Here is a 224,248-nt window from a genome sequence, read left to right on the forward strand (position 1 = left end):
CAAAGGATTGAACATACTGACATATTAAATCTTTGAAAAGAAATTTAGAACTCATACCTAACAACCCCTCCCCTTGTATTTCCTTACAGCTTTCTTTTCAAACTTTTTTTTAACATGTCTTGGCTCAGTTGTTTTGCTTGATTTTCCAAAAGAAGAAGCTTCTCTGGGTAAGGTGGAGGATAGTTAAGGGAGGTTTTAGTAAGTGCTGTTTCTATGAACCTCTGCACCAACCCACGAATGCATGGTGTGACATAGCACCTGACAAGAATAAGTACACCCATTACAGCTGTGGGGGAAGTAAGAATTGAGGCTATTATTCTTTTGCATTTACCAAACCACTTTTCTAGCCATTCTGTAAAAGGGATCATTTACCCCTGAGTTGTTGGCTAACTCATTGGACAGAGCAGTTAGACCCTGCAATGCCTGTGTTATACTTCCATTAGGGGCGGTGTTGTTTGGGATGAAGATGCAACGTTGAGTTTTAATCATGATGCAAACTCCTCCACTTTCTGCTAATATCATGTTTAAGGGTATCCTATTTTCCCAAGCTATCTGGCTAGTAGCACCTAATTGTTCAGCTATTCCTTTAACAGCATCTCTAGTGTAGTTAATAAATCACTGTTGGTTGTAGTAGATGTAGTTTATCCAATCTACATTTTTATTAATTGTCGCCTACCAAAATATTGACTTAAATCCTGCAGCTATTTGATGTTTAGGCTTTAAATTGATCTGGTATTCCCCGTGGGACTTTAATTGTTTCTAAACAGACGTGAGAGTCGAAAGACCCATAAGAGGCTTCTCTTGCTTTGCGATGTTTTATTTTGCCTTCCTCTGGTTGATAAAATGCCAGAGTGAAAGGGATAGCCAATTGGACTAAAGCACAAGTGCCACTCCAGTTATTTGGGAGAGTGTCCAGTAAAGGTCCACCACAATACCACCACACATCCACTCAGGGATGAACAAGGGCTGACTGATAAGCTCTTGAAAATTCTTAAGCTCACTGCATCCCTTCAGGTCTCCAAGGAACACTAAGTTTCCTCCCTGTCATGAGAGACATGAAGTGAACTTAATGTTGGGAGACGGAAGCTGAATGGCTCTCAGGGGCTGACCTGCAGGGTGCCAGACTTCAGGATATAGCAGAGAGAGAGCTTGGCATGACTTATTACTCCAGGCTGTAGAAGTTTGGAAAAGAGCTACCATGCAGCCCACACCCAGTCGACTGAAGGACCACCTTAGTGGAAAGGGAACAATCTGGGCCTCTGGCCTGCTGTGTGTACAAGCGTAACAATTGCTTTTGTTTAACCTGTGGAGGGAATATTTGATCCATTCCAATGAGGCATTTGCATCTTGGTATCCTGTCTTAATTACCAAAGTTTGGTGTTTTTTTTTGTTTTTTGTTTTTTTTTTTTTTTCGTTTTTTTTGTTTGTTTGTTTTTTGAGACGGAGTCTTGCTCTGTGCCCCAGGCTGGAGTGCAGTGGTGCGATCTCGGCTCACTGCAAGTTCTGCCTCCCGGGTTCACGCCATTCTCCTGCCTCAGCCTCCTGAGTAGCTGGGACTACAGTTGCCCGCCACCACGCCCGGCTAGTTTTTTGTATCTTTTAGTAGAGACGGGGTTTCACGGTGTTAGCCAGGATGGTCCCCATCTCCTGACCTTGTGATCCACCCGCCTCGGCCTCCCAAAGTGCTGGGATTACAGGCTCGAGCCACCGCGCCTGGCCCCAAAGTTTGTTTTAAATCTCTAACTCCTGTGATAGCTATAGCTATCTTGGTCTTGCTGTTAGATGGAGGAAGAGCAATTGTTCCATTGTGAGAGGTTTTGGAAGAAGGCTTAGAGGAAGTTGCAGGGGGTGGGGGAACAAAGAAATGCATTTCAAAGAATCTAATCGGTTTGTCCCTGAAACCTCAGCCCCCATACCATAAAACCGGCTTAAAGAAGGGAACCGGCTTAGAAAAGGGAAAGAACTTTGAGGGTTTGAGATAATAACTTGTATAGAATTACACTGGTTTAGCTGACGGTTAGAGGGGAGGGCTGTCCCTTTAGTAAAATGAATGTATGGTTTTAGGAAATTACAAAAACCGGTTGGGGCAGTCCGATCTTGCTCTTTAGTGGTCCACAGAACATTGGACCAACTATGGCATAAAAGCTCTACATCAGGGAGCAAGACTCCTAATTGATACTGGGGTCTTTATTGAAATCTCCCTGGATTAAATGATCCCAACTCACTAATGCTCAGTCTGAGGAGAGTCAGGAGGGACAGAGGTACTTTTCTGAAGTAGAGAGCTGTCTTTGACTTGACAAGTCCCCACATGGTATAACAAGACAAGCATTAAATGCAATAGTTTGAGGCAAAATTGACTTGGTTATGTTAATAACTAGATGGTCAGCAAAAGAAAGAGAAAAGAAGGAAGAGTAATAGAATAGATGAAAGTGAGTTAAATTTTTCTTAGCTTTAGTTTGGTAGGGTTTTCCCCTGGGACTATGGCCCACGACTCCGGAGGGGATGGCACTTTCTTGACTCGGGTGTGATGAGTCCATCCCCTTTCCGCTGTAAGAACAGCAGTCTCAGTGGTTAGCAGCACAAGTTAGGGTCATTCCTAGGCTGGTTTGAGTTTTCCTTCTTTCCACCCTTTGATGAGAACATGATCCTCAGGTTGGTGTTGGTTTACTGAAAAATCTAGGGGTAGTATCTGTGCTAAAAGACTTAGTTTTGAGGGAAAGGAAAGTGGAGGATAAACCAAGCATATAATTTCTGAGAAATTGACCTTTTGTTTTACATGTGGGGACATCAGCAGTGGACTTTATAGTCCTTGGTGCCTTCTTACTGAGAAATTTCCTTTAGCATCTATTTTCATTAGTTTTTAGACCAAAGAAAGCCAAACACCATTTTATATTTGACAATGCTTCCTGTATGATTTTTATACCAGATAAGCTAAATTTCACCTCTATATTAGTGTGTTATCAATGTTAAATTTAATTTTAATAAAACCTTGTAGACATATTTATCCAATTTTTAATGTCTGACCATAAGGTAAGATTTTTATAGGCTTCTTTTAACCTTTTATAATTTTTGTTACAGAGCAGGTTAGTGCTTTAAGAAAAACCTGTTGTGCTTTTATTTTAATGTCCAGTTCACAGAAAAACTGGATGACACCCCCTTAACTTTAGCCAGTATGTTTACACACAGAATTTCCTTTACATTTAATGTTTTAAAACTTGCTTAAACCTTTAAAACAAAATATATATTTTTTAACCTTTTAATGTAGGTAAAAATCCACATTTCTTATGCCTCATTATAATTCTTTTACCAAAGTATATTTTACTTTCCTTATACACCTTGCATATAAACTGTTTCTTCAATAGTTTTACATTCAGGAGGCCTAATTACTTTTAAATTATATAACATTTCTTGCATAAATTCCCTTTTATAACTTTTTTTTTTTCATGACTTTCCCAGACAATTCTTCAACATGGCTCAACTTTCTGACTTGTCACAAACATCCCTTTTATTTAAACAACCAGTTAATTTATTTTAGGACAAGAATTTACCATATAACCGTCCTTTTTATATAAACTCTACACCCCCCCTTCTTTTTTTTTCTAAGATAACCACTCTTTTCCAAAGCGAACTTCCTTCATGTCTGTGGACTAGACTAAGGCCACAAGATTAGAAGTTAAGATAATACATGTTACACTGTTAACTTTTAGCAAACTTTACTTTTGTTGAAAACCTTGTAACTTTGGGATTTCAATTATTCTTTACTATTAATAGGACCTTGTTCAGTCCAAATTAGAATTTGTATAGATGGTTCCTTCCTGGATCTGTATTTTAAGGCTTGGCTGAGTGAAAACAGCTCGCACGTTTGAGCGGACCAATTATGAGGCAATTTTCCTAACTCTTCATCTACAAGAGTTTCCTTATCACTTACTGAATACCTGTTGTGTCTTTTTCCCTCAATCACCCAAGAGGAACCATCTATATATAGTCCTGTCCTGAAGGGAGTTCCTCCTAGGTCTGGTCGGACCTTTGTATAGTAATTAAGACTTAGATCACCTGTTAGGAAACCTGCTGGATTAAGGGAATTTTTAGTGGTTAATGTTGAATCATCTTTTTTTTTTTTTTTTTTTTTTTTTAACAGAATAGCCTCATACTTTCTTCTGTTAGCAAAGCAGTTGTCACTACAGATTGAATGTATTTGGGCCATCTGCAGGTTACTGGGTTAAGGATTTTTGATAGGAAGGGTATGGGTTGTCAGTGTTCTCAGTGCTTTCAGGCTATGCCCTTGTTTACACTGACAACAAGGTAGTATTGGAGTGTTATATGGTCACAGAGAAGATCTTCAATCACCAATTATGGGTTTTTAATTTACCCTGGCTTTTAAAGGAATAGGGTACACTGTTTTGTCTTTTCTACTTCTATCTCTCTCTCCCTCTTTGTCCCTCTTTGTCTCTCTGTCTCTTCCTCTCTCTCTGCCTCTTTCTCTCTCCCATCTCTTTCCTCTCTTTCTCTCTCCTTTCTGCTGGTCTTTCCTTGCCTCTGCCAGCCACTTATGCTGTTCTCCCCTCTCCTTCCCCTCTTACCCTGGAAACTAAAAGTTCCTCTGAGAAGGAGACAACATCAGATGAGGGGGAAACAAACAGAGGAGCAAGCAGCGCCTGAATCGACTAAAAAGGTGATAAACTCATATTTAGATCCCATCTCCAAATTTATCAAGGGCTCCTGGTGGGAATCAAGATAAAAGAGACAGAGCCCATGAGCCCCCTATTCTTCCTCAAAAGTCATGAGTGGAAGGGCTTCTTTCTCCTTTCTTAGTTCAGGATATCCTCTCTTGAAGTGGCCTATTTTTCCACATCTATAGCACCTATCTTGTCCTTCCTAAAGGACCCTCTTAGTTCTGGGATTCTTTAACCCTGCTCCCCCATACTCTTTAGGAGGCCTGGTAGATGAGGACCTTGGTCCTCCAGATGGAGTCTGGGGTCCTTTAAAAGAGGGTTCAGACCCTTTATAGTTTCTGGCTCCCTGGAAGCTCTGTCTAGAAGTACCTGGGTTTGGAGCCATCTGTTGGAAGGTGGAAAACATAAGTCTTGTCTTTTGTTTCTCTTTTTCTTCATCCCTTTTCAGGTATACTTTCTGAGTTTCCCTGAGAAGCTCACTTAGGGGAAGGTCTTCCCAATTGTCTATCTTTTGTAACCTTTTAAAAATGTCTGGCCAACTTTTAGTGACAAATCGGAGTTTTAACATTCCTTGCCCAAGGGGATCGTCCAAATTGAGGCCTGCATATTGCCTCATTTGCTCCCTCAGTCTAGGAATCTCATAGGCCCTTCATCCTTCTCCTGTTGTATAAAAATGCTTTAGAAAGATTTCGGGTTCAGGGTACTGATTCCCAAATTCCTTTTGTTATTATCTCCCTTAGGTTCTGCATATTTTCCTGGTGATCTACGTTGTTATTGTCCCACCAGGGGTCTCAGGTGGGGAATTTCTGGTCCGTGGTAGGAACGTTTTCACCAGGAGGGTGCTCATGTTCCCAAGCTACCATAGCAGCCCTACAAATCATACTCCTTTCTTCCCCTGAAAAGAGGATGTCCAAAGTGGACATTAACTTGACTCAAGTGTATAACTGAGGTCCTAAGAATTGGTCAATTTGGTCTGCCACTCCGTAAGCATCATCTAGTAGCAGTTTAAGCTCCTTTTTAAAATTTTGGACTTCTGAACTTGTTAAGGGAGCATTTACAAAGCCAATGCCCACCCCCACCCCCCACCCCTTGTGGTACCTCTTTCAAAGGGAAGATGTTTGGGCTGACCCCTTAGGTACGGAGGGAACTGGGAAATTCTGAAAATATTTTTTACATTGTTATACCTCACGCTGGAGTCCTTTTAGAGAGGGGTCTTTAGGTTGGGAGGCAACAGGCTGGTGGGGAGGTAATTCCCAAGAGTCAGGGTTATGAGGAGGAGGGATAACGTGACTAGAGGGGGAATTTGGAATGGGATCTGAGGCAGCAGTGGCTGTCTGAGGGGAAAGACTGGGGACACTGAGTTGGAGAAGATAGTCTAGGGGATCCCATGCACTGGAGTCTTTAGGCATGAGAGTTGGCTCTTCTGATTTTTCATTTTGAGGTGCCAGTTTGGGTTCTTCCCTATCTGTTTTTAAGGGGAAAAGGAGGGCAGGTCCTTGACTCCAACAAAGGGCATAGCCTAGTTCTTCTAGATACTGGACTTTTATCATTAACATATCAGATTAGAAACTGACACATTCCATCCTCATTCGACCCAAACTTTGGTCAGAAGATTGAGGGATTGAGGATGGGTCCCTGAGTCCAAATAAAACAGCAATATTTTATCATTTGTTTTTTCCTATGTTTAGTCCACTCATTATCCTTCCAGTGTTTTAGCATGAGACCCAGGAGGCTATGTGGAGGAATATCTTTGTTACCATCTTTATCCTTCTTACTCCCTGTCTTGCTTGGGATATTTCCCATCTTGATGGTTTTGGGGTAAGGTTCAAGGTTCAATTTCCCTTCCTGGAAATTTCTTACCTTTTGGGGTGAGGCTCAATTTCCCCACTGGAAATTTCTCACCTTTTGGGGTGAGGCTCAATTTCCCCACTGGAAATTTCTCACCTTTTGGGGGGAGGCTCAATTTCCCCACTGGAAATTTCTCACCTTTTGGGATGAGGCTCAATTTCCCCACTGGAAGCTTCTTGCCATTTGGGGTGAGGTTTAATTTCCTCACTGGAAATTTCTCACCTTTTGGGGTGAGGCTCCATTTCCCCACTGGAAATTTCTCGCCTTTTGGGGTGAGGCTCAATTTCCCCACTGGAAATTTCTCGCCTTTTGGGGTGAGGCTCAATTTCCCCACTAGAAATTTCTCAACTTTTAGGGTGAGGCTCAATTTCCCCACTGGAAGCTTCTTGCCATTTGGGGTGAGACTTAATTTCCCCACTGGCAATTTCTTGCCTTTTGGGGTGCAGCTCAATTTCCCCCATGGGAAATTTCTCGACTTTTCCACTACTTGAGGTTTGTATGAGGTTCAATCCCCCCCAGTGGGGATGTCTCACTTCTTTTTAACCTCTAAGCCACCCCTACCAAGGAGTACTTCACAGCCCCACCCCCCACAGCTTTCTTACCTTGGTCCTGACCACTAAGGAAATACTTTCCCACGGCTTCTCCTTCCTTGGTCTGTGCACAGAGTCGTTACTACAGTATGTAAGGATCCTTTAAGCTAGGTTGCTGGCTAGTTTTTGTTTTGTTTTGTTTTTTTCTGCATTGCTGAGAGTTCAGGTTATTCCTCGCACGGGGTGGGTCTGGATTTCTCACCCCTGAGGCTGCCACAAGGTGGCGGGGCACACCTCCTCACTAGAGAGAACCAGAGACTGCCCAGAGGGGAATGTAATCATGGGTGAGCCCCCAAATTATTATATATAAAGTTTTGGTGCCACAAAAGAAATAGCACTCAAATATAAAATTTTCTTTTTAATTTTCAGCAAGGCCAGTTACTTCTAGAGAAGGGTGTACCCTTACAGATGGAGCAATGGTGAGCACACATTCGGACAACAGAGGGGAAGGGGTTCTTATCCCTAACACACATGGCCCCTGCTGCTGTGTCATTCCCCTATTGGCTAGGGTTAGACTGCCTGGGCTAAACTAATTCTGATTGGCTAATTTAAAAAGAATGATGGGGTGAGTGCTTTGGTGGAAGTCAGGGCAGAGCAGGTGGCAGGTAATGAGAATGAGTTAGGGTGGAGCAGGTGATCAGAATGAGTTAGGGTGGAGCAGGTGATCAGAATGAGTTAGGGTGGAGCAGGTGATCAGAATGAGTTAGGGTGGAGCAGGTGATCAGAATGAGTTAGGGTGGAGCAGGTGATCAGAATGAGTTAGGGTGGAGCAGGTGATCAGAATGAGTTAGGGTGGAGCAGGTGATCAGAATGAGTTAGGGTGGAGCAGGTGATCAGAATGAGTTAGGGTGGAGCAGGTGATCAGAATGAGTTAGGGTGGAGCAGGTGATCAGAATGAGTTAGGGTGGAGCAGGTGATCAGAATGAGTTAGGGTGGAGTAGGTAATTGGAATGAGTCAGGGTGAAGTAGGTAATCAAAAAAGGTTGCTTTACAAGGAAGTTAAGCTTAAAAGTAGAAGGCAAAGGATTGAACATACTGACATATTAGTTCTTTGAAAAGAAATTTAGAATTCATATCTAACAGAGGTCAGAGCACAGTGTGGTTTCATACATTTTTAGGGAGACATGAGACATTAATCAACATATGTAAGATGAACATTGGTTCCGTCTGGAAAGGTTGGACAACTCAAAGTAGGGAGGGGGATTCCAGGTCATAGGTAGGTAAGAGACAAATTTTTGCATTCTTTTGAGTTTCTGATTAGTCTCTCCAAAGGAGGCAATTAGATATGCATTTATCTCAGTGGGCAGAGGGGTGACTTTGAATAGAATGGGAGGCAGATTTGCTCTAAGCAGTTCCCAGCTTGACTTTTCCCTTTAGCTTAGTGATATTGAGAGCCTAAAATATTTTCTTTTAACACTTTGATACAGGGAACATGATGGTGACGATCAGAAGGCTGTGTTTCTGAGAACTGATGCTGCTTCATTTCAAAAACGTAAACAGTCTCACAATAATAAGAGCTATTTATGACAAACCCACAGCCAATATCATACTGAATGAGCAAAAACTGGAAGCATTCCCTTTGAAAACTGGCACAAGACAAGGATGCCCTCTCTCACCACTCCAACATAGTGTTGGAAGATCTGGCCAGGGCAATCAGGCAGGAGAAAGAAATAAAGGGTATTCAATTAGGAAAAGGGGAAGTCAAATTATCCCTGTTTGCAGATGACATGATTGTATATTTAGAAAACCCCATCATCTCAACTCAAAATCTCCTTAAGCTGATAAGGAACTTCAGCAAAATCTCAGGATACAAAATCAATGTGCAAAAATCACAAGCATTCTTATACACCAATAACAGACAAACAGAGAGCCAAATAATGAGTGAACTCCCTTTCACAATTTCTACAAAGAGAATAAAATACCTGGGAATCCAACTTACAAGGGATGTGAAGGACCTCTTCAAGGAGAACTACAAACCACTGCTCAACGAAATAAAAGAGGACACAAAAAATGGAAGAACATTCCATGTTCATGGATAGGAAGAATCAATATTGTGAAAATGGCCATACTGCCCAAGGTACTTTGTAGATTCAATGCCATCCCCATCAAGTTACCAATGACTGTCTTCACAGAATTGGAAAAAAATTACTTTAAAGTTCATATGGAACCAAAAAAGAGCCCACATTGCCAAGACAATCCTAAGCAAAAAGAACAAAGCTGAAGGCATCATGCTACCTGACTTCAGACTATACTACAAGGATATAGTAACCAAACAGCATGGTACTGGCACCAAAACTGAGATATAGACCAATGGAACAGAGCAGAACCCTCAGAAATAATACCACACATTTACAACCATCTGATCGTTGACAAACCTGACAAAAACAAGCAATGGGGAAAGGATTCCCTATTTAATAAACAGTGCTGGGAAAACTGGCTAGCCATAAGTAGAAAGCTGAAACTGGATCCTTTCCTTACACCTTATACAAAAATTAATTCAAGATGGAGTAAAGACTTAAATGTTAGACCTAAAACCATAAAAACCCTAGAAGGAAACCTAGGCAATACCATTCAGGACATAGGCATGGTCAAGGACTTCATGTCTAAAACACCAAAAGCAAAGGCAACAAAAGCCAAAATTAACAAATGGGATCTAATTAAACTAAAGAGCTTCTGCACAGCAAAAGAAACTACCATCAGAGTGAACAGACAATCTACAGAATGGGAGAAAATTTTTGCAATCTACTCATCTGACAAAGGGCTAATATCCAGAACCTACAAAGAACTCAATCAAGGGCCGGGTGCGGTGGCTCAAGCCTGTAATCCCAGCACTTTGGGAGGCCGAGATGGGTGGATCACGAGGTCAGGAGATCGAGACCATCCTGGTGAACACGGTGAAACCCCATCTCTACTAAAAAAATACAAAAAACTAGCCGGGCGAGGTGGCAGGCGCCTGTAGTCCCAGCTATTTGGGAGGCTGAGGCAGGAGAATGGTATAAACCCGGGAGGCGGAGCTTGCCATGAGCTAAGATCTGGCCACTGCTCTCCAGCCTGGGCGACAGAGCGAGACTCCGTCTCAAAAAAAAAAAAAAAAAGAAACTCAATCAAATTTACAAGAAAAAAACAACCCCATCAAAAAAGTGGGGAAAGGATATGAACAGACACTTCTCAAAAGAAGACTTTTATGCAGCCAACAGACATTTAAAAAAATGCTCTTCACTGGCCATCAGAGAAATGCAAATCAAAACCACAATGAGATGCCATCTCACACCAGTTAGAATGGCGATCATTAAAAAGTCAGGAAACAACAGGTGCTGGAGAGGATGTGGAGAAATAGGAACACTTTCACACTGTTGGTGGGACAGGAAATGAGTTCAACCATTGTGGAAGACAGTGTGGCAGTTCCTCAAGGATCTAGAACTAGAAATATCATTTGACTCAGCCGTCCCATTACTTGGTATACGCCCAAAGAATTATAAATCATGCTGCTATAAAGACGCATGCACACATATGTTTATTGTGGCACTATTCACAATAGCAAAGACTTGGAACCAACCCAAATGCCATCTCTGATAGACTGGATTAAGAAAATGTGGCACATATACACCATGGAATACTATGCAGCCATAAAAAAGGATGAGTTCATGTCCTTTGTAGGGACATGGATGAAGCTGGAAACCATCATTCTTAGCAAACTATTGCAAGGACAAAAAACCAAACACCGTGTGTTCTCACTCATAGGTGGGAATTAAACAATGAGAACACTTGGACACAGGAAGGAGAATATCACACACCAGGGCCTGCCGTGGGGTGGGAAGAGGGGGGAGGGGGGAGGGATAGCATTAGGAGATATACCTAATAGAAATGCCGTTTTAATGGGTGCAGCACACCAACATGGCACATGTATACATATGTAACAAACCTGCACGTTGTGCACATGTACCCTAGAACTTAAAGTATAATAATAAAAAAAACATAAACAGTGAGAAGCAATGCTTTTAATAAAACATGAATAAAAAGTCATTACCACTACGTCTGAGTGTTTAACTTGTGCTTCTAGTGAAAGTTAAGAAGTGGCAAATGAGTCAGGGCCTGGAACATGAGGGTTAAACAGGGCACTACCCAGCTGAGCTCTTTCTCTCAGGTTTTCTGGGGAATCAGTGATTATTCCACCAGGCAGCATCACTCTTCTCCTTGTTCATCTGTGTGAAACCATGTTCACCCTAATCCAACCCAGGCAAGACAATACAACGTGATAGTGAGAGCCCTGGCTTTGTGGTTCTGTTGTTATATTTTAACATTAAAAATATGAATTTCTTGGCCGGGCATGGTGGCTGACACCTCTAATCCCAGTACTTTGGGAGGCCAAGGCAGGTGGATCAACTGAGGTCAGGAGTTCGAGACCAGCTGGCCAACATGGTTAAACCCCATCTCTACTAAAAATACAAAAATTAGCCGGGCATGGTGGCAAGCACCTGTAATCTCAGCTACTCGGGAGGCTGAGGCAGGAGAATACCTGGAACCTGAGAGGTTGCAGTGAGCCAAGATCATGCCATTGCACTTCAGTCTAGGCAACAACGCAAGACTCCATCTCAAAAAAAAAAGAGTTTCTTGTTAATTTCCCCATTTGTGCTTCCCTTACATGTGCAAGTTTACCTGTGCAAACTTACATGTGCAAGTTTGTTAGGTGGGTATATAGCATGATACTGAGGCTTGGTGTATGAGTGATCCTGTCACCCAGGTAGTGAACAGAGCAGCCAATAGGTAGTTTTTCAGCCCTTGCTCCCATCCCTCCTTCCCTCCTCTAGTATTCCCCAGTGTTTATTGTTGCCATCTTTATGTCCATGTGTATTCAATGTTCAGCTCCCCCTTATAAGTGAGAACTTGCAGTATTTGGTTTTCTGTTCCTGTGTTAATTCACTTAGGATATTGGCTTGGACTGCATCCATGTTGCTGCAAAGGACATGATATCACTCTTTTTTATGGTGCCATAGTATTCCATGGTGTATATATATTATATTTTCTTTATCCAGTTCATCAATGATGGGCACCTATGTTGATTCCATGTCTCTGCTATTGTGAGTAGTGCTGCAATGAGCATATGAGTGTGTGTGTCTTTTTGGTAGAATGTTTTATTGTCCTTTGGGTACGTACCCAGTAGTAGGATTGCTGGGTTGAATGGTAGTTCTGTTTTAGGTCCTTTGAGAAATCTCCAACTGCTTTCCACACTGGCTGAACTAGTTTACGTTCGCACCAACAGTGTATAAGCACTCCCTTTTCTCCCCAACATCTGTTATTGTTTGACTTTTTAATAACACCAACATCTGTTGTTTGACTTTTTAATAGTAGCCATTCTGACTGATGTGAGATGGTATCTCATTGCGATTTTGATTTGCATTTCTCTAATGATTAGTGATGTTGAGCATTTTTTCATGTTTTTTGGCCACTTTTATGTTCTTTTTTGAGAAGTGTTTGTTCATGTCCTTTGCTCAATTTTTAATGGGGTTGTTCTTGTTGGTTGAATTGTTTAACTTTCTTCTAGATTCTGGATATTAGGCCTTTGTCAGATGCATAGTTTGTGAATATTTTCTCCTCTTCTGTAGGTTTTCTGCTTACTCTGTTGAGAGCTTCTTTTGCTGTGCAGACACTCTGTATTTTAATCCAGTCCCACATGTCCATTTTTGTTCTTGTTACAATTGCTTTGAGGACTTAGTCATAAATTATTTGTCAAGGCCAATGTCCAGAATGGCATTTCCTAGGTTTTCTTCTAGGATTTTTATAGTTTTAGTTCTTACATTTAAGCCTTTAATCCATCTTGAGTAAATTTTTGTCTATAGTGAAACATGGGATTCCAGATCCAATCTTCCGCTTATGGCTAGCCAGTTATCCCAGTACCATTTACTGAATAGGGAGCCCTTTTCTCATTGTTTGTTTTTGCTGACTTTGTCAACAATCAGATGGTTGTAGGTGTGTGGCTTTATTTCTGGGTTCTCTATTCTGTTCCATTGGCCTATGGGTCTGTTTTTGACAATACCATGCTGTTTTGGTTACTGTAGCCTTGTAGTATAGTTTGAAGTTGGGTATTGTGATGCATCCAGCTTTGTTCTTTGTGCTGAGGATTGCTTTCACTGTTAGGGCTCTTTTTTGGTTTCATATGATTTTAAGAATAGTTTTTTCTGTTTCTGTGAAAAATGAGGCTGGTAGTTTGATAGGAACAGCATTGAATCTGTATATTGCTTTGGGCAGTATGACCATATTAACAATATTGATTTTTCCAATCCATGAGCATGGAATATTTTTCCATTTGTTTGTGTCATCTATTATTTCTTTCAGCAGTGTTTTGTAGTTCTCCCTGCAGGGGATTTTCACCTCCTTGGTTAAATGTACTCCTCAGTATTTGGGGTGTGTGTGTGTGTGTGTGTGTGTGTGTGTGTGTGGCTATGGTAAATGGAATTGAGTTCTTGATTTGACTCTCAGTTTGAATGTTATTGGTGTATAGAAATGCTACTGATTTTTATACATTGATCTTGCATCCTGAAATTTTAACAAAGTAGTTTATCAGTGCCAGAAGCCTGCTGGCAAAGTCTTTTAGGTTTTCCAGGTATCAAATCATGTCATCCAGAAGAAAGATCATTTGACTTCTTTTCTTATTTGGATGCCTTTTATTTCTCTCTTGCCTGATTGCCCTGGCTAGGACTTTCAGTACTATGTTGAATAGGAGTGGTGTGAGTGGCATCCTTGTCTTGTTCCTGTTGTTAAGGGGAATGCTTCCAGCTTTTGCCTCTTCTGTATAATGTTGGCTGTTGGTTTGTCATAAATGGTTCTTCTTATTTTGAAGTATGTTCCTTTAATGCCGAGTTTGTTGAAGGTTTTTATCATGAAGCGATATCAGATTTTATTGAAAGTTTTTTCTGCATCTATTGAGGTGATCATATGAAGGGAACCTCCTTGGTACACTCTCTGTCAGTGTGTATTGGGTACGGAGGATCCTACTCCAGATCAAATCCTAGCAAAGCAATGTTTTATATACCCCTGGCCACAGTGATTGAGTTGGGAAAAATCATGGGGCACAGATCAGTGTAATCAAAGCTAATCCTGAATATTTGCCAGAGCAGCAAGTAAAGAGGCATTCTGTTTTTCAGCAGGAGTTAATGAGAGGAGAAGGTCAGCCTGAGTTGCCAGTAGCCATCATGCTACCACATGGAGAGAGCTTGACAGAGGAATGAAAGGGCCAAGAGGTGAAAATGAGATCGAATCTTGATGCCATAACTTGAGTCCTGGATCTAGACATTTTTGAAGCCATTTTTTACCCCAAACTTCAATTAGGAGAATTAATAAATTGCTTTTTTCTATTTAATCTCAAAAGGCTGAATTTCTGTCACTTGTAACATTAGTTCTCCATAAAATAAAGGGAAAAACATATAGTATGCCTTTACTTTAGAAACCTACTATCTCTATAGGTAAATAGATGAAATTTAGAATGGCTAATATTGTAGTTATGGTCAGGCATGTGGCTCACCCCTGTAATCTTAGCACTGTGGTGAGCTGACGTTGAAGGATCGCTGGACCCAGTAATTTGAGACTAGCTTGGACAACATAGTGTGATGCTGTCTCTATTGTTTTTTTTTAAAAAAAGGATATTGCAGTTAAGGCATTTCATTTGTGGATGAACAACTGTGCTTGCATACTTTTGTTAGTAGGTTATTGTTATCCTGGAAGCAAGTTTCTAGGAGAATGCCTTGGTGCGCTATCACTCTCTACATTTCAACATCCCTGTATCACAACTCAAATATAATCTTATTTATGTTTAAAATTAAAATTTTGGCCAGATGCAGTGGCTTATGCCTGTAATCCCAGCACTTTGGGAGGCCGAGGCAGGCAGATCACTGAGGCCAGGAGTTCAAGACCAGCCTGACCAACATGGCGAAACCCCATCTCTACAAGAATACAAAAATTAGCCAGACATAGTGGCTCACACCTGTAGTCCCAACCACTTGAGAGGCTGACACGAGAATCGCTTGAACCCAGGAGGTGGGGGTTGCAGTGAGCCAAGACCACACCACAGCACTCCAGAATTTATTTTTATTTTAAATAAAAATATTTAAAATTTAAACATTTAAAATTTAAAATTGAATATTAAATTTAAATATTTAAATTTAAAATTAAATAAACTGCTCTGGTCTGCAGTTCCCAGCATGATCGACGCAGAAGATGGGTGATTTCTGCATTTCCAACTGAGGTACCTGGTTCATCTCATTGGGACTGGCTGGACAGTGGGTGCAGCCCACAGAAGGCAAGCCAAAGCAGGGCAGGGCATCACCTCACCCAGGAAGCGCAAGAGATCCGGGGATTTCCCTTTCCTAGCCAAGGGAAGCTGTTACAGACTGTACTGGGAAAATCAGGACATTGCCACTTAAGTACTGCGCTTTTCTAATAGTCTTAGCAATGGCACAGGAGATTATATCCTGCACCTGGCTCACTGGGTCCCACGCCCACGGAGCTTCGCTCACTGCTAACTCAGCAGTCCCAGATGGAACTGCTAGGCGGCAGCGTGGCTAGGGGAGGGGCATCTGCCATTGCTGAGGCTTGAGTAGGTAAACAAAGCAGCCAGGAAGCTCGAACTGGGTGGAGCCCACTGCAGCTCAATGAGGTCGGCCTGCCCCTGTAGACTCCATCTCTGGAGGCAGGGTATAGCTGAACTAAAGGCAGCACAAACTTCTGCAGCCTTAAACATCCCTGTCTGACAGCTCTGAAGATAGCAGTGGTTCTCCCGGCATGGTGTTTCAGATCTGAAAAAGGACAGACTGCCTCCTCAAGTGGGTCCCTGACTCCTATGCAGCCTAACTGAAAGACACCTCCCAGTAGGGGCCCACTGACACCTCATACAGCCCGGTGCCCTCTGAGACGAAGCTTCCAGAGAAAGGATCAGACAGCAATATTTGGTGCTCTGCAGCCTCCACTGGTGATATCCAGGCAAAAAAGGTCTGGAGTGGACCTCCAGCAAACTTCAACAAACCTGCAGCTGAGGGACCTGACTGTTAGAAGGAAAACTAACAAGCAGAAAGAAACAGCATCGACATCAACAAAAAGGACATCCACACCAAAACCTGATGTGTAGGTCACCATCATCAAAGACCAAAGGTAGATAAAACCACAAAGATGGGGAGAACGAGAGCAGAAAAGCTGAAAATTCTAAAAACCAGAGCACCTCTTCTCCTCCAAAGGATCGCAACTTCTCACCAGCAACAGAACAAAGCTGGACAGAGGATGACTTTGATGAGTTGACAGAAGTAGGCTTCAGAAGGTCGGTAATAACAAATTTCTCTGAGCTAAAGGAGCATGTTCAAACCCATCACAAGGAAGCTAAAAACCTTGAAAAAAGATTAGACGAATGGCTAACTAGAACAAACAGTGTAGAGAAGACCATAAATGACCTCATGGAGCTGAAAACCATGGCATGAGAACTATGTGATGCATGCACAAGATTCAGTAGCTGATTCAGTCAAGTGGAAGAAAGGGTATCAGCAATTGAAGATCAAATTAACGAAATGAAGCGAGAAGAGAGGTTTAGAGAAAAAAAAGTAAAAAGAAACGAACAAAGCCTCCGAGAAATATGGGACCATGTGAAAAGACCAAATCTACGTTTGATTGGTGTAGCAACAGGGAGAATGGAACCAAGTTAGAAAACACTGTTCAGGATATTATCCAGGAGAACTTCCCCAACCTAGCAAGGAAGGCCAACATTCAAATTCAGGAAATACACAACACACCACAAAGATACTCCTCGTGAAGAGCAACCCCAAGACACATAATTGTCAGATTCACAAGGTTGAAATGAAGGAAAAAATGTTAAACGCTGCCAGAGAGAAGGGTTGGGTTTCCCACAAAGGGAAGCCCATCAGACTAACAGTGGATCTCTCAGCAGAAACTCTACAAGCCAGAAGAGAGTGGGGGCCAATATTCAACATTCTTAGAATGTTCAACTCAGAATTTCTTTTATTTTTTTATTTTTTTTTTATTTTTTGAGACAGAGTCTCCCTCTGTTCCCCAGGCTGGCGTGCAGTGGTGCAATCTCGGCTCACTGCAAACTCTGCCTCCTGGGTTCATGCCACTCTACTGCCTCAGCCTCTAGAGTAGCTGAGACTACAGGCACCCGCCACCATGCCCAGCTAATTTTTGTATTTTTAGTAGAGACAGGGTTTCACCTTGTTAGCCAGGATGGTCTCTATCTCCTGACCTCATGATTGGCCCGCCTCAGCTGCCCAAAGTGCTGGGATTACAGGCAAGAGACCGCACCTGGCCGACAACCCAGAAATTCATATCCAGCCAAACTAAATTTCATAAGTGAAGGAGAAATAAAATCCTTTACAGACAAGAAAATGCTGAGAGATTTTTTCACCACAAGGCCTGCCTTACAAGAGTTCCTGAAGGAAGCACTAAACATGGAAAGGAACAACCGGTACCAACCACTGCAAAAACATGCCAAATTATAAAGATCATCTATGCTAGGAAGAAACTGTGTCAACTAACAGGCAAAATAACCGGCTAACATCATAATGTCATGATCAAATTCACATATAACAATATTAACCTTAAATGTAAATGGGTTAAATGCCCTCAATTAAAAGACACAGACTGGCAAATTGAATAAAGAGTCAAGACCTATCAGTGTGCTGTACTCAGAAGACCCATCTCATGTGCAGAGACACACATAGGCTCAAAATAAAGGGATGGAGGAAGATCTACCAAGCAAATGGAAAGAAAGAAAGAAAGAAAAAAAACAAAAAAACCAGAGGTTGCAATCCTAGTCTCTGACAAAACAGACTTAAAACCACAAAGATCAAAAGAGACAAAGAGAGGGGCGGAGCAAGATGGCCGAATAGGAACAGCTCCAGTCTCCAACTCCCAGTGCAAGCGACACAGAAGACCAGTGATTTCTGCATTTTCAACTGAGGTACTGGGGTCATCTCACTAGGGAGTGCCAGACAATCGGTGCTGGTCAGCTGCTGCAGCCTGACCAGCGAGAGCTGAAGCAGGGCGAGGCATCGCCTCACCTGGGAAGCGCAAGGGGAAAGGGAATCCCTTTTCCTAGCCAGGGGAACTGAGACACACAACACCTGGAAAATCGGGTAACTCCCACCCCAATACTGCACTTTAAGCAAACGGGCACACCAGGAGAATATATCCCACACCTGGCCGGGAGGGTCCCACGCCCACAGAGCCTCCCTCATTGCTAACACAGCAGTCTGCGGCAATCTAACCACAAGGCAGCAGCGAGGCTGGGGGAGGGGCGCCCACCATTGCTGAGGCTTAAGTAGGTAAACAAAGCCGCTGGGAAGCTCGAACTGGGTGGAGCTCACAGCAGCTCAAGGAAACCTGCCTGTCTCTATAGATTCCACCTCTGGGAACAGGGCACAGCTAAAAAACAACAGGGGAAGCAGCAGAGGCCTGTGCAGACGCAAACGACTCTGTCTGACAGCTTTGAAGAGAGCAGTGGATCTCCCAACACGGAGGTTGAGATCTGAGAACGGACAGACTGCCTGCTCAAGTGGGTCCCTGACCCCTGAGTAGCCTAACTGGGAGACATCCCCCACTGGGGCAGTCTGACACCCCACACCTCACAGGGTGGAGTACACCCCTGAGAGGAAGCTTCCAAAGTAAGAATCAGACAGGTACACTCGCTGTTCAGCAATGTTCTATCTTCTGCAACCTCTGCTGCTGATACTCAGGCAAACGGGGTCTGGAGTGGACCTCAAGCAATCTCCAACAGACCTATAGCTGAGGGTCCTGACTGTCAGAAGGAAAACTATCAAACAGGAAGGACACCTATACCAAAACCCCATCGGTATGTCACCATCATCAAAGACCAGAGACAGATAAAACCACAAAGATGGGGAAAAAGCAGGGCAGAAAAGCTGGAAATTCAAAAAATAAGAGCGCATCTCCCCCTGCAAAGGAGCGCAGCCCATCGCCAGCAATGGATCAAAGCTGGTCAGAGAGTGACTTTGACGAGATGAGAGAAGAAGGCTTCAGTCCATCAAACTTCTCAGAGCTAAAGGAGGAATTACGTACCCAGCACAAAGAAACTAAAAATCTTGAAAAAAGAGTGGAAGAATTGACAGCTAGACTAATTAATGCAGAGAAGGTCATAAACGAAATGACAGAGATGAAAACCATGGCACGAGAAATACGTGACAAATGCACAAGCTTCAGTAACCGACTCAATCAACTGGAAGAAAGAGTATCAGCGATTGAGGATCAAATGAATGAAATGAAGCGAGAAGAGAAACCAAAAGAAAAAAGAAGAAAAAGAAATGAACAAAGCCTGCAAGAAGTATGGGATTATGTAAAAAGACCAAATCTACGTCTGATTGGGGTGCCTGAAAGTGAGGGGGAAAATGGAACCAAGTTGGAAAACACTCTTCAGGATATCATCCAGGAGAACTTCCCCAACCTAGTAGGGCAGGCCAACATTCAAATTCAGGAAATACAGAGAACACCACAAAGATACTCCTCGAGAAGAGCAACTCCAAGACACATAATTGCCAGATTCACCAAAGTTGAAATGAAGGAAAAAATCTTAAGGGCAGCCAGAGAGAAAGGTCGGGTTACCCACAAAGGGAAGCCCATCAGACTAACAGCAGATCTCTCGGCAGAAACTCTACAAGCCAGAAGAGAGTGGGGGCCAATATTCAACGTTCTTAAAGGAAAGAATTTTAAACCCAGAATTTCATATCCAGCCAAACTAAGTTTCATAATTGAAGGAGAAATAAAATCCTTTACAGATAAGCAAATGCTTAGAGACTTTGTCACCACCAGGCCTGCCTTACAAGAGACCCTGAAGGAAGCCCTAAACATGGAAAGGAACAACCGGTACCAGCCATTGCAAAAACATGCCAAAATGTAAAGACCATCGAGGCTAGGAAGAAACTGCATCAACTAACGAGCAAAATAACCAGTTAATATCATAATGGCAGGATCAAGTTCACACATAACAATATTAACCTTAAATGTTAATGGACTAAATGCTCCAATTAAAAGACACAGACTGGCAAACTGGATAAAGAGTCAAGACCCATCAGTCTGCTGTATTCAGGAGACCCATCTCACATGCAGAGACATACATAGGCTCAAAATAAAGGGATGGAGGAAGATCTACCAAGCAAATGGAGAACAAAAAAAAAGCAGGGGTTGCAATCCTAGTCTCTGATAAAACAGACTTTAAACCATCAAAGATCAAAAGAGACAAAGAAGGGCATTACATAATGGTAAAGGGATCAATTCAACAGGAAGAGCTAACTATCCTAAATATATATGCACCCAATACAGGAGCGCCCAGATTCATAAAGCAAGTCCTTAGAGACTTACAAAGAGACTTAGACTCCCATACAATAATAATGGGAGACTTCAACACTCCACTGTCAACATTAGACAGATCAACGAGACAGAAAGTTAACAAGGATATCCAGGAATTGAACTCATCTCTGCACCAAGCGGACCTAATAGACATCTATAGAACTCTCCACCCCAAATCAACAGAATATACATTCTTCTCAGCACCACATCGCACTTATTCCAAAATTGACCACATAATTGGAAGTAAAGCAATCCTCAGCAAATGTAAAAGAACAGAAATTATAACAAACTGTCTCTCAGACCACAGTGCAATCAAACTAGAACTCAGAACTAAGAAACTCAATCAAAACCGCTCAACTACATGGAAACTGAACAACCTGCTCCTGAATGACTACTGGGTACATACCGAAATGAAAGCGGAAATAAAGATGTTCTTTGAAACCAGTGAGAACAAAGATACAACATACCAGAATCTCTGGGACACATTTAAAGCAGTGTGTAGAGGGAAATTTATAGCACTAAATGCCCACAAGAGAAAGCAGGAAAGATCTAAAATTGACACTCTAACATCACAATTAAAAGAACTAGAGAGGCAAGAGCAAACACATTCAAAAGCTAGCAGAAGGCAAGAAATAACTAAGATCAGAGCAGAACTGAAGGAGATAGAGACACAAAAAACCCTCCAAAAAATCAATGAATCCAGGAGTTGGTTTTTTGAAAAAATCAACAAAATTGACAGACTGCTAGCAACACTAATAAAGAAGAAAAGAGAGAAGAATCAAATACACGCAATAAAAAATGATAAAGGGGATATCACCACTGACCCCACAGAAATACAAACTACCATCAGAGAATACTATAAACGCCTCTACGCAAATCAACTAGAAAATCTAGAAGAAATGGATAATTTCCTGGACACTTACACTCTCCCAAGACTAAACCAGGAAGAAGTTGAATCCCTGAATAGACCAATAGCAGGCTCTGAAATTGAGGCAACAATTAATAGCCTGCCCACCAAAAAAAGTCCAGGACCAGATGGATTCACAGCCGAATTCCACCAGAGGTACAAAGAGGAACTTGTACCATTCCTTCTGAAACGATTCCAATCAAGAAGAAGAAGGAGAATCCTCCCTAACTCATTTTATGAGATCACCATCATCCTAATAGCAAAACCTGGCAGAGACACACACAAAAAAAGAGAATTTCAGACCAATATCCCTGGTGAACATCGATGTGAAAATCCTCGATAAAATACTGGTAAATTGAATCCAGCAGCACATCAAAAAGCTTATCCACCAAGATCAAGTTGGATTCATCCCTGGCATGCAAGGCTGGTTCTACATACACAAATCAATAAACGTAATCCATCATATAAACAGAACCAAAGACAAAAACCACATAATTATCTCAATACATGCAGTAAAGGCCTTCAGCAAAATTCAACAGCCCTTCATGCTAAAAACTCTCAATAAACTAAGTATTGATGGGAAGTACCTCAAAATAATAAGAGCTATTTATGTCAAACCCACAGCCAATATCATACTGAATGAGCAAAAACTAGAAGCATTCCCTTTGAAAACTGGCACAAGACAGGGATACCCTCTCTCACCACTCCTATTCAACATACTGTTGGAAGTTCTCGTCAGGGCAATCAGGCAAGAGAAAGAAATAAAGGGTATTCAATTAGGAAAAGATGAAGTCAAATTGTCCCTGTTTGCATGTGACATGATTTTATACTTAGAAAACCCCATCATCTCAACCCCAAATCTCCTAAGCTGATAAGCAGCTTCAGCAAAGTCTCAGGATACAAAATCAATGTGCAAAAATCACAAGCATTCCTATACACCAATAACAGAGAAACAGAGAGCCAAATCATGAGTGAATTCCCATTCACAATTGCTGCAAAGAGAATAAAATACCTAGGAATCCAACTTGCAAGGAATGTGAAGGACCTCTTCAAGGAGAACTACAAACCACTGCTCAACAAAATAAAAGAGAACACAAACAAATGGAAGAACATTCCATGCTCATGAATCAATATTGTGAAAATAATCATACTGCCCAAGGTAATTTATAGGTTCAATGCCATCCCCATCAAGTTACCAACGACTTTCTTCACAGAAGTGGAAAAAACTACTTTAAAGTTCATACAGAACCAAAAAAGAGCCCACATTGCCAAGACAATCCTAAGCAAAAAGAACAAAGTTGGAGGCATCATGCTACCTGACTTGAAACTATACTACAAGGCTACAGTAAGCAAAACAGCATGGTACTGGTACCAAAACTGAGATATAAACCAATGGAACAGAACAGAAACCTCGGAAATAACATCACATATCTACAACCATCTGACCTTTGACAAAAGTGACAAAAATGAGAAATGGGGAAAAGATTCCCTATTTAATAAATGGTGCTGGGAAAACTGGCTAGCCATATGCAGAAAGCTGAAACTGGATCCCTTCCTTACACCTTATGCAAAAATTAATTCAAGATGGAGTAAAGACTTAAATGTTAGACCTAAAACCATAAAAACCCTAGAAGAAAACCTAGACAATACCATTCAGGACATAGGCGTGGGCAAGGACTTCATGACTAAAACACCAAAAGCAATGGCAACAAAAGCCAAATAGGCAAATAGGATCTGATAAAACTAAAGAGCTTCTGCACAGCAAAAGAAACTACCATCAGAGTGAACAGGCAACCTACAGAATGGGAGAAAATTTTTCCAATCTACCCATCTGACAAAGGGCTAATATCCAGAATCTACAAAGAACTTAAACAAATTTACAAGAAAAAATCAACCCCATCAAAAAGTGGGCAAAGGATATGAACAGACATTTCTCAAAAGAAGACATTTATGCAGCCAACAGACATGTGAGAAAATGCTCATCATCACTGGTCATCAGAGAAATGCAAATCAAAACCACAATGAGATGCCATCTCACACCAGTTAGAATGGCGATCATTAAAAAGTCAGGAAACAACAGGTGCTGGAGAGGATGTGGAGAACTAGGAATGCTTTTACACTGTTGGTGGGAATGTAAAGTAGTTCAACCATTGTGGAAGACAGTGTGGCGATTCCTCAAGGATCTAGAACTAGAAATACCATTTGACCCAGCGATCCCATTACTGAGCATATACCCAAAGGATTATAAATCATGCCACTATAAAGACACATGCACACGTATGTTTATTGCAGCACTATTCACTTTAGCAAAGACTTGGAAACCCAAATGTCCATCAATGATAGACTAGATGAAGAAAATGTGGCACATATACACCATGGAATACTATGAAGCCATAAAAAAGGATGAGTTCATATCCTTTGTAGGGACATGGATGAAGCTGGAAACCATCATTCTCAGCAAACTAACGTAACGGTAGAAAACCAAACACCATATGTTCTCGCTCACAGGTGGGAATTGAACAATGAGAACACTTGGACAGAGGGTGGGGAACATCACACAGTGGGGCCTGTTGTGGGGTCGGGGGCTGGGGGAGGGATAGCATTAGGAGAAATACCTAATATAAATGACGAGTTAATGGGTGCAGCAAACCAACATGGCACATGTATACATATGTAACAAACCTGCATGTTGTGCACATGTACCCTAGAACTTAATGTATAATAAATAAATACATAAATATTTAAAAATTAGGATTAAATTAAAAATTTTAACTTTTGTGTTAGTGATGTAAAAATCATCATTTTATGATTCAAAGCTCACAATAATAAATAAGATAGAGTGAAAATTAAAAATCAAAAATAACTAGAAATTCAACAGGCAAAGGAGTGGTAATGACATTCAAAAGAAACATAAAAGGGCATGAAGGCACAAAATAAGTTACAAAGTACATTGGTGAACACCTAAGTGTTTGAAACAGCAGAAAAGTATATGGTTGGGGCAGAGGCAAGAGATGTGGTTACCGGGATTGGAAGAGGTCAAACAGCAACATGATTTGGAGGGGGATGAGACAGCAGGCACAGAGAGAAGCCAAGAGTGGTTCTCTGGCTTCTATCTTGGGTGACTAGGTAGCCTATGATTTTCTAATTAGAAGATTTTGAAGGTTAGTGTTAAAGTCAAGATGATGAGTGCAGGCTTAGACAACCAGAAGTAGAAGTATCAAGTACCTCCAGCCAACATATATTTGAATTCAAAGCTCAGCAGGTAAGACAGGGATATAAATATAGATTTCAGAGTCATCATCATATAGGGGGTAGTTAAAACCTTCAAAGAGGATGGGCTCCAAAGCCATCCAAGGTGAGTGTTTATAAGCAGAAGAAAAGAGGCTAAAGGCAGAGCCTTGGGGAACAACTACATTTAGAAAGAAGGCAAAAGAAGATAGGGAAAAAATCATTAGAGAATAAACAGTTTTAGGTGAATCTGGCAACACAGAAGCCAAGGAAGAAGGAGGAGGAATAAGAGGAGGAAGGTAGCGGGTAAGTGCCATAATGTCAGGGACTCTGCACTGATCTTTATTGCTGGCAGTCTGCTGGCTGTCATTCTGTGTTCTTTATGGCGGGGGGGATAGGGTCTCACTTTCTTGCCCAGGCTGAAATGAAGTAGTGCGATCACAGCTCACCATAACCTTGAACTTCTGGGCTCATGTGATCCTCCCACTTCAGCCTCCTGAAGCCGTTAGGATGATAGACACGCACCACCACCGTGCTTGACTAATTTATTTCTTTCTTTTAGAGACAGGATCTTGCTATGTTGCCCAGGCTGATCTGGAATTCCTGGCCTCAAGTGATCCTCCCAACTTGGCCTCCCAAAGCACTGGGATTACAAGCATGAAACACCACGCCCCTCTGTGTCCATTCTTTTTATTTTATTTTTATTTTTATTTTTTGAGATGAAGTCTCATTCTGTTGTCCAGGCTCGAGTACAGTAGCATGATCTCAGCTACCTGCAACCTCTGCCTCCTGGGTTCAAGCGATTCTCGTGCCTCAGGCTCCCAAGTAGCTGGAATTACAGGTGCATACCACCACACCCAGCTAATTTTTGTATTTTTAGTAGAGACGAGGTTTCACCGTGTTGGCCAGGCTGGTCTCGAACTCCTGAACTCAAGTGATCCACCCTCCTCAATCTCCCAAAATGCTGGGATTACAGGCGTGAACCACCGCTCCCGATCTCTGCGTCCATTCTTATACGTCCATTCACATGCCTCTACCTCAGGTCTCCTTTTCCCCTGTCCCTAAATATTTCACCTTCCAGCCAAGCCATTCATTGCAGTTTGTGTGTCTGTGTAAATTCTAACCCTGAACCACTTTTCTTTCCACACAGAGGTAGGTTTCCCAATGTTCTTGTCCATTTGGAGAATTTCCTCTCACCTCTGTAGTGCAGCCACTGTCCATTTTATGGCTTGCACCAGTGTCCTGATCCAACCCAGTCACGAACCAAGCTCAAGCTTTTTCCCACTCCTTCAGTTGGTCACAGGCAAGCCCATGCAACCACAGGTGTGAGAGAGGGAAAAGTATTTATGTAACAGTGATGGTCTGATGATGCTGACACTTTGATCTCAGACTTCTAGCCTCCAGAACTGCAAGAAAATAGATTTCAGTTGTTAAAGCCACTTAGCACAGCTGCCCTAAAAACTAATGCTATCCTTTTCCTCCATTGTGGGCCAAGCATGTCCCTAGCAGGGTTATGTTGTAACTTAATCTAGTTATTGGCTTAGTGGCAAGGCAGGAAAGTGGGGCTGATCTTGAAAGGGCTGATGTCCTGCAGTAGGGAGGCCTTTTCATCATCTTCAAGCAAGGAAGGAGCACTGGCCCTAGGGAGCAGAGGGCCACTTCTCTAGGCTTAGAGGGTTCAGGGAACTTTGGGAATTAAAGATTTGGGGGTGCATGAACACAGATGTCCCCATCCCATGTGTCAAGATCCCACTTTTTCCCAGCTAGCACCCTGTTCTAGGCAGAGCCAACCTGCCAGTAGTAAGAATTTAATCTTCCGTGAGGCCCTGCAACTCTTACAATTAAGTCCTGGACCTAGCCCTCAGCTTTTCCTGCTTTCCAGTTGCAGATGAGAGCCTCCTATTTCTTAATGAGGATGCCCTTTGGCTTTCATGCTTAGTTTTTAATTGTCAAATTAATCACTCTCAACCTTTCATTACATTTCTTCAAAATATCAAATAAGCTTAACATCAGCCCACTCATATTTCCCCCATATATCTCAAACATCTGATCCACTGAACCTACTAGAGTGTTTCCATTCACCAGAAGATACAGTTCAGCAGCAGTGAAGTTTTGAACAATTGCACTTCAATTGTGCCAAGGACTGTCTGTGCTTCTTTCTACCACAAGTGTTGATATTCTCATTGTTAGCCTGGAAGCAGGTGGTCCAACACCAAAATCCCATTATAGTGACTGCTTTCTTGAACCACTCCTGACGCTAACTGTTGCAGTTGGACTCCTCAAGAAGCACATTCTGAGATGGAGTTTAGTATGCAGGTAATTTATTAGAGAGTGCTTTTGGGATCAATACCTGTGAAAAGAAAGGACAGAAGCAGGGCAGAGGGGGGAGTTGGGCTGTACTGTAGTTTCAACAAAGGCCTCTGCAGCCCCTCTGGGAAGCTCTGACACTGGGATGATCCTTCAGAGTTATCCCAAGTAGGGGCAACAGAGCTGTGCCTTTATATCCCTGCATTGACCAGTGATTGAATGCAAGCTGTCCCAGAGAGGGAGTGAGATCTTGGTCAGGCCACTCTTTTTCAGTCAAGGTGTCTCCCAAAAAGAGCTGACAGCAGGGCTCTCTCTGTCAGCAGCACTTCTAGCATCTGGTGGATTATGTCCCTCATTCCTGAGGGATGTCTGGGTGATACATTACAGCATTAACTATATATGCTACCAACTTGACATAGTTAGAGCTGTTTATTCTTCAATATTTAAGGATGGTTTTTTTCTCTTTTGATTAAATTTTCTTTAAAAATTTTAAAGATATTAAAATAAATGCCTTTTATTAGAATAAAAATACATATTAAATAAATAATAAATTTTTATTTAAATAAAAATAGAGGGCTGGGCGTGGTGGCTCACACCTCTAATCCCAGCACTTTGGGAGCCTAGGCAGGTAGATCGCTTGAGCTCAGGAGTTCGGGACCAGCCGGGGCACCATGGTGAAACTCTGTCTCTACAGAAAAAAAAAAAATACGAAAATTAGCCAGGTATGGTGGCATGTGCCTATAGTCCCAGCTATTTGTGGGGCTGAGGCAGGAGAATTCCTTGAGCCCAGGAGGTTGAGGCTGCAGTGAGCCATGTTTGCACGACTGCTCTTTAGCCTGGGTGACAAAGAGAGACTCTGTATTAAAAAAATTAAATAAATAAAAATAGATTTTGCTCAAGTGAATTTTTAAATTAAGAACATTTAATAAATAAAAATATAAAGGCCAATACTTTCAAAATCTGGCTGCTATCCCTAACCTTTCTACCCTGGTCTCTCCTTTCCCCTGTAGGTAACCATTTTTATTAATTCTCCACTTATCTTTCAATTTATATACATATATAATATGTAAAATTTTAAACTATAAATAAATACATATACACTTTTATACACTCACACTATATTTCTGCCCATTTCTTAATCAAAGTTAGCATGCTATAAACACTGTTCACTTGGTTTTCATTACTTAACAATATGCTTGAAGAGCATGCCATTAAGAGATCTTCCGGCCAGGTGCAGTGGCTCACGCCTGTAATCCCAGCACTTTGGGAGGCTGAGGCGGGCAGATCAGTAGGTCAGGAGTTCAAGACCAGCCTGACCAATATGGTGAAACCCCGTCTCTACTGAAAATACAAAAATTAGCCTGCCTGGTGGCGTGCGCCTGCAAGCCCAGCTACTCGGGAGGCTGAGGCAAGAGAATTGCTTGAACCTGGGTGGTGGAGGTTGCCATGAGCTGAGATCATGCTACCGCACTCCAGCCTGGGCAACAGAGCGAGATTTTGTCTTTAAAAAAAAAAAAAAAAAAAAAAAAAATCCTTTTTTTTTTTTTATTTTTTTTTTTTGAGACCAAATCTCACTCTGTCACCCAGGCTGGAGAGCAGTGGCGTGATCTCAGCTCACTGCAACCTCTGCTTCCCAGGTTCAAGCAATTCTCCTGCCTCAGCCTCCCAAGTAGCTGGGATTACAGGCACCCACCACCATGCATGGCTAATTTTTGTATTTTTAGTAGAGATGAGGTTTCACCATGTTGGCCAGGCTGGTCTCGAACTCCTGACCTCAGGTGATCCACCCGCCTCAGCCTCCCAAAGTGCTGGGATTACAGGTGTGAGCCATCCCACCCAGCCCTTTGTCATTTTTTTGTTATAATTGCGTAGTCCTCATTATGTGGATACCCATAGTTTATGTAATCAGCCCCCTAATAAGAATCTTTTAGATTCCTTCTAATTTTTTTTATTACAAAGTATCCTGCAGCGAGTAACCTTGTGCATAACTTATTTTATTTTTGCAAGTGTTTCCTCAGGATAATGGAAAAAGGTCAATGCAAATGTAATTTTGCTAGATCTTGCCAAATCCCCCTCCATAGAAGTTTTATCATTTTGTACACACACTCGTCACAAATGAGTGCATTCTTCCCCACAGTTGTGTCAGAAAAAGAGGGTGTGCAATTTCAGATTTTCGCCTACTTTATACGTGGTAAATGGTCTCAATAGAAACAATTTGCATTTATCTTATTATGAGCAAGATTGCTCATTATATATTTAAATGATTGAGGACATTTTCTTTTTCTGTAAACTGGCTGTTCATATATTTTGCCCATTTATGTTATTTGCTTTTACTCTATTTTTAGGAGCCATTTATATATTACATTATGAACCCTTTATGATATATTAACATATTGCAAATATGTTTTTCCTAATTGTCATATTTTTTTTACTTTATTTATCTTTGTCCCATGGACATTTTTTAATGCGGTCAAATTGATCAATCTTTTTGCTTCTAGATTTTGAGTCATATTCAGGGAAGTGTTTCTCCTTTTTTTTTTTTTTTTCTTATTTGAGACAAAGACTTGCTCTGTCACCCAGGCTGAAGTGCAGTGGTGCAATCTCAGCTCACCACAACATCTGCCTCCCAGGTTCAAGTGATTCTCCTGCCTCAGCCTCCCAAGTACCTGGGATTATGGGTGCCTGCCACCACGTCCAGCTAATTTTTGCACTTTTAATAGAGACAGTGTTTCACCATGTTGGCCAGGCTGGTCTTGAACTGCTGACCTCAAGTGATCAGCCCACCTTGGCCTCCCAAAGTGCTGGGATTACAGGCATGAGCCACCATGCCCAGCCTCTCCACTCTTAATAAAGAAATTCACCCATATTTTCTCATATTATTTTTACACCTTCATTATTACCTTAAGATTTCAAATACATTTGATTGATGTGGGGTATAAAGAACTGGCCTTCTAACTCCAACTTTTGACAAATATAAAGGACCATCCCAGGCTCAGATCTTCCCATAGGGTCTTCAGAGGACTTTGTTAGACTGTAGTGAAGTCTCACTCATTGTATAAAGAAATAAATCAAATTTCATATGTTTCCATAGTTGTATCAGCATCTGTTGGGAGCAAGCTCCCCAAAATCTGGCCATAAACTGGCCCCAAAACTGGCCATAAACAAAACCTCTGTAGCACTGTAATATGTTCATAACGGCCTTAATGCCCATGTTGAAAGGTTGTGGGTTTACCATGTTGAAAGGTTGTGGGTTTACCAGAATGAGGGCAAGGAACACCTGGCCAGCCCAGGGTAGAAAACCACTTAAAGGCATTCTTAAGCCACAAACAATAGCATGAGTGATCTGTGCCTTAAGGACATGCTCCTGCTGCAGTTAACTAGCCCAACCTATTCCTTTAATTCAGCCCATCCCTTTGTTTCCCATAAGGGATACTTTTAGTTAATTTAATATCTATAGAAACAATGCTAATGACTGGTTTGCTGTTAATAAATACGTGGGTAAATCTCTGTTTGGAGCTCTCAGCTCTGAAGGCTGTGAGACCCCTGATTTCCCACTTCACACCTCTATATTTCTGTATGTGTGTCTTTAATTCCTCTAGCACCACTGGGTTAGGGTCTCCCCAATCAAGCTTGTCTTGGCAAGTGGCGTCCATTCGTGGGGGCTTGAATCCAGGTTGAAGGGTCGCCGGAGCAATGGTTGGAATGGAAAACTAGCTGGAGGACACCCAAATACTCTGAAAGCAATCCCTGTGGTGAGTAAGAAGGGGAGCTCAGAAGCTTCAGGATAACAATAGGACAAGTTTGGGGTCTGGTTTGTTTCACCTTGGAACTTTTTCACACCGATGAGGAGGAGGAATGAGAGTATAATGAAGTAACAGAAGAGGTTACAGACCAGGTTCATTTGCCAGCTATAGCTAAAGCAGCAAAAGAGGGAGAGGTTCATCCCTACCCTTCTGCACTCCCTCATTATTATTTTGAAGAAAAAGACCCTCCAGATATTTCTTTTCCGTAGGACACTGGGCTAAAACTAGTTGCCCCAGTGACTGTTCGAGCAGTGCCTTGAGTGACCACTCTTAGTTCTATTCAGGCAGGAATTCAGCAAGCTAGACGAGAGGGTGATTTACAGACTTGGCAGTTCCCTGTAAGAATACACCCCCCAGGGCCGGGCGCGGTGGCTCAAGCCTGTAATCCCAGCACTTTGGGAGGCCGAGACGGGTGGATCGCGAGGTCAGGAGATCGAGACCATCCTGGCTAACACGGCGAAACCCCGTCTCTACTAAAAAAATACAAAAAACTAGCCGGGCGAGTTGGCGGGTGCCTGTAGTCCCAGCTACTTGGGAGGCTGAGGCAGGAGAGTGGCGTAAACCCGGGAGGCGGAGCTTGCAGTGAGCTGAGATCCGGCCACTGCACTCCAGCCTGGGCGACAGAGCGAGACTCCGTCTCAAAAAAAAAAAAAAAGAATACACCCCCCAGATCAACAGGGAAATATTACAGCTACATTTGAGCCTTTTCCTTTTAAATTACTCAAATAATTTAAACAAGCTATAAATGAGTATGGACCAGGTACTCCTTTTGCAATGGGACTGTTAAAGAATGTTACTGTTTCCAGTCAGATGATACCTACTGACAGGGACACTCTTACTTAAGCTTGTCTAACTCCTTCTCAGTTCTTACAATTTAAAAACTTGGTGAGCAGATGAAACTTGCATTCAGGCTGCTCGCAATGCCTAGGCCCAACCTCAAATTAATATAACTGCAGACCAACTTTTGGGGGTTGGCGGCTGGGCTGGTTTAGATGCACAAGTGGTCATGCAGGATGATGCCACAGAACAGCTTAGCAGAGTGTGCATTAGGGCTTGGGAAAAAAATCACTTCAGGTGGAGAACAATACCCTTCCTTTAGTGCTATAAAACAGGGATGAAGAGAACCATACATTGATTTATAGCTAGGTTACAGGAGTCTCTTAAAAAGATGATTGCAGATTTGGCTGCTCAGGATATAGTGTTGCAGTTGTTAGCTTTGGACAATGCTAATCCCGATTGCAGGCTGCTCTGCAACCTATCAGCGGGAAAGCACATTTACTTGATTATATCAAGGCCTGTGATGGTATTGGAGGTAGTCTACATAAAGCCACTTTGTTGGCACAGGCAATGGCAGGACTGAGAGTGGATAAAGTAAATACCCCATTTCCTGGAGCTTGTTTTAACTGTGGGAAGCATGGTCATACTAAAAAAGAATGTACAAAAAAATCAGCGAGTCAGGCCGCCAGATAGGGAAAAAAAGAAAACTGTTGAACCTGAAATATGTCCAAAATGTAAAAAAGGAAAACATTGAGCTAATCAGTGTCATTCTAAGTTTGATAAAGATGGGAACCCGGTTTCGGGAAACACCATGAGGGGCCCATCCTGGGCCCCATTCTAAACCGGGGCATTTCCAGCTCAGGCCATTCCCTCACCCCTGTACAATGTCTGTCCCCCACCACAGCCGGTAGTGCTGCAGTAGATTTATGCTGCACAAAAGCTGTGAGCCTTCTGCCTGGGGAACTCCCGCAAAAGGTCCCAACTCCAGGAGTCTGTGGACCCTTGCCAGCGGGTACGATAGGATTACTTTTAGGAAGGTCTAGTTTAAGTTTAAAAGGGATACAAATATATACAGGAGTCATTGATTCAGATTGCAATGGGGAAATTCAAATTGTTATATCTACTTCTGTTCCCTGGAAAGCAGAGCCAGGAGAGCATATAGCACAGCTCCTGATTGTGCCATATGTGGGAATGGGAAAAAGTGAAATTAAATGAACAGGAGGATTTGGAAGCACAAATAAACAAGGAAAAGCAGCTTATTGGGTAAATCAAATTACTGATAAATGTCCTGCCTGTGGAATAACTATTCAGGGAAAGAAATTTAAAAGTTTGGTAGATACAGGAGTGGACATTTCAATCATTTCTCTACAGCACTGCCCATCCACGTGGCCAATTCAATCTGCTCAATTTAACATAGTTGGAGTTGGTAAAGCCCCTGAAGTATATCAAAGTAGTTACATTTTGCATTGTGAAGGGCAGGATGGGCAACCTGGCACTGTTCAACCAATAACTGTACCTATAAATTTATGGGAAAGAGATTTATTACAACAATAGGGAGCACAAGTTCTAATTCCAGAACAATTATATAGCGCTCGAAGTCAACATATGATGCATGAAATGGAGTATGTCCCTGGTACAGGACTAGAAGAAAATTTTGCAAGGTTTAAAAAGTTCCCACCAAAGATTAGGATATCACTTTTTATGGTGGCCATGGTTAAGCCTCCAGAACCTATACCTTTAAAATTGTTAACAGATAAGCCAATTTGGATAGAACAATGGCTGCTAAGTAAAGAGAAACTGGAGGCTTTAGAGAAATTAGTTACTGAACAATTAGAAAACGGGCACATAGCTCCAACATTTTCCCCTTGGAATTCTCCAGTTTTTGTAACTAAGAAAAAAATCAGGTAAATGGAGAATGTTAACTGACTTAAGAGCCATCAATTCAATTTTACAACCTATGGGAGCATTACAGCCAGGATTGCCTTCTCCTGCTATAATTCCAAAAATTGGCCTTTAATAGTCATAGATTTAAAAGATTGTTTCTTTACTATCCCTTCAGCTGCGCAAGACTGTGAACAGTTTGCATTTACAATTCCTGCAGTAAACAACCTGCAACCTGCTAAGTGTTATCACTGGAAATTGTTGCCATAAGGCATGTTAAACAGTCCAACAATTTGCCAGATGTATGTGAGGCAAGCAATTGAACCCACTCGCAAAAAATTTTCACAGTGTTACATTATTCACTATATAAATGATAAACTTTGTGCTGCCCCCACACGAGAAATATTACTCCAATGTTATGATCACTTGCAAAATTCAATTTCTCGTGCTGGTTTAATTATAGCTCCTGACTAAATTCAGACTACTATTCCTTACTCCTACTTGGGGACCTTAGTAAATGACACTACCATTGTGCCACAGAAAGTAACCATATGTAGGGATCAATTAAAAACATTAAATGACTTTCAAAAATTACTAGGGGACATTAATTGGATACGACCTGCTCTGGGCATTCCTACCTATGCCATGAGCAATCTGTTTTCTATCCTTAGAGGAAATCCTAGTCTCACTAGCCCTTGGCAATTAACAAAGGAGGCTGAGGCAGAGTTACAACTGATTGAGAAGCAAGTCCATAAAGCTCAAATAAATAGAATAGATCCAGAGAAGACTCTAGATTTGCTAATTTTTTCAACTCAGCATTCACTGGTGTTATTGTCCAAGAACGGGACTTAGTAGAGTGGCTTTTTCTTCCACATACTAATTCATGGACTCTAACTCCTTATTTGGATCAAATCGCTCCCACGATAGGGATTGGGAGAACTCAGATTGTTAAATTACATGGATATGATCCTGGAAAAATTATTGTCCCTCTCACGAAGGTACAAATACAGCAAGCTTCTATAAATAATCTTACTTGGCAAACCCATTTAGCTGACTTTGTGGGCATTCTTGATAATCATTTTTCTAAAACAAAGCTGTTTCAGTTTTTGAAATTAACTAATTGGATTCTCCCCAAAATAACTAAGTTTAAACCATTTGAAGGGGCTGAGAATGTTTTTACAGATGGATCTAGTAATGGTAAAGCTTCTTATTTTGGCTCAAAAAGTAAAGTTTTCCAGACGTCCTACACTTCAGCTCAAAAAGCAGAGCTTGTAGCAGTATTGACTGCTTTTGATATGCCTATTAATGTGATTTCCAATTCTTCATACATGGTTCATTCCCCACAGTTAATTGAAAATGCTCAGTTACAATTTCATACAGATGAACAACTGATGACTTTATTTACCCAATTGCAAACAGCAGTTAGGAGTAGAATGCACCCTTTTTACATCACTCACATTAGAGCTCATACACCTCTTCCAGGACCTTTGACTGAAGGGAATCAAATGGCTGATCACCTAGTTGCTAATGCAATATCTAATGCTAGACACTTTCACAATTTAACCCATGTTAATGCCTCTGGTCTCAAACACAGATACATTACCTGAAATAAGCTAAAAATATTATCCAATGATGCCCAACTTGCCAAATGGTAATTCCTCATCTTTTACAGGAGGCGTTAATTCTCAAGGATTGGAACCTAACTCTCTTTGGCAAATGGAAGTCACACATGTTCCCTTGTTTGGGAGACTAGCTTATGTACATGTATGTGTGGACACCTTTTCTCACTTTGTCTGGGCTACATGCCAAACAGGAGAGTCTTCTGCCTGTGTTAAACATCATCTTTTTGCAGTCTTTTGTGGTGATGGGCATTCCAGCTTCTATTAAGACAGATAATGCCCCAGGCTATACTAGCCAAGCTACATTTTTCTCTATGTGGACTATTAAACACATTACTGGTATCCCATGCAATTCTCAAGGACAAGCCATAGTGGAAAGAATGAATGTCTCCCTAAAACAGCAGTTGCAAAAGCAGAAAGGGGGAGACAGAGAATATGGAACTTCAGAGATGCAACTGAATCTAGCATTATTAACTTTAAATTTTTTGAGCCTGCCCAAAGGCCAGATGTTATCAGCAGCTGAACAGCATCTACAGAAACCAGCTGCAAAGACAGAAGCAGAACAATTGATTTGGTGGAGAGATCCAATAACAAAAAGTTAGGAAATAGGTAAAATAATAACTTGGGGTAGAGGTTATGCTTGTGTTTCTCCAGACCAAAATCAACAGCCAATTTGGATACCATCAAGACACCTGAAACCTTATTATGTGCCAGATGTCGAGGAAGAGATTCTGGGAGGATCCCGAGGACTCCCTGGTTGCAGCCATGTCAAGGCTGATGCTGAGGAGGACCCCAACTGTCACGAGCAACACCTGTTGAACACAGCCACCCACTTGGGGACAGATCAAGAAGCTGTCACAGATGGCAGAAGAAAACCTGAGGAAAGTGGGACAACCAGTCACAATGAGTAATTTGATATGATAGCGGTTATCACCACTGCCATGAGTATTTCCTTCAACAAGGGCTGACACAGAGAACAATTATACTTATTGGGCATATTTATCAATCTTGGCTGGTAATAATGCCTGGATTTAATCACTCTATGACACAGTTACACATGCTTTCTGATCTCAGTATTTACCATAATAAATCTGCTCCTATAATTGAGGCATACCACCCTCAAAAACCTATTTGTAAACAAAATAGAACCTGGCTAGAAATAATGAATGTACTTGTTTAGGAAGATCGCTTTGCAGAAGAGGCAGAGGTGCTGCACAATGATTCCTACGGAATCATTATTAATTGGTCCCCTAAGGGGATGTTTAGCTTAAATTGCACCTCTCAGTCTGTGTGCCATGGTCACACTATGTTCAGCTGATCTGAACAAAAAGGTCAGATGGTAGACATAATAAGAAGTACAGCAAGAGTTCCTATTATCTGGAACCATGGCAGTATAGTGGCACCTCAGCCTCATGACATGGCCCACTCTAGGAGCTAAACACAAAGATTTGTGGAAACTATTAAATGCTCTTAATAAGATCAAAACTTGGGAAAGAATAAAAAAGTATTTAGAAAGACACTCTACAAACTCGTTTTTGGATATAGCAAAATTAAAAGAACAAATATTTAAAGCATCCCAGGTACACCTGAACTTAATGCCAGGAACTGGAGTGCTTAAAGGAGCTGCAGACAAATTAGCAGCTAGTAACCCATTAAAATGGATACAAACACTTGGAAGCTCTGTGATTTCAATGATGATTGTGCTTTTAATCTATGTTGTTTGTCCTTGTATAGTCTGCAGATGCGGATCCTGACTCCTGCGAGAAGTAGCTCACTGTGACAAAGCTACCTTTGCTTTTATCGATTTGCAAATCAAAGAAGGGGGACATGTTGGGAGCAAGACCCCAAAATCTACCCATAAACTGGCCCCAAAACTGGCCATAAACAAAATCTCTGCAGCACTGTAATATATTCATAATGGCCCTAATGCCCACGCTGAAAAAGTTGTGGGTTTACCAGAATGAGTGCAAGGAACACCTGGCCAGCCCAGGGTAGAAAACCACTTAAAGGCATTCTTAAGCCACAAACAATACCATGAGTGATCTGTGCCTTAAGGACATGCTCCTGCTGCAGTTAACTAGCCCAACCTATTCCTTTAATTCGGCCCATCCCTTCATTTCCCATAAGGGATAGTTTTAGTTAATTTAATATCTATAGAAGCAATGCTAATGACTGGTTTGCTGTTAATAAATAATGTGGGTAAATCTCTGTTCGATGCTGTCAGCTTTGAAGGCTGTGAGACCCCTGATTTCCCACTTCACACCTCCATATTTCTTATGTGTGTCTTTAATTCCTCTAGCACCACTGGGTTAGAGTGTCCCCAACCAAGCTGGTCTCAGCAAGCATCATTTAATAAAGAAGCCCTATTGCCCCACTGATTTGAGATCGCATACTAAATTTCCATATGTTCTAAGGTCTATTTCTGGATTCCTTACCCTGTTGTATTTATCTGTTCATATGCCCAAACCACAGTTTTAATTATTGAGGTTTTAGAACATGTTTTAATAATATCTCTTAGGGTTAACCCTCCTCTCAGCTATTTCTATTTTTAGAGTAAGAGTATTTCTGGTTATTTTCATTTATCTTTTCTTCCATATTAACTTTATAATCAACTTATCTAGTTCTGTAAAAACTCTGAAGTTGATTTTATTTGGTGCTATGGTTTGACTAATGGATGGTGTCCTCTCCAAATTTCATGTTGAAACGTAATCCTAAATGTGACATTATTAAGACATATGGCTTTTGGAAGGTGATTAAGCCATGAGGGCTCTACAGTCATGAATGGGATTAGCTCCCTTATGGCTCAGGTTTGAAGGAACATTCTCTTGCCTTTCTGCCATGTGTGGAAACAGCATTCATCCCCTCCAGAGGAGGTAGCAGCAGGACAACATCTTGGAAGCAAACAGCAGCCCTTGTCAGACACTGACAATGCTGATGCCTTGATCTGGGGCCTCCCAGCCTCCAGAACTATGGGAAAATAAATTCTGTTCTTTGTAAATTACCCAGTCTAAGGTATTTTGCTATAGAAGCACAAACACATTGGATTGCATTAAATGTATAAATTACTTTATGGGGCACTGTTATCTTTATGAAATTGAGTCAACTTATCCAATAACATGGAATGACTTTCTATCTGCTCAAATCTACTTTTTTTTATTTCAGGAATGTTTTATAGTTTTCCCCATATATGTTTCATGTAACTAATAACTCTTGACTGAGAAATTATAAAGGATTTAGATTCCATCTTATAAATGAGAAAACTGAGAACAAGAACGACCAAGTGATGGCTTGAGATCACAGGATTAGCACTGGGACCCCGGTCTTCTAGCTCCCATCATAGTGCTCTCTGTTGTACCATCCTATAAGCACCCTAGAATTCTATAGCAGCATCAAGAAAACTAGGAAAATGCTTCATCATTGTCTTACTTGTGCACGTTCTTCCTGCTCTGTTCCTAAACTTTCCAAAATACTTTCTAATTTCACCAGCTTTGTGTCATGCTACTCTCCCCAGTCACCCTGGCCAACCTGTCCTTGCCTCTCTGGCTTTAGTGTCTTTCCCTATAACATTCCTCCTTCCCTTCCAACTCATGAGGTTTTAGTCAAGTTGTCAGCAAAGTCTGCAGTTTTATCTAGAGGCTCAACTGGGAAAAGATTCACTTCCAAGCTCACTCATGTTGCTAATGGCAGGATTCAGCTCTTCATGGGCTATTGGACTGAGACTTCAGTTCCTCTCTGATGGCCAGAAGTCTCTCTCAGTTTCTTGCCATACAAGGCTCCTCACAGGGCAGCTCACAACATGGTAGCTTATTTCCCTCAGAGAAAGCTAGAGAGAGATGACATCTGAGACAGAAGCCACAGTCCTTTTATAACCTAATCTTAGAAGTACCATTTCATGGTTTTCGCTATATTGCATTTGTTAGTCACTAGGTTCAGCCAACACACACCCAAAGGAGGGGATTACATGAGGGAATGAAAACCAAGAGGCAGAGAAGACTTAGAGCCATCTTAAAGGCTGCACACCATACTTTCTGTTACCCTCTAGACCATATCTGGGCACCCTACTAAATGTTTTTTTCTTTTAGACAGGGCCTTACTCTGTTGCCCAGAATAAAGCATAATGGCACAATCACAGCTCACTGCAGCTTCAACCTCCTGGGCTCAAGAGATCCTCCCACCTCAGCCTTCTGAGTAGCTGGGACTAGAGGTGTGTGACACCATGCTCAGCTAATTTTTAATTTTTTTGTAGAGACAAAGTCTCCCTATGTTGCCCCAGCTGGTTTCAAACTCCTGGGCTCAAGCAATACTTCTGCCTTAGTTTCCCAAAGAGCTGGGATACAGACATGAGCCACCCTACTAGATGTTTTCTTAGCACCCAGTAGATCACTTTCAATTACCTCAATCATAATTGAACAACTAATTGTGTAATTCATGGTTCAATTTTATACTGTCTGTCTCCTCAAGAATAAAAAGTCACTGGGTGCGGTGGTTAATGTCTCTAATCCTAGCACTTTGGGAGGCCAAGGTGGGAGGATCACTTGAGCCCAAGAGTCCAAGACCAGCCTGGGCTACATAGTGAGACCTCGTCTCTACAAAAAAAAAAAAAAAAAAAATTTAGCTGGGCATGGTGGAACATGCCTGTGGTCCCAGCTACTGAAGAGGCTGAAGTTGTTACCAGTGGTGAATCCATGTGGGTCTGCAGCAACCTCAATTCTTGCCTCCTCAGAAGAAAGAATTTGGCTGAGGGCCATGAGGCAAAAGAGATGGAGGCAAGTTTTAGAGCAGGAGTGAAAGGAAGGAAAGTACACCTGGAAGAGGTCCAAGCAGGCAACTTGAAAACAAGTGTGAAGTTTGACCTTTTGACTTAGGGTTTTATATGCTGGCATACATCTGGGGTCTTGCATCCCTTCTGCCCTGATTCTTCCCTTGGGGTGGGTTGTATGCATGTGCAATGGCCTGCTAGTGCCTGGGAGGGGAGCATGCAGAGTATGTTTACTTGAGCTGTACACATGCTCAATTGAGGCATTCTTCCCATTCTGGTGGAATGCCCCCAGAAGTTCATATACCAGCTAAACTCTGCCATTTTGCCCTGTAATGCACATGCTGGAGCCCACTCACCCAATACCTGAGATCTTATTGAGAAGCTGCCACCAGTTTCAGGTGTTTTTATCTATTGGGAAACTGCCTCTCCCTGGTGCTGTTTGCAACCAATTATTGTATTAGAGAGGCAGTGTGACAATTGCCTGGCCTGACATTCCTGGTGAGGTGTGGGGGAAGCCCTTTCCTGTCTCGCACATGCCTGGCTAGCCACCTACTGTAACAAGATGAGAGGATCACTTGAGCCCAGGAGGCGGAGGCAACAGTGAGCTGTGATTGCACTACTGTACTCCAGCCTGGGTAACAGATTGAGACCCAGCTTCAAAAAAAGAAGAAGAAGAAGAAGAAGAAGAAGAAGAAGAGGAAGAGGAAGAGGAAGAGGAAGAGGAAGAGGAGGAAGAGGAGGAAGAGGAAGAAGAAGAGGAAGAAGAAGAAGAAGAGGAGGAGGAGGAGGAGGAGGAGGGGAGGGGGAGGAGGAGGAGGAGGAGGAGGAAAGAAGAAAGAAGAAGGAAGAAAGAAGAAAGAAGAAAGAAGAAAGAAGAAGAAGAATGAAAATTCCACAAACAATGGGCCCTGTGGATCTCACCTACAACTAAACCTTAGGTTCAACCACTGTATTTTATACATTGGAAACAAGATATAATTTTTTATTGAAAAACTATAAGGTAAACTCGGCAACCCCTTAAAAGAATTATTTGGCTGTTGTCATTACCTCACACCCGTGAAACCCAAAAATCTGAAACAGGTCTGTTAATTTAGAAAGTTTATTTTGCCAAGGTTGAGGATGCACCTGTGACACAGCCTCAGGAGAGATCCTGATCACATGTGCCCAAGGTGATCAGACCACAGTTTGGTTTTACACATTTTAGGGAGACATGAAAGATCAAACAACATGTGTAAGACGAACATAGGTTCGGTCTGGAAAGGCAGGACAACTCAAAGCAGGGAGAGGGCTTCCAGGTCATAGGTAGATAAGAGACAAATTGTTGCATTCTTTTAAGTTTCTGATTAGTCTCTCCACAGGAGGCAATCAGATATGCATTTATCTCAGCAAGCAGAGGGGTGACTTTGAAAAGAATGGGAGGCAGGTTTGCCCTAAGCAGTTCCCAGCTTGACTTTTCCCTTTAGCTTAGTGATTTGGGGGGGCCCAAGATATTTTTCTTTCACACACCCAATCTAAGTAAAATCTATTTTATGTATATTTTCAAGTAGAAATTCAGGCTCCCGTAGGGCATAGTCTTACTCAGGTGGCAGAAAAACTGTAATTACTGCAAATACCAGGTTTACCATATACATATTTCTAAATGGAGTTCTCTAGGTCTTGACATAAATAAAAAGGGTTGACTCACACTGAACTTCTCCACTTTAAAAAGAAGCAGAGTAGCAGAAGCACAAACCAGATTGCAGTGGGTTGGGGAGTGAACCACAGATTTACAGAAATAGGAGGGACTGCTCTTATGCTGGACAGGAGTTTTAAAATCAGTCTTTGGTTAGCAGCATTTTTAGTAACATTTTTATATCATATATAGTAACATTTTCATACCTATACTATGAATTATAAATATAATTCATATTACAGAAAAAATAAAAGTCACTTTGAAGGTATCTTTTACAATAAGCAATTCATAGAAGGGAAATCTGAATACCATTTTCACATATGAAAAATGTTTGAACAGTAATGAGAGAAATAAACATCTAAACCACAGTGAATTACCATTTTACACCCATCCAATTGGCAAAAACAAATTTAAATTTGGAAAACACCAACTGTGATGATAATATAGACCAACAAAAACCCTCAAACACTTGTAATGGAGAGACAACACAGCACTGTAACTGAAAGCACAGACCCTAGAGCCATTGTGTATTGTTTTAAGTTCTTGCTCTACTTCATAACTAGCTGTGTGACTTTGGGCAACTTACATAACATCTTGGTGCCATCTGTGAAACAGGAATGATAATAGATCCTACCTCGAGAGGACTAGTGTGAGTAATGACGAGTTACTATAACATGCTACATAAGTATTTGCTAGTATTGTTATTCTTGAAATAGAATAATGACTTTAGAGAGCAATTTGACTAGTGCTAATACAGTTGAAACTGTGCATAGCAAACAACCCAGCAATTTTGCTTCTGTGTGCACACCCCAAAGAAACACTTACAGGTTTACACAAGGCGGTATATGCAAGAATTTACATTGTAGCACTGTTTGTAATAGAGAAAACTGGAAATAGTAAAAATCTGCAGAAAAAAAACATTTTTTTAAATCTATGGTATATTCATATAATACTATATAGCAGTGAAAATAAATAGTGCAGTAGTTCTCAAACTTTACTATGCACTATAATCACCTGGAGAACTTGTTACAACACAAATTACTGGGGCCCACCTTCAGTTTTTGATTCAATAGGTCTGTAATGGGACTCAAGGGTTGACATTTTCCAAACGACGTTGATACTGCTGGTCCAGGACTGTCCTTTGAGAATCACTGAATTGGACCTTCATTGATCAACATGGACAAAGCTTACAAACAGAATGTTGAGTGGAAAATGGAAGTTGCGAAAGAATACATATGCTTTGATACAATTTATTTAAAGTTTTAAAATGTGGAAAAGAAATTATTTTGCTGCATCTGTATATATATCACATATACACATGCAGTAAAAATTTCGAATAAGATCACAAAGCTAGTCAGTTACAGGTCTAGGATTTATACCTATGTGTATCGTGAAATCGCCTTTGCAAACTGAAACCCCCTTTGCAAAAATTCTATCAGTGAGAAAATTATAGCAGTGGAGGAGATCTGATCTAGCCAAACCCCATCTTGCCTTTAGCTTTCAGCCTGTCCTTAATTATTCCTGGGCTTAAGCCAAGATAACTTTGGGAGACATTTAGTTTAATAGTTTAAATAATTATAGTCCTTCCCCAAAACTCAACTGTCTTTGTAAAGCTAATGAGAAATCACCAGACTAGGGGGATAGATGAGCCTGAATTCTGTTAAGTGTAGACATAAGTGATTGCCAGGCATTATTCCAGAGGTCACAAGATATGCAACTTCCCCAATTACTCCTGCAGAAAACATCACTATTGTAGAATCTAGGATTGGCCTTTTGGGGTATATTTTTAAGTTTGACTACTGATGGCTCCACCTGGACCCACCAACTGTTCCTGTGGCTCCACCCAGCAACGACTCAGTAGGCAGAAGGACCATCTCCCATACCCCTATGACTGCACCCCCAACCAGTCAGCAGCAAGCACCCATTGCCTAGCCATCCCTACCCCGTTCCCCAAACCACCTTTGAAAAAAACCCTAGCCCCCAAATGTTCCAGGAGGCTGATTTGAGTAATAATATAACTGATTTGAGTAACAATAAAACTTCTTCAATTTTTCCACTCAACGTTGTGTAAAACTCTTTCTCTGTTGCAATCCCTATACCTTGATAAATCATCTGTATCCAGGCAGCAAGCAAGAAGAATCCACTAGGCCACTACATCTGGATCTAAAGGCCATGCATTTTCCACTACAAGCTAATTAACAAGAGGTATCCTTTCCCCTCAGAAACAACTAGACAAACCTGTGTAGGTTCTACATAAAGAACAGTTAAAGAAAATCTGGTTAATACTTAGCCGAGTATACTTATCAGGAAATCATCAACAGTCTTTCTCTGACATTCCTGAAATTGTAATCCCCACCTTACACTTGTATCACTTGTTTTCTAAATATTAATATACAGTAAAATTCAGGTGACTGTGTGCTATGGGAAAATCTGGAGGAAAAGATAACTTGAAAAATATACTTTTTTGGCTCTGCTTGCTACTGAAAAAAAATTTTTTTAAGAAAATATACTCTTCCTCCCTAACATTAAAGTGAATCCACAGAAAATGCGTTTGGTGAAGTGTCTGGTGGTGAATACTAAGTAAAAAGGGCAAACTAACACAGCCTTAGAGCCTGGATAAAATCCTGGTGTCTTGAAAGTTCGACTGTGGGAAATCTGGAGGGTAAGGGCTATCTCTGATCTATGTAACTTCTGCACCTTGCACATAGTAGAGGCCTGACAGATACACGCCAACCCATGTGTGCAGGCAATAATCCAATCCACAATTAGGAACATTGTGCCAAAAGGAGACCCACCAACTAAAAAGAAATAAAAATTCTTAGCTTTCTGTGACTACCCTTTGACTACTGCCTTTGCTGACAAAAACAAAGAAGAAAAGAGGAGGCTTCAGTATTCAAACACTGCCAGTTCCGTAGTGAACTCTAAAAATGGTTACTCTTGGGATACAAAGAACCCTCACGAAGATAAACAGCCTTCGAGGTTACCCGAATGCCCCAGCAAAGGGCACGACTACTTCCGGAGCCGCACCGGAACCCCTTGGCTGAGTATGTGGCTTCCTGCGGGAACGGTTTAAGAATAGGACTACTTCCTCCTTCTGGACATGGGCGGGTGAAGGGAAAGGAAATAGCTCTAAGAGCGGCATCCTGCCTGAGCTACCAGCGGTGGAGGAGGAGGCAGAGAGGAGTGGAGGGCGGAGTAGACGGAGGAGGCTGCGGCAGAGAAGAAAGTGTCAGAGCCGGTAAGTGAGCCAGCCGCCTTAGAGCAGGGGACAGCGGACAGCGCCCCAGGGCTCGCTTCGCAAATATGTGGTCCCAAGTTGCTGAGCTGCCCCATGGGGTCAGGGGTGTGCTTCGTCGGTCGCCTGTCGGCGCCGAGAAGAGACTGTTGGGGCGCTGGGGCCGGGCCTTGCGGAGCGCCAGAGTGCGCTCTTGCTGGCTGACAGCCTATCTCAGAAGCCAGAGGAGGCCCTGGGCTGTGTCCTGCTTGGTAGTGCTGGGGTTCCGCACCCTGGACAGCTTCCCCAGACAGTGTTCGGAATTCAGGGAAGAAAGAAAGTACTGTGCGCCCCCATTTAACCCTCGGGACCTGGAGAAATCCTGCTACGTGGGTAGTGAACATTGTTTCGGGAACTGAAGGAAATGCATGTAAAGAGTGTTAGTCTGGAGCCATACTTTCCCTGCCCTGTTCAAGCTCCCTGGGCTGTCGGAAGCGGAGTTGTTTGTAAAGGCAAATGCCGACGCCTCCTCCTCCTGTCACTTCGGGACAAGTTAACAACCTTCAGATTCGTTGTTAAAGCAGCGTGTTCCCTATGTGATCTATCAGGTTAGTACTGCTGTCGGTATCTGGTGATTGCTCTGTAAATATACTTGTTGGCGAGATCACTGTTAAATATCTCCAAGCACTTTTTGAAGAGGAACAAGACTGACCTAACAGTCAGGACTATTTAGCATACTTTACCTCCCCTTTACTTTAATCGTTTTAGCATGCAGAGTAAAGATAGTAATCTTAAATGTGCTAGATTAAGTTATTGTGCATCTGCAAAAGGCCTGTGATATAATAGGATATGAAACTCTTGATAACTGACGAAATGAGTGAAATGATTAGATAAATATTGTTAGTGTAAAGATCAGAAATAGCTTTTATTAAGTTCCTGCTTTTCTGTTGTCTTAGGTTCGGCTTTAGAGTGTGGTGAAGGGTACTTTTCATGGTGCATGGAAGGAAAGCCAATGCGCAGGTAGGCATTTAGGAAGAAAACCTTTGGTTTCACTGATTAAAATTCAGCATGTAATAATTTAAATTTTTAAAAAAGAGTTCCAATCTTACTAAATTCTGCTTGGAACTAACGAGTCTTGTTCTACAATAAATCAAAAGTAATATTAAGAATTAATCGCTTTTTAATAGAATAAAATACAGAAGTTAAATTTTTGAAAAGTGCCGTGGATTGTATGTAAACACTTAATTTTCCTTTTTTCATGTTTTTTTTTAAGGTAAATAAACATTAAGTTCATTATGATACTATATGGATTTATTATCTTCAATTCCCTATAAAATGTAGAGGATTCTGTTCCCATGTAAGAATCATAATTATTTATAATACACTGTACTGCATGCCTAATTATGGTTTTGGTTATTTCCTTTATGTTCAATAATACATTTGTTCTGTTAATTAAAATAGCTGCATTGCAGGGAAGATTGTATAAGGACTAAAATAGGTATTAGACATAATAACTTACTCCATAGAAAAATAGAACAATGTCTGGGAAAATATAGACAATTAAATAGGCCCTCCCAACCCTAGAATTTAATAATGCTTTTTCTCACTCTGTTCTAACAAATGAGACTAGAATCTTTATTGATACAAAATCAGCCCAGTTCTATTTCTTTGGTTTTTACATTTGTTTTCTATTTATTGAACTCTATTTAATCATTTGTTATTTAACATCAAAGGTAAACAACTTTTGCAGTTCTTTTAAGAGAAGAAACATTTTATAATGGGAATATGACTTATAACTCAGAACTTGGAGCAAGAACAAGAATGTATATCTTTTTCCAAATCTGTTATTGATTTATCAATTGACCTTGAGCTGTTCACCTTCTCTGTACCCCAGCTTACTTCTTTAATGTATCTAATCAGGATATTGGGGATTAATGGATATTTGCAAATGCTTTAAATGTGGGAATGTTTTTGGTTTATCAGTAGTCTATATAAAATACTTAATCACTCATGCCTACTCCTTTTTTTCCAGATGAAAAGATGTTATCAAGGTGAAAAATATCATTATCTTATTTATATTTTATTCTGTGGCAGGAATAATATTTTACCACAATGTACATGAAAAAATTAACAACATATATTAAATGCTTCATCACTTCATTCTAACTTTATTGCAAAACCCACTGATTGTGTCTCATCTCCAGCTACCATAAAATGTCATGTCTTATGTAATTGCTAAAATAAGAGCTTATTATTTTTTAAAAGAATAGCAGAGTGTGGGAATGTTTTTGGTTTATCAGTAGTCTATATAAAATATTTGCTTAATCACTCATACTTGCTCCTTTTTTCTTGCTTTATTACATAATACTGTCAGCTATTCAAAATCATGTTGGATAATTCTAGTGCCGTTAATTGTTAAGTTACAGCTCCTTCTTCATCACTGTCACTTGGCCAGAGCCTAGCCTACTCACATTGGTCTCTGGTCTTACTTCCACCTGCTTCCTACATTCAATCACGGTCACACTTCCCTATCCTTTTCTTGTTGGGCTGTCATTTTTGCTGATTTAACCCAGAAGGCAGTCTCTGTAATGCTGGGTTTATACTCAGCTGCTATTAAAGAAACTTTGAGAAGTAACTTTTTATATTGAGACTGTTTGAATACATGTTCATTCTGCCTACTAGATTGAGAGCTCTTTTAGTCTCATGTCTTCCTATATTTGCATCACTAGCACCTAATGATTACTGAATAATTGTTTAAATAGGACTGAACAGTTTCTGCAGACTTTGCCCCTCCAAAAAACAAAAAAACTCTATGAACAAGAAAAGACTGAAAATTATTGTTAAAGGTATTCTAATTTTTGATTATAAAGTTTTATGAAATCAATTGGCATTTTATTATTAAAGTTTCATTGCATCATTTATTTATGTACCATCATTTGCATACACAGTGCAAAATTTAAAAGATACAATAGGATATTCAGTGAAAAGTTAACTCTCCCATTGCTGACCCCAGTTCCCAGTTCTTCTCTCCAGAGGCAACCACTGTAAGCAGTTTCTTATGCATTCTTTTAGAGGCATTATAGTTCACACACAAATATATGTAAGATGTCTTATCTTTTCTTTTTTTTAATTTTTATTTTGTAGAGACAGGCTTTTGCCATGTTGCCCAGACTGGTCTCAACTTCCTGGGCTCAAGGAATCTGCCTGCCTACTCCTCCCAAAGTGTTGGGATTACAGGCGTGAGCCACCACACCTGCCCAACATTAGTAGCTTTTAAAAAGAGAAGATGGCTGGGCACAGTGGCTCACGCCTATAATCCCAGCACTTTGGGAGGCTGAGGCAGGCAGATCCCTTGAGCCCAAGAGTTCAAGACCAGCCTGGGCAACATGACAAAACCCCATCTCTACAAAAAGGAAACAAAAAAAATTTAGCCAAGTGTTGTGGCAGATGCCTGAAGTTCTAGCTACTCAGGAGGCTGAGAGGATCACTTGAGTCTGGGAGGCAGAGGCTGCAGTAAGCCGTGATCACACCATTGAACCCCAACCTGGGCAACAGAGCAAGACACTGTCTCAAAAAAAAAAAAAAAAAAAAAAAGACACAAATGTTGCAGGGCATAGTGGTTCATACTTGTAATCCCAGCTACATAGGAGGCTGAAGCAGGAGGATTACTTGAGCCCAGGACTTCGAGGCTGTGGTGATCACGCCACTGCACTCCTGCCCGGGTAACAGAGAGAGACCCCATCTCTTAAATAAATAAATAAATAAAAATAAGAAAATAAAATGCATTTGAAAAGACACTAATGTCAGCATATCATGCACGTTCTTCTGTATCTTTATTCACTTGAAAAATTGTTTTGTAAATTGTAACAAATGCATATAGACTTACCTTCTTCCTTTTAATAGTTATGTAGTATTCCGTTGTCTATAGGCACCTTTGTTAACCAGTCCCATTTGAGAGAGATTTATTTCAACTGTTTTGCTCTTACAGCCAGTTCTGTCTGCAATGAATATCCTTGTAGGTGGTTTCTGCCCAAATGTGTAAGTATAGAATAAGTTCTGGCTGGGCACGGTGGCTCATGCCTGTAATCGAAGCACTTTGGGAGGCCGAGGTGGGCGAATCACAAAGTCAAGAGATCAAGACCATCCTGGCCAACGTGGTGAAACCCCTTCTCTACTAAAAATACAAAAATTAGCTGGGTGTGGTGGCGTGTGCCTGTAGTCCCAGCTACAGTCCCAGTTGGGAGGCTGAGGCAGGAGAATCACTTGAACCCGGCAGGCGGAAGTTGCAGTGAGCCAAAATCACACCACTGCACTCCAGCCTGACGAAAGCATAAGACTCCGTCTCAAAAAAAAGAATAAGTTCTTAGGTTTAGAATTGTCTAAAGGGTATGTACATTTTTAAATTTTGGTGGACATTGACAAATTTTTGCCCTTAGAGTTACACCAATCCATAGTCTTTACCAACAATGTGTTTGTTTCCCAAGATATTATTTTTTAATCATTCATTTATTTAGAGATACCAAATATTTTGTAATGTAATTCTTCCAAGTTTCCTTGAATATATTAGTAGAAAACTGAGCCTGATTGTAGAAATTGGTTTATTCATATGTCAAACCTTTATATAATATCACTCTATTCCTGTATATTGTGTGATACAGATCAAGTGATGAAAACAGATATCATGATACAATATTGGCCTGGTGCAGTGACTCATACCTGTAATCCCAGCACTTTGGGAGATGGAGGAGGCAGGAAGATCACTTGAGCCTAGGTGTTCGAGGCTGCAGTGAGCTGTGATTGCACCACTGCACTCCAGCCCAGATGACAGGGTGAGACTTCATCTCTAAAATGTAATTAGTTAATTAACTAACAAACATTAACAGAATTTTAATAGAGATGTAAACTTAGAGGAGGGAACTGCTCTGTGGAGATGAGGAAGCGTCACAGAGATGGCAACATTTGAGCTGGATCTTCTAGGAAGAATAAGAATTTACTTCTAAAGAAGGGAGTTAATTAAGCACACCATAAAAGGAAGGAACAGCTTGTGCAAAAAAAAAAAAAAAAAGGAAAGAAAAGAGAGAGCACCAAGACCCAGAATTGTCTGACATGCATGGAACAGTGAGTATATGTGGAGTATAGGCTATTTTGGGGAAGAAGGGGAAGTAGAAAATATGGAAATTGAGGCTACAACCATGGGAAAGAATTCAAACTTTATCCTTTAGGTATTTAAGAGCCAATGGACATTATTATATAGATCATTTGTTCTTTGAGCTGATTTCTAGGCACATGGGGGATGGATTGGAAAGAGGGAAGAAATTATGGCAAGGTAATGAATTTAAAGTAGTTGTGGTAGTTTAGATAAAAGAAGATGAGAACCTGAAGTAGATCTATGGCAGTTAGGGTTGAGAGAAGAGGGTGGAATTGAGAGCTTGTATAATAGTAAGATCAAAAGGATTTGGTGAACATGGAGTGAGAAAAAGGTAGTGTTATAAATGACTCCAAACTTAGGAAACTAGGTGCTGCCATGATAAGATTAAAAAGAAAATACAGGAAGAGGAACAGGTTTCAGTAAGCCAAGAATAGATTCTGTTTCATATACGTTTAATATTATTGTGTTTGGGAAACAGCCAGGTGGAGATATCCAGCATTTGATTGGAATATGAGTCTGGGGCAGAAGAGAGATTTGGGCTAGAAATTTTTTTAAAATGTGAGTCATCAGTACTAAGAAGGTTCTTCAAGCTGTAGGCATAAGTGATGGTAGAACAGAAAAGGAGAATGCTGAGGACAGAACTGTAGTGAGTACCGGGATGTTTACGGTGGGGCCTAGCAGGAAGACCCCATAAAGTCTCTAAAATGAGTAAGAAGCTTTACATGCTTCGAGTCTTATTTTATTTAACAGTATCTAGAGTTTTTATTGATAGTTTTTTACTCACATTGAAGGATAGCTGAGCTACTCCTTGAGTTTAATTTCAGAAGACAAAATTTCCAATCTCATATCTTTGAAATTTTCAATTTGTTCTAGTCAGTCTAAAGTGTATGCTTAAAAATAGTGGTAAAACATATACTTGCTTGATTTGACTATTCCCGAGTGTGGCATGCACTGTAGGTTAGCTTGCGCATCTCTTCCTTTCTTCCACCTGCTATAGACACTAGAAAATTAAATACTCTCCTTGATTTCTTAGTTGTCTCTGCATATGGGAAGGGCTGTGTGACACCGTGCTACCAATGAGATGTCAGCAGTAGTTGTTGAGGGGTATTCTAGGAAGGCTTTTGCTATCCTGATATAAAGGGAAACTAGCATGCTTGCATGAGGATTTACCCTTCCTGCTCCATCTTGGTCTCGATCACTGGACCAAGGCACCCAAGGCTTATGCTCATTTTATCAAATAAGCAGTGCTGAGATGCCTTGGGACTAAAACATTCACAACCAATTTTCAAATAAAGAGGTTAATAGCTTGGCTTTCTGGTGTGGAATCAGGTATAGAATATAGTGCCTATTGGGACCCCTTCTAGTAAGCAGTACTGGCACTTTGAGATATTATTTCTGTTTTGAGGGTTTATATACCCAAATCTCTAGCTCTCTCTATTCAAGTTTATTTAGGACTATAAATGAGGGTCAGTGCAACTGAATCTTTTTTAAGGTTAAGTTGTTAATTTTCAAAGTAAAACAAAATTTTTGAAGTAGGAAAGGTGAAATGTTCATTTAGATAGTGTATTAGTCCATTTTGCATTGCAATAAAGAAGTACCTGAGACTGGGTAATTTATTTTAAAAAAAAAAAAGAGGTTTATCTTGGCTTATGGTTCTGCAAGCTATACAAGAAGCACCTGTCACACATGTCACCACACCTGGCTAATTTTTAAATTTTTTTGTAGAGCTGGAATCTCATTTTATTGCCCAGGCTGGTCTCAAATTCCTAAGCTCAAACGATCCTCCTGCCTCAACCTCCCAAAGTGCTTGGATTACAGCTGTGAGCCACCATGCCCAGCTAGTTTTTACATTGTTAAATGGTTGAGAAAAAAAGACAAAAGATGAATAATATTTCCTGAAGTGAAAATTATATGGATGGACACCAATGGCTGGGGGCATGGTGGCCTACACCTGTGATCCCAGCACTTTGGGAGGCTGAGGCAGGAGGATAACTTGAGGCCAGGAGTTCTAGACCAGCCTGGGAAACAGAGAGAGACACTTTGTCTCTACAAGAAAATTAAAATTTAGCCAGGCGTGGTATTATGCACCTGAGGGCCTAACTACTCAGGAGGCTGAGTTGAGAGGATCGCTTCAGCCAGGAGCTTGAGGCTGCAGTGAGCTATGATCACACCACTGCACTTCATCATCAGTGACAGAGCAACACCTTATTTCTAAAAAAACCGAAAAGAAAAAAAGATTCTACTATACTAATGCAGTAATAAGAGCTTTTTTTTCTTTTTTTTTTCTTTTTTTGACACGGAGTTTTGCTTTTGTTGCCCAGGCTGGAGTAGTGCAGTGGCGCAATCTGGGTTCACTGCAACCTCTGCCTCCAGGGTTCACACGATTCTCTTGCCTCAGCCTCCCAAGTAGCTGGGATTACAAGCATGCACCACCATGTCCAGCTAATTTTTGTATTTTTAGTAGAGATGGGGCCTCACCAGGTTGGCCAGGCTGGTCTTGAACTTCTGACCTCAGATGATCCAGACACCACTGCCTCCCAAAGTGCTGGGATTACAGGTGTGAGCCACCGCGCCTGGCACTATGGTATATTTAAAGGAAAAACGGAGACATTAGGTTAGTTTACCCACATTGTACTTAGGTGAAATAAAAAATTGTTCATATCTCAGTTCAACAGTAGCATCTTTATGTACATAACTAAGGTTGTGACAATAACACTTTACTTTCAGCATTCAGTGTCAGTATTCCAGGAATTTTTGAGTTGGTCTTTTGTCTTTGTTACTTTTTTAAAAAAGAAGCTTGATTTTACCACTGTTAATCATGTGATTTATTCTTTCAGCAGCTACTATGTACAAGGCACCATTTTAGCTTTGTGGTTAAAAGCATTCTTGATTGTTTATGTGGATGATAAAAATTATTCTTTAACGGTTCAGCTTTATGTTTTAGTCTTTAAAATTGCCAAGCACAAACAGTGATGTTTTTACCAGATGTATAAGTATTTTGGAAAAATTGGTTCTTGTTGGAGAAAAGAAGAACCATGTTTTTTGTTTTCATGTTACATCTTTGCAATGCACATACAATTTCTTCTTCCTAGAACGTCCTTATAGATTTTTCTGTCCTTCTCAGGAGACTCCTTTTATACCTTTGTGTTTTATTATACTGTAGTTCCTGTCAGTGCTACAGCTTTGGAAGTAGAAGACTGATAGGGATGCTGTCCTTTGCAGGCTAGATATTAGACTCTCTCAGTAGTGGTAGATGACTCGTATCTGAGAGAGACTCACATGAGGCTGACCTAGAACTCAGTGATCACAATGCTTGAGTCATCCCCCTTTTAAGTAGCATGGTACTTTTGGAAGAATTTTCCATCAGAGGACTGCTTAATAAGAATCAGAAACAGAAATGTACCGATCTGGAGCATGGATGTGAGACACTTCCCTTAAGCTCTGGGAAAACCCAGTGTAATATTCTATTTTACAACAAGACACACACCCTTGTGGTAACCTGATAGATGACACGTGTCAGATCCAGAATCTTTCTGAATGATGTTAAACAAATACTTCATAGATTTTGCCTTTCTGAATGACTTTTAAGCTTTATTTAGGTATAATTGATATACAAAAAATTGTACATATTTTATGTATGCATTTTGATGAGTTTGGACATACGTGTACACCCATGATATCACCACAATCGAGGTCCTAAACATATGTATCACCTCCAAAAATTCTTTTTTTATATGTATATAAACATACACATACATTATATATATGTTTTTGGGTATTTTTTTTTTTTTCTAGAGATGGGGCCTCACTATGTTGCCCAGGCATGTCTCAAACTCCTGGGTTTAAGGGATCCCCCCACCTCAACCTCCCAAAGTGCTGGGATTACAGGCATGAGCCACTAGGCTCAGCCTAGCTCCAAAAATTCTTACGTTTGAACCACATCTTTTGTCCTGGTTGCCCTCTTACTGGTTATTCATGTATCTCTTCCTCTAGAGATTGCTTCTTTATATTACTTTGAATTTCCCACAGTCTATAGCAAAATGCTTTGTACATTAAAAGCAATTAGTGAGTATTTGTTAAAAGAATAGTTATTTTAATTAAGAGTCACAGATTGTCTTTTCTCTGCATGTTTATATAATGTGATGATATAAAAATCCAAATATCTTATTTCTAATTATTTGTCAGTAATTTGTGACTTTTACCTAGTAATTTCGCACCTGAATTTCCGCATATGAAATATAAATAGAAGATACAAATTTTCAAGCCAGGCATGGTGGCTCACATCTGTAGTCCCAGCTACTTGGGGGCTGAGGTGGGAGGATCACTTGAGCCTGGGAGGTCGAGGTGGCAGTGAGCCATGATCAAACCACTGTATTCCAGCCTGGGTGATAAAGCAAGACCCTGTTGCAAAGAAAAGATACAAATTTGTATCTTATGTATTATCTGGAATGACTTTAAAGATAATAAAATTATTTTAAGTATTTTATCAATACTTAAAGGTAATTCTGAAAATTTCTTAGACCATCCAGTTAATTTTAGTTAGAAAAGGGATGACATAAGTTCACTTTGTTAGGCTTATTCTCTTAAATATGAAATGCATTTTATAGGCCTCTTTTACCAAATTATTTGACTCTTCTTGATATTTCACTGATGAAGTTTTTCGTGATGACCGAATCTTAAAAAAAAAAAAAATCTGTATTTGGTGTAGTTTCTTGGGCTTTTAAAAATAGTTGTACAGAAATTTGGATAATCCATAAGAAAAAAACAAAACAAAACCTTAATTTGAATTGCTAAATCATCCTAGAAACTCTTCCCTCTCCTCACCTCCCAGTACTCACATGAATTACAGTAATTAAATATTCACAGTACCTCAGGAGATGCGTGGTTTACCCTAAAGCATCCAGAGACTGAAAGCTTCATGATTTTGAGTAAGTCACGTAACCAAATTAGTTTCTTCATCTGTAAAAGGAGGGCATTATGCTAGATGATCCGATGATCCATTCCATTCCATATCTAGATCTCCACATAAGCAAGAAGGGGCAGTTTTCATATTTGAAGACTTGTGAAGAACACCAACTTGTAAGATTTATAGACACATACATATATACTCTGATCCTGTAAGGCAGTGTTCATCAAATTTGAGCAATTTACAGATACTCCACCACCTTTTTGTCCAGAACCCATTTTAAAGGAAAATAATTATTGCAGCTTCTAAAAAATATGTCCTTTAACACAAGTTTAGACAACATGTACCTAAATGTACAGGAAATGCCCAACTTATAGACTTCTACAGTTTATGTATACTAGCTCGAGCCCTCATGTTTCTCTAAAGCTTTTGTTTAAAAACCAAAAACGGCCAGGCGCAGTGGCTCATGCCTGTAATCCCAGCACTTTGGGAGGCTGAGGCAGGTGGATCACGAAGTCAGGAAATCAAGACCATCCTGGCTAACATGGTGAAACCCCGTATCTACCAAAAATACAAAAAATTAGCCAGGCATGGTGGCACGTACCTGTAGTTCCAGCTACTTGGGAGGCTGAGGCGGGAGAATGGCTTGAACCTGGGAGGCGGAAGTTGCAATGAGCCGAGATTTTGCCACTGCACTCCAGCCTTCGCGACAGAGCCAGACTCTGTCTCCAAAAAAAAAAAAAAAAAACCAACCCAGCATGGTGGCATGTGCCTTTAATCCCAGCTACTCAGGAGGATTGCTTGAGCCTGGGAATTCAAGACCAGCATGGGCAACATAGTGAGACCCTCATCTCAAAATTTAAAAAACAATTAATAAATATAAAAACCCAGCAACAATAAATTGTAGACTAATCTGAAAAAGAGAGAGATTCTTTTCCTTCTCCCTTCTTGTACCTATTGTTCCTTGCGTCTTGGGACTTCAAAACTCAGGGCAGTGGCATTTAAACTTTTTTGATACAAACTGCAGTTTACAAAGGGAACCAGTGATGCATATCTATATGAATTTGTGTGTGTACATACATGCAATTGAACATACTTAATGAAATGTATGCTGTTACTTTCTATTTCATTTTTTAATGCTTCTTATGATGCACTGAATTTTACAACTAAACCTAGTCCCCATTTACAGCACTCTTACCATAGAAAAATACAAACCTCCAAATAAATAAACTTTTAGAATCAACTTTTAAATACTACTTATTTATAAATTGAAGAATGTCTGTTTATGAACTTATTTATTTTATAATCATACCAAAACCTCAGTGATTCAGACCAATTTGACAGCAGTTTGACATATGTAGTACTTTTAATTGAGGCTTATCATATTTAATATCTCTAGATAGGAAATTAGACCCAAATTAGTCTAACAAAATCGACCTGGAGGCTCTTTGGAGTCCTGCTGAATCATCATTTAGCTTGCCATCTTCTTTACTATTTTAATCTCAGTAAACTTTGAGGAAAAGATTCTATGTAAAGATAAATTTCAATCCAGACTTTTTTTTCTTGAGACAGGGTCTCTCTCTGTCACCCAGACTGGAGTGCGGTGATGCAATCTCGGCTTACTGCACCCTCTGCCTCCAGGGTTCAAGTGATTCTTGTGCTTCAGCCACCCAGGCAGCTGGGATTACAGGCATGTGCCACCACACATGGCTAATTTTTCTGTAATTTTAGTAGAGACAGGGTTTTGCCACATTCACCAGGCTGGTTTCGAACTCCTGGCCTCGAGTGATCAGCTTACCTTGGTCTCCCAGGGATTACAGACATGAGCCACCACACCCGGCCGTCAATCCAAACTTTTTAGATTGTCTTTAATTCAAAATTTAACTATTAATTGAAGCATGTTAACTTGGGCTTAATTTTTTAAATGGATAAGCATAACCACCTTATCTAAAAGTTTTATTACCATAGTAGTTGGAATTTAAATGGTTTATGTAGACCAGGCATGTTGGCTTATGGGAGGTGGAGGCAACAGGATCACTTGAGCCCAGGAGTTTGAGACCAATCTGGGCAACACAGTGAGACATCATCTCTACAAAAAAAATTAAAAAAAAAAAATCACCAAGCTAATTACATTTTCTTATTGCTTGGATTACAGACATTTAAGGGGAGAAAAGAGTTTATAATAATACTGCCATCTTCTCTCTCTCCCCCATCATTCCTATAGGTGTACCAACATTCGACCAGGAGAGACTGGAATGGATGTAACAAGCCGCTGCACCCTTGGAGACCCCAACAAACTGCCAGAAGGGGTTCCCCAACCTGCCCGCATGCCCTATATCTCAGACAAGCACCCTCGACAAACCTTGGAAGTGATTAACCTTCTGAGAAAGCACCGGGAGCTATGTGATGTAGTGCTAGTTGTGGGCGCCAAGAAGATATATGCCCATCGAGTCATTTTGTCAGCCTGTAGTCCCTACTTCCGAGCTATGTTTACAGGAGAATTGGCAGAGAGCCGTCAGACAGAAGTAGTGATCCGGGACATCGACGAGAGGGCTATGGAATTACTGATTGACTTTGCATATACCTCCCAGATAACAGTAGAAGAGGGCAATGTTCAGACTCTTCTGCCAGCTGCTTGCCTCCTCCAGCTAGCAGAAATACAGGAAGCCTGCTGTGAATTCTTAAAGAGACAATTAGATCCTTCTAACTGCCTGGGCATTCGGGCTTTTGCTGACACACATTCATGTCGTGAGTTGCTAAGGATAGCAGACAAGTTCACCCAACATAACTTTCAAGAGGTGAGTTGCACTTGGTGTTCCAATGCACTTATGACCTATTTGTCAGAGAGCAATATAGGTTCACATTCTGTTAAATTGCCTGGGTATTTCCTGCTGATTCTAACTCATAATAGCAAAGAAATAAGTTATTATAAATCCTAAACCTGGCTTTTATTTTAGAGGCCAATTTTGTGTTCTGCCAGCAAAAGTTAAGATTTAGGGATTGATTCTCCATAACTGTATTCATAAAAGTATAAGGAAAAAAAAGAAAACTAAAAAAAAAAGGTTAATTTATAAGCCAAAATAGTTTAATTCCTATGCCTGATAGGATACCTGGTATCATCATTTATATAAGATATTTCCTTCCTGATTATGTGGATTATTCAGAATAAATTATAGATTATAGCTTATTTGGTAAACTAATAATCTGAAAAGATGAGTTTAGATGTCATCAAAAGACTTTTCATTAAACCTGCTATCTTTCCCTTATTTATTTAACAAATATTTGTAAGGCTACTATGTTTAAGCCACTGTGCTTGGGAACATAGGGTACAATAGTGAACTAGAAATCTAGAGTCTCTGTATTCGTGGAGTTTATAATCTAGCAGGGAAGATAATCATTAAACGCTTAATTATACAAATAATTAACTACAGTTAATGGGTGTTACAAAGCAGCAGTCCTGGATGATTTAAGAGTGTATTACAGAGAAATTTAACTTTGGTTCTGGAACAACTTGTGCAAAATCCTGAGACATTAAAAAGCATCACTAGTTTGAAGACCTAAAAAAAAAACCAGTGAGACCCAGAGACCAAGGTGGTTAGAGGATGTTACATAGTGATTACACAGAAAGAAGAGGGCTAAATAACACTGAGGTTGATAGACTACATTAAGAATTTGAGATTGGCCTGGCACAATAGCACATGCCTGTAATCCCAGCACTTTGGGAGGCTGAGGCGGGCAGATTGCATGAGCTCAGGAGTTCAAGACTAGCCTGGGCAACATGGCGAAACCCTATCTCTACAAAAAATACAAAAATTAGTCGGGCATGGTGGCGTGCGCCCCTAGTCCCAGCTACTTAGGAGGCTGGGGTGGGAGGATGGCTTAAGCCCAGGAGGTAGAGGTTGCAGTGAGCCAAGATCGTGCCACTGCACTCCAGCCTGGGTGAGAGAGCCAGACCCTATCTCAAAAAAAAAAAAAAAAAAAAGAATTTGAGATTGATCCTAAGAGTGCTAGAAAACCATTAAAGGGTTTTAAGCAAAGGAAAAACATTGTCTGTTTTATAACTTTTTTAAAAAATCATATTTTTATTTATTTTGCAGCTCAGGACCATACTTTTTTTTCCCCCAATCGTTTTTTGGAGAACAGGTGGTGTTTGATTATATGAATAAGTTCTTCATTAGTGATTTCTGAGATTTTGGTGCACCCCCCACCCGAGCAGTGTACACTGTACCCAGTGTGTAGTCTTTTATCCCTCACACACCTCCCACACTTCCTCCTGAATCCCCAAAGTCCATTGTGTCATTCTTATGACTTTGCATCCTCATAGCTTAGCTCCCACTTATAAGGGAGAACATAGGATTTTTAGTTTTCCATTCCTGAGTTTCATCACTTAGAATAATGGTCTCCAGCCAGCTCCATCCAGATTGCTGCAAATGCCATTATATCTTTGTTTTTTCTTTTTCTTTTTCTTTTTTTTTTTTTTGAGACAGAGTCTCACTGTTGCCCAGGATGGAGTGCAGCAGGGCTCAGTCTCAGCTCCCTGCAACTTCTGCTTCCTGGGTTCAAGTGATTCTCCTGCCTCAGCCTCCCAAGTAGCTGGGACTATACGTACACGCCACCATGTCCAGCTAATTTTTGTATTTTTATTAGAGATGGAGTTTCACCATGTTGGCCAAGCTGGTCTCAAATTCCTGGCCTCAAATGATCTGCTTGCCTCAGCTTCCCAAAGTACTGGGATTACAGGTGTGAGTCACTGTTCCTGACCAATATATCGTTCCTTTTTATGACTGAGTAGTATTCTGTGGTATATGTACATACCACATTTTCTTTATCTACTCATTGATTGATGGCCATTTGGGCTGGTTCCATATTTTTGCAGTTGCGAATTGTGCTGCTATAAACATGCGTATACAAGCGTCTTTTTCATATAATGACTTCTTTTCCTCTGGGCAGGTAACCAGTAGTGGGATTGCTGGATGAAATGGTAGATACACTTTTAGTTCTTTAAGGAATCTCCATACTGTTTTCCATAGTGGTTGTACTAGTTCACATTCCAACCAACAATGTAAAAGTGTTCCCTTTTCATCACATCCATGCCAACATCTTTTTTTTTTTTTTTTTTTTTTTTAATTTTGAGACAGAGTCTCACTGTGTTGCCCAGGCTGGAGTGCAGTGGCATGATCTCGGCTTACTGCAACCTCCGCCTCCCAGGTTCAAGCGATTCTCCCACTTCAGCCTCCTGAGTAGCTGGGATTACAGGCATTTGCCACCACACCAAGCTAATTTTCGTATTTTTAGTAGAGATGGGGTTTCAAAATGTTGGCCAGGCTGGTCTCAAACTCCTGACCTCAGGTGATCCGCCCACCTTGGCCTCCCAAAGTGCTGGGATTACAGGCGTGAGCCACCGCACCTGGCCTATTTTTTATTTTTTATTTTATTTTATTTTTTTTTTGAGATGGAGTCTTGCTCTGTCACCCAGGCTGGAGTGCAGTGGTGCGATCTCGGCTCACTGCAAGCTCCGCCTCCTGGGTTTACGCCATTCTCCTGTCTCAGCCTCCCAAGTAGCTGGGACTACAGGCGCCCGCCACCTCGCCCGGCTAATTTTTTGTATTTTTAGTAGAATTTTAGTAGAATTTTGTATTTTTGTATTTTTAGTAGAGACGAGGTTTCACCGTGTTAGCCAGGATGGTCTCGATCTCCTGACCTCGTGATCCACCCGCCTTGGCGTCCCAAAGTGCTGGGATTACAGGCTTGAGCCACCGCGCCCGGCCAATTTTTTATTTTTTTAAATTATGGCCATTCTTGCAGGAGTAAAGTGGTATCACATTGTGGCTTTGATTTGCTGATCATTAGTGATGTTGAGCAGTTTTTCATACATTTGTTGACCATTTGTATATCTTCTTTTGAGAATTGTCTATTGGTCTTTAGCCCACTTTTTGATGGAATTGTTTTTTTTTCTTGGTGATTTGTTTGAATTCCTTGTAGATTCTGTATATTAGTCTGTTGTTGGATCCGTAGTTTGCAAACATTCTCTCCCACTCCGTGGGTTATGTTTACTCTGCTGATTATTTCTTTTGCTGTGCAGAAGCTTTTTAGTTTAAGTTCCATCTATTTATCTTTGTTTTTGTCGCATTTGCTTTTGGTTCTTGATCATGAACTCATTGCCTACACCAATGTCTAGAAGGGTTTTTTCCAATGTTATCTTCTAGAATTTTTATGGTTTCATGTCTTAGATTTAAGTCTTTGATCCATCTTGAGTTGATTTATGTATAAGGTGAGAGATGAAGATTCAGTTTCATTCTTCTACACGTGGCTTGCCAATTATCCCAGCACCATTTGCTGAATAGGATGTCCTTTCCCCACATTATGTTTTTGTTTGCTTTGTCAAAGATCAGTTGGCTTTAACTATTTGGCTTTATTTCTGGGTCCTCTATTCTTTCCATTGGTCTGTGTACCTATTTTTATATGAGTACCATGCTGTTTTGGTGACTATAGCCTTGTGAAATAATTTGAAGTCAGGTAATGTGATACCTCCAGATTTGCTTAGCCTTCCTTTGGGTATGTGGGCTCATTTTTGGTTCCATATGAATTTTAGGATTGTTTTTTTCTATTTCTGTGAAGAATGATGGTGGTATTTTGATGGGAATTGCATTGAATTTATAGATTCTCTTGGCAGTATAGTCATTTTTACAATATTGATTCTACCCATTCGTGAGCATGCTATGTGTTTCCATTTGTTTGTGTCACCTATGATTTCTTTCAGCAGTGTTTTTGTAGAGACTTTCACTTCTGTAGTGAGATATATTCATAAGTATTTTATCTTTTTTTTTTTTTGCAGTTATTATAAAAGGGGTTGGGTTCTTGATTTGATTTTCAACTTGGTCGCTCTTCGTGTATAGCAGTGCTACTGGTTTGTGTACATTAATTTTGTACCCTGAAACTTTACTGAATTCATTTACCAGTTATAGGAGCTTTTTGGATGAGTCTTTAGGGTTTTCAATCTTATCGTCGGCAAACAGCGACAGTTTGACTTTCTCTTTAATGATCTGGATGCCCTTTATTTCATTTGTTTGTTTGTTCTAAGAGATGGGGTCTTGCTCTGTCCCCCAGGCTGGAGTGTTTTGGTGCAAACACAGCTCACTGCAGCCTTGACCTCCTAGGCACAAGTGATCCTCCTGCTTCACCTACATAGTTGGGACTACAGGTGAACACCATCATGCCCGGCTAATTTTTGTATTTTTTTGTAGAGACAGGGTTTTGCCATGTTGCCCAGGCTGGTCCCAAACTCCTGAGCTCAGGCAATCCACCTGCTTCGGCGTCCCAAAGTGTTGGGAGTACAGGCGTGAGCTGCTGCACCCAGTCCTGGATGCCCTTTATTTCTTTCTCTTGTGTGATCGCTTTGGCTAGGACTTAAAGTACTATGTTGAATAGAAGTGGTGAAAGTGTGCATCTTTGTTTTGTTCCAGTTCTCAGGGGGATGCTTTCAGCTTTTCCTGTTCAGTATAATATTGGCTGCAGGTTTGTCATAGATGGTTTTTATTACCTTAAGGTATGTCCCTTCTATGCCGATTTTCCTGAGGGTTTTAATCATAAATGGATGCTAGATTTTGTCAAATGCTTTTTCTGTATCTATTGAGATGATCATATGATTTTTGTTTTTAATTCTGTTTATGTGGTATATCACAGTTATTGACTTGCATATGTTAAACTATCCCTTCATCCCTGGTATGAAACCCACTTGATGATGGTGGATTATCTTTTTGATATGCTGTTGGATTCAGTTAGCTATTATTTTGTTGAGGATTTTTGCATCTATGTTCATCAGGGATATTGGTCTGTAGTTTTGTTTCTTTGTTATGTTCTTTCCTGGTTTCAGTATTAGGGTGATACTGGCTTCATAGAATGATTTAGGGAGGATTCCCTCTTTCTTTGTCTTTTGGAATAGTGTCCGCAGGATTGGTACCAATTCTTTTTTTTTGGAGACAGAGTCTTGCTCTGTCGCCCAGGCTGGAGTACAGTAACACGATCTCAGCTCATTGCAACCTCCGTCTCCCGGGTTCAAGCGATTCTCCTGCCTTAGTCTCCTGAGTATCTGGAACTACAGGCACCCAACACCACGCCCAGCTAATTTTTTGTATTTTAGTGGAGACAGGGTTTCACCATTTTGCCCATACTGGTCTCAAACTCCTGAGCTCAGGCATTCCGCCACCTCAGCCTCCCAAAGTGCTGGAATTACAGGCATGAACCATCGCGCCTGGCCCAATTCTTCTTTAAATGTCTGATAGAATTCAACTGTGAATCCATCTGGTCCTGGACTTTTTTTGTTGGCAATTTTTAAAATTGTCATTTCAATCTCACTGTTGTTATTGCTCTGTTCAGGGTTTCTGTTTCTTCCTGGTTTAATTTAGGAGGGTTGTACATTTTCAGGAACTTATTAATCTCCTCTAGGTTTTCTAGTTTGTGCACCCATCGGTTGTAATATCTCCCTTTTTTTTTCTCTCTTTTTGAGATGGGGTTTCACACTTATCGCCCAGGCTGGAGTGCAGTGGCACAGTCTCAGCTCACAACAACCTCCACCTCCCGGGTTCAAACAATTCTTCTGCCTCAGCCTCCTGAGTAGCTGGGATTACAGGCACCTGCCACCACGCCCAGCTAATTTTTTTATTTTTAGTAGAGACAGGGTTTTGCCATGTTGGGCAGGCTGGTCTCGAACTCCTGACCTCAGGTGATCTGCCCACCTTGGCCTCCCAAAGTGTTAGGATTACAGGTGTGAGCCACCGCACCCAGCGCCATTTTGTTTCTAATTGAGCTTATTTGGATCTTCTCTCTTTTCTCGGTTAATCTTGATAATGGTCTATCCATTTTGTATATCTTTTCAAAGAACCGGCTCTTTCATTTCTCTTTTGTACTATTTTTTCTGTTTCAATTTCATTTAGTTCTGCTTTGATCTTTATCATTTCTTTTCTTCTGCTGGGTTTGAGTTTGTTCTTGTTTATCTAGTTCCTTGAGGTTTGACCTTAGATTGTCTATTTGTTTTTGTTTTTGTTTTTGTTTTTGTTTGAGATGGAGTCTCGCTCTGTCGCCCAGGCTGGAGTGCAGTGGCTGGATCTTGGCTCACTGCAAGCTCCGTCTCCCGGATTAACGCCATTCTCCTGCCTCAGCCTCCCCAGTAGCTGGGACTACAGGCGCCTGCCACCTCGCCCGGCTAGTTTTTTTGTATTTTTTAGTAGAGACGGGGTTTCACCGGGTTAGCCAGGATGGTCTCGATCTCCTGACCTCGTGATCCGCCCGTCTCGGCCTCCCAAAGTGCTGGGATTACAGGCTTGAGCCACCGCGCCCGGCCAGATTGTCTATTTGTACTCTCTCAGAATTTTGATGTAGGCATTTAATGCTATGAACTTTCCTCTTAGCACCACTTTTGCTGTATCCCACAGGTTTTGCTAAGTTGTATCACTATTATTGTCAGTTTAAAGAATTTTTAAATTTTCATCTTGATTTCATTGTTGACCCACAGATCAATCAGGAGCAGATTATGTAATTTCCATGTATTTACATGGTTTTTGAGATTCCTTCTGGAGTTGATTTCTCCCCGCTGAGAAGGCAGGCAGGGCTTTCAGGCCTTGCCCCTCCCTGCCTGCCATGGCTTCAGCTTCCATGTTGTATCTGCACTTCTCGTTTGCTTCCCCCGGATTCTGCCCAGGAAAATTTGCACTCAGTCAAAATTGTTACACAATTTACCTGGAAGTCTCCTTCTTTCTGTGGCCCTTCCCCAGTTCCACTGGCTGTTCTCCCCAAGGACCAAGTCAGAAATGGCTTCCCTGGGGACCAGGACTGCCTACAGGACTCTTCCTACTGCTGCTTTTACTTTCATATGTCACTAAATTAATTTCAGTTCTAGGTAAGAGTAAATCCTTCTCCCATAATCTGAATTTTCAGGTTCTCCAGTGAGGATGTGTGTTCAGAGGTGGGCTTTGCCCCTCTCATACTTTGGGCACTCAGTTTTTTGGCTCAGATTTTGCAGCTGCAAGCCACTTCTATCAAAGGATCTGTGAATTCTTTTCAGTTTTCCTGGTGTGTTCCTCTGGTGGTTCTTGGAGTAAAAGTTCACAATGTGAATCTCCACACACTGTTCTGTCTGTCCAATTGGAAGGTGCAAGTTAGTCCTGCCTCCTATCTGCCATTTTTTACATATTTTCTATTTTATGCTTTAATACCACCCTCTGTCCACCAGGATAACCTCCAATGGATCAAACATTTAAACATACAAAATAAAACCATGAAAATATTACAAGATGACATGGAGCAATTTCTTTACAATCTTGAAGTGAAAAAGGTCTTTCTAATTGACTAACCCAGAAAAGACAGAAGAGAAAATTGATAGATTTGACTACATAAAATTCAAAATGTTCTTCATGGTAAAACAAAGCAAAACAACAATTATAAGACGAAAGTCAAAGGCAAGCTGGGGAAAAATATTTGTAAATCGTCCTTTCTGGTGGTGATGACCTTCCCACGAGAACATGCCTCTTGCAAAGGATCTCTTTCATCCCTCTCCGGAAGAGGAGAAGAGGAAACACAAGAAGAAACGCCTGGTGCAGAGCCCCAGTTCCTACTTCATGGATGTGAAATGCCCAGGATGCTATAAAATCACCATGGTCTTTAGGCATGCACAAACCGTAGTTTTGTGTGTTGGCTGCTCCACTGTCCTTTGCCAGCCTACAGGAGGAAAGGCTTACAGAAGGATGTTCCTTCATATGAAAGCAGCACTAAAAGCACTCTGAACCACGATGAGTGGGAAACCATCTCAATAAACACATGTTGGATTAAACAACAATTGTAACTTGTATCATGGACGACGTTAATCTCCTTATGTCAAGAGCTCCTGTTGGTCAATAACACAAACTGATGACCTAACAGAAAAACAGGCCATAAACAGAAAAGAAATTCAGATTCCCCTTAAATGTATGAAATCTGCTTGTTTAAAATAACTAAAACACAAAACTACATGAAAGTAACATTTTTTATCTATCAGATTACAAATATCCAGAAATTTTATACACCCTGTTGGCAAGGCTGTGGGGAAATAAGATCATTGCTAGTGTGAGTATAAGTTAGTACAACCCTTTTGAGAGGAACTACGGTGGTATCTGTCAAAGTTACACACTTTTTACACACACTATTTTGACTCAGCTTCCTACTTCTGGAAATTTGTACTACAGGTGTACTGGAGAATGGAACAGTTTGCCACCATAAACAAGGTCAACAAATCAATACCAATGAGATCACCTGAGAGGGGAGAGAGAAGAAAAAAGCCCTAAAATGTTTCCAATATTGAGGGATAAGTGACTGGCAATGGTAACAGGGAATATTTAGAGAGGATAGAAGAAAAGAGCAAGCATGGGTTGTGAGATGCAAAGGAAAGGATTATTTTAAGAAGGATATATATGTGTATATATGCATATATATATACACATATATACACATACATATACACATGTATGTATATGCATATATATACACATATATACACATGTATATGTACACACATGTATATATACACATATATCTCAGCATATATATATATGCTGAAATAAAAGTTATTAATAGTATTAGGTCCATTGGCCTTAAGAAACATTAAAACATTACTAACATTTTGGTACTACAGAAGAATGTAAGCAGGATACAATTCAGACACCATAAAAAGATTAATTTGATTGCATAAAAGTTAAAATTTTTTGTTCTTTCCAACATAAAAAGCATCATGAACTAAAAAATTGATGTCAAACTCAGAAAATCTATTTGGAACATACACAACAGAAAAATGCTAATTCCCATGAGCTCATCCAAGTTTAATCAGAAAAAAAAAACCCATGAAAAACACAATGGAAAAATAAGCAAAGGGTATAATAAGGAATGTGTTAAAAAAAAAAAAAAAAGAGGGTCAAATGGAAAATAAACGTGAAAGGATGCTCAACCTCACCTATAATTAAAGAAACGTATTTCAAAACAAAATACCACTTTTTTTAGCCTTATCAGACTGGAAAAATACTATTTAAACTTTATTTGAAAAAAATCAAATTTATAGGAAATCACAGGAATAAGACAAAACTTTTATGTACCCTTTGTCCAAATTCACCAATTGTTAACATTTTCCCTCATTTACCTTATCATTTTCTCCTTGCTCTGTAAATATTTTTGTTTGGGTAATTGGGGGGTATATTGCCAATAGCATATTCCTTTACTCCTGAATACTCCTATATTCCTTTTATATTCTTTTACTCCTTTACTTTCATATTCCTTTATTCCTGAACACTTACTATGATGGTTGCAAAGTGGTGATTTAAAAAAAAAAAAAAGAAAACTCCAGTTTCTGTCTACATTCTGCTATAGGATAGAATTTTTCTTAACCCGTATTGATTGATTAGCACTGTGGACTTATGGGCTTATTCTATTCAGTAGATTATAGTCCTTTGTTGCTATTTATTGTTTTGATGCATGGTAGATTCTGGTTTATCCTTCTTGTTTCCTTTTGCAAAATTAAATACATGTATGTTTTCCTATTTCCATTTCTTTTCTGCATGCTATATATTTTGTTGCACCTTGCATTTTAATATTTTCTGGAATTCATTCCATATTAGTTGATTTAGATCATCCTTGTTTTTCATAGCTGCATTGTACTCCTTGTGTGGATGTACCACTGTTTGTTCAATCAGTCTCCAATGTTTGAGCATTTAGGTAGCTTTAAATATTTTGCCATCACAAATAATACTGCAATGAATAACATTTTGTATGAATATGTCAATATTGTTGGAAGTTTATCTTTAGAATAAATTCCTAGAAATAGGATTGCAGGGCCTAACTTTAACTTCATTTAAGTATCACCAATTTCCCTTCCATAGGGATTGAATCATTGTAACCAGTAATATATGAGGCTAATTGTCCACAGCCTCACCAACAGATTGTATTGCCAGCCTTTGGAATTTTTGCTAATTTAACAGATGAGAAGGGAATTTCAGTATCATTTTATTTTATACATCTCTTAAGTTGAACATCTTTTCTATTTTTAAGCACCATATGTATAAATCTTGTGAATTGTGTTTTAATGTTTTTTGCCCATTTTGCTATTAGATTTTTGTTTTTTCTTTAATTTTTTAAAGTTCTCTATATATTAACAGTGATACCCTTTTATCCATGATACATGTCACAAATATTTTTTCCAGTTTGCATTTGTCTTTCAAGTTTGCTTATTGTATTTTTGATCATGCAAAACTTTTTGGTTTTTTTTAATGTCAAATGTATCAGTCTTTTCTTTTATTGTATCTGGATTTTGAGGCAGAGTTTGAAAGGTGTCCCCAAACCCAGGTTACAGAGAAATTTACAAATATTTTTTCTAGTATGTAAATGGTCTTAGTTTATCTCTGTGTATAGTGTGAAATATGGACCTAAGTTTATCTTTTTCTGAATGGCCATCTAGTCTAAATACCATTTATTTAAAAGCCTTTCTTTGCCCCAGTGATTTCAGATAGCATCCTTATTAAACACTAAATTTCTGTATGTAATTGGCTTTTGACCTTCTGTTCTAGGCCATATACCAGTATGATACTGTTTTCTATTTATTATGGCTTAATTACTAAAGTTTTATAATGAATTTTAGTATGTATGTGGTAGGGCTAGTAACCCCTTCCCCACCATGTAACTCTTGTTTTTCAGTGTTTTCCAAGCTTTCTTGCTATTTATTTTTCCAGATGAACTTTAGTGTCGCCTTATCTAGTTCCAATAAAATAATTTATTGGTATATTTATTGGGATCATATTAATTTATAAGTAAACTTAAGAACAGTCATTTTATGATGTTGAGTTGTCCTATCAAATAACAAGATTTTATTTCTTCAATTGTATTTTTGTATCTCTTGGGAATGTTTTATAGTTTTATTCATCTAAGTTTTATACATTTCTTTTTTCTTTTCTTTTTTTTTCCTTTTTTTTTTTTTTTTTAAGAAGGAGTCTGGCTGTGTCACCTAGTGGGGAGTTGCAATGACACGACCTCCACTCAAGCAATTCTCCCACCTCAGCTTCCCGAAAAGCTGAGGTTACAGGCATGCACCACCATGCCTGGCTAATTTTTGCATTTTTAGTAGATACAAGGTTTCACCATGTTGACCAGCCTGGTCTCGAATGCCTGACCTCAAATGATCTGCCCTCCTTGGCCTCCCAAAGCGCTGGAATTACAGGTGTGAGCCACCCCACCCAGCCTACATTTCCTTTTAAGTTTACTTCTATTTTTTGTTGCTATCAAAAATAGGTTTTTCTCCTCCATTATATCTTCTAACTGGTGATCATTAATGTGTATGAAAGCTGCCTCATTGAGTTTTTTTATTCTTTGAGTTACTTTTACCATTGATTCTTTAGAGATTTTTTGGAATCCTCTTATATCACTTACATATTAGTAGTTTTATTTCTTCCTTTCCAATTGTTAATGCTTCTAATTGTTTTCTTTTGTCTAGTTGCTTGATAACTCTAGTAAAATGTTAAATAGTAATGGAAATATTGTACATACTTCCTTTGTTTCTGACAGAGGAATGCCTCTGGTGTTTTCCCATTAAGTACTATATTGGCTTTAGGATTGAGGTGTAGATATTTTATCATGTTTAGAAAGTACTCACTTGAACCCAGGAGCTGGAGGTTGCAGTGAGCCGAGATTGCGCCGCTGCACTCCAGCTTGGGCAACAGAGCGAGACTTTGTCTCCAAAAAAAAAAAAAAGTATTCATGTCCAACAATTCCTATTCTCCTGAATACTTTTTATTAGGAGCAGTGTTGAATTTTGTCCAAGACTTTTTCAGTTCTTATGGAGATAATCATATGAACTTTCTCCTTAAACCCATTAATGTAACCTACATTAATGGAATCCTACAAGTGAAACATCTTTGAATTATTAGCATACACCTCTTTATTATGGTGGTGTTAGAATCTACTGACTAATATTTAGCATTTTTACATCAATATTCATAAACGATATTAATCTTTAATTTCCTTGTACTGTCTTTGTCAAGTTAAGTATAAATGTTATACTTCATGAAAATGAGTTGGAAGTTTTCTTCATGTTCTGTACTCTGAAACAATAAATATACTATGGAGACTATGGTGTGTAAAAGTTTGATAGAATTTCCCTCTGAAATCATCTAGGTTTCGTGCTTTTCTGTAAAGTAATTTATTGATAAGTTTTTCTATTTCTTCTATGAAATTTTCTTTCTTTACAGAGATCAGTTTGGGTAAACTGTATTTCCCTAGAAAATTACCAATTTCATCTAGGTTTTCAAATTTATCTGTATAGAGGTATACAAAGTAATCTCTTTAATTTTTAAATTTCTGTATCAGTGGTTATTTACCCTTAATACTTTGATTTTGTATGTGTGTTTTCAATGTTTCTTTCCTTGTACAAGTTAACTAGTAATCCGTTTTAACTTTTTTTCAAACAGAGGATTTTTTACTTATTAATTAGATCTACTACCTTTTTGCTTGATTATTTCATTCTGGTTTTACCTTTATTATCTTCTCTCTTGTACCTTATTTTCACTTATTCTTTTTCTAGCTGTTTGAGTTGACAATTAATTTATTTTCATTCTTTCATAGTAACTACTGTAAGTATTTAAAGCTATTCTTCTCGGATCACTGTTTTGAATATATTTAATTGATTCTGGTCTTTAGTGCTTCATTATCATTGTTTTATAGAAATTCTGTTTATATTTCTCTTTAACTCAAAAACTATTAATTTTTCCAATTTCTAGATGGAAAGGTTTTTTGTGTTTTTTTAATTTCATTTTTAATTGCTAGTTTTAGTGCACTTTGATAAGTGTAATAATTCTACTCTATGAAATTTGCTTTCTTGGTAACCTAATATATGATCAATTTTTCTATTTCATGTGTGCTTGAGAAAAATGTGTATTTTCTAGTTTCTATTCTCATAATATAGTATTGGATGTGTATGCATAAGATCTACCATATTGATTATGTTGCTTAGCTCTTCTGTATTCCGTTTTTGTCCTTGGACCTGTGTGTTAAAGTCTCTTATTATTAGTGTGTCTAATTCTCTTTATATCATCTATAGGTAGTTACTGTGTTGCCTTATGCATAATCATAACTTTATGTCTTGATTATAAATTGTGACTTTGAGCTTTGTAAAGTGTTCCCCTTGTCAGATTTAATTCATTTGTTGTCTAAGTTCTAGTTTGTCTGATAATCTGGATTTCAACTCATTTTCTTATTGTTTCCATTTGACTGGTATTTGTCCTTCCCATTACTTTTAGCCTGCTCAAATTAAGATGTTTTAAGTATTTTTCTTGAATTAGTGTGGAACTGAGTTTTGCTTTATGAGCGGATTTGAAATCTTTTTCTTTAAATAGGCAGTTTAAACCCATTTGCATTGATTGCTCTGACTGATATATTTGTTTTCAACCCTGTCATATTTTTATCAATAATAGCTGATTCAGTTATATTTACTGTATTTCTTTTTCTATGTGGAATCTTCTTTGCTTTTTATTTTAATTTCTTTTGGTATATAGGAAAGTTTGTATTTTTGTTGCACTGGTTACTTTTACAAACTAGAAAAAGAAGAGCAAATTAAACCCACAGTAGAAGGAAGAAAATAATAAATATTAGAATAAAAACCAAGAGCTCTTTAAAAAAAAAATGATGAACCTCCATCTCCATACTGATCAAGAAAAGAAGGAAAGAAGACACAAGTTACCAGTAATAGGAATGAAAGAGAAGATATCACTACAAATCGTTTATACATAAGAAGGATGATAAGGAAATATTATGAACAACATTTTACCTATAAATTCACTGAGATGAAATAGGCAAATACTCTGAAGAAAACACAAATTACAAAAACTAACTTAAGAAGAAACAGAAAAACAGAATAACCCTATATCTATGAAATAAATTGAATTAATAATTTAAAAACCTTCTCACAAAGAAAATGCCAGTCCCAGATGGTGAATTTTTCAAACATGTAAAGAAGAAATAACACTAATCCTATGCAAAGTCTTTCAGAAAAGGAGAATGAAGTTACCAACTCATTTTATAAGGCCAGAATTGCCCTGATTGAAACCACAGACACTAAAACTACAGATCAGTATCTCTCATGATCTTAGATACAAAAATTCTTCACAAACTATTAGTAAATTAGTTCCAGGAAAGTATAAAAGGGGAAATTCTATGACTTAAATGGGGTTATATTATTAATTAATGTTGATAGAATCATTATTTTATAGTCACATTTAATTTTTCATTGAAAATAATCTAACTTCTTTAGATGCCTTCATAATAGACTTGTCTCTTCATTTCTTCCCACTGTTTTCAAATACAAATCCACTTTCCAAAAATAAAGATTTGCCATCACTGAGGAGCTCCAAAACAATATGCTGAAGGCTTTGGACCCCACATTAAGAATTCTCTGCTTCAGAACGTTTTTGGGTTATGGTAATGTTCTGTATCTTGATTGTGGTCTTGTTTACATGAGTATATAATTTATCAGAACTCATCGAGCTGTACACTTAAAGTTTTTTTTTTTTAATGTCCTGCTCTAAGTTGTGTTTTAGACCTAAGGTATTCACAAATATCTGAAGAATATTCTTGAGAGTAGAGGAAGTTCTGAAATCCCTTTTAGTTCTAATCCTGCCTCTAAAGTGAACCTGATACATACCATATTGAAATCCCAGTGAGGAAATCTTACCCTTGTTTATTGGACTAGCATGGCTCCATGTAAGTGCAAAAAAAGTCATTTGGAGCTTAACATTTGTGACTCATTTAAATTATTTTTGAACTTAATCAAATCTGTATTTAATTTTCTCCTACTTCATTAGACCTAGCTTAATTCATATAGTGTTACTCTGCTCATAATACATTTTTAAATTGTCTTTAAACTCAACAACTAAGTTCACCATATGTTTGTTAGAACAATTCCAGATGACTTTGCTTATTCATTCATGCTTGTTTTCAGCTTTATTCATTCTTCAAATAGCATCTACATTCATCTGAAGAAACTAAAAGTAAGCTGATTACCATAACAGTGTGGAGCTTACAGTTCAGATCTCCTCTAAACTCTTATTTAAGAGTAGATATTGTGAAGCATTATTTTCTTAACTTGGTTATTTGATTCAAGGATAGACTTTAGTACTAGATCATTAATATCCTTTTACTGGTTGTGGGAAAAAGAGAGGTGACATTTTAGCCAGGCATGTCTATCAAAAGTATTATGTTTACTCTCTACTCTTAGTGCCAAATATTTTTTCACACAGATTTTCAAATCTTCCTGTCATCTTGCATTTCCATTAAATGAGTTAACACCAGCGGGGCGCGGTGGCTCACAACTGTAATCCCGGCACTTTGGGAGGCCAAGACAGGCGGATCACGAGGTCAGGAGATCGAGACCATCCTGGCTAACATGGTGAAACCCCGTCTCTACTAAAAAATATAAAAGAGCTAGCCGGGTGTGGTGGGGGGTGCCTGTAGTTCCAGCTACTCGGGAGGCTGAGGCAGGAGAATGGCGTGAACCCGGGAGGCGGAGCTTGCAGTGAGCTGAGATCCGGCCACTGCACTCCAGCCTGGGCGACAGAGGGAGACTCCCTCTCAAAAAAAAAAAAAAAAAAAAAAAAAATGAGTTAACACCTTAGTAGATTATTCATAAACTTCAAACTTGGTGATCATTGATATTTTTGTAACATTTGGTTTATACTCTGATGAAATATAAAAAGAAATGTTCAGGCACTTCACAAAGATACACAATACCATGCTTAAGTGAAGAAATCAGAGAGAAAAGGAAGAGGAAAGCAAAATGCAGCCATGACTAAAGTTTTGCATGCTGTGAAGACCAACACACTTACTAGAGCTAGGCCCTAAATTTAGCCCTGGAGTTTGTAGTCCCTTAACACAAGGTTAACAGATAAAATACAGGGCACCCAATTAAATTTAAATTCCAGATAAACAAGTAATTTATAGTATAAGTATGTCTTGTATTTTTGTTCGCCAAACTAAGCAGCCCTACCACAGATAAAAAAATGCAACTATTTTAATTACTAAATTACATAAGCAACCTCAGCTAAAATTTAAAGGTTAACTATTTAATTTCCTGAACCTCAGAAAGTCTCTCACTCAGATCATTTGAAGACTTATGCCATAAAAATTGAAGTGCTTGTTATTATTTCTGCTATAAATATAACGGGCCTTATGGCCCTTTACTGTTTTATTTTAAGATTTGCATTTTTTTCCCTAATGCACTCAAGATTTTTTTTTTTTTTTTGGTGATAGGGCCTCGCCTGTCTCTCAGGCCGGAATGCTGTGATGCTGGTACAACTACGGCTTACTGCAACCTTGACCTCCTGGGCCCAAGTGATCCATTCACTTCAGCCCCTGGAATAGAAGGGACTACAGGCACGCACCACCATGTCCAGCCAATTTTTCTTTCTTTTTTGTTTTTTTTGAAACGGAGCCTCACTCTTGCCCAGGCTGGAGTGAAATGGCACAATCTTGGCTTACTGCAACCTCCCTCTCCGGCGTTCAAGTGATTCTCCTGCCTCAGGGTTTCACCATGTTGGCCAGGCTGGTCTCAAACTCCTGACCTCAAGTGATACACCCACCTCAGCCTCCCAAAGTGCTGGGGTTACAGGCATGAGCCACCACACCGAGCCTTAGTTAATTTTTTTAGTTTTTATTTTTGTAGAAATGAGGTCTCACTGTGTTGCCCAGGCTGGTCTCGAATTCCTGAGCTCAAATAATTCTCCTGCCTCAGCCTCCCAAATTGTTTGAATTGCAGGCATGAACCACCACACTTGGCTAAGCAAAACATTCTTAATAAAATATTTAAAGTATTTTTGTGGCCTATTGCATATTCTGCTAAATATTCTGACTTTTTGATGGTGTGAATATAACCCTGTCCCAAGAGAATCCATCAACTTCATTAGAGGTACTGCCTGCACTAATAGACATCACATGTAGTATAGTCTCCTGAGTAATAATATAACAGACCACGTGAAGGGTATGAAGGGTAGCAGTGACTGTTTCTTTCCTCTGCATTGCACCCTGTCCCTTTTACTCTACGTCCTGATGAATGGAATTACAAGGCCTTGGAATAGGTGGCTGGCCTTCTCAACAAGGTAATATCCTTGTTGCCATTTTGCCTCCATTCTGACAGTTGCCTAGCCTTAGGTAAAGACAAATTATTGGTGTTTGTAGATTCTCACTAGCATATATATTAGAGAGTTTGGTCCTCAGAGTTTTTTCACTGGTCTAATACTCTGCTCATTATATTCATTCTTGTTTACAGAACTGCTAACATTCTTATTCTTTTTTTAAACTGACCCCTTGGTTTTTCTGCCCTAGACACTGCCTATTCAGCAACTAATCTTCTGAAAGCTTTTCCTGACTTTTTTATATGCCTCATATATCTGGAGTTATAGTTTGGTATAGTTAATTTGGCTTATTTTGAATATAAATTTTTATTTCGATCACTTATTTTTTAAGTCATTTTTCCTAATTTGCTTGAATCACAAATGATTATTTTTACTAAACTTTAATGGTGTCTTCTGTACCTTCCTTTGTTCTCTTTATAAGTTTTTCTTTTCCTCTGGTATCGTTTTAAACTTCAGTGCATTGTGGAATACAGCTTTGTCCCATAACCCTGAAGAAAAACATTGAGACAATAAATGTGATCACAGGATTTTTTTTTCTTCTTACCTAACTTTGAACAGGTAATGGAGAGTGAAGAGTTCATGTTGCTTCCAGCCAATCAACTCATTGATATAATATCCAGTGATGAACTAAACGTTCGCAGTGAAGAACAAGTGTTCAATGCAGTGATGGCCTGGGTCAAATACAGTATTCAGGAAAGACGTCCTCAGTTACCCCAGGTAATGATAAAAATGCTTCTCTAAGAAACTACTGGCCAGGCGCGGTGGCTTATGCCTGTAATCCCATCACTTTGGGAGGCCGAGGCGGGTGGATCACAAGGTCAAGAGATCGAGACCATCCTGGCCAACATGGTGAAACCCCGTCTCTACTAAAAATACAAAAATTAGCTGGGCGTGGTGGTGGGCACCTGTAGTCCCAGCTACTTGGGAGCCTGAGGCAGGAGAATCGCTTGAACCCAGGAGGCGGAGATTGCAGTGAGCCGAGATTGCACCACTGCACTCCAGCCTGGCGACAGAGCGAGACTCTGTCTCAAAAAAAAAAAAAAAAGATACTGCTCAGTACTAGATGAGATAATATGTATTTGTCATGCAAACATAAAACAGTTATCACTCCACATTTGTCTATAAGAAAGTCCATCTGTTTCCAAATAATCAAGGAAATAAGTATTTAGAAGCATTTTGGTTGCTTATTAATGTGGGCTTTTTGCTCCTTTGCTTTCCCCATATTTTGGATCAATTCTACTTCTGAATGATAGCACAATTCAAAACTTAAATTGTAGAAAATGAACAAAAGAAAGCAAGGATGCTTCTTTTCTATAGCTTGGAAATCCTACCAGTTTTCCTTCAATATAACTTGGAAATACTACCACACTTTCAAGAGTAAAGAGATGATGCATCAGTCATCACTGAGCGATCAGTAGTTCACTTTAGACCCATTCTCGTTACTGTGATTATAGTCTTTAGCAATTCAACAAGATATTCTTCTGGATTGTGAATTGAGTCCAGCTTATAATGTATTGCTGAACATTTTTAGTAGTTACGCCTTCCTGCCTTCCTTATTTATGGTATTCAGTGAGATCCCAAAACAATTGGAAGCACAGTAGGGTACCGTGGGTCATGTATGCTCTTAAATATCTTATAGATGAGAGCTCATGCCTTTAATAGTGTTTATTGGTTGGGTGCAGTGGTCCAAGCCCATAATCGCAGCACTGGGAGGATAAGGCAGGCAGATTGCTTGAGCTCAGGTGTTTGAGACCAGCCTGGGCAGCATGGTGATTCCCCGTTTCTACAAAAAAAAAAAAAAATACAAACATTCACTGGGCATGGTGGCATGTACCTGTAGTTGCAGCTACTCTGGAGGCTGAGGTAGGCAGATCACTTGAGTCCAGGAGGGTGAGGCTGCAGTGACCCATGATCACGCCACTGCACTCCAGCCTGGGCAACAAAGTAAGACCTATCTCAAAATTAATTAATTAAAATAATGGTGTTTATTTTCTCATAGGTGCTGCAGCATGTTCGTTTGCCTTTGCTTAGTCCCAAGTTCCTCGTGGGCACAGTAGGCTCTGATCCCCTCATCAAAAGTGATGAAGAATGCAGGTATGAGTGACCTTGGATGGGAAAAATCAACAACTAAGCATTCCTATTTCTTCCTAATTTCTTTATTTATATTGCTTCCTAAATGTTGTATTTTGTAGAGCTGAAACCAGGGCATTAATTTAACAATATTTTCTTCTGGGCTAGGGTCAAGAGGAGGAAAAGGAAGAAGAGAGAACTAAACTTCCAGTGTTCCATTCCATTAGTTTTTTATGTGTGGTGCTTATTAGTGTAGAAGTGGCAATAAAGAGGTAGATTTCCAAGATTCTAATGCAGGCTTGAATTTGAAGAGTCAATTCTCTGCTAATATTTTTTTTTTTCCTTAAGATAATTGAATAATGCTGTTGACTCTGTCAGTGAACATTTTTTCCTTCCATCACATATGTCTGGTTGGGGAATAGAATCAGCCTTGCTTTCTAAATTGTGGACAGAGTTAAAGATCTGCCACCTTCTAAAATAGCTGTAGAAAGATTTTCACTAGAACTAGGTGAAGCGGTTTCCAGAATTTTTTTTGACAAAAGACACTCCAACTACTTTTACAAAGGGGGGAAAAAAGCAACCTGTTTTACTAGGCTGTCTCTAAAGTATATACAAAATGTAATAAATTACATTTCCAATTTGACAGATTTTAAGATTTAGGTTCAAATCTGAAATCTTCTGCGATTTTTAACCATTTTTTCCCAGCATGTCCCAAATATAAAAGTGAAAGAGAAAATCCATACTCAGAACTTTTTAAACTACACTGACCTTTGGACCTCCCTTGGTGATTAAAGACATTTAGAATGATCCCTGATTTTAGAATGGTGGTAGGACATGCAGATTCACTTGCATTTCTTCTATAAACTAAAACCTGTTCTTGTAACAGGAGAGGCTGGAGGGGATTTTAGATGTTTCTATTTTATTTTATTGTATCTTTTTTATATTAATCATTGTTTTTCCCTTTACCGTGGACTAGAGTTAAACTAGATATTTGTCTTTTATATTTAAAACACAGACAAATGGTAATTAATTCTCCCTAAATATTTGCAGTAGCAAAAGGGAAAACCATATACATTATACATGCTGAAATCTGAAGAAATAATACATAGATGCCCTCCTCCATTACACGTAAATTAGATTGTATTGATTCTGATGCAGAAAGTAAAGGTACTTATGAAGTCACATTTAAAAGAAGACCCTTCCTGATATCCTAACTTCTTTGTGCTGCAGTTTCTTCCTCTATAAAGTGAGGATGATAATAGTGCCTATTCCATGAGGCTGTTGTGAAGATTAAATGAGTTTATATATATTAAGCACTTAAAACCGGGACTAGCATATAGCTGTAAGTGTTGTTACTACCATTAATTTTGTGTTGGTTTGCTCAATATTATAACTCTATAATATTATTTCTAGGAACCCTCAAATGACCTAACAACCTATTAGGAGGTCAAAGTCTTTGTCTTTTTTATTTTTTTTTTGAGACGGAGTCTCGCTCCGTTGCCAGGCTGGAGTGCAGTGGCACAGTCTCGGCTCACTGCAACCTCCGCCTCCCAAGATCAAGCTATTCTCCTGCCTCAGCCTCCCGAGTAGCTGGGACTGCAGGTGTGCACTACCATGCCTGGCTACTTTTTGTATTTTTAGTAGAGACAGGGTTTCACCATATTGGCCAGGATGGTCTCAATCTCTTGACCTCGTGATCCACCCGCCCCTCAGCCTCCCAAAGTGTTGGGATTACAGGCATGAGCCATGGCAAAGTAATTACAAGTGTAATTACTAGATTCTTCTCTTAAAGTATCTTAACAAGACAGGAAATTTGTCTCAGTAGACTTGTTGAGAGTAAACCATTCATATGTTACCAGATAACGAATTTGTGCCAGTACAGTGTTTCTTTTTAGCAATCTGATTTTTGACCCAATTTTATTACTTTAACTAATTTAGCAAATAACTCTTGCCCTGGCCGATGTGCTACCTTGCTAATATCTTGCAGAATCTAATAAAATTTATTAAAAAGTAGTAACTCTGCAGTGTGGTAATCAAATTGTGATTTTTACTTTTCTATAAGTTATCGTTGGCTGTAAGCATGTTGAGCTTTAGGCTAAATTTGCAGTGAGATATGAGTCATGATGGAAATAACAATTCACAACTCAGTTTGACTGGCATTATTGCTTTCATGTTTGTGCCAATTTTAATATTGGCTGGCATTCATGATTTGGTTTGATTTATGCTTGCTTCCCTTTGCCAACCTATATATTCCTAAACTACATTGGGACTTAAGTAACAATGTAATTTAGATATTTGGAATAAAGGGAGAATTTTTTCTACAGAGACTTGGTAGATGAGGCTAAAAACTACCTCCTGTTGCCGCAAGAACGACCACTAATGCAAGGACCAAGGACGAGACCACGGAAACCTATCCGATGTGGGGAAGTACTCTTTGCAGGTTTGGATCTTATACTGTTAGTAGATTGAATATTTTCCCATGTGAGAAATTGTCATTTGAATAATCCTTTGGACAATTGTGATATTTACTGTCATAAGAAACAAACAACAAGTCAGCATGTAGCTTGACTCTTAACCCATGATTCAACACTGATATACTCCAAAAGAGTGCTCTATTTTTTTTCTCATTCAACACCTGTAATATCTATTTTTATATAAATCCAAAAATGTTGGCTGGGCACAGTGACTCATGCCTATAATCCCAGCATTTTGGGAGGCCAGGCGTTTGAGATCAGCCTGGGCAATATAGGGAGGCCCCATCTTTACAAAAAAATAAGAAAAACAATTAGCTGAATGTGGTAGTACATGCCTGTAGTCCCAGCTACTTGGGAGGCTGAGACAGGAGGATGGCTTGAGCCTAGGAGGTCAAGGTTGCAGTGAGCTGTGATTGTACCACTGTACTCCACCCTGGGGAACAGAACAAGATCCTGTCTCAAAAAATAAAAAATAAAAATGTCATGCAGTAGATGTTTTGTTGAAATGAGTCACATGCATTAATTTATATATCAATGTGCAGCTCATCTCATAATTACATGGAGTTGTGAAAAACATATTAAACAATTATAATTTATTTCTCCATTCTATGCATATCCATCTATAATTTCTCCATTCTATCTATATATACATATTATGTCAATCCCATTTGAATTGGTATCATTGCCCTCCTTTGTAAAATAGATATAATACTAACTTATTTACAGAGTTAATTAAAGATTATAACAATCCCAGGGGAATGAGTTAAAGTCATAACTTGCATTTTGGCCTACTGCTAGAGACATTTGGTGAGTCTAAGCAGTAGGTCACAGTGAAGTTCGTAGTGAGTGTTACATTCTATGCTTCAGGATAGGATTCTCTTGACCATTTCTGTTACTTCCCCAGTTGGTGGCTGGTGCAGTGGAGATGCCATTTCCAGTGTTGAACGATATGATCCGCAGACCAATGAATGGAGAATGGTGGCTTCAATGAGCAAAAGGAGATGCGGAGTTGGGGTCAGTGTTCTTGATGATCTGTTATATGCAGTAGGAGGCCATGATGGATCCTCTTATCTCAACAGTGTTGAAAGGTGAGTAAGGTCAATCTGTAATTTTCTCTCTACTATTCATATAGTTTTATTTGAGATGTTAATTAGGAATCAAATGTGACTTAATGTTTTAGTATTGCATCTGTGGCACTAGTTGGCAACCTAAACAAGTTAGTATGATACACAAATTCTTTATGATTTGGTCTCCACCTGTTTCTCTAGTCTGTCTCCCATGACATACTACCCCTCCCTAAGCATGCTACTGCAGACACATCAAATTGCCTGCAGTTCCTTGGACATGCTGTCTTCCTTCATACCTCTCTCCTTACATATATGCATGCTGTTCTTTTTTCCCTGGGATACTTTTGCCATTTTAAGACTTACATTGCCTTTGGCTGGGCGCAGTGGCTCACGCCTGTAATCCCAGCTACTCAGGAGGCTGAGGCAGGAGAATGGCCAGAACCCGGGAGGCAGAGCTTGCAGTGAGCTGAGATCGCACCACTGCATTCCAGCCTGGGCAAAAGAGGGAGACTCCTTCTCAAAAAAAAAAAAAGACTTAACATTTCCTTCAAGACACAAATGTTACTTATTACATACAACTTTCTATGATACCATATAGATGAGTTAGTTACTACTTGTTCGTTTGCCTTCCATAAGTATTTTGAACATGTTTGTACATATCCATCACATTGTACTGTATGTGTTGAAATGTATTTCACTATAATATCTATCGTAGTTACTAGGCACATTGGGAATCTATAGTAACTGATGTTTCCATAGCTTTTTGCTCTCAAGAAGTTGTGTTGATTAACAGTGACTCTTAATTTCCATAACACATCTGTGAAACGCTGCAGTTTTAAAGGTATAGATTGTGCAGCTGGGGAAAAAAATCTTAAAAAGTAGAGGGATCAGTCCCATAGAAGTAAAACAACTGCAACATGGAGAAACCTCATCTCTACAAAAAATACAAAAAAATTACCAGTTGTAGTGGTGCACACCTGTAGTCCCAGCTACTCAGGAGACTGAGGCATGGGGCCCGCTTGAGCCTGGGAAGGAAAGGTTGCCATGAGATGAGATTGCGCCATTGCACTCTAGTCTGGGTGACAAAGCAAGACTCTCTCAAAAAATAAAATAAAATAAAACAACACACACACTTAAAAATAAATTGATGACATCACAGGAGGGAAAAATAAATTGATGGCATTGCAGAAGGGATCATGGCGGACGGGAGGCAGGACTAGATTGAAGCTCCGGACCGGTCAGCATGCAGAGGCTTGACTGTAAATTTTAGCTCCAGATTGACTGCAAGAAAAAATCAGCAATATCAAGAGGACCCACAGACCCTCTGAAGAAAGCAGACTGCTCCTTCAGGACCTGGGAGAAACCCCACATACTGTGAGTGCCCCAACTGCAGAAGTGGGAAAGGGAGACCCTCCTCTTCCAAACACATACCCCCACTGGAGAAGCTGAAGGTCTGTTCACAGGAGAAATTTCCAACTTTACCTGGAGCTGAGTCAAGTTAGAGAGCCAAGCGAAATACAGGGGTAGAGGAAGCAGCAGAAAGGCCCTGGGAGTTCGCTGGGTCCAAATGATGGCCAAGCAGGCCTGGCACCACTGGGATCCATCGGGAGGGTGGCCAGAGGAGCAGGGGATAAAACTCCCCAGGGAGAAGGAATTCTCTAGCTGACCTTTGTAACAATTTGAACAGAGGGAGAAGCCTCCTGACCAGAATGCAAGGGACGATGCAAATCCTGCGTGCAGACTTCACTGGCAGGGAGAGAACTAAAGCCCTTTTCTCTTGCAGCTGGGAGGCGGATAGCCTCGGGCAAGTTTTCAAGCCTGTCTCCCGTGGCCTGGAAACAGACTCAGAGTTGTGAGGCAGGTACGGTGGGAGACCGGCCCTTCAGTTTGTGTGGGAGCTAAGTGAGGCCTGTGACTACCGGCTTTCCCCCACTTTCCTGACAACCTGCATGACTCAGCAGAGGCAGTCATAATCTTCCTAGCTACACAACTCAAGTGACCTGGGAATCTCTTCCCCCATCCCCAACAGCAGTCGCAGCAAGACCTGCCCAAGAAGAGTCTGAGCTCAGACATGCCTAATCCCGCCCCCACCTGATGGTCCTTCTCTGTCCACCCTGGTAGTGGAAGACAAAGGGCATATAATCTTGGGAGTTCTAGGACCCCACCTACCACCAGTTCCTCTCCATATTACTACAGCTGATGCTTTCTGGAAAGCACCATCTCCTGGCAGGAGGCCAACCAACACAAAAATAAAGCATTAAACCACCAAAACTAAGGATCCTCAGAGTCCACTGCACCCTCCACCAGAACAGGCACTGGTATCCACAGCTGAGAGACCCATAGACGGTTCACATCACAGGACTCTGCAGACATCCCCTACTACCAGCCCAGAGCTGAGTAGACTCACTGGGTGGCTAGACCCAGAAGAGAGACAACAATCACTGCAATTTGGCTCACAGGAAGCCACATCCATAGGAAAAGGGGGAAAATACTATATCAGGGGAACACTTTGTGGAACAAAAGAATCTGAACAATAGCCTTCATCCCTAGACCTTCCCTCTGACAGAGCCTACCCAAATGAGAAGGCACCAGAAAACCAACCCTGGTAACATGACAAAACAAGGCTCTTCAACACCCCCAAAAAAATCATACTAATTCACCAGCAATGGATCCAAATCAAGAAGATTCCCTGATTTACCTGAAAAAGAATTCAGGAGGTCAGTTATTAAGCTAATCAGGGAGGGACCAGAGAAAGGTGAAGCCCAATGCAAGGAAATCCAAAAATGATACAAGAAGTGAAGGGAGAAACACTCAAGGAAATAGATAGCTTAATGAGAAAACAAAAATTCAGGAAACTTTGGACACACTTTTAGAAATGCGAAATGCTCTGGAAAGTCTCAGTAATAGAATTGAACAAGTAGAAGAAAGAAATTCAGAGCTCAAAGACAAGGTCTTTGAATTAACCCAATCGTACAAAGACAAAGAAAAAAGGATAAGAAAATATGAACAAGCCTCCAAAAAGTCTGGGATTTTGTTAGACAACCAAAATAAGAATAACCAGTATACCCAAGGAAGAAGAGAATTCTAAAAGCCTGGAAAACATACTTGGGGGAGTAATCAAGGAAAATTTTCCCAGCCTTGTGAGAGACCTAAACATCCAAATATAGGAAGCACAAAGACACCTGTGAAATTCATCACAAAAAGATCTTTCCTTAGGCACATTGTCACCAGGTTATCCAAACTCAAGATGAAGGAAAGAATCAAGAGCTGTGAGACAGAAACACTGGGTAACTTATAAAGGAAAACCTATCATTAACAGCAGATTTCTCAGTGGAAACCCTGCAAGTTAGAAGGGATTGGGGACTTATCTTCATCCTCCTCAAACAAAACAATTATCAGCCAAGAATTTTGTATCCAGTAAAACTAAGCATTATATATGAAGGAAAGATAAGCCGTTTTCAGACAAACAAATGCTGAGATAATTTGCCATTACCAAATCACCACTACAAGAACTTCTAAAAGGAGCTCTAAATCTTGAAACAAATCCTAGAAACACATCAAAACAGAACCTCTTTAAAACATAAATCACACAGAACCTATAATGCAAAAATACAAGTTAAAAAGCAAAAACAAAAAACAAAACCAAAGTACACAGGCAACAAAGAGCACAATGAAAGTAACGGTACCTCACATTTCAATCCTAACATTGAATGTAAATGACCTAAATGCTCCACTTAAAAGGTACAGAACCGCAGAATGGATAAGAACTCAACAACCATCTGCTGCCTTCAGGAGACTCACCTAACACATAAGAACGCACATAAACTTAAAACAGTGGAAAAAGGCATTTCATTCAAATAGACACCAAAAGCGAGCAGGGATAGCTGTTCTTATATCAGACAAAACAAACTTTAAAGCAACAGTGGTTAAAAGAGACAAAGAGGGACAGTATATAATGGTAAAAGGCCTTGTCCAACAGGAAAATATCATAGGCCTAAACATATATGCACCTAATGAGCTCCTAAACTTATAAAACAATTACTAATAGACCCGAGAAATGAGATAGACAGCAACACAAGAATAGTGGGAGACTTCATTACTCCACTGACAGCACTAGACAGGTCATCAAGACAGAAATTCAACAAAGAAACAATGAATTTAAACTATACCTTGGAAAAAATGGATTTAACAGATATATACAGAACATTTCATCCAAAAACCACAGGATACCCATTCTATTCAACAGCTCATGGAACTTTCTCCAAGATAGACCATAAGATAGGCCATAAAATGAGCCTCAATAAATTTAAGAAAATTGAAATTATATCAAGCACTGAGACCACAGTGGAATAAAACTGGAAGTCAACTCCAAAAGGAACCTTCAAAACCATGCAAATACATGGAAATTAAATAACCTGCTCCTGAATGAGCATTGGGTCAAAAATGAAATCAAGATGGAAATTTAAAAATTCTTCGAACTTAATGACAATAATGACACAACCTATCAAAACCTCTGGGATACACAACAAAGGCGGTGCTAAGAGGAAAGTTCATAGCCCTAAATGCCTACATTATCAAGAAGTCTGAAAGAGCAAAGACAATCTAAGGTCACACCTCAAGGAACTAGGGAAACAAGAACAAACCAAACGCAAAGGAAATAACCGAGATCAGAGCAGAACTACATGAAATTGAAACAAACAAACAACAACAAAAAAAAAATACAAAGGATAAATGAAGCAAAAAGCTAGTTATTTGAAAAGATAAGGCCGGGCGCGGTGGCTCAAGCCTGTAATCCCAGCACTTTGGGAGGCCGAGACGGGTGGATCGCGAGGTCAGGAGATCGAGACCATCCTGGCTAACACGGCGAAACCCCGTCTCTACTAAAAAATACAAAAAACTAGCCGGGCGAGTTGGCGGGTGCCTGTAGTCCCAGCTACTTGGGAGGCTGAGGCAGGAGAATGGCGTAAACCCGGGAGGCGGAGCTTGCAGTGAGCTGAGATCCGGCCACTGCACTCCAGCCTGGGCGACAGAGCGAGACTCCGTCTCAAAAAAAAAAAAAAAAAAAAAAAAAAAAAAAAAAAAAAAAAAAAAAAAAAAAAAAAGAAAAGATAAATAAAATTGATAGACCATTGGCAAGATTAACCAAGAAAAGAAGAGAAAATCTAAATAACCTTACTAGAAAACAAAACAGGAGCTATTACAACTGACATGACTGAAATACCAGAGATCATTCAAGGCTACTATAAACAAGTTTACACATATAAACTAGAAAACCTAGAAGAGATGAATAAATTCCTGGAAAAATGCAACCCTCCTATCTTAAATCAGGAAGAATTAGATACCCTGAACACACCAATAATAAGCAGCAAGATTGAAGTGGTAATTTAAAAATACAACAAAAAAAAGTCCAGGACCAGACGGATTCACAGCATAATTCTACCAGACATTCAAAGAAGAATTGGTACCAATCCTTTTGACACTATTCCACAAGATAGAGAAAGAAGGAACCCTCCCTAATAATTCGTAATTCATTCTGTGAAGCTAGCATCACCCTAATACCAAAACCAGGAAAGGACATAACCAAAAAAGAAAACTAAAGACTGATATCCTTGATGAGCATAGATGCTAAAATCCTTAACAGAATACTAGCTAACCGAATCCAACATCATATCAAAAAGATAATCCACCATGATCAAGTGTGTTTCATGCCAGGGATGCAGGGATGGTTTAACATATCTAAGTCAATAAATGTGATACACCACATAAACAGAATTAAAAACAAAAATCACATGATCATATCAATAGATGCAAAAAAAGCATTTGACAAAACTCAGCATCCCTTTATGACTAAAACTCTCAACAAAATTGGCATACAAGGGACATACTTTAATGCAATAAAAGCCATCTATAACAAACCCACAGACAACATACTGAGTGGGGAAAAGTTGAAAGCATTTCCTGTGAGCATGGGGAAAAGACAAGGATGCCCACTCTCACCACTCCTCTTCAACATAGTACTGGAAGTCCTGGCCAGAGCAATCAGACAAGAGAAAGAAATAAAAGGCATCCAGATCAGTAAAGAGGAAGTCATATTGTCACTGTTTGCTGATGATATGATCGTTTACCATGAAAATCCTGAGGACTCCTCTGGAAAGCTCCTATAACTGATAAAATAATTCAGCGAAGTTTCCGGATATAAGATTAATGTACAAAAATCAGTAACTCTTCTATACACCAATAGCAACCAAGCAGAGAATGAAATCAAGAACTTAACTTTTTTTTACAATAGCTGCAAAAAAGTAAATAAAATACTCAGGAATATACCTAACAAAGGAGTCGAAAGACTTCTACAAGAAAAACTACAAAACAGTGCAGAAAGAAATCATAGATGCCACAAACAAATGGAAACACATCCCATGCTCATGGATGGGTAGAATCAATATTGTGAAAATATTGCCAAAGCAATCTACAAATTCAATGCAATCACCATCAGAATACCACCATCATTCTTCACAGAATTAAAAAAACAAAAAAAAATTATAAAGATCATATGGAACCAAAAAAGAGCCCGCATAGCCAAAGCAATACTAAACAAAAAGAACAAATCTGGAGACATCACACTACCTAATTTCAAACTATACTATAGAGTCATAGTAACCAAAACAGTGTGGTACTGGTATAAAAATAGGCACATAGACCAATGGAACAGAATAGAGAACCCAGAAATAAACCCAAATACTTACAGCCAACTGATCTTCAACAAAGCAAAGAAAAACATAAAAGGCCAAGGCGTGGTGGCTCAAGCCTGTAATCCCAGCACTTTGGGAGGCTGAGATGGGCGGATCACGAGGTCGGGCGATCAAGACCATCCTGGCTAACATGGTGAAACCCCGTCTCTACTAAAAAAAAAAATACAAAAAACTAGCCAGGCAAGGTGGCAGGCACCTGTAGTCCCAGCTACTCGGGAGGTTGAGGCAGGAGAATGGCATAAACCCAGGAGGCGGAGCTTGCAGTGAGCTGAGATCCGGCCACTGCACTCTAGCCTGGGCGACAGAGCGAGACTCCGTCTCAAAAAAAAAAAAAAGAAAAACATAAAGAGGGGCAAGAACACTCTTTTCAACAAATGGTGCTGGGATAATTAGCTAGCCACATATAAGGAAACGAAACTGGATCCTCATCTCTCACATTATACAAAAATCAACTCAAGATGGATTAAGGACTTAAACCCTAAGACCTGAAACTGTAAAAATTATAGAAGATAACATTGCAAAAACCCTTCTTGATATTGGCTTAGGCAAGGATTTCATGACCAGAAACCCAAAAGCAAATGCAATAAAAACAAAAGATAAATAGCTGGGACCTAATTAAACTGAAGAGCTGTTGCATGGCAAAAGGAACAGTCAGCAGAGTAAACAGACAACCCACAGAGTGTGAGAAAATCTTCGCAATCTATACATCTGAAAAACAACTAATACCTGGAATCTACAACGAACTCAAGTCAGTGAGAAAAAAAATCCTATCAAAAAGTGGGCTTAGGACATGAATAAACAGTTCTCAAAAGAAGATATACAAATTGCCAACAAACATGAAAAAATGCTCAACATCACAATGATCAGGGAAATGCAAATGAGAACCACAATGTGATTCCACCTTACTCCTGCAAGGATGGCCATAATAAAAAAATCAAAAACCAGTAGATGTTGGCGTGGATGCTATGAACAGGGAACACTTCTACACTGCTGGTGGCAATGTAAACTAGTACAGCCACTATGGAAAACAGTGCAGAGATTCCTTAAAGAACTAAAAGTAGAACTACCATTTGATCCAGTAATCCCACTACTGGGTATCTACCCAGAGGAAAAGAAGTCATTAATCAAAAATGATACTTGTACACGCACGTTTCTAGCAGCCCAATTCACAATTGCAAAATCATGGAAGCAAACCAAATGCCCATCAATCAATGAGTGGATAAAGAAACTGTGGTGTATATAGATGATGGAATACTACGCAGCCATAAAAAGGAATGAATTAACAGCATTTGCAGTGACCTGGATGAGATTAGAGACTATTATTCTAAGCGACGCAACTCAGAATGGAAAACCAAACATCGTATGTTCTCACTGATATGTGGGAGCTAAGCTATGAGGACTCAAAGGCATAAGAATGATGCAATGTACTTTGGGGACTTGGGGGGAAGAGTGGGAGGGGGTTGAGGGATAAAAGATTACAAATATGGTGCCATGTATACTGATGCATGCACTAAAATCTCATAAATCACCACTAAAGAATTTACTCATGTAACTAAATACCACGTGTACCCCGATACCCCAATAACTTATGGGGGAAAAAAAAAGAACACATCACAGTTAAAAAAAATCGATGGGTTAAAGAAATAAGAGTAGAAATAGCTAAATGTTTATACTTTAACAATTTAGCCTATGTATATCAAAATGGATAGAATGCAACTAAGGTGGTACCCAGAGGGAAATTTACATGAATTTTAGCTTAGATACATTAATATAACTTATATGCATTTGGAAATAAGAAAGATACAAAATAAATGAATCATGCTTTTAAATCGTTACTAAAAAAGCAATAAAACCCAACAAACAAAAGAAATCAATGAAATTGAAAAAAGAAGATATAACTACAAAAAGAGCAATTTGATAGTATTTTTAAAAATTAAGCATACTGGCCGGGCGCGGTGGCTCAAGCCTGTAATCCCAGCACTTTGGGAGGCCGAGACGGGCGGATCACGAGGTCAGGAGATCGAGACCATCCTGGCTAACACGGTGAAACCCCGTCTCTACTAAAAATACAAAAAAATGAGCCGGGTGTTGTGGCAGGCGCCTGTAGTCCCAGCTACTCAGGAGGCTGAGGCAGGAGAATGGCGTGAACCCAGGAGGCGGAGTGTGCAGTGAGCCAAGATTGCGCCACTGTACCCCAGCCCGTGCAACAGAGCCAGACTCCATCTCACAAAAAAAAAAAAAAAAAAATTAAGCATACTATTTGCTACAGTAATTCTACCTATCACCCATTCACACAAAGAGAAATGTACAAGGATGAACATTGTTTTTAATTGCAAAATATCAGAAACAGCATAAGGGGTATATCAGTAGGAATATAATTAAATAATGTATAACATATAATAGTAAAATAATTAAAAAGAAAAATCTGGAGCTATATTAGCATAAATAGATTTCAAAAAATGTTGAGGAAAAAAGCAGTGCCTACTGTGTGGTATTATTTATGTGAAGAAAACATGCTTGCATATAAAGAAATACATATATGTGGATGCATATATACCTATATATATTTTACTGAAAAGTCTTGAAGGATATATGCCAAATCAAAATGTGAAGAGACCAAAATTCAGGTGGAACTCAAGGAGGGATTTAGCTTTATCAATAATATTCTGATTTTTTAAAAGAAAATATATTCATACATAAAAAATAAAAACACAAACCAGATTTTCAAATGTTTTAGTTGTTATTAATCAGCCCATACTTAGGGGAAAGAATATATATCGTATAAATCCATGGATTTAGAATATGTAAACATAGCCAAGCATCCTTTGTGTAATACAAACTCTCCTCTTGGTATGTTCTTTTCAGGTATGACCCCAAAACAAACCAGTGGAGCAGTGATGTGGCCCCTACAAGCACCTGCAGGACAAGTGTTGGTGTAGCAGTACTTGGAGGCTTTCTCTATGCTGTGGGTGGCCAGGATGGCGTGTCTTGCCTCAACATTGTTGAGAGGTGATTTTTTTTTAAGTCATTTTCTGTATTTTTATTTTAAAGAACATAGAGCTCTTTAAAAGAAACAAGTACAGGCCGGGCATGGTGGCTCACACCTACAATCCTAGCACTTTGGAACGCCAAGGCAGGTGGATTGCTTGAGCTCAGGAGTTCAAGATCAGCCTAGGCAACATGGTGAGATTAAAAAAAAAAAAAAATTAGCCGGGCATGGCGGTGCATGCCTGTAGTCCCAGCTACTTGTGGGGCTGAGGCGAGAGGATCACTTGAGCCCAGGAAGTTGAGGCTGCAATGAGCTGAGATCATGCCACTGCACTCCAGCCTGGGTACAAAGTGAGACCCTGTATCCAGGAAAAAAAAAGAAAAGAAACAAGTGCAGCTGAATTTAGGACATTGGAGGATCCACTATTCAGTGGCTTTCCCATAGGCTTTCAGGAAAAAGTCTTTAGTTGATCTTAAAGTCTAGGAAAATGAAAGATCTATAAAAAGTTTTTTTTTAATTAACAAAAATTGTATATATTCATAGTGTACAGCATGATGTTTTGAAATATGTATAGCTGGTGGAATGGCTAAATCAAGCTAATTAACATATTTGTTACCTCACATACTTATGATTTATTTGTGGTGAGAACACTTAAAATCTACTCTCAAGTGTATAATACATTGTTATTAACTATAGTTACTATGTTGTACGTTAGAGTCCTTGAATTTATTCCTTCTCTCTAACTGAAATTTTGTATTCATTTACCAAGATTTCCTCACTGCCCCTCATCTTGCCAGCCCCTGGTAACCACCATTCTACTCTCTACTTCCATGAGTTCAGCTTTTTTAGATTCCTTATATAAGTGAGATCATGCAATATTTGTCTATGTGTAGCTTGTTTCACTTAATGTCCTCCAGGTTTATCCATGCCATCACAAATGCCAGGATTTCTTTCTTTTTTAAGACTGAATAGTATTCTATTCATATATGCCATATTTTCTGTATCCATTCATCTGTTGAGGTACATTTAGCTTAACTTCATATCTTGTCTATTGTAAATAATGCTGCAATGAATATGAAAGTACAGGTATCTTCAACATACTTATTTCCATTGAATATATGCTTAGTAGTGGGATTACTGGATCATATGATAGTTGTATTTTTAATTTTTCGAGGAACCTCTATACTGTTTTCTGTAATGGCTATACTAGTTTACATTCTCATCAATAGAGTGCAAGGGTTTCCTTTTCTCCATATTCTTGCCAATATTTATTATCTTTCTTTTTTTATATAGTAGCCATTCTAACAAGTGTGACATGATATTTCTTTGTGATTTTAATTTGCATTTCCCTGATGATCAGTGATATTGAGCATTTTCTCATATACTTAGCCATTTGTATGTGTTCTTTTGAAAAATATCTGTTCAGGTCCTTTGTCCATTTTTAAATCAGATTGTTTGTTTTCTTGCTGTTGAGTTGTTTAAGTTCCTTATATATTTTCAGTATTAACCTTTTATGAGATGTATGGTTTGCAAATATATTCTCCCACTCTGTAGATTGTCTCTTCACTCTGTTGATTGTTTCCTTTGCCATGCAGAAGCCTTTTAGTTTGACATAATCTTACTTTTTTTGCTTTTGTTGCCTGTGCTTTGGGGCACATAACCTGAGTTTTTCAACTGCCACGTTGATTGTACCTAACATTGAAATGTTAGAAATGTATTTCAGATTACATTCTGTATATATCAAGCATACCACTTGTGAAATCTGTTCTGATTGTTTTCCCGAATCTACCTGGAGTGTACTTAATGCATGACTCTACTCAGACTTCCCTCAGAGAAATCATTAAGTAATAATACTTTGTATAGGACATCTGATAAAAAGCTTAAAGTATTTTGTATATAGACTCTCATTAATCATTGAAATATGCTTAGGGAAATCTAGGTGGGCTGCCATAGTCACTTTATACTAGTGTACAAATAGTTAATTTTGGTGGAACAGATTTTGTTCTTAATTTCTTCTGTCAGATTTTAGAGTCTCATGTGCTATGATTACTGATAAGAACATATATTTCATCCTTACTTCTTAAAAAGAAATGAATCATGACTCTAAAATTTTTGAGGTAGCATTTACTAGTTTACCATGTATATGTTGAAAAGTTTAACTGTTGTCAGTACAGATAAAATAGAAGATAACTCTTGAAAGCTATGCCAGTTCCCTTTTATCTCTCTGTCAAGATTTTTTCACTTTCAAAACTCAGTACAGGAGGTTAGCAGCAGTGATGGCATAGTTTTTTAATATCTCCAAATACCCACGTAAAAACAGATAGAGTAATAGATAGCAAAGCTAAAAACCTATGTACTAGTTCTGGAGATTGGAGTTACACAACAATGTGAATATACTTAACACTACTAAACAGTTAAAACATGGTTAAGATGGTAAATTTTATGTTATGTGTATTTTACCACAATTTAAAAATCAGAACCTGTGAACAAAATTAAAGACAAAAGTAAAGGAAAGGATATCCTCACAAACTCCAAAACACAAATGGGCAAAGACAAACTACCATTAGCCACAAGACCTGCATGGTATTAGTATCTTCAGGAGAAATCAGAAAGAAGCAATTGGATGTCTGACAGATCTAAGAACAAAAGAACCTCAAACTAGCTAATACATAGTCACAAGAAATCACAAGGGGAAAATTTATCAGCAACTGAAACTAGACCAGTTTTGTCCACTGCCAGAGAGTGTAAGTGCAAGACCTCAATAAGACCTGAAGGATTTAGAAGAAGGTTTCTCAACCTCAGCACTACTGGCGTTTTGGGTCAGACAATTCTTTGTTGTAGGGGACTGTCCTGTGCATTGTAGGATGTTTAACAGCATCCATAGCCTCTACCAACTAAGTACCAGAAGCACATGCCTGGTTGTGATAACCAAAAATGTCTCCAAACATTGCCAGATGTTACCTAGGGGATGAAAAGGGGGGATGAAGGGGAAAAAATAACACCTGGTTGGGAACCAGCTGGGTTAGAGCCATCTAGTCCCTGGGAACTCTCAAAACTGACCAGCCAGGATAACCTTCCAGGTCAGGACTCTACACTGAGGAGAAACTTCTGGGAGTAGAATCAAAATTAAGCAGGATGAGGGCAACAGATGCCTTTTGTTTTCCTTGAAAAGAGAAAGCCAAGACAAAAGTAAGGCAGTGAATAGTAAATCACTGGGCTAGGTGCTGTGGCTCACACCCATAATCCCAACACTTTGGGAGGCCTAGGTGGGAGGGTTGCTTGAGTCCAGGATTTCAAAACTAGCATGCGCAACACAGTGAGACCTTGTCTCTCCAAAAAAATAAAAAAATTAGCCAGGTGTAGTGGCACATGCCTGTGGTCCCAGTTACTCAGGAGGCTGAGGTGAGAGGATTGCTGGGAGGTCAAGGCTACAGTGAGCCATGATCGCTCCACTGCACCCCAGCGAGGGTAATAGAGTGAGACCCTGTCTCAGAAAAAAATAAATAAAATAAAATAAAATAAAATTTAAGGATACCCCATTCTTTATGATGTGATTATTTCACATTGCATACATGTATCAAAACATCTCATATACCCCATAAATATATACACAAAAATTAAAAATAAAAAAATTTAAGTAAAAATCTCTGAAGGCAAGGCACTGTATTTTTTAATACTACTTTAAAAAAAGAAGGAGCTCCACAAAGTTAGAAAAACTATTACAAACCAAACCACTCACCCCTATTTCTAAAAGTTCAGGAAAACTCACTTCATGTAAAAATGAAATAGCAAAGTATTGAGATTAGATTACATACAAAGTTAGTATAAGAAGAGAGAATAAGCAGCAGAATAACATCTCTACAGACAATAAAAGCACACTAGAAAGACACACCTACACATCAAAACCTTAACTGTTTCAAAATGTGATAAAAGACATTAAGGAAATGATACAAGATATGAAACTACATAAATCAGAAGTAGAAAAATTCAGAAGTGACAGAACTCAGAAAAGTATTAGAAATGAAAGGAAAAATCATTTCAGAATGAAGATTAAAGGAGAATAAGCAAAACAGATAATGCCGTAAGACAAATAGATGTCGAAAAGAGCAAATTTTTTTTTTTTTTTTTTTTTTTTTTTTTGAGACGGAGTCTCGCTCTGTCGCCCAGGCTGGAGTGCAGTGGCCCAATCTCAGCTCACTGCAAGCTCCGCCTCCTGGGTTTACGCCATTCTCCTGCCTCAACCTCCCGAGTAGCTGGGACTACAGGCGCCCGCCACCTTGCCCGGCTAGTTTTTTGTATTTTTTAGTAGAGACGGGGTTTCACTGTGTTAGCCAGGATGGTTTCAATCTCCTGACCTCATGATCCGCCTGTCTCGGCCTCCCAAAGTGCTGGGATTACAGGCTTGAGCCACCGCGCCCGGCCGAAAAGAGCAAATATTTTAAGGTCAAAAAGAAATCAAGGGCGGGCACAGTGGCTCATGCCTGTAATTCCAGCACTTTGGGAGGCTGAAGGGGGTGGGGGGGATGGAGCACCTGAGGTCAGGAGTTCAAGACCAGCCTGACTAACATGGTGAAACCCCGTCTCTACGAAAAATACAGAATTAGCCCGATGTGGTGGCAGGCACCTGTAATCCCAGCTGCTTGGGAGGCTTGAACCCAGGAGGTGGAGGTTGCAGTGAGCCGAGATCGCGCCATTGAGCTCCACCCTGGTCATCAAGAGCAGAACTCTCTCTCAAAAAATAAATAAATAAATAAATAAAAATCAAGAGAGCATTTGAGAGATAGCAACAAATATTGAAAATAGGTAAAAATCTATTATACCGGTCATAGCAGTCCTTAAAGAAGAAAACCAAAACAGCGAAACAGAACGAATATTAAGAACTGTAATTCAAAATTACTTTCCTGTAATTAAAAAAAATTGAAACTTTTTTGAAAGAATACATTATATCCTTCAAATATTGACCCAGAACACCAAGACATATGCAATAACATGACTGTACCTTAAAGAAAAAATTATTTAGGTATCTACAAAAAAGTACATGTTACTTATAAGGAAAAGAAACTTAGATTATCATCTGGCTTTTTAAAAGTAGTACTTCATGCCAGAAGAAAATAGAATGGCATGTTTTAGATATTCAAGAAAAATGTGAGCCAAGCATTTTATACCTTGAGAAACCGACTTTGAAGTACAAAGGGCACAGACAGCTGTTATCAACATGTAAGAGATTAGGGAATCTTGTTCTCTTGAGCCCTGTAGGAGAACAAACTTCAGATAGAATTACTAGAAAGACATTGACAGAAGGGCTGGACCACATGGTTCACACCTGTAATCCCAGCACTTTGGGAGGCCGAGACAGGCGGATCACGAGGTCAGGAGATCGAGACCATCCTGGCTAACATGGTGAAACCCATCTCTACTAAAAAATACAAAAATCTAGCCGGGCGAGGTGGCGGGTGCCTGTAGTTCCAGCTACTCGGGAGGCTGAGGCAGGAGAATGGCGTGAACCTGGGAGGCAGAGCTTGCAGTGAGCTGAGATCCGGCCACTGCACTCCAGCCTGGGCGACAGAGCCAGACTCCGTCTCAAAAAAAATAAGAAATAAAAACATAAAAGGGAGAGAGTGTAGCATGCTCTAGCTATGTACTCAATCCTTGTAAATGTAGTACAAAGAAGAGGTATGCAAAAAGGAATTTTAATTGTTCTAAGGGGTATTAGTGATAATATTGCTATTCTGCTATGTGTATAAATGTAGAATAAAGGAAATGAGTGTGGATTATTCTAATTCTGTTCTCTCCTTTGTCCTTGAAAACCAGAGTGTGGAGGTAGAAGAAGAAAAGGTTGTAAAATAGAAGTTAAATAAAGTATCTTGTAGTCCTGAGTATGAATTTGAACTAAATTCTTCTTTTGAAAAAATTTCTATATATTCTAGCTTGTCAACTGAGAAAGCCTAGAAATAAAGTGTCAGTGAACATCTCTCCTTCCAGATTGTATCTTGAAATTTTATTTCCCACTTAAACCAGAGCTTTGGAAAAATGTCTGATTCTAGGTTTAGAACAGGAAATGTGCAGATGAGTCTGTACCCTCTTGTCATACCAAATAGCAAGCAAGCTGTCAGAGACTGCTAAGAGTCAAAAATTCAAAAAGACTCAGCCAACTTGAAGATGTTCCCACTGACCAAAGATAAGATAATTTCAGCTTTAAAAGCTATAATTGCAATAGATTGAAATCCAATAAATACACTTAAATCTATGCGTTCTTAATGTTAAATTTTTTAAGACTAATTATTGCCTTTGGAAGATCATAGGGAACAAATTTATTATCTCAAAACATGTAAATAAAGTGAAAGAAGAGAGCATATATCCTGCCTTTCTTATATGAACTGTATTATTATATCAATTGAGTAACCAAATAGTAGATAAAAGGATTGTTTCTTTATAAAATTATCCCAATAAAATAAAATAAGTGATAGAATATTATCATTTTGAAACACTAAGTAAATTAGTGTATCTAGACATTGATAAACAGCTGCTAACATACTACCTTCTGTAGTCTTGTTAAAGGAACCAAACATAGTCTGATCAAAGTTCTAGATCCAACTACCAGTTTGCCCAACATAAAAAGGACAGAGCAACAGATTGAACTGCACTATGAATGTGCAGTCAACCAAATCCATATTATGGGGAAAATTGTCATACACTCTAGGTTCTAAGATGAATTGCAGGGAGGAAAAGGAATGGAGGGAAAACCTGTAGATAATAAGAGACTCTTTAATTTTTTTAGAGACAGTGTCTCACTCTGTCACCCAGGCTGGAGTGCAGTGGTGCAATAATAGCTCACAACTGTCTCAAGCAATCCCTGCCTCAGCCTCCCAAGCAACTGGGACTGCAAGTGAACACCACCATGACTGGCTAATTTTTTTTCCCATTTTTTTATAGAGATAAGGTCTCTCTGTGTTGACCAGGCAGGTCTTGAACTCAAACTCGTGGCCTCAAGCAGTCCTCCAGCCTTAGCCTTCCAAAGTGCTGGGATTACAGGTATGAACCACCACACTCAGCCTTTAATTTTATTTTTATTTATTTATTTATTTAAGTCTCAGCCAGGCACAGTGACTCACCTGTAATCCCAGTGCTTTGGGGGGCTGAGGTGAGAGGATTGCTTGAGGCCAGGAGTTTGAGACTAGCCTGGTCAACACAGCAAGACCCCTATTTTTAAATAAATATTAATGAAAATTTTTCTAAATGTAATGTTAAGTAAGACTGAAGTGTCTAGGGATGACACTTGAGTGATAAAACGATAAACACAAGGAAGTGATAACTGTTAAAAGTCAGGATAATGGTTATTTGTGGAGAGGAGAAGATAGAGACTGGAAAAGGACACATTGCAGGGCTTCCAGAGTGGCATGCAAAGTTCTTTTTCTTGGCTTGGGTGGTGTTTACAAGGGGGCTTTCCTGATAATAACTCTTAAACTATACATTTATTTTGTGTGGCTCTCTGTATTTGAGTTTTATTTTATAATAAAAAGGTTGTTTCAAAGAACTATGCAAAAGACTTCTACTTCCAAATAGGATATAGTAGAGAGTAACAGCCATCACCCCCACTACAACAACTAGGAAAAAAAGACAAATTACAAAAATCATTTTAAAATTCATCAGAGGCATTTCAAAGTAATGACCAGATGAACTAAAATTCCATTGAAGAAAGAGCCTGTATTGCCGGCTGGGCGCGGTGGCTCATGCCTGTAATCCCAACACTTTGGGAGGCCCAGGCGGGCGGATCATGAGGTCAGGAGATCGAGAGCATTCTAGCTAACATGGTGAAACCCCGTCTCTAATAAAAATACAAAAAATTAGCCAGGCGAGGTGGCGGGCACCTGTAGTCCCCACTGCTCAGGCGGCTGAGGCAGGAGAATGGCGTGAACCCAGGAGGTGGAGTTTGCAGTGAACTGAGATTGTGCCACTGCACTCCAGCCTGGGCGACAGAGCAAGACTCCGTCTCAAAAAAAAAAAAAAAAAAAAAAAAAAAGAGCCTGTGTTATGTGAGCTGAGGTCATAGGTTGTTTTCTTCTTTCCTTGGGACATTTTCCAAGTCTGAGTGTAGAAAATAGCTTAATAAAAATAGCTTAATAGCTGGCACAGATATAAATTCTAAGATGTTTTTCTAATGACTAAGTAAAATGTTAGATTTTCATTGCACATTTGACTATAGCAAGTCTGTGTACTCAGTATATCTTTAGTGTGATTTCAGAGCTTATGAAAAAGGCTTCAGTTAATAAGAACAAGCATACAGTCTGGTTTCCCTCACTACAGGTATGATCCGAAGGAGAACAAGTGGACTCGGGTAGCTTCTATGAGTACCAGAAGACTAGGTGTGGCTGTGGCTGTGTTAGGAGGGTTCTTATATGCTGTAGGTGGCTCTGACGGGACATCTCCACTCAACACAGGTTAGTCCCTCCCAAAGGCAATCATGTTACCCAAAAGCAGAATGTTTTCCCGGAGAGTCCTCCTACAAAAAGTGTAGAAACTCCAGGTTATCCTATAATTTATTAGGAAAATGCTTGATTTTCCCTCCAGCAGAGTGCAGCTCTCAGCTCTTCCTCAGCTCCTACTGTAGTCATATTCTGAGTACATTCCCCAAATATTTGTTTCTTCCCCTGCTTTACAAGCTGCTGGAAATGTATAATGAATTTTAAAAACTACTTTCTTATATACTTTCTTATATAAGTAGTTCCTTTTCCTCCATCACAACTTCTCCTCAAAAAAACCCACAACGTACTCTATATTATAATCTAAGAATAAATAGGCCGGGCGCGGTGGCTCAAGCCTGTAATCCCAGCACTTTGGGAGGCCGAGACGGGCGGATCACGAGGTCCGGAGATCGAGACCATCCTGGCTAACACGGTGAAACCCCGTCTCTACTAAAAAATACAAAAAATTAGCCGGGCGTGGTGGCGGGCGCCTGTGGTCCCAGCTACTTGGGAGGCTGAGGCAGGAGAATGGCGTGAACCCGGGAGGCAGAGCTTGCAGTGAGCTGAGATCCGGCCACTGTACTCCAGCCTGGGCGACAGAGCAAGACTCTGTCTCAAAAAAAAAAAAAAAAAAAAAAAAAGAATAAATAAAAGCTTAGAACTACAAATTCATTTGTTTGGGTTTTGTTTTTGTTTTTGTTTTTATGATAGGGTCTCGCTCTGTCACCCAGGCTGGAATCCAGTGGCATGATCTTGGCTCACTGCAACCTCCAGGGCTCAAGCAGTCCTCCCACTTCAGCCTCCTGAGTAGCTGGGATTATAGGTGTGTGCCACCAGGCCTGGCTGATTTTTGTGTTTTTAGTAGAGATGGAGTTTCGCCGTGTTGCCCAGGCTGGTCTCAAACTCCTGAGCTCAAGTGATCCACCCACCTCAGCCTCCTAAAGTGCTGGAATTATAAGCGTGAGCCACTGCACCTGGCCTGGTTTGTTATTCCTTTCTATTTAGATATTATGGGTATTTTTGCCTAAGGATATTGTCAATATGACAGTCACACCAGATTCATTATCACATGTCTTCTCTTCAGAAGCTTAAAATGCACTATGCTATAGGGAAGGAATACAGGAGTACAGAAGTTGTCTGATTATGATGATAAATTATTAGTACTGAATGGTGCTTATTGATCATGTAGTCAGACTCCCCATTGAATGATAAGGAGAGTGAGGCTGAGAGTCATGTAGCTAATTAGTCATTTAGATAAAACTAGAACCAGAGTATCTGGATCCCAACACATGCCCTTTCCACTGTACCATACCTAGAAGAAACCAGCCCCTGATGAGAGTATATGTGGTATTGTCCAAAGGTATACAAATCCTTCTCAGAAGCAAAAATCAGATCATGTGTTGAAAATATGTTATCACAAAGTATCAGTGGCTATAAAGAAAACTGGAGGTGAGAGGAAATAGTTGAATGCTCACTTACTGGTTTTTCTTTTCCCTACAGTGGAACGTTACAATCCTCAGGAAAACAGATGGCACACTATAGCCCCTATGGGGACCCGGAGGAAACACCTAGGCTGTGCAGTGTATCAGGACATGATCTATGCTGTAGGAGGTAGAGATGACACTACAGAGCTGAGCAGTGCTGAGAGATACAACCCCAGAACCAACCAGTGGTCTCCAGTGGTGGCCATGACATCACGCCGTAGTGGAGTAAGTGGAGTTATGGGCACTTAGGTTGCTTCCAAATCTTGGCTATTAATAGTGCTGCAATAAACATGGGAGTGCAGATATCTCTTCAATATACTGATTTCCTTTCTTTGGGGTATATACCTAGCAATTAGATTGCTGGATCATATGATATTTCTATTCTTAGTTTTTTGAGGAACCTCCAAACTGTTGTACTAATTTACATTTTCACCAGCAGTGTAGGAGGGTTCCCTTTTCTCTACATCTTTATCAGCAATCATTATGGCCTGACTTTTGGATAAAAACCATTTTAACTGGGGTGAGATGACATCTCATTGTAATTTTCATTTCCATTTCTCTAGTGATCAGATGTTGAGCACCTTTTCATATACCTGTCTGCTATTTTTATGCCTTCTTTGGAGAAAGGTCTATTCAGATCTTTTGCCCACTTTTTAATTGGATTATTTGATTTTTTTCTATTGAGTTGTTTGAGCCCTTATATATTCTAGTTATTAATCCCTTGTCAGATGGGTAGTTTTCTCCCATTCAGTGGGTTGTCTCTTCATTTTGTTGGTTGTTTCCTTTGCTGTGCAGAAGCTTTTTGACTTAATGTGATCCCATTTGTCTATTTTTTCTTTGGTTGCCTGTGCTTGTGGAGTATTACTGAAAAAAATCTTTGCCCAGACCAATGTCCTGGAAAGTTTCCCCAGTGTTTTCTTTTAGCAGTGTCATTGTTTGAGGCCTTAGATTTAAGGCTTTACTTCATTTTAATTTGATTTTTGTATATGGCAAAAAATGGAGTCTAGTTTGATTCTGCATATAGATACCCAGTTTTCCCAGCACCATTAATTGAAGAGATTGTCCTTTCCCCAACGTACGTTCCTGGCACCTTTGTCAAAAAAACAGTTTGCTGTAAATGTATAGGTTTATTTCTGGGTTCTCCATTCTTTTCCATTGGTCTGTGTGTCTGTTTTTAATGCTAGTCTCATACTGTTTTGGTTACTGTAGCTCTTTAGTATAATTTGAAGTCAGATAATGTGATTCCTCCAGTTTTGGTCTTGTTGCTCATGATAGCTTTGGCTATTCTGGGTCTTTGTGGTTGCCTATAAATTTTAGGATTTTTTTTTCTATTTCTGTGAAGACTGTCATTGGTATTTTGGTAGGGATTGCATTGAATCTGTAGATTGTTTTGGATAGTACGGACATTTTAACAATATTGATTCTTCCAATCCATGAACATGGAATGTCTTTTCATTTTTGTGTGTCCTCTTCAATTTCTCGCATCAGTGTTTTCTAGTTTTCATCATATTTTTCACTTCTTTGGTTCAGTTTATTCCTAGGTATTTTATTTTATTTATAGTTATTGTAAATAGGATTACTTTCTTGATTTCTTTTTCAGATTGTTTGCTGTTGGCATATAGAAATGCTACTGATTTTTGTATCTTGATTTTGTATCCTGCAGCTTTGCTGAATTTATCAGTTCTAATAGTTTTTTGGTGGAGTCTTTAGGTTTTTCCAAATATAAGATCATATTGTCTGCAAAGAAGAATAACTTGACTTCTTCCTTTCCAATTTGAATGCCCTTTATTTCTTTCTTTTGTCCTGTTGCTCTAGCTAGGACTTCCAGTACTATACTGAATAACAGTGGTGAAAGTGCGCATGCCTGTCTTGTTCCAGATCTTAGATGAAAGGCTTTCCATTTTTCTCCATTGTAAATTATGCTACTGTGGGTCTGTCATATATGGTTTTTATTGTGTTGAGGTATGTTCCCTCTATACCCAGTTTTTTAAAGGTTTTTATCATGAAGGGATGCTTACTTTTATCAAATGCTTTTTCAGCATCAATTGAAATGATTATTTGGTTTTTGTCCTTCATTCTGTTGATATGATGTACCACACTGATTGATTTGCATATGTTGAACCATTCTTGCATCCCTGGGATAATTTCTGCCTGGTCATGATGAATGATCTTTCTAATGTGTCACTGAATTCAGTTTGCTGGGATTTTGTTGAAGATTTTTGCATCATTGTTCATGGAGGATATTGGACTGTAGTTTTCTTTTTTTGATGTGTCTTTGTCTGGTTTGGGTATCAGGGTAATACTGGCCTCCTAAAGTGAGTTTGGAAGTGTTCCCTCTTCCTCTATGTTTGGAGTAGTTTGATAGGATTGGTATTAGTTCTTCTTTAAATATTTGATAAGATTCAGCAGTGAGGCCATTGGGTCCTGGGCTTTTCTTTGTTGGGAGATTATTTTTTTTTCTTTTCTTTTCTTTCATTGTACTTTAAGTTCTAGGGTACATGTGCACAATGTGCAGGTTTGATACATAGGTCTACATGTGCCATGTTGGTTTGCTGCACCCATCAACTCGTCATTTACATTAGGTATTTTTCTTAATGCTATCACTCCCCCAGTCCCCCACTCCCCTACAGGCCTTGGTATGTGATGTCCCCCACCCTGTGTCTAAGTGATATCATTGTTCAATTCTGCTGGGAGATTTTTTATTACAGCTTTGATCTCATTACTTTTTTGTTTTGTTTTGAGATAGGGTCTGGGGCTGTCACCAAGGTTGGAGTGCAGTGATACAGTGTTGGCTCACTGCATCCTCCACCTCCCAGGCTCAAACCATCCTTCCACCTTAGTCTCCCCATTAGCTGGGACTACAGGTGCACACCACCATGCCCAGCTAATTTTTGTTTTTTGTTTTTTTGTTTTTTGGTAGAGTTGGGGTTTCGCCATGTTGCCCAGGCTGGTCTCAAACTCCTTGGCTCAAGCGATCTATTCACCTCAGCCTCCCAAAGTGCTGAGATTACAGGCATGAGCCACCACACTCAGCCTCATTACTTATTATTGGTCTGTTCCAGTTTTGGATTTCTTCATGGGTCAATCTTGGTAGGTTGTATGTGTCTAGGAATTTATCTGTTTCTTCTAGATTTTCCAATTTATTGGCATATATTTGTTCATAGTAGCCTCTAATTATCCTTTGAATTTCTGTGGTATCAGTTGTAATGTCTCCTTTTTATTCTCTGATTGTATTTATTTGGGCCTTCTCTCTTTTTTCTTAGTCTGCCTAAAGGTTTGTTGATTTTCAAAACCAAAAGGTTTGTTGATTTCAAAAGTCAACTTTTCATTTCATTGATCTTTTGTGTTTTTTTAACTTGAATTTCATTAATTTCTGCTCTGATCTTTATTGTTTCTTCTACTCATTTTGGATTTGGTTCTTTTCTAGTTCTTTAAGATGCATTGTTAGGTTATTTGAAGTTTTTGTACTTTTTTGACGTAGGCTCTTATTGCTATAAACTTTCCTTTTACTTTCACTTTATTTCTAAAACCACTTTATAGGTTTTGGTATGTTGTTTTTCCATTTTCATTTGTTTCAAGAAATTTTTAATTTCTTCATTTCTTCATTGACCCACTGGTCATTCAGGATGCTTTTAGGTAAATCAAGCCCTGCTAATTTGACACTAGAAAATAATGAATTTCTTTTGATTATTTTTATCTCATGTAGTTTAAAAATTTTATGTCCAGTCATATCTTTAATTAGAGAATAATTTTTTAGGATTTCTCTTTTTTTTTTTTTTTTTTTTTGAGAAGGAGTTCTCACTCTGTTACCCAGGCTGGAGTGCAGTGGCACAATCTCAGCTCACTGCAACTTCCACCTCCCAGGTTCAAGCAGTTCTCCTGCCTCAGCCTCCCAAGTAGCTGGGACTACAGGCACATGCCACCATGTCCAGCTAACTTTTGTATTTTTAGTAGAGATGGGGTTTCACCATGTTAGCCAGGCTGGTCTCGAACTCCTGACTTCAGGTGATCCAGCCCCCTCAGCCTCCCAAAGTGCTGGGATTACAGGCATAAGCCACTGTGCCTGGCTTTTATGATTTATCCTGTATCCATTGCTTTTCTGAAATAATCTCCCCAAATTATCTACTACCTTATCTAAATTAATATTAGATCTATATATTGCAACCTAATGTTTCTAGCTAATAGTCTAAGTAGTTGGATACTAATACAAATGTTTAGGCAAAAATACATCTGGCCCCACCCCCAGTCTCCACAAACTAGTTTGAGTCTATCCTATGTATAGTATAGACCAGATCAGACTCCCCTATGACGTGTTCTAGACCATGGATGGCCTGTGACTATAAGAGACTTCTGGGTGAAGTATAGAATTCATCCATCTTGGGATGTTTGCTCAGAGCAAAATGTAACCCATTAACCACTGATCATGTCAGGAGTTTATCGAGGCATCCATAACAGGAAGGAGAAGCAAGCAGTAGCTAAGCACTCCACAATCTGAGGATAAAAGAGAGTGAATTCTGGTTGGCATAAATCAAGGAACACCACTGGAAGGTGTCAGCAAGTCAAAGCCTTCACATATCTATGGCTTTTTATTACTGACAACTAACAGCATCTTAGTCACATTCCTGTTAAGTGTTTGCTATGTGTTGGGAAAGCAAAAATGAGTATGACATGATTCCTCTCCTTTAGTAGCTCCCAATTTAGTGAAGGAAATTGAAATGTTCACAGCTAACTATAATAAATAAACCCTACAGTGGTGTTAACGTATTTTATGGGAGAACATAGGAGAATGCGCTTACTGCTTTGGGGAAGTAAGAATGAGTTGGGTCAGTGAAGAGACTACCAAAGACCGTCACATGTAAGCTAGCTCATGAAGGAAGAATAAGCTTTTCTAAAAGACAGAAAACAGTAGCCAGGGCCAGGTGCGGTGGCTCATGCCTGTAATCCCAGCACTTTGAAAGGCAGACACAGGATTACTTGAGCCCAGGAATTTGAGACCGGTCTGGGCAACATGTGAGACCCCATCTATACAAAAAATTTAAAAATTAGCCAGATGTAGTGGTCCATCCCTGTAGTCCCAGCAACTTACGAAGCTGAGGTGGGAGGACCACTTAAGCCTAGGAGGTGGACGCTATCGTGAACTGTTTTTTTGTTTTCTTTTTTGAGCCTGTCACCCAGGCTGTAGTGCAGTGGTGCGATCTTGGCTCACTGCAACCTCCACCTCCCAGGCTCAAGTGATTCTCCTGCCTCAGCCTCCTGAGTAGCTAGGACTACAGGACTACAGGTGCGTGCCACCATGCCCGGCTATTTCTTTGTATTTTTAGTAAAGACGGTTTCACTATGGTGATCTGTGATCCTGCCACTGCTCTGCAGCTTGAGTGACAGAGTGAGACCCTGTGAGTAAGACAGAGAGGGAAAGAGAGAGAGGGAGAAAGAGAGAGAGAGAGGGGGGCGGGGAGAAAACACCAGCCAGGGAACATGTGCGAAAGTGTGGAGGTATGAAAAATGTATATTATCTTCAGGGACTAGCAGTTAATCCAGTTTTACTGCAGCATAGGATTCATTAGTAGGAGTAAAGGGAAACTATAGGAGGTGAGGCTCAAATAGTGGGCTAAGATAGATTTCTGGAGGGCCTGAGTAACATAATAAGGACTTTAAACTTATCCTTAAGTAGTCGGGAGGCTTAGAAAGTTGTTTTGGTTTTAGGAGATTTTTTTGAGAGGGTCCCACTCGGCTGCCCAGACTGGAGTACAGTGGAACAATCTCAGCTCACTGCAACTTCGACCTTTCAGGCTCAAGCCATCCTCAGCCTCCAGGTAGCTGGGACTACAGGTGTGCCCCAACTACACCCAACTAATTTTTGTATTTTTTGTAAAGACAGTCTCACTATGTTGCCCAGGCTGGTCTCGAACTCCTGGGCTCAAGCGATCCACCCACCTCAGCCTCCCAAAGTAAGAAAGTTTTTAAAAGAGGAAAGTGACAATATGATTAGATTTCTATTTTTCTGTTTTACTTTAGTTTTGTAGAGATAGAGGTCTCACTGTGTTGCCCAAGCTGGTCTTGAACTCTAGGCTTCAAGTGATGCTCCCACCTGGGCCTTCCCAAAGTGCTGGGATTACAGGCATGAGGTACCATGCTTGGCCTAGATTTGTATTTTTAAAAGAGAATTTTAGTAGCAATTTAGAAAGATTAGAGCAGGCAAATACCAAAAGAAGTGAGAGCAGTTTGAAGGTTGTTTGCTCACTCCTAGTGAGCAGTTTTTTTTAAATTTAAGAAACACATGTTTTCGATTCTGTGTGAATATTCTAATTTAATATATAATTTTATAGTTCCCATAATTTGATAGACTTTTGTTGTTACATCTTCCCCCTGTGTTTCAGTAAACCAGAATATAAGGCCATAAAGAATTATCTTTTGTAAACAGATTTATCTAGAAACCAGTCTAGAATTTCCTTAATGATTGTCTAGTTTCTTCAGCAGCTTACTATATTTTGGTTTTGTAGGTTGGCCTGGCAGTGGTCAATGGGCAGCTCATGGCAGTAGGAGGTTTTGATGGCACAACATACTTGAAGACCATAGAAGTTTTTGATCCTGATGCCAATACATGGAGGTAACTTTTAAGCTGTGTAGCAAATCACCTTACTACTGACTTGGAAATCATGGGCTTGAGACAGCCCATGACCATCAGAACTGGGATGGTCAGTAAATTGGAGTACTTTGAAGAGGGCTGAAGTTACACATATTTATGGCTCATTTTGACTTGATTGCTCTAAAGTGGCTGATATATTACAAAATTCTCCTTTTCAGTAACTGTCCAGTTTTATAATTAGAGATGAGTAAAATAGGGGAAAAAATCTCCTTCCTGGTCCAATCATGTTCAGCTGAGGAAACAAAAGCACTGAGAAATAAAATGACTTGCCTAAGTGATTTAGTGACAGAGTTAGAATTAGAACCTAGGTCTGGCTCCAAATCTGTCCATGCCATTTTTTGGTGTTCTTGTGGGAAACCTATGCTTAGGAAAAACAAATTGCAATTACTTTTGAAAAATTAATGTTTAAAAAAAGAATATTTCATTTTTAAACCCATTTTAACTTTTAGGGAGGAGGCTACATCTTATTTAAGAGAGCTTAACTTAAACTTCATTTCTAGGTTTAATTTTACTTTGCTTTTAAATCCTCAATTGTCTAATAAAGCTTTCCTAAGTAGTTAAATAGTTTTTACAATTTCACATAAATTAGGTGACTTTTGCATTTATTTTAAATATTCAAAACCTTTACAAACTTAGCAAAATTCTCTTAAACCTTTAAACTTAAAATAATTAAGTCTAAATCTTTACTCAATCATATTTTATACTGGAATCACAAGAGTAATCTTACAGATGCTCTAAAAAGCCAAATTCTCTTAAACACTATAAGAACTTAAAATGCCAAACATATAGTTAATTCTCAAACTTTAAAAATAACAGTACTATGGGTTTGATGTATGGCATATCTGTACTTAATTCTAAATACTAGTCTTCTAAGAAAACAGTGTTGCCTTCTAAGCAATTTGGGGTTTCCTTCTCAATAAAATGGGCTTACTTGCCTAAGCAAGTTTAGGGTTACCATCTCAGTGGTTAAGGTTGCACATCAACCAGAAATATCAGGCTGGACATGTGAGCTGAGGAGCAGACATTCTGGGAAATTCTTCTTATGGCCGTGAAGGATAAGCTGAGCTCTGTTTACTGTTACTGTTCTAAAAGAGGCAGTCTTGTAGTCCCTTCTTCACTGTGTTCTAATCCATTTCTTAATTTTAAGCCTGCAACTATCCACCTGGGTTTTTTCATCACCCTATTGGATTCAACTATAGTCTATCTCTAGGAAAGCCACAACCTTCACAGAGATTTAAGTGACGTGCTTTGGATCCTCCATATGTCTCACAGCTCCATATGACTCAGTGGTCACAAACTAAAGTCAGGCTAATAACAGCATAGTACTTTTTGCTCCTACATCACATTTTTACAGTCCTGTTCATTAAGTAAAGATTTACTAATGGCCAGGCACGGTGGCTCATGCCTGTAATCTCAGCACTTTGGGAGACCAAGGTGGGCAGATCACCTGAGGTCCGGAGTTCGAGACCAGCCTGACCAACATGGTGAAACCTTGTCTCTACTAAAAATACAAAAATTAGCCAGGCATGGGTGGTGGGCACCTGTAATCCCAGCTACTTGGGAGGCTGAGGCAGGAGAATTGCTTGAACCTGGGGGGCAGAGGTTGCAGTGAGCGGAGATTGGGCCATTGCACTGCAGCCCGGGTGACAGAGCGAGACTCCATCTCAAAAAAAAAAAAGGATTTACTAAGTGCTCTGAGCCCTGGGGATACAAAACTAGACGACAACAACAAAAAATTGCTGCTGAGCGCGCCTGCAATCCCAGCTACTCAGGAGGCTGAGGCACAGGAATCTCTTGACCCCAGGAGGTGGAGGTTGCAGTGAGCTGAGATCACACCACTGTACTCTAGTCTGAGTGGCAGAGCAAGACTCCGTCTAAAAAAAAAATTTCTTGCCCTGCTGGAGCTAACCAATTGTACTGAGGGAGACAAATAGTACCATACCAGTAGATGGAAGTGCTATGGCAAATACCAAAGCAGGGGAGGAGGCTAGGGAGTACAGGGAGGGGAATCTGTTTTTAAAGGTGGTCAGGGAAGGCCTCATTGGAAAGGTAACATTTTAGCAAAACCTAATAATGGTAAAGGATAGGTAATGGCAGCTTTGGACCTCCCCCTGGCAGGATATTTTCTTCCATATACAGCTTTCTATTTTTACTAGGAATTTTGAGTAAGCATAATTTCTGAAGACAGCCAAATTTACTGTCACTTAATCACTGTAATCTTATCTGAGGACTTGTTTCTTAGTAACTGTCACTAAATAGAATTAGTAATAGATGACAAAGTAATAGTCATGAAATTCTTGAGGATCATCTGTTGGAAGATTAATAACTAAATATTTGCAGTTACATATCCCAGACTTAAAAACCAACTCTACCTCATAGCTGATAAGGGTCTAGTATTCTTCTCCGTGGAAGGTCCTTAATTTTGAAGATGATCTTGTCACAAACTAGGTGCGACTTTACTCAAATCCAGTTTTGTTCTATAAAAGACTTGAGGAGGCTTACAGAGTATATATAAGACAAAGGGATAAAAATAAATATTTGAAGAATTTTAGGCAAAGGGAAAACATAGGTGGGACAATAATATAGCTGGGGCAAAATTACAAAACTGTAGAATATATAATTCTGTGTAATTGTTAGAAGTCAGTGAGGTATAAAGTTGTAAAGTTCTGATGCAAAAAGTGAATATGATGCTCTCTCATTCTTCACACAGCCTCCTATGAGTGAGAGCATGTCAGTCTCTGAAACAGTCCTGCTACTCAACAGTGCTCAACTGCAGCTTCTAATTTTTAGAATGAAGACAATATTAGTGTGAAGCTGAAAATATTAGTTATAATACAAAACATAGAAATGTGTTAATAACATCTTAGTTGTGGAAGAAATGGTGCTTTTTTTCCAGTTAGAAAATATGATTATGTTTCTCTCTTTGCAGGTTATATGGCGGGATGAATTACCGTCGGCTAGGGGGTGGTGTAGGAGTTATTAAAATGACACATTGTGAATCCCATATTTGGTGAACACAGAGAAGACAGAGTCTTGTACATATTCCTCTGTATTCTGGGGAGCTTTGACCTTGGAGCTTTGTACAGCTTGAGAAAACATTAGAACAAATTTTATTATTTGCCGGTGCCTCAACATATGGAAATACAAATGAAAGTACTTCACCTGCAAGATGCACAATAATTGTCAACTCTGTGCAGAAGAATATTTATTTTTGGTTTTAATTTATCATGGTTTTTTGTTGTTTTCGTTTTGAACTTATCCTTCCTCCCACAAAAAAAGAAAAGAAGAAAAAAATTCCAAGCAGCAAAACTTACTTTGTTTATAAGGTATTGATTTAGGTTTGAAAATACTATTTAATAAGGGCATAAGGGCTATATATGATTTGGCTGTTATTGCTAGACACTCCATCCACGTGATTCCACTAACAAGGATTACCAGGAATTAAGGTAGGTATGCAAAATGTATTAGCTAGCCATTATTCTTGCACTAACCACCAGAACACTTGAAAATCTAAAGAAAAAAAACACAAGAAAAGGCAACATCTCATTTTAAATAGTACAGTTCAGAAGGGATCCTAAATCAACAAAAACCAGGACTCAGACACTGCAGTTTTCATCAGTGTAATTTTATGTCTTGTTTCTGTATGAATTTGTTTATTTAGTCTTTTTTTCATAATATTCTCATAGAGTTTCTGCTAGATCTAGAGCTCTGCTCAGTGCCTCTTATAAAAACAATATATAAGTCTCATATGCTGTCTTGAGAATCCAAGAGGATCACATGCAGCTTCTGCAACAGTTTTTGCTCAAAAATGTTACCAACTAAAGCAACTATCCTTCCTGTTTCCTTATTGCTACCAAGGACCAGCAGGGAGAAATATCTTCTCCCAGCAGTGAATTCTGTTATGCAATTTATTCTTGATGCTCAGGCCTAGTTAAGCTGAGGCTTACCTTTAATAACAGCCTCCAAGGGAATGAATTATTCAGTTCATGTAATAGCACACATTAAACAGTATAAAATCAATTGAGGCATTTTATTAATATCTTGGTTCTTTTATACAAACAATGTATCATTATCTTCATTCTATAAGACCATTGTTACTACTTCTCTCAAATTGCACTTTCTGGTAAAAAGTTAAAAATTTTTAGGAAAAAACATAATTTCAATGGTTAAAGTTTTTTTTCCTCATTGTATTCATAGACAAATTTTTTTCAATATATTTTGCAAGAAAAATCTTTGAATAAGACTAACTGCATTTAAAAGGAATAACCTCCTTCTCCCTTTCCCCAACTACAAAGATGTTTGGCAACTTTGTGTTTACATTTAAAGATCATTTGCACCTTTTTCAAGGAAAAAAAAAGTATTGAGTAAACAATTGTTTACATGTATCATTTATGCTTTTTTCTAGCATGTATAACTTTTTTAAATAAAGGTAGTATTTACCATTAAAAAAATTTTAGCTAATGCTTTTTATCCTTGTACTTTTGTTATTTAATTTGGAATTTCTGTTTCTATATAATTTATTTTACCTGTATGTAAACTTACAAGTGCTTTCAACTTGAAGGAATAAAAGGATTGCCAGCTAGAATTAATAGGAATTTTCATTATATATTTTCATATGTTATATTACCTAACCTATAAACTTATTTTCTAGGTAGAACTTAGAATCATACAATTTTGATCTAGAAGGACTCTTCAACAATCATCTAGTCCAAACCCATTTATTACACTGATCCAAGTCTAAAAACCACAGAAGTCTGCCTAAGAATAAATAGTTAGTGACAGAACTAACATTAGAAATCAGTTTCCTCAATTCCCAGTCCATTCCTCCTTCTATGCCACACTGCCACTGCAGGTTTACCTGAAACTGAATATAATAAAAGACCTTAGGTATTTTAACTAAGTCTGGTATGAACATGTAAAAAGTATAAAAACTTTTATGAGATCCTTACTGTAGTACATCATTAACAATCAATCTTCAAGGCAAAACCATGTATTTCCCAAGACTCTACTATTTCATACATCTGAGGCAAAAGAGAGTGATAATAGCAAGAACAAAACTAGGGATTAGACTCTCCATTAGTCAGGAAGTCCCCAGTGGGAGCAATTCATACAGCACTGATTCAAGAGTAGAGACCCAGGAATTAACAGCACTGGCCAGAGTGTTCATTGGAGACTGTTAGGGGTTTGTGTTTCCCCCTCCAGTGAAGGCACTCCACTTTTATTATTGATTGAAATGTATTCTGTTAAAGGTGTTGCTGTAAAATAGAATCTTTATTAATTTTTGTGCATAGTTTTTTCCACAACTCAAGTTTGGAATAGGGGTTGAGTTGGCAGTCATTTTCATTTCATAAGTAAGTCTACTGAAGCTTAGAAAAGCTGAAATGACATGGTAGGAGCTGAACCTTAAATCTGTAGCCCCTGATTGTAAATCCTTTGTGCTCTATACACATTCCCACATTCCTGTTTTTGATTGCTTCCCAGTTCTGTTCCATAATGTTTTACCTCCAGACACTCACCCTGCAGATAATACTTCTTGACTACTGTGTAAAAGGGGTCTTTCCTGTACAAGATGTGCGGGAGTAGGGGACGAAACTTTCAAATTTTGTGTTAACTGAGGAAACAGATGGGCAAAGAAAAAATGCAAGAAGGAAAGAAATACAGAAGAGGAGAGAAAGAAGCAGCAGGAGGCAAAAATGACCCACTAAACCTGAGTATGTCTGCCCAATTGTGAGAAATGGCTCTGTAAATTGCTTTGAGGGCCCTGCTGGAAGTGACTGAAAAGAATGGTCCCAAGAAATGACAAAACTCTTCAACTGTCTTACATGTCCTTTATACTGATCTTTCAGTTTTTTAGCTGTGTAAGGTTAGGAACTTAATTTTAAATGTAAAAAAGAAAGGATGGTTATTCACTGAACTATCATAAAATATTTGGCGTTATTCCAGTCACAGTAACCTACTAATACCCCTATCCTAGAAAGACTGTTTAAGCCTGAATTCCTAGGAAAAGAGGACACATATCTTCAGTGTGAATTTAGATCAGTGAACCCTTGGACTTCTCCTAAACAGGAACAGCCCCTGCTTTCAAAAAGCTTAGTTTCAAGCCTTGGTTTCATCAAGCCTCTCGATCAGTGGTTCTCAGAGTATGGTCTGTGGACCCCTGAGGTCTCCAGTATCTTTCTTTTTCTTCCTCTTGTTGCCCGGGCTGGAGTGCAATGTTGCAATCTCGGCTCACTGCAACCTCCGCCTCCCAGATTCAAGCGATTCTCCTGCCTCAGCCTCCTGAGTAGCTGGGATTACAGGCATGTGCCACCAGGCCCAACTAATTTTTTTGTATTTTTAGTAGAGTCGGGGTTTTGCCATGTTGTTCAGTCTGGTCTCAAACTCCTGACCTCTGGTGATCCGTCTGCGTTGGCCTACCAAAGTGCTGGGATTACAGTCGTGAGCCGCTGCACCCAACCAAGTCCCCAATATCTTTCAAAGTATCCATGAGTCGAAACTATTTTTTTTTTTTTTTTTGAGAGGGAGTCTCGCTCTGTCGCCCAGGCTGGAGTGCAGTGGCTCAATCTCGGCTCACTGCAAGCTCTGCCTCCCAGGTTCACGCCATTCTCCTGCCTCAGCCTCCCGAGCAGCTGGCGCCCGCCACCATGCCAGACTAACTTTTTTATATTTTTAGTAGAGACAGGGTTTCACCGTGTTGGCCAGGATGGGCTCGATCTCCTGACCTCATGATCTGCCCACGTCAGCCTCTCAAAGTGCTGGGATTACAGGAATAAGCCACTGCACCCAGCTGAAACTATTTTCTTAGTAAAACTAAGTTTTCTGCCTTTTTTACTGTAGTGGCATTTGTGTTAATGGTGCAAAAGCTATGGTGGGTAAAACTGCTGGTGTCTTAGCATAAATCAAAGCATAAATCAAACTGTACAACTAGACATAGTATTCACCACTATAGACTTGTAGGACTTTTATTTTTTTTTAAACATGTTTTTGTTTGAGACAGAGTCACGCTCTGTCACCCAGGCTGGAGTGTAGTGGTGAGATCTCTGCTCACTGCAGCCTCCACCTCCTGGGTTCAGGCAATTCTCCAACCTCAGCCTCCCAAGTAGCTGGGAATACAGGCGCCCACTAGCACCCCCCGCTAATTTTATTTATTTTTCGTAGAGACGAGGTTTCGCCATGCTGGCCATGCTGGTCTCGAACTCCTAACCTCAAGCGATCCGCCCACCTCAGCCTCTCAAAGTGCTGGCATTACAGGCATGAGCCGCTGTGCCTGGCCTGGATATTTTTAAATTTGCTTAAAAATGTCCTTGATGAAGCAACAAAAATTATTAATTTACTAAATCTCAACTTGTGGACATGTCTTTTTTCAATATTGTATGACAAAATGGGAAGTATGCATAAAACACTGCTGCAAACCAAAATACAGTGGTCGTCCCAAGAAAATCTTTAGAGATTATTTTAAGATGCAAGCTGAAATACCTACTTTTTGAAAGAATGACACACAAATTGAGGTCATTCAGACTTGGGTGTTGAGCAGGCATTTTCTCTCAAATGAACAAAGTGAGGCTATCATTTCAAGGAACACAACTGACAGTACTTATTGTCAATCATATTCAAGAGAAAAATTACAATTTTGAGAAGGCTGTGCAACTATGAACTTGACAGCTACTTAAAAACTTTTCTGATGAAATTGGTGATGACATTGATGAATGCCATTTTAATTGTATAGTGAAGTGTGTCAACATGTGGAAGATCTGTATAACTCATGGAATCAGTTTTTCTAAATGATTAATGCACAGGTTAAGATGTATCCAAAGCACAAGACAGACCAACAGATCTTATGGGAACAATATGAAAGGTCTATTCATACGGTTTTAGATTTCAGCAGTCACTTGTCAAGTTTTAATGTAATATCAGGAGTATCCATAATTATCAGAAAAGCTATTAAAATCCTCCTCCCCCTTCCAATTTCATATTTGTGTAAGCCATATTTTCTTGACATACTTCAACCAAAATAACATTGCAAAAGATTGAATGCAGAAGCAGGTAAGAACTCAATTGAGTTATAATAAGCCAGAAATTGAAGTCATACAAAAATGTAAAAGAAAACATCACTAATTTTTTTGCTTTTGAAATAAACAAAAATTGTTTTAAAAATGATAACCTGGGCCAGGCATGGTGGCTGATGACTGTAATCCCAGCACCTTTGGAGGCCCAGGTGGCAGATACACCTGAGATCAGGAGTTTGAGACCAGCCAGGCAAAAATGGCAAATCCCTGTCTCTACTAAATATACAAAAATTAGCTGCACATGGTGGTGCATGCCTGTAATCTCAGCTCCTTGGGAGGCTGAGGCAGGAGAATCCCTCAAACCTGAGACACAGAGGCTGCAGTGAGCCGAAATCATGCCACTGCACTGCAACCTGGGTGACAGAGTAAGACTCCATCTCAAAAAAAAAAAAAAAAAAAAAAAAAAAAAAAAAAAAAAAAAGCATGTAAATAGGTTTATTTTTGATGCACTGTTTTTTTTAATTTCTCTATTTTAATTTCTAATATGGTAAATCACTAGATATAATGCATGTAAGCAGAAGCTCTTTGTATCCTCAAGTTTTTGAGGCTTTAAAGGGATCTCAAGGCAAAAATGTTTGAGAACTGCTGCTCTAAATCTTCCAGTTTACAGGAAATACAAAGGAACAGAGGAATGTGTTAACTTCATAGCAATTCAATGAGCAAAGTTCAAAAGTGCGAAACTTTACAAGACAAATAACTTCGCTTCTCCAAAAATTGAACTGCAAGAAAAGAAAGTGGAGAGGGAGAAACTGACAGAGTAAAAGGAATTTAAGACTCATATCATCAGCCTAGAGCGGTGGTTCATACCTATTAATAAAATCCCCCAGCACTTTGAGGGCAAGGTGGGAGAATCGATTTAACCCAGGAATTCAAGACCAATTTAGGCAAATAAGAGAAACCGTCTTTACAAAAAAACCATATATGTATATTTTTTATATATAATATATATAATTTATATAATATATATAATTTTATGTATTTATAATTTATATATTATATATAATTTTTATATATAATATATAATTTATATATATATATATATATATATATATATTAGCTGTGTGTATTGACACATGCCTCTGGTCCCAGATACTTGGGAGATTGAGGTGGGAGGATTACTTGGGCCAGGGAGGTCCAGGCTGCAGTGAGCCATGATCACACCACTGCACTACAGCCTCGTTGACAGAGCAAGACACTGTCTCAAAAAACGTCAACCAGATAGATATGAGGGCAATCTGACTGTGACATCTGTCACTCTTGATCGCCAGGGTTGATTCGGCTGATCTGTCTAGCTAGGCAGGAGTCCCCTTCCTCCCTCACCACTCCATGTGCTTCCCTCTCGAAGCTGTGCACTCAGGGAAAGAGGATGCCATCCTCAATAGAGGAAGGCCAGTCTTCAGTCAAGGGTATACAAGTAGCTGCACTCCTCTGCTAGAACCTCCAAACAAGCTCTCAAGATCCATTGGTAAAAGAACCTAGTAGGGTAGTCAAGCTTCCAAGACTCCAGACACATCTGAATGAGTTGCTGCATGTGGCAGTCTGCCTTTCTTTAAAAGCAAACAAACCAAACCACCAAACTTCAAGTAATAAGGCTGATAATGTTTTACATAATGAATCTCAGTATAAAACATGCAATGATTGAATTATTTACATAGCCCAGCAGAAGCGATTCAATAGTCTGCCCTGATGTGGACTGTAAGAATGATTAGAAAAGAAGTTATGCCTGAGAAAGGTTTGAAAGACAGTAATAGTTTTGCTAAGTGGACAAGAGTCGAAAGGACAGTCCCGGCAGAGCAGCATATGTAAGATATACAGAAGGAAGGCAGTGAGACAGTATGGGTTCAGGGAAATCAAAGCAGTCTCTTTCAGGAGAATAAAGTACAAAAAGCCTATGTCCAGAAATAAGACAGGAGAACCAGGTATCATCATAAGGGCCTCATATCCCAGTAGTTTTCTCTCTTCAGCTTTCTTTTCTGATGCTTAATTCTAGTAAGTTCTGTGAGGGTGTGGTCAGGCCCTAAGAGGCCCCAGTGATCCCTGCATTCTGGTATTCACATGCTTGTGTAATCCTCTCCCAAAATGCACCAGGGTTGGTCTGGTCTGTGTGCCTAATAGCGATGCTAGGAGCTCTGGTGGGGAATGTTAATAATGCTATTATTATTGTGAGGTGAGGCTCACATCAGTGAGAAAATGCATCAGTAGAGAAAAAGGATACATGGGAAATCTCTGTAAACATCCACTGAATTTTGTTGTGAACCTAAAACTACTCTAAAAAATAAACTCTATTAAAAAAAGTGTAGGGGGATGGTATGTCACTTCCAAAATTGGGCTTAAAAAGACTCTAGCTTTTTGTCTTGGGTGTTTTTCTCTCATCTTTCACACTCTGGGAAATGCAAATACATAAAAAAATATAAGAAACCCATGAACCTCCATATACCCACCACCCAGCTTCAAAAATTAACAGATTTTGCAAATTTTGTTTTATCTATCTCCTCTCACTCTTATTTCTCCTCTCCATCACCAATGAAGTATTTTAAAGCAGATCCCAGGCATCACCTTAAAGTCATGCACTTCATGTATAACAACATTTTGGCCATTGACAGACCACATATATGACAGTGGTCTCATAAGATTATAATACTGTTTTTACAGTGCCTTTTCGACGTGTAGATATGTTTAGATACACAAATCCTTACCATTGTGTTGCCTACAGTATTCAGTACAGTAAGTAATATGCTGTACAAGTTTGTAGGCTAGGAGCAACAGGCTATCCCACATAGCCTAGGTAATGTAGTAGGCTATACCATCTAGATTTATGTAAGTACACTCCGTGATGTTTATGCAAAGATGAAATCACCTAAGGACATATTTCTCAGAACATACCCCTGTTGTTAAGTGAAGCATGACTGTATTTCACCCACATTTGAATATTTAACAGATAAAGTCTAACTATAACATTATCACACTTGATAAAATTAACATTCCTTAATGTCATCTAATACCCAATGTTAAAATTCCCCTAGTTACCACTTAATTTGTTTACTATTACACTTTGAAGTTTTCTTTTTTTCCTATCCCTTCTTTCGCTCACTTGGTCAAATTTCTATTTTGTTCCTTTGCCCTTTAATTTTAGAAATTCTTCTATAGTTTCTATTCTATTTGTGTATGTGTATCTGCACTACAACAGATATATTTAAACATATTTCTCTACGAAGATACTCACATTAAGAGGCTGTTATCCATCCTGGCTAACATGGTGAAATCCCGTCTCTACTAAAAATACAAAAAAAAAAAAAAAAAAAATTAGCTGGGCAGAGTGGCGGGCGCCTGCAGGCGCCTGTAGTCCCACTGCACTCCAGCCTGGGCAAGACAGGGAGACTCCGTCTCAAAAAATCAAAAAAAAAAAGAGGCTGTTAGAAATACTTCATAGATGCTCTAAAGCATCAGTCATAACATACGTGATACTTGGCCCATATTTAGAGATATGAGAGTGGGCAGTGGCTTCGGGTGTTATCAGCTAGCTCCATTATAAAATACGTCATCAATCTTTCACCTAAGGGGTTAAGCAGATACTAATAATCGATGCTTACATCTATTATTTCACCGAGAGTTATAAATGATACCTTATCATTCCTTTGGATTTATCAGCTCAAATATATCTGAAAAACTTGCCTTGATCAGCTATTTGATTATCTTGAAATACAATTTATACTAGAAAGTAGAAAATGTTTGCTTCTCCCCTTTACCAATTTTCAGAACTTGATTCTGCAGCAACCTCCAAAAGTAACTCACCAGTTTCTAAAATTTTGTTTAGTATTAGTACGAGCTCATAAATTATTTTTTAATATTCTGATGTAAATAAATTTTTATATATTCAGTCAGTTGCAATTTTTCCTTTTGATATTTGAATTGTCTCACCTTTGGCAAGTAGGGTCCCCCTTCATTTTGGCTCCTATCCTTTTGACACAACTTTTGATAGCTATCTTGCCTTTCTGATACATGAAAAATATTTTTATACATTTCTTGTCCCAAACCTGAAATCAGCCCTTCCTCAAGAAGTTCTAGCTCCTTTTAGTGGGAAATACTTACAGAACATAATCTGTGTCTTAGTAATGTTCATTGTTAATGGCTTTTTACTGCTTCCAGGCCTCTCCAGTAAACAAAGTTATGTGTTTTTTGGCAAAAGAAAACCCAATCAAGAATAACCTCAATAGATGTAGGAAAAAAAGGGTGACAAAGTGCAACACCTATTCATAATAAAACCCCTCAACAAACTAGGAATAGAAAGGATCATTCTTAACTTGATAAAAGACATCTATGAAAAAACCTACAGCCAACATCATATTTAATTGTAAAAGACATGATGCTTTCCTACTAAAAACAAGACTAAAATGTACATTCTTACCAGTTCTATTCACCACTGTACTGGAGATTCTAGCCAAGGCAATTCAGCAAGAAAAAGAAACAAAAGATTAAAAATTAAGAAATAAAATTGTCTTTATTCACAGATGATATGAATCTTATATGTAGAAACTCCTAAAGAATTCAGTGAAAAAAAACTGCTAAGTTCAGCAAAGTCACAGGATACAAGAGCTATATACAAAATCACTTGTATTTCTACATGCTAGCAACAAAACAATTTGAAAATGAAATTAAGACAATTCCATTCTCACATAAGTATACATATGTAACAAACCTGCACGTTATGCACATGTACCCTAGAACTTAAAGTATAATAAAAAAAAAAAAGACAATTCCATTCTCAATAGATCTAAAAGAATAAAATATTTGAAGAAGATTAAATGGAAAAACATCCTGCTCATAGATTAGAAGATTTACTATCATTATGGCAACACTCCCCAAACTGCTCTATAGATTCAACACAATCATTATCAAAATCCCAGCAAATTTTTTTTTTTTTTTGCAACGATTGACAAGTTGATCCTAAAATTCTTATGGAAATGCAAAAGACTCAGCCAAATAACCTTGGGAAAAAACAAAGTTGAAGTTCTCACACTGGCCGGGCGCGGTGGCTCAAGCCTGTAATCCCAGCACTTTGGGAGGCCAAGACGGGCGGATCACGAGGTCAGGAGATCGAGACCATCCTGGCTAACATGGTGAAACCCCGTCTCTACTAAAAATACAAAAAAAAAAAAAATGAGCCGGGCGAGGTGGCAGGCGCCTGTAGTCCCAGCTACTCGGGAGGCTGAGGCAGGAGAATGGCATAAACCCAGGAGGCGGAGCTTGCAGTGAGCTGAGATCCGGCCACTGCACTCCAGCCTGGGTGACAGAGCGAGACTCCGTCTCAAAAAAAAAAAAAAAAAAAAGAAGTTCTCACACTTCCTGATTTCAAAATTCACTACAAAGCTATAGTAATTGAGACAGTGTCATACTGGCATAGGAAGTGACAAGTACAATGAAATAGAAAGTCCAGAAATAAACCCAAACATCCATGAAATACTGATTTTTGAAAAAAGTGACAAGATAATTCAATAAGAAAAGAAGTATTTTCAACATATGGTGCTGAAGCAAGTGAATATCCACATGCAAAAGGATGAATCTGGAACCCTACACAAAATTTAACTCAAAATGACAGACCTAATTTTCTATTTAGAAAATCCTGAGAAGAAAACAAAAGCAAACCTTTAGGACCTGAGGTTAATTGATGATTTATTAGATTCAACACCAAAGTACAAGCAATAAAAGAACAAAAATTGATCAATTAGACTTCATGAAAATTAAAAACTTTTGCACTTTAAAAATAAGAATTAATTCTGATATTCCCAATTAAATGTAATATGATTTTTTACTTGATTTTATAATTGTGTATCTTTTACACTGATAATTTTTTTTTTTTTTTAATGTCACCCAGGCTGGATTGCAGTGGCACAATCTTGGTTCACTGCAATCTCCACCTCCCAGGCTCAAGTGATCCTCCCAACCCAGCCTCCTGAGTAGCTGGTACTACAGACATGTGCCACCGTGCCTGGCTAATTTTTTGTGTTTTTTGTAGAGACGGTGGTTTTGCCATGTCGCCCAGGCTGGTCTTGAACTTCCGACCCCAGATGATCCACCCACCTTGGCCTCCCAAAGTGCTGGAATTACAGGCATGAGCCATCATGCCCAGCCTACACTGAAAATCTGAATAATTACATACATATTACCATATTATAAATAGTGCCAAAATAATAATAGCCATATTATTAATAACAAGACAACTGAATGTGATTTAAAATTTATTTGCTGCTCTTCTTTTTCTAGGATGGCGCCTGCTAGAATATACAACCAGAATACCACAAATTTAAAGATACTAAAAATTTAAAGATACACAAATTTAATGATACTCCAGACCGGGTGCAGTGGCTCATGCCTGCAATCCCAGCACTTTGGGAGGCCAAGAGGGGAGGATCACCTGAGCCCAGGAGTTCAAGACTAGCCTGGGCAACACAGCAAGACCCCAACTCTAAAAAAAAAAAAAAAAATTATCAAAAAAAAAAAAAGAAAAAAGGCCAGACACGGTGGCACACACCTGCAGTCCCCAGCTACTCAGGAAGCTGAGGCGAGAGGATCACTTGAGCCCAACAGTTTGAGCCCAGCTTGAGCAATATAGCAAGATCCCATCTATAAAATAAAAATATAAAGAACAGGTGTGGTGGCTCATGCCCATAATCCTAGCATTTGGGGAGGCCAAGGCAGGAGGATTGTTTGAGCCTCGGCTGAGGTGGGAAGTGTTCAAGACCAGCCTGGGCAATCCCTAGCAAAAATACAAAAAATTAGCTGGGCATTATTGCATGCACCCGTAGTCCAAGCTACTTGGGAGGCTGAGGAGGGAAGATGGTTTGAGCCCAGGAGGCAGAGGCTGCAGTGAGCTGAGATCGTGCCACTGCACTCCAGCCTGGGCAACAGAGCCAAACCCTGTCTCTAAAATAAAAAATAAAATAAAATAAAGTAAAGTAAAATGAAATGAAATGAAATGAAATAAATAAAATAAAATAAAAATAGATACTGAAAAAAATTTGTGTGGGCTGGGCACAGAGTGGCTCTTGCCTGTAATACCAGCACTTTGGGAGGCCATTGCAGGAGGATCGCTTGAGCCCAGGAGTTTAAGACCTGCCTGAACAACATAGGGAGACCCCATCTCTACAAAAATTGAAAAATTCACCAGGCGTGGTGGCAGTATGACTGTGGTCTCAGCTACTTGGAAGGCTGAGGTTGGAGGATTACTTGGGCCAGGGAGGTCAAGGCTGCAGTGAACTGTGATTGTGCCACTGCACTCCAGCCTGGGCAACAGAGCAAGACCGTGTCTCAAAAAAGAACAAAACAACTTGTGTGACTATGCCATGAACTTAATATAGTTAGGCTCATTTATTTTTAATTGCTAAGGATTGCTTTGTTTTTTCCTTTGATTCTAATTTTGTCTCCTAATTATACAAAACATTTACATGGTTCTAAACTATAAAAAAGGAACATTCAGGTAAATCTTAACTCTCATTCCTGTCCCCTCTACTCTGTTCCTTCCTTCTCCCTATAAGTAAATACATTTATAAGTTTGTGGTTTATCCTTCCATTGTTTTTTGAAAGCAAAAGGAAATACACACTCATATCTCCCTCATTCCTTACATAAAAAGTACAATACTCTACATTCTGTCCACATACATTGCTCTTTCACATAACAATATATCCTGGAGCTCACTCCATGGGAGTAAAGAGATATCTTCCCCAATCCTTTTTATAGTTGCATAGTAGTAATTCATTTTGCAGCTATAGCAGGCCTGATGAGCATCTGAGTTGTTTTTAGTCCTGCTATTACAAATACTATTGTACTAAGTAACCGTGTACATGCTTCATTTCGTAATTTTTTGCCAGTGAATATTTGGGACAGAATCCTAGAAGTGGAATTGCTAATCAAAGGGTGACTGCACACACAGTTTTGTTCAATATTGCTAACTTCTTCTCCATTAGGGTTATATCATTTGCAATAACCTTTTAACTGGTTCCCTTCTTCCACTCTTGTCTACCTACACCCATTCTCCCTACTATCTTATAAAATACTAATTCAATCATATTACTCTTACTTAAAATCTTTCAGTGGCTTCCCATTGCATTTATAATAAAATCCAATCTCTTTACACTATAAAAACTTAGGTGATATAGCTCCTCCCTCTGTATCAAGTTAGAATTAGGTCTGACTATGAACAAGAAAGACCCAAAATGACAACAGCTAAAACAAGACAGAAGTTTACTTCTCTGACAAGAAAATCTAGAGGAAGACTGCCCAAGGCCGGCACTGGAGTTCACCTTCAAGAAAACCTCAGGGCACAAGCTCCTCCCAGGCCACGCTCTGTCATCCCTAGGACTTGTTCCTCATCCCCATGACCTAAGAGAATAGCTATAGTACTAGTCATAATTTCAATGTTCCAGGCAGCAAAGTGGGAAGAAGGGAAAAGTAAGAAAAGGGGGATGGGGTACATGCCAGCTGTTTTTTATTATAGGTAAGATTCCTGGAAGCTCTACATGACACTTCAGTTTGTATCTCAAATCAGAACATATTTATATGACTATACCTACCTATGAGGAAGGATGGAAAATATCATCTTTATTCTAGGCAGCCAGGTGCCCCAGCCAAAAACTGGGAGATATTATGCCATGGAAGAAGGCTCTGCTGCACAACCTGTTCAGTTTCAGCTCATAATAGGCCATACACCCTTATTCACTATGCTCTAGCCAAAAGACTTCCTTTGTTCTTCAAAGCTGCCAAACTCTTACCTATCTCAAGGTTTCTCCTGCCTAGCACACCCTTCCTCAGATCTTCACATGGCTTGTTCCATCTCATCATTCAGGACTCAGTTCAAAAGGTCACTTCCTCAGACAGATCTTTGACTACCGTATGAAAGGTAGGCCCCACCCCAGTCACCCTTTTTCATATTGCACTGCCTTATTTTCTTCATAGCATTTGTCTCTATCTGAAATTATTTACTTTTTGCTTTATTTCACTAGAATATAATTTCCTCAGAACAAAGACCTTTTTTTCACTTCTTCACTGCTATATTCCTATTACACAATACAATTCTAAGCACATGGTAGGAGTTTAATATTAGTTGAATGGATGAATGTCTCACTCCAAAGCCCATGCTTTTCCCATTACATCTGCTGCTCCTAGTATATCTGAAATAATATCCCATTCCAGTAGCTAATCTTTGTTTTTTTGAGAATGACAGCCTATTAATTTTCTTTCAATCAAGATTTTTAAGAAATTATTCTTAAAGTAAAAGAAAATCTTACGCTCAGTAAGTAAAAAGAAGAGATTTGAATAAAATATTGTGGGCAAGACTCTTAAGTTGCTCGATCTCAGTTTTCATCTGTAAAAAGAAAGGGTTGATAAAAATTGATTTAATCTACAGATATTTATCAAGCATTATGCTAAACTGGGACATGAAGGTTAAATAAGATAATTTCTGACCTCAAAAAGGGCTCACAGGTGCCTTTCAACTCTGTAATTTGTATGATTCTATATAATTGTTAGTCCGTACCCTCTGTGTTAATAGAAAAAGCCTACCAATTTCCACTACTGAGATGTTAATTAAAAGATGTCAAGACATTGATACACACATTGATTCACTTTAAAACGAACATTTAATTCAACATTGCAACAGGAGTTGAACTGTATTTAAAACAGAAGCATATTAGTGACTAAAAAAAATGTGTACATTAATCCTTAGTTCCCTTTTGAGGGGATTTTGATTGCCAGTTCTCTGCAGTGAAATTCTAGGAAAATGTCTTTAGAAGACAGAATTCTTTCTGAATGCAAGTCTAAAATGCTTAAAAGAGATTAAAGGTTTTAAAGACTCAAATCAGAAATATCCATTAGATATATCTCATTTGAATCCTAAGAGTTTAAACACAATAAACACTATATTTATTTACTTTATTTTTTTTTATTTTTTGAGGCAGAGTCTCACTTTGTTGCCCAGGCTGGAGTGCAGTGGTGCAATCTTGGCTCACTGCAGCCTGTCTTCTGGGTTCAAACGATTCTCTTGCCTCAGCCTCCACAGTAACTGGGATTATAGGCATGCGCCACCACACCCAGCTAATTTTTGTATTTTCAGTAGAGAAGGGGTTTCACCATGTTGGCCAGGCTGGTCTAGAATTCCTGGCCTCAAATGATCCACCGACCTCAGCCTCCAAAAGTGCTAGAATTACAGGTATGAGTCACCAAGCCCAGCCTATATATATATATATATTTAAAGATGACAAGAAATTAACAACTCAGCATTTTGAGAATGGCATGCCAGGTTATCGTGATTAGTACATGGGCACCTGGCTGTAGCTCATCTACTACCATATTCTTTGTACTTCTAGATCCTTCTTGGCTTCCATCTTGGCAACTCCAAAGGCATGGTGGGGAAAACAGATGCAGAGATAGATGCCTATTTCTCCTGCAGTCTCTTTCAGCATAGCAATTAGGCAAGTCATCAATAAGAAAAAGAGTATATAATCTGTAACTTATAGTCCACATAAGGCTTCACTCAATTTGAAAAACTGCCAGTTCTGTCAAATATGCTAACACTCCGATAAGATATTTATGACACAGAATCTGCAAAAAGAAAAAGAAGACATTTATAATTAGAATAGTATTAATTATAACAAAGCAGATTGATATTTGAGTAATCAATGTTATATTGGTCTAACTTCTGGATTTAATTCATGAAGTTTAACAAATGCAATACACTCATTTTTGGCCAGGCACAGTGGTTTATCCCTATAATCCCAGCACTTTGATAGGCTGAGGCAGGAGGATCACTTGAGCCTAGGAGTTCAAGACCAGCCTGGGCAACAAAGGGAGACCTCATCGCTACAGAAAACTGTAAAATGTAAAAAACAGCCAGGTTTAGTGGTATACACCTATAGTCCCAGCTGCTCACAAGGCTGAGGGAGGAGGATCACTTGAGCCCAGGAGTTAAAGGTTATAGTGAGCTATAATCATGCTACTGCATTCCAGCCTGGGTGAAAAAGTGAGACTCCGTCTCTAAAACAAAAAACAAACCTCTCATTTTTATATTTTCTATTTCTTTCCTTTCTTGTTTCTTAATGCTAGTCTCTTCTCATCAAAATTATTTCCCAACCTGTTGCACTGTGACCTCCAGTTTGAAAAGCATGAATATAGTGCTTACAGAGTATTGACTTCTTGGATCTAAGAGATAAGAGTTCAAATCTTGATTCTTCCTCTTGATAAGCTATCTTGCTTGTCATTTAAACCTGTCCTGGTCTCAGTTTCCTTGTTTTAAAATAAAACATGGATAAAAACACCTAACTGTCCAGGCACGGTGGCTCACGCCTATAATCCCAGCACTTTGGGAGGCTGAGGCGGTTGGATCACGAGGTCAGCCTGGCCAACATGGCGAAACCCCATCTCTACTAAAAATACAAAAATTAGCCGGGCATAGTGGTGGGCGCCTGTAATCCCAGCTACTCGGGAGGCTGAGGCAGGAGAATTGCTTGAACCGAGGAAGTGGAGACTGCAGTAAGCCAAGATCACACCACTGCACACCAGCCTAGGAGACAGAGCAAGATTCCATCTCAAAGGAAAAATAATAATAATAATAATAAAACCTAACTAGCTGGGCACAGTGGCTCATGCCTGTAATCCCAACACTTTAGGAGGCCAAGGCAAGTGGATCATTTGAAGTCAGGAGTTCAAGACCAGCCTGGCCAACATGGTGAAACCCCAACTCTACTAAAAATACAAAAATTAGCTGGGCATGGTGGCAGGCACATGTAGTCTCAGCTACTCAGGAGGCTGAGGTACGAGAATCACTTCAACCCAGGAAACAGAAGTTGCACTGAGTTGAGATCACACCACTGCACTCCAGCCTGGGCAACAGAGCAAGACTCTGTCTCAAAATAAATAAATAAATAAAGGTAAAAATAGTAAAAAAAGTAAAATTACAAAAATTAGCCAGGTGTAGTGGCTTATGCTTGTAGTCCCAGCTACTCAGGAGGCTGAGGCACAAGAATCGTTTGAGCCCAGGAGGCAGAGGTTGTAGTTAGCCGAGATCGCACCACTGCACTCTAGCCTGGGTGATAGAGTAAGATTCTGTCTCAAAAAAAACAAAAAGCAAACACACAAAAAACACCTAACTACAGGGTTGCTCTAAAGATTAGAATTTAAGGTCTGTTAAACTCTTGGCATAGTAACAAGATCACAAGAAACATTTACCGAATGTATATTGTGGCTGTATATTTTAACATATTTTAGGAGCCAATTCTCAGTTTATTTCTGATACTTTTTTTTTTTTTTTTTTTTTGAGACAGAGTCTTACTCTGTTGCCCAGGCTGGAGTGTGGTGGCGCAATCTCGGCTCACTGCAAGCTCCGTCTCCCGGGTTCACACCATTCTCTTGCCTCGGCCTCCCGCGTAGCAGGGACTACAGGCGCCTGCCACCACACCTAATTTTTTGTATTTTTAGTAGAGACGGGGTTTCACTGTGTTAGCCAGGATGGTCTTGATCTCCTGACCTCGTGATCCGCCCGCCTCAGCCTCCCAAAGTGCTGGGATTACAGGCATGAGCCACTGCGCCTGGCCTATTTCTGATACTTCTTATCAGAAATCACTCTGCAGAGAATAAAACAATGTCTGTATTATTTCTTTCCCAATAAGGATAGAAAAGCCTAGAATATAAAGATGACATCTTAGTTCTGTGTTTCTGGCTATAATTTTGTCTAACATACAAAATTCTCTATTACTCTGATAATTAATTCAAAATTTCACAAGAAACAATTTTGAAAGTTTCAAAGTTACTATAAAATAATAATTCATATTATTACCAAAGGCTGAAGCACACAGCATATAGTGTCCTTCTATTATAAGGCTATATCTAGAAGGCTAAAGACTTTAGTAAACCATAAACCATAAAATAAAAGCTCTCTGTTGTCTTGGATACATTCAAGTATGTTTCTTCAATGTGGACAATACAATCATCATACATTTTTAAAACCATAAAATGAGGAAAAATTACTTAACTAGATTGTTCAAACTAACCTTTATTTTTCCATCAGTATGTGCTGAAGCTACAGATGTTGAAACACGAACCAATCTTGTGGCTGATAAATGAATCTTGAAATGTCTATGGAAATGTGAATAAAGGCAGTCCATGAATAGGTCAACTTCTTCCTGGGTAACCTCCCCAGGTGTTTTGTGGATGCTGTCCCATAGAGCTTTTGCATCCTCTGGATGTATTGCATAAGAAATGTCCAGACTTTGAGGGCTACAGGGTACAGACCAAAGAAATTCAGTAGTAGCCACATAATGGTCCACTTTGCATGCAGTCCACATGGCAGCCATCCAGGAAAGATTAAATGCATTGATTGCTAAAGGACTGAAATAACAGTCAAAGGTTTTCTGAAACCAAGTTCCAATTATGGCTGTGTTAGACTCTGCTCCATTTGCTAGGAATAAGGGCAGACAGGTGAAATCTTCTGAAACAGTCTCCAGAAGACTGTCTCCAAAAATACAGCAGAACCAGCCAGTCCACAACACTTTACCTTCTCTATTCTCAGATGGCAATTGAGATTTTGACAGAATCTACAAAGAAAGTAAACAGGTCCCTTAAATTCAAAAGTACATTTACTTCTAAATTCCATCTTCTCAAAATTAGTTCATTAAAAATAAGACGAGCCAATGTAATACCTGCAAAAAACCATAGAGGGAATAGTCTCCCTAATGATTAACAGGACGTATCAAAATAATTGGCCTTTTTTTTTTTTTTTTTTTTTGAGACGGAGTCTCACTCCGTTGCCCAGGCTGGAGTGCAGTGGCGCGATCTCAGCTCACTGCAACCTCCACCTCCTGGGTTCAAGTGATTCTCCAGCCTCAGCCTCCCAAGTAGCTGGGATTATAGGCATGCACCACCATGCCCGGCTAATTTTTGTATTTTCAGTAGGGATGGGGTTTCACCATATTGGCTAGGCTGGTCTCGTACCTCTGACCTCAGGTGATCTGCCCATCTTGGCCTCCCAAAGTACTAGGATTATAGGTGTGAGCTACCATGCCCGGCCCCCAATATTCTTATACAGTGGAAACATGATATATGGCAAGACCTTGGTGTAACCAAAATGCAAAACAAGAGCTACCAATATGGCATAACCCGGTGTAGTACCCTGAAACAAACAAACAAACAAACAAAACCCTCAACTTTAGAAAGAACTGTGAAAGATCAAAAAATCCAACATGTTTGAATTCTTTCATTAAGGAAGACTTCAATATTTCCTAAGGCAGCACTATCAACTTAAAACGTTCTTTTATGGCCGAGCGCGGTGGCTCATGCCTGTAATCCCAGCACTTTGGGAGGCCAAGACGGGCAGATCACGAGGTCAGGAGATCGAGACCATCCTGGCTAACACAGTGAAACCCTGTCTCCACTAAAAATACAAAAAATTAGCCGGGTGCGGTGGCGGGCGCCTGTAGTCCCAGCTACACGGGAGGCTAAGGCAGGAAAATGGCATGAACCCGGGAGGCGGAGCTTGCAGTGAGTCGAGATCGCGCCACTGCACTCCAGCCTAGGCGACACAGCAAGACTCCGTCTCAAAAAAAAAAAAAAAAAAAAAAATGTTCTTTTATATGTTAGACCCTACATTTTCTACCCACTAGTCCTGCTTTCTTCCTTTTGGGCATGTAGAATATAATCACATCTAATCTCTCTTCTACAGGAAAAGTCCTTCAGATATTTGATGGTCCCCATCATATATAGTACTAAGTTCAACATTTCCAGTTTCTTCAGCCATTCACCTAAGACATACATTCACATTCTCTCACTATGCTAGTCACTCTTCCCTGAAATTATTCTGCATAGGAATCATTATTTTAAAGTAATTGAACATAATTACTTTGAAAAGGTCTGATTCAGGGAAGGAGGGGGGAAAAAGATCTGATTGCAAGACTAACCATCACCTTTAACCTAGATTATACTATTAATGTAATCTCACATTGCAGTTTTCTGGTTTTTAGTTGACAGCTTTATATAAACTAGCCCTGTATATTCATGTTTGCTTTATAGGTAAATCTCTCCCAACTTATACTGAGGCTGTTAATTTATTCCTACTAAAATTTTAATCTCTTCTGATTTGGCTCATTGGACAATTCATTCAGATAATTGAGGATCTTTTATTATATTTTTAGCTGATTGCCTAACCCCTCAAACTTTAAATTTTAAGTTACATGACAAACATGCCTTCCAGATACTCAAAGAACTCTGTTAAAGCATTAAGCAGACCAAGGTTAAGATCACAGTTTTGTATCATACCCCTTCAGAAATGATCGTTTACACAGTCCTTTTAACATATTTCTCCTTCTTATTCAAGAAATTTTGAAAGACTCTCAAATACCTGGAAGCTTAGATATATTAAGTTTATTACACTTTCATGACCTAAGAGTCCTGTAATCCTATCAAGAAATGAGATTTAATTTGAAAACTATTAGAACACTATACCAGGAATTCAAGAGGTCATTTCTAATCCTCACAAGGGTAGATGCTTGCATCATAATATGCAAGTCACAGAACTTCTCTGTGCATCAGGTGCTTCACTTGACAAAAACTGCTAGTTGTCTCTTGAGTATCCATTTTTCCTTCCACAATAAAATAGTCCCTTTATGGCCGGGCAAGATGGCTCATGCCTGCAATCCCAGAACTTAGGGAGGCCGAGGCGGGTGGATCACTTGAGCTCAGGAGTTTGAGACCAGCCTGGGCAACATGATGAAACCCTGTCTCTACAAAAATATAAAATTAGCCTGGCATGGCGGCACATGCCTATAGTCCCAGCTACTTGGGGGGCTGAGGCGGGAAGACTACTTAAGCCCAGAAGGTAGAGGTTGCAGTGAGCGGAGACAGTGGCACTGCACTCCAACCTGGGTGACAGAGTGAGAACCTGTCTCAAAAAAAAAAAAAAAAAAGTCTCTTTAGTTAAGCTGGCAGAGTACCCACTGAAAAAACATTCTTTTCTAGTCTCCCTTCCAACTAAGATGTAAACAGAAGTTATTGGGTCTCAGCAAGATTTACTCTGCATCAGGTTCTGTTTGTCCTTCCCATCTTCTTCCTACTTCCTGCCTGGAACTTAAATATAAGGTTTAGAGCTGCTGGAGGCATCTTACGTTAGACCATAAGGTAACTTTTAGGATGAAAGTCATGCACTAAGTAGAAGAAAGAGCCTAGATTATTAATTATTTCATCAAGCATCATACCAGCCTTGGACAGCTTACATCCATGCACTTTAAAAAAAAAAGACAGTATACCACTATCTTGTTTAATTCACTATTCTTTAGGCTAACCCTAATCCTAGAACATCTTGAGATCTTTGCCAATACCATGACCTATATCTGGGGTCACCAATTTTTTTCTGTAAAGGGCCGGTTAGTAAGCATTTCAGACTTTGCCGGCAATATAGTCTCTGTTGCAACTTCTCAACTCTGCTGTTGCAGCACAAAAGCAGCAACAGACAATATATAAGCAAATAAAAGGGACTATGTTCCAATAAAACCTTATTTACAAAAACAAGCAGCAGGTCAGATTTGGCCTATGGGCCATGATTTACTGACCCCTAATCCATACAAACAAAAAGTCAGTCCTTTTCAACTGCTTGAGAACTTAATTTCCTTATCCATTATTAAGATTAGTTAGCTCAGGCCGGGCGCGGTGGCTCAAGCCTGTAATCCCAGCACTTTGGGAGGCCGAGACGGGCGGATCACGAGGTCAGGAGATTGAGACCATCCTGGCTAACACTGTGAAACCCCGTCTCTACTAAAAAATACAAAAAACTAGCCGGGCGAGGTGGCGGGCGCCTGTAGTCCCAGCTACTCGGGAGGCTGAGGCAGGAGAATGGCGTAAACCCGGGAGGCGGAGCTTGCAGTGAGCTGAGATCCGGCCACTGCACTCCAGCCCGGGTGACAGAGCGAGACTCCATCTCAAAAAAAAAAAAAAAAAAAAAAAAGATTAGTTAGCTCAAAAGAAACAGAAGCAGCAGGCATGAATAATAAACAAAATAAATCTGAGGCTGAGTGTGGTGGTTCATGCCTGTAATCCCAGCACTTTGGGAAGCCAAGGTGGGTGGATCACTTGAGCCCAGGAGTTCGAGACCAACCTGGGCAACATGGCAAGACCCTGTCTACAAAAAATACAAAATTTACCCAAGTGTGGTGGCATGCACCTGAGTCCCAGCTACTTTGAAGGCGAAGGTGGAAGGATCACTTGAGCCCAGGAGGCAGAGGTTGCAGTACGCCAAGATCGTGCCACTGTACTTTAGCCTGGGTGACAAAATGAGACCCTATCTCAAAAAAAAAAAAAAAAAAGAAATGCAACATTTTATATTCCTTCCTGTAAGTAGTATATAAGAGCAATAGAACTATCTTGATTGATTAAGAAACCAGATTTATTTATTTAATTATTGTATTTTTTGTAGAGATGGCATCTTGTCATGTTGCCCAGGATGGTCTCGAACTCCTAGGCTCAGGTGATCTGCCCGCTGTAGCCTCCCAAAGTGCTGGGATTACAGGCGTGAGCCACTGCACCTGGCCTTAAAATGTTACATTTCTGAGAGTAACCTGGCATGAAGTATCACAATATTTAATGATATATATTTTTATACTAAAATTCTACTTATAGAAATTTAATCCCAGAAAAACCCACAAAAATATGGAATTCCTAATGACATGAGTAATTGTCTACAATATTAGTAAAAATATAATGTACAAATATGGGCAATATGATCCCAATTTCAAGACTATATAGACACAGATAACCAAACATATATACCAAAATGTTAAAACTATAATTTTTAACTTTTTTGTACTTTCATGTATTTCCTCAGTTTTCAAAAATAAACATGATTTTGTACACAAACTACCTACATACGCAGGAAAAATTTTTTAAGTTGATTATATCTAATTATTATAGTTTAGTCAAACAAGACATAAAATACATTATAAATCACAAACTTAGAAATTTTTAAAACAGTTAAGAAAATATCACAACAATTTCCAAACTAAGAAAATGCAGATTCTTTTCCCCTAGAAAGCAAGTATTGTTTATGTACTATACCTGGACAAGAAATGCTTCTGGATCCCTTTGTGTTCCCTTCATTCCTAGGAGAGTAGAAAAAATCACTTTGATGTTGAAGTCTTCTCCCACTTCCACAGCAAGTCCTTTTTGCTTTTCAGCAACAATAAAAGCATTCAGAAGTCTAGAATACTGTTTGAGATTACTATAGGAGAATTTATATAAGGGAGTTAAACTATATAAAGTCCACTGTTTATGCAGAAGGAACGCAACCTTTTGAGGGTCAACATCTTCCTACAAAAAAAAAAATCAAGACAAAAGAAGTTTAAGAATGAGGAAACATTAATAAGAATTTAATCACAGCATTTAAAACATCTAATACAAATATATTATAGGGTACCTGATTTTTGCACTCCAACCAAATGAGTTTGCAGGACTTTTTGCAGATCCTTGAGCAGACTTTTACCTTTGCTGTAACTTCTCTTTAGAATGCTCTTCTCCCAAGTGTTCACATGGCAAGCTCCTTCACTTCATTCAGTTCTCTACCCAGATGTAATCCAAGAGGCCACTCAATCTAAAGTGGCACCTGCACGCACTCCAACTTTGTATCACCTCACCCAGATTTATTTTTCTTCACAGCACTTATTACTACCCAACATTATATTCTTGTCTGCAATTTTTCTGTATTTTTATTATCTGTCTACTGGTGTATAAGCTTGATGACAGCAGTGATTTTGTCTATTTAGTTCTCTCTAGAACAAAACTATCTAGAACAAGTGTCCAATAAATATATTTAACATACAATTTACGTTTCACTTTTAGAAACTTCAAATTAATAGATTTCAAAAATAGTAACCATTCCTAAAGTATCTAATTTGATTAGCCTTAATTTAAAAAAATTGTTTGGGCCAGGCGCGGTGGCTCACGCCTGTAATCCCAGCACTTTGGGAGGCTGAGGCAGGTGGATCACAAGGTCAGGAGTTCGAGACCAGCCTAGCCAACTCGGTAAAACACCGTCTCTACTAAAAATACAAAAATAAATAAGCCGGGCATGGTGGTGTGGACCTGTGATTCCAGCTACTTGGGAGGCTGAGGCAGGAGAATTCCTTGAATCTGGAGGGCAAAGGTTGTAGTGAGCTGAGATCATGCCACTACACTCCAGCCTGGGTGGCAGAGCAAGACTCTCTCTTTAAAAAAAAAAAAAAAAATTGTTTGGCAGCAAATCTACTCTATGACACCATGCCCAATTCAACAGATTAAATAAAAAGATACTTGGGGGCTTGTCCAAAGGTAATGAGTTATCTCAGTTGATTGTACACAATCAGTTATAGATCAAACTCCTTGTTTCCAACTCCTTATTCTACTCTTCCCCCACTTCCCCCTTCTCACTACTGTGCTAGACTAGCCTGAAAAAAAAAAAAAAAAAAAAAAAAGATATTTGGGAATATTTTTTGCTATGCTCTATTAGAACCACAGGTACCATTAAAAACAAAAACACTTCATTTGTATTGGCCCCACGGCATTGTTCAGGGCCTTCATATATGCCGCCATGTAGGCTCCTAGTTTCCTTCCAAACTGAATTTTTTTATGGAGTCCATACTTCCTGACATAGTCTCACAGCTCCAACAATCTTTTAGAACTTTCACTACAGTTGTCTACTTGACAAAAATGTTTGTTCTGACTAAAGCATTCATTGAAATGTTATAAGTTGTTTTATTATTATGACTAAAATACAGAGATGAGGAAGCAATGAAGTGAACATTCCAATATTCAATTTATATAAAATTTATGTTTTCTGGTTAAGAATCAACACTTTCATTACCAGCAATTGAAATTTTTCTTTAAGAAAATTGTCACAAAGAAAGCCAGGCATGGTGGCTGACACCTGTAATCCCACCACTTTGGGAGGCAGAGGCAGGAGGATGCTTGAGCCCAGGAGTTCAAGAATAGCCTGGTCAACATAGTGAGACCCTCATCTCTACTTTAAAAAAAAAAAAAAAACCTTTAAAAACTTAACCAGGCATGGTGGCATGTGCCTGTTATTCCCAGCTATACTTTGGAGGATCACTTAAGCCCAGGAGTTAGAAGCTGCTGTGAGCTATGATTGTGCCACTGCACTCCAGCCTTGGTGACAGAGTGAGGCCCTGTACTAAGCAAGACCCTGTCTCTAAGAAGAAATTTTTTAAAAAAGAAAATTGTCACAAAGAAATAAAACTTGTTTCATATCCCCAGTACTACATATACAACCGTATCTTGGGATATGAGACTACTGACCAGAGAAAAAGCTACAATGAGAGTGACTGATCAGCCAGGCCCCTAGCTAAGTGATTCAAAACCACACACCAAACTTTTATTGAATAGGATTTTATTTCCTGCTTCAGTAAAATTAGAAATTATTAATGCTATATACCTTCAGGGTTGTTTGTAAATGATCAAAACAGAGCATGTTGCCACCAGACAAATCTGGGACAATTTAAATACCAAAATAATTTAGTAATAAATTAAAAATCCTTAAAAAAAGGAATTTATGAGCCTATACCAATAATAAATAGATAAATAAATGAAGAAAAAAGGAGAAGTGTTACAATAGAATATCAAAGGCCAGTTGGTAAACATGAAGGGAGTGCTGGAGTTGGAAAACCATTAAGATGGGAACAGGAAAAAATCAAAAGATGGTAACAGAAAAAAAAACCATTAAGATGGGAACAGGAAAAACCATAAAGATGGGAACAGGAAAAAATTACCAGTGTAAACCAAGTCTAAGAAGAAATTTTGACAATTAACAGAATATCTGCCTTAAAGTTGTCTTTCCACAAACTGCTTACTAGTTGCAAAGAGGGAAAAAACAGTACATAAACAAAGTAAAGAAATTGGAGAACTCCTTGACAGGATGATCAAAATTAATGTCGCCTGTGTGCCTCAAGATGTGATTCACAAGGACACAACAGCACCTATGCAATATTCTAGCCAAAAATACTAATTTCAATCTAATCATGAAAAAATGCCAGACAGATGCAAAATGAGGAATATTCTACTTTAAAGAGGAAAAGAAGGCTGTACTGTATTCTTTTAAAATGTCAATGTCATTAAAGATAAATGAATACTATGGACAAACCTGACAAAAAAAGCAATGGGGAAAGGACTCCCTATTCAATAAATGGTACTGGGATAACTGGCTAGCCATATGCAGAAAACTGAAACTGGACCCCTTCCTCATACCATATACAAAAATTAACTCAATGTGGATTAAAGACTTAAATGTAAAACACAAAACTATAAAAACCCTGGAAGACAACCTAAGCAATACCATTCAGGACATAGGTACAGGCAAAGATTTCATGACAATGATGCCAAAAGCAATAGCAATGAAAGCAAAACTTGACAAATGGGATCTAACTAAACTAAAGGGCTTCTGCATAGCAAAAGAAACTATCAACAGAGTAAACAGAAAACCCACAGAATGGGAGAAAAATTTTGCAAACCATGCATCTGACAAAGGTCTACTATCCAGTACCAATAAGGAACTTAAACAAATTTACAAGAAAAAAATGGGCCAGGCCGGGCGTGGTGGCTCATGCCTGTAATCTCAGCACTTTGGGAGGCCGAGGCGGGTGGATCACGAGGTTAGGAGTTCAAGACCATCCTGGCCAAAATGGTGAAACCCTGTCTCTACTAACAATACAAAAAAAGTAGCTGGGTGTGGTGGTGGGCACCTGTAATGCCAGCTACTTGGGAGGCTGAGGCAGGAGAATCGCTTGAACCCAGGAGGCGGAGGTTGCAGCCAAGATCATACCATTGCACTCCAGCCTGGCTGACAGAGTAAGACTCCCAGCACTTTGAGAGGTCGGGGAGGGTGGATCACCTGAGGTCAAGAGTTCCAGACCAGCCTGGACAACATGGTGAACCCCCGTCTCTACTAAAAATACAAAAAAATTAGCCAGGCATGGTGGTGGATGCCTGTAATCCCAGTTACTCAGGAGGCTGAGGCAGAAGAATCACTTCAATCTGGGAGGCGGAGTCAGCCAAGATCATGCCACTGCACTCCAGCCTGGGTGACAGAGCGAGACTCTCTCTCAAAAAAAAAAAAAAAAGGAAAAAACAACCCCATTAAAAAGTCAGCAAAGGACACAAGCAGATACTTCTCAAAAGAAGACATACATGAGGCCAAAAATCATATGAAGTAAAGTTCAACATCACTGATCATTAGAGAAATGCAAATCAAAACCACAATGAGATACTATTTCATATCAGTCAGAATGGCTATTATTAAAAGGTCAAAAAACAACAGATGCTGGCGAGGTTGTGGAGAAAAATAAAAAGTCAAAAATAACAGATGCTGGTGAGGTTGTGGAGAAAAAGGAATGCTTATACATTGTTGGTGGGAGTGTGAATTAGTTCAACCACTGTGGAAGACTGTGTGGCAATTCCTCAAAGACCTAGAGACAGAAATATTATTTGACCCACCAATCCCCTTGCTGGGGTATATACCCAAAGGAATATAAATCAGTCTACCATAAAGACACATGCATGCTATACTCACTGCAGCACTATTCACAATAGCAAAGACATGGAATCAACCTAAATGCCCATCAATAACAGACTGGATAAAGAAAATGTGGTACATACACACCATGGAACACTATGCAGCCATAAAAATGAATGAGATCATATCCTTTGCAGAGACACGGATGGAGCTGGAGGCCATTATCCTTAGCCAACTAGCAAAGGAACAGAAAACCAAATACCACATGTTCTCACTTATAAGTGGGAGCTAAACGATGAGAACACATGGACGCATAGAGGGGAACAACACACACTGAGGCCTATCAGGGAGTGGAGGGTGGGAGGAGGGAGAGAAGCAGGAAAAATAACTAATGGGTATTAGGCTTAACACCTGGGTGATGAAATAATCTGTATAACCAACCCCCATGACGCACGTTTACCTATATAACAAACCTGCACATCCTGCACATATACCCCTAAACTTAAAATAAAAGTTAAAAAAAATACCGTGGACATGATTCAGATTAAAGGACGTTAAAATACATAAAAATTCCTGGTATATATATGGGTTGTATGTTTGAAAACTACTTTAAAAATAAATAAACAGGCGCAGTGGCTCACGCCTGTAATCCCAGCACTTTGGGAGGCTGAGGCAGGCAGATCACAAGGTCAGGAGATCGAGGCCATCCTGGCTAACACGGTGAAACCCCGTCTCTACTAAAAAATACAAAACATTAGCCAGGCGTGGTGGCGGGCGCCTATAGTCCCAGCTACTGGGGAGACTGAGACAGAAGAATGGCATGAACCCAGGAGGCGGAGCTTGCAGTGAGCAGAGATTGCGCCACTGCACTCCAGCCTGGGCGACAGAGCGAGACTCTGTCTCTAAATAAATGAATAAATACAAATATAAAAAACAAATAAAAGACATAAAAGAGATAGCACTGGTCATTATGAAATTGTTTCTTTGTTTCTCATTTATTTTATTAGTTGACGGGTTAAGAAGATACTAAGAATACTATAGTTACAAAAATTGAAATGTTTTGTTCACAGATATTCTCGATTATTGACTAACACAAAGGGATACAAAAAGCATACCTGCAACTGTGAACACTGGGGAATTTTCCTCCGAGGTGGAGTCGGGATAAATGAAGTCTGCTTCCTGATTGATTCTAATCGTTTCTGCAGAGGAGTGGCACCTACAAAGTAATCTTCAGGTCTTGAGGATGCACTAGGAGTTGATTCTGGTATATCATAAGAATCCATGGTCTGTCTACATAAGAAGAAATAAAACCAGAATTCTAAGCACTAAAAAGTTAACTGATGCTCAGTTTCACTGATTCCTCTCCTCACTCTAAAGGAATCTTTTCTCTTTCTTTCTTTTCCCCTCCCTATTCCCAGTTTTAAACCAAGTCCTATATTCCTTATTGGCTATAGCCCACTTTTATGTATATCTTACAGACACCTCAAACATAGTGTATGTTCAAAACTAATTCAACTTCTTTTCCTCCTTCAAAAAGCTAACTGATCCATTTTCAAATTCCTGTCAATTTGCTAAGTTAACTTAAATTCATGTAGTCTCCCACCTTCATTCTTTAACATACAGTCATTAAGCACATTCTACTGAGTTTTTCTTTCAAGAATCTGTTGAATCTGGTTCCAAGATGGCTGAATAGGAACAGCTCTGGTCTGCAGCTCCCAGCGTGATCAACACAGAAGACGGGTGATTTCTGCATTTCCAATTGAGGTACCTGATTCATCTCACTGGGACTGGTTGGACAGTGGGTGCAGCCCATGGAGGGTGAGTCGAAGCAGGGCGGGGCGTTGCCCCACTCAGGAAGTGCAAGGGGTCCAGGGATTTCCCTTTCCTAGCCAAGGGAAGGCGTAACAGACTACCTGGAAAACTGGGACACTCCCACCCAAATATTGCGCTTTTCCTACGGTCCTGACAACCAGCAGACTAGGAGATTCTCTCCCGTGCCTGGCTCGGCAGGTCCCACGCCCACGGAGCCTTGCTCACTGCTAGCCCAGCAGTCTGAGATTGACCTGCCAGGCAGTAGCCTGGCGGCAGGGAGGTGCATACACCATTGCTGAGGCTTGAGTAGGTAAACAAAGTGGCCAAGCAATTCAAACTGGGTGGAGCCCACCGCAGCTCAGCAATGCCCACTGCCTCTATAGATTTCACCTCTGTGGGCAGGGCATAGCTGAACAAAAGGCAGCAGAAACGTCTGCAGACTTAAATGTCCCTGTCTGACAGCTCTGAAGACAGTATTCTCCCAGTATGGTGTTTGAGCACTGAGAACAGACAGACTGCCTCCTCAAGTGGGTCCCTGACCCCCGTGTAGTCTAACTGGGAGACACCTCCCAGTAGGGGCCGAATGACACCTCATACAGGCAAGTGCCTCTCTGGGATGAAGCTTCCAGAGGAAGGATCAGGCAACAATATTTGCTGTTCTGCAAAATGCTGTTCTGCAGCCTCCACTGGTGATATCCAGGCAAACAGGGTCTGGAGTGGACCTCTAGCAAACTCCAACAGACTGCAGCTGAGGGACCTGACTGGTAAAAGAAAAACTAACAAAAAGAAAGGAATAGCATCTACATCAACAAAAAGGACATCCACACCAAAACCCCATCTGTAGGTCACCAACATCAAACACCAAAGGTAGATAAACCACAAAGATGGGGAGAAACCAGGGTACAAAAGCTGATAATTCTAAAAATCAGAACACCCCTTCTCCAAAGGATCACAGCCCCTCACCAGCAACGGAACAAAGCTGGACGGAGAATGGCTTTGACAAGTTGACAGAAGTAGGCTTCAGAAGGTCGGTAATAACAAACTTCTCTGAGCTAAAGGAGCATGTTCCAACCCATCGCAAGGAAGCTAAAAACCTTGAAAAAAGATTAGACGAGTGGCTAACTAGAATAAACAGTGTAGAGAAGACCTTAAATGACCTAATGGAGCTGAAAACCATGGCATAAGAACTTCATGATGCATGCACAAGCTTCAATAACCAATTCAATCAAGTGGAAGAAAGGATATCAGTTACTGAAGATCAAATTAATGAAATAAAGCAAGAAGACAAAATTAGAGAAAAAAGAGTAAAAAGAAATGAAAAAAGCCTCCAAGAAATAAGGGACTATGTGAAAAGACCAAATCTACGTTTGATTGGTGTACCTGAAAGTGATGGTGAGAATGGAACCAAATTGGAAAACACTCTCCACGATATTATCCAGGAGAACTTCCCCAACCTAGCAAGGCAGGCCAACATTCAAATTCAGGAAATACACAGACCACCACAAAGATACTCCTCGAGAAGAGCAACCCCAAGACACATAATTGTCAGATTCACCAAGGTTGAAATGAAGGAAAAAATGTTAAACACAGCCAGAGAGAAGGGTTGGGTTACCCACAAAGGGAAGCCCATCAGGCTAACAGCAGATCTCCTGGCAGAAACTCTACAAGCCAGAAGAGAGTGGGGGCCAATATTCAACATTCTTAAAGAAAGGAATTTCAACCCAGAATTTCATATCCAGCCAAACTAAGCTTCATAAGTGAAACAGAAATAAAATCCTTTACAGACAAGCAAATGCTGAGAGATTTTGTCACCATGAGGCCTGCCTTACAAGAGCTCCTGAAGGAAGCGCTAAACATGGAAAGGAACAACCAGTACCAGACACTTCAAAAACATGCCAAATTGTAAAGACCATCGATGCTAAGAAGAAACTGCACCAACTAACGGGCAAAATAACCAGCTAACATCATAATGTCAGGATCAAATTCACACATAACAATATTAACTTGAAATGTAACTGGGCTAAATGCCCCAATTAAAAGACACAGCCTGGCAAATTGGATAAAGAGCTAAGACCCATCAGTGTGCTGTATTTAGGAGACCCATCTCAAATGCAAAGACACACACAGGCTCAAAATAAAGAGACAGAGGAAGATCCACCAAGCAAATGGAAAGCAAAAAAAAGGGAGGGGTTGCAATCCTAGTCTCTGATAAAACAGACTTTAAACCAACAAAGATCAAAAGAGACAAGGAAGGCCATTACATAATGGTAAAGGGATCAATTTAACAAGAAGAGCTAACTAACCTTAAATATATATGCACCCAATACAGGAGTACCCAGATTCATAAAGCAAGTCCTTAGAGACCTACAAAGAGACTTAGAATCCCACACAATAATACTGGGAGACTTTAATACCCCAACATCAATATTAGACAGATCAATGAGACAGAAGGTTAAAAAGGATATCCAGGACTTGAACTCAGCTCTGCACCAAGCAGACCTAACAGACATCTACAGAACTCTCCACCTCAAATCAACAGAATATATATTCTTCTCATCACCACATTGCACTTATTCTAAAATTGACCACATAATTGGAAGTAAAGCACTCCTCAGCAAATGTAAAAGAACAGAAATCACAACAAACTGTTTCTCAGACCACAGTGCAATCAAAATTAGAACTCAGGATTAAAAAATTCATTCAAAACCACACAACTACATGGAAACTGAACAACCTGCTTCTGAATGACTACTGGTTAAATAACAAAATGAATGCAGAAATAAAGATGTTCTTTGAAACCAATGAGAACAAAGACGCAATGTACCAGAATCTTTGGGACACATTTAAAGCAGAGTGTACAGGGAAATTTATAGCACTCAATGCCCACAACAGAAAGCAGGAAAGATCTAAAATCAACACCCTAACATCACAATTAAAAGAACTAGAGAAGCAAGAGCAAACACATTCAAAAGCTAGCAGAAGGCAAGAAATGACTAAGAACAGAGCAGAACCGAAGGAGATAGACACACAAAAACACCCTTCAAAAAATCAGTGAATCCAGGAGTTGGTTTTTGAAAAGATCAACAAAATTGATAGACTGCTAGCAAGACTAATAAAGAAGAAAAGAGAGAAGACTCAAAAAGATGCAATAAAAAATGATAAAGGGGATATCACCACCAATCCCACAGAAATACAAACTACCATCAGAGAATACTATAAATACTTCTACGTAAATAAACTAGAAAATCTAGAAGAAATGGATAAATTCCTGGACACATACACCCTCCCAAGACTAAACCAGGGAGAAGTCAAAACTCTGAATAGACCAATAACAGGCTCTGAAATTGAGGCAATAATTAATAGCCTACCAACCAAAAAAGTCTAGGACCAAATGGATTCACAGCCGAATTCTACCAGATGTACAAAGGGGAGCTGGTACCATTCCTTCTGAAACTATCCCAATCAACAGAAAAAGAGGGAATCCTCCCTAACTCATTTTATGAGGCCAACATCATCCTGATACCAAAACCTGGCACAGACACAACAAAAAAAGAGAATTTTAGACCAATATCCCTGAAGAACATCAATGCGAAAATCCTCAATAAAATACTGGCAAACTGAATCCAGCAGCACATCAAAAAGCTTATCCACCATGATCAAGTCAGCTTCATCCCTGGGATGCAAGGCTGATTCAACATATGCGAATCAATAAATGTAATTCATCACATTAACAGAAACAACAAAAACCACATGATTATCTCAATAGATGCAGAAAAGGCCTTTGACAAAATTCAACAGCCCTTCATGCTAAAAACTCTCAAAAAACTAGATATTGATGGAACGTATCTCAAAATAATAAGAGCTATTTATGACAAACCCACAGCCTATATCATATAGAATGGGCAAAAACTGGAAGCATTCCCTTTGAAAACCGGCACAAGACAAGGATGCCCTCTCTCACCACTCCTATTCAACATAGTGTTGGAAGTTCTGGCCAGGGCAATCAGGCAAGAGAGAGAAATAAAGGGCATTCAATTAGGAAAAGAGAAAGTCAAATGACATGATTGTATATTTAGAAAATCCCATCATCTCAGCCCAAAATCTCCTTGAGCTGATAAGCAACTTCAGCAAAGTCTCAGGATACAAAATCAATATGCAAAAATCACAAGCATTCTTATACACCAATAATAGAGAAACAGAGCAAAATCCTGAGTGTACTCCCATTCACAATTGTTACGAAGAGAATAAAATACTGAGGAATCCAACTTACAAGGGATGTGAAGGACCTCTTCAAGGAGAACTACAAACCACTGCTCAACAAAATAAAAGAGGACACAAACAAATGGAAGAACATACCATGCTCATGGACAGGAAGAATCAATATTGTGAAATGGCCATACCGCCCAAGGTAATTTATAGATCCAATGCCATCCCCATCAAGTTACCAATGACTTTCTTCACAGAATTGGAAAAAACTACTTCATAGTTCACATGGAATCAAAAAAGATCCCACATTGCCAAGATAATCCTAAGCAAAAAGAACAAAGCTGGAGGCATCATGCCACCTCACTTCAAACTATACTACAAGGCCACAGTAACCAAAACAGCACAGTACTGGTACCAAAACAGATATATAGACCAAGGGAAAAGAACAGAGGCCTCAGAAATAACACCACACATCTAGAACCATCTGTATATCTGTTTTGGTACCAGTACCATGCTGTTTTGACAGTCTTTGACAAAACTGACAAAAACAAGAAATGGGAAAAAGATTCCCTGTTTAATAAATGGTGCTGGGAAAACTGGCTAGCTATATGTAGAAAGCTGAAACTGGATCCCTTCCTTACATCTTACAACAAAAATTAATTCAAGATGGATTAAAGATGTAATTGTTAGACCTAAAACCATAAAAACCCTAGAAGAAAACCGAGGCAATACCAATCAGGACATAGGCATGGGCAAGGACTTCATGACTAAAACACCAAAAGCAATGGCAACAAAAGCCAAAATAGACAAATGGGACCTAATTAAACTAAAGACCAGGCCGGGCGCTGTGGCTCATGCCTGTAATCCCAGCATTCTGGCGGGCGGATCACAAGGTCTGGAGCTCAAGACCAATCTTGACAATATGGTGAAACCCCATTTCTACTAAAAATACAAAAATTAGCCAGGCGTGGTGATGTGTGCCTGTAATCCCAGCCACTTGGGAGGCTGAGGCAAGAGAATCACTGAACCCGGGGAGGCGGAGGTTGCAGTGAGCCGAAATTGTGCCACTGCACTCCAGCCTGGGTGACAGAGCGAGACTCCGTCTTGGAAAAAAAAAAAAAAAAAAAACTAAAGACCTTCTGCACAGCAAAAGAAACTACCATCAGAGTGAACAGGCAACCTACAGCCTACAGAATGGGAGAAAATTTTTGCAATCTACTCATCTGACAAAGGGCTAATATCCAGAATGTGCAAAGAACTTAAACAAATTTACAAGAAAAAAACAAACAACCCCATCAAAAAGTGGGCAAAGGATATGAACAGACACTTCTCAAAAGAAGACATTTATGAAGCCAAAAGACACATGAAAAAATGCTCCTCATCACTGGCCATCAGAGAAATGCAAATCAAAACCACATTGAGATATCATCTTATGCCAGTTAGAATGGCGATCATTAAAACAATAGGAAACAACAGATGCTGAAGAGGATGTGGAGAAATAGGAATGTTTTTACACTGTTGGTGGGAGTGTAAATTAGTTCAACTTTTGTGGAAAACAGTGTGGCGATTCCTCAAGACTAGAAATACCATTTGATCCAGCAATCCTGTTACTTGGTATATACCCAAAGGATTATAAATCACGTTATTATAAAGACACATGCACACGTATGTTTACTGCGGCACTATTCACAATAGCAAAGACTTGGAACCAACCCAAATGTCCATCAATAATAGACTAGATTAAGAAAATGTGGCATATATACACCATGGAAAGCTATGCAGCCATAAAAAAGGGTGAGTTCATGTCCTTTGCAGGGACATGGATGAAGCTGGAAACCACCATTCTCAACAAACTATCACAAGGACAGACAACCAAACACTGCATGTTCTCACTCACAGGTGGGAATTGATCAATGCAAACACTTGGACACAGGGCAGGGAACATCACACATCAGGGCCTGTCAGGGGGTCGGGGGCTGGGGGAGGGATAGCATTAGGAGATATACCTGATGTAAATGACAAGTTGATGGCTGCAGCAAACCAACATAGCACATGTATACCTATGTAACAAACCTGCATGTTGTGCACATGTACCCTAGAACTTAAAGTATAACAACAAAAAAATTAATTTTTAAAAAATGTTAAAAAAAAAAAAACAAAAAACAGAATCTGTCATCCCTTCACAAAGCTAATTCCTTAGCCACAACTAAGAGTTCTCCGAAACTAAGAGTAATCCATTCTTCCAGAAATAGACTTTTTATCTGTGCAACAACCTTTACAGTAACAAGACAAATCCTAAACTCTTCTGCTGGGTTTAAGGTCTTTCTAATTCAGCTTCTCCTTATCTTCCTAATTCTCCTCTCCAACCTGGGACATAAACATATTCTTATCTTCATGTGGTTGCTTCTCAACTATATTCCCTACCTTAAGTGTCCTTTTCCCATCTCACCTCCTTTAAGACCATGCTAGAAATTTGATCTCCTTTCAAAGTAGGGTGTTTTTAACCTTTTGGTCCTGAAATACCTATGACATAGACTTTTATCTGTTATCTGTTATCAGTGGCTCATTCCTGGAAGCAGAGTATGCATGTGTGTGTGTGCTGTATGAGTTCTCATCTCAAAGTCTGAAAAAAATCCCTCAAGAATGTTCTACAACATCCTTGGAGATATATCAGCACACATAACTTTCCTCAATCACCCAGTCTGTACCACTCATTTTAGCCCCTGTTCATATACTTCCTTGTACCATTTTTTAGTGTGTATTTCTTGTATCCCCAGTAATACTAAGCTACTGTCACTGAAACCATGCTTTATATTTCCCAATGTATGTATAATTACCCAAATACAATGCTGAGTGTCCTTTAATTGTTAAACAAGTATTGGTTCAATTAAATGGAAGTATTTCATAGAACCTGCAAATTAGGGCCAGGCATGGTAGCTCATGACTATAATTCCAATATTTTGGGAGGCTGAAGCAGGTGGATCACTTGAGCCCAGATGTCTGAGACAAGCCTCCATCTCTACAAAAAATAAAAAATAACTAGCTAGGTGTGGTGGTGCACGCCTGTGGTCCCAGTTAATCAGGAGGCTGAAGTAGGACTGCATGAGCCCAGGAGGTCAAGGCTGCAGTTGAGATGTGATCATGCCACTGAATTCCAGCCTGGGTGACAGAGCAAGACCCTCTCAAGAAAAAAAAGACACACAAAATTAAAATACCATTTTCATTAAAAGGAATTATCATTTCAAAGTTATGATTAGTCTCGGCCGGGCGTAGTGGCTCATGCCTGTAATTCCAGCACTTTGGGAGGCCAAGGAAAAGTTGATCACCTGCGGTCAGAAGTTTGAGACCAGCCTGGCCAACATGGTGAAACCCCGTCTCTACTAAAAATACAAAAATTAGCTGGGTATGGTGGCACACACCTGTAGTCCCAGCTACTCAGGAGGCTGAGACAGGAGAATCTCTTGAACTTGGGAGGTGGAGGCTTCATTGAGCCGAGATCACGCCACTGTACTCCAGCCTGGGTGAGACAGAGCAAGACTCCATCTCAGCAACAACAACAACAACAAAGTTATGATAAATCTCAACTACTACACAATTACCCTTTTGAGAAGTTTTTTACGAATAAAAAGTTGTATTACTATATTTACTCATTTTATTTTATTTTTTGAGATGGAGTCTAACTGTTGTCTGGGCTGGAGTGCAACTGCACGATCCCGGCTCACTGCAACCTCTGCCTCCCAGGCTCCAGCAATTCTCTTGCCTCAGCCTCCCAAGCAGCTGAGATTACAGGCGCGCACCACCATGCCTCGCTCATTTTTTGTTTGTTTGTTTTTGTATTTTTAGTAGAGATAGGGTTTCACCACGTTGGCCAAGCTGGTCTTGAACTCCTGACCTCAGGTGATCCACCAGCCTCCCAAAGTGTTGGGATTACAGGCGTTAGCCACTGCACCCGGTCCATATTTAAATGGTATTATATTTAAAATAGTACAGGTTGAGCATCCCTTATCCAAAATGCTTAGGACCAAAAGTGTTTTTGGATTTCAGATTTTGTCAAATTTGGGAATATTTGTATCACACTGGTCAAGCATCCTTAATCCAAAAATCTGAAATCCAAAATGCTCCAGTGAACACTTCCTTTCAACATCATGTCAGTGCTCAAAAAGATTCACATTATGGGGCATTTCAGACTTCAGATTTTCTAATTAGGGATGCTTAACCTGTATCTTCAATTTCAATATGTTAGACTAGGACACCATTTATATTTTGCACAAAACTCCATAAATTAAACATGTAGTCCTAGCATGGACAACATAGCAAGACCCCATCTCTCAAAAAAAAAAAAAAAAAATTAGCCTGGCACGGTGGTAGTCCTAGCCACTTGAGAGGCTGAGGCAGGAGGAATGCTTGAGCCCAGGAGTTTAAGGCTGTAAAGCGATGATCACACCACTGCACTTTAGCCTGGGCAACAGAGTGAGATCCTCTCTAATTAATAAATAAATACATAAACTAAACATGTAGCATTATTTGTCCTTAAAGCTCAAATAATGTCCAGAGCAAGTTCATATACCACACAATTTATTTATTTATTTTTACAAATATTCATATTAGCTTTATTCATAGTAGCCAAAAATTGAAAATGACTCAGTGGGTGAATGATTAAATAAACTGTGGTACATCCACACCATGTAATAGTACTCTGCAATGAAAAGAAACAAATTATTGATACATGCAACAACTTGGATGTTAAAGCCAATCCAAAAAGGTCACATATAAAATTTCATACATTTAACATTTTTTAAATGACAAATTAAAGGAATGAAGAACAGATGAATGGCTGACAGAGATTAGGGAAAGGTAAGAGGGTGGGAGGGACATAAATGTGACTATAAAAAGGCAACACAAGAATTCCTTGTGGTGATAGAACTGTATCTTCATTGTGGTGAATACAGGACTCTACACCACACACCACACAATTTAAATAGCAGCTACTCTAAAGCATCCTAACTTTAAATGCACATTGAATTACCTATTTCAAAGGGAATTTTAATCAGTACTACTTACACAGAATATTTCCTTCAAATTTGTTACTTGGTGCAATAATTGCTAGCACTTATTGAGCATTCATCATGTTTCAAGTACTCTTCTAAGACCTTTATATTTTCTCATTTAATCTTCAAACAACCCCATGAAGTAGATCATGCTCCCAGCTGACAAACAGGAAATCAGACAAGTAACATAACTTACCAAAGTCAACCAGTTAGAGTGGAAGAGTTAGGATTTGAATCCAGACAGTCTAACTCTGCAATGAGTGCACTTAGCTACTTCTTTCACGTTGCCTTTTAAACAGGGATCAATTATGAGGCAACATAAGCCCTGCTGAATTTGACTCCTTAAAAGAGAAATGCTATGAATTCCAAAAAGATTTTAAAGTCTAGGTGACTTTAAAAAGTCTAGCAATAAATGAGATGAGAAAAACACTATTGGCACTAAGAGGGATGGTTTTGAAAAAACATGTCCGTTGAGTATTTAATGTTAAAGTAAAATAAAATAGCCCAATCCATGAATTAAAGATTAGCAAACGAGTTATATTCACTCTACCTTCTCATCTCACACTCAAGAATGTGTAATTTTGCCCAGCACAATAATCAAGATGTTATAAATATACCTTGAATCAATATATTACTGTCCCAATACTCTTCCTTCCAATCAGAAGCAAAAAGGTCCTCTTACTTTGATCTCCTCTGGACACCATCTCCTTTGTGTACTTCAACTTTTTTTTTTTTTTTTTTTTTGAGACAGGGTCTCACTCTGTTGTCCAGGCTGGAGCGCAGTGGCCCAATACCACTGCAGCCTCGACCTCCTGGGCTCAAGCGATCCTCCCACCTCAGCCTCTTGAGTAGCTGGGACTACAGGCATGCACTGCCACACCAGGCTGTACTTCACCTCTCTATTATCTTTAATCACTCCTATACAGGATCCTTTTCTTTCATTGCCAAGCATATTCTAGTATTTCTAACATTAAAAATTTGTGTTTAAATCCAATTCATCTCATTCCTTCTGAGACCAATCTCCTGGAAATGTGGTCCACACCTACTGCCTCCAGTTACTAATAAGTATTTTACTAGAACTCTTCAGCAATCTTTTTTCCATCTATCACTATAAAGAAACTGCACTTTTGAAGATCATTATTTTTGCCAAAACCATGGCCAAATACTTTGTTCATCAAGTTTGTTCATCCTTCCTCCTCTAAACTTTCTGGGACCTTGTTTCCTGACACTCCATTTTTTAGGGGCTTTCCTCCTCCTTACTTTTTATAGTTCCAATTTCTTTACTGATTCTTTTTTTCCCTCATGTTCCAATAATAGGTGGCCCCAGACTCTGAAAATCATTCATTCTACATAGGAAAATAATCATTCTATATGACTCCTAAATCTCTATCTTCAGACCATTACAGCTGCAACCCAGTCCTGCATTTCCAACTTCCTATAAGATGTTAAACTTTCATGTTGTCAGACTCATTAAGTTCAAAACTAATCATCACTTCACATCTCATTCAATCTTTCTTTGCCAACTACTGTACTCTGTTTTGCTCAGTAATAATTCCATTTTTCCGTTTTCTTTCCCTACTAAAAAAATACTTTCATCATCTTTTACTCTTCCTTCAACATCACCTTTACATCTAAAAAGTTAACTTTGTTACTTTGTTAACTTTATCATCAAATTCTGACATATTTCTTTTTTTTTTTTTTTAAGACAGAGTCTCACTCTGTCTCCCAGGCTGCAGTGCAGTGGTGTGATCTTGGCTCACTGCAACCTCCACCTCCCAGGTTCAAGTGATTCTCCTGCCTCAGCCTCCAAGTAGCTGGGACTACAGGCGTGCACCACCATGCCTGGTTAATTTTTGTATTTTTTGGTAGAGATGGGGTTTCACCATGTTGGCCAGGCTGGTCTTGAACTCCTGACCTCAGATGATCCGCCTGCCTTGGCCTCCCAAAGTGCTGGGATTACAGGCACGAGCCACCACATCTGGCCTCTGACATATTTCTTAAAAAGATATACACTTGTCCTCTTAGATGTGGGCTTCACTCTCATTCTCAATTATAGCTACTTATCTTTTTCCCAATCTTAGCCCCTTTCCCTAATCCATCATCAGTCTTTCATTGTCACCACTTTTACCATTACCTTGCTTGAGATCCCATAACAGTTCCCATACATCTATATGAAGTAGAATCAGAATTCCTGTCTGGTTTTCAAGGCACTACTGTATTTGATCTTATTATCTGATCCTATCCAGGTTCATTTTCTACTGCTTCAGTTCTTACCCCAAGTAGCCTTTCCAAAATCCAACATTCTGCATACACTTCCTCTAAGGTTTTGTATACAACATTGGGGGATAAGGGGAGGTGGAAGTGAAGAAAGTTCCAGCAGTCAATTCTTTAAAAGGTTAAATCACAGCCCTATAGCCAAACATGCACCCCCTACTCTAGACAGATGATCACTCTACTATTCTCCCTGCTTTTTTATTCACCTTATCGACAATTAAAAATACTTCCTACTCCCGTTTGTCTGAGCAAATCTTATCCATTTTCCATGTGCCATCTCCTCACAAGTTTTCCAGAGCTTGGCAGGGCTAGTTCTCTTGACAATTCCGCTTGCGGTTGTAGTTCACAGCACACAAGTAAAGCTTTGTTGTTTCTCTTGTGGTTAGTCCGTGAAGGGGCTCTGACTTGATCACTTTTCTACACTGCCACCAATACCTAAATCCAGCCGCCCTAATGCCAATACTTAGCCGGGTATTATGCATGTAGTGCTTAAACACACCTTAATACACAAGTATTGTGAAGATAATGACCACACAGCAGGGCAAATACAAAGTTAAAGCAAGTCCGGAACCAATACAAAGCATTTTTACCAATAAAATGCCGTGATGACGCTGTCACCCATTCCGGATTCATCAATCATTCTTCAAAAGTCCGGCTCCAAAACTATGTCGAGACTGAAATCCCCTGAAGAAAGAAAGAAAGAAAGAAAAAACCCCGCCAAAGTGACAGCTAAGAGAGAGGCCAGACTAACCCCTGGCCCTTCCAAATTCCCTCTCGCTCCACCACAAGTGGGTTCACAAGAGACACAAACGCACCCAGGAAGACCTCCACTCCCTCAGACGCGGGGCGGGCCCTGCGACTTCACTCTGGGAGGGACATTTCCGCTCACCCAGCTCTGCGACCCTCGCTCCTGCGGAGTCAGCTTCTGCTGGCGAAGGGGGAAGGGCAAAAGGACAGTGCGTCCCAACCCGTCCCTCTTCAGCTGAGCCTGTCAGAGACCAGCCCAGCTCTGAAATCACGCCGTTGTGAAAAGGCAATTCGGTCCTCCGCCGCGTCTTCAGTTTAAAATCGTTTCCCGACTCGCTCTGCGGCTCCACGCAGGAAGCCTCCTTAGCGCCTCACCGATTCCGTATCAGTGAAGCAACTAAAATTGCCATTTTAACTGAGGGCAAGGCCGAGCCACTTAACCATTATCGTCAACCTTTCCAACCGTCCTCGGTTGCTCGTCCGTTTTCCTACCGGTGCGAAGCTTTCTCTCAAATTTCCGCCCGTAGTAAGCATGGCGGCGGCACCTCACCACTGATTCGTTGAATTCCTTTCCCGTAATCTTGGGCACTAGAGGGCGGAGTTGAAGGGCGCTTGGACCCCCACGGCGATCTGTGTTTGGGTTCGGACTCTGGGAGGATTTTGGCTTTGCTCGCCTTCCTCTTTCAGAAGACTCGAGATCGGCCAGCAGGTCTGCGAGATTTGAAACGCGACTGTTACTCCTTGTTTTCCGGTTCTGGCCGCGGGAGCCTCTCGGGAAGCGTGGAAAGAAGGGTAGGGCGTATGCCTAGTGACCGCCTCTGGTTGTCGGGCTCGCGCCTGGCGCCGCTTCGTGGAGTAGCTCTCTCTTCGTCACTTTTGGTTGCAGACTTGTTGAGTAGAAGTGCAGACTGATGCTTTAAGACTCGGGGAAAGGTCTTTCCCTTATCTCCACCCCATCAAGCACCCCAGAGACGTTGGAGATTTGTCTTGTTTCTAGACACGTGTACTCGAATGTTGTGCGGAGGACTTAAATATTCGAGAAGAGAGTGGGAACTCCTGGAATTTTAAGGGATTTCTGTGTATTTCCAAAGCTGACTTTTAACAACCGGCAGCGTGGGATTCGTGATTGTTTTTCGCCTTCGTGTGGTTCCAACATGTACTTCCCTTCTTGGTTAAGTCAGCTGTACAAGGGTTTATCCAGACCCATCCGAAGGACCACCCAACCGATCTGGTGTTCTCTCTACAGAAGGCTGGTGCAGAGTTCACAGAGGAGAAATCCAGGTGAAAATAGCGAAGAGATCTGTCCTATGAACAGTACTTCAACCTGTTATCTACGACTGGAGAGCTTTTATTCCATATTTTCCCCCATTCTTAACTGGATAGCCTTATGTGTAGAAGCAGATCATTCACTCTTTTCATTCATTATAAGGCAGTTTTTTTCCCTGAGTTTTTAGAAAGACCACAAAAAGGTAACCACGTAATATATAGAATACTCTGCTTTTGGTTGATACCTTAAAAAATCCTTTTTCGGCCGGGCGCGGTGGCTCACGCTTGTAATCCCAGCACTTTGGGAGGCCGAGGCGAGCGGATCATGAGGTCAGGAGATCGAGACCATCCTGGCTAACACAGTGAAACCCCGTCTCTACTAATAATACCAAAAAACAAAAATTAGCCGGGCGTGGTGGCAGGCGCCTGTAGTCCCAGCTACTGGGGAGGCAGAGGCAGGAGAATGGCGTGAACCCGGGAGGCGGAGCTTGCAGTGAACTGAGATCACGCCACTGCACTCCAGCCTGGGCGACAATGCGAGACTCCGCCTCAAAAAAAAAGAAAAAATCATTTTTCACAGAATATAATAGTGTTTTCTAGTGTACAAGTGGCTGTTAAACATCAGATTCATATTAAAACTAAATAGTTCCTGCACCATCCATTTCTACAGTTTCTAAAATCCTATTTCATTTGGGGAAGAAACGTGCAATATTAAGAATTGGGTAATTAGGATTTTAGGTAAATGCAAATACTAGAAGATCAAAAAAATTTTGATTTCCTAACACAAGACAGAAATTTACGGTTATTCACTTGGCTTTTGACACATTTGCAGGTAAATTTAATAGTGAATGAGCTGTTTCCCTGACATACGTAAGATATATTTTGAGGATTTTTATTTTTAAGCAACCTGCAAGTGATGTATTTTTAATCTTGCCTTTTAAAGTTTCTTCTCTTTTTAAAAAAAAAAAAAAAAAAGAATTCAATAGCTTTGCTGTCCGGACCAACACATGTGGAGAGTTGCGTTCGTCTCACTTAGGCCAAGAAGTCACCTTGTGTGGATGGATTCAGTACCGCAGGTAAATTGAGGAAGACAGTCTAAGAATGCATGGTGGTGGTTTTCCTAGGGCAATTCTAAACCTTTACTAATTTACAACCAGTCCGAAGAATAAAACGTTTTGCAACTCCTGCAGGTTTAAGAATTTACTGAGTTTTCAACTTTGTTTTAGTTTTGAAAGGCCCAAGTGTCATTCTCAGTAGGTACCAGTAACATCTGTTGAAGGGTATAACAATGAAGCTTGATCCGCCAAATGGACTGAAATGACACTGGGCTTACTAAGACTGAAGAGGTCCTATGACCAGTAATTAAAAATGGGCCAGCCTCCTATAAACCAGCTGTTAAACTCCAATAGCATGGGGGAGAAAGCTCGTTTTAGTCCATTTAGAGAACAAGCCCAGAAACAGTGATTCTTTAAGATCAGAACCCAATTTTTGTTGTTGTTCATCTCTCTATTCCAGAACATTCCTGAATAGTACGTTAATTCACATGGAAGAGATCCAAAATACATAGGTTATATGACCTTCTTTTTTCTTTTTTTCTTTTTCTTTTTTTTTTGAGAGGGAGTCTAGCTCTGTCCCCCAGGCTGGAGTGCAGTGGCACGATCTCAGCTCACTGCAATCTCCGCCTCCCGGGTTTACGCCATTCTCCTGCCTCAGCCTCCGGAATAGCTGGGACTACAGGCGCCCGCCACCTCGCCCGGGTAGTTTTTTGTATTTTTTAGTAGAGACGGGGTTTCGGGGTTTCACCGTGTCGGCCAGGATGGTCTCGATTTCCTGACCTCGTGATCCGCCCATCTCGGCCTCCCAAAGTGCTGGGATTACAGGCTTAGGCGCCAGGCTGGGACATATTCTTTAAAAAGGTCATTGGTCGGGCATGGTGGCTCAAGCCTGTAATCCCAGCGCTTTGGGAGGCCGAGGCGGGCGGATCACGAGGTTAGGAGTTCGAGACCAGCCCGGCCAACATGATGAAACCCCATCTCTACTAAAAACACAAAAAAATTAGCCAGGCGGGGTGGCGCACGTCTGTAATCCTAGCTACTCAGGAGGCTGAGGCAGGAGAATTGCTTGAACCCAGGAAGCAGAGGTTGCAGTGAGCTCAGATCGTGCCACTGCACTCCAGCCTGGGCGACAGAACAAGACTCCGTCTCAGAAAGAAAAAAAAAAGGAATTTGTCCAAGTAGGTAGATAGTTTTCCCACAAGTGTAGTGACTTTGTTTCCTGAACCCAAATCTGAAGAGGGTTTCTGTACCTGTTCCTGGTGCTGAGGACACTATGAGAAATAGAGGTTGGCATTTCTGGGACCTTTTGATGATTCATAGAGGTATTAAATTAGTAGTTGGAACTCTTCCAGAAAATTTTAGATTGTATCTTTTTTTAGAAAAAGACTTTATATTGCCGTATTTCAAAAATGATCCATCAGATGTTTCCATTATGCTAAAATATTATCTTTGGATTTTACTATGTGCAAAGTTTCCAAATTTAATAGAATTTTCTAATAAGGACTTAAGCCAATAAAAAATTTTTTAATTGTTCATCTATAATAATTTTTCATTAATAAGCCATCTGTATAAGATTAATATATCAGATAAGTAGACAAAAATTGAAACTGAAATAAAAAACAATGTTTTTTCATCAATGAGCTACATAAATAACAACTGCATGAATGTAAAGAAAATACATAATTATCATAAAAAAGAAACATGAAAAATTGCATGGATTTTTGTTTTTTATTTTGTCTGCTTAAACTTTGGACTTAGAGATTTTATCTTAAAATGTTCCTTTTTTTCCCCCTCCCCTTAATCAGGCAAAACACATTCTTGGTCCTAAGAGATTTCCATGGGCTTGTTCAAGTTGTCATTCCCCAGGATGAGGTAATAGAAAATTTCCTGTTATTATCTAAAAGCCTCTTTGATGCTGTGGCTAGGGTAAGCTAAGTAGTTAGATGAACATGTTAGAGGTTTTAAATTCAGAAGTTTATTGTTAATGAAAACTGAAAAATATCATAAGCAATGTTAAGACATGGCAAAAAGACCAGTGACCCAGTAGAATTATGAACCTAGGATATGAACAAAAACTTCAGAGGAAAAAAATATATAAATGGCTTGTAGACATAATGTAAGTATGCCCAGCCTCACTCATAGGTAGAGAAATGTGAATTAAAACTGCATGTAATTGTCATTTTTAACACATTAAATTGACAATACACTGTGTTTGGGAAAGCAGGTGCTCAATTCCTGGAGGGAATACAAATTGGCACTAGCTGAAGGGAGAGCAATTTGGCAATATCAAAACTGTAAATGCATATATCCTTTGAGCCATTAATTTCACTTCTGATAAATTATCTTATATCTAGACTTATACAGATACAAAATGACATATGTACAAGGATATTCATTTCAGGATTCTTTTTAATAGAAAAAATTGGGAATCACCCAGATGTCCTCCAATAAGAGACTGGCTTAAAAAATAATGTATATTCTTACAATAAGATACTCTGCTCCGCCATACAAAAAAGAATGAAGAAGTTCTATTCTAATAGCAAAAAAAAATCCAAGGAATACTGTTAAGTGAAGAACTGGTATTCTTGAGTATACAGAAGAGCAGCTATTAAACTCCAGCACTCTAGTGCTGTCTTCTGTATAAAAACTAGGGGAAGGAGGCAGGATATATATTCAGTGATATATATTCAGTGTGTGTGTGTGTGTGTGTGTGTGTGTGTGGATTTGCTTGTATATATGTTATGAAATGTCTCTGGAAGGATACGTAAGTATCTGGTAACATTGGGTGCTACTGGGGGAAGGAATTGAGGGCCTTGAAAACAAGGATGGGGGGAAACTTTTCACTGTATCTTTTTGTACCCTTTGAATTTGAAGCCATGTGAAGGTACTAACTGCTCAAAAAGTATTTAATTTAATTACCATTGAAATTAGATACAATATGACAGAGTGATATTATGAAAAAACAATTTTTTTAGTTAAAAAATTCAAGGCCAGGCGTGGTGGCTCACACCTATAATCTCAGCGCTCTGGGAGGCCGAGGCCAGCAGATTGAGTATAGGAGTTGAGACCAGCCTGGGCAACAGAGTGAAACCTCATCTCTACTAAAAATTCAAAAAATTGGCCAGGTGTGGTGGCTCACGCCTGTAATCCCAGCACTTTTGGGAGGCTGAGGCGGGTGGATGTCGAAGTCAGGAGTTCAAGACCAGCCTGACCAACATGCTGAAACCCTGTCTCTACTAAAAATACAAAAATTTAGCCAAGTGTGGTTGTGGACGCCTGTAACCCCAGCTACTCAGGAGGCTGAGGCAGGAGAATTACTTGAACCGAGGAGGCAGAGGTTGCAATGGGCCGAGATTGCGCCACTGTACTCCAGCCTGGGCGACAAAGCAAGACTCCATCTCAAAAACAATAATAATAATACAAAAAATTAGCTGGGCATGGTGGCGTGCGCCTATAATCCCAGCTACTTGGGAGGCTGAATTGGAAGAATCTCCTGAGCCCAGGAGGTTGAGGCTGAAGTGAGCCAAAATCACACCACTGCACTCCAGCCTCAGCAACCAGAGTGATACCCTGTGTCAAAAAAAAAAAAATTAAAGAATTAGATAAAATAAAGAACTTCTATCATACTTACTGGGCAAGGTTGGTTTCTATTGTAATTTTTACTAATGCTTGTATGCCTAAGAAAAATATTAATTATTCAGCTCTTAAGTTTTGAAATAAATAAAAAGCAGTGAATTATCTTTTAGGGATCAACATCCAGAGATGAGTATAGCTAACCCTGGAGAACTCCTTTGACTTTGACTCATTATTGCTATTGGATTTAACTGTCCCTAAGACTAACCCTGGAGACAATTGCTTTTCAAGTATGTGGGACTTGTTTACACTAATAATAGTCACTCTTATCCTTATTTTCCTGTAAGGAAAGTTTTTTTAAAGCTCTTAACTAGTAGCTTTAATTGCTGTATTATATAGAGTCAAAATGGGGATGCAATTTTTACTAAATTTGGTAATAAAGTCATTAAGGAGCAGTCCTAGCCTTTATGGTAATTAAGCTGTGACTATTAACGTTTTTAAAACCATAGACTTACAATTACTGAAGATTCCTGTAAGTTCATTTGTTTCTCAGAACTCTTTTCCCCCTTGTTCTGTAGTCGGCAGCCTCTGTGAAGAAGATTTTATGTGAAGCCCCTGTGGAATCTGTGGTGCGAGTGTCTGGTACAGTCATTTCCCGTCCTGCAGGACAGGAGAATCCAGTAAGTAGTTTCAAAGATAACTGTGTAATTTTTGTTGTATGCATTTGTACTCGTACACATTCTGGCAACACATGACTGGACATTAGGCACTAAAGTTGAATAAATTCAACAAATGAACTGACAGATTTCAAAATCTTGAACTATAAACACACACATCTATGTAAATATGCATGCTAAGTCTTGCTCTGTCACCAGACTGGAGTACAGTGGCACAATCTCGGCTCACTGCAACCTCTGCCTCCTGGGTTTAAGCGATTCTCCTGCCTCAGCCTCCCAAGTAGCTGGGACTATAGGCGCATGCCACCACGCCCAGCTAATTTTTATATTTTTAGTAAAGAGAGGCTTTCACCATGTTGGCCAGGATGGTCTCCATCTCTTGACCTCATGATCTGCCCATCTCAGCCTCCCGAAGTGCCGGGATTACAGGCGTGAGCCACCGTGCCCCGCCCTTTTTTTCTTTGGAGACAGGGGTCTTGCAGTATTGCCCAGGCTGCTCTTGAATTCCTGGGCTTAAGTGATCCTCCTGTCTCAGCCTCCCAAGTATCAAACTGCAAGGATATGCCATGACATTTGTTGATGTCTGAACACATCAGCCACAGATATGCATAAGAATGTCAAAAGCATGCACAGACACGTATGCTTTATACTATACACTACACACTAGAAGGACTTTGCACATTTTCCATATGTAAATAAATGCATATGTTCTACAAATGTGTATTTTGTGTATATCCTGATGAGTAATTTTTAAAACACTTCCTTTCTCACTCTCCAAGAAAATGCCAACAGGTGAGATTGAAATCAAAGTTAAAACAGCTGAACTTCTGAATGCCTGCAAGAAGCTGCCCTTTGAAATTAAGGACTTCATGAAGGTACCATCCTCTGTTATTAATAAAACAGAGTATCTAGAAAATGTTGATAACTAGTCAAGTATTTTCAGAGTTTTTTTAAAGAAAACTTGAACTTCTACAAAATTAAACATTTTATTGTAGACACATCATGAAGTGTTCACTTAGTTGTACAACCTCTTGACAAACTGTTCTGAAATAGTGACAGTTCAATAAACTGTTGCAGTCCCTAAATACCTAGACTGTTTTTTCCAACAGATTAAAATGTGACTCTCTCTTTAAAATTTGAGGTGTTATATTATTCAGGTTTTTTGTTGCTATTGTTTAACATTTGAAAGGAAATTATGTCTAGCTTAGAAATGGCCAAATGGGACAGGGGATCCTATACCTATTAAGTGACAAAATGTGTGCTTAGAGCAATTCTTGACTTCCCAAGCATATAAATATAAGTAGGATTACTATAATTTAGAATGTTCTTTGCCAAAGTTTAAGGGGTTGATGGAGCTACTTTTTAGTCAAGTAGGCAAATTTCAGTCAGTGAAGAGTGATATTAATAATAATGAATAGCCGGGCACGGTGGCTCAAGCCTGTAATCCCAGCACTTTGGGAGGCCGAGACGGGCGGATCACGAGGTCAGGAGATCGAGACCATCCTGGCTAACACGGTGAAACCCCGTCTCTACTAAAAACTACAAAAAACTAGCCGGGCGACGTGGCGGCGCCTGTAGTCCCAGCTACTCGGGAGGCTGAGGCAGGAGAATGGCGTGAACCCGGGAGGCGGAGCTTGCAGTGAGCTGAGATCCGGCCACAGCACTCCAGCCTGGGTGACAGAGCGAGACTCCGTCTCAAAAAAATAATAATAATAATAATAATAATGAATAGTAAAAAAATGTAAAATCTGCACTACTGACAAACTTAGAAGTTACAGGAATTAACAGCATACAGTGGGCTACTTGACGATAGAAACTAAAGACAGAGCTAAAGTTTTTGAAAATTCGAACTCTATTTCTAAAGATAATACCTTTCTAATATTGAAAAATATTTAATTAGAAAAATCTTTCAATTTCTTTAGAAAACAGAGGCTCTTCGGTTGCAGTATCGCTACTTAGACTTGCGTAGTTTCCAAATGCAATATAATCTGCGACTGAGGTCCCAGATGGTCATGAAGATGCGGGAATATCTCTGTAATCTGCATGGTAAGAGAAATGCCTGGATGCTCTTTGGAGCTTTTTAGCCTTTCTTCTATTTTATTCAGCAGTTTTATTGTATATTTTCCTTAGCATCAGGTCAGATGTTGCCAGAAGTCTGGAATTCACTCAATGTGTAATATAGTTTTTGAAGAAAAGTTAACATTATTTTAAAGATGATAGTGGCTATTACATTGATTAATGTATGATAGTATTTTCCATCATTATCAAAGGCAGGACAGCTCTTTGGCTTTTTCTATAAGATTTCTTTTCTTTTTTTCTTTTGAGATGGAGTTTTGCTCTGTCTAAAGGGCAGTGGCATGACCACAACTCACTGCAGCCTCAACCTTTTAGGCTCAAGTGATCCTCCCGCCACACCTTCCCAAGTAGCTAGGACCACAGACAAGCATCACCATACCCAGCCAATTTTTTTTTTTTTTTTTTTTTTTTTTTGAGACAGAGTCTCGGTCTGTCACCCAGGCTGGAGTGCAGTGGTGTGGTCTCGGCTCACTGCAAGCTCCGCCTCCCAGGTTCACACCATTCTCCTGCCTCAGCCTCCCAAGTAGCTGGGACTACAGGCACCTGCCACCATGCCTGGCTAATTTTTTATATTTTTAGTAGAGATGGGATTTCACTGTGTTAGCCAGGATGGTCTCCATCTCCTGACCTCGTGATCCACCTCCCAAAGTGCTGGGATTACAGGCTTGAGCCACCACACCCGGCCTGCAGCCAATTTTTAAAAATTTTTTGTAGAGACAGGGTCTCATTATGTTGCCCAGGCTGGTCTCAAACTTCTGGGTTTAAGCAGTCCTCCCACTAGCCATCCCAAAGTGCTGGGATTACAGGCATGAACCATGATACCCAGCCAGTTTTCGTAATTCTTTATCATGTGCATATATCATTTATTGGGAGCTCAAAATGTCATGTGAATTAAACTAGACATCTCATTCAGTCCTGGACTTTTTCTGCTACATTTGTAGTATTTCTACACTAATAGAACATTTTAAAAATCAGAATAGGCCGGGCGCGGTGGCTCAAGCCTGTAATCCCAGCACTTTGGGAGGCCGAGACGGGCGGATCACGAGGTCAGGAGATCGAGACCATCCTGGCTAACACGGCGAAACCCCGTCTCTACTAAAAACTACAAAAAACCAGCCGGGCGATGTGGCGGCGCCTGTAGTCCCAGCTACTGGGGAGGCTGAGACAGGAGAATGGCGTGAACCCGGGAGGCGGAGCTTGCAGTGAGCTGAGATCTGGCCACAGCACTCCAGCCTGGGTGACAGAGCGAGACTCCATCTCAAAAAAAAAAAAAAAAAAAAAAATCAGAATAGTTCAGTAGACAAGAATCCATTAAATATTTAGAATTATTTTATGTGGACAGTATGCTTTATGAACAGAATAGTATTTATGAAAATCTTTAGCTTCCTTCTTAGATTTGTAGAAACCAGCACCAGTAGGCTTGGCAGCTTATTTCAGCTAAAATTCTTAATTAAAGGGAAGCCTCAGATTTGTTGTACTATATTGTGGACATCATATATGACAAATTTCACATTCCTATCTACTAAGTGATAATGTTTCTCTCTTTTTAGGGTTTGTGGATATAGAAACCCCCACATTGTTTAAGAGGACCCCAGGGGTATGTATATTCCTTCAATCAGTCTATTAAATATGTCCTATTAGTTATAAAGCTAGACCACTTTGCCTTTATATTCACTTGGTCCACTTTTATTTTATTTACTGCCTCAGGACGGTCATATTAACTAGGTTTTTCTGAAGAATTGAGAAAATTATTTGGGTATTTTGAGTCAGAACCATTTTATTCCACATAAGTATTCTTTCCTTTGAGTTTTTTTGTTTGTTTGTTTTTTGGTTTGTTTTGGGTTGTTTTTTTTTTTTTTTTTTTTTTGAGACAGCGTCTCACTCCATCATCCAGGCTGGAGTGCAGTAGCTTGATCTCAGCTCACTGCAACCTCTGCCTACCGGATTCAAGCAATTCTCATGGCTCAGCCTCCTGAGTAGCTGGGATTACAGGCATGCACCACCATGCCCGGCTAACTTTTGTGTTTTTAGTAGAGACAGAGTTTCACCATGTTGGCCAGGCTGGTCTCGAGCACCTGACCTGAAATGATCCACCCACCTCGGCCTCCCAAAGTGCTGGGATTACAGGTGTGAGCCACCTTGCCCAGTCTTGTTTGAGGTTTGAAGATGTAAATCATTAATAAATTGTTTGTTTATTTGTTTTAAGACAGAGTCTCGTTCTGTCAGCATTCTGTCACTTGAATCCGCCTACTAGATTCAAGCGATTCTCCCGCCTCAGCCTCCCAAGTAGCTGGGACTACAGGTGTGTGCCACCATGCCCTGTTAATTTTTGTATTTTTTCTTTTTCTTTTTTCTTTTTTTAAGATAGAGTCTCACTGTTACCCAGGCTGGAGTGCAGTGGTGTGATCTCGGCTCACTGCAAGCTGTGCCTCCCAGGTTCACACCATTCTCCTGCCTCAGCCTCCTGTGTAGCTGGGACTACAGGTGCCCGCCACCATGCCTGGCTAATTTTTTGTATTTTTTAGTAGAGATGGGGTTTCACTGTGTTAGCCAGGATGGTCTCGATCTCCTGACCTCGTGATCCATCTACCTCGGCCTCCCAAAATGCTGAGATTACAGGCATGAGCCATCGCGCCCGGCCAATTTTTGTATTTTTTTAGTAGAGATGGAGTTTCGCCACGTTGGCCAGGCTGGTCTCAAAATCCTGACCTCAGATGATCCACCTGCCTCAGCCTCCCAAAGTGCTGGGATTACAGGTGTGTGCCACCACACCCAGTCAATGAACTGGTTCTTTAAGAACAAATATCTTGGCCAGACGCGGTGGCTCGTACATGTAGTCTTAGTACTCTGGGAGGCTGAAGCAAGGAGGATGACTTCATTCCAGGAGTCCAAGACCAGCTTGGGCAACAAGACCCTATCTCTTTAAAGGAAAAAAAAAAATGGAAGAGGAAAAAAAATTAAAGAATAAATCTCTCATATATTAAAAATTAACATTTTTCAGCCAGGCGCAGTGGCTCACACCTATAATCTCAGCACTATGGGAGGCCGAGGCGGGCAGATCTTGAGGTCAGGAGTTAGAGACCAGCCTGGCCAACCATGGCCAACATGGTGAAACCTCGTCTCTACTAAAAGTACAAAAATTAGGCCGGGCACTGTGGCTCATGCTTGTAATCCCAATACTTTGGGAGGCCGAAGTGGGTGGATCACCTGAGATCAGGAGTTCAAGACCCACCTGACCAACATGGTGAAACCCCGTCTCTACTGAAAGTACAAAAAAAAATTTAGCCAGGCGTGGTGGCAGGCACCTGTAGTCCCAAATACTCAGGAGGCCGAGATAGGAGAATCGCTTGAACCCAGGAAGTGGAGGTTGCAATGAGCCAAGATCATGCCATTGCACTCCAGCCTGGGAGACAGAGCGAGGCAACAACTCAAATAAAAAAAAAGCCAGGTGCAGTGGCAGGAACCTGTAATCCCAGCTACTCGAGAGGCTAAGGCAGGAGAATCACTTGAATCCAGAAGGCAGAGTTTGCAGTGAGCCCAGATTGTACCACTGCACTCCAACCTGGGTGACAGACCAAGACTCTCTCTCAAAAAGAAATTCTTTTTAATAAATAAAAATGGACATTTCTGGCCAGGGGCAGTGGATCACACCTGTAATCCCAGCACTTTGGGAGGCCAAGGCGGTCAGATCACGAGGTCAGGAGTTCAAGACCAGTCTGGCCAACATGGCGAAACCCCATCTCTACTAAAATACAAAAATTAGCGGGGTGTGGTGGTGGCAGACACCTGTAATCACAGCTACTTGGGAGGCTGAGGCAGGAGAATCACTTCAACCCGGGAGGCGGAGATCGCAGCGTGCCAAGATTGTGCCATTGCACTCCAGCCTGGGTGACAAGAGCAAGACTCTGTCTCAAAAAAAAATGACATTTCTAAACATTAATATTTATTCTATTTATACAGTCTATGAAATTATAAAACTACAGTTTAATTTGGAAATGCAATTAGGAATTACTTGGATAGGAAATGATACACAAAATTCATTCATCTAGTAACAGAATTGGAAATTCAATTCCACAAGTATAAACTTAACACCTATCACATATAATGGTGTTTAAAGCCTATTATGTGCAAGTCTTTTTAGGGACTCAAAGATAAGTGGGAAATTATCTCTGTCATTGTAGGAACTTTGTTCTTTAGTCATTCATTGATAAACTGAAGTAACAGCTTCTACTAGTCAGTTATATCTTGGGTTTATTTTTGTTTTTTAATAATCTGTCTTCTCTCTCTCTTTGAAAGGGTGCCAAAGAGTTTTTAGTACCATCCAGGGAACCTGGAAAGTTTTATTCTCTCCCTCAGAGTCCTCAACAGTTTAAGCAACTTTTGATGGTTGGCGGTTTAGACAGGTGAGCTTTTTTTTATGGTAGCAGTTGTCAGAGAAGGAAAAGAGAAAAACAAAGGGAAAAAAGGAAACACAAAACCCTCTCTGTTCTCAAGAGAAGGATAGAAAATTTTTGAGAGTTTGGAGAATACTTATAAAATACCCTCATAATTCGTAATAATCCTTTATTAAAGGTTTATTGGGTGGCCACCACGTACAAAGCTCTGTGCTAGTAGGTGTGAGAAGGGATTTAAACAGCAACAAAAAAAAGAATAGGTTCTGCTCTCAAGGCGTTAAGGCTAGTAAGCCAGAACAGGATAGTGAATAAAACCAACTGTGATATAAACCAAATGTAAATGTATTGAGATTTGCAAATTAGGTATTAAGAGCTTTAAAATTACATTGTTTGAGGAAATTTAGAAAACTGTGTGAGCTAGACCTTTGAGGACAGAGCTACATTTCAGCAGTTGAAGATGAGAGTTGGAATGGCATAGCACAGAACGTCTCATGTGTATCCATGGTACAGTAAGTATTTCACTTTGGTCAAAGCAAAAGAGTATATATGAAGAAGCATGGACTAAAAAAAATGTTTTAATAAAAAGAACTGTCATGGACTGATTTGCATGCCAGTCTAATGTACAAACATCCAGAGATGCCAGTGTTTATTTTGAAAACAATATTAGAACAACTTCTCATAGGTCAGCTGTATATCTAATTCTATTAAAGTGTCATAAAAAATAAAAGTATTTCTTACTTTTTTTTTTTTTTTTTGAGACAGAGTCTTGCTCTGTCACCCAAGCTGGAGTGCAATGGCGCGATCTCGGCTCACTGCAACCTCTGCCTCCCAGGTTGAAGTGATTCTCTTGCCTTCGCCTCCCGAGTATCTAAGATTACAGGCGCACACCACCGCGCCCGGCTAATTTTTGTATTTTTAGTAGAGACAGGGTTTCACCCTGTTGGCCAGGCTGGTTGTGAATGCCTGACCTTGCAATCTGCCCGCCTCGGCCTCCCAAAGTGCTGGGATTACAGGCATGAGCCACCATGGCCGGCCCTTCTTACATTTTTTAAGTATCATTGTTTTATAACTTGCATTGCCTTAAACTTTTGGGAAAAAGTGTATATGTCTTCCTAGAATCATGACTCTATTAATGCTATTTCTCAATTGTAGATATTTTCAGGTTGCCCGATGTTATCGAGATGAAGGTTCAAGACCAGACAGACAGCCTGAATTTACTCAGGTACAAAGTTATATTCACTTGTTTCTTAAAATTCAGGCTTACTATTTTGAAAATAGTTTTTTGTTTGTTTGTTTTTTGTTTGTTTGTTTGTTTGTTTCGAGACAGAGTCTTGCTCTGTCACCTAGGCTGGAGTGCAGTTGCGTGATCTCAGCCCACTGCAAGCTCTGCCTCCCGGGTTCACACCATCCTCCTGCCTCAGCCTCCTGAGTAGCTGGGATTACAGGCGCACACCGCCACGCCTGGCTAATTTTTTGTATTTTTAGTAGAGACAGGGTTTCACCGTGTTCACCAGGATGGTGTCTATCTCCTGACCTTGTGATCCACCCGCCTCGGCCTCCCAAAGTGCTGGCGATTACAGGCATAAGCCACCACGCACAGCCTAAAATAGTATTTTCAAGACCAGTGCAGTATTAATACTTTACTTCTCATTACATTTTATCCATCAGATAGTTAATTAAACTCACCTGCAGTTGAGAAACTATTCAGTTTTTTAATCCATTGCATGTGTCCTTTTTTGAATTTTTTTCTTTCCTTGGATAGCACAGGGGCCACACTGTCATTCCAATTTTAGTATATGTGCTGCCAAAGAGAGCATGTGTCCTTTTCATAAAGAATGTGGTCAGCAACTAAGGAATGCCAGAAATTCCTAAAGTGTTCTAATGTTCATGATAAAGTCCTTAAGTCATGTTCTAATGTTCATGATAAAATCCTTAAAACAAATCTCTTATATATTAAGAACGAATAATTTTATATATTGATATTTTAATCTAATATGTGGACTTACCAAAGCTATTATGATTTGCTTTCTGTATAATAGCATTTTATTTTATTTTTATTTTATTTATTTATTTTTTTTTTTGAGACAGAGTCCTGCTCTGTCTCCCAGGCTGGAGTGCAGTGGCACAATCTTGGCTCACTTTAGCCTTAACCTCCCAGGTTCAAGCAATTCAACTGCCTCAGCCTCCCAAGTAGCTGGGACTACAGGTGTGTGCCACCATGTCTGGCTAAATTTTTGTGTTTTTATTAGAGATGGGGTTTCACCATGTTGGCCAGGATGGTCTCGATCTCCTGACCTCATGATCCGCCTGCCTCAGCCTCCCAAAGTGCTGGGTTTACAGGCGTGAGCCACCATACCTGGCCAAAAGCATTTTAATCATGTGTTGAAGTGAAAAAATTATGAGCTTTGGAGTTGGACAGACCTGGGATCAGATGTAGCTTTGCTGCTTACTAATTGCACATACGCAAATAAGTAACTTAGTTCTCTGAGCCTTCAGCCATGCAATAGTTGTGAGAACTAAACAAGTTAATGTATGTAAGGCCATTAGCACAGTGTCTGACATAAAAGAGATGTACAATAATATTTATACTCTCCGCATGTATTATTTATGTGCAAAATTCTATAGTAACTTGAAAGCAGAAAAATATATAAACGTGTATATACTGTGGCTAAATTAGTTTCCATATGTTACTTTGGTTTCAGATTGACATAGAAATGTCTTTTGTAGACCAGACTGGGATCCAGAGTTTAATTGAGGGTTTGCTCCAATATTCCTGGCCCAATGACAAAGATCCTGTGGTTGTTCCTTTTCCCACTGTGACTTTTACTGAGGCGCTGGCCACCTATGGAACTGATAAACCTGACACTCGCTTTGGCATGAAGGTACTTATCTTCACTTTTCTAGGACTCTGTCCCCAAATAATCCTGCAGTCTTTTTTAAACCACTTTGAAATTGACAAGTGTTACACACTGTTAGAGGATATTTTTGTGGCCTTGTTACCTTTGTTGTTACAGAGCTAGAGCAAGAGAGAATAATAGCATGTTAGCAATACAGTGCTTTCTATCTATCATCTTCCAAGATCCATTTCCAAGAGCAACATTCTTGCTATGAAGTTTTTATTACTTGTAAGTTACTGATTATATGGATATGAATGGTAACTTGAAAGAAAAAAATAGCTATTCTTTCCTTTTCAGTTTTTTTTAAAGCCAAGGAGTTACTAAGTTGTATTTGAATACAATGTTTATTCAAATTATTAATATCTGTAAGTATTTAAGGCAGGGGTAGAATTTATATAGAACAGTTTCATTACCAGACCTCTACTTGTTTGCTCTTAAACAGCAATATCACTTGATCCCCATAATGCTGGTGACATTTCTATATCTCAGTTCTCAGTGCTCGTTCTTTAGAAATTGAGTCCTGCCTGGTCTGTGAATAGTCAGTGCTCAATTCTTAGAATGAAAAAAATACAATACACAAAAAGTCATAACTACCAACTTATAGCTGCCAACTCAACTACTTCTTGTGTCTTCATTTGTAATATGGAATAGTGGTTCTTTTTTTATTTTTTTTGAGACGGAGTCTTGCACTGTTGCCCAGGCTGGAGTGCAGTGGTGAGATCTTGGCTCACTGCAACTTCCACCTCCTGGGTTCAAGTGATTCTCCTGCTTCAGCCTCTCGAGTAGCTGGGACTACAGGTGCGTACCACCACACTGGCTAATTTCTGTATTTTTAGTAGAGATGGGGTTTTGCCATGTTGGCCAGACTGACCTCCTGACCTCAGGTGATCTGCCCACCTCAGCCTCCCAAAGTGCTGAGATTATAGCGTGAGCCTCTGTGCCAAGCCTGGAATCTTAATCTAGTTCTTAAATCAGACTGTTTAGGTTAAATTCTGGCTCTGCCACTTACTAGCTATGCCATCTTGGGCAAGTTCCTTATTTCTGTGTCTTGGTTTCATCTATGAAATAGGGATAATAAAGAGTGCTAACCTCATAGTTTTATGCAGATTAAATGAATGAGTATATGTAAAACACTGGTCATATTGCTTAACCCATGGTAAACACTCTTTGAATGTAGTCTATAAATGTTAAATTATCAAGATCTATTCTCTTCTTTAAAATCTTGTTTGTAAAATGTTTTCAGATAAAAATTACTTCATATTTAGTTATCTCTTTTTGTTACCCATTTTCCAGATTATAGATATCAGTGATGTGTTCAGAAACACAGAGATTGGATTTCTTCAAGATGCACTTAGTAAGCCCCATGGAACTGTGAAAGCCATATGTATCCCTGAAGGAGCAGTAAGTAAAGTATAGTTCTGTGTTTCTCTAGAATGTATGCTTTGGAAGTAACTTTGTTCAATACTGTCATATTTAAACTTCAGAAAGAACAATTCTTTTTAAATAAAAATAGGTATTTTTACTGGGCGTGGTGACTCACGCCTGTAATCCTAGCACTTTGGGAGGCCAAGGTGGGTGGATCACTTGAGGTCAGGAGTTCAAGACCAGCCTGGCCAACATGGTGAAACCCCATCTCTACTAAAAAATTAGTCAGGCGTGGTGGCAGGTGCCTGTAATCCCAGCTACTTGGGAGGCTGAGGCAGGAGAATTACTTGAACCTGGGAGGCGGAGGTTGCAGTGAGCTGATATCACACCATTGCACTGCAGCCTGGGCAACAAGAGCAAAACTCTGAAAAAAAAAAAATAGGTATTTTTATACAGAGTCTAAAAGTGTTTCTAAAACTATAAGTAGAGAACAATAAAATCTTATGAATGTGAGTTTACATTCCAGATCCAGGGTGTTTCCCCCCCACCCCCCCGCCTTTTAAACGGTGCTATCAGCCAGGCATAGTAGCTCATGCTTATAATGCCAACACTGTGGGAGGCCAAGGCAGGAGAATTGCTTAAGCTCAGGAGTTCAAGACCAGCCTGGGGAACACAGACCTCGTCTCTACAAAAATTACCTGGCGTGGTGGCTCACACCTGTAGTCCCAGCTATTCGGGAGGCTGAGGTCGAAGGATCACTTGAGGCAAAGAGTTCAAGGCTGCAGTGAGCCATGATTGTGCCACTGCATTCTAACCTGGATAACAGAGCAAGACTCTGTCTCAAAAATAAGTAATAGGCCGGGTGCGGTGGCTCATGCCTGTAATCCCAGCACTTTGGGAGGCCGAGACGGGCGGATCACGAGGTCGGGAGATGGAGACCAACCTGGCTAACACGGTGAAACCCCGTCTCTACTAAAAGTACAAAAAATAGCCAGGCGCGGTGGTGGGCACCTGTAGTCCCGGCTATTCGGGAGGCTGAGGCAGGACAATGGCGTGAACCCAGGAGGCGGAGCTTGCAGTGAGTGGAGATCACGCCACTGCACTCCAGCCTGGGCGACAGAGAGAGACTCCGTCTCAAAAACAATAAAATAAAAATAAGTAATAAACGATGCTATGTAGTACTCCTGTACTTCATTGTCGATACTGTGTGAGCATAAAATAATAGGTAGTATTCTGTCTGCAGCCTCAGTTGTCTATCTCTTAGCCCTGTATCAGCGCCAGCATGGCCATTGCATGTTGATTCTTGATCTTCTGAGAGTTCTCATCTAAATTGCATTAATAACAGGGAAATAAAAGGAGATGGAGCTAAAAAAGCAAAAAGGAAGGGGAAGAGGGGGTAGGAGAGAGAGAGAGAATGGTTGGGCTGAGCAAGCATTGACTAAAGCAATGGTACACACCTCTTTTCTGTAGGTAGTACATCTGCTTTAAAAGTAATTTCATAAGAAGCATTCCAGTTATATTTTAAATAAGATTGTGATTTTGAAAGTCTATACTCATTTGGATACGTAAGCAGTATATTCAGAATGGAGTAAGAACTCAGTCTCATTACTTTCTTTTTTTTTTTTTTTAGACGGAGTCTTGCTCTGTCGCCCAGGCTGGAGTGCAGCGCTGTGATCTTGGCTCACTGCAACCTCCGCCTCCCGGGTTCAAGCGATTCTCCTGCCTTAGCCTCCTGAGTAGCTGGGACTACAGGCACATGCCACCACGCCTGGCTAAGTTTTCTTTGTATTTTTAGTAGAGATGGAGTTTCACCATGTTAGCCAGGATGGTCTCAAACTCCTGACCTGAGGTAATCCACCCGCCTCAGCCTCCCAAAGTGCTGGGATTACAGGTGTGAGCCACCATGCCTGGCCTCTCATTACTTTTTATTTACTTCATATATCCAGTAAAATGTAATTTATTGTCATGCTGGGCACGGTGGCCCACGCCTGTAATCCCAGCACTTTGGGAGGCCAAGGCAAAACCCTGTCTCTACTAAAAATTAAAAAATTAGCTGGGCATTGTGGTGGGTGCCTGTAATCTCAGCTACCTGGGGGGCTGAGGCAGTAGAATCACTTGAGCCCAGTAGGCAGAGGTTGCAGTGAGCACGAGATCACACCACTGCACTCCAGCCTGCATGACAGAGCAACACTCCATCTTAAAAAAAAAAAAGTAATTTATTGTGCATACTATAGTCCAGGCATAAGAAATATGTTCAGGTAAGCTCAGTATGATATTTTGCCTATTATTATGTACACCATTTCAAGTTTGTCTGTTCTTTCTCAAGTACATATAAGAACTGCAGGAGTGTGGATCATGTTTTCATCTTTTTATACCTCCCATACCTAGTTAAATGCCGCATGAATATAGTTAATGATGCATGGCTTATGGTAGAAATAAGACGATTAAAATATGATTTCACAAATCACATGGTTTATTGCCATACAAAGAAAATTTTTTCTTAGGTTCACAATGCTTAAAAGAGAGAGAATAAGAGCCAGGCGCGGTGGCTCACACCTGTAGTCCTAGCACTTTGGGAAGCCGAGGCAGGCGGATCACGAGGTCAGGAGATCAAGAGCAGCCTGGCCAATACGATCTGTACTAAAAATTTTAGTACATCTGTACTAAAAATATAAAAATTTAGCCAGGTGTGGTGGCAGGCACCTGTAGTTCCAGCTACTCAGGAGGCTGAGGCAGGAGAATCGCTTGACCCCTGGAGGCAGAGGTTGCAGGGATCCGAGATCACATCATTGCACTCCAGCCTGGGCAACAGAGTGAGACTCCGTCTCAAAAAAAAAAAAAAGAAAAAAAAAGAGAGAGAATAACATGAATAATCCTCACAGGGAAAACAGTAGCTGAGGTGTATTAATCACATAGCGAGTGAGTTCCAAAATTATTAAAGTCCACTTGCTCTATTAGGATGGAAGTAGTCCTCTGGGGAAAGTAAAGTCTAATTAAAGTTTGAGGTGTACTCTTTTTTTTTTTTTGAGACGGAGTCTCGCTCTGTCGCCCAGGCTGGAGTGCAGTGGCCGGATCTCAGCTCACTGCAAGCTCCGCCTCCCGGGTTCACGCCATTCTCCTGCCTCAGCCTCCCGAGTAGCTGGGACTACAGGCGCCCGCCACGTCGCCCGGCTAGTTTTTTGTATTTTTTAGTAGAGACGGGGTTTCACCGTGTTAGCCCGGATGGTCTCGATCTCCTGACCTCGTGATCCGCCCGTCTCGGCCTCCCAAAGTGCTGGGATTACAGGCTTGAGCCACCGCGCCCGGCCTGAGGTGTACTTTTATATGAGCAGTTCTTGGGAGAAGCTGGTTTGACCACCACAGTATAGACTACACCTAAGGTCCCTCAATGCTAGAGGGCAGTGCCAGTGTGGGTGGGCAAGGCTTCGGAGATTAGCTCCAAGGCTAACGGTGTCACCCATCTCTTGGCTGTAGGAGAAGCAGTTGACAGAGAATATCCCGTCACAGCATGTGCTATCAAAGTGTCTGCGGAACTCTTAAGTTTATATGTATTTTTGAAGTGCAGTAGTTGAGGTCAGTAATTCACACATGGGTATTATGATAAGGTTTGAGGTAACATTCCTGGGGGGAAGAGGGAGTTGACTCCAAGTTCTCACATAGGGGATCTGATAAGACATCATGCTCTCAAAGGGAGGGGGAATACACCCCAAAACATCAAACTGTGTAAGTGTTTGGATCACTTCCAAGTTATGTAACATGATAACCATAATGTCTCATTTGAAAGACATTGAGATAATTTCAAAAAAGATAGAATTTTAAGAAACCTCAAATAATCAAATTCTGAATCCTTTTATTGATCTGAAAGTTTTCTTTCACAATTCAGTTGTAGACATTCGTGTTGAACATTTATCCTGCATATTAGATATAAAGGGTCTTCTGTGGAATACATTCACAGCTATTTGCAATAAGAGCTGCATGCCCAGGGCGGTGGCTCACACCTGTAATCCCAGCACTTTGGGAGGCCAAGGCGGGCAGATCACATGACATCAGGAGTTCAAGACCAGCCTGGTCAACATGGTGAAACCCCATCTCTACTAAAAATACAAAAATTAGCTGGGTGTGGTGGCGGGCACCTGTAATCCCAGCTACTTGGGAGGCTGAGGCAGAAGAATCGCTTGAACCTGGGAGGTGAAGTTTTCGGTGAGCTGAGATCACGCCACTGTACTCCAGCCTGGGTGACAGAGCTAGACTCCATCGCAAAAAAAAATTTTAAAAAGTTGCATAACTGGAAAAAATAAGCACTGTAACAAGCTTTAAAAATGTGTCATTTGGTAGCAGAAATTGATTTTTTTTTTTTTTTTTTTGAGGCAGAATCTCACTTTGTTACCCAGGCTGGAGTGTAGTGGCACAGTCTCGGCTCACTGCAGCCTCTGCCTCCTGCATTCAAGTGATTCTCCTGCCTCAACCTCCCGAGTAGCTGGGATTACAGGCATCTGCCATCACACCCAACTAATTTTTGTATTTTTAGTAGAGACGGGGTTTCACCATGTTGGTCAGGCTGGTTTTGAACTCCCAACTTTCAAGCAATCCACCCATCTCAGCCTCCCAAAGTGCTGGGATTACAGGCATGAGCCACCGTGCCCAGCCCAGACATTGAATTTTTATTAAATCTTAACTATTGTAATAGGAAGACACAAAATATATTTGTTTGTCATTTGATCACATAACCATGTTTATGAAGCTAAGTGTCATAATGACAAGTTTACTTTGATCTTTCTTTCATCAGAAATACTTAAAAAGGAAAGACATTGAATCCATCAGAAAATTTGCAGCTGACCATTTTAATCAGGTAAGGAGTTAGAGTGGTTTTTTTCCTTATAGAGATTCAATATTTTTAACTATTATTAACTAAACTATCATTATCATTAGTTTTGAGCATCTTGTTATTTCAGATCATTCTTCTGCCTTTATTTATTTTTTATTTTATTTATATATTTATTTTGGAGATGTGGTCTTATTCTGTCGCCCAGGCTGGAGTGGTGGTGCCATAATAGCTCACTGCTGCCTTGATTTCTTAGGCTCAAGCAATGCTCCTGCCTCTCTCTCAAGTAGCTAGGACTACAGGCTCAGGCCACCATGCTGCCCTGTTGCACCCCTAGTCCCAGCTACTTAGGAGGCTGAGGTGGGAGAATCACCTGAGCCTGGTGTTTGAGGCTACAGTGAGCTAAGATTGTGCCACTGCACTCTAACCTGGGCATCAGAGCAAGATTCCGTCTTGGAAAAAAAAATTGGCCATGCGCAATGGCTCATGCCTGTAATCCCAGCACTTTGGGAGGCTGAAGCAGACGGATCAGAAGGTCAGGAGATCGAGACCATCCTGGCTAACACAGTGAAATCCCGTCTCTACCAAAAATACAAAAAAATTAGCCGGGCATGGTGGCAGGGGCCTATAGTCCCAGATACTTAGGAGGCTGAGGCAGGAGAATGGCATGAACCTGGGAGGCAGAGACAGTGAGCTGAGATTGGGCCACTGCACTCCAGCCTGGGTGACAGAGCAAGACTCTATCTCAAAAAAAAAAAAAAGGCCGGGCGCGGTGGCTCAAGCCTGTAATCCCAGCACTTTGGGAGGCCGAGATGGGTGGATCACGAGGTCAGGAGATCGAGACCATCCTGGCTAACACGGTGAAACCCCGTCTCTACTAAAAATACAAACAATTAGCCGGGCGAGGTGACAGCGCCTGTAGTCCCAGCTACTCGGGAGGCTGAGGCAGGAGAATGGTGTGAACCCGGGAGGCGGAGCTTGCAGTGAGCTGAGATCCGGCCACCGCACTCCAGCCTGGGCGACAGAGCAAGACTCCATCTCAAAAAAAAAAAAAAGCAAAAACTTAGCCAGGTGTGGTGGTGCACACTTGTAATCCCAGCTACTTTGAGAAGCTGATGCAGGAGAATCACTTGAACACAGGAGGTGGAGGTTGCAGTGAGCTGAGATCACACCACTGTACTCCAGCCTGGGTCACAGTCTCTAAATAAATAAATAAATATTAACTGGGCATAGTAGCACATGTCTGTCTGTAGTCCCAGCTACTTGGGAGACTGAGGCAGGAAACTCACAAGCCCAGGAGTTCAAGGTTGCAGTGAGCTATGATCATGCCACTGCATTCTAGCCTGGGTGACAGAGTGAGACCCTGTCTCTAAAAAAAAAAAAAAAAAAAAGAAAAGAAAGGATCCGGCCAGGCACGGGAGCACATACCTGTAATCTAGCACTTTGGGAGCCCAAGGTGGGAGTATCACTGGAGCCCAGAAATCTGAGACCAGCCTGGGCAACATAGTGAGACCTCGTCTCTACAAAAAACAGAAAAAAAATTAGCTGGGCATGGTGGCACACACCTATCATCCCAACTACTTGAGAGGCTGAGGTGGGAGAATCACTTGAACCCAGGAGATGGAGGCTGCAGTAAGCTGTGTTCACGCCACTGCACTCCAGCCTGGGTGACACAGTGAGACCCTGTCTCAAAAAAAACGGAAAGAATCTTAGGTATGATAACAGGAATAAAATGAAACCATATGGGAGTAATTAAATAAAGTATGATATAATCAAAGGAATTAATATTAAAGTTCCTTTTTAAAATCTTGTTTTCGCCGGGCGCGGTGGCTCAAGCCTGTAATCCCAGCACTTTGGGAGGCCGAGACGGGCGGATCATGAGGTCAGGAGATCGAGACCATCCTGGCTAATACGGTGAAACCCCGTCTCTACTAAAAAATACAAAAAACTAGCCGGGCGACGAGGCGGGCGCCTGTAGTCCCAGCTACTCGGGAGGCTGAGACAGGAGAATGGCGTGAACCCGGGAGGCGGAGCTTGCAGTGAGCTGAGAGCCGGCCACTGCACTCCAGCCTGGGCAGCAGAGCAAGACTCCGTCTCAAAAAAAAAAAAAAAAAAATCTTGTTTTCTAAGACTTAATAGAGGAATAATGCTCTTATAATGATATGTAAGAAAAGGAGGCTATAGAATTATATTTATACTGATTATAACCATGTAAAAAACATTGTATTTGTATCTTGAAAATGGACTACCTACCTCTACCACCATTTCCCAAGCCTCATACTTCAAGCACAAAGAACAATAAGTAGATTTTTATATAAGAAAAAAAGATTAGGATAGTGGTTTCCAAAATGGGTTGAAACAAAATCAGAAAAGTCAGGGCAATATAACAAGCTTTTCATAAAGTTAAACAAATTTAAAGAACTATCCTTTATTTCTCTGTTGGTGTTGGGGGGAGCAGGGGGATGAAATATGCCTTTTCTTTATAAAATTAAAAATTGGCAACCCTGTATCTTCCCATTTTGTTTATTTTTATTGTATTAGTGTATAAAATCTGCATCTAAGAACCATAGGACCAGGAAATAAGCCTGAAGGTTAACTTTGGCAGCCTTCGTTTGATGGGACTATTATTACATTTTCTTCTTTCATTGTTCTCTTTCTTCTTCTTTTTCCTTCCTAATTTCCTGAACTTTTATGTAAGAAATGGGTACTACTACTACTATTTTTATTAATTTTTTTTTTTTTTTTTTTTTTGAGACGGAGTCTCGCTCTGTCACCCAGGCTGGAGTGCTGTGGCCGGATCTCAGCTCACTGCAAGCTCCGCCTCCCGGGTTCATGCCATTCTCCTGTCTCAGCCTCCCAAGTAGCTGGGACTACAGGCGCCGCCACGTCGCCCGGCTAGTTTTTTGTTGTTTTTAGTAGAGACGGGGTTTCACCGTGTTAGCCAGGATGGTCTCGATCTCCTGACCTTGTGATCCGCCCGTCTCGGCCTCCCAAAGTGCTGGGATTACAGGCTTGAGCCACTGCGCCCGGCCTTATTAATGTTTTTAACTTGATTTGGCTTCTAATTGCTTTTAGAAGATCTTACATGTTTTTAGCAACATATGGCATAGAGGTGGTTCAAAAAATAAAGAAGCATTAATGATGAAATGCAATAATCATTTACTCTAGCCTGCCGCATCCATCCTAGTATTCTGCCAGAGTATCTGTGTTTTTGGAAATATCTCTACATACTTTTTTCTTTTTACTTAATTCATTTAAACCTTGTTAACTTCCTGTGATGAGAGATAAGGCTCACATAAACAGACCTCACCTAGTTACTCTGTACCTTCTGCTCAGCTGTCTTTCTGAACCTTTTCTTCATTCTTTTGAGTTGAAGTAACTCATCCTGGATCCCAGGTTTTCCTCTTTCTTTTTTGTGTTGGAGTATGTAGTCAAGTAACTTCCTAAGAAAGCATGTGAGAGATCAACTTACTGAGTTCTTACAAAATGTCTTTATGTTTAAAACCTCACACTTGATTAATAATAATTTGGCTTAGTACAAAATTTTGAATTGACAGCCATATAATCTTAGAAGAGTGCTGTCCAATAAAACTTTCTGTAATGATGGAAACGTTTTATGTCTGCATTGTTCAGTATAGTTGTTGCTAGCCAATGCAGCTAGTGAGCACTTGAAATAGGATAGTACAACTAAAGGGCTGAACTTTTTACTTTATTTCATTTTAATTAATTTAAATGTACATAGCCACAGTGCATCACTAGACAGCACAGCTTTAGAACATTTAAGGCATTGCTTTACTTTCTTCTCCCATGTATTGCTACTGATGAGAAGTCTGATGCTCTGATGCTTGTGTGAATTTACTCCATTATAGCAGACCTGATTTTTTCTCTTTGGAAGCTTTTTGCCTTCTGATTCTTTATGTTCAGAAATTTCAGAGTTTGTTTGCCTTTTTATCATTTTTCATTCAACGTGTTACACACTTGAAGAGCCCTTTCAGTATGAAGGTTTATGTCTTTTTATGTGTAGAAAATTCTTTTATTATGTGTAGAAAATTCTTTTATTATCTAACTATTTTGACCTCATCATTTTTTCTAGCCTCTTTTTGGAATTTCTACTAGTTGTATGTTGAACCAATTTAACCTCTTTTCTTTGGCATGTCATTTTTCACCATTTTCTTTGTCTTGTTCTATTTTCCTGGAGATTTCTTCAAGTCTTCTGTTGATTTTTTTTTTTTTTTTTTTTCCCAGTAGCTTTTTTCACTGCATCTTATTCTGGTTTTATTCATAAAATATCTTTTTGAGTACCTTTGAGGATTCAAGTTCTCTTTTGGTCCCTAACTTATGTTTTCTCTGGGACTAATTTTTTGGGTTTATCATGGTCTTTTTTTTTTTTTTTTTTTTTAATGCTGCAGTGTTTCTTCAATGTGCAGTGATTGTTGGTTATCTGTACATATTCAAGAATGGGGCATTTTAAAAGCTGGTTGGGGCCAGGTGCAGTGACTCACGCCTGTAATCCCAGCACTTTGGGAGGCCAAGGCAGGCAGATCGCTTGAAGTCAGGAGTTTGAGACCAGCCTAGCCAACATAGTGAAACCCCGTCTCTACTAAAAATGCAAAAATTAGCCGGGCATGGTGGCACACATCTGTAATCCCAGCAACTAGGGAGGCTGAGGCAGGAGAATTGCTTGAACCCGGGAGGCAGACTGCAGTGAGCCAAGATCAGGCCACTGTGCTCCAGCATGGGTGACAGAGCGAGACTCCATCTCAAAAAGAAAAAAAGCTGGTTGGAAGTGCGAGATCCTTACAGAGGCTTTGTAAATGGTTAGGTTTAGTTTAGCATGAGCAGCAAGGCCGCTGTCTGTTATCCTAGGCACTCAAGGCTTAAGAGTCCTGAGCCTCTCCAGAATTCTGCAGGGTAAAATCAGTTCCTTCTTGTGCTGAGGCCGCCTCCGTTGTTCTTTATGCCAGACCTTCCTGCACCTTGCTTCTTTAATCATTCCTACTCAGTTCACTTGCAATCTGCCAAAAATTCACAGAAATCCGTCATCTGCTATTATTCTCCATTCTTCATCCCCTCCCCCTTTTTTTCATTATGTTGAAATGATTTTTTTGTTGTTGTTTTTTTGAGTCTCACTCTGTCACCCAGGCTGGAGTGCAATGGCCCAATCTCAGCTCACTGCAGCCTCTACCTTCCAGGCTCAAGTGATTCTCATGCCTCAGCTTCCTGAGTAGCTAGGATTACAGACGCATACAACTGGCACAGCTAATTTTTGTATTTTTAGTAGAGACAGGGTTTCACCATGTTGGCCAAGCTGGTGTTGAACTCCTGGCCTCAAGTAATCCACCCACCTCAGCCTCCCAAAGTGCTGAGACTGCAGGCATGAGCCACTGTGCACTTTATAAAATTCCCTTAGTATCATTTTGAATGGGTTCAGGGAGATAATAGAGATAATCTCTTTTAAATTCTCTTCTATTGGGAACCAGAAATCTTTATACTATAAGAAGATAAATTAATCCCACTGTTTAAAAAACAAACAGGGCCGGACGCGGTGGCTCACGCCTGTAATCCCAGCACTTTGGCAGGCCGAGGCGGGCAGATCACAAGGTCAGGAGATCACGACCACGGTGAAACCCCGTCTCTACTAAAAATACAAAAAAAAGTTAGCCGGCGCCGTGGCGGGCACCTGTAGTCCCAGCTACTCGGGAGGCTGAGGCAGGAGAATGGCGGGAACCCGGGAGGCGGAGCTTGCAGTGAGCCGAGATAGCGCCACTGCACTCCAGCCTGGTGGACAGAGCGAGACTCCGTCTCAAAAAAAACAAACAAAAAAAACATGAATATGTCTTTTTCTTTTACACAGGAAATCTTACCTGTATTCCTTAACGCCAATAGAAACTGGAATTCTCCAGTTGCTAACTTCATAATGGAATCGCAAAGACTGGAATTAATAAGACTAATGGACACCCAAGAGGAAGATGTGGTCCTACTAACTGCTGGAGAGCACAATAAAGCAGTAAGAAAAATTACTTCCAACCATCAGTGCTGTTGATGCTGAACAATGCCTTACTCTCCTATTTTTATAGTATATGTTTGAACTATAGACTGTTAATTTATAAAATGAAGCTGCTCTGCATAAATCTTTTTTTTTTTTTTTTTTTTTTTTTTAAGAGACAGAGGTTTGCTCTGTTGTCCAGGCTGGAGTGCAGTGGTGCGGATCTTGGCTTACTGCAACCTCCACCTCCCAGGTTCTAGAGATTCTCCTGCTTCAGCCTCCTGGGTAGCTGGGATTACAGGCGCACACTGCCACACCTAATTTTTTGTATTTTGGTAGAGACGGGGTTTCACTGTGTTGCCCAGACTGGTCTCGAACTCCTCAGCTTAGGCAATCCACCCGCCTTAGCCTCCCAAAGTGCTAGGATTACAGCCATGAGCCACCGCGCCCAGCCTGCATAAATCTTATAGTACTTTATAATGCCCTGTATAAAAACTAAGGGTTGGCTGGGCAGGGTGGCTCACACCTATGATCCCAGCACTTTGGGAGACTGAGGTGGGCTGATCACCTGAAGTCAGGAGTTCGAGACCAGCCTGGTCAACGTGGTGAACCCTCATCTCTACTAAAAATACAAAAATTAGCCGGGCATGGTGGCGGGCTAATTTTTGTATTTTGTAGTCCCAGCTACTTGGGAGACTGAGGCAGGAGAATGACCTGAACCTGGGAGGCGGAGGTTGCAGTGAGCCGAGATCGTGCCACTGCACTCCAGCCTGGCCAACAGAGCCAAACTCTGTCTCAAAACAACAACAACAACAACAAAAAACTAAGGATTTTTTTCATTAGCTACCAGCCTCCATTGGCATTACTTTATTAAATAGATTAGACCTGACTCTAATTAGAAAAGCCACTTAGATTAAGAGGTAGTGAAATTAGTCATATAATCATGAAAAAATATTTTCAGAGTCAAGATTTCACAAATGAAGAAAATTAGGAGTCTCAAACTTTTGTACATAATCCATTCCTAAATTGTGGAAGGACAGATCACACCACTGGAGAGCTGGTGGGCTGGCAGACACCCCTGGACCAACTTGGTCAAAGTGGGCCCCTTTTTCCTCAAGAATAGCAGCTGTAGGTGGTGAGTGCCATCATGCACTGGCTGAGTCATGAGTCTTCAGGGGATATGGAAGACTGAATTAGCTTTAGGAATCTTTGTAAAATATAGAAAAGTATAGCACAAAGTCAAACGTGAATATTAAAAAAGTACTGTAAAGATCAAGCATGATATAAATTTATTTTTCACTTTAGTATATAGTTTTTTCCAAATGATAGTGTGTCTAACTAGTACTTCATCAAGTTCTTTCTTCGAATCTATATTTTCATTTCATTGTTTCTTGCAAAGAAAAAGTTTCAGAGTTCATCTTCAAAGCTAAATGTAATCCCCGTCTCCTCTTCCCCTACAATAGTAAACTGAAGAAAGCTATTTATTTCCAAATTTTATTATGAATGCATTTCTTAAAAAAGAACATGGGATTTTGTTCTAAACTGATTTGATTATTAAACATTCTCTTGGTATGAACTAAACAAGCTGGTGTTTCATTCTCAGGAAGTTATAGGTCTGATTCTCACAAGGCCCTCCTTGAAAGAGAGCTAAAAACCAGACTTTTGAGGAATAACATTAACGTTCTGAAAATGTCACAATGAGGGTCCCTTATGTAGACATAAATATAAGATAGAATGGGCTGCAAGATAACACCCTATCATGTCTCTAGGTATATGTCACTGTTCTAACCAGCTGTCCTTTCTCAGGGAAGTCCTGCACCTCATAGGTAGCACTTATTAAGCACTTAGTATTTGCCAAGCCCTGTTCTAAGCACTTTGTATATATTAACTCATTTAATCCTCATGCCAACCCTATGAAAGAAGTTCTGATACTGTTGCTATTTTAAAAATAAGAAAAGTGAGGCACACAGCTTAAAATTTTGCTCACAGTCACATAGCTAGGAAGTGGAGGAGCTGGATTTCTAACCCATGAATACAGTGGCACAATCTGGGCTCACTGCAACCTCCGCCTCCTCCCAGGTTCAAGCGATTTTCCTGCCTCAGCCTCCCGAGTAGCTGGGATTACAGATGCACGCCACCACGCCTGGCTAATTTTTGTATTTTTAGTAGAGACGAGGTTTCACCATGTTGGTCTGGCTGATCTCGGACTCCTGACCTTGTGATCCGCCCACCTCGGCCTCCCAAAGTGCTGGGACTACAGGTGTCAGCCACTGCACCCGGCCACACTCTTAAATGGACCTCTAATCCGCATTACCTGTAGTGATAGCCAGCCTTCACTGAACATTAACAGTGTGCCAGACACTTACCAACTCCTTCAAGAGAAGTGAGGAATAATCAGAACAACTACCACTCACATACTTTTTCAGGTCCTGCACCTTACGTACATTATCTCACTTAAGCTTCACAGCAGTCTTTTTGGAGTTGATATTTTTATCTCCATTTTACAATGAAAAAGGGTACAGAGAAGTTCGTAATTAGCCACACTGAGATTCAGACCCAGGTCTATGAAGTGCTGTTCCCTGTGCTCTTAATCACCGAGTTATTCGGTACTCACCCAATTAGTTGCGTCTGATGATTGTTCTCAACCTTGTTGCAATCAGACTCCTCAGATCATTGTGTCCTGAGAGGCAAAGGGCATCCTGTTAATTGGCTAATCCTTTCCTAGAGAATGGCCTGGCTTCGGAATCCAGGCTGTGTCTTTTCCTGCCTGCTCTGTAAAGAAGTTAACTCAATGTTTATGTATTCTGTTTGCAGTGCTCTTTGTTGGGAAAATTACGACTGGAATGTGCTGACCTTCTAGAAACAAGAGGAATGGTGCTCCGTGACCCCACTCTGTTCTCTTTTCTTTGGGTGGTAGATTTCCCACTCTTCCTCCCCAAGGAGGAAAATCCCAGAGAGCTGGAATCAGCCCACCACCCATTTACTGCTCCCCACCCCAGTGACATACACCTCCTGTACACTGAGCCCAAAAAGGTATAGCTATACTTCCAAATTAAAAGGAAATGTGTATATAAAGGCAAAGATCTTCAGTCTTCAAGGTCTGATGAAAGATAGGACCCAGTTCTGGAAGACCCAGAAGAAATTGTGGAGTTGAGTTAGTAGTTAATACATTGTCTTTAAGAATCTACAGGGTTTTTAACCTGTACAACAAAAAACCAGACATTTTCTCTAACATAAAGTCTCTGTGAATCTTCTAGGCCCGTAGCCAACACTATGACTTGGTTTTAAATGGCAATGAAATAGGAGGTGGTTCGATTCGAATTCACAATGCAGAGCTACAGCGTTATATCCTGGCAACTTTACTAAAGGTAACAAACATCATCTGCTGTCCTGGGCTTATTTTTTTACCAGAATATTTTTCAGTTTTGAGTTGTTGTTGTTGTTTGCTTGTTTGTTTTGTTTTTGAGACATTCTGTCACCCAGGCAGGTGTCCACTGGTGCATTCATAGCTCACTGCAGTCTCAACCTCCTGCACTTAAGACATCCTCCCACCTCAGCCTCCCAAGTAACTGTGACTACAGGCACATGTCACCATGCCTGGCTGATTTTTTTAATTTTTTGAAGAGAGAAGTTTTCCCTATGTTGCTCACACTGCTCTCAAACTCCTGCCCTCAAGCAGTCCTAGCTCAGCCTCCCAAAGTGCTGGGATTACAGGCATGAACCACTGCATCTGACTTAAATCAGCCTATTTTATTAAACATTTGTTATGAATGGAGGATTCACAAGATACAAAATAGCATCAGCTATCTCTACCTTAAATGTAGGACTTGGAAAAGTAAATAATATTAAAAGTAAATAATAATATTAAATGCTTAAATAGTATGTGGCACATAGCACTATTAAACAGCACTATATAAGTACTAATTAATAGTGCATATTAAATACCCTTATTATAATAGAGCAGATAAATATCCTTCTTCTGCCCACTCTAAAGATGAGATTTACTGAGGCAACTTACTTAACTTGCCAAAGCGACAGTACAAAAGTAAGCAGAGTCAGGATTTGAATCCAGGTGGGGTGGCTCTTAAGCCCATGCTCCTAACCACTACCCTGCTTAAAAAAACCATGCAGCTTGAAAAAAATAAAAATCAAATCAAATGAAAACCATGCAGTCTGAAGTAACTAAAAATGTTGATAATGTTAAAGAGACGTTTGAAAAGATTTTATATCACTTAATTAGATACTACTTTAGCTATATTTAAGGCAGGGATATATTTTAGTGATAATGGAGTAATCAGGATTTTTAAAAGAAAAAGAAGAGTCTGTACAGAGGCAGACCTAAGAATTTGAAGTTTGTTGGTGATGCTGTAGAAGGCTTGGGTAGGTTTCAGAAAGGGAAAGGTCTGAGAGAGTCTGGTCCTGAAAGATCATTTTGTGGGATTAACTGACAAGTGTGAGGTAGGATAGAACTTCACATGTAAGAGCAGGATTGGAGAACTCAGACCATGAGATGACTCCTTTAGCTTTAAGCCTTCAGTGTCCTTAAAGTTGATAGGCATTGTGAAATCCGTTACTTTTTTTTTTTTTGAGACAGAGTCTTGCTCTGTCACCCAGGCTGGAGTGCAGTGGCGCAATCTTGGCTCCCTGCAACCTCTGCCTCCTGGGTTCAAGCATTTCTTCTGCCTCAGCCTCCTGAGTAGCTGAGATTACAGGTGCGCGCTACCGTGCCCGGCTATTTTGTATTTTTAGTAGAGACGGGGTTTCACCATGTTGGCCAGACTAGTCTCGAACTCCTGACCTCAAGAGATCCACCCGCCTTGGCCTCCCAAAGTGCTGGGATTACAGGTGTGAGCCACCTCACCCAGCCGAAATCTGTTAACTTTTCTCCTGCCAAGTCAAAGCCTCCAATCACCCGTTGGGTTTTGTGTGTTTGTTTGTTTGTTTTTAAAAAGATAGAGTCTCACTCTGTCACCTAGGCTAGAGTGCAATGGCATGATCATAACTCAGTGCAGCCTCAAACTCCTGGGATCAAGAGATCCTCCTGCCCAGCCCAGCTTCCAGTCAGCAGTTTTCAGCCTTTTTCATTCCTCTCATTGTCAAACTTTTCAAGAGTCAGTAAGATTACTTTTTTTTTTTTTTTTTTTTTGAGACAGTCTCACTTTGTCACCCAGACTGGAGTGCAGTGGCGTGATCTTGATTCACTGCAACCTCCGCCTCCCAGGTTCAAGTGATTCTCTTGCCTTAGCCTCCTGAGTGGCTGGGACTACAGGCACACACCATCACGCCCAGCTTTTTTTTTTTTTTTTTTTTTTTTTTTTTGGTATTTTTAGTAGAGACAGGGTTTTGCATGTTGGCCAGGCTAGTCTTGAACCCCCAATCTCAGGTGATCTGCCTGCATCGGCCTCCCAAAGTGCTGAGATTACAAGTGTGAGCCACTGCACCTGGCCTAGAATACATTACTTCTGTTGCTTCCCTAAACAGTGGTTCTCAGCCCTGCTGCACCTTACAATCAAATCACCTGGAAAGCATTAAAAAAAAACACTGGTGCCTTGGCTACACATCAGACCAACTGAATAAAAAAGTTCTAAGCATGAGGCTTTGGCCTCTGTTTGTTTGAAGCTTCCCACTTGATCCTGATTTGTAGCCTGGTTGGAGAACCATTTCGAAACACACTTTCAACATTTCTACACATACTGCCCCACAAAAGTTACTCACAAAATCACCAAATCCAGTGTCCTGTTCTTGGCCCTTAAGCTCTCCTTCCTCCCAGCAGCATTTGACAATGTTGCCCACTTAGTAATGCTCTCTTCCCTTGGTCTCAGTGACAGGAGAGTTTCCTGCTTTTCATCTCCACGTCCTCGTTTAGTCTCACTCTGTTCGCATTGTGAATACAGTAAAAGCTGCATTTACTGAACACCAGGCATTTTTGTACATGTTATAATCATCTATGACTTGTCTTTTTCCCTTGCTAACCCTTAAGTAAATCACTTAAGGTAATTTTTTTCTTGACACTTTTCCAGTAAGTTTTTATTACTGGTTAAGTCAGGTTTAGGTGTTTTAAAACTCAACTTTGTTTCCCCTTTATCATCTAAGCCTAGATGGTGACACTTAGTGGACCTTCAAAATATATTTACACTGAATTATCTTCTGACTTTCAGGAGGATGTGAAAATGCTCTCCCATCTGCTCCAGGCTTTAGATTACGGGGCACCCCCTCATGGAGGAATTGCCTTAGGTAAACAACTTTTCCTTTTATAAGCTAAACTGAATTCCATTGCACTGTCTCAAATTCAGGTTCTCAGTTTGTGTTGGTAGAGGTGGAGGGATGAGTCCAAGAGTTCTATGAGTATGTAAGTTTCTGTTGAAATTTCAGTAATATATTTTTTAAATATATCTTAACAGTTATAAAGATATAATTTAACTGATAATTTGCATTTGAAAGATCATTAATAGCTTAAAACTGCAGATCTTAAGTCAATATCGTTCAAATCCCATGGCCTCACAGATGCACTCATTGGAGTCCGGAAAGCACTGCTCCATAATGTTCAGCTTGTATGAAAACAGGAATATGCCAGTGTCCTTCTGATTGCCACAGTTACTCACTTTGCTTGTTTTGTCAAAGCAAGGAAGAGTAAGAAATTCTAGAAAGCTCACCTAGATTGTAGGCCCCAATAATAGAGACTTCCTTCTGTGTTTATGGAGTTCCCTGCCAAGCACCAAATATATTGTTGAATCTGTTTTAGGGCCCTTAGTAAGCCTTTGCTAGGAATGCTAATCGCTGTGACAATCCAAGTAGCATGTGAACATTAGTCCTGAATACTTTTCCAGAATGAGATAGAAAAGAACCTCTCAAACAAGCAAAAGGTCTCTAAAAAGGTAGGGAACTATGGTTGACTAGTTTGTTAAATATTCTTATTTAAAAGTTCTCTACAACTTTTACAGAAAACTAAGTTATTTCCAACATTAGATTACATTTCTCATGTTATCTTTGTATTTTACTTACAGGGTTAGACAGACTGATATGCCTTGTCACTGGATCTCCAAGCATCAGAGATGTCATAGCCTTCCCAAAGTCCTTTCGGGGACATGACCTCATGAGCAATGCCCCAGATTCTATCCCTCCTGAGGAACTGAAGCCCTATCATATCCGAGTCTCCTGGCCAACAGACTCCAAAGCAGAAAGAGCTCATTGAGTCATGCATACCATCCAAAAAGTTGAACTTTTAGGTTTTCTATACCATGCAGGAAGTTAAGCTTTCAGGTTTTGTCCTCTTTGCTTCCCCAAGGCTAAAATCAGATCTAGAGTTCTGCCACAAGTCTGACAATCAAGTCTTTAGATGGAAGGAATCCAAGCAACATTCTTCGCCACAATGAAGAAACAGAAGATACCCAATTTTGACTCGATCTCATGCATCATTCGGATTTTTTTTGGTTAGGACTTTTTTTTGAAGTTCCTTTTTACTTAGGTGTGAAAGATGGTTCTTTGTTGGAATAATATAGTGGTTTAGTGTTTTCAAATCATGTTTTTCATACCCAGATAGTAGATTATTCACTTACGACAGAGGTAATCAGATCATGTGTGAAATGTGGGAAAATGCTTGCCCCTGTAAACTAGTGAGTTGATAGTTTGCTTCATCATCCTTATCAAGAGAATCATATAAATTAAGCTTTATAATGACATTTCAACCATCAACATAATGTAATGAGGAGTAGCATAATATTTTATAATAATGCAGAAAACATCACTGAAATGAGAGTCACAAATTTTTTTTCAGCCTGAGCAAGTTACGTAAACCTCTCTTAGCCTCCCTTCCTGCTAATGTGTAAAATACATACTTGCCCTGGCTACCTCACAGGGCTTTTATTGCTGGAATCAGAGGAGATAACATATATGGAAGATAAAGTGAATAAAAGTACTCTGAAAAACTATAAAGCATTCCAGAAATGTGAGATTATCTTATACATCCATAAATAGGTAGATATAGCTCTATATATTTAGCTTCAGATTAAACAAAACTGACATCAATAGTAAAAGTCATTTTACTTATCAATTTTCTGTTTACATTTTTAGTTTTAAAGATATTATTGGCCGGGAGTGGTGGCTCACACCTGTAATCCCAGCACTTTGGGAGACCGAGGTGGGTGGATCACTTGAGGTCAGGAGTTCAACACCAGCCTGGCCTGCAGGGGCCATTGAAAATAATATGCTAAGAATAGATAAGGCTCAAGGACAGTATCTCTAGCTAGTTGCACTTTCAATGAACTCCAGTAGTCAAGGACAGTATCTCTAGTTGAACTTTTAATGAACTCTAGTAGGCGCCAAGAAGGCAGACAAAATAAGAAAGAGCTTAGAGACAAGGAACTAAGTAGAAGTTTACATCTGGGTGCAGAAAGTTTGTTTTGCATTGTGTTATTTTTGCTGACGTGGGATTTATGGAGTATAAATAAAGTGAGGTGGAGGCTCTAGGCGTGGCCGCCATGTTCTCTGTTTGTCTTTGTCTCTTGTGTCTGTTCATTCTCCACCACCCCCGGCACGGTCCCCAATAAGTGGCGCAGCGAGCAGGGTGCACAGGGTGAGTAGTGGGGAACAAGAAGGGGAACCCCCTAGGAGCGGGTAAAACCCGGGAATTGTTAAGGGGAACCTTCTTAAGCTTTCATTATGGGGAATTCCAGTTCCTTGGCCTCAGAATATTTAAGATTATTACAAGGGCTTTTACTTTCTATTGGGGTTGATGCAAAAGAGAGAACTTTGCAGAAATGGTTTGCTCATGTGGAACAACATTGCTCTTGGTTTCAATATCAAACTGAAGTACAATTAAATAAGCGAGAGTGGCAACAGGTTGTTAAGACCCTTCGTCAAGTGCATCAGCGCGGCGATGTAATGTCAGCACCTTTGTGGGCCCTTTGTGCCTCTATTACTCAGGCTTTGGAGCTCTTAGAGACAGACTCTGAAAAGGGGGAAGGCGGGGATGAGGAGTCTTTGAAGTCTCCGATAGCCATTTCCCCTCCTTTAGATAATTCTGTAACTGAGGGAGAAGGTCCTTTGTGTGATAATGTGTCTCATGAAAAGGAATCAGAAAGTCAAAAGGAGCTTCAGCCGGTTATTCAATTGTTACAACAAATTTTACAATTGCAGTTATCTCCCCCTCAACCTTCTCCTCCACCCACTCCTGTTTTTACTTTTCCCGTGGTTCATCCACCCCCATCAGTACCTAAGGCGGAGGAGGAGGATAGTTTTCCACCACCACCACCGCCGATGGAAATGCTGCCTCGTTTAGGCACAGTTTTTGCTGTTCCTGCTTCTACTGCTAAAGCGTAATTAAGGTATTGGATTCTCCAGAGGATGAGGATCCTCTACAATTGTTCCCCATTATTAGGTAACGTTTTGGTCCTAATGACCAATTTCCTTAAGGGGGTATAAATGTGCAGTATAATGTTCTTCAATTTAAATTTCTTAAAGAAATGAAGGCAGCTGTTGCTAATTATGGCCCTCAATCTCCTTTTGTCATGGGGCTTCTAGATTCTTTCTCCTCTGAGAATTTGTTTTTGCCTCTTGATTGGGAGACTTTGGGGAAGGCTGTTTTGGACCGCTCTCAGTGGCTTCAGCTACGCAGTTGGTGGCTGAAAGATGCCACCAGGAAAAAGCAGGCCCACCGTAATGCCGCTAGAAATCCTCCAGGACCTACAGAGGAGCAATTAACAGGCACTGGTCAGTTTGCTACCGTAGCGGCTCAATCTGGACTTGAGGACGTGCCATTATCACAAGTTAAAGCACTTTTTTTAAAGGCTTGGTGTAAAGTAGAACCATCAGGAAAAACTGCCTTGTCTTTTGTTAAGATTTTGAAGGGTGCAAACGAACCTTATCCTGACTTTGTGGCTCGGCTCCAAGGTGCTGTAATAAAGACTGTGGGTAGTGGGGCTGCAGGCCAAATCCTGGTAACCACGCTAGCTTTTGAGAATGCTAATCAGGAATGTCAGAGGTTGTTGCGTCCTCTAAAAGCTGCTGGAAACTTACAAATAGAAGATTTTATTAGAGCCTGTGCAGGAGTGAGAGGGGCTGCCTACAACGCTCAGTTGTTTGCTGGAGCTTTATCTAAGGCATTCATGGGAAAAAAGGGAGTTTGCTTCCAATGTGGAATGACCGGTCATTTTAAAAAGGAGTGCCATAAGTTATCTAATAGGAGTGACTCCTCCAAAGTAGAATTTAAAAAGCTTCCTACTGAGCCCTGTCGTTGTTGCGGCAAAGGGCGACACTGGACTAATGAATGTTACTCTAAAGTGGACAAAAACGGTAATTCTCTCACCTCCGGATCGGGAAACTTGCAGAGGGGCCCTTCAGCTTGGGGCCCCAACAAGCCCTCTTCATTTGCAATTTCCAGTCAGCTCAGGGGTCCAGCATCAGCAGGCCGGTCAGCCAATGTTAACCCCCAATTTTCATTAGCTCAGCTTTTCTCTGCTACTTCCGGTAGCGCCGCTGCTGATGTGGCGATTTTTTTTTTTTTTTAATTTTATTTATTTATTTTTTGAGACGGAGTCTCGCTCTATCGCCCAGGCTGGAGTGCAGTGGCTGGATCTCAGCTCACTGCAAGCTCTGCCTTCCAGGTTTATGCCATTCTCCTGCCTCAGCCTCCCGAGTAGCTGGGACTATAGGCGCCCGCCACCTCGCCTGGCTAGTTTTTTGTATTTTTTAGTAGAGACAGGGTTTCACGGTGTTAGCCAGGATGGTCTCGATCTCCTGACCTCGTGATCCACCCGTCTCGGCCTCCCAAAGTGCTGGGATTACAGTCTTGAGCCACCGCACCCGGCCTGATGTGGCGATTTTACAGGCTGTTGAACTCACCCCAGAAATGGGAGTTGTTAAATTGGCTACAGGTGTTTTTGGGCCATTACCTCCACATACTGTTGGATTGCTTATAGGACACAGTAGTAGCATTTTACAGGGTTTACAAGTTCATTTGGGTGTTATAGATTCTGATTATAAAGGGGAAATTCAAATTATGGCTCAGGCTCATAAACCTATATCCCTGAAAGAAGGGCAGCAAATTGCACAACTCCTTGTACTACCCTATTTTCAGTTTCTTTCAGGGAGGCAAGAAAGAACCGGAGGTTTTGGAAGCACGGGTAAACATATTTTTTGGGAAACTTTAGTAACAACAAAAACCCTTGTTTCCCCTCAAAGTAGAGGGACAAATTTTTCAGGGCTTGGTCAACACTGGAGCTGACGTTTTCATTATTGCCTCTGATCAATGGCCTTTGCAGTGGCCTAAACAGCCTGTTGCTGTTTCTCTTACAGGATTAGGTTCCGCCTCTGAGGTGTATCAAAGTTCTCAATCCTTAAATTGCCGAGGGCCGGATGGTCAAGTGGCCCAAGTTCAGTTTTATATTGTTCCTATTGCCCTAAATTTATGGGGGCGAGATTTATTACAACAATTTGGTGCTTTTGTTTCTATTCCTCATGTCTCTAATTCTTGGCAAGTTGCTTGTACCTCATTTGTTGGACAATTTTCTACCCAATATCCTAAGTCTCCGATCTTTTCATTTTTTAGACAGCATTCTGTGTTGCCTTTCTCACCAATATCTTTATTTCCTTTTCAAGGCCCTACCTTTTTTACTGATGCTAGTAGCAATGGTAAAGCTGGATATTGGAGTTTTCATCAATCTCGAGTTACAGTTTATCCTTATCCCTCGGTGCAACAGGGAGAACTGTTTGCTATTCTCATGGTCTTACTTGATTTCCCTTCCACCAGTTGTAACATTGTTAGTGATTCTCAATACGCTGTGTATGTTACTTCTTATATTTCTCAAGCCACTCTACCTCTTTGTGCTACTTCTTCTCTTCAAAAACTCTTTTCTTTGTTGTCTTCTACTTTGAGCCAACGTCAAGCTCCTTTATTCATCACTCATCTTTGTTCTCATTCTCAACTTCCTGGACCGTTAGTTCATGGTAATGCTCAGATTGATTCGCTTTTAATCGGCCACCTACAGGCTGCAGAACAAGAACATGCTCTATCTACATCACACTAATAGTTCTGGCCTTCAACGACGATTTCATTTAACTCGTAAACAAGCTCGTTCTCTTATTCGAGCTTGTCCTTCTTGTGCTCCTTTGAGCATTCCATCTTTCCATCCTGGGGTTAATCCACGAGGTACTCAAGTTAATCAAATTTGGCAAATGGACGTCACACACGTCCCTTCTTTTGGACGATTAAAGTCTGTTCATCATACCATTGATACTTTCTCTCATTTTCAATGGGCAACTCCTTTGCCATCTAAAAAAGCTGATTCTGTTATTACTCATCTCTTAGCTTGTTTCGCCATCATGGGCATTCCTCTAATACTTAAAACTGATAATGCCCCTGCTTATGTTTCTCGTAAGTTACAAGTTTTCTTACAGCAATACAATATTCAACATCTCACCGGTATCCCGGGCAACAGTCAAGGTCAAGCCATCATTGAGCGTGCAAATTTAACCTTAAAAACTCAACTGCTAAAACAAAAAGGGGGAAATGAGTCCCCCAGAAATCAGATTTTAAAGGTTTTGTTTACCTTAAATTTTTTGAATCAATGGAGACAATTGCAGGACTCCGCTGCCGTAACTCATCTTTCCTCACCTCCCTCGGCGATAGTCCCCACCGACAATTTAAAGGTTTGGTATCCTAATGAAGAAGGTAAGTATGCACAGGGGCAAGTTCTAAAACAGGGACGGGGCTATGCTCTTGTCCTTACAGGGAGCGGACCTGAGTGATTTCCTACAAGGCGATTAAAACCCTGTTGAAAAAAAAACTGGACTCAGCATGCATCTCTTCCTTTGTTGGATGTGCCTCAGCGGGGGACTTATTTCCCTTAGTGAGGCTTTGTATGAATATTGGACTTATATTCTCTTTCCACCCTTGTATCAGGGAGTCACATGGGGGGAGGTGGAAGTTAAGGTTTTCACCAATGACACTACTTGGATGCCGTCCCCCTATATGGACAAGGACAACATAGAACGGGAAACGGGAATAATAAACAGCACATACCAATTTGGAGTGGAAGGACTTCCGATTTGCATGGGAAATAGTCCTCATTGTCTCCGGAAATCGCATGAAGCTTGGGCTGTTCGCTATAATCATAGCCATGTGGCTGCCAATACCGTTATTATCGTAACTAGAAGTTTTCATTATAATCATACTGTATATATTAATGAGACTATTCCTAGTTCCTTACCTTTTTGTCCTAGTCCAGAGGTTTCCCCTAATATTGAGGTATTGGAGTGGCAACATTGTCGGGGAACTAAGCCCCGCATTTTATTAGCATATAATGCAAGTAATTGATTGGAGTGTGCACGGTAATTTTCAAACAAAATTTAGTCACATACCTTTGAAATGGCACCAGGTAAATAAAAGTGTTGCTGCTAACGGTAATGAAACTTTGGTATGGCGTGAAGGAGGCTTGTCGCCACCTATGCCTCATCTTAGATACTCTTTACAAGTACAAAGTCATCTTTGGAAGTTATTAGCTGCAGGTGATGCTATTAGTACTTTTGTGGGGAATAGGTCCCTTAATCTTTCTAACCCGAATAACCCCTTTCATATTCAATTACATCGGAATATCTCCCGATATATTATTGCTTGTGTCCGAAAGCCTTACCTATTATTAGCAGGGAATTTAACATGGGATAATGATACGGGAATTGTTAATTGTACAGATACGTGTACATTTTTGTCTTGCCTCAGTCATTCCTGGTGGCACAACTTTACTGGGGATATTTATATCCTCAGGGCTCGTAAGGAAATTTGGCTACCTGTCAAACTTACGTGACCGTGGGGGGCATCACCTCTTGAAACTTATATTTGGACTTCCCTCCAGTGGACCCATCGTGCCCTTGGACTTATAGTCGCCTCGGTAATGGGCCTTGTCGCCATCGCCTCCACTGCAGCCGTGGCAGGACTCACTCTACATCAAAGCATACAAAATGCTAAATTTGTGCAGCAATGGCATGAGCAATCTCATCGGTTGTGGCTTCAACAACGGAACATTGACTCTCAACTCGCTGAAAGATTGGACAACGTAGAACAAGCCTTAACGTGGCTTGGAGATCAGCTCACTGTCCTCAGTACTCGAATAACATTGCAATGTGATTGGAACTCCACTCAATTTTGCGTAACACCTGTGCCTTTTAATGTTTCTCGGAATTGGACCGAAATCTGAGGATTATTAATAGGCCATAAAAATATTAGTTTGGACATCCAAGAATTCACTCAAAACATTTCTGAAGCATTTCGACAACAATTCCATGTATTGTCCGGGGCCGCTACCTTGCAGGAGCTGGGTCAAAGTTTTGCTGCCCTTAACCCATGGCCCCAGACGAAAACATGGATTTCTACCATCTCTGGAAGTATCTTGCTTTGGGCGCTTGGATTGAGTCTACTTCTCCTGGTAATCCGATGCTCCCTCCGTCGCATCCAAAAACAAAGGAAAAAACAGAAACAAGTATGGGCTACCTTTCTAGGATTGAGGCCAAACAAAAAGGGGGTGCAGGGGCCATTGAAAATAATATGCTAAGAATAGATAAGGCTCAAGGACAGTATCTCTAGCTAGTTGCACTTTCAATGAACTCCAGTAGTCAAGGACAGTATCTCTAGTTGAACTTTTAATGAACTCTAGTAGGCGCCAAGAAGGCAGACAAAATAAGAAAGAGCTTAGAGACAAGGAACTAAGTAGAAGTTTACATCTGGGTGCAGAAAGTTTGTTTTGCATTGTGTTATTTTTGCTGACGTGGGATTTATGGAGTATAAATAAAGTGAGGCGGAGGCTCTAGGCGTGGCCGCCATGTTCTCTGTTTGTCTTTGTCTCTTGTGTCTGTTCATTCTCCACCACCCCCAGCACGGTCCCCAATACTGGCCAACATAGTGAAACCCTGTGTCTACTAAAAACACAAAAATTAGCTGGCCATGGTGGCGCATGCCTGTAATCCCAGCTACTCGGGAGGCTGAGGTGTGAGGTTTGTTTGAACCTGGGAGATGGAGGTTGCAGTGAGCCAAGATGGTGCCACTGCACTTCAGCCTGGGTGACAGAGCAAGACTCCATCTCAAAAAAAAAGGTAACAAAGATGTTATTAATCACTGAACACTATTTTCTCTCAATTATAAGTAACTGAAAATTCTAATCCACCTTAGATTAACCTCAAATGTGCAAAAAAGTGAACACCAAAACTCATTGTGATTTTAAGTTCTAATCATACACATAAAAGTTTTAATAATAATTGTAAAATGAGGCTGGGTGCAGTGGCTCATGCCTGTAATCCCAGCACTTTGGGAGACTGAGGCGCATGGATCACAAGGTCAAGAGATCGAGACTATCCTGGCCAACATGGTGAAACCCATCTCTACTAAAAATACAAAAATTAGCCAGGCATGGTGGCGCATGCCTGTAGCCCCAGCTACTCAGGAGGCTGAGGCAGGAGACTCATTTGAACCCAGGAGGCAGAGGTTGCAGTGAGCCGAGGTCACGCCACTGCACTCCAGGCTGGCAACAGAACAAGACTCCATTTCAAAAAAATATATAAAATGAGAACAAGGTCTTGATCAGTGATTTTGAAATTGTTTTCTTCTACTCAGTCTTCACTTCTGCCTTGAAATTCTTTTGATTTGTAACTTTTTTCTTTTTTTTTTTTTTGAGACGGAGTCTCACTCTGTTGCCCAGGTTAGAGTGCAGTGGCGCCATCTTGGCTCACTACAACCCCCGCCTCCTGGGTTCAAGTGATTCTCCTGCCTCAGCCTATTTAATTAATTAATTATTGATTTAATGATTTTTTCATTTTAAAATAACCCATTACATGTTAACACAAATAGCAAGTTTTTATTTTATTTTGAGACAGAGTCTCACTCTGTTCGCCAGGCTGGAGTGCGGTGGTGCGATCTCGGCTCACTTCAACCTCCACCTCCCAGGTTCAGGCAGTTGTCCTGCCTCAGCCTCCTGAATAGTTGGGACCACAGGTGGCCGCCACCACGCCTGGCTAATTTTTGTATTTTTAGTAGAGATGGGGTTTTGCCATGTTGGCCAGGCTGGTCTCAAGCTCCTGGCCTCAGGTGATCTGCCTGCCTCAGCCTCCCAAAGTGCTGGGATTACAAAGGTGTGAGCCACCATATTCAGCCATGTTTTTGTTTTAAAAATAAGTATTTTCAAAAAAAAAAAAAAAATAGAAGAGTAACATTGTTTTGTATTTCTGCAAATATTTTTTATTTCTGGCTTAATAGAAGACACGAGATTCTGATATCTGTTGTTATATGCTGTTTTGGTTGAAGTATATGAAGAAAATCTCGCCCCACTCAAATATAAAGTTGGAAAAGGGAGTATTTTATTAGCTTTCTCTGATAATTATGGATATTCTCTTTGATACCACACCAAAATATGACAAGTAGTAGAGTTCCTTAAAGGTTAGTTGCAGTGTGGATTCTGAAATCATATTGATGAGCTTTTCTAAAGTCCATTGGTGTCCTTATATTTAAATAGAACTTTTACCTATGTGTGATATTTGTAACACCAGTCCAGTCATTGACCATTTGGAAAATATTGGTTCACTGAGTTATGCAAATCTTCCAAATGTTGACACGTTTTGATATACAATGTCTAAAATAAAATACCATTAATTAATATTACCACCAATCTCATTACAAAAGTCTTTAAAGTCTGAGGAAGCTATAAGAGCACAGAGGTGTATACAAGCCTTCCAAAATTTTAAGTTTCATTTGGAAGCTTGAGTTTTACCATTGGCAACAAATACCATCAGTTTTTTCCAAGCTTACTTGTTCTTTTTTGAGCAAATCTCTGCCAAAATTACTCCTAAAATATGAGTAATTTGTCAGATTTGTTTCAACTAAAAATGTTCTGTGAAAAAAGCTAATTCAGCTTGTATCTCAAACATTGTAACTACTTTTTCTAGGGGAAAAAATATCTAGAAATCCATACTTTGTGGCAGACGTGCTTCATGCATACTTCCCATTTTGTCACACAGCATATCAAAATAACGTGTACTCAAGGTCAAGATTTGCTAACAACTAAAATTCCAAAACTGCTAAACAACAGAATGCTGGGCCGGGCGCAGTGGCTCAAGCCTGTAATCCCAGCACTTTGGGAGGCCGAGACGGGCGGATCACGAGGTCAGGAGATCAAGACCATCCTGGCTAACACGGTGAAACCCCGTCTCTACTAAAAAAAAAAAAAAAAAAAAACAACAACAACAACAGAATGCTGAATAAGGTAATCCAATTTTTTAATATTTTATTTTATTTGAGACAACATCTCACCCTGTCACCCAGGCTGAAGTCCAGTGGTGTGAACATAGCTCACTGCAGCCTCAACTTCCTGGGCTCAAGCAATCGTCCCACCTGTCTCATGAGTGGCTGGGACTACAGGCATGCACCGTCACGCCTGGCTCTTTTTTTTTTTTTTTTTTTTAATTGTAGAGACAGGGTCTCATTATGTTGCCCAGGCCGGTCTTGAACTCCTGGACTTAAGCAATCCCCCCCGCCTTGGTTTCCCAAAGCGCTGGGATTACAGGCGTGAGCCACTACATACAACTTAAATCTTTTAATATGCCCGTCAAAGTTTTCTGATTCAGAAAATCACACTTATATATAAAAGGGAGAACAAGAGGCTGGATGTGGTGGCTCACGCCTGTAATCCCAGCACTTTGGGAGGCTAGGCGGGCAGATCACAAGGTCAGGAGTTCAAGACCAGCCTGGCCAACATGGTGAAACCCCCCCTCCCTACTAAAAATACAAAAATAACCAGGCATGGTGGCGCACGCCTGTAATCCCCAGCTACTCGGGGGGCTGAGGCAGGAGAATCGCTTGAACCTGGGTGGCAGAAGTTGCAGTGAGCTAAGATTGTGCCACTACATTCCAGCCTGGGCAACAAGAGCAAAACTCTGTCTCAAAAAAAAAAAAAGAGGGAACAAAAATAGAACTTGGCTGGACGCAATGGCTCCTACCTGTAACCCCAGCACTTTGGGATGGTGGGGTGATTGGATCACTTAAGGCCAGGAGTTCAAGACAAGCCTAGCTGACGTGGTGAAACCCCATCTCTACTAAAAATACAAAAAAAAAAAAAGCTAGGTGTGGTGGCACACACCTGTCATCCCAGCTACTCAGGTAGCTGAGGCACAAGAATCACTTGAGCCTAGGAGGCCCAGGTTGGAGTGAGGTGGCACAATCTTGGTTCACTGCAACCTCCACCTCCAGGGTTCAGAGTAGCTGAGACTACAGGCCCACACAACCACACCCGGCTAATTTTCATTTTTTTCCAGTAGAGACCGGGTTTTGCCATGTTGGCCAGGCTGGTATCGAAGCCTGAGCCATCACACCTGGTGAAAAGATACTTTGAAATGTAATATCGTTTTTCACTTCTAAATCAAGGTATTTTACCAATTTCAGTCTTTGGTACCTCCCCCAAAACTGATCTACCACATTTGCAATTTCATTCATTTTTTTCAACATTAAGGAATAAACTTGAAGCACTTACATTCTTGTGGGGGAAATAAACACAGATGATGGTGGTCGCATGAAAGGGTAACCATTTGCAGTAGGTGGTGCTATTTTTTTTTTTTTTTTTTTTTTTTTTTTTTGAGACAGTCTTGCTCTGTCACCTAGGCTGGAGCAGTGGCATGATCTCAGCTGACTGCAACTTCCACCTCCCAGGTTCAAGCGATTCTCCTGCCTCAGCCTCCCGAGTAGCTGGGATCACAGGTGCACACCACCACACCTGGCTAATTTTTGTATTTTTAGTAGAGATGGGGCTTTCACCATGTTGGTCAGGCTGGTCTCAAACTCCTGACCATATGATCCACCCGCCTCGGCCTCCCAAAGTGCTGGGATTACAGGCATAAGCCACCACGCCCAGCCTTTTTCTTTTCTTGAGACGGAGTCTCACCCTGTCACCCAGGCTGGAGTGCAGTGACACAATCTCAGTCACTGCAACCTCAGCCTCCCGAGTAGCTGGGATTACAGGAGGCCACCACTATACCCGGCTAGATTTTTGTAATTTTTTTTTTAGTAGAGATGGGGTTTCACCATGTTGGCCAGGTTGGTCCTGAAATCCTGACCTCAGGTGATCCGCCCACCTCAGCACCCGGCCAGGTGTTAGTTTTTTACAGCCTGTGTGAAACATTTGGGTGGGCCCCAGGAAATGAAACAATGTTTATTTGGGGAAGGAGGAGGCCTTTTTTCTTAGACAAAATTTATATGTATTCCCCATCTACAAAAATTATATGCGTTTAGTGCATAAGCTGACATTTCAATGAGATTGTGAAACGACCACAATGGGGAGAGTCCTGAAGAAAACATCAAGTATAAAAAGCCTGAAGAGGCCAGGCACACTGGCTCAAGCCTGCAATCCCAGCACTTTGGGAGGACGGGGTTTCATCTCTACTAAAAATACCAAAATTAGCCTGTTGCGATGGCAGAGGCTGAGGAGAATTGCTTGAACCCAGGAGGTTGAGGTTGCAGTGAGCAGTGGTTGAGATCACGCCATTGCACTCCAGCCTGGACAACAGGGATTCAGTCTCAAAAAAAGGAATTCAGAGGGTAAGTGGAAACAAGTTTTTTTTATCATTAATGGGACTAAAGCAGTTTAGCCCAGAAACTCAGATTTGTAAAACCATTACTGCTGACATCATTATAACCACAGCTGTACTGACACTCGAAAATCCACCCACCTTGGAATTTTGGCCCCTTGGTCCTACATTTCCCTGGGGCAGATTGCTTTAAAGTAACCAGTTGTGCCCCTTATACCCACTTTTGGCATCCCTAAACACTTGCTTGCCAAAAACCTATCACCATGGCTATGGATTGTAGATTTTCCCAATTCCATTAATTCCTATCACTAGTTGGGCATTTCTATAGCTTATTTTCCCAGCCTCAGACTCACCATGACTTTCTCAAAAGGAGCTCCCGTCAATACTTTAAGCTCAAAACCAATTAGCACAGAGGCCTATGAAACCTGACCATTTGCTCATATGGGGAATTAGGAAATACTGCACTTTTAACGCATAAAACACCTTGTAAAATACCCATATGAAGGGGTGGCCTGCCCCTCCACACCCATGGGCGTTTCTCATCAGGTGGAACAAGAGTTAAGAGAGGCACAGAGACAAAGTATAAAGAAAAGTGGGCCTAGGGGACCAGCGCTCAGCATATGGAGGACCGCGGGCACCCGTCAGTATTTATTGATCATTATCTTTACCATCTCAGAGAGCGGGAAGTGGCAGGACAATAGGGTCATAGTAGGGAGATCAGCAAGAAGACATATGAATAAAGATCTGTGTCATAAGTTTAAGGAAAAGTGCTGTGCTTTGATATGCATATATACAAACATCTCCATAAACATTTTCAGTGCATAAAGAGCAGCACTGCTGCTAGCACGTTCCACCTCCAGCCCTAAGGCGGTTTTCTCCTATCTCAGTAAATAGAACATGGGATTGGGTTTTACCAGAGGCTTGCCTTCCTTTCACTAATCCTCCTCAGCATAGGCACAGACCTTTTATGGGTGTCGGGCTGTGGGATGATCAGGTCTTTCCCTTCCTACGAGGCCACATTTCAGACTATCACATGTGGAGAAACCTAGGACAATACCTAGCTTTCCTAGGCAGAGGTCCCTGCGGCCTTCTGCAGTTTGTGTCCCTGGGTACTTGAGATTAGAGTATGGTGATGACTGTAGCAAGCATACTGCCTTCACGCACTTGTTTCACAAAGCACATCCTGCACAGCCCCAAATCCATTAAACCTTGAGTTGACACAGCAAGTCTCCGCAAGGACAGGGTTGGGGGTAGGGTTACAGATTAACAGCATCTCAAGGCAGAATAATTTTTCTTAGAACGAAACTAAATGGAGTCTCTTATGTCTACTTCTTTCTACATAGACACAGTAACAGTCTGATCTCTTTTCCCCACACCCATGAAATTTTAACTGGCTGCAGTGTTAAATGCCATGGAGTTATAATAGCCTTTGAATGTGATTTATGCTTACAGCTAATGAACAGATGAAAAGCACTGTGCTTTTTAAAGTAAATACTATACACTCCAAAAGGATTGCAAAAATTTATTAAAATTGGAGACACTGTTTTAATCTTCTTGTGCCATGAGACTCCAACAGGCTGTCTACAAAGACCATTGGGAGGCCGAGGATCACTTGAGCCCAGAAGTCTGACGCTGTAGTAAGCCTCAAAGGGCCACTGCACTCCAGCGTGGGTGAGGCAAGACCCTGTCTCAAAAAATAAGACAGACTTTTAGCCACATTTCCAGACTTCAGTTAAAATGCTACATGGGAATGCAGAATATCAGATCTTTTATTGTCATCAGGTAATCAGTGAGAGAGTTCAAGCTGGACTGAGATCATCATGTATTCTGCAATTATAATAGTCCCGATATTTCCAATCCTCACCTTTCAAGCGGTAAGCTGCATGCTTGCTTGCTGTGGTCATTAAAAACCCTGAAAGCAAAGACAACGTATTAATCATGGCAAAAAAACAAACGTGTGATGCTTGTTAGTAGAGTAACCTCAGAATCAAAATGGAACGGTTTTATAGTGATATCATTATATTTCATTTGGCAGAATCATTACATCATTGGTTAAGTTGAAAATTATCACATGTACCAAAAGCTGACTCACCTAGTTTAGGATAACAGGTCTGCCTGTTTGAAGATGAAAAATAATCCCATTTAATATTTGCCCTACTCATTATTTCCTTTTCAGTCACATTTCAACTTTCAAACAGCTAATCACTCCCATCTACAGATTAAGGTGTATATGCCACTAAAACCTTTTGCCACCTTAAAAATTTCCTTAAAAGTTTAAACTAACCTGCATTTCTTCAAGCATGAAGTCTGAGTCCTGAAATTAAGGGACAATACACAGTAAGACAACTTGCATACAATTAAGGGTAACCCAAAATCTCCAAACACTGTAGAATGACTATATTCCCCTTTTCCGGGCATAAACTAGAATGTTACAGCCAGATACATCAGATAGGAGCGAAAGACTTAATATTGCTCATCAGCGTTAGTCTGCTGAACTATGTTATCATCATTGTATCGGCTTCACAACACCAGACTTGAGGTGGGACCCAGTGGCTCATGCCTGTAATCCCAGCACTTTGGGAGGTCAATGCGCACAAATCACTTGAGGTCAGGAGTTGGAGACCAGCCTGAACAACACGGCAGTACAAAATTAGCCAGGCGTGGTGGCACATGGCTGTAATCCCAGCTACTCAGGAGGCTGAGGCAGGAGAATCCCTAGAACCCGGGAGGCAGAGGTTGCAGTGAGCTGATAGTGCCACTGCACTCCATTCCGGGCAAGAGCTAGACTCTGGCCTCAATTAAAAAAAAAAAAAAAAACTTGGGACTGCTATACCTTTGCTTCTTTAAAACTTGCTCCACACGGTGTAGTCAAGTCGACTCTCCATACCTGCAGAAATTTAATCTCCTTTACCAATAAGTAGTAGTAATAGGTGGATTTCTAAAAGATTTCCCAACTACTGTTTCAGTTTAAGATTAATCTCCATTTTCTTTCAGAGAGATTCCCATCTGCTTTAATTTTAAAATCATCACTAACAGTAGCTCACTCAATAAACATGTTAACATCAATAAAACATACCTTTAAAAGGTCTCCAAACATCGGCACCTGAAAAAGTTTCACACCATTTCCTACACTGAATATCACTTACTTTTCAAAGTAAACAATATTCAAATATTTACTTTCAAATATCTTATCTAATGCTTTTAAATAACTGCTTTAATACAGTACTTTCATACTACCTACTTTTCAGAATTTTCTAACAAAACGACTCTGTAACAGTCATCAATTAGTAAGACCACATTTCAGAAACAAGTTAGAGATATGACAGGAACTATCTTCATGTCCTCACCCAAGCAAGCCATCCACGGGTAAAAACGTTACCAGGAGGTGGAATACAAATAAGGCCTTCTATTAAAATGCTAAACATCATTAAACTCTTTTCAAAGTTGTCTGTCACAGGGTTCTTCAGTGTTACCTTTTGTCTACACTCTCATTTCAGGTCAGACATTTGATCAACATCATTACATAAACCCCGTTCCAAACATGCTCAAGGAAAATAAACACTGTTCCAAACATGTTCAAGGAAAACAGTTAGTATTCATCAGCCAAGCCTTAAACCATTAGCTCAGCAGTAAGCGTATCACTATCAGCATTTTCATTAATACTTACCAGAAACATAAAGCTGGTCCAGACAAGTTGGACTCCACCTAGAAATTAAGAGTGGTCTTAGAATAGCCACAGATGAGTTTCCCCCCCGCCCTGCCAAAACTAACAAATGCCTTTAATCAGTTAGAGCTAATTAAGACCTTCATGTTCAGTCAGTATTTGCTTATCATCATCCAGGCTGCATTTACAAACTTTCTTATTAATCGTAACAGGACAAGAACCCGCCATTTATTTAATGCATTTAGCACTGGTAGGAGGTAACTCTAAAAAGTCATTTGTGCCATAGGCAGTTTGCCCAGTTACCTGTTTACTTGGATATAATTTTACTTACCATTTCAACTTCTAGTTTTCTGTCTAATGCCTGTAATTTTAATACAAAATTGTCAGTAAAGAATGTTTTAATGGTAGATTGGTGGTACCCTGCTTAACTAGTAACAGCAAACTGCAACCACCCCAGATACATCAGATACGTAGTACTTTTCTTCATGATTCAATCTGCTGAACTATGCAACCATCATAGTATCTGGTTTCACATTTTCTTCAGTATTAAATTTAGTATCAATATGAGAGCACAACTCTCATTTGAAAAGTGGGGAGAGAAACACTAATATACATAAAATCATTCATTTGGCTATTTTCTAATCCCTCAAAAAGTGAGAAGTACAATATAGAGGTTTCTCACCTGTATGCCAATGGCTTGAGTTAGGCTTGCTCTTTAGGACCTGGGAATAAACAACTTCATGTAAACTTAGGTGTACTCTCTCTGTTCCCCAAATCACCATTTTGGGTGCCTCAGTTAAGATAATGGTGGTTAAGCTCCTCATCATTCTAGCAGTCAAGAGTAGCAAATAAACTGTCATCATTGTGGCACATCCAGTGACTTTAAATCTTTTTGAGGGAATTTTCAACTTACTTCAGTAGCTATTGTCATCCCTCCTTTGGGACACAACTAGAAAACAAAAAGATGCAAGCAGAACAGTGAGAATGAACCTCACTGCAGTCACGCTAAATATCAATGCTGTTAATATTAAAGCCTCAGAATAGAATTTCAGAAATCCCTTCTGTCCACTACTCTTAAAGCATCACAGGCTAAGACCACCTGTTAGATTTCATTCTTCCCACCGTACTTTCCCCGATTCTTACCTGTCCATAAGGTGCTATCGAGAGCCACATCGCATCTGCACCCAGCACCATACCTAAAGAGATCAGGTACAGATTTTAATTCATTGTTCCACGGTTCTTTATGTCGTGTTTTTAAATCAATGATGCAGGTAAACACACCATTATCGAGCGACAGGTAAAGAATACACTTAATGTTACAAAGGAGCACTGCACCCGCAGTTGAGAACCACTAACGGCCGGGCGCACTGGCTCACGCCTAGTAATTCCAACACTTTGGGAGACCACGGCTGGTGGATCACTTCAAGTCAGGAGTTTAAGACCAGTCTGGTCAACATGATGAGACCTACTAAAAATACAAAAGCCTAGCCTGGGGGCGCGCGCCTGTAGTCCCAGTTACTTGGGAGGCTGAGGCAGATCTGCTTGAACTAGGACGCGGAGGTTGCCATGAACCGAGATGGCGCCACTGCATTCCCGCCTGGGTGACAGAATGAGGCTCGGTCTCAAAAAAAAAAAAAAAAGGAAAAAGAAACACTAATGGAAATATTGGTGGCACCGCGGAATGCGGGCACTTGGAGAAGCACGTGGACTACCACCGCCAGCCTTTCCTGAGAGCCGGCGGCTGATGGAGGCTCGGGTCATGGCCCTTAACAATCGCTTACTCGGGAGACTCGGCACGTGCCACCATCAGAGCGGTTGGCATTCATCATCACTCTCAGATGTCCCTACCAACACAGGCTTCATCACAGGCAGGGCACGAGAGCCGAGGCTTCTCCGCAGTTCTACCGGAACAACATAGTCGCAGCTTAGGTCACGGAAGCACCAAACGTGCAATCCCCCACCATCCTCAGCTTGTACGCCCTGCAAAGGCGCGCGACTGGCTTAGAAGTCCCAGTCAGTTCAGGGTGACCTTAGCTGACAAAGGCTGGAGGGCCCCAAAACCCGCAACATTCGCAAACACAAAACATACCTCACAACACTCGGCTCCTACCTCGAAAAGACAATATGGAGCCTGGGCTCCTGTATATAAGAGTTCTTGTGATGACGTCACGACGCACGCTCCCAGCGGCGTCCGCTTCGGCTCCTCCCCCTAAGCCCCTCAATCTTTCCCTCCTCCAGCACCACCTTCTTCCCGCCCCCTAAGCCCGCCCCTTTTCCCCGCCCTTCCTCGCCATTTTGGGCGGAGACATGACCGCCCACGTGACGCCGTGCTCCCGTCCTCCTCCCGACTGAGGAGGAAGAGCAGAGAGGGGAGGGGGCGCGAGGCAAGGAAAGCTCTGGGGGTGGGGGAAGGGGGGCGGTGTAAGGCTGAGTGATTTCCTTCCGGCACGTCGCCCGCTCCGTGGGAGGGGGTGGGGGGTTTCACTTCCGGGACGGTGTTCCGGCCCATTCCGGCCCATTTCCACCCCCGGAGGTAGGTGCTGCTCCTTGACTGGACTCGGGCCCCACACCCCAGTGCCACTTCCCTGCACCGGGGTCACCTCGCCCGCCCTCCGCCGCAGCGCGCTCCTGGGGCGCTCAGCTACTTTCCTTCATCCCGCCTCCAGGCACCGGGCGACCTTCCACCCCCTTGGCCCCCCGGGCTGATTTGCCGGACCCGCCCCCTCGCGGGGCCCCTCCCTCAGGACCCCGGGATGGGCGGCCCCCTCCCCCACCGCAGACGGGACACACCCAGATACGCACACCCACCTCCCGGCGGCTCCCCGCCCGCCGCAGCCTGGAGCCGGTCCCCGGGCGCCGCCCCCTTCTTAGTTCTCACCTGAGCGCTGGCTCCCCCGCCCGGCGTCTTGTCCCCCTCTTCTCCAAAGTTACTCAGTGACATTTTGCCCTTTAGTTAGTTCCCCTCTCCCCATGCTTCCTAACGCAGAAGAAAACTGCTAAAGTGCTGGAGTGGCCAACCCCATGCCGTTCCCAATTCTCCCTCTTACAGCTCTCACCCCTCCAGTGCCGACGGTAGCGAAAGACTTTACTCCAGGGGCTTCCTCACTGGGGAATTGCCGGAAAGAGCAAACAAAAAGGCGCTGGTGTAGGCTCCAAAATAAGCACATCTGAATTCATGATGGCATCGACAGAGGCTCGTATTGGATTAAAAGTTTCAAAACAAACAATAAGGCTTTGGAAAAAGGTCAGATTGGCTAAAGTTGATTGTTGAAAACAGTGTATACAGTTCCCTATTTAATAAGTGTGTTGTTCATGCGCGGCAGTACTGTGAACTTGGCAGAATAAGTTCCTGAAGTTTCAGGTGTGGTGTAACTATGTAATATATAGATAAGTGGATGCACATTGGGCTCAAGTAAATGTCTTCCTGTTCGGATTTATACAAACTACTTTCAGTAGTTGAAACTGTACTTTCAACTACCTTGTATACAGCTTCAGGTTTAGTGTTTCAACCATTCTTAAAAAATATTTTAATGGAAAAATGTTGGGCGTACTTGGTAAATGCTGTATTTTTTCGTCGGATCTGGAGAACTAAGTTTCAGGATGGAAGTATCATCACCACCTTGAAATTGCCAACTTCGAATTTGGCAGATACCCAGCTTTGCTAATTTTGACAACTTCACGTTCTCTGCATCGTGGTTGAATCCTGGCACAACTGGGGGATTTTTCCTAACCTAGAGTTTGCCTCACAGCCCTATAACCAAAGTCTTTTTGTGGGGGGCTCTGACTCTTAAGCTTAGAAATATTAGTCTACATTCATGTGTAATATTAGTCCCTTTATAAAATAATAATTTTTGCAGCAGGTAGTAGAATACTAAGAGGGATATCAAGCCATCTGTGTAGAATTGCATTTATTCAGAAAGCTTTCCTCCTCCAGAGAAAAGTTGTAAAGTTGTTATGAGATTTTATGTTCAGTCTGCAAGTACCTTATAGTTAACACTTAAAAGTCCTTCCCACTACCTTCTGTTGAACTTTATTTTGATGTTATATACCTTATTAGTAAGGAAAGCATGGTCATAACATGAATTTTTAGGAGTCTGTAGATCACTTGTTAGTTTTAACTGTATAATCCTGTGAAACTTAAACTAAAAACCTGTTGGTAGTTCTGTTTCCACATCTACACATAAGGAAGGTATTTCTTTTACCTGAAAAATTTGAAATTTTACCAGATAACTATGTTTAAATACTTTTGAAATGGAAAACATCCAGAAAGTAAAATTGTAATTATTAATGAGAATATGGTTTTTTTCAGCAGGGTTGAATGTACCCTCAGGCACGATCATGGAGAAAGGTGGGAACATACAATTGGAGATTCCTGACTTCAGCAACTCTGTCCTGAGCCATCTAAACCAGTTGCGCATGCAGGGCCGTCTCTGTGATATTGTGGTCAATGTGCAAGGACAAGCTTTTCGGGCTCACAAAGTGGTGCTGGCTGCCAGCTCCCCCTATTTCCGGGATCACATGTCCTTGAATGAGATGAGTACAGTCTCCATTTCAGTCATCAAGAACCCTACTGTTTTTGAACAGCTCCTTTCTTTCTGTTACACAGGGCGGATATGCCTGCAACTGGCAGATATCATCAGCTACCTAACAGCTGCCAGTTTTCTGCAGATGCAGCATATTATAGACAAATGTACACAGATCCTGGAGGGCATTCATTTCAAAATTAATGTATCTGAGGTTGAAGCAGAATTAAGTCAAACAAGGACAAAGCATCAAGAGAGACCTCCAGAGTCTCACAGGGTTACACCAAATCTCAACCGCTCCCTTAGCCCACGACATAACACCCCAAAGGGAAACCGGCGAGGTCAGGTTAGTGCTGTGCTGGATATCAGAGAGCTAAGTCCTCCTGAGGAGTCCACCAGCCCTCAGATCATTGAACCAAGTTCTGATGTAGAGAGCCGGGAGCCCATTCTTCGGATCAACCGAGCAGGACAGTGGTATGTGGAGACAGGAGTGGCAGACCGTGGGGGTCGGAGTGATGATGAAGTTAGAGTTCTTGGAGCAGTACACATCAAAACTGAAAATCTGGAGGAGTGGCTTGGGCCTGAGAATCAGCCTTCTGGAGAAGATGGGAGTAGTGCAGAGGAAGTAACAGCCATGGTAATTGATACCACAGGCCATGGTTCTGTAGGACAGGAAAATTACACTTTAGGATCTTCGGGAGCCAAGGTGGCTCGGCCAACAAGCAGTGAAGTTGACAGGTAGGTTTGGTTTGATTTTGTTTTCCCATGTAATGGCTATTGTGTAGACATCACTAAAATGGGTCCTCTGTAGTACAAAGAGCATTTTCCTTACCTGATTTTCTTGGTCAAAATAAGTTGATGTTGGGGAAACTGGAGGTATGCCAAAAGACTTGCATTCTTATTTTTTTAAAGCAGGAAGCTCCATTCCTGAAGTATTCACAGTGTTGTGAGAACTGTGGTAAAGTTAGACACTTCCATGAATCAGAATAGCATCTGCAGCCACACTAGGATAGGATCAGTAATTTGCCAGGGCTTCCTCGGGATTCCAGGCAGGGAGCCGATCATCAGCTGGGAGCCTGGCAGCATTGCCCTTCCTTGGTGTGTTATCACACAGGTAGGTGGCCTCCGGAAGCCTCACTTTCCTTCGTGGCACTGCTTCCTTTTCTTTGCCCCCAACTACCAAATTAGAGGAAGTATGGTACCAGCAGTAATTGTTCTTTTCAAGTTAGTAAAATAGTAATTCTGAAGAAAGCATTACTGATCTTTCTCATCTCTTTTTTTCCCTTGTCATGTGATGGTATCTTCCCTGTTTTCTTTCATGGATGACTGCTGCTACCACAGGCCTGACAATCTCCCTTTTTTCACCTCCCTTTTCTCTTTTAATACGTTGTATTTATTAGAACATTTGTTTTTGGTAGCAATACCATGAGTTTCAGTCAATTGAGAGAAAGTCTCAATTGAAAGAAAGAAATATTACTAATTTAGATTGGTAATATTTGTTCTTTTCCCCTCTTAAAAATAAATTTAAATTGACTATATGAGCAAAGAAAACTAAAGAACTGTTATTTTGGTTTGGTCTTGAGAAACAAATGTATCACAGAGATTCAGTTAGTGTATATTGTATTCACTTCAGGTGGTCTTTTTATGTTATGTTATATTATTTTTGAGAGAAAGTCTCACTCTGTTGCCCAGGTTGGAGCACAGTAGTGTGATCTCAGCTCACTGCAGCCTCTACCTCCAGGGTTCAGGTGATTCTCCTGCCACTGTGCTTGGCCTCAGGTGATCTTGATTTGAGTATTGTCTTCCTGTGTCCTTATTAAAATAATCTTGAGCATAGAACTTGCCCTCCTATGTTAGAACTGTATCAGAAGTTCTTGGGTGATGGGTGCACCAAAATCTCACAAATCACCGAAGAACTTACTTATGTAACGAGATACCACCTGTTCCCTGATAACTTACAGAAATAAAAAAAAATTGAAAAAACAAAACTATCAGAAGTAATATCAGAGCCAGGTGTGGTGGCTCACACCTGTGATCCCAGCACTTTGGGAGGCTGAGGCGGGTGGATTACTTGAGGCCAGGAGTTTGAGACCATCCTGGCCAACATGGTGAAACTCCATCTCTACTAAAAATACAAAAATTAGCTGAGCGTGGTGGCGGCGTGCCTGTAATCTCAGCTATTCGGGCAGCTGAGGCAGGAGAATCGCTTGAACCCAGGAGGTGGAGATTGCAGTTAGCTGAGATCGCGCCACTGTACTCCAGCCTGGGCAACAGAGCAAGACTCTGTCTCAAAAAAAAAAAAGGTAATATCAACTTAAATGCAAAGATTTTTTAATCTCCATGATCTGTATCTGTAGTCTAAAATACAGGTTATTATGGGACCTTGGGGAAGAAACAGCCAAAAACCTGGCAATTACATAGAAGAAACAAAATTATAGGCCCTGTTTTAATTTATTCCTTTATGGTCTCCCAGTATTTATTTAAGGAAGAAAGCTTATATTTAGCTTTAGCTTCACCAGCTCATATGGTCCGTTATGTCATTTTGTGTTTATTAAATTTACTAGGGCTAACCTATTATTTCAAATCAGATTATGTATTAACTCCCTGAAAGTATTTCTCAGTTATTTGTTGCATGGTTTGTTCCCCCTTCTTTAGCCATAGAGTAAAGAGGGGCGACATCACCATTTTTCAGGTTCTTTGATGCTGCTTTTCTATTAGTCCCCTTTATGTTCCTCTTCCAACAGATTTAGCCCCTCCGGCAGTGTTGTTCCCTTGCCAGAGAGACACAGAGCCAGAAGTGAGTCTCCTGGGAGAATGGATGAGCCTAAGCAACCCAGCTCCCAGGTATGGAGTTGTGGATTTAGAATTGATGTGGTGTTGGAGGAATTGCTACTGTGTATGAATAGAAAATAATGAAAAAGGAAAGATGTAGGAGAGGTAACAGTGGCCCTGTTAAAGAAATACTGTATTTTTTTTTCCCTGAGGGTAGCAGAAGTTTAATATTAAAATTATACAGAGACATCACCAGAAAGGAAAATTGCAGACTGGTATTTCTCCCAAGCGTAGATGCAAATATCTTGAAAAGAACATTAACAAATCAACAGTGATAACTGGTTTAACATTTTAAAATTAATCATTGTAATCTGTTTCATTAATAAGGAGAAAGCGATAAATTACATATGGCAATTTTGATAGATACAGAAAAGAGCAATTGGCTAAAACTCTTAGCAAACAAGAAATACAAGGGAACTGGCCGGGCACGGTGGCTCACACCTGTGATCCCAGCACTTTGGGAGGCCAAGGCAGGCGGATCACCTGAGGTCCGGAGTTCGAGACCAGCCTGACCAACATGGAGAAACCCCGTCTCTACTAAAAATACAAAATTAGCCGAGCGTGGTGGCACACGCCTGTAATCCCAGCTACTCCGGAGGCTGAGGCAGGAGAATGGCTTGAACCCGGGAGGCGGAGGTTGCTGTGACCCAAGATCGCGCCATTGCACTCCAGCCTGGGCAGCAAGAGCGAAACTCCGTGGCAAAAAAAAAAAAAAGAAATACAAGGGAACTTTCCTAATCTGATTGAAAGTATCTGTCTAAAAAATCTATAGAAAATATTTTAATAGTAAGTTATTGAAAGCTTCCCTTGTGTGATTGGGAATGAGACAGAATGTCTGCTACCACCACTTCTACCCAGCTTTTTATTTGTAGTCCTAATCAGTGGAATAAAGCAAGAAATACAAATTTATAGCATAAGGAAAGCAAAGAAAGAAATAGAACTTTTGTTGTTAGTAGACAGCCTGACTTGTTATGTAAAAAATGCAAAGTGAAATACTGTATTTGATTACTTTTCTTTTTATTCTTGCTTATGGGCATGCAGGAAAATACACTTTTGGTGTCAGCAGAGTTTGGGAAGTATAAAAAAATAAGATTGTGGAACCCTTTCCTGATTATAATAACCACACTGTACAACTGATAGTAATAAAAAATAACCCCAGAAAACTACATGCAGGTAATTTGCAGGTAATTTAGGACCTGGAATGGAAAGTCTGATTTTATACGTGTGTGTGTGTGTGTGCACGCCCATGTGTACTATATATATGTAGTATACACACACCATGTATACTATAGTATACACACACTACATATACTATAGTATACACACACATTTTTGCCAAGTTACTAATTTATAGCATTTTATTTGTGTGTGTGTGTGTGTGTGTGTGTGTGTGTGTGTGTGTGTGTGTATATATATATATATATATATTCTTTCTTTTTTTTTTTTTTTTTGGAGACAGAGTCTTACTCTGTCACCCAGGCTGTAGTGCAGTGGTGCGATCTCGGCTCACTGCAACCTCTGCCTCCTGGGTTCAAACGATTCTCCTGCCTCAGCCTCCTGAGTAGCTGGGATTACAGGCGCCCGCCACCACTCCTAGCTAATTTTTGTATTTTTAGTAGAGACAGGGTTTCACCATGTGGGCCAGGCTGGTTTTGAATGCCTGACCTTGCGATCTGCCCGCCTCGGCCTCCCAAACTGCTGGGATTACAGATGTGAGCCATCGCGCCCAGCCTGCATTGTATATTTGTAAACAAATTGCTTATTGCTTATGCTTTTCTTTGTTTTTTTTTTTTCTATTTTGAGACAGGGTCTCACTCTGGTTGACCAGACTGCATTGCACTGGTGCAATCTTAGCTCACTTTAGCCTCAACCTCCTAGGTTCAGGTGATTCTCCCACCTCAGCCTTCTGAGTAGCTGGAACTACAGGTGCACACTACCATGCCCAGCTAATTTTTTTTTTTTTGTATTTTTAGTGGAAATGGCATTTCACCAGTTTGTCCAGGCTGGTCTCAAACTCGTGGACTCAAGCAATCTGCCCGCCTCAGCCTCCCAATTTGCTGGGATTACAGGCGTGAGCCACTGTGCGCACTTGCTTACACATTTTTATGTGTGTTTGCTATTTCATGTACTGTATCTTGTCATTTATTTTCTTCCTGAATATTTTGTTAGACTAGCACATTCTAGAAAGGATAGGAATGATGAATATTTTCTTTTTTTTTTTCTTTTTTTTTTTTTTTTTTTTTGAGACGGAGTCTCACTCTGCCGCCCAGGCTGGAGTGCAGTGGCTGGATCTCAGCTCACTGCAAGCTCCGCCTCCTGGGTTTATGCCATTCTCCTGCCTCAGCCTCCCGAGTAGCTGGGACTGCAGGCGCCCGCCACCTCGCCCGGCTAGTTTTTTTGTATTTTTTAGTAGAGACGGAGTTTCACCGGGTTAGCCAGGATAGTCTCGATCTCCTGACCTCGTGATCTGCCCGTCTCGGCCTCCCAAAGTGCTGGGATTACAGGCTTGAGCCACCGCGCCCGGCCGAATATTTTCTTTACAACTCTCCTTAGCAGCTAGTATGAGTAGTTGGTTGATATTTTTGTTTTTTTCTCACAGGTCTGATTGAATGATTTTTTTTAAAGCTCGTGAACTCACAAAGTAGAAGACAATCAATTGTGAAAAGTTTTGTCTTTAAAAAATAAACACTGTTGAATTAAGACTACATAGCTCATGTTTTTAGCCTCTGCATTACACTGATAGTATCTTGTCTAATTTTTAACTAAACCACTGATTTTTTTTTGTTTTCTAGACAAGAGTCTCGCTCTGTCCCCCAGGCTGGAGTGCAGTGGCATAATCTTGGCTTACTGCAACCTCCACCTCCCTGGTTTAAGCAATTCTCCTGTGTCCGTTTCCCAAGCAGCTGGGACTACAGGCACATGTCACCACGCCCAGCTAATTTTTATGTTTTTAGTAGAGGCAGGGTTTCACCATATTGGTCAGGCTGGTCTCGACCTCCTGACCTCAGGTAATCCAACTGCCTCGGCCTCCCAAAGTGCTGAGATTACAGTCGTGAGCTACCACACCTAGCCTAAACCACTGAATATTTATTGTGTGCATGGTGTAGTAATAGCAGTAAGACATTGTTACAAATTATGTTTTTTAGTTTTGATAAGCTGTTAGAGAAAATATTAGAAGCTTGGAGGAAAAGTAATTTCACTCATATTATTAGGGCCCTTTTTCTCCTCATCTCTCACATACGGTATGATAACAATGCAGAGGAGGCTGTTATGCAGATACAGACATGTGTCACTAATTGACAGTATGTTCTGAGAAATGCTAGACCATTTTGTCATTGTGCAAACATAGAGTATACTTACACAAATCTAGATGGTATAACCTACTGCACACCTAGGTTATATGCTATATCCTGTGCCTCTTAGGCTACAAACCTGTATAGCATGTTACTGTACTGAATTCTGTAGGCAGTTATAAAGTCATAGTAAAATATTTGTGTATCTAAACATAGAAACGATAGTGTAAAAATATTGTATTATAATCTTATGGAAGCACAGTTACATGTGTGGTCCATCATTGACCAGAATGATGTTATGTGGTGCATAACTGTAAATTCAGTAATGAGACAGACATTACAACTCAATGGGGGCATAAGACTAACAAATACACACAAACAAATGTAAGACTATACAGTATAAACTTCAGTGACAGTGTTGTGGGACTAGGATTGCTTAAAAGGCAATGGAATCAGTGTCCACTTAAGGAGAGTGTTATCAAGATTTTCTTTTTTTTGTTTTTTTTTTTTGGAGACGGGATCTTGCTTTGTCCCCCAGGCTGGAGTGCAGTGGTACGATCATGGCTAACTGCAGCCTTGCCCTCCCTGGCTCAAACAGTCCTCTCACCTCAGCTCCTGAGTAGCGGGGACCACAGGCATGTGCCACCACACCCAGTTAGTTTTTTTGTTTTTTATAGACTCAGGGTTTCACTGTATTGCCCAGGCTGATCTCAAATTCCTGAGTTCCAATGGTGGCTCACACCTGTAATCCTACCACTTAGAAGACACAGATGTGAGCCACCACGTCCAGCCTCAAGGATATTTTAAATGCAGTTTTTAAATAAGTTAGGAAGGGATAATTTATTCCATTTATGGATAGGATAGGGATAAGAATTAGAATTCTGTAAGAATATTTACCTTCTTGAAGCAAAAGGTACAGACAGGCTATAATGAAATAGGAGATAAGTAAGATTGGGTGAAGATGATATTAAGGGTGATATATATGTCTTAATGGATATGAAAGTTTAATATGGTAAGTCTACTTACCAGTTTTTTTGCCCTACTACAGGGAACTAAAACAGGGCAAGGACTTACAGTAAGAATGAATATTGATAGACTCAAAGAACTTCCTGATTATGGGGTTGATTAAACTGGAACACACTAATAAAGTTACTCCTTTACTTAAAAACATTCTGTAACTTTTTCTGTGACATGAAGGTTAATAACTTGGCCTAATTTTCCCAGTGACTTACAGTCTTTTTAACCCAACTTTTCCCACCACTCATCAGCATTCACTATCTCAAACAACCAGACTCTCCCTGTGTCGGAACCACATTAAACTTATTTCTCTCTCTGCATCTAAAGTCTGAATGCCTCCTTCTTTTCAGGTGTCTGGGTTCAGCCAAGGCCGAACTCTTAGTTTTATCTGTCCTAACTGCTCCAGTCCTCTTTGATTTTTCCTTTTTATGATACTATTATAGCATGGTACAGTACAATTTTTCCTGATTCTCTAGATTCATATATATTGTTCCTTTTCTATTTGCGTTAGTTTTGTGTCTCCTATTAAACTGAAATCTCCTTGAGAGCAAAGACCACATTTTCTTTCCTCTTTTTGTTTTTGTCTTTTGACAGTTTTAGTACCAGTAAGTGTTTATTCATTGTATTTTCCCAGGGAAAGGAGAAGGGAAGGGGAAAGAGTCAGCATGTGTTACAGAATGATTAGAAAAGGGGCAAGGAAGTACCCAGTACAGCAAAATCAACCATCAAATAAACACACCCCAGCGATGGGGTCACCAATGCCCAAAGAGGCTCTGTCTCCTGCAGTTCAGGAATGAGGGGAAGGGACCAGGAAAAGAACAGACAGCTACAGACTTTCCTACCTTCCCTCCCTCTCATAAATTCAAGATTTCACATAAAGCTTTAGTTTCTAGTGGTAAACATGAAGTTACATTTGTTCATCTCCATTAAGCAATCTTGTGGCCACTTTGACATAAATTTCTTTTTCTTCTTTTTTTTTTTTTTTGAGACGGAGTCTCGCTCTGTCGCCCAGGCTGGAGTGCAGTGGCCAGATCTCAGCTCACTGTAAGCTCCGCCTCCCGGGTTTACGTCATTCTCCTGCCTCAGCCTCCCGAGTAGCTGGGACTACAAGCGCCCGCCACCTCGCCCGGCTAGTTTTTTATATTTTTTTTAGTAGAGACGGGGTTTCACCGGGTTAGCCAGGATGGTCTCGATCTCCTGACCTTGTGATCCGCCCGTCTCGGCCTCCCAGAGTGCTGGGATTACAGGCTTGAGCCACCGCGCCCGGCCTTGACATAAATTTCTTACACCTGTATAAAAGTTCTTGAGTTACTTGGATATAAATTCACCATTTAGGCTGCGTGCAGTGGCTCACAACTGTAATCCCAGCATTTTGGGAGGCTGAGACGGGTGGATTGCTTGACATCAGGAGTTCAAGACCAGCCTGGCCAACATGGTGAAACCCCTTCTCTAGTAAAAATACAAAAACATTAGCCAGGCATGGTGGCAGGTGCCTGTAATCCCAGATGCTTGGGAGCTGAGACAGGAGAATCGCTTGAACCTGGGAGGCGGAGGTTTCTGTGAGCCAAGATCGTGCCATTGCCCTCCAGCCTGGTCAGGAAGAGCAAACTTCATCTCAAAAAAAAAAATTCAGCACTTGTTCTCTTTCTTGGCTTCCTGACCCCACTTTCTACATGAAAAGCCCCCCCATTGCTTCTCTGTACTTTAAGATTAAAGATTAAGTAGGTTTAATCCATCCAAAATCCAGCAGTGTCTTAAGGGTTTAGCATGAATCACATCAAGAAAAATGGTCTTGACTCAGGAGATTGCAAACAAGGGATGGAGAGTTCCTAGCTTCTTCAGGATTTTTGCATAAATCATTTCAGAGTTGTGGAGATGCCCTAAAAATTAAATGTGTATATGCATGGGTGTGTAGGTTTTCTTTTGGGGGTCAATGGAATAGAGGGAGAAGGGTAGGGGACAAGTTTTTGGGACAGAAGATCTGCCCCAATAGGTAATAGGGAAAGGAGAACACAAGAGAAAGGATGGTTCAAGATGCCCACTTTTAAGAAGAGAGCTCCCCAATCTAATGTTTCAGATTTTTTACCAGGTACAGAACCTTCTGTCAAAGATGCTTTGCCAGTTTTTCTCTCAATACAAGAAGAAGTTTGTAAACCCCAAAAGAACATGGAGAAATAATTTGCAACAATCGGCTGGGTGAGGTGGCTCACACTTGTAATCCCAGCACTTTGGGAGGCCCAGGTAGGTGGATCACCTGAGGTCAGGAGTTCGAGACCAACCTGGCAAACATGGTGAAACCCCATCTCTACTAAAAGTAAAACATTAGCCGGCCATGGTGGTGGGCACCTGTAATCTCAGCTACTCAGGAGGCTGCAGCAGGAGAATCACTTGAACCTGGGAGGCAGAGGTTGCAGTGAGCCGCGATCATGCCACTGTACTCCAGCCTGGGCAACAAAGCGAGACTGTCTCAAAAAAGAACATGAAGAAAGACCAGCACGTTATATTTACACAAACTAGGCCACCTAGCAATGACCAACTCGGTGAAGTCCTCCGAAGCCCAGACAAATACAATGACTAACAGGGTGTGGGGGAAAGCATTTAGGGGAAACAAGAACACGGGATCAGACACATGCTACCCAAGTGCGTTTTATTGCATTTGAGAGACCATGTTTTCTTACTTTCTTTGTATCTCTGACATTATCTTCTTAGGTGCCTGATTAATAGGAGTTTTATCTCTAAGTAATTCTAAGTAACTAAGTTTACTTAGTAGTTGCCCAATAAATAGGCACCTACTAAATAGGGAGTTATTTAGTTACTTGTAAAATCCTTAATTTTGCAGATCCTTCAAAAATATTAATACACCAAATCAGATGACTTTTTAAGGCCCTTCAGTTAACTTTGGGTCTGTGGTTAGTAACTGAAAATTAGAATGGCAGAAGGCTTCGAAGTCCACGTAAGGAATCTAGACTGATGTTTGTTTTAGAAAATTTGGAAACCTTCCATTTATACGGAGGTTTCATATAAATTATATGGAATAATTCATTAAGAAATAGCTATTGAGCCAGGCACTGATCAAATTCCTAGATATTTGGCAGTGCAGAATGTCCCTGTGCTTACAGCAGAGTTTACAATCAAATAGGTAATTGCCAAGTGAGAGGAATGAAATAATCCACCTCTTGGCAACAGAGAGAACCAGGAGGAAGCGATTTTTGCCTTTGCTTCTTTTTAAAGTTTAAAACAATAAAACTACAAAAAGTATATTGCTGCCATTGACAAGGACCCAATCTACATTTTGTGGTGTTCGTTCTTCTATTGGAACTTCACTCCAATAATTTTTTGGATGAGGCTGATCATAATATGTGATGTTTGTGCTTACAGTTTATCACTGATTACTAAAATGCATTTACTTTCTGCATGTGGAAATACTAATACATTACCTTCCTTAGAGTTGGGAAGATTTTTTTTCTTTTTCTTTTTCTGTTTTTTTTTTTGATTATACTTTAAGTTCTACGGTACATGTGTACAACGTACAGGTTTGTTGCGTATGTATACATGTGCCATGTTGGTATGCTGCACCCGTTAACTCGTCATTTACATTAGGTGTATCTCCTAATGCTATCCCTCCCCCATCCTCCTACCCCACGACAGGCCCCGGTGTGTGATGTTCCCCACCCTGTGTCCAAGTGTTCTCATTGTTCAATTCCTACCTATGAGTGAGAACATGCAGTGTTTGGTTTTCTGTCCTTGAGATAGTTTGGTCAGAATGATGGTTTTCAGCTTCATCCATGTCTCTACAAAGGACGTGAACTCATCATTTTTTATGGCTGCATAGTATTCCATGGTGTATATGTGCCACATTTTCTTAATCCAGTCTATCATTGATGGACATTTGGGTTGGTTCCAAGTCTTTGCTATTGTGAATAGTGCTGCAGTAAACATAGATGTGCATGTGTCTTTATAGCAGCATGATTTATAATCTTTTGGATATATACCCAGTAATGGAATGGCTGGGTCAAATGGTATTTCTAGTTCTAGATCCTTGAGGAATTGCCACACTGTCTTCCACAATGGTTGAACTAGTTTACAGTCCCACCAACAGTGTAAAAGCCTTCCTATTTCTCCACATCCTCTCCAGCACCTGTTGTTCCTGACTTTTTAATGATTGCCATTCTAACTGGTGTGAGATGGTATCTCATTGTGGTTTTGATTTGCATTTCTCTGATGACCAGTGATGATGAGCATTTTTTTCATGTGTCTTTTGGCTGCATAAATGTCTTCTTTTGAGAAGTGTCTGTTCATATCCTTCATCCACTTTTTGATGGGGTTGTTTGATTTTTTCTTGTAAATTTGTTTAAGTTCTTTGTAGGTTCTGGATATTAGCCCTTTGTCAGATGGGTAGATTGTAAAAAGTTTTCCCATTCTGTAGGTTGCCTGTTTACTCTGATGGTAATTTCTTTTGCTGTGCAGAAGCTCTTTAGTTTAATTAGATCCCATTTGTCTATTTTGGCTTTTGTTGCCATTGCTTTTGGTGTTTTGGTCATGAAGTCCTTGCCCATGCCTATGTCCTGAATGGTATTGCCTAGGTTTTCTTCTAGGGTTTTTATGGTTTTAGGTCTAATATTTAAGTCTTTAATCCATCTTGAATTAATTTTTGTATAAGGTGTAAGGAAGGGATCCAGTTTCAGCTTTCTACATAATGGCTAGCCAGTTTTCCCAGCCCAATTTATTAAATAGGCAATCCTTTCAGAGTTGGGGAGATTTATTAGGGTATTTTTATCCTCAAGGTTATAAATAATATGAGTTTGTAATGTTTAATAATAGCTAACGTTTATTCAGCACTTTAGTGTATTAACTCATTCAATGCTCAGAGCAACTAGTGAGGGACATTCTGTTACTATATTCACTTTACAGGTGAGGAAACTGAGGAATAGAAGTGTTAACTAACTTGCTCCAAGTCACACAATAAATGGAACTCACATTTGAACACAGGTTCCAGCATCCTTAATTGCTATGTAATATTATGCATTCATTGCATAATATTTTAGGACCATTGAAGGTCCTAAAAGTTACCATTGTGTTTAGAAAAAAGAGTACTGTTATCATGTTCATTTCTCATGAGAATCCTCTAAAACTGGCAAATCGTATGATAACCTTTGTACCTTATGGATGAGAAGACAGCCTTAGATATTTTGTCCTTGGTCACCCAAGACCTTTAGTGGGATGATTCCTCATTCTTTATTTGAATTCAGTTTTTATTATCCAGGGAAATGAAGCAGAAAGAAATATTGATATAAAACAAATAAAATAATCTTAAAACCTCAGTCTTAGTATTTAGCACTTGACTTTACATACTGCTTCCCAAACCGGTTGAGAACTGCCTGTATTGGAAATGCTGAATAGCACCGTCAGCATAGGAGGGGACAAAACACATCTTTAGAAATTGAAAGAGCAAAAGATCTTCTATAGTGTCTATCTTAGGGGAAAAAGCACAGGCACAAGATTAATTGCTAACTAGATGAATCTTGCTCCAGTTACTCCAGAGTCAACTTTGACATTTTCTTCTCTTTGGTACTTTATCTTCTGTTAAACGTATAATTCCCTCCTACATATTTAAAAAGGTTTTTATCCCCCTAATATAATGACTTCAGAAGTCAGTCATTATTAAGTCAGGGTAAAAAAACAATTTCCGATTGATTTTTTAAAATACAGAATTTTGAACAAAAAGCATTTCTAAATCCAAAGATTTTTTTGTTTGTTTTTTTTGAGATGGGGTCTTGCTTTGTCACCCAGCCTAGAGTGTAGTGGCATGATTACAACTCACTGCAGCCATGACTTCCCAGGCTCAAGTGATCCTCACACCTCAGCCTTCCCAAGGATCTGGGACTACAGGTGCGCACCATCACACCCAGCTAATTTTTTTATTTTTATTTTTTGTACAGATAGAGTCTTGCTATATTGCCCAGGCTGGTCTCAAACTCCTAGGCTCAGGTTATTCTCCCACCTCAGCCTCCCAAAGTGCTGGGATTATAAGCATGAGCCATCACACCTGGCCTTAAATCCAAGATTTTTAAGTAATTTATTGAAAGGAATATGTTCATACTGCTTCCCAGTTTTCAGATAAAAGACACCCATGCCCTCAAACAGTTTACTCTAAAGTCAGTTAAACTTTCAGTAGTCTTCAGAGTGAAAATAATATGTTCATATGATACTGAAATATTTTACATAAAAAGGAATACTGTCACCTACAAATTGTATACATTTTTATAAAGCTAGCTACTGCTAGATTAAAATGTGGTATTAATGATGTCATAATTTATAATATGTTGCCATTATATATTCTATACTATCTGATATAGTAAATGGTAGCCATTAGCCACTTGTCACATGTGGCTATTTAAATGTAAATTGTAATTAATTGAAAGCACTTAAAATTGTAAAAATTACTCAGTTGTATTAGCCATATTACAAATACTCAATAGCCACAGGTGGCTAGTGGCTACTGTAATGAATGGGGTAGGTTATAGAGCATTTTCATCATCATAGATAGTTCTGGCTGGGCGTCATGGCTTACACCTGTAATCTCGGCACTTTGGGAGACTGAGGTGGATAGATTGCTTGAGTCCAGGAATTCAGAACCAACCTGGGCAACATGGCAGAGCCTCATCTCTGCAAAAAGTACAAAAATTATCTGGGAGTGGTGGTGCGTGCCTGTGGTCCCAGCTACTCAGGAGGCTGAGATGGGAGGATCATCTCAGCCTGGGGAGGTCTAGGCTGTAGTGAGCCGTGATCACACCACTGCACTCCAGCCTGAGTGAGAGACCCTGTCTCAAAACAAAACAAAAACATAGTTCTTTTAGACCAGCACTGCCTTAAGTACTTGATTGTCTGGAATATAATTGTAAGATTAGGATCCAGGGTGTGGTATAAGTGGGCTCAGTTTCTCCTCAGATTACTGTAAAATAGTACATTCAGCAGGGGTTTAATAAGCATCCAGTTTGTTAGCCAGACATTAACTTTACTGTGTTGTTCTTTTATAGTAATGGAGTAGAGTATTCTCAATTTTGAAAAAATTATTATGATAATATCTTTACTTTTTGGTAATAATTTTCTGTTTGGTTCTCCACTGAAAATGTACATATATCTTAGTAACAAGTAAAAATAGATTTGATTGCTTTTAATATGTATGCTTAATAATATTTGTTCTTTCTTGGTTATTTTCCTTACCTGGTACAGGTAGAAGAGTCAGCAATGATGGGAGTAAGTGGCTATGTGGAGTATCTCCGAGAGCAGGAAGTATCTGAGCGGTGGTTCCGGTACAACCCTCGTCTCACCTGCATCTATTGCGCCAAATCCTTCAACCAGAAGGGAAGCCTGGACCGCCACATGCGCCTACACATGGGGATCACACCATTCGTCTGCCGCATGTGTGGCAAGAAGTATACCCGGAAAGATCAGCTGGAGTATCATATCCGCAAGCACACAGGCAACAAGCCCTTTCACTGTCATGTTTGTGGCAAAAGTTTCCCCTTCCAGGCCATCTTGAATCAGCACTTTCGCAAAAACCACCCTGGCTGTATACCCCTGGAGGGGCCTCACAGCATCTCCCCTGAAACAACTGTCACATCTCGAGGACAAGCTGAGGAAGAGTCACCTTCACAGGAAGAGACACTTGCTCCTGGGGAAGCTGCCCAGGGCTCTGTGTCCACCACTGGGCCAGATTGAAACATCCAGGGGGAGGGGGCTGACCCTCTTCCCCTTTGAGCCATAAGCAGCCAGCATCAGAGCCATGGGCTGATATTTAGATTCACAAAATGCCACATCACTAGGCCAGAAGACACTCCCAAGATGTTGCCAAACTGGAGGATCAGCAACATACACAAAAGCACTAAAGGCTCTTCTCTTCTTATTGCCCACCTCACACTTTGGAAAATAAGCAAATCAACTTTCTAATTCAGGGATCAACAGCCTTGGTTTGTTAACTTTATAAGAAAAAAGGTTTTTTAACAAAATGATACGTGGTCATTTATCTACCAGTCATGTTTGAACACTGTACTTCGGTCCATATCATCTTGGTGGCTATAATTGCCCAGATCTAAAAAATGCAGCAGGAGCCTCGACCATCTGAAGCAGCCAGCCACAAGAGAGAAGGAGGTAGTCATAATGGTGATGAGAAGGAGAAATTTCTCCTCTTCCTTCCCTGCCATAACATGCATTTTTGTGTTTCAAGAAAAAACAAATGAATACTGGTGGTTCTTACTTTGAAAGGTTAGACTTTATCTTTCCCCTGGCTAGGCATCTAATACTTTTCCTGGTTATTTCATATAATCAGCCATCTTGAAGCAGTATTCTAGCGGACAGCATCACCTGAAGCACTTGGCAACTGGAAGTGAAATGAGCAGCAAAGTGTATGCAATAGGTACTGCTACATTTGGGGGCTTGAGTGTTGTGTTGAGGAAGAGAAGAGCAGGGAGGGAAGTGTTTTTATGTTTTGCAAATATCGAACAGCACAGAGCCGTACTGCAACTTCCTGACTGGTATTTGTAAACCATAGTGCTACACATCCTTGGGGAATGGCTCTAGTTCAGGTGAATTAATGTGTTAGGCTGACTACCAAAGTTTCATCCAGTCTCTTTGGCTCCTGTTTTCACATTCAGCAATATTGTACATCAGAAATGTCACTTTCCAGTGAAATGAGCCTGGATTGTATTTTTAAATCCACAGGTCATATTTGATAACTTTTATATGAAGTTTTAAACATGTTTTTTCTGCAGTATTGTGGTTGAAGAAATTCAACACTATGATTCTTACTGCAACCACAATTTCATTTCCTTATACATATGTAATAGTTTATATTTTCAGGCATATAGAAAAACCTCACTTAAACCTATGTCTCGGGTCTGCAAACCTGGTAATTCATAAACCAACCATCAGCAACTAGCTGGTGACTCCAAGAGCTTTGCTTTTTAATAATATACTACAGGGCACTTATCAGAAAACATCATGCAGAATCATGTTGCAATAAATGATCAAAGGATCAGTTTTGATCAGGTTTGGTTACTTAGTCATTCCTAAGATTTTTAAAACTTCAAGGGACCCTTTTAGTAGTTCTGGGTATTTCTAAGATTCTTAATCCAGCACTGAGAGAAAGAACTTACCAAACATGTAGAGATTTAGAGACCCTGTCTTTCATGCAATGAGAGAAGGAGGAATATTAAGGGTTGTGGGCAAATAGATGCTTATAACTTACAGTGCAAGTTGAAAAATCCCTAGCTTCTCTTGATGGAGCACTAGTTGGTGGGATTCTTTTAAGTATTTAAGTATGTAATGGTTTAAGAAATTGTTTCAATGCAGAGGCATAGATGATTGTAAAAGAGGTTTGGGAGAGGGGCAGGTTGTACCTGTACTGGTGAACCATTTGTGAGAATGTTAGTCATGTGCTCCTTTCCTGAGATTGCTTTGTGGTATGTGAAAAGGTGGGTAGAAAAGAATGAAATTTCTTTGAGATAAGAAATTAGAATGCAAAGGGTAGATCCTAAGCAATCTGAGAATTGTACATGTGCATAAAGTTGCACCCTCTCACAAGAGAAAGGTTATTTTCTCTTCTGAAAAAGCATAGAAATGCATCTTTTATGGGAAGATAATGTTGCTACCATTTAATAAGAGCCTACCCTTAAAGGCAGCATTGAAACTATTTTGTCTTTAGAAGACATAAACTGGTGCATCCCCCTCCTTTTTAGTTGGGCAACAGCATGATAGGGA

At 40.3% G+C, this 224,248-nt stretch overlaps 4 protein-coding genes, 1 long non-coding RNA gene and 10 other non-coding genes across 26 annotated transcripts; 3 read left to right on the forward strand and 12 right to left on the reverse strand.

Annotated features, from left to right (window-relative positions):
• The first annotated feature begins 44,494 nt into the window (after window positions 1-44,494).
• KLHL20 (kelch like family member 20) lies at window positions 44,495-111,277 on the forward strand. Of its 4 annotated transcripts, none has more exons than XM_010367368.2 (13): window positions 44,495-44,658; window positions 45,111-45,242; window positions 45,591-45,654; window positions 56,914-57,487; window positions 75,434-75,592; window positions 76,875-76,969; window positions 79,270-79,385; window positions 80,324-80,507; window positions 90,101-90,244; window positions 98,529-98,662; window positions 100,187-100,395; window positions 106,671-106,777; window positions 109,746-111,267. In XM_010367368.2, exons 3-13 carry the CDS (start codon window positions 45,632-45,634, stop codon window positions 109,828-109,830), a joined length of 1,830 nt encoding a protein of 609 aa, XP_010365670.1. In that variant the 5' UTR covers window positions 44,495-44,658; window positions 45,111-45,242; window positions 45,591-45,631; the 3' UTR covers window positions 109,831-111,267. The 4 variants fall into 4 exon arrangements, with proteins under 4 accessions (XP_010365670.1, XP_030792520.1, XP_010365669.1 ...); XM_030936660.1 differs by lacking the exon at window positions 45,111-45,242 and adding an exon at window positions 48,623-48,672; XM_010367367.2 differs by lacking the exon at window positions 45,111-45,242 and having other exon boundaries at window positions 109,746-111,277.
• A 13,219-nt stretch (window positions 111,278-124,496) lies between these two features.
• On the reverse strand, window positions 124,497-152,065 carry CENPL (centromere protein L). 4 transcript variants are annotated; one of them, XM_010367369.1, is made up of 6 exons: window positions 151,564-152,065; window positions 151,339-151,432; window positions 138,524-138,698; window positions 132,968-133,219; window positions 127,921-128,463; window positions 124,497-125,476 (listed from the first exon to the last, which is right to left on the reverse strand). In XM_010367369.1, the coding sequence occupies exons 3-6, from the start codon at window positions 138,689-138,691 to the stop codon at window positions 125,405-125,407; spliced, it is 1,035 nt and encodes a 344-aa protein (XP_010365671.1). In that variant the 5' UTR covers window positions 138,692-138,698; window positions 151,339-151,432; window positions 151,564-152,065; the 3' UTR covers window positions 124,497-125,404. The 4 variants fall into 4 exon arrangements, with proteins under 4 accessions (XP_010365671.1, XP_030791733.1, XP_030791735.1 ...); XM_030935873.1 differs by having other exon boundaries at window positions 151,638-151,908; XM_030935875.1 differs by lacking the exon at window positions 151,339-151,432 and having other exon boundaries at window positions 151,638-151,858.
• A 33-nt stretch (window positions 152,066-152,098) lies between these two features.
• DARS2 (aspartyl-tRNA synthetase 2, mitochondrial) lies at window positions 152,099-186,832 on the forward strand. The gene is made up of 17 exons (XM_010367370.2): window positions 152,099-152,776; window positions 153,738-153,837; window positions 155,622-155,688; window positions 157,968-158,069; window positions 158,846-158,941; window positions 159,989-160,112; window positions 161,693-161,739; window positions 164,439-164,545; window positions 165,689-165,758; window positions 167,239-167,418; window positions 168,727-168,834; window positions 173,585-173,647; window positions 179,475-179,627; window positions 182,421-182,639; window positions 182,864-182,974; window positions 185,765-185,840; window positions 186,611-186,832. Exons 1-17 carry the CDS (start codon window positions 152,650-152,652, stop codon window positions 186,796-186,798), a joined length of 1,938 nt encoding a protein of 645 aa, XP_010365672.1. The 5' UTR covers window positions 152,099-152,649; the 3' UTR covers window positions 186,799-186,832.
• A 13,834-nt stretch (window positions 186,833-200,666) lies between these two features.
• Window positions 200,667-204,980, reverse strand: LOC104665520. Of its 2 annotated transcripts, none has more exons than XR_748416.2 (12): window positions 204,914-204,980; window positions 203,968-204,020; window positions 203,738-203,773; window positions 203,507-203,546; window positions 203,156-203,185; window positions 202,828-202,865; window positions 202,237-202,263; window positions 201,994-202,047; window positions 201,445-201,474; window positions 201,253-201,275; window positions 201,025-201,072; window positions 200,667-200,848 (listed from the first exon to the last, which is right to left on the reverse strand). It is a non-coding gene; the product is annotated as an uncharacterized LOC104665520 (long non-coding RNA). The 2 variants fall into 2 exon arrangements; XR_748415.2 differs by having other exon boundaries at window positions 200,667-200,844; window positions 204,914-204,978.
• Window positions 200,914-200,990, reverse strand: LOC115899422. Its single transcript, XR_004059130.1, has one exon. It is a non-coding gene; the product is annotated as a small nucleolar RNA SNORD81 (small nucleolar RNA).
• LOC115899435 lies at window positions 201,138-201,214 on the reverse strand. Its single transcript, XR_004059141.1, has one exon. It is a non-coding gene; the product is annotated as a small nucleolar RNA SNORD47 (small nucleolar RNA).
• On the reverse strand, window positions 201,597-201,678 carry LOC115899438. Its single transcript, XR_004059144.1, has one exon. It is a non-coding gene; the product is annotated as a small nucleolar RNA snR60/Z15/Z230/Z193/J17 (small nucleolar RNA).
• On the reverse strand, window positions 202,116-202,198 carry LOC115899426. Its single transcript, XR_004059134.1, has one exon. It is a non-coding gene; the product is annotated as a small nucleolar RNA SNORD79 (small nucleolar RNA).
• On the reverse strand, window positions 202,620-202,685 carry LOC115899464. Its single transcript, XR_004059164.1, has one exon. It is a non-coding gene; the product is annotated as a small nucleolar RNA SNORD78 (small nucleolar RNA).
• On the reverse strand, window positions 202,942-203,002 carry LOC115899437. Its single transcript, XR_004059143.1, has one exon. It is a non-coding gene; the product is annotated as a small nucleolar RNA SNORD44 (small nucleolar RNA).
• On the reverse strand, window positions 203,280-203,347 carry LOC115899463. Its single transcript, XR_004059163.1, has one exon. It is a non-coding gene; the product is annotated as a small nucleolar RNA SNORD77 (small nucleolar RNA).
• On the reverse strand, window positions 203,613-203,694 carry LOC115899417. Its single transcript, XR_004059129.1, has one exon. It is a non-coding gene; the product is annotated as a small nucleolar RNA SNORD24 (small nucleolar RNA).
• LOC115899466 lies at window positions 203,856-203,915 on the reverse strand. The gene has a single exon (XR_004059167.1). It is a non-coding gene; the product is annotated as a small nucleolar RNA SNORD75 (small nucleolar RNA).
• On the reverse strand, window positions 204,622-204,701 carry LOC115899436. The gene has a single exon (XR_004059142.1). It is a non-coding gene; the product is annotated as a small nucleolar RNA SNORD74 (small nucleolar RNA).
• A 268-nt stretch (window positions 204,981-205,248) lies between the features above and the next one.
• On the forward strand, window positions 205,249-223,535 carry ZBTB37 (zinc finger and BTB domain containing 37). Of its 5 annotated transcripts, none has more exons than XM_010367371.2 (5): window positions 205,249-205,357; window positions 205,874-206,068; window positions 207,137-208,085; window positions 210,092-210,191; window positions 221,723-223,535. In XM_010367371.2, exons 3-5 carry the CDS (start codon window positions 207,163-207,165, stop codon window positions 222,209-222,211), a joined length of 1,512 nt encoding a protein of 503 aa, XP_010365673.1. In that variant the 5' UTR covers window positions 205,249-205,357; window positions 205,874-206,068; window positions 207,137-207,162; the 3' UTR covers window positions 222,212-223,535. The 5 variants fall into 5 exon arrangements, with proteins under 5 accessions (XP_010365673.1, XP_010365674.1, XP_030791738.1 ...); XM_010367372.2 differs by having other exon boundaries at window positions 205,299-205,357; window positions 207,134-208,085; XM_030935878.1 differs by lacking the exon at window positions 205,874-206,068 and having other exon boundaries at window positions 205,324-205,357; window positions 207,134-208,085.
• The last annotated feature ends 713 nt before the right edge of the window (window positions 223,536-224,248 follow it).

This window comes from Rhinopithecus roxellana, chromosome 8, assembly GCF_007565055.1.
Source record: "Rhinopithecus roxellana isolate Shanxi Qingling chromosome 8, ASM756505v1, whole genome shotgun sequence".
Taxonomy (NCBI): Eukaryota; Metazoa; Chordata; class Mammalia; order Primates; family Cercopithecidae; genus Rhinopithecus; species Rhinopithecus roxellana.

What these genes read in the sequence shown, in the direction of transcription:
- KLHL20 (XM_030936660.1), top strand. Translation starts at nt 45,625, where the DNA reads ATGGTGCATGGAAGGAAAGCCAATGCGCAG. An exon ending in GAAGGAAAGCCAATGCGCAG is followed by an intron (nt 45,655 to 48,622) that starts GTAGGCATTTAG and finishes TTGCTCTTACAG; the next exon opens with CCAGTTCTGTCTGCAATGAA. An exon ending in CCCAACATAACTTTCAAGAG is followed by an intron (nt 57,488 to 75,433) that starts GTGAGTTGCACT and finishes AACTTTGAACAG; the next exon opens with GTAATGGAGAGTGAAGAGTT.
- CENPL (XM_010367369.1), bottom strand. Translation starts at nt 138,691, where the DNA reads ATGGATTCTTATGATATACCAGAATCAACTCCTAGTGCATCCTCAAGA. An exon ending in CAGAAGCATTTCTTGTCCAG is followed by an intron (nt 128,464 to 132,967) that starts GTATAGTACATA and finishes CTTTCTTTGTAG; the next exon opens with ATTCTGTCAAAATCTCAATT. An exon ending in ATACTGATGGAAAAATAAAG is followed by an intron (nt 125,477 to 127,920) that starts GTTAGTTTGAAC and finishes TTCTTTTTGCAG; the next exon opens with ATTCTGTGTCATAAATATCT.
- DARS2 (XM_010367370.2), top strand. Translation starts at nt 152,650, where the DNA reads ATGTACTTCCCTTCTTGGTTAAGTCAGCTGTACAAGGGTTTATCCAGA. An exon ending in GGATGGATTCAGTACCGCAG is followed by an intron (nt 153,838 to 155,621) that starts GTAAATTGAGGA and finishes CCCCTTAATCAG; the next exon opens with GCAAAACACATTCTTGGTCC. An exon ending in ATATCTCTGTAATCTGCATG is followed by an intron (nt 160,113 to 161,692) that starts GTAAGAGAAATG and finishes CTCTCTTTTTAG; the next exon opens with GGTTTGTGGATATAGAAACC.
- ZBTB37 (XM_010367371.2), top strand. Translation starts at nt 207,163, where the DNA reads ATGGAGAAAGGTGGGAACATACAATTGGAGATTCCTGACTTCAGCAAC. An exon ending in ACAAGCAGTGAAGTTGACAG is followed by an intron (nt 208,086 to 210,091) that starts GTAGGTTTGGTT and finishes CTCTTCCAACAG; the next exon opens with ATTTAGCCCCTCCGGCAGTG. An exon ending in CTAAGCAACCCAGCTCCCAG is followed by an intron (nt 210,192 to 221,722) that starts GTATGGAGTTGT and finishes TACCTGGTACAG; the next exon opens with GTAGAAGAGTCAGCAATGAT.